This window comes from Bos mutus, chromosome 9 (assembly GCF_027580195.1).
Source record: "Bos mutus isolate GX-2022 chromosome 9, NWIPB_WYAK_1.1, whole genome shotgun sequence".
NCBI classification, from domain to species: Eukaryota; Metazoa; Chordata; class Mammalia; order Artiodactyla; family Bovidae; genus Bos; species Bos mutus.
Genome location: NC_091625.1, coordinates 87,960,302 through 88,209,249, shown reverse-complemented (window position 1 = coordinate 88,209,249; position 248,948 = coordinate 87,960,302). Strand labels below are relative to the sequence as shown.

Here is a 248,948-nt window from a genome sequence, read left to right as displayed (position 1 = left end):
AAACTGAAACCCACATTCACCCCACTTGAAGGCCCTTGGTAGAACTCCCTGTGTGCTCTTCTAAAATTAAATGAAATCAAAGATATGGCAACTCTTCTTGGATTCCATTCCACCATCCTACATGCATTCATTATTATCTCTGAGGACTTCTTGGCCTCAGATGATGTCTTTTGATTTTATAGTAATAATCGTCACCTGTCCAATCCAGAATGACCACAATGCTTTCACTGGAAGCAGCATTAAAAAAAAAAAAAATCCTTTAATGGAAACTAAAGCTGTCAGAAATCTCCTCTTAATAGAATAGTTTGTAATAAACATTCTTTTCAATTGCAGTTGTTCCTTGCAGTACAATTACTACACACGTGTCAAATTTTCAGTGAAATGACACTGCCCGAGGAAACACAAAAGCTGACACAACCTCAAGGCAACTGGAAGAGGAGCTGAGAAAGTCCCTTCTCTATTTACATCTAATTGTTGCAGAGTTCAATTTCATAAAGTCTATCTGGTCACTCTGGTCAAACTTGTAACTCTCCTTCATCACACCAGAAGATATGAATTTACACAGTCTTTAAAAATCAGTGTTGGTCACCAAGAACCAACTGTATAGCAGCACATAGAACTCTGCTCAATGTCATGTGGCAGCCTGGATGGGAGGGGGTGCTAGGGGGAGAATGGATACATGTATATATGTGGCTGAGTCCCTTGGCTGTTCACCAGAAACTACCACAACATTGTTCATCGGCTATGCCCCAATACAAAATAAATTTATTTTAAAAAATCAGTATTGGTGATGAATGTGTTAATTAGAAGGATGGGAGAAATCCTTTTACAATGTATACTTACATCAGGTCATCACTGTGCACACTTTATCTTACAGTTTTGTCAATTATATCTTGATGAAGCTGGGGGAAAATAAAGTAAAAATTTGAATCAGTGTTAAACAGATTTTTCTCCATGCGGAAAAAAATTTACTTTCATGGTAAGTGGGAGCAGAAAAGTGCCTGGCTTGACCCCCACCTGGATGCCTTCAAACTTCATGGGATGTCAAGACATGAACCAAGTGATTCTTCAAGGCAATACCTGATGATGGTCCTTTGAGAATTGAAAGAAGGACCCAAGACTGGATGTAGGTCTGAGCTGGACCCTGGAAGAGACTACAGTTTGGGACAAGCTGTTACTATGGTGATAGAAGACGCAGGCTGGCAGTGGGGGGAACTCTGGGTTTGATGATAGTTTAAGCAAGGGAGGGATGTAAAAAATATTCCTGCCCAGATTTCTCACAAAATTGCATGTGTGGGCAACATATTACGGTGTATAATGTCTTAGTACAGACTTCTGTTTTTCTTTATCATGACAACAGTGCAGGCAGCTGCCCCCAGTTTGAACTAGTCTACTTCATATAACTGCTTTTTTATAGAAAAGGGAAGTTCCTAATTAGATGCCAGGCTAGTGTATAGAAACCATTCCACTAGGGACCAAGTTTTTAGCAAGAGTTGATTTACAATGTATTAGTTTCTGGTGGACAACAAAGTGCTTCAGTTTTATATGTATACACTTTTTCAGTTCCTTTTCCATGAAGTTGATTACCTTTAGTTCCCTGTGCTATTTAGTAGGTCCTTAGTTACTTATCTATTTTGTATTCAGTCGTTTAGGTCAAGGACAATGTTAAGGCTGCAACCAAAGGGCAACAGTAGGTGGGATATGTAGGAGGATCTAGAGGGGAGTCAGGGAGGCCTACAGGAGGGGCTGTCACGGGCCAGGTGAGAGCTGAGACTGATGGGCTGGGAGTGGTGATGAGGGGTGGGGAGATTTGGAGGTGGAAGCCACTGGAATCTGAGGTTACCAGCCAGGCTGAAAGCCCAGTGAGGCCTGAAAGGCAGTGAGGAGATAAAGCAGAAGGAGGAGGAAAGAGAGTTCAGTTTAGGACATATTTAGCCTGAGGTGCTGATAGGGGTAGGCAAACAAATATTTTGCAGTTTGGGAACGGGAAGCCCTGGGCATGTCCAGCTTAAAGCAGAATTTCCACCTCATTCTTCTATCATGTTACTATCCTGAAATATGTTTAGAAACCTGGCATGCTGAGACAGACGTTCAATAAACATGATATCTGAGACAAGATTGAAATGCCTCATCAGTAGCTCTGGGAAGACATTAAGATCTGTATCTCTGGCACTTGGGCTTTTATTTTGGAACTCTCTTGGGGTTTTGGAAGTTTATTTCTCTGGTTTCTTTTTATGTTTGTTTGCTTGTTTGTCTTGCAAATATACAAGCTTCTCATAGGAAAAATCTATAATAAGATGACTTTGGGGACTTTCAATGTGTTTAGAAACCTGTCCAGAAAGCACTCCTATAACATTTTATTTGTCTAAAGATTTTTTTCAAAGGATATGTTTGATTTAAATATTTTCCTCAACGGCTGAATGAAATGTTGCCAAATGCTGCAAACTGCTTTAGATATCCAATACAAGATAGATGCCTTGGTGAAAGACAGACCACCAAAATCTAATACGTTTATCCTTCAAGTGACCACATTTAAAGGTTTTTTCAACCATTCTCGGTCCTTTCTTAGACTTGTTTCAGTTGTTTTGCTGATTTCTATTTTATCTCTCTAATAATTAGTCCTTTTAAAAATTAATTTTTATTGGAGTATAATTGCTTTACAATGTGTTAATTTCTACTATACAGCAAAGTGAATCAGCTATATGTATACATATAATTAGTCCTTCTTTAGGAATGTTTATCATTTTACTAATTCATCCTGAAGCAAATCCCTGTCCCTTATTTGTTCTAGTCTGAAAACATTCTCTCACTGTCACTTTCAAAGATCTTTATAAAGTTTCATACCATTTATTTTTAAAGTCTGTTTTCTTTTCCTAATACTTAAAACTGTTTCCAACATATTTTTTACCTAAAATAAATGTGATCCATTTTATAACTTTATGATAGGTAGAAACTACTGAGAGCTCACTTTATAAAAAACAACCAATTCAAGGACCTTTGGTTTCAGCATTAAAACCAATGACAGACTGCTCTTTTTAATAAAAAAGTAAAATCCTTATTCAAAACTTAAAGTGATTTAAAAAATATTTTAGCCAGGTAAAAAGAAGGTTCTGGAAAACACCAATGATAAATATATATTTTCCAGACTCACGTGATTTTCATTTGACGTTAAATTCAACATATTTTATTGATAATTCAATTTTAATCTGTAGTTTTTCAACTAATCAAAAAGATTCACTGTACATAATGCCATCCTCCAAGGCCTTACTGAAGCAATTTTTCAGTTGTAAAGTTGCAAGTTTAAAAGAGTTTAATATTTCAGGAAAAATTTGGAGGGATTAATCAGGCAATCAATGTTAATATTTTTCTACCCTAAGGGGAGAATGAACTTACTGGCAGATCGTCAGAAGAACCATCTCATCATGCGTCTCTTTATAGGAAAAGTGTCAACCAGTCAGAAGGATTTATGAAGTCTGAGATGAAGCAAGAGCCTAAGGCCCTCTTTTGCTCTCTCCTCCACATTCCCTTTGCAGCTATGGGTCTTTTCGTAAGGTCTTTCACCTTTGGCGTTAGTGTTTCAGAAAGAGTTAGGAGTCAGGATTCTTAAGAAAGTGGTTTACTTAGGAGGGCTCCTAGGACAAGGAGGCAAAGAAAACAGGATAGAAGAGAACAAGCTACTCAAGCACGTAGCTGAGCCTGGAAACTAACTTCCCACTTTGATGCCAGGGGACTGGCTCTTTGTACCTGTTACCTCCTCCCCCTGCCCTATCCCCAGATCCAGTCTCAAGTCAGCTATCCATTGGCAGGAGGTCAAGTCTCCAGCAAAATGGACAGGATTTCACAGCTGACAAAGCAACTGTTGGGGGGAAAGGGAGATCTCAGCTAAGAAAAGGGGTTCCAGAAAGGATCACATCTTCAACTGCACAATGCAGTTTTAGATATAACTCTTCAGTCTTTCTCCTTTCTCCTTTCTTGTTATCGATTGTCTTAGACTGGGTTTTAAGGAGCTTTTATTCTGGGGGGCGGTGTTTTTTTAATCTGGGCTTTTATACCAACCAGACTGCTTCTAATCCATTTTCAAGCCAACACAAGAATTACTTTTTTTTTATTTTTAACTGCAATCTGATGATTCCCTTGTTGTAAAACTTCAAGGAAATCCCACTGTTTACAGGACTCGAGGAAGAGTTCTTAACGTCAGACTTTTTTTTTATACTTTTCATAGGTTTATTATTTTTCCTCCTCAAATCAACTTCTCTGGGTATTATTGTCCTCTTATTACAGGTGTAGAAACTAAAGCTCAGAGACAGAGCTTGCTCACAACATAGATGTCAGTACAGAGCCTCCCTGGGGCTCAGTGGGAAAGAATCCACCTGCCAATGCAGGAGACATTGGTTCAATTCCTGAATCTACTACATGTGGTGGGCAGCAAAGCGTGTGCCCCACAGCTGTTGAGCCTGTGCTCTAGAATCCAGGAGCTGCAACTCCTGAGCCCACTTGCCCTAGAGCCTGTGCTCTGCAACAAGAGAAGCCACTGCAATCAGAAGCCAAAGCCCCGCAACGAGAGAGCAGCTCCTGCTTGCCGTAATTAGAGAAAAGCCCACAGGCAGCAACCAAGACCCAGCACAGCCAAATAAATAAATAAAAATTTTAAAATAAATGAATAAAATCGGCTTAAAAATAATTGGCAGTACAGGTGTTTCAAGTGAGGTCTCTCTGTCTCCAAGTTCGCTACTCTTTGTAATAGATATTATCTAACAGCCAGCATTTCTCAAAAGTTGAACTCATCCACTCTGTCCACTGTGTTTCTCCTGTGCAACCTACCTACAGTTAAGGCTGCTGTATATGGTTGATCAGGCTGTACACTGCTCAAGGGCAACACATTTTAAGGGGTACTCTTCGAAGCAGAGACATTTATGCTATTTGGAAAGATCTTTGTATTTTTATCACACTTTAAAATTTTTTGAAGATGGGTGTTTTGTACATTTATTATGAGAGTTATTTCAACTGATAGAAGTAAAATGTCCTTTTAAAGGGTTAGATATGTACTAGCTACTTTGATCTATGAAGGAGAACTTTGATAAGTGAATAATACCTAAAACAGCTTGGGTTTCTAAATAAGAAGCTTGTTTTCTGACACACTGATCAGCTGTATATTTAAGTTTTACAAATACAGTCAGTCCTATTTGTAGATTCCATATCTGCAAATTCACCTATATACTGAAATTTATTCACAACCCAAAAATCAATACACATGGAGCTTTCTCAGTCATTGACAGACATGCACAGAGTGGTGAAATATTTGAACTAATGGTAAGGCTATGCTCTGTCTTCTTGTTTCAGCCCTCAGACTGTAAATAAGTGTTATTTTTGTGATCTATTTAGTTCCAGTTTTTTGTTGTTGTTGCATTTTTGTGCTTTGTGTACGTGTATATGTGTGACTTTGCTATTTTAAATGGCTTCCAGACATAGTGCTGAAGTGCTTTTTAGTGTTCTTAAGCCGATAAGGCTGTGACGTGCCTCACAGAGAAAACAGCATTTTAGATAAGCTTCATTTAGACATGAACTACAGAGTTACCCAAAGCTGTTGGCCATGAGTTCAATGTAATGATTCAACAATATATATTAAAGTGTCTCTAAGCAGAAATGCATGCAAAACAAGGTCATATATTGATCAGTTAATGAAAATGCTGTGACGAAATACTCATGGAAACCTAAGCCTATATTTTCCCTGGGAGCAGTGGATCAGTATTTGCTAATTCAATGTTTAAAATGACTTTATAGACTATAACTACTGTGAAAAAACAAACTGAATTCCACTGAATTGATCACTGATTAAATTTGACACTCACACTGCAGTTTATATCATCTGCTGTTTGTTTTTGAATGGTATCTTGTAGTTTTTGATTAAAATCTACATTTTCATTATGACAACTGTCATTAAATAATTTATATTTAATAATGCAATAATTAAATAGGATAAGTCAAATGTACTTTCTGCCAATTCAGTTACATGACCATGTAATATGAATTTTTAATAATATATTCTTGTTAAAAATTATTCATCTGAAGTAAAAATAGATTTTCCATAATACTCTATAGGTATAAAGTTTTCAAAATTTATCACACATGATGACATGATGAAAAAAAAAACCTGTGAATCCTTGTTATTTTTTTCTCTCATATATTTTTTAGTCTACTTATATTTTAAACTCTTTGGGGATGAAAAAGTGAAACAAAGAATAAAAATGAGTTCAAATATTTGCAGCACTTATCATGTCTTCTAAAAAGCAGGCCAAATGTTGCTTCAAAAAATGATAACTTTTAAGTGCATTTGTTCTGCGTTTATTTGGTATGATTTTAAAAATAAAATGGGTGTTACCAATAAAATAATGCAGGGATAAAAATTTACTGTGCATGAAAGCATCAAAGAGATTATGAAATTCTTTGAAGCAAAAGCAATGGTGTTTATGAAAATATTTCTGGTAGTTACACAGCAATGTAATCTCTAAAAGAGAGATTTATGATGCTGAAAGAGTATCGCTGCTGTAATCACTTCAGTTAGATATATTGCTTTTAAAATTTGTTAGATATAGTGCTAAAAAATTTTTTAATCTACATACAGCTGGCAGATTTTTCTCAGATAAAAACAGCCCTCCTTCTTGGTAGCTGGAAGTAGCAGACTGATTACCCAGTGAAGCTCTGTAGGGTCAAGCATTTTTCTTGCTTTAACGAAATTGGCAATCAGTAGATACATCTTTGATTGAAATCAGATTATAAATGAGATCTAGTTCTTTTCATATATACGGGGAAGAAAGCACCAGTAAAGTATAAACTTGTGTGAGAAATCTTGTCCTTTTTTAAAAAAGTACCAAAAGTCCTTGAATTTATCTCTGGCCTTGGAGGCTTTCAAACAGGGGTGAATGGACAGACCCTGGAATAAATCTGCCTAGGATAAAATTCTGGCTCTGCCACTTCGAGCTTTGTTTTGAACTTGGGCAAATTCCTCTACCTCCTTGGGCTTACTTCCTCATCTGTATTATAGGGGTAATAATAAGTTCTTAACCCATGGAGTTGTTGCAAGGATTACATAAGTTAATACATGGTTAGATAACATGACCGATTCAATGGACATGAATTTGAGCAAACTCTGGGAGATAGTGATGGACAGGGAAGCCTGGTGTGCTGCAGTCCACGGGGTTGCAAAGAGTCCAACATGACTTAGCGAATGAACAACAAAGTACCTAGTATAGAACCTGGGACAAAGTACAAAATAACTGTTAGCTCTTAGCATTATTTTTCTAAAATACAGAGAAGAACATTCCCCCACAAGCCACTGCAAAAAAGGACTGGAAAAGCAAAGGGTTTACACTTCCGCTAAATTACTCAGAACTTTGGAAGACCATAGGCTTAATTTTTTTTCCCACTACTCAGCATATAAGAATATATTCTTAAAGCATTTTCATTTCTTTTGGAAAATATGAATTTTAGAAAGGGGTTGTAGGTAGAAACAACAGAGGCACCTCATTTCTAAGAACTTAGAAATCAATTGACCTCAAGATATGGAAGCAATCAAAATGTCCATCAACAGATGAATGGATAAAGAAGATGTCATATATATAAAGTTTATATATGCTGCTGCTGCTGCTAAGTTGCTTCAGTCGTGTCTGACTCTGTGCAACCCCATAGACAGCAGCCCACCAGGCTCACCTGTCCCTGGGACTCTCCAGGCAAGAACACTGGAGTGGGTTGCCATTTCCTTCTCCAATGCATGAAAGTGAAAAGTGAAAGTGAAGTCGCTCAGTCGTGTCCGACTCTTAGCGACCCCGTGGACTGCAGCCTTCCAGGCTCCTCCATCCATGGGATTTTCCAGCAAGAGTACTGGAGTGGGGTGCCATTGCCTTCTCCAAGTTTATATATATGTGTGCATATAAATATATACAAATTTTGTATGTTTATATATATTTATTTATACAATGGAATACTACTCAATCACAAAAAAAAGACTGAAATTTTGCCATTTGTGGCAACATGGATGAACTTGGGGGCCATGACGCTACGTGAAATAAGTCAGAAAAAGACAAATACTATGTAATATCATTTATATGTGGAATCTAAAAAACACAACAAACTAGTGAATATAACAAAAAAAGAGGTAGACTCACAGATATAGGAAACAAATTAGTGGTTCCCAGTGGGGAGAGGGAAGTGGGAAGGGACAAAAGAAGGGTAGGAGATTAAGAGGTACAAGTTATTAGGTATAAAATAGGCTGCAAGGTTATAATTGTTCAACACAGGGAATTTAGCCAGACTTCAAGTGGAGTGAAAGGTGAAGTGAAAGTGTTAGTCACTCCGTTGTATGCGACTCTTTGCGACCCCATCGACTGTCCCAGCCGGCCAGACTCCTCTGTCCATAGAATTCTCCAGGCGAGAATACTAGAACGGGTTACCATTTCCCATTCCAGAAAATCTTCCCAACCCAGGGATTGAACCAAGGTCTCTGGCATTGCAGGTGGAGTCTTTACCATCTGAGCCACCAGGGCTTCATAAATGGAGTATAAGCTTTAAAATTGTGACTCACTATATTGTACACCTGTAACTTATATAATGTTACTGCATACTAATTATAGTTCAATTTTTAAAAAATCAATTAGCCTCATGTGATTAAACCAAAGCAGAGTTACGCAAAACCCCTTATAAGGACACTATTTTCCCAGCCAAGACAGACTGTAACTTAATTGAAAATAGTAACAGATATAAAGAACATGGTAACCACAAGAGAGGTTATTAATAATCCCACAGAAGCTCAGGGGAAGACAGTGAACCCCAAATGTCATGCCCATTTGATGGCTTTATTTCTCATCTAAATAAACAGGTTTTCAAGGTTTTAGAGTTCAAGAGTCTAACCTCCCTCACCACCTACAAACCTATGGACACCAAGTACCTCCCAGAGACCTGGCCTTCTCTCAGGACCATCATTCATCCATAGGACCTGTCGGGTGCTGAACACAACAGAACCCTGTTGTCACAGTTCTGTTTAGTCAGGGTCACTCTGAGGCTTCCCTCATAGGTCAGTTGTTAAAGAATCTGCCTGCAGTGCAGGAGACCCGAGTTCGATTCCTGGGTCGGGAAGATCCTCTGGAGAAGGAAATGGCAACCCACTCTAGTATTCTCGCCTGGAGAATTCCATGGACAGAGGAGCCTGGCGGGCTACAGTCTATGGGGTCCCAAGAGTTGGACATGACTGAGTGACTAAGGCTTACACACTCCAAGACAGCTATGAAAATATGAATGCAGTACTTTGGGAGTTTTTGCTCCCATGTGTTGAAGTTCTTGAAGCACCAATGTTAAATATTCCATCAAAAATTATGATAATTTACCAAACAAATGTTCCATGAAAAAAAAAATTGACCTTCAAAAGCAAATGTGGCTTCTAAATTAAGCAAAACCCCAGCTTCTTCTGGATCTTTAAAATGTCTTTATTATTTTGGAAAATCTTATGGCTTTGGGTGGGGGAGTGTGGGATTTTCCTGACCCCATTTTAGACATGCTTTGGGTTTCTTTTAAAATGATGCCAACTTTCTTTCAAAAAGCAACAAATAATTCTTGCTAATAAAAAGTTTATAAAAGTAGAGTGGGAAGGCTGTTCCTTTTACGCTCTGGGCCTTCAGTATCGATTCTAACTTCCTGCTGAGGTTTTCTCAAAAGTATTCAAAAACATTTCAATGATTTTTCTGATTCAGACCAGGCTAGATTTTATTACCAATTCGATTTAGCCAATCTTATGCATACATATAAAGTTATCATCTACTTTTCTCAACAACATCATAAAAATAAATGAGTCTAATTTTTGGAAAGAGATTATAATCTTCTGCTGATTCACAGATTTGACCTCAATTAAAATACCCTCTTTATAAGCTTGCATTGTGAGTCGTAAACTTCCTTGGTCTATAAAACCCCCTCTAATAAAAGAGAAAGAGAAGGAAGCAAGTTACAGGAAGTTGAGTCTTTGCCTAACCATTTTTTAAAGAAATGAACTCCTCAGCCTTTTCAAAGACAGATGTCTCTTGAGGTGGTTCTGCAATACTGATTTATGAGTTTAAACTGCCTTTATTTCATCTGGTAAATTAGCCACAATTACTTAATACCTGCTCTTGATACAGAGTGGTGATCAGACTATTCAGTGAATTCAAAAGAATAAAAAGTATGTAAGTCTAATCTTGAGGACTTTCTGGTTAACAAGGAATGATGAGTTGCAGAAAAGAGAAAAACCATAAAGCACAAACCACAGTTAGTCACCAAGCAATACTGCAAACATGGTATGTCCTCACGGCTGGAGGCATAAACATATTTGATGGTAGGTTGGGAAAGACTTCCCTAGGCAGGTGAGTCTTCCCAGAACTCTGAAAGGTAAAGTGAGAAAAAGTCAGAATTATCCCAATTCCTTAGCACATCAGGCTTCAGCCATTTTGTAACATACGTGTGAGCAAAACTCTCTAAGTCAGTCCTCACACATCTCAGTGTTCACACACAGTCACAAACACTCAGACAATAAATTCAGGCTGATTTGTCCCAAGATGAAAACATAAACACAAGGCCCAGATTTATGTTTTCCAGTTTTTATATCGTGATCATGTATGTGTCCTGGACAGGCTAGCTGTTCACCAAACCTGGTTAGGTGTAACTTTGAATTTCTGGCCTTTGGGATGTGGGCAGAAGTAAAGTATATCACTCTCAGGTTTGGTCCATTAAAACTTCCTGTGTGATGCTGTATGCTCTCTCTTCCTCTGTCTTCTGGCTAAATCCTGAAATCTGAATGAGCTCCAAAACCACAAATTGAACGAGGTAGAACCTCCATCAGCCTGGATCCCTGAATGTCTGCAGAGAGCAGATCACCCCATCACCTCCCCGCCACACATTCCAGCTAATTGGACTTCCCATTTGTTAAGCTGTTGAGCTTTGGGTATTTACCTGTTATAGCCAGCATAACCTTACCTATAAAATGTCTCATATTTGAAAACAAAAACAGATATGTAATCCTGATGAATTTTGATGGGAAGATTAGAAATTTATGAAAGAAGATGTATTATGAATTTATTTTCATTTTTAAAAGTACAAAATGAACCATTTGAATGGCAAATAAAAACTCTAAGTGTAGATATAGTTAGAGGAAAACACGGAATGATACAATTATTTGAGGGGGAGAATTTTTTTATCTGGGTCAGATCTGTAACACAACTAGCTGTGCCCACCTGCTCCCCCCCTCCCCTGCCCCTCTCCCACCAATGCCCTGGGGCCAAAATAGTTTCTGTCTAAGCCTCTTTATTCACTAAATAAGTTTTGAGGGTAAGGTTTCCCACGCAGTAATCCTGCTCCTCTTCTTTTTCCTGTGTCACACCTCACTCCAGTGAAATTTTACAAGGAAGCAAATACATAAAACAGATCATCTTGGCACTGCTCTTGTTCAGCTGGCAGTTGAAAACACAGCTCCATGCCCAAACTGCTCCTGGTACTCCTGGAAACACCTTAACAAAGCCCCAGAGGCTTTTAGAAGTACAGTTTGAAAGCCATAGCTTACATTAATTCAACTGCAAAGTATTAGGTACAGTCAGACCAAGTATCCTTAGTTTCCAGAATTTATAATGCCCTCATTATTGGTCAGTTTATCTGTATTTTTAGAAATTATTTTCCAACCTATGTAAACTCTTAAGACAGTAAACTCCATTTTCCTCCAAAATATTTCTTTACATTCATCTTTCTTCCATTTTTCTCTGTCATCAGCCGAGTTCCAGCCCACATTACGCGACTCCTTTCCTCAGTTTCTCCCTGCTCTCCCACATCCATCCACACACAGAGTGTATTCTCTGTCCATGAGTAAAGAAGAGTTTATCCTCTGTCCGTGGTTAAAGAAGGTCCAAGATCAGATCTGCCTGTTCAAATGGCTGTCCCTGACCACTCTGTATAAAATAGGCTCTTCTCCTTGATGTCAAAAATATATCACCTCCTGACATCAAACCACTCCTGGGCTTGCTTGTTTCCCCTCACTTGGATTGTAAACTCTGGGAGGATAAGGATTTTATTCTGTTCGTTACTTCATCCCAACACCTAAAACAGTGCATAGCACATATTTATGGCTCAGCAAATGATTCTCTGAGTGAACAAAGGAAGCAATCCCCTTAGAGAGTTTGCAGCACCTATGATTACTCTATTCGACTCAAAACCGTTCAACTCTGCTCAATATTATGTGCCAGCCTGGATGGGAGGAGGGTTTGAGGGACGAGAGGTCCATGTATATGTATGGCTGAGTCCCTTTGCTGTCCACCCAAAACCACCACAACGTTGTTAATTGGCTGTACCTCAGTACAAAATGTTTTTGGTGATAAAAAATATGAAAAGAAATAAAGTTTTGCTATAAGAAAAAAGACCCATTCAGATCCCAACATTATTAATGCACAGCTCCCTTTTGCTGCCTTATTTCCTGTCTCAGAATCTCCTGGATGACTCTCCAGGAATCACAATCTCCATGTTGACTCTCATAGCAACATGCATGAATCTCAAAGGCGTTATGTTGGGTGAAGAAGCCAACCTCGAAAGGTTTGTATTGTATGATCCCATCTATATGACATTCTCAAAAGGACAAAACTACAGGACAAAGAACAAGATCCGTGGTTCCAAGAGTTAGGAGTTGGAGTAAAGGTGAATATAGAGGAACAGTGCGAGGGAGTTTGGGGGAGATGGAATTGTTCTGTGTGTTGATTATGGTGGTGGTCATGGATCTATACATATCCTGAAATTCTTAGATTTGTACTTCAAAGGAAAGAAAGTTGGCTATAATTTTTAAAATAAAATAAATAAATATGCAAAAAATATTTAGTCCTTTGAACCCTAAGATCCAGAGAAACTGAGTTTTTGCTGTTCCTACATCTTGCTCTAACTTTCCTGTCCTCTCCCATCCTCTTGTGAAACCTCCCCTATTTCTATCACCTCCTTTCTGTCTCTCCCTACCCAGACTCTCCACATTGAAAATTTCCTACCACAAAACTGGGCTTCCCTGATAGATCAGTTGGTAAAGAATCTGCCTGTAATGCAGGAGACCTCAGTTAGATTCCTGGGTCAGGAAGATCCCCCTGGAGAAGGGACAGGCTACCCACTCCAGTATTCTTGGGTTTCCCTGGTGGCTCAGCTGGTAAAGAATCCTCCTGCAATGTGGGAGACCTGGGTTCGATCCCCGGGTTGGGAAGATTCCCTGGAGAAGGGAACTGCTACCTACTCCAGTATTCTGGCCTGGAGAATTCCATGGATTGTATAGTCCATGGGATCCCAAAGAGTTGGACACAACTGAACGACTTTCACTCACACTCACCACAAAACTGCCAGATTGATTTTTCTAACACATGCCTTTTCCCACTTCCCTCTTCAGAAACTCTCAATGGCTCCATATTGCCTATAGCAGTAGTTTCCAAGCCTCTTTCTCCTTTTTGCCAATGAATCTGTTCAATTGGAAACTTTTTCAGGAGTCCTGTGTGTAGAACAGACCAATTTGGGGATTTCCCTGGTTCACCTAGCTGACAAAGGGTGGGGTTCTAGAACCCTACTAAAGTGCCTCCCAGGACCTCCCTGGTGGGCAAGTGACTAAGACTTCACGTTCCCAATGCAGGGAGCCTGGGTTCGATCCCTGGTCAGAGTCCTAAATCTCACATGCCACAAAGATCCAAAATTCTGCGTGTGCCAACTAAGATCCAGCACAGCCAAATAAATAAATAATAAATATTGTAAAATAAGCAAAATAAAATCACAAGTCAATGCATTTATAGCATATAAAAAACAGTGCCTCCCCATCGCGCCTTTCTTACACCCAAGCCCAAGTCCCAGAGTACCTCCCCAGAACCCCAAGCGCTCTCAGAAGCACAGGTTGAGAACTATGGTCAATAGAACAAAGTCTAACTTTTGGGGAGACACTTCTGATCTCTGAGAAACCTCACTATTGTCCTAAAGAATTTATGGGACCATACAAAGAACAGGAGACTTTAGAGCTTTTGGGTTCAAGCCCCAATCCAGACACTTACTAGCTGTGCTGAACCTTGTTGAACCTCTTTCACCCTTCGATCAAGTTAACGTAATAATAACCTATCTCATAACACTCTTATGTTGATGTGGCATAGTATGTGAATTCTTTGGTAAAGTAAAAAGTGCTTTGTAAAATGTATGAGTAAATGTACTGTAATGAGCAAAATGTGGAGCATTATTATTATGAGAGGCAGTGTACGTGGTGGCAAAAAGTATGGATTTGGGCCTATCTACCTTGTTCAAATGCAGGTCCTGTTACTTGCTACCACTGGCAAATTTCTTATTCTCTCAGAATCTTTTATCTGTGTGTAAAATTAAACATTTATAGCATCACTTCCAGACATGAAAATCTCCAGAGGAAGACAAGGGCTACTTCCTTCCTTAAGCCCCCTTTTAAGCACAATCATTGGAAAAGGGAGTGGTACCAATACAGCAAAGGTTCAAATAAGAAGATGACTGTGCCAGGAAAAAGGAAGGGAAAATGACTTTTGTACTTTCAACAGTCTCAGCTTCAGTTTCTACTTCTGGAATCCTGTTGCTAAGTCAGACTTCTCAATGTAGAAAAATATTCCTTCATTCCATAAAGAATTTCTGTCTATAGTGCCAGCAGTCTACATAAGGGAATTTTTCAATCAATTCTTTTAACTGAAAATAAATTGCATCCTTCAGTTCTTGCTCATCAACATATTTAATTATATTCTCATGATTTGTCTTAAATTTCCAAAATGGTTAAGCTTGCAAAAGCACTTTGTCATATTCAGTAGGTAATTGACCTGCCTGATATGGAGGTGGGAGTTAACCATCTTACAGACAGGGATCAAAGGGAAGTTATACAGAATTTAATGGGTTTTACAGAAATTAATAGAAAAAGAGTTTTCCATGAAGAAAAAAATGACATATATGTTAACAAGTAGGAAGAAGGACTCTTGAAAGTATTTTGCACAGCAAGGAGATCAAACCAGTCAATCCTAAAGGAAATCAACTCTGAATATGTATTGGAAGGACTGATGCTGAAGCTGAAACTTCCAATAATTTGGCCACCTGATGTCAAGAGCCCACTCCTTGGAAAAGACCCTGATGCTGGGAAAGATTGAAGGCAGAAGGAGAAGGGGCCAACAGAGAATGAGATGGTTGGATGGCATCATCAACTCAATGGACATGAGTTTGTGCAAACTCTGGGAAATAGGGAAGGACAGGGAAGTCTGTCATCCTGCAGTCCACGGGATCACAAAGAGTCAGATATGACTAAACAACAAAGAAAGAAAGAAGTAGAATTTTCCACAAAGGTAAAATGCCAGTGTTTGTGCAAGAGTAAATAGGATTATCCTGCTTTGGTGTATGGCAGAAAAAACAATTAGATCAGAAAATCATGGAGCTAAAAGCAAGTTTATTGCTTATATTTGAGAACATTAAGTAACAGAATAATTGAGTGCCAGCTAAAAACTACATAATTAATTAGTAACAGAACTGGGACTGAAATTCAGATTTCTTGTCCAAGTTACCTTCTCTGAACAAGAACCCAACTCAATAAGGAAAGGTATCTGATATGTCTCCTCTCAGATCATCATTATTAGGGTTTCAGCAGTTCAAATAACACTTCATTTGGGACCTGATGAGAAAGGAAATAGAAATAAAGAATCAAGGCATAATCTTACAGGTTGATATAAAACTATGGTTCGCTTAATTTTAAACAACTTGTCCATAATGCTATCAATGATGAGGCAAGAGTTGGAATAGTTTATCCGAACAGATTTGGGATTTCACCAAGACAGCAAAACAGTTTTTATATCATCCCTTTGGTTGAAAGAATAAGCCAGTTCATTCTCGATAAATCACTTCCATCTGGTCACAAGAATAATTTCCCTTCAAAAGAACTACCCACTGGTTTTCAGCTGGTTGGTGGCCTGAAACATGAGAGGCATCCTTTTCATCACTGGATTTGCTGATGTTCAGCTCTTTGCACCAAGAGAAGGCTTCCTTTCTCAATGTGGTGTTCAGCCTACTGTAAAATTCCATGAATTCATAAGCATCGAAATGATACAAAATATAATGATACAGGAAAACAATCCCCATTCCCACCCACCCTCGTTTTAGATGATTATTTAAAAACATTATCTTTCACTGGATTTTTTCCTTTTCCTCCAGAGACTTCAACATATTAATAACTCACAACGTGGCTGATCATCCACAGTCTCCTGGCTCAAATTGTCACTGATGGTATATATTTACTCATTTTTAAAAAGAATTTAATTACATGGTTACAAATTACGGGAAAGGCATAGTAACCTGAAATAAAAGCCATACTTGACTTGTGGAGCCCAATAGATCGGAGCTTAAATTTTGTCTCTGCCATTGACTAGTTGAGCAGCCTTGTGCCCAGTTACTTGAAATCACTGAGACCTGGTGGTCCTATATAAATAATGGAATAAAAATCTTTGCCTCTGGGATTTTTATGAAGATATCATGCCACATTATGAGTAAAGCACTTAATCCTGTGCCTGGAACATAGTGCTCCATAAATGGTATCTTTTTTTGATTATGGGCTTCCCTGATGGCTTAGAGAAGGCAATGGCACCCCACTCCAGCACTCTTGCCTGGAAAATCCCATGGATGGAGGAGTCTGGTAGGCTGCAGTCCATGGGGTCACTAAGAGTCGGACACGACTGAGCGACTTCACTTTCACTTTTCACATTCATGCATTGGAGAAGGAAATGGCAACCCACTCCAGTGTTCTTGCCTGGAGAATCCCAGGGACGGGGGAGCCTGTTGGGCTGCCGTCTATGGGGTCACACAGAGTCGGACACGACTGAAGTGACTTAGCAGCTGGTGGCTCAGATGGTAAAGCATCTGCCTGCAATGTGAGAGACCTGGATTCAATCCCGAGGTTGGAAAGATCCCCTGGAGAAGCAAATGGCAACCCATTCCACTATTCTTGTCTGGAAAATCCCATGGAAGGAGAAGCCTGGTAAGCTACAGTCCATGGGGTCACAAAGGGTCAAACAAGACTGAGCAACTTCACTTTCATCTATAACATGCTTGCTATTCGCTGATTGTCAGTAATTATTATAAAATTGGGAATATACGTCAAAGAAATTTTGTTGAATTCTGCTTCTTGCTTCATATTTTAAACAGCTCTTTCTGATTTCTGATTTTTAAGACCTGTAAAACATTTTAAGACGAGTTCTAAATAGGAAAACATTTCAAATACTTTTTCATTTTTTTTAATTAAAAAAAAACAAACCAACACACACACACACACAAAAGCCTTGTAGTGATAGATTAAGGATGAGTCATTCCATGTGCAAATGTGAAATCTTTTCTTTCTCATTAAGGACCCCTGGAAGAAATCAAGCTGGACAATAGAAGAATTATATTAAGTGAAGTCTGAAATGGGAAGAAAAAACACAGTATGATGTATCTCCTCTTCACTTCAAAAACAAAATCATGAAAATAAACCCAGTCATGTCTTTCACCAACTTTATGAAAAAGAAAGAAAACTGAAGGAAAAGTTAAAAAAAAAAAAAAAAACAAAAACGAGAGCATGTATTGTTAACTTTTTTGGGTCATGAACTTCTCCAAATAAAACATCTAAATTTTCGATGTAATAATAAGGCAATAATTCAAGATAGTGGGAGCAACCACAATGTAATATGGAAGGACTTGTGATTTTTGCAGGTGACAAGAACACAGATACTGCAAATATTGCTGAAATTTATGGCCAATAATCAATACTGAAGGAAATACGACTTTTCAATTAGAGATTAATAAAAAGAAAGATGAAAATTTTTTTTCACCCAAACTTATAGGTCACCTGAATTCTATCCCTGAAACCCTTGAATCCCAGTTGCAGAATTTCTGCATTGGGGATATACCAAGCCCAATGTTTATCTTCTTAAATGTAAGATAGAATTGAAATATTAGCTCCTTTAAATTTTCTGAATTATGGTGAAAATTAACTTGCTGTTACAGTTAAGAAAACCAGTACAGTTTTGCTTTTTCAAGCAAAGTTTAAGTGAAATGAAAAGCAATTATTTTTATTCTCTTACAAAGTTTTTTCTAGTGTGACTTTTCTATGTTGTTGCTGCTGCTGCTGCTGCTAAGTCGCTTCAGTCGTGTCCGACTCTGTGAGACCCCATAGATGGCAGCCCACCAGGCTCCCCTGTCCCTGGGATTCTCCAGGCAAAAACAATGAAACACTATTTCTTTTCTCCACTTTTTCAGAATTTTATTTTCAAATTCACCTATGTTGATATACTTCTATGATTAACCATGGTAACATATGGTTACAAACATTACATGTAACAGAAAATTTTAGCCAAGAAAGGAATGAGGATACAGTTTTGTTGTCATTGACCTTACTGTGTTTTACCAAATCCTTGTTCCACGATAATGATTTTAAAGTTGAAACCACAAGAATGTGTGTAGTCAACAATGAAAATTATACTCTGCCAGTTTTTCTTGCTGAAATCTCTGTACTAAATAGTACAGAAGAAAAATCCAGCCACTTTCCAGTGCTAATGGATCTCCCCCTTGTGCCTAAACTTTGTATTGAACTCAAGCAGGATTGAAAGTCATCAGCATATAGTGTGAATTTTTTTTTTTTTAAAGAAAGGCAAAAAGTGACTTTGCTTCTCATATAAAGCAATTACTCAATGTTGAGAGTTTGGGCCTAAAAGCCAAATACAAGCCTAATAGAAGCAATTATTTCAAAGGACTAGAATAATTGGGTGGCTTCAAGCAATTCTCAGTAACTGAAGACTTGCAAATCTTCGTACTGGTTGTCTGAAGATGTTCCTATCAGCTTCCTTAATGATAGCAAAGATTTTGGACAATCTATATAGCAAAATAAAATACAATCTAGCTATATCATGAAATGTTTACAGTCATTAAAAATCACATTTTGAAGAATTAACAAATGGGAAACTGGGCACAATATAATATTGAAGGTATAAAGCAGTATTCAAAGATGCATCAGATTAGATCAGTCGCTCAGTCGTGTCCGACTCTGCGACCCCATGAATCGTAGCACGCCAGGCCTCCCTGTCCTTGTGCAAAACTCCCAATTATATGACATAGATTTCTTTATTCATTTAACAAGTACTAATTGATTTCATCGATTAGACTTTCAAGTAGACCCATTTCATCCTTCAGATTTCAATTTAAATAGCATCACATCAGGGAGATAAGAAAATTACTTCAAAGGCTAGAATTTGTCACCTACCAGCCACTCACTGAACAGCTACCCCGTGCTCAGTATTCTGTGTGAGGGGAAACACGGCGGACACAGTCAGTGGCTGCCCCTCAAAAATGTACAACTAATGGAAATCAACATTTTAGAAGTGTCTTCCATAAGAACAGATTTTCCTTTCTATATTTTAAAAGGTCTGAGAGTGGGGAAAATGTGACCCAGCAAAGAAAAGCAGGAAGGTAGGAGAACAAGGTCAACGGTGGTCTCTGATGAGATGGCTGAGAGTACTCAAGGCTCCTTGTAATTTAAAGATGAAGGGAAGAGGTCAGGGTTCATGGAATATTCAGACGGCCTCTAGGGGGTGCCAGACTGTTGATAGCTTTCAGCATGACTCCCCAGGGAATCTGGCTTTGCGATTGAATGTAGTTCAAGTTGACCAGAAATAACTTCTCCTTTTCCAGTAAAATTGTGAGAATGTGACTTAGGTCATGGATTTAATAGGAGACCAAGGATTGTAAATCAAATATTTATGAGTCCCAGATCACTATTGATCAATATGAGTCCCAGGTCATCCTATCCAAAAGTCTTCATTCCTCTACCAGGAAAAAATTATGACAAACGAGGGCTTCCCTGGTGGCTCAGAGAAAAAGAATCTGCCTGCAGTGCAGGAGACTGAGGTTCACACTCTGGGTCAGGAAGATGCCCTAAAGAAGGACATGGCAACCCACTTCAGTATTCTTGCCTAGAGAATACCACGGACAGAGGAGCCTGGTGGGCTATAGGCCATGGGGCCACAAAGAATCGGACATAACTGAGTGACTGAACACAACATCAATTATTTAAAAACGGAAGAAAAAAATTTTTTAAACAGTACAAACTTGCTTTTTCTTAGAAATGTAAAAAATATGTCTAGGCATGGAGAAACACCAAAATCTTAACAGGAGTACTGGTGGTGGTGGAATAATGTCATCATTTTTCTCATTTTCCCCCCGCCTTACTCACTTTCTATAATGTCAAGGTATCATATCAAGTATCAAGGCATCATACTGTGAGTGTCAGACACTGCATGGGCACTTTACCAAGGTAATAAAGCACACATGTGTAGAAGTAGTCAGTCTCCTAGACGCCCCACACCCCAACTCAGTCCAGCAAAAATAGTCAAGAGTAGAGGGAGAAAGTTTTGTGGAGTTAGAGGCTTGAGAACAAGACTTAGTGAGGGCTTGGGCAGAGAGAGCTATTAGGAAAATGAGCAGGAGAAGGAATTTTAATAAATCTAACTCTGAATTGTATTTTCCATTCACCCTAGGATTTTCTTAAAACCTAAGTAGAGTTTGAACTACATTGGTGTTGCCTTTTGCAGTGGGAATTTCTTTTCTAGAAATAAAACTTTGAGGTTGAATAACATGGATTCTGGCCATTAAAGAGTTCAAAAGGATTACTGCATTTGTATCAAACACCAAAATGCCACCTCAAATCCGGGAGGTGGGTCATCCCAAGCAATCTTGTTCATTTGCTGTTTAATCGAAAAGTAACATAAATCCATGGAGTATGTGTGTGTGTGAGAGCTCCTCTGTACCTATGCCAAACACACAGATGCTCAGTTGTGTCTGACTCTGCGACCCCATGGACTAGGACCTGCCAGGCTTCTCTGTCCATGGAGTTTTCCAGGTAAGAATACTGGAATGGGTTGCCATTTCCTGCTCCAGGGGAATCTTCCCAGCCCAGGGATCAAACCTGTTTCCTGTCTCCTTCATTGGCAGATGGACTCTACCACTGGCCCATGTGTGGTATAACCACCATTTTCTACCTATTTACCTACCTTTCTTACACATTTTTATTGTAATATACCTACAAGATACTGGATCTATGTCTTGTAATATACCTGTAAGATACTGGATCTATATCTTGCTGAAAAAGTGTTGCATGAAATTTACAGGCTGCTTTATCCAGGAGTTACTTCATCCTTAACCAAGTATGTTACTGTTAAGCAGTGGAAGCAATTGAAGATGCTATTTCGGGAATGTTTTCCAAGACCACTGAGCTCTTCAGTGGAAAATTCACCCTCAGTTGACCTCAGAGCCTCAGCCTCCTCCTACATGCTCCTCTGTACCTATGCCAAACACACAGAGGCCAAACTTGCTGGGGCAGAAACAGGTGGGGGACCAGGAGAAGACTCTAGGCAGAGCCCTGTCTTTTAGGCCGGATGAAGATGGTCTGAAAGTAGATTGTGGTCATGGTGGCATAACTGTGAAAATACTAAATCTTAACAGGAACACTGGGGGTGGTGTACTGGGAGTACACTTTATAGAGTTCACCTTTAATCTTCCCTTCTTGCCCTTCCTCCACTGAAAGATAAAACCGATGAGATTTTTGATACACTTTACAACTCATTTTATTATTCTGGTGCAAGAAAACATGTCCAGATTTATTTTCAATTTCAGGTGCAAAACAAACTGACCTGAAATTTATAGTGATCGCCAATAAATGTGCAAGATTATAAAAAGTGAATTAAATCGTTGGTAGTACAAAGTCTACACAGAAGAATCTTTCCTATCTAATGGATTTTTTTTTAAGACTGCACAGCAATTCTGTTCATTTAAAACACATATGTGTTAAAATAATGTATTTCAGCTGATTATGGATAGCACAAACAGAATGTAAAGATATTACCTTTCCTCAAGTACTAATTGTTTTATTCTGTTCAATTTTGAGTTTCCAACCACCCTTTCCACAGATCAAAATACAAACGCGTGCAAATGATAGATATGGAAATGAAAGAAAATCCAGTAACAAAATTAAAAATTATAATAACTTATGAGGTAAATTTTACTTTCACGTGTTCAGATATCAGTTAAGAAATGCCTCTCTTTACAAAGCATACTTAAGATGTATATTATATTATCACTGAGCCCTTAGAGCCCCAAATCAAGTAAAATTTCATGCCTCCTAGAATATTAAATACCATGCAGCACAGTATTTTTTAAAATGTTAACTTATAAAGCAGAATTGACTTCTATTTCTGCCTAATTAAGTTCATTAAAACCATCTGAAATGATACCTTTGACTTGAAATAAGTTACTGAAATTCCAACATCAGTGTTAACTTATCTGTAACCAGTGCACCTAGCCCCAAAACAATGTAGTGGGGCTAAGCGTTCAAACGAGAAAGCATCAGAGAGTGTACAAATCACCACCGAGAAGCCAAGCTTCCCAGAGGTTTGTTGGGGCTGCCGAGTGTCGGTCAGATCTTTCTACACAACTGAAAGGTCCTACACCAAGTCAGAGTGGACCATCAAACTGAAATACTCCGTATTTCCCAGCGGTCAGCCAGTTGGGCTCAGAAGCTGTGAGCTGTTCACCTTGCCCGGGCTGCAGACCAACCTGAACCTCAGCCTTTAATGTTCTGATGCTGCACAGAGGTGCAGGGTGGAAGCCACTCAACGCCTCATGAAACGGAACAGTAAACTCCCATCTTCTGTCACCCGTCAGCTTCCTATAATTCAAGTCACCCTTGAAGAAAATTAAATGAGCCTTTTGTAGTGCAGCATGTAAATCAGGAGCGACCTGAGACATTGCACTGAATTCATGAGGCAGAGTCCAAAATATATGATCGAGGTAAACCCATCTGCCTGTTTTAATATGGTCTTCCCAGTCAACCCCACATTGGGACACCCACTTATTATTAGAATGCTTTAGTTGTTTGATTATCCAATTAAAATCGTGTAGAGTAGTATCAGAAACAAACCATGGAATCGTTTTCCCATAAAAATGGATCTTAGTTGCCAGTTTAGAGGACAACAAGAAGTCAGCTAATACTAAGTCTGTAATAAGTTCAAACCCAGAATTATCCAGAACAATATCCACTCGAGTAACAGATTCTTTTTCTCTTGTTTTCTTGCAATTGCTTAGCAATGACCAAAGACGATCCATGTCGTTCACTAAAATGAAAGGTTTTAGGTCTTCCAATGAATTCATTATATTGGTCTTCTGAGAAATATGTTCCCCACCTGATAGAGACAGATCACACTTATTTCCCCACAGTGAAATCTGAAAAAGAAAAAGCACAATACATGTACCCTTCTTTTGAATAACCAATTAAAAAAAACTCTATTACGTAGGACATAATGGGAGGATGCTAAAAATGTTCATAAAATTCATTTCTACAAAACTCAATATAAAATGTCCATCCAATCTACATTTTCTCTAATAATGCTGCATAAAAAAGCTGTGGCCTCTACTTTCAAAGCATATCCAGAATCTGGTGACCTGTACTACCTCTGATGCTACCAGCTTGGTCCAGACCTGAGTCGTTTCAGTAACAGAACTACCTATTTCTACCCTTGTGCCTTCAGTCTATTCGCAGAAGTAATTCTTGACCTAAGTCATGTTATGTTACTCCTCTGATTAAAACCTTCTAACAGCTTCTCATTTCAGCATGAGTAAAAACCAAAGTCCTTGTCTTTGCTTCAGTGCACCCTGGCTTCTATGGGGGATCCCTGCAGCCCCTCTCCTCTCTGCTCCTCATTTCCTGAAGCCTCTTCCCCCACAGTGTCTCCCTGCTGTTAAATGTATACCAGTTTACTTTTCAACAATTTAAATAAACAAACAGACTCAGGAGAGTTACGTTTTTCTTAGGTCAATATTATTTGATCTCTCATTAAACAACATGAATATGTAGCCACGGAACATACATCACCACTGGTCAAAGTCAACTTGAGAGTAAAAGTTGCTAAGAAATTAGAAATCTACACATAAATTATCAAAATTTGTCATTAGAATAATTAGAATATTAGAATAATATAAATTATATTTACCTGAAGAACTTTAAAAAATTCATTTTTCAGTTGATTTTCATCTAGGTCTTCGATAGTTTTCCTCAACTCTTGCAGATGAGTACATAAGGCAATGATAGATTCCTGAGATTCAAAGAAATTTTGGTCTTTCAATTCTTTAAATATATCAAAGTCATCGATTGGTGGACTAAAATAGGAAAAAAATAATAAGTGAAACATTTCTATAACTCTGTACCTTTTTTTAAACATTTGAGTAATTGCAGTTTTTTAAAGGAAAGAGAATAGTAGCAACCCATCCAAAAAATTAGTGGTGATTTTTATTAGGTATAACACAGACAAGTTACACAAAAATAATCAATTTACACTAACTAAATAAAATTAAATAAGTTATGCAAAAATAAATACCCAAACTCATTTTAATTAGTTGTCAAATATACTGGAAGTATTAAATAATTACAGGGACTGTATCCATAATTATTTATCCAGTGGGTTTTTAGGAAAAAGGGGAAAGAGAAACAGAATTTCATGACAGTTTAACAAACATTTTTTCGGGTGCTCAGTGTGGCTCAGGCTCCAAATAACAAACATATGGATATAAACAGAATAGTTGAATATAATATAGTAATTGTAAAGGAGTCAAACACAGAATATTACAGGAACCCAATGACTACTTGCTATAAAGCAGACAGCACTAATGTAAATCTTATTGTAATGATGACTTTTGATCATTTATGTGTAATTTCTAATTTTTTAGCAACTTTTACTCCTAGTTGACTTTGACCAACGGTGATGTATGTTCCATGTCTACATATTCATGTTGTCTAATGAGAGATCAAATAATACTGACATAAGAAAAACGTAACTCAGAAGGTATACATACTAGCATAACAGACTTTACAGAATCTGATCTTCATAATTAGCTACTTTTTCCAGGGGTCTCCTACCTTAGGATAAAAAGGCAATATGGCAGATGCAACGGGATTCATTAAAATCAAAATCAAAAACATAGCAGAATTTACACACCCCAGTGATGGCTGCCTCCCTCCAGTCAGTGAGGCAGCCTGGAAAGCTACACCTTAGCCCAAGAGCGCTGCCACTGCTCAAAGCACTTTCGGAATGCCTCTTTGGGGATTTTCCTCAGAACCTGTTATTAAATGTCCTGTCAGCGTCGAGTACTGCTCAAAGCACTTTCGGAATGCCTCTTTGGGGATTTTCCTCAGAACCTGTTATTAAGTGTCCTGTCAGCGTCCAGTATTTTCATGCTTTGGAGTTAACTTGTTTTTGGAAACAGCCAAAAGTCACTCACAGCAATTTCAGTAGAATGAAGCGTGTAGATCAAATGGAATAAAACATTTTTGGTCAAAAATGAGGAGTGACTAAATAATAATGAGACTAATCTCGTTTTGAGGTTTGTTAACTGGCTCTGAAAGAAGTTTCAAAGAATTAAAAGACTTTTGTAGCAATGGCAGCATTGCTGAAATGAATCAGTCTCTCAAGGTGAGGTAAAGGGATCAATGTATTTGGATGCATGGGTTCCACTGTGGTGGTCAGCAAACTGCAGCTTGCAGGCCCTCTCTGGCCCACTACCTGTTCTGTATGATCTGCAAGCTCAGAATGGCTTTTTTGAAGAGTTGAAAAAAAATTGAAAAAGATTTTGTGATACACGAAATTCAAAGTTCAGGATCCATAACTCTGCTGTTCCTTCGGAACACAACCACATTCACCTACATACTGCCTGTGGCTGCTCTGGCACCGCTAAAGCTGAGGCGTCTGAGAGCCTAGAATACTGACCGACTGGCCCTTTACAGGAAAACCTGCAGATCCTCGTTTGGCCTTGTGGCACTGATTGTGGGATTTCCGCTCCCCAGCCAGGAACTGAACCTGGGCCCCTGCATTGGAAGTGCAGAGGCTTAACCAGTGGACTGCTGGGGAAACCCCTTGAGACTTGCTCCTTACACTTTAAGAGAGCAAACTCCATAGCTATAAATGATTTCAGAGAACTTAAAATGTTTGCCACTTTAGAATCTACTAGAGCTGTATGCATTGGCAACCCACTCCAGTGTTCTTGCCCGGAGAATCCCAGGGACAAGGGAGCCTGGTGGGCTTCCGTCTATGGGGTCGCACAGAGTCGGACACGACTGAAGCGACTTAGCAGCAGCAGAGCTGTATATGTGTACACACTTGACCCAGGGGTTCACTCCTAAGTATACACCCAACAGAAATACACACAGATGTTCACCAAGAATATGTGTTTGAATGTTTGGGATCCAAAGGCAGCGTGTGGGGGCCTAAAGTTCTGCCTTTTGATCTGACCACTAGGGACACAGCATGTTCCGGTAAACACTGCTGAATACTTAAGAAATATGTACTATTCAGCATGTATATCACACTTTAATAAAAGCTTAAAAATGTCTGCCATTTTCTCCATATTTTCATTTTTCAGTATCTGAAGCATATTTAAATTTTACATATGGCTAAAACTTTGAATCTTAATTTAGATTTGCAGACTATTCAACCACTTAACTCTAAAAAACCCAAACTATACATCTTGACAAAGAAAATTCAAAATATGTTTCAGTGTAAGGGGCAAAGTCACCAGAAACATATCTTAAAGCTAACATGTGCTTTCTGTGCATGTGTGCTAAGTTCCTTGAGTGGTGCCTGACTTTTTTTGATCCTATGGATTATAGCCCACTAGGCTCCTCTGTCCATGAATTCTCCAGGCAAGAATCCTGGAATGGGTTGCCATTTCCTCCTCCACAGGATCTTCCCGACCAGGGATCGAAGCTTCACCTCTTACATCTCCTTCATAGGCAGGTGGGTTCTTTACCACTAGTGCCACCTGGGAAGCCCCTATGTGTGCTTTGGGATCCTGTAAAAGCCAGAAAGATACCCTGGTGCCTCAGAGGTTAAAGCGTCTGCCTGGAATGCAGGAGACCCGGGTTTGATCCCTGGGTCGGGAAGATCCCCTGGAGAAGGAAATGGTAACCCACTCCAGTACTCCTGCCTGGAGAATCCCATGGAGGGAAGAGCCTGGTAGGCTACAGTCCATGGCGTCGCCAAGAGCTGGACACGACTGAGCGACTTTCCTTTCCTTTGGTTACTCTGGATGGGTCACTGACCCAGGATAGGAATTCTTCATATAAGAAACCTAACAAGTTGGACACTTAAAAACTACTTCAAGGGCAGGGATAAATTAGGAGTATTTGTATGCAGGTCAAGAAGCAACAGTTAGAACTGGACATGGAACAACAGACTGGTTCCAAATAGGAAAAGGAATACGTCAAGGCTGTATATTGTCACCCTGCTTATTTAACTTATATGCAGAGTATATCATGAGAAATGCTGGACTGGAAGAAACACAGGCTGGAATCAAGATTGCCGGGAGAAATATCAATCACCTCAGATATGCAGATGACACCACCCTTATGGCAGAAAGTGAAGAGGAACTCAAAAGCCTCTTGATGAAAGTGAAAGAGGAGAGTGAAAAAGTTGGCTTAAAGCTCAACATTCAGAAAACGAAGATCATGGCATCCAGTCCCATCACTTCATGGGAAATAGATAGGGAAACAGTGGAAACAGTGTCAGACTTATTTTTGGGGGCTCCAAAATCACTGCAGATGGTGACTGCAGCCATGAAATTAAAAGACGCTTACTCCTTGGAAGGAAAGTTATGATCAACCTAGATAGCATATTGAAAAGCAGAGACATTACTTTGCCAACAAAGGTTCGTCCAGTCAAGGCTATGGTTTTTCCAGTAGTCATGTATGGATGTGAGAGTTGGACTGTGAAGAAGGCTGAGTGCCGAAAAATTGATGCTTTTGAACTGTGGTGTTGGAGAAGACTCCTGAGAGTCCCTTGGACTGCAAGGAGATCCAACCAGTCCATTCTGAAGGAGATCAGCCCTGGGATTTCTTTGGAAGGAATGATGCTAAAGCTGAAACTCCAGTACTTTGGCCACCTCATGTGAAGAGTTGACTCATTGGAAAAGACTCTGATGCTGGGAGGGATTGGGGGCAGGAGGAGAAGGGGACAACAGAGGATGAGATGGCTGGATGGCATCACTGACTCGATGGACGTGAGTCTGGGTGAACTCCAGAAGTTGGTGATGGACAGGGAGGCCTGGCGTGCTGTGATTCATGGGGTCGCAAAAAAGTCAGACACGACTGAGCGACTGAACTGAACTGACTGATGTGATGATGATGCCAGCTTTTGTCTCTCTAGATAAGAACTTTGTCCTGATTTTCACACTGACCTAGACAGCTGAGTGGTGTGAAGGGGATACATACAGGATTTGAGCAAAATAGACTTGGATTCAAATACAGGCTCTCCTGAGTGACTTGAGCTACTTGATTAAACTTGAGTCGGACACGACTGAGCGACTGAACTGAACTGAACTGATGGGATTAACAGATACTACTACTATACATAAAACAGATAAGCAACAAGGATTTACACTATAGCACAGGGAACTATAGTCAATATCTTATAATAACCTATAATGGAAAATAATCTAATATATGTATGTACATATATACACACACATACACACAGATATATCTGAATCACTTTGCTGTATACCTGAAACTAACACAATATTATAAACCACTGTACTTCGATTAAAAAAAACTACTTCAGTGCTAGCTCCGCTGTAGGACAGCCCTTCTCTGTACTACCTATAACCTGAGTATCAGACAAATACCTAGATCTTCAAATATTTGCCTAAGAAATCCCCTTAGGAGAGTTTCACACCCCTGACTCACAAATATTCTCGTTTCTGAACTTCAAGCTGAATGTTGCCTTTTATCTATCCCTTTTATCAAGCTATTCCTGGACCAATGGTTAGCAGCACAGGCTGGGCAGAATCTCCCCGGGGCGTGGAAAGAAAAATCTATGTACAGGCCCCACCATGGACAAATAACAGCATTAGGATTTAATATAACAATTTCAAAATCTGCATATTTAAAACCAAACCAAAAAACTTTTGCCCAACTGGGTGATAAGCAGCTGGGTTTGTAAGCTTCTGTCCTAGATTTTTCACTCTGAACTGGATCCACTCCAGAAACAGAAACAGCATTGCTTTTACTTCTCTAGCGTTCGAACTCCTCCAAGCCTATTCAGGGCGCCACTCAGTGTTTCAACACTTCGGCAGCTTTGTCTGATACATGCGTATTTTCGAGAGTTATGAAACCATCACCCCGAACACCAGACTAACCTCAGTCCTGAAAAGATATCCAAATGCACTACTTGTTTGAGGAGGGGGCTTATCTGATGCACAGACCAGGCTCCAATACTGGCTCTACCAGTTACTCACCACGCAGCCTCGGAAAAGATACTAATCTCTCTGAGCCTCAGTTTCCTCCACTGTAAAATGGAAACCACAGCACCTATGTCACTGGGTTGCAAAACAACGAGAACTGAGCCGGTATTCAGTACCTGACAGAGTCCAGTGCTTGCTAGTCTTTTGCTTGGCTCTGGGTGCCAGGTAATATGCTGTATTTTTAGTGAGTGTATTCTGCTTTTAAAGCACAAGACCTAAAACACACTTATTCAGCAAATACTAAAAAAAGTGTGACCTTATAATAATTTATAAAGATTAAAACAGAAAAAAAAATAGACTCAAGTTTACGCATGTTTCCCTAAGTAATCTTTTTATTTTACTTTCAGCGCTGGTTTAAGTGTCTTCAAGTATCCTACGCTATGTTGAGGAATGGACACCAAAGGATTCCTCTTACTCAGCAAATCTGTATTTCTGTAACCTGTGAGCTAAAAGTATGATCCACATTACATTTTCTTCTATTCTGTAAGGCAGTTCTCTATCATAATTTTCCTAGGGAAAAATTAATTAGTGTAAATAACCATAAAAAGTTATTCTGGAACATGTATTTAACTTTGAGTCCTTTTCTAATCTAGCCATTAAAAACAAGAGTGGAAAATTAAGATAGTGCATCAGAACAATGCAGTTCTATTGACTGTTCTGTTGACTTTTTAGCAAATTAATTCTGACATATTATCTATTTTTAAAAACAAAACATACGCTTACTTTGTCCATCTTGACTTTTTACATAAATAATTATTTCAAATTAACACATTTTTTGCTTATTAAGAACAATTTGTTGTATTCACAAATTAAATTTGAAGAATAATTTTTATTTTTATATAACTTAACTAATTAAAAGTTCTTATAAGAACTTTTTATAATAAAATTTTAAATTTAATTATAAAAATTAAAAATTATAATTTATAAATTATTGATTATAAAAAACTAAACTTTTTATAATTAGTTCCTACTTCAGATATTCAATCTTAGGTCTATTCTAAGCAAGTGGATAATAACTGCCAATAATCAATTACAACAATAACATTTGCAGAAATATCTAATAGCACCATTAATATCTGCTGAACTGAATTCAGGCTTCATTTGGCTTTTATTTTAAAAATTACCATTTTATAATTTTAAAGAAAGCATAAATTATCTACATTTGTTATTTGATGGTTACAAACTTACCTTTGGATAATTGCTTCATGAATTCTACGATACATGTAGCATTCTACAAATAGCCACGGTGAGAGAAACCACCTTGGTTTCCCATCACTTTCATTTAAAAGACTCTGTTGATATTCTAGGTACTGATTCCATATGTCAGTATCAACAAACTTTTCAACCAAAGGAACAATCGGTTTATCTGTTTGCAATTCATTCCGTAATTTCGAAAGAAGAGAAATTGCTTTCTTTTCAGCTTCCAGGCCTTTCTGTAAAAATATGGGTGGGGGCAGTTTATATATATATATATATATATATATATATAATATATATACACACGTGTATGAATAGTCTACACTAAAATCAGTTTATATGTAGTTATCTTATCTATAAGTATAAATATATATATATGTACACACATATATGCATAATTCCTCTAGGGTAACAAATTTTTATGGATCTAAATCTAAGAAGGAAAAAATAAAACATTTCAAAACTACAATTTATGTCTTTCACAAACGAATAAACATTTAAATTTAGAATTCTTAAGTTGAAAAATCAAAGAACACAAACAGATCTCATTTCGACATTATCTTGCCTTAGCTAGTCTGCCTTTTTTTGAAGTTTCATGTCATGAACTTATCTCCAGGTGAAATGACCATTACCACATACGGAAATCTGCTTATTGTGTTTGTTAGACTTAACCACAAAAGAATTACGTAAAAACACAATTCTTACCTCTCCATGTTTCTCGAAAAATTCACTTTTATGTCGATGCAATGTATCAATAGCTTTGGTTAAGATCTGAGGTGATCTGTCTTTAACTGAAAGATATGCAAATGATCTAGAAAAGAGTCACACACACAGCAGATTATTCAGTAGCATTCACACTAGAAGACTGTCATCTTTCAGTTTTTGGAACATCTCATCTAAATTTAAATTCTTTTGCAAACAACTCCTGTAAAGTAAACCAGCATTGCCCAACTCCTGGAGCAACTCAAGAAAATCGGAAAACCTCTCTGAGAGTGTTAGTTGCTCAGTTGTGTCTGATTCTTTGCAACCCCATGGACTGTAGGCTCTGTCCATGAGATTCTCCAGGCAAGAATACTGGAGTGGTTAAGCCATTCCCTTCTCCAGGGGATCTTACCCACCCAGGGATCAAACCTGGGTCTCCCGCATTGCAGCCAGATTCTTTACCATCTGAGCCACCAGGGAAGCCTGGAAAACCTCTCTGGTGTATCATAAAAACTAAGCATGGTTTGTGCCTCAAATCTCAGACTATTCCCTAGAGTGTTTAATCATTCTTATCCTTCTTATTGTATTCCTTTTCTTCTCCTTAACCAGAAACTAGTCTAACAAAGTGGTAAGACAGAAACAGAATTATCCTAAAAGTCAAATAGGCTTTCCTCCTAGGTTTATTATTTACTAAATGACCTTTCCTACCTAGAAAGGTGAGGCAAGGGATGTAAAAATGCCTGAAACACTTTACAGTGCAGAAGTATGTAGGGCACGACATTTACACCCCTGCTTCTCTTTGTCTATATTCCCAGCCAACATTAATTGTTTTCAAAGGTTTTTCTTGCTGCCTTCTTTGCTTTCCCAGTAACTCCTTTCTTCCTCTCTGACCCTAAGCAAAATTAGGGCAAGTTACCATCTTGCTTTCCCAACCAGAAAATGAGAGATTTTTTAGAAGAAGTGTCAGAGAATGAAGAAAGCTGGAGATGAGGAAAAATCTGAGTATACCTGAATCAAAAATTAAATATATTCTTGATTTTAGCCATCCAAAAATCAAGATTTACAGATTATCATTGAATGTATTATTAGTTTAAGGAAATATATAGTCCGGATAGAAAAAAAAATTTAGCACTGTTAAGTTTTTAAATAGAAAGCACAAAACAACTTATCAGTTCATTTATGTCTTCAGATCACCAGAGACAATGTAAAAACAGACAGTTGCAATACTTCTGTCCAACTTTCCTATGCTAACTTAAATCTGGGATCATCACACTTATAAAAACTCAAATATCTTATTCCAATTTTCAAAAAGTAGGATTATATGTCCTGAGTATTTCTTCAAGAGCCTTCCTCAAATGTGAACCATAAAGCTTAAAGGAAAAAAATTGCAAAAATGTTTTCTGATTCTGTGGGTTTTACAGTGAACAGGTTTTAATATCCATGAAATGAAATGAAGTTGCTTCAGTCGTGTCCTACTCTCTGCGACCCCATGGACTGTAGCCTGCCAGGCTCTTCGGCCCATGGGATTTTCCAGGCAAGAATACTGGAGTGGTTGCCATTTCCTTCTCCATTGGATCTTCCACACCCAGGGATTGAACCTAGGTCTCTCATATTGCAGGCAGACTCTTTACCGTCTGAGCCACCAGGGAATAGTAACTGCTCTGATCAGAATTTAACTTTTAACAATTACTACTAGAGTGGGTGCCATTCCCTTCTCCATGCTGCTGCTGCTGCTAAGTCGCTTCAGTCGAGTCCGACTCTGTGCAACCCCATAGACGGCAGCCCACCAGGCTCCCCCGTCCCTGGGATTCTTCAGGCAAGAACACTGGAGTGGGTTGCCATTTCTTTCTCCAATGTATGAAAGTGAAAAGTGAAAGTGAAGTTGCTCAGTCGTGTCCGACTCTTCGCGACCCCATGGACTGCAGCCCACCAGGCTCCTCCATCCATGGGATTTTCCAGGCAAGAGTACTGGAGTGGGGTGCCATCGCCTTCTCCGCCCTTCTCCATGGGATCTTCCCAATTCAAACCCAGATCTCCTGCATTGCAGGCGGATTCTTCACCATCTGAGCCACCAGGGAAACAACTTAACTAGAAAGTATTGCTGTTTTTCTAGCTGCTACATTTCCTCATAGGTTTATATCTCCAAGAGTAACGTCTCAGGTCCAGGGACTTGGATGAAGGCAGATATACCTAGGACTCAAAATTTAACGATGCAGACACTCCCTATATTTGCCTGAAGCTGAGTAAAATCTTAAATTCAGGGCCTAAGGTGCTTCTCTAACCTCAATCCATTGCTGGTACGGTCAATTTTTTCCAAGTGTTCTTGAGTTTTGCAATATTTTGCAGTAAGGACACAACTCAAATGTAAATTGGGCCTTCCAATTTGTATTAACAGGTATATCTGTATGCAATCTGTGACTTTTAAAAAAGCAAGACGGTACAGTCGTGTCCGACTCTTTGCGACCCCATGGACGGTAACCTACCAAGCTCCGCGGTCCATGGGATTTTCTAGGCAAGAATACTGGAGTGGGCTGCCATTTCCTTCTCCAGGGTATCTTCCCAACCCAGGGATCGAACCCGGGTCTCCTGCATTGCAGACAGACGCTTTACCGTCTGAGCCACTAGTTAAAAAGTATATTTGTATGCAATCTATGACTTTTAACAAAGCAAGACGGTACAGGTACAATGGGATTACAAATTATAATGGGATTACAAATTAATCCGATTAGCGAAAGGAAGAAACATATTTCTCTATAGATCTCAGATCCCTAACTTTTGCAGAGAGCTTTAAGCATCCCCCTCAAAAGGTAGGTTTATTAAATATGGTTAGAGTCACGCGCTGCTACACTTCTGAAAGGGGGCATAACACGCTCAAGACAGTCATGCGTGAGTTAAAAAACAACAATAATAAACAGTATCGAACCACTTTAAAGACGCAGTAACTGTTCGATACAAATTAATGCAAGGCAACCAACATCCCCGAACCATCACTTGTAGAGAGAGGTAGGGGTAAACCGAGATTTCCAGTCGGGATTCGCAGTCCGTTCCCGTGTAGGCAGGCAAGAAGCCACGAATCACACAGCAAGGAAGCTGCAAAGACAGTCCGAGCCTGGAGCCCGGCGAGCGGCCGCCTAGCCCTCGCCTCCCCGTGAGCCGTTAGAAACCGAGCCATAGCCCCTAGGGAAGCGGAACCCGGCGGCGGACTGGAACTCGCTGGCGGCGGCGGAGCAGGCGCCTCCAGCCCGCCTCCGCTTCCCTCCCCCAGTACCCACAGGTTCCCCACGAGGCTCAGCTTTCCGCTGCAGCGGGGAGGAGGAAAAGGAGCCGAGAGAGTGGCCGAGGAAAGCGACACGAACCCTACGTCCCGCGCCGACAGAGACGCCGGACGCCCCGCCATCACCGGATTCCGCGCTCCTGACTCCAACGCTCGGGTCTCACCCGCCGCAGGAGAGGAGGCGGTGCTCGCGCGAGGGAGGAGCCGAGAAAGCGAGGGAGGAGGGTTTAAAAAAACACTTTTGAATGAGGAAACTTTATTTGGTGCCTGTATAAGAGACAAACAATGGCCGGCTCCAGGACCTAGAGATATCTTCCGGGGACGAAGGCGGGGACAGCTGAGGGCGACGAGAGGAGCGGAATCAGGAAGCGGGCGGAAGGCGGAAGCAAGCAGGGACCGGGACGTCTCAGAGACCAGGGAGCGGCTCGGGTCGCGGCGGCACGGGTCACGTGGTCCTGCGGTCACGTGGACAGGGCGACTCACGCTCCGCTGGGGCCAGGATCTCTGTGCGCCTGCGCAGTGCCGGGCGCTTGCTGGTACACCGGTCGGGATTGGGACTGGCTGCGGGAGCGCGCCGGGCTGCGGCTGCTGCTCGGTCTCTTGTCTGCGGCCGGGCCGCGGAAGCTCGCGCGACCTGCGCATCCCTCTTCTCGTCCAGCCGAGAGGTTAGTGCACTGCCTTGTTCTCCGAGCTTGTATGGTCCTGCACATTGGTGCCCGCCTTTGCTGCCCGCCGCCCTGAATGTCTTGGGTCACATGTTTCACCGGGACCGCGGAGGTCCCCTGCCTGTTACGGTGATCTTTGGTCGACTTAGTTGGAAGTAAAAAGCATTCCATCCATAACACATAGGAATCCTTTTTTTGAGCCAGTGCACAGCGGTAACTGCAAAGATCATTTTGAGCAGCTTAAGGAATTGGAAGGCATGCTCCCAGATTAGCGCCTCTTAGCCATTGAATTGTAGCCTAGTTGATACAGTTTTCTTAGTTGGTGTGTTCTTAGAAGTAGGAAATGCATCCAAGAAATTGCATATTTAGGGATGCATGTTTCTGAATATTTCATTCAGAAAATATGAGTTGAATACGTATTGTGTGCTGGGCACTCTGGTCACAGTAGACACAGCTGAACAGAAGGCAACTCTATCCTCAAGGAGCTTATGTGCCACAGGAGAGAGAGACAAAAATCTCCTTTCCTCTTCTGTTTCTTCCCGTTATAGCATTGTGACTACTTACTGTATATTTTGTAACATCAAGACTATATATTATAGCATTGTGACTATTTATTGTATATAATGGTGGTTTACCGCATATATTATCTGTCATCCCCACTGTGATGTAAGTTTCAAAAGACAGGGATTTTTGTCTATTTTATTTTCAGCTGTGTTAGCAAGTAGAACAATGTCTGGCACATGGCAGGAACTCAGTTCATAACTTGTGTGAGTTAATAAAGTAAGAACACAAAGTATTGGTAAATGATGTTAAATGCAGTGGAGAGATAGAAAGTGGAAAAAGCTAGTGCTGCTGTCTTTTTTTTTTCTTCTTCTTCTTCTTTTTTAATGGTTCTTTTTGCCTATGCTGGGTCTTTGTTTGGGCTCCTCAACTTCTTTTCCCTGCAGCATGTGGGATCTTAGTTCCCTTATCAGGAATCAAACCCAAGTGTTCTGTATTGCAAGATGGATTCTTAATCACTGGACCACCAGGGAAGTCTCTGGTGTGCATTTTAAATGAAGTGGTCCAGGAAGATGTCACTGCCTAGGAGGCATTTGAGCAGAGGTCTGAAGGATGTGAGGGAATAAATAGGTTTACAGACACCTGGGAGAAGAGTGTAAGGGTAATAAGTGCACAGATCCAGATGCCAGAGTGACTGGAGTAAAAGGAGTGAGGGGGAAAAAGCTGTAGGAGACATTAGAGTCGTGGTAAAGGCCAGAGAAGGGAGGACCATGCAGTCCACGTTAAGGTCTTTGGCTTTTATTTCAAGTGAAGTGTGAGGCCATCATTAAACTTTACAAAGAGGGAAGAGAGAATCTGACTTTGTAAATTAGTAAATTTGGTTGCAATATTCAGAAGAATGTGAAGAACAGAAGCTGGGAACCCAGTGTGGATGCTGTGACAGTAATCCCTGAGCAAAACAGCAGCGTGGACCAGGGTGGTGGCCGGGTTGTTGAGGACCGGTCAGAGCCAAGCCAGTGGGACTTGCTGCCGGACTGGGTATGGAGAAGGAAGAGAAGCGCCCAGGTGGCCTGCAGGTGAGGGGCCTTAGCAAATATAGGATGTATTTGCTGCTTCACGAGTCTGGGGAGACTGTGGGAAGAGTAGGATTTGCAGGAAGGTTTCAGAAGCTCAGTTTTGAGCCTGTTACAGTTTTCATGCTTGTCGGAGTAGTTTAGGGATAAATATTTGCTATTTATCAGTGTGTAGGTAACTATATCAAACTGTGAGATTGGAGGAGATCAATGGGAGCTGGGAATGGAGAGGAAATGTGGCCCAAATTCTGAGCTTTGGTGTGTTACATTCTTGGAATGGGAAACCAGCAGGAGAGACAGAGGTGCACCCAGCGAGGATGAAAAGTGGCGAGTGAGGTAGGGGGTGGAGTGGTCCGCTGTATTCCATGTTGCTGGTCAGTGAGGGAAAACGAAGGCTGAGAAGTCTGATGCAGAGGTCATTGCTGGCCTTGACAAATGGGTTTTGGTGAAGTGTTAGGAATGAAAGCCTGATTGGAGCGGGTTCAGGGATATCAGAGAAGAGGCAATGAAGACAGGTAATAAAACTGCTTTTTTGAAGATATTTTAAAAGCTGCAGGTTCTGCCTCCCAAATATCACAGGGACTCATCCTTGTCCTCATCCTTTTAAAGGGAGATAACATATATGCGGTGATTTCAGTGTCTCCTTTGGAATTGGAAAGGCCAGGGACTTGCTTCCAGCTCTATGGCTGACTATAAGCAGTCCGCCCCAGTAAGCCCCCGTTTCCCCTGTGAAGTACCTCACGGGATTGTTGTGAGGTGGAGCAGAGGATTTGCTGGGTACCAAGTACTCAGGAAGCAATGTCTTAGTCTCTGTCAGTTCCTCCTCTACATTTTCACCGCAGATATGTTTCTTAGATGTGTATCTGACTGCGTGCGTCTCTCGTGAAAAGCTCTGCCTTCTCCCTGGTGGTGGAAGCTCGTTAGCATCAGTACTCAGGATCCAGCCGCTTCGGGGAGGCAGAAGCTGCACGTTGTCAAATGAACTGTGTACCTGGTGGGGGTGGAGGGTGGTAACTTATTGATCCCTCTGCCCTTTGAAACCCAGTTCAAATGTCACCTCTGATAAGCCCCATCCACCCACAGCCAGAGGTTCCTTTCTCTGCACCTGAGAGCAATTGATACATAACTCTGTTATGTACTCATCACAGTTTGCCGTTTCCCCCACTAGATGCTGAGTACTGAGATTGTTGTTATATATCTGTATTTCCAGCCCCTAGCATGTTACTTTCTTAAACAATTGTTATTGATTTCCTACCACTGCTGAAGCTAAGTCACTTCAGTCTGTCGGACTCTGTGTGGCCCCATAGACTACTACAAGCTTACTTTTTTTTTTTGCCTGCTATGGGATCTTAGTTCCCCAACTAGGGATCCAACCTGTGCCCCTTTCCACTGAAGTGTGGAGTCTTAACCACTGGATGGCCAGGGAAGTCCCTCCAGGCTTACTTTTAAAGAACAGATGTTTTAAACTGTAAATAAGAGGGGAGATTATTTACGTACAGTATTTCTATTGGGGGTGTGTGTGTGTGTGTGTCTCACAACCTTTAGCCCTACTGCCATGCCCAGCCCCACCCTGAAAAGCATGTTCCCCTTCAAGAATCAGCTTGAATCCTTCTGGGAGCCTTTCCTGACTCTTCATGTAGACTTAGGAGCCTTCTATTGTAGTTCTTTGGTGGGGCCTAGGGCTGCTCCACTCAGTTATAATGAGGCGTTTGCACACGCCTGTCTCCTTCAGGAGACCATTAGCTTGATGGTAGGAACCCTAGTCTTCCATGGGTGTATCTCTGGTCCCAGCTCATTGCTTATCTTATTGTAAAGGCTGAATACTTTTTTTTGGCCTTGGCATTGGGGATCTTAGTTCCCTGACCAGGAATCAAACCCTCACCTTCTGCAGTGGCAGGGCAGTCTTAACCACTGGACAGCTAGGAAAGTCCCTGAATACATTTTGAATAAAGGGGTTTAGAAGTACTAATTTCATTTTAAATAGTTTATATGCTAGTGAAGTAAATGAAGAGATCCTCATTACTGTTTTGTTTTTTTTTTTTTTTTTTGAGGTCCTTTTCATGTCCTTGTAACCCTCCAGAAAGAAGGCCAGAAGTTGACTACAGGTGATGGAAACATTAAAATTTGTTTTTTTAACCTTTCAGTAGGCTTCAGTTGGAGAAGGAAATGGCAACCCACTCCAGTATTCTTGCCTGGAGAATCCCATGGACAGAGGAGCCTGGCAGGCTATAGTCCGTGGGGTCACAAAGAGTCGGACACGACTAAGTGACTAACAACAGCACACTTCAGTAAGATGTATCTGTTTTGCAAATTGTTTTACAGAAATATACCTGTTACCCAGGAAAACACTATATGTGTTTTTTTTAATTAATTTATTTTTTAATTGAAGGATAATTGCTTTACAGAATTTTGTTGTTTTCTGTCAAACATCAACGTGAATCAACCATAGATGTACATATGTCCCCTCCGTCTTGAACCTCACTCCCACCTCCCGCCCCATCCCACCCCTCTAGGTTGATACACAGCCCCTGTTTGAGTTTCCTGAGTCATACAGCAAATTCCCATTGGCTTTCTATTTCACATATGGTAATGTAAGTTTCCGCGTTACTCTCTCCACGCATCTCACCCTCTCTCGCCTCCCCTCCCCCCATGTCCATAGATCTGTTCTCTATGTCTCTTTCTCCATTGCTGCTGCTGCTAAGTCACTTCAGTCGTGTCCAACTCTGTGTGACCCCATAGACGGCAGCCCACCAGGCTCCCCCGTCCCTGGGATTCTCCAGGCAAGAACACTGGAGTGGGTTGTCATTTGCTTCTCCAATGCATGAAAGTGAAAAGTGAAAGGGAAGTCGCTCAGTCGTGTCCGACTCTTCGAGACCCCATGGACTGCAGCCTACCAGGCTCCTCCGTCCATGGGATTTGCCAAGCAAGAGTACTGGAGTGGGGTGCCATTGCTTTTTCCATTGCTGCCCTGCAAATAAATTCATTAGTACCATCTTCCTAGATTCCATATATATATGTTAGTATATGATATTTATCTTTCTCTTTCTGACTTACTTCACTCTGTATAATAGGCTCTAGGTTGATCCGCCTCATTAGAACTGATTCAAATGCCTTTTTATGGCTGAGTAATAGTCCATTGTGTATATATACCACAACTTCTATATCCATTCATCTTGTATGTATTTTTTTAAGTTTTTTTTTTTTTTTCTCAACTTGAACTTTGAATTCTTGTCTTTTAGCTTGGGTTATGGTAATGTCAGCCAGACTTCTCAGAGCCCTGGCTGGATCTCGCCATATTTTGTCAAAAGCATGTCAGTGCCAAAGACTTACTCATCAAATGTTAAAACCACTTAAGGAATTTGAGACTGCAGCACGCACAGCCCTGACAAGAAATCAGAACTTGGATTTGTTCTTTCCTGATGCAGCAACTGGTGGTTTGAATAAGTCTCAGATCCTGTGGATGAACCAGAAAATATCAAATACAAATGTACTCCCTCCATTCAACACTGCGTGTTGCCAAGATGGAAAAGCTCACCTTCCAACCAGGAACTCTGTCAGTACTCACAGGAAAGTGACTCACAAACCAAATCTGCTAGGTTCTAAGTGGTTTATAAAAATATTAAAGAGACATTCCTCATCTGTGTCCACGGAAACAGTTTCTAAACAAGACTTTCCACAAATCAAGAGACCACTGAAAGCTTCAAGGACCAGGCAGCCGTCTAGGACCAATCTTCCAGTTCTGCCTGTGAAGGAGGTAAAAACATGGGTGGTGGTAGCGCCTCTGTTCTCTGATGATCTCTCTGAACCCCTGTGTGTCCCAGCTTGGCCTCCCTGCCAGCATAGGAGAGCACCTGCTCAATGCTGCTTTCAGGGTCTTTGAAGCTTAGTAGTACAACCTGTTGGAGAAGGCGATGGCACCCCACTCCAGTACTCTTGCCTGGAAAATCCCATGGACAGAGAAGCCTGGTAGGTTGCAGTCCATGAGGTCGCTAAGAGTTGGATATGACTGAGTGACTTTACTTTCACTTTCACTTTCATGCATTGGAAAAGGAAATGGCAACCCACTCCAGTGTTCTTTCCTGGAGAATCCCAGGGACGGGGGAACCCGGTGGGCTTCCGTCTGTGGGGTCACACAGAGTCAGACATGACTGAAGTGACTTAGCAGCAGCAGCAGCAGCAGCACAACCTGTTACCTCCAAAAGGAATCAGCATCGTAATTAGAGGAATTAGTGGTAGATATAAAGGGCTTCCCAGGTGGCTCAGTGGTGAAGAACCCACCTGCCAATGCAGGCAACACGGGTTTGATCCCTGGGTTGGGACAATTCTTGGAGGAGGAAATGGCAGCCCACTCCAGCATTCTTGCCTGGCAAATCCCATGGGCCGAGAAACCTGGCAGGCTACAGTCCATGGGGTCACAAAGAGTTGGATGTGACTGAGCAGCTGAGCACGCACTCACCATATGTATAAAGGCAAAATAGAGGCAATTAAATATAGAAATGTAGTTTATAAAAGGATTAGTTAGTGGCCTAAGGAAATTTTGGAAAAGATTAGTATTAAGTTCACTTTAGGAATAGTGCTATTAAAAAGCCCCCACTTATGGAGAAGGAAATGGCAACCCACTCCAGTATTCTTGCCTGGAGAATCCCATGGACAGAAGAGCCTGGTGAGCTACAGTCCATGGGGTGTCAAAGAGTCGGACACACACACACAAAAAAAAAAGCCCCCACTTAAAAAAACTCAAACTGTAGAAATTCTATATTAAGTTTAAGAAAAAAATTTTAAGTTAACTGTGTAGACAGGTAAGCACTTCTAAGCTGATGATGACTGCGTGGGAGCAGGTGGCAAAGGACGTGGCAAGTTAGAATTGAAAAAGCAGAGTCAAGGTCTTTGCTTTTTTATCCTTCGAAGGTTGAAGGGGGTCCCTGTTATGAGGTTTATGGGAATTTCTCTACAATATACTTTTCCCCACTAAATGGTAAATATTTAAGGTGAAGATCAAGCCCTTCATTAACATGTGTATCTTGCATGATACTTAAAACTATGCCTGATACTTAATAAATGTTTATTAAACTGAAAAGGATGGAAGAGAAGCAAAGGAATCTTAGATGTCTGTATCATCAACATTAAAAATAGGAGTGTCAAATATTTAAAATTTAATGAGACATTCTGAATCTATCAGAAAACAGGTTAGGGTCGAAACAGGTTAAAATTTCGATTTTGAGAAGTAGACCCTGAGCATTTAATTTGGTGGGTTTGTGTGTGTGTGTGTGTGTGTGTGTGTGTGTGTGTGTGTGTGTTTTTACTGTGAGGTTGACTTCCTTTAAAAATGTGTACAGGCCTTCTTGTCATATCCTCAGGTTGTAAAGTTAGGGGCTGATTAGTGTTAGTCACTGAGTCGTGTCTGACTCTTCGTGACTCCGAGGACTATAGCCCGCCAGGCTCTTCTGTCCATAGGCTAGCCCAGGCAAGGATACTGGAGTGGGTTGCCATTCCCTTTGACATGGGATCTTCCTGACCCAGGGATCGAACCTGGTGTCTACACTGCAGGCATCTTCTTTACCATCTGAGCCACCAGAGCTGGTAAATGATTTTTATTTGGATTCTAGCTTTGTTTACATTATTGTTTTGTTTCTTTCAAACCCAGAATATAAAGGGTGGGAGTTTGGGATTCATTCTACTCTCACCCTTTTCTTTGTAGCTCTTGAGTTTTTAATTACATTGTTTCGCTATGTGATCATCTGGGAAATTTAGCATTTAGGTAACTGAAAGAAAATTAAGTGTAGAAACCTGAATTATAGCAGATCGAAAACGGAGGATCAAGTCCCTTTTTTCTTTTGTTATATCTGGCAACCCAGAGCAGGATCAAGTGTCTAATGAAAGAAAGTCTGACAGAGTCAGAGATGTCACTTTTTTTTTTTTTTTTTTTAATAGTTGTTGGTTGTAAATTATCAAAGAGACATGATTTCTTTGGGTTGTCCATGGACTTGAAAGCAATTTTCCTAAATTCTGTTTTTTATTTTTCTTTAGAATTTTTTTTTCTGCTTCCAGGAAAGGATTTGAAGTAGATTTTCAAAATTTAGTGCTTCCATTGAGGTAATAAAAGCATTACATTTAAAACAGAGCAAGCAGCTGACATGAACAGAGAAAGAGATATTATCAGATACCTGATATGCATAATCCAGTTGAATGTTTAGTTTTGAGAAGCCCAGTGATTAAGGAAAAAGCAGGAATCCTCCTGGGTTGTACATTTCATGTTGTCTAACAAGAGAAAAAGAAAAACATAAGAATGTCTTGCAAGAAATAACTTTTTTTCCATCACCAAATTTAAGGCATCATTTGTTTCCTGGGTCCTGACATAGGACATGTTACATAATGTAGTAGCTGTGACTTTAGTTTGAGTTTTGCAAAAACAGAAAGAGTATGTTGTTTCTCTGGAAGCACAGGAAAATAATAGAAAATCTTTTCTAAGAGGTTTTCTGAAGTGATCTGAGGGACTGTGATTTTGGAGCATTATTTTCTAATGATCTTAAAGGTGAACATAAACCATAGGTCGAAGACTAGCTTTTGTCTGCCCCGAGTATTTGTCTGCCCCGAGTAGTGGGCCCCTCCATTTCCTCGTGGGCATCACGGGGCTGGCCAGTCCCCTGTGGTGGCGGAGCCCTTACCTCCACTCTGCACTGAGTCAGGAAAGGACTCTACTTTGTACCAGAAAGAGACACGCTTTGTCTCGTTCCCCATGCGTGTACCTGAACTCACCCTCTACCCGCAGCCGCACGCAAGCACCTGAAACGGACTGCATGAGCCTACTTACTTACCTTCTATGTCGGAGTCAGCACTTCACCTGGTCCCATTTGCAGAGATCCTGCCCTGTTGAGATAGTCAGCCTACATCCCATTGGCTCATCATTTATCATGACAGGGACAGTGCTCCTGGGTGGTCTGTCCTGTCTTGGAGGAGGACAATGCCTGAGGATGAGGGCCTCCCTGAGCGGCGTGGATGCTGGCTGGGGGGGGACACCCAGTGGTGGCTTCAGGCTAGCACTACAGAGTGTTGTGAGATTAACTAGTGGGTGGTTAGTAGTTGTTTTTTCCCACTTCGGTTTGCTTATGTAATGAAATAGAATCAATGCGTCACTCACGATCAAGGTACACGCCGTTCTGTGATGTGTTCGTGTCAGTTATTGGTGTGGGTGCCTGTGTATGGTGTGTATGTGAGAGGGCTTCTTTGGGTTGTACAACTCACCATGGGTTGTAGTCAAAAAGCTTAAAAGCTGAAGCCTTATACTGTGCTGTGCTGTGCTTAGTTGCTCAGGTATGTCTGACTCTTTGCAAGGCTATGGACTGTGGCCCGCCAGGCTCCTCTGTCCATGGGGATTCTCCAGGCAAGGATACTGGAGGGGGTTGCCATGCCCTCCTCCAGGGGATCTTCCCAACCCAGGGATCGGAATCAGGTCTCCCGCGTTGCAGGCAGATTCTTTACCGTCTGAGCCACCAGAGAAGGCCATAAGAGGCTTTATAGTAGTAATGTAAAATATATCTGTTTTATAACTTTGACCTGTAATCTGTACATGATCTTAGCCAGAAGGCTGCGAAGCGATCACCTATAATCTGTATATAACAGGAAAACGTACATTTTTTACCCCCTAGTAACATAGAAGTAAGATTACCAAAGAAAAAAACCTTAATTTTTTTTCAGTAAAAGAACATGAATAAAAATAAACTTTCTTTTTCAAGAAAAGTATTCCGTCAGAGTGTGTGATATTCTAAAACAAGAATCATATATAAATTTCTAGCCCCATCTGCTGGAATATGTTTTCTGTGACCAGAAGAATGAAACACTACACACACAGTGGTTTTCTTGGCTTTGGTTTGGTTTTTGTTTGTTTAACATTTTAAAATAGAAAGGCTTAAATATAAGTCATAAATCCAAGAACAATTTTAGGTTGGTTTGACACATTTATTTAAGAACAAGTTGTTGATCCCCATCCTAGAACCTGAAGTTCGCTATATATTAATATTTGTATTTGATGCCCAAAAAAGAATGGTTTATTATTTTAAATAATCCAGAAAAAGACGTGTCTGAAAGTGAAAACTTCTGGCAGAGTAAAAACATCTTTAAATGATGGGGGGGTTAACGTGGAGATGACACATACTGTTTCCCTTTACCAAATGGATTTAAATACAGTCTTGAAATCAAAAAGCAAAGGAAATAAAACTCCCCAAAGATAGGTCTAACAGGTCAAATTGGTAAACCTTGTGAATCGTTTATTCATAGAAGATTCGTAACTTAAACCGACTCAGGTCCCAGATGTTTAAGGAGGATACAGAAAGTAGCGTGGCGAGCCATAGAGGTTACGTAATGTTAGCTGAGCCATAGGCTGCGTGACACTGGCTGGAACTTTGAGCCAAACTAAATAGGAGATGGCGAGAGAAGGGAAGGTGACCATCTTCAGCAAATCTGCAAAGATCCTTGGAATGACTAAGTAAAAACAGACTGTGTTTAAAAATTTATAACCTGACTCTTTGGAGCTCAGCACATATTTTCTCATGGAAGTAGTGATTGAGTGCTTTGACTTATGCCATTTTTGAGAATGTAAAACAGTGTAAGTTTTTTTTTTTCTTCTTCTTCTTCTGTTTTTTTAGCACAGATGGGCCTGATCAAAAACAAACGTGGCGAAGCAGGCGCGAGACAGGAGGGAGTGGGAGGGACAGTGTCAACCGAAGAACCTGGCCCCCTCCTCGACCCTGGTCAGTTACTGCCAGGTGCAAAAGATGCTAGAAGTCTGGATGTTGTGTCAAATGGCACCTTATTATTGATAATTTGTTGAGACCTTGAACACAGTATGTGGGTGACTCTTAAGTTGGATAGTTCTCCCGGCTGCCAGCATAAGGCTCTGATGCTAGAGACAGCCAGCCAGTGCCATTTCCAGTACAGTAATGGGAAGACCCTCCCCTGGACTAGCTGGTGATCTTCTCCTTATCTCCTGTCTCCTCCTTCATGCGTCCTGCTCTTCCCACTGCAGCCTAAACTAAGCACATCAGCTCTAGCGGCCCAAGAAGGAACTCTGACGTCAACTGGCTGCCCTGGGATTTTGTGTAGCAGCCTTCTGAAGTTGTCAGGTTTTGCAGAGTAGAGCTTGCCTGCTGTGGCCTTTCCTGAGGCCTCTTACCTGGGGGATTCCTTTCTTTCAGTCACCTTAATCTCATATCCTGCCAGCTCCTCTTAATTCCACAGAGCCTTAAAAGAACAGCTAGTGCCCGCCGTTCTAAATCTTGAGCACAGAACCTGTGTCTGTACTCCAGTAAGCAGCTTTCATCTGGCCGTACGAGTGCACGTGTTTTTGTCACGGTGCCTTCTTACCTCTATAATGACTGGGAATCAGGCTCATCAGATATGTGCAACTGGAGGGTCCCACATCCATATATCTCACATTTGGCAACAATTTCAGCTTTTTTTCCCTAACTGAGTGAAAATAAGAACAGTGTTTTGCTTCTGAGTGGATAGTTTACTGATTTTAGGTTTTTCAGGTCCTCCGTGTATTCTTCTGGTGCTTTTTAAACCACACGTTAGAACAGATGGAAGAGGCAAAGCAGGGTGAAGTCATTTCTTGAGAAGGGGCCAGGAGTTAGGTAACAAAAGTAGGAGGAAGGAAGGAATGTATGTGCTACTTTTCTTAAATTGCATACTAGGAATGTAACAGAAAGGGAAAGAAATTAGGAGCCAAGATGAGTAAATCTTAGGAATAAATTTTGATGTAATGACTCATAAAACTCTTTTGACCAACACTGGGCCAAAGCACCATATGTACCAAAGACAGTAGACTCACTAATGTTCTGACAGGTGGATACTAAAATATAAAATTATGAACAAATGAAAATCCAGATGTAAACTACTTGATAGACTTTTTAACCCCCTTGCATTTTGATGCTTTAAGCATATATGTCCCCGGTGGCTCAGACGGTAAAGAATCTGCCTGCGATGTAGAAGCCCCGAGTTCTATCCCTGGGTCAGGAAGATCCCCCGGAGAAGCGAATGGCAACCCACTACAGTATTCTTGCCTGGAGAATCCCATGGAAAGAGGAGCCTGACGGGGCTATAGCCCATGAGGTTGCAAAGAGCTGGACACAATTGAGCAACTAACACAAACATGTATATCTGTGCTGTAATAACGGCTGTAACAAATGTTGAACATTTGTGCTTGTCATGGTTCTGAACAGTTGACATTCATCAGCTTGTGTAAACTTCACAACAACCTTGTTACTCTGAGTCTTTTGTTGTTTTTTTTTTAATGAATCTAATTCTCTGCCTAACCTCTGAGCACCTCTACCCGTAGCTTTTGAATTTTATTGACCACATTCAACGGTGAGGAATTTATTTTACATTCTATGTAGTGACCCAGCATACCTACATATATATGTGACAGAAAACATCATAAAATAAAAGTCCTGACTATGAATTATGAACTCTAATATTTTCTATTTCATTCTATTTTTTTTTTTTTAAGCAGGATTGGGCCAACTAAATCAACATCAGGACTCAATGATAGCTTGTGACCTACAGATGGACAAAAACACCGTGTGCTGGGCCATATGCTTGCCATGCGTGTATTGTAGAGACACAACATAAATACCTACATGTACACACAAGTGAGACTCCTAGTGCAGAAGCCAAAGCACTCACCTCCAAACCTGCACTCATTCTCAGATCTGGAGAACTTTCAACCGGAGTGAAGTTAACCAGAGCAAAAACATCTGTAATTCCTTTGTAGATACAGACTAATCTCTGCCTGTTCAAGGCTAGTGGCAGATTACCAAATGACCTCAAATAATAATGCTGCTGGGAGCAAGAGCCATGGAAACTCAAGGTTGGACAGACTTTAAATAGCATTTCATCCTGGCGCCCATAGAATCCCTTAATCCTCTCTCATCTTTTGTTCAGTCTGTGCTTGAAGCACAACCGGTGGGGTTGGTTCCGTTTTCATCTAGGCCATTTCATCTTTTTGACTAGCAGGAGAAAGTTCTTGCATAGGTTGAGCTGAAATCTGCCTCCGTGTAATGTCTTGTTCTCCGTCTTTCTCACATCCCTTGTCCGAATCTTTGAGATGTTTGGAGAAAAGGCTCGCCTGCCAGCTTCGCAGCACAGAGTCCTCCTCCCTGTAGTGTGACAGCTGTGTCAGGCGCCTCTTAGTAACCCATGTCATGCCCCTCTCCCTGGTGCAGGACCTGATGCAATGCACTGCGTTTGCAACCGCAGATGAGTACCATCTTGGAAGCCTCTCTCAAGATCTGACGTCCCATGGATACGTCGAAGTGACAAGCTTGCCTCGAGGTACATCTCCTTGAACCAGGGACCAAGTATGTTAAAATGTATTAGAAAGTAATTTTCCTATGATAACTGTCTGAAATACATGTTTGTTTAGGTTTCATTTTCAATTTAAACAACAGTATCATAAAAGGGGTGTTAAATCTCCTTATGCAGATGACAAAGATAAGATTAAAATCAGTATGGTTCACTCAGCTTTATTTATAGGATCAGTCTTATTTGGGATGATCAAAGGCCATGCCACTTCATTTCTGTCACATTTAAAAGTTATTAGTATTACAGAAGAACCATAAAATTAATAGAAATATTTTAAACTAACAGAATTAGTTAAAAGATAAACACAATATTTAAAAGGAGAATTAAACTGAGGGTTGTAGGGTAGTGTGAGGAACACTTTGAGAAATACATGAAAAAATAAGTGACTTGGAACACTTTGGAAAATTCATGAATTGACCTCAAAGTAGCAAAAATAGTAGGTGGAAAAACCTCGCTGCTACAGAGAAAATTTTTGAAAGTCACTGCCTGTAAGAAACAGTTGAAATGTCATGGTGCTCTTTGGCCTTGATGATCTGACCAGACTATTTGGTGGCAGAAAGAAATATAACTGACTTAGAAAAACAGCTGTGTCCAGGGCCCCCGAGATGAAAACTCGCCCTGGGGTCTTCTTGGCTGATTGCAGAGGCTGTCAGCAGTGAGGTCTTGTGCCTCACAGACTTGGTTTCTCACACCATGCCCTGAATCTTGCCTGTTTCATTTGTGGTGTTCTCCACTGTACGTGTGAACCTTGCCCTCCATCCATCGATGTAGTATCAGTACTCAGGGAAGTGTGAGTGCACCGAAGTTTAGGATTTGGTCTCCACCTGAATCCTCCATTCCTCTATCAGGAACTCTAAAGATTTTAGGATCCTAAGTTTAGGCCAAGAAATTAGACAACAATTTGCATATTAATTAGTATGTTTATTAATTGATAGATTAATGTGTTGTTTATAATTTATGATAGAATATAGTAAATACTACTAAAATAATATACAAAGTAACTACTTATTGGTGAATATATACGTATATATTTATATTTAAAATGTTAAAATATTTTAATAGCTACTGATGACTGCTGTGGTAGTTCTCATGATTGACTTTGAAATCAGATATGTTTTAAAATGGCAGGTGTCTTTGTCTCTGTGTGTTTTCTATTTTCCACACTGTCTACAATATAATTTAAAATTCAGTGAAATTTTGAGCAGTTTGAGAATATTAAAACTATATTATTAATAAAATTGTAAAGGAAGAGAATATGTTAATTGCTCCTCAACTTTTATTTCAAATTATTTATAAAAAGTTTAATTCTTTTTAAATTGAAGTACAGTTGATTTCCAGTGTGTTACTTTCAGCTGTAGAGCAAAGTGATTCCGTTTTATATTCTTTTTCTATTATGGTTTATCTTAGGATATTGGACATAGTTCCCTGTGTTATTTGGTAGGACCTTGTTCTTTATTCCTTCTCTATAGAATGGTTTGTGTCTGCTAACCCCAGGCTCCCAATCCATCCCTCCTTCACCCCACTCCCAAATTCTTGAACCATAGTCATACTGAAGCTGAGACTTTAATAATTATCAACTTCTAGTGATTACTGAATCAAAATGGGCAAGAATGAGTTCTAAATAGCTCTAATAATAGTGTCACAGGTTGTTGAATATTTTGTTCAAGTAATTTCCTGTGGTCTTCTCATTTTATCATGTTAAAATACTTTCAGAAACCTTAGTAGAAAGTGTGACTGTGTTGCAGAGCACTTCATGGTGTGTGAAGATATGATCACAAGCACTTTGTTGAAGGTGACCCTGAAACCATGTGTCACCTTGTGACATAGCTTTTTGCTCTTTTATCACAGATGCAGCAAACATTCTGGTGATGGGTGTGGAAAATTCTGCAAAAGAAGGTGATCCTGGTACAATATTCTTCTTCAGGTAAGACAGGAGAGCAACCGCAGTGGGAGGTGGGCTGTGTGGCCAGGTAATGTGGTCCTTAAAGGTGCAGGTATACCTCATCTCTTAGCAGTAAATGTGTTCAGGATTTGTGATTAAAATTTATCCTTTGGCTGTTATTTGAATAAGAGAGTTTGTTAGTTTTAGGCATTTGCTGGTAAATCCTCTTATAAAGTAATGAATTCCCCGCCTCGCCCCAGGGAAGATATCAGGGATTTTTCATTCCTTGTGTTCTAAGTTAACTTTCAGCACTATGTCATCTTTGTATCATCTGTGCAAGTCATTTATACCATGCATGATTCGTGACAGTAAAGGGTGCACTTAACATGTTATCAGAAGAGAGCCTTGGACAAGGCTAAAGCAGGAACCACTGTTGGAAATAATGGAGCTCTGCAGGATGCAGGGATGGAGGGAACCGATGGCCTCCCCAACGTTCTGGCCTGCCTGAGAGCAAGAGGCTGAAGGAGGCTCAGGTTGAGGTCATCAACAGAGGCCCACTCGGGTAACTTGGAGTGTGCTTATCTTTATATATAAATCTGGGTTTTCATTTACTGAGAACATGTAAGCATGGTGTTTCCCATTCAGCTTCAGGGCTCCTTCTCACGTATACATGCTACCTGCCCTGCTGTCTTTTCTTCCTTGCCATTTTCTTCCTTTTCTTTCTTCTCCCTCTGAAACTCTTCAGCTAAAGTTTTAGACCACCTTACGTCTCCAGAGACTTCAGCCTGGGACCCTGCCTCACATACATTCATTCCTTTTCTCTAAAGGTTGTTTTAACACCAAATACTCTGGAGCAGCTGAGTAGGCATGGTGATGATAGTAGAAACCATTTAAAATCATCTCATGTTATCCTCACAACACTTGAAGAGAGTCTTCCCCCCACCGCGCCTCCCCCCCGCCCCCCCCATTTTGCAGCTGAGGAAACCAAGGGTCAGAGGGATTGAAGTGAATTACCCACAGTTAAGGGACTGATAAGTGGCAGGACAGAAATACATGGAACATCCATAAAAATACAGACTTCGGTGAAGTTTCTCTGGTCTTAGTTCTTACAATTGCTGATAACTGGCAGCCCTGTCTTTGTGTCTATGGGTGATTCATAATTGGGTTCAGCATTTAGTCTGAGTAGAATCACATCCCTTTTGACTCGAGTGAGGAATTTGGATTTCTGAGGTCCCCTAGATCAATGCCATCCAGTAGAAATACAATGCAGGCCACAAGTGCAAGCCACGTACATAATGATACATTGTTTAATAGCCACATCTTTAATTTAAAAAAATAACATGAGTTTAATTTTGAATAGCACTAATAAGAGCATCATATATTACCTAAAATTAATTTTACTGGTGCATTTTATCTAATCCAGCATATTGAAACTATTATCATTTCTACATGTAACCAGTCCACAATTGATGAGATTTAGATCCTCCTTTTCTTCCTAAGTCTGTGAAACCTGGCACATGTTTTCCACTTACCGCAGCTCTCAGTTTGGAGCAGGTCTGTTTGAGGTACCTGTTAGTTACACGTGGTCACACAGGGCTTGAGCCCCATACCCTGCAGTTCCTGCGACCTCTCGTCTGCCTGGAGGCGCTTCTCTGAGCTAGTGCTCTGGCTGCTTCAGTACCTTCTCCAGTCAGCGTCCTGAGACCCTACCCTGGCCTTTTGCCACAGCTCACTCACTGCCTGGTCTCACTGCCTGTCTTCTTACCCCACCACCAGTCTGTCTGTCTGCATCTCTGTAGGCAGGATAATTTGACAGTAGGTAATTCTGACCACTACACTACCCTGCTTAAAATTCCACAGGATTTGACCAAACTCCTGATCACAGCAGGAAGTTCCTTCCGGGGTTGTCTCTTACCACCTTTGTCTCTACCCGCCCTCATCCACAGCCACTCACACCACTAGCTCTTTTTTCTGCGACATCGCATGCCTGCCTCACACCTTCTCCCGGAGCTGGGGTGTTTCCTCTGCTGTATCTCCTCCTCTCATTTTCTCGTTCAGCTTGGTAGTCTTGTACGAACAGTGTCCCTCCAGTGTGCCCCTACGTAGATCCTGCAACTCTTAGAATTCAGATTGCCAAGATTGGCCAAGAAGTTCTTTGGGGTTTTTCCATAAGATGTTACTGATGTATATGTCTGGCTGAGTCCCTTTGCTGTCCACCTGAAACTATCCCAGCATTGTTTGTTAATCGGCTATACCTCAATACAAAATAAAGAATTTAGAATTTTTTTAAAAAATTGAATCAGGTTATGAAACAACCTAGATACGTGAAATTATGTAGTATTACAATAATTGTTACTCTGCAAACCACTTGAGAAATCCATGAATTTTTGAGAGGCCAAGTTTTTTAATCAAAAGTTCAAAAAATAGCTTTTGTTTATCATATCCATCCAGGGGCCATCATGTCAAATCCATAATAAATCATATTTTTTTAATTGGCATTCTAGATACATTCTAGAAGCTACACCTAAAGCATGGCTCTGTGTGTGGCCCTGAAGAATGTATTCCACCTTTAACCAAGTTTATTCTTTTAAATCAGGGAAGGAGCTGCTGTGTTCTGGAATGTGAAAGACCAAACTGTAAGTATAAATACAGTGTGAAAGCATTAAAACTTAGTTTTCTGAGAATAAATTGTTAAGTAGCCCTCAATAACCTGAGCCATTGGATGATAAAATGACAGATAATCTTCAGTTTCTTTGCTCAGCATTACATGATGTTGATCCTAACACTGTCATCTTCCAAAATTGTCATTTTGACTACAGGTTACCTACATTTTCCATTCTCTGGGCACACACTGATTTGTGGAGAATCAGAAGAATCCCTGCTATACTGCAGATAGAAGAAGTGTACTTCTCACATGATAGCCTACAAATGAGTAGTGTTCACACAGTTAACTGGAAGCTGGCTGCCTTGAGTTTTATTTTAGATCAAGATCAAGTTTTCTAGAACATTTTCACTCACTGGAATTCATTTCTTTAATATCCCAATCAGGATTTGTTTAATACAGCCTTTTCAGGGGCAGTTTGGTAATACACATCAAAACTTTATGTTTAACTCAGCAATTTTACATCTAGAAAGTTACCCAAAGAAAATAATCACATTATAGGTGATGAATGATATACAGAAATGTTCAACACATTATTTACAATAGCAAAAATGAGAAATAACCAAAACACATAATAAGAGAAAGCTTGTTAAGTAGATCTGTAGAATAAAATCTACTGTCTATCAGGTAGAATCTAGTGCTTAAAAGTCATGTGGGGAAAAAAGCCTGTTCCTGGGGATTGCCTGGTAGGCTTTCCTGGTGGCTCAGATGGTAAAGAATCCACCTGCAATGTGGGAGACCTGAGTTCAATCCCTGGGTTGGGAAGATCCCCTGGAGGAGGGCATGGTAACCCATTCCTGTATTCTTGCCTGAGGAATCCCCATGGACAGAGGAGCCTGGCAGGCTACAGTCTGTGGGATCTCAAAGAGCTGGACAAGACTGAGCAACTAAGCACAGCACAGCACATGATACAGTTAAATTAAAAGAGCAGGTTACAGACTATAACTGATATAATACCAGAGCTGTACTAAAAGTGTGCTTCGTATAATCCCAGCTTTACTAAAAGGAGGTACCCACACACATAGAGGGTGGGAAGAGAGAGACTGAGGAGTGGTTTCCTGGAGAAAGAAATATAGGCCAGCAATAGATGTAAGAAAAATGTAACCCAAATTGGCTATTTGAAGTTGCAAAGATGTAAAAGGCTGACAATACTCAGTAATTTTTTAAGAATGCTTTCATAAATCTTTGGATTCTAAAATTGGAAATCCTGCCTGCCACAAGTAAAAAGAGACAGATTCCACATGCTGCAACTATCGATCTTGCATGCCACAGTGAAGAGTGAACATCCTGCGTGTCACCGTTACAAGCGTGTGTGTCTTTTGATCTAACAAATCCTGAAGAAGTATTTCCACAGGCCCTGAAGATACTTGCATCAGGCTGGTGCCTGTGACATTGTGTTAGTGGAGAGGAGAAAAAAGTCCCCCATGAATGGACATTTAGAATGGTTAAATCAGTTGTGGTTCCTCCGTTAAGGAGAACAGCATTGAAAATGTTTGTATGTACAGTACCATCCCATTTATATAAAAAGCAAACTAAACATACATATATTTACATGTAGGGGGACGTCTGGAAGGATATGCACCGAGTTTAATCATGATTACCTTCAGGGATTAGGAATGCAGGAGAATAGAGAGATTATCACTTTCTATTACTGTGTTGTTTAGATTTTTACAGGTGTTTTACTTAAACATTTTGTGTGTGTGACAACACACACAAAGAAAACAAGCCGTAGTGTTGCCGTGTTTCCTCTGGGCTGTGGGAGATGGGTTGTTTCTGTTTTCCTCTTTAAGGGCCCCTGTGTTTTCCAAATGTAACAACAAATGGATGTATCCTTCCAGTTAGTTTAGCCTCACCATGAGTTTGCTTTTTCCTTAAAACCTGAAGAACAAAACAAACATCATTAAATGTAATTTTTAAAATGTTACAACCATCACTGAGGGGGTCAAGATAATTTGAGGTTAATCTTCCTTTTCTTCTAGATGAAGCATGTGATGCAAGTTCTAGAAAAACATGAAATTCAGCCCTATGAAATTGCGTTGGTTCACTGGGAAAATGAAGAGCTTAACTACACAAAAACAGAGTAAGCACCTTTTTATCAAATTTATGAAACAGGCACTTGAAATAACTAGGGAAAGCAGTAAAGAAGGTCAAGTCTTTATGAATTTGGAGACAAATTTTGAGGAAAAAAGCTATTAATACAAACAGAAAGCCAAAGCAATTAATATTAGTGGACAGACAATTTTTTAACTTCTCAGGCTACCCATAAACTAAAACAAGTAGATAGTATAACCCCAAAATAATGTTTCCTAAATAGCCGAAATCAGTAAAAAGTAGTGTGCCTTTGTCAGAATGAACCTGTCAAATTATTCTAGTAGCTTTTTTTTCTTATGTAAATTCTTTTTGCTTTTTTCCTATTGATTTTGAGTATAAAAAGTATTTAGTATAATGAGGGGATGCTCTAAGGGAACCACTCACAGGAATGGAGGTGCCTGTAAGAAGTGGGGGCCTGCTGTACCTGCTCAGGTCAAAGGTATGGGGAGACAGCATCCTGGCTGATTTTCCTGTCCCAGCAAGGGTGCAAAAATGAGGAGAGATGTTAGGGTGGAGAGAGCAGGCAGTGGGAACAGGATTAAAAGGTCTTTATTCTCAAGGAGGTCCCTACCTAGTGGAATGTGAGAGTTGGGGGAAAAGTCTTGGTGCTGAGCAAGGAAGCAACGCAATCAGAGCTTTAGGGAAATTTGGAAGAGACACCAGCTATAGAAAGAGTAGATGGGCTAAGAGCAAGTGCTAATTGCCAGCGATGAGCTTTCCTGTATCATTTTATCTGACATAGTCGCCGGGATTGTGGCAAACCAGCTTTCAGGTGAGATTCAGAGACGCTGGGCACCTGACTCATGAGTGAGGACCCAGGCCCACGGTGGGTGCAGAAGACAGCGATGGTGTGAGCCGGGGACATGACAGATGAGGAGCCAGTAGAATTGTTGCTCATTTTATTCATTATTAAGCCCATGGCCTTGTGGTCACGTTTCCCATCAGTTCCCCTCCCATAGTCTGCCTCCAGATTGCACTGTGACTTACTAGGCATTGTCCCCCACCCACCTGTAGGTGTGCACACACGCATACCCATCTCACAGTCTCTAGAGATTCAAGTGCTTGGCTCTGGATCCTGGAGTCAGATTTGGTTTCATCAAGAGACCATCCTTGCCTCCACCAGTGCGGTGGGTGTGTGAGTCCTTTCTGTGACCCAACTGCCTACTGTCTCACTCTGTGTGGGCCGAGCTCCTTCATAAAGCATCTCATCAGCTCTGCCCTCTGTCTCATGTCTTCTGTTTTTCCCCCACCTTAGGCTTTTGGAGTGGATTCTGCCTCCTCTCTCCCTCTTCATCCAGCTCTCTTTGTCTTTCTGGTCGCTCATCTCTCGCGAAAGTTTAGCCTGTCCTTTTCCTCTTTGCTTATGATGCTTATATCCCCAAATTCCCTTCCTTCCCTACTTCCCCAGTCATTCCAGAATTGTCTACATATGCATCTTAATTTTTCATAACTGCCCGGTTTCCCTCCACATCCCTACCGCATTAGCATCATTTTAGATTATACTGTGTATAGTTAGACATTCAGCATTTATTCACTTAGCAACTTATTGTAACCATTTTCCCTTTTCTACTAAATATCCTTTCAAAACATGCATGTTTACTTTTGTGCCGAATTCCTGTAGATGAACTGTTCTTGCACACTTAGTTTCTTTCCTGATTTCTTACTATTAAACATTTGACCATAAAAAGTTTTCTGTACACAGATCTTTCTTTGCATCTTTCACTATTTCCTTAGGATAAATTTCTAGAAGTGGAATTACTTGGATCATAGGGTATGAGAACATTTGTGAGACTCTTGATACAAGTTGCCAAAATGACCTCTAGAAAGATTATAAGGTGACTTTTTTAGAAGAGAGAAAGTACTTTTCAAGATTTAGAAAAGGCTTTTTCTTTTTTCCTTAGGGGGCAGTCAAAACTTCACAGAGGGGAAATCCGGTTAAATTCAGAGCTGGATTTAGATGATGCCATTCTAGAGAAATTTGCTTTCTCGAATGCCCTTTGCCTCTCAGGTAAGTTACTGCTACTTATCAGAGAAGGTGTCACATAGTGTTCATTTCATCCAGGAAGTTAAAAGATTTAGTAGACTTTGTCATGTTTTCACAGAGTACTTCAGCAAGACCTTATAATTCCTATTTCTTTTTTTATTCCAAAAGAATATATATATAGAGAGAGAGTATAAAATACAGTATCCATGCTACAGTTATACGTTCCTTATTAGTTGTATTGATAAAGCTTACCTGTCCAAAAATACTTTTATATTATTGTTGTTGCTGTTGTTATCATCACTCCCTTTGTTCTCTCCACTTCTGTCTGAGATTGCTGGTCTTAGGCTGTCTCTAATCCAGGCAAAGAAAGCTCAGTCTTGTGTGACTGGGCACAGGCCTCTTTGTAGAAAAGTACACCCTGGTTTTTTACAATAATGGGACAGAGGGTCACAGTGGCTCTCAGTTTTTCTGTAAAGATCCATACACCTGTATGAAACTGCAGAGGTTCTCCAAGAAAGGTTCCTGCCACCAGTCTATACCAGGCTGCTTGTGCATACCAGCCAGGAGGCTTTGGGACTTCTGAGCTATACCCGCTGCCCGGAGGAGCAGAAGGGAAGGCCAGGAGAGTCTGGTTCCTGCCCCAGCTAAAGAGCCACCCTTCATTCCAGGGCGTAGCTCATCCTCTGGGCTTCTGAGATGCAGTATGAGAAAATCAGAGATTTTACCCAGTGTAGCTTTGATCTGCCATCAGAGCTTGGAAACTGACTCACTTTCTTCTAGCTCTTTCTACGTAGTGCCCTCTTTTGTAATATAATACGTAAGTGTTCTAAAATGTCAGTTTCATATTTTTGGCCATCTGCTTCTTAAACTATTGTTAAATGGCAGTGAAGGTACTATGCAGTTTTGCATTTTGTAGAAATGTGATGATAAATGTTCAATTGTTAATCTTTTTTCTCTAGTGAAACTTGCTATCTGGGAAGCATCACTGGATAAATTTGTTGAATCTATTCAGTCGATTCCAGAGGTAATTATACCAATTTTATGCTTGTTTTCAAGGATTGAGTTCTATTGGGGAAAAATACAAATTTCACACTATAATGATGAATTTAGAAGTACAACAGACTAGTAATGAATGGTAAGAAAGCTACACTGAATTTAAGCAGGAAAAAAAAAATCCAGTTACATATAAAATTATAAAGAAACCTTTTAAAACTTAAAATTCAAATTTTGTGTGTTTATTAGTTGCTCAGTCATGTCCGACTCTTTGTGACTCCATGGACTTGTTGCCCACCAGGCTCCCCTATCTGAGGATTTTTTCAGGAAGGAACCAACCCAGGAATCGAACCTGTGTCTCCTGCATTAGCAGGCAGATTCATCACTGAGCCATCTGGGAAGCCAAAATTCAAAATAGCTTTCATTTATGGTATACTTTTAATGTAACTGAATTGAAATGAAATGTTTCCTGTCAAGGAAACTGTGACCACTTTTCTCGATTAAAGAAACAAATGTTTTGACAAGTTATGAGAAAAGTAGCAGCATGAAAAATGCGTCTATAGTTATACCAGAATTTCAAATTACATATGTTAAAAATCATGCCTGCTGTAATTAACTTTCTTTTTACGTGGAGGAATAGTCATACTTGGGAAAAGAGCCCCTGGTTTTTCAGTAAGAGATTAGGAATGTACATCACAGAACATGCTAGTGAGAAGGGACACATGTGTATGTATGTATGTATTTCTCCCCCTCCCAAATAGGCTTTAAAAGCTGGGAAGAAAGTGAAACTATCTCATGAAGAAGTTATGCAGAAAATGGGTGAACTCTTTGCCCTAAGGTAAAATTTTCTCTGTAAGTGATATACTTCATATATTCATATATTTAACAATCAGCAGAAAATATCCCTGTACAGTAAAGAGCAAGCATTTGTACCTTAATGGGAATTGCAGCTGTTTTTATTTCATTCGTTATAAGCATGAACAACTCTGACCCATTAGAAGCAGCTGGGCTGTGTTAGGACTTTACTGGAAGAAATTCTGCCTGTGCAAGAGAAACCACAATTAATCTATAATAAACCCCCATCGGAGAGCACAGTAGGTGTTCTCTGGAGGTGGAAAGACACATTCTAGAATTTGAACAATGGGAATTCTCAGTACAAGTCTGTCAGTGCATCATAACTCTGAATAGACCTAATTGCTACAGAAAAGTGATGTATCATCTTTCGCTGACTCTAAGACACCGTAAGATGCCATAGGAAAGTGAAAATGCTACCAGCTAGCATATGAGACAATGCTTTTTTAATCACAATTTTAATTTTGCGCTTCCTGAACTAGCTCTTTTAGACTTATTTAGATGTAGATTTATCACATTTTATGTATTCCCAGGCATACATAAAAAGGAAAACATGAGGGAAGTAAGTTGTCTAAGGCAATGACAGCTGAGTCCCAACTGCCACCTGTAAGACATCATCACTTTTAAAGATGCCTCCGTTTTCAGAGATGTTAAAAATGGGAAGAACAGTGTCTTAAAACTGATGAAATACAATAGTGCATCATTTAAAATTAAGTTAAATTAAAAAGCCTTCAGTTTATTCTTGTAGTTTCCCTAGGGTTTATGGAGTGAAACATCCTGAATTTTGGTGTTTTTCTCACCAGGCAGCATTCTCGGTGCTTCAGCTCTCCGTGTGTGGGATGAGTGACTGGGGTTTGTCAGTAGTGTCCCTACGGGTTGCTGTTCCACGTTTTCCTTAGATATTAAAACTCGGCCTGGTGAGGAGAAGGGGGCCAGCGTTCCATCACCCATGCCTTCCTCACAGCTCAGGGACCCTAACTCAGGACACCAACAAAAATAAAAACCCCTATGTCAGGAGCATCCTGCAGCCCATCTAAAGCCTCGAGCTCGCTAAGAAGTGGGATACAGAGACTTCTCTCTCCTCTGCTCTTAATGATGCGAGCAGAATTCCATATAGTGAGTTACTATATCAAAACTCAGAAATTAGAACTAAATATGTTTAGGTTTGTGAATAGTTTCTATAGGGCCTTACTGTTCTTATCCTAAGTTTTCTTCTTTTTACAGTAAGAGTGCTTATGTGTTATTCAAAGGAATATGGTGAGTCTATGAAAAGATATAGTAGAAATGTGGCAGGTTATATCGGGTGAGAAATTAAGTCATAAATTACAGATGTGGTACGATCCCACTCGTAGACAAACAGCATAAATATTCATATGCATCTTGATGTGTATACATACTACCAGACATGTAGGTGTGTGTGCACATGTGTGTGCAAAGAAGCAGATCCTGAAGGACAACAGCAGACTGTTGGCAGGGCCTAAAGGAGTTGAGTTGTGGTGTTAGGGTAAAGGGCCTAACAGTGTTTTCTGAGTTCTTCTCCAGGGTTTTTCTTTTTTATAGTGAAAAACTATTTATGTGTTACTTCTACAATGTAAATTTTCTTTTAAAAACAAGCTCAGGCTTCATTTGTAAAAGGGTAGAAATAGAGAATTTGCTTATCCAGTGTTTGATCAAACACTGGAAGGATACTGAGGAAACCAGTAGTCATGTGAATACCTATCCACACACACCCATGCGTGCATGTGTAACAAACTTGAATGAGAAAAGAAGCTTCAGATTTTTTTACATTGGGTTTTCTTTTATCTGCTTCATAACTGTCAGTGTAAATATTGAATTAATTTGGGTGTAGATTTTGAAATTTTTTTGTTTACATGTTTCTCAGAAGTATTAAAAGAATCAGCATTCAAAACTGTTTTTATAAAACACCATACAAATAAATTAAACATATTTACAAAACAGAAATAAATTCACAGACATAGAAAACAAACTTGTGGTTACCAGTGGGGATGGGGGAGATAAATTAGGAGTTTGGGATTAACATATGCACACTGCTGTATATAAAATAGGTAAACAACAAGCTCCTACTGTGTAGCATAGGAACTGTACTCAATATCTTGTAATAACCTATCATGGAAAAGAACTGAAAGAGAATATATATATATAGAGAGAGATAGACGTATCTGTGTGTGTATAACTGAATCGCTTTGCTGTACTCTTGAAACTAACAACATTGTAAATTAACTACAATCAATGAATAAATATCTCCAAAAAAGAAAGAAAATAGAGACCATGATTTTTTAATTCAAGATACAAATTAAAAGTTATGATTTTCCTTTTTTTAAGACACCGTATAAACTTGAGTTCAGACTTCTTGATCACTCCTGATTTCTACTGGGACAGAGAAAATCTGGAAGAACTTTATGATAAAACTTGTCGGTTCCTCAGCATTACTCGTAGAGTTAAGGTATGTATTTTGCACTTCTACTGAGAGAGGAAGACACGACGTCACCTCTAAGTTGTATGACAGTGTGAAGAGAATTTTTTAATTAAGTAAACTGCTTTTGGAGAAATGTCTCTTGACTTCTGGACAGATCTCTAGATTTCCCGCTCTCGTTCTGTGTACAGTTTTCAGCTTTCACGTCAAAGGATATTCTGAATTTTACTCCAGAGGCTCAGTAAGATTGGTGAGAGTCTGGAGGCCTGGTAGTCCAGTAGATTTCTCATCAAGTTTCAAGCAAGAGTTTGTAAGGTCCAGAACTTTACTGGCAACAGTGAGAATAAGAATGAAACTTTTAAAAGAATCCTTTAAGACAGATGAAGTGGTCGGTATGGGGAGGCCAGGGAGAGAGAGGAGTAAGGATGACTAGTGTTTGCTGTGGGCAACAGGTAGAAAGATGGCAGACGTAGAAAGGTTGGGGGTGGGAGGAGGAGCCACGCTTGAGATATGTGGAGAGCACAGTAGCAAGAGAACAGCCAGTTAGACCTGTCACAAGAGCGTTTAGAAGCATGGGAGCAAAGTTGAGGAGAGAGGCAGCTGATGGAGTGATGGACGTGGGTGGAGGTGGTCATGACGGAGGTAAGCCCCGCGGCGGGAGAGAGTAGAAAACACTGGACGTTGGTATCGTGTGCACGCGGTCCTGCGACATTTGATCACGTGTAGATCCAGGTGACCACAAGGTCTGGGTACAGGTCTGTCCTGTGACCACAAAGATCTGCCTTGCCTCCTTATAGTAACACCACCATCTCTCCCCCACCGTCCCTAACCCTGGGCAGTGACTAATCTATTCCCCAGCTCTGTAACTTTGTCATTTTGGGATTGTTATATAAATAGAACTGTACCGTGTGTCTTTTAAAATGGGCTTTTTTCAATGAGTATAACACCCTTGAGATCCCTCCAAGTCATTGTCTGTATCAACCCCTGCCTTCCTATGAGCTACCTAGACATTTGGAGGGGATTCCGTTTTGATTCATCTGTATCATTTTTTAGTATGTCTCTCTGCATAGGTATTTGGTGGTTGCTGTAGGTAATCCATTATGCGTACCTTTATCACAATCCACTCTTTTCGACATTTCGCCAGATTAAATCCTGTAAGGAAACTGTACATGTATATCCCTCTTCTCTCCACTTTGAGAACTTCATCAATGTTTTAGTTTTTGCTTCGACCATCAGCATAATTAAGAAGACTCAAGAGGAGAAGGAAATTCTCTCATATTTACCCATATTTTATTCTTTCCTTTGTTCTTTTTTTTTCTTCAATGATGTTCTAAGATTTCTTTTTCTGTTGTTTGCTTTCTATTCCAAGAACATTATTTAGCCATTCTTTCAGGGTAAGTCTGCGAATATCAGGGTAACTCTGAGAATATCTAGACTTCCCCTTCATTCCTGAAGGATCTTTTTTTCCCTGGTTGAAGGATTCCAAGTGACAATTCTTTTCTTTCAACACCTAAAAATTACTGTCCCACTTTCTTCTGGCCTTCATGGTTTGAGAAATCTGCTGTATCTCTGATAATCTCAGATCTTTATACTCCAGTGAGTCTTTGAGGCTCTTTTCTCTTTTTTTCTAATCTTTTCAATAAATCGTGCTAGAACAATTAGATAGCCGTATGTTAAAAAAAAAATGAGCCCTAGTCTTGTCTTTACACCATTTCTAAATGAATTAGAGTCCTTTAAATATAAAAGGTAAAATTATAAAAGCTCAGAAAGAAAATATAGGGGAAAAGGCCTCATGACCTTGGGGAAGGCAAAGATCTGTTAGGACCAAAAAAAAAAAAAAAAAAATCATGAACCTTACAGAAAGAATTTGATAAGTTGAACTTCATCAAAACTAAAACTACTGGTCTTTGAAAGACACTCTTTAGAATATGAAAGGGCAGGGACTTCCCTGGTGGCCCAGTGGCGAAGACTCCATGCTGCCCATGCAGGGGGTCTGGGTTGGATCCCTGGTCAAGGAACTCGATTCCACATGCTACAACTAGAGTCTGCATGCTGCAGCTGAAAATCCCTCTTGCCTCAGTGAAGACTGATAATCCCGCATGCCCCAGCTAAGTCCGGGTGCAGCCATATAAATAAACATTTTTTTAATTAAAAAGTAAAATAATATGAAAAGGCAGATCACAAATATATTGAGAATATTTCCTCCCACAGGTTGGAAGGAAATAGTCTCCATATATAACCTGACAAAAGACTTGTCCAGAATTCTTTTCGCTTGAAAAGACAACTCGGGTTTTTAAATGGGCAAAAAGATTTGAACTGACATCTCACAAAATATGTGAGTGTTCAAATGAACGTGAGAAGATGCTCAATGTTGTTGTCCGTCAGGGAAGTGCAGATGAAACGTACAGTGCGCTGTCACCACATGTGCGGTAGAGTGACTAGAATTAAAAGGACTGCCAACCCCACGTCAGGAGGGATGTGGAGCAAATGGAAGTTTCATACGTGACTTGTGACAATGTACATTGGTACAACCGCTCTCCAGAACAGCCTGGCATTTCCTCAGAAATTTAACTGTGTTAACTGTATGATCCAGTGATTCGATCCTGAGTATTTATTCACGAGAAATGAAAACATATATGCTCACATTGATTTGTACCTGCATCTTCATAGCAGCTTTAGTCATAATAGCCAAAAACTGAAAACAATGAAATGGCCACTAATAGGTGAATGGATAAAGAAACTGCGGGATAGCCATGCAGTGGAATACCACTCAGCAGTAAAAAGCAATTACCGATCCATGCAACAGCATGGATGAATATCAGGATCATTATGCTGAGTGAGAAAAATCTAGACACAACAGAATACATGCTACTATATTTATAGGAAATTCTAGAAGGACCAACCTGTAGTTACAGAAAATAGATTAGTGGTTCCCTGGAGCCGTAGATTTCAAAGGGGCACAGGGGTTTGGGGTGATGGAAATGTCACTTCCGTACTTCCGTGGTTATATATCTGTCAGAAGTCTTCAAACTGTATCTGCTTAGAATGGAGACAAGGGCACTTTATTGTATGTAAATTATGCCTCAAGGAAAATTTGGAAATAAAGCCTCTTTTGAGAATTCTTTAATGACAAAAGCATCAACTTTGCTGAGCAGTGGTACTTACTGGGGACGGATTTGAAAGTGCTCAAGAGTTACAGCTCTTAGATGTCTCCCCTTGTCCTCTTGGAATGAAGATGTTTGGTGGAACCCTGACTGTTGGGATGAACTGTACAGATTATTGCCACCAAGCAAATGTAGACCTTTTCTGATAAGCAGCCTGTAGTGCTGAGTTGGGTCAGTAACAGTTGCTGAGCAATAATGAAGATAAACCAGCTGCGTGGCTAGTGTGAACTCAGACATCCTACTCCCAGCCCTTCATTCTGTTTCCTTTCTCAAATCTTGGCATCCTTTGATATTGATGCCTGCAGTGTCCTTCGCATGTCCCTCGTGGGCAGGAGTACAGGAAAAGAGCCTAGGATCACAGTCACTAACAATGAAGGTGGTTTGAGCAGGAAGCATCCTGCGTGTGTGGCTCAGAGGAGGAGAAGCAGAAAGACAGGAATGTCTTTTAGGAACTTGGGATGAACACTACATTCAACATGAAAGTCACAGCTGAAGATGAGAAATGTCAACACAGGATCAATCAATCATGAATGTAGATGTGAAGTGATGAATCAGCTAGCTGGAAGATCACAGAGCCAAGTAGGAAGGGGAACCCTGGGGAAAGTGCCTCTGCGTCTTCACCAGGCAGCCGGAGTGGATACCCTAAGAGGGCACCAGGGCTCACCAGGGACGGTGCTCCTCTGAGTGGCTAGGCTTCCTCCATGCCCACTGTAGGGAAGCCAGCTCTGCAGTCCAGGAGCAGGTGGGCAGGGTCCCCTCAGTCCCACTCCTGGAAGAGTCCTGGAACATGTCCATTCTGTGGTATTTCTAAGAAAAAAAAATTTATGTGAGCTCTATGCAGCTATAATGCTGATTTCTGAATCCTTAACCAAGTACCCAGGAGAATGTATGCATTGCACTTAATCAGTGCTATAAACAAGTGGAAAATAATTCGGGTAGTGTCCTGAAGAATAAAAATAAATATATGTTTAAATTTGGCACCACCTGCCTCTCTGCTTCTGCAGTACTTTGTTCGCATTCCTTGGGGGCTTCCCTGGTGGCTCAGACAGTAAATAATCTGCCTGCAATGAGGGAGACCCAGGTTCGATCCCTGGGTCAGGAAGATCCCCTGGAGAAGGGAATAGCAACCCACTCCAGTGTTCTTGCCTGGAGAATCCCGTGGACAGAAGAGCCTGGAGGGCTACAGTCATTGGGGTTGCAGAGTTGGACATGACTGAGCGACTAACACTTTCTTGGGGGCAGCAGTTCACACACCAGGTCATATAGGTTTGGTTCCTGGTAAGAACCCCTTCCCACCTTCCCAGTGTAGTTTCTCGAGGCAAGGAGAGAGCACATCCTAGTGTGTCTGCCTCTTCTTACAAGGATGTTAATTTAAACTCCATCTAAACTTAATCACGTCCCTTGGACTGCAAGGAGATCCAACCAGTCCATTCTAAAGGAGATCAGTCCTGGGTGTTCTTTGGAAGGAATGATGCTAAAGCTGGAACTCCAGTACTTTGGCCATCTCATGCGAAGAGTTGACTCATTGGAAAAGATTCTGATGCTGGGAGGGATTGGGGGCAAGAGGAGAAGGGGACGACAGAGGATGAGATGGCTGGATGGCATCATCGACTCGATGGACGTGAGTTTGAGTGAACTCCGGGAGTTGGTGACGGACAGGGAGGCCTGGCGTGCTGCGATTCATGGGGTCGCTGAAAGTGGGACACAACTGAGCGACTGAACTGAACTGAAACTTAATCACCACCCCCAAAGACCTCATCTCTGGATACCATCGCATTGGAGGTTAGGGCTTCAGCACGAATTTGAGGGCACAAACCATTCTACCCATATTACCAGTGGTCCCCGGAAGTCCACTTTAATTTTTCTTTAGAAGCTAAAGGACTTGCCTAGAGGTCCAGTGGTTAAGACTGAGCTTCCTCTGCAGGGGGCACTTTTTGATTCCTGGTCGGGGAGCTAAGATCCTACATGTTGCAGGGCAGGTAAGCCCACACAGTACAGCAACTGAGCCTGTGTTCTGGCAACAAGAGAAGGCTATGTGCACGCTGAAACTGAAGCAAGTCTGAGCGCTGCCACAAAGACCTAGTGTGGTCAAAATGAAAACAGTTAATGCTACTTTCAAAAAAACTGTAGTTTGAGAAATGCTAAATTTAAGACCCAAGAAGGAAACCAATAAGATGGTGTTTTATAGACAGAAATTCGGGCAGTGCAGTTTAAAAGGGAAGCATTGTGTTTACAAATAGGTTTTGAAATGTTTGCCAAAATTTTGGTGATATCTTTAATAAAGATGTTTGTCTCTAACATCCAAAGAAATAAATAACAGTAAAGCAAGAAATTCGGGCAGAGGAGAAATTGGGATTAACCATTTATATTTGAGACTTATCAAAAAAGTTTTTCTTAAATCAGTCTTTCTTAAAATGTGGGATACATACACTTGTATAAGAGATGAACTTAGGTAACATATGGACCCTGAAATAACATGTAAGCATGGAAGCAAGTAACACTTGTGTCCCATGTTGAAGAGAAACACTCTAGTTTGGCTTTCATGGCTCTTGACTGGCCCTCTGATGTGTAAGCTCACACTTCCCAAGCATCAGGCCCAACTTTGTGCAGCCAACACCATTTCACATCATGCAGATTTTCCGTTTTTTTGGCAATGATAGTTTCCTTCTGAAATAAACAGAATTTCTAAGTCTTTGACTTGAATGCAGTTGGCTAATGTGTATCACAGAAGCAGTGATGATGGGATGGAAACGACCCAAGTCCAGGAGACATCTGGGCACGATCATGCAGAGTGCAGAGCTGGAAGGCAGGAAGGACAAGATCAGGACTCTGGGAACTGTCATCCACATTCAAGGGGAGGTCCGAGAAGTCTCAGAAAAGAAGGATGTCGGAGGCAGAATTTGGTCCCTAGAGGAGAAAAGCCAAAAGGAAGCATGTTTCCAGGTGTTGTCAAACACTTGAGTTAATTGAGGTCTTGTAATCTAACCAAGAAAGGGTGTTAAAGTTACTCATGAGACATCTGAAAGTTTCAGGGGAGTTGAGGTAATATCTACAACTTCTAAGGGCTAAATTGGGTGCTGAGGAAGTGGAGGAAGAAAATGTCTTTAGTCAGAGTTGAAGGAAAATAGAAGAGGGTTGGGTCATCATTTTGAAAAGAGAAGCAAGCTTAAGGCTGAGCGTATTTATAGACCAAGATCAGGCCGCCAGTAACAATAGGAAGAGGAAGGAGGCGGCACCGTTCTAAACACTTATACAAAGTGGCAACTGCGGGGTGCCCAGGGAGTCTGGAGGAGTGGGCAAGCGTGTTACCAGTGTGGCTCCAGGGGTTCCCTGTCAGTGCTGTCGTGTCCTCTTCTTTGTGACCCCATGGACTGTAGCTCACCAGGCTTCTTTCCATGGAATTTTGCAGGCAAGAATACTGGAGTGGGTTGCCATTTCCTACTCTGGGGTTCGCTCTCACGGTTTAATGTTCTGTGCAAAATCATGGTAAATATGGTGCACTAGCACATTTCAGTCAACCCAGACATGCATCTGTGATTTGTCTCGAATTTCCACCGACCATACCTGCACTCTCGGCATACGTACCTCAGAAATTATCAAGTGGAATCCAAAAACTATTTTTTAAAATTTGTCTTCCAGGCTCTGTAATTTCCAAAGGAAAGTGAGATAGATTAAGGAAGTATACCTTGTCAGCGGTCACATTGAAGGCTTTAATCCAAGAGTCTGTTTTCTATGACCCTCAACCAGCCTGTAGGATATCGGAAGGCAGAACCTAGAGAGTCTGCAGTTAAGCGTTAAGAGCAGTGCCATCTAGCGGTGATGTGTAGCAGGTCAAGTTTTGCGTTCGGGAATTTTTGACAGTGGGACTTAGTTTTCATATTGTAGATGGTAATCATTGTTTTTGCCATCTTCAGGCCATACTAAAAGAATCCTATTTCAAGTTTTCTTTTATTAACTGCTTAAAATTTACCAAGGGCAGTGATGAAAAACTAGGACTCAAAAACTTTTAGATCTTCCATCAAAAATCTTCCAAATATAAGAGGAGCTTTGGTATGCCAACTATTTTTTGCAGTCACATCTGTGCATTACAAAATGTCCCGGTGGATTCACAGAAAGGAGACAGGTAGCACTGGCAGGTTGCCTTTGGAGAGAGCTGAGGAGCCAGAATTGAAGGGATGATTTCTCACCGCATACCTATTTGAAACTCGGAAATTTGAAGCAGGCAACTGTTATCTTCAGTGAGTTCGTTTAAATACACAGGGTACTTTCTGAGATTTTTACTGTTGCAGGTCATGAATGAAAAGCTTCAGCACTGCATGGAGCTAACAGATCTGATGCGGAATCACCTGACGGAGAAGAGGGCACTCCGCCTGGAATGGATGATTGTCATCCTTATTACCATAGAGGTAAGTTAAAACTTTCTTGAAAGCAACTTGACAGAAGATAACAGGAAAGAACATGACTTTGTCCTAAATACTTAAGTCTGTTTGCAGATGAGGCAAGTTGCAAGTGACTGTGGTAATATTTTAAAAATGCATTAAAGTATTATTTTTGGAAAAGTTCCACATTTTATCTGGCTGTGCTGCGTGGCCTGTGGGACCTTAGTTCCCTGACCAGGGACTGAAAACGGGCCACGGCAGTGAAAGTACCAAATTGTAACCACTGGATCGCCAGAAAATTCCCTCATTCTGAGATGGCACTTAAGAGTTCTCACTGTAAATGTGTAACCTACAGCCCAGCAGCAAGTGCTTGTGCCTCAGATGTGCAGCTTGCCCAGTGGGAGAGACAGAGTTGTTCTTATTCCAGGAGCATTTTTCATTAATCACAATCAGAAAAGTCATCTTAAGTCTGTACCAACCAGTGATTTGTCGTAATACTTCTTTTTATTTGTAAGGTACTGTTTGAACTGGGACGAGTATTTTTTCTGATTAAGTGATGACCAAAGGAAAAGTATCGTTGCAAGAGATACTCGAGTTCTACAATCAAACATTAAGTATTCACCTGCTGAGATATCTTTTAATAGGTTATTTTTTTTCTTAAATCAAGGAATTGTTACAATGATCTCAGTTTCTAGTATTGCTGCTTGAATAAAAACTATGAAGAACCCAGCATCTGGGTCTATAACACTGATAATTTGAAAGGATTTTCATTTTATGTATTTTAAAGAGCTTTGGATAATCTTGGTAAATTTGGGCATTGCTCCTAACCTACCCCAAGGAGTCCCAATCTTGGCCCTAAGAAAACATAACAAAAACTCCAGTTCTGAAATACAGAAGATAGGCTTTAATGGCAGAAATTAACTTTCCATCCTGTTTTTATGTGGCATAATGAGTCTGCTCACTGGCACTTTCCTTTTATTAATCCATACTTTCCATCCTTTCACTACCAAGTTAGTCAAAATATTCTTCCCACAGAGGAACTTTTTCTCACTCTTTAGGGGAATTTAAAATACCAGGTACAAAGATTTTAATATTTATATGCTATCTTGAACTGATAAAGTCCTTTTTATCTTCAGCTTATGTTTATGCATATTCCCGCCTGCCCTACTACCCTCTCCATCACATGAATTTAATGTTTTTTTTCATGTTATATACATATCCAGAGTATTACTAAATTGGGACACTGTCACTTTACTGCCAACTGCTACACAGTATGCAAGAGAATACACATGTATCTGACCCTCACTGATGAGTAATGTATTTGCTGGAATAGTGTAGAGTTGCCTATCCTGGTATGTCTCAGGGCACTGCAGGTATCAGTCTTGAGTACCACTAAGTGCCTATGCCAGGGGTACCCAAGGACTTTCCAAGCAACATGGGCATAGATAGTTCAAGAACTGCTTTCTAGATCAAGTTCCACACACAAGTACATATACCTCTAAGCAGTTTATTGAGCCTGCTCTCCATTTTCCCATCTCACAGTGTACAGAAAGCATCTCACCCCTCTTCATTTTAGTTTGATCCACTATATTTTAAAATCTTTATGTATATTTAACCTGCATTTAAGGACTTCCCTAGTGGCTCAGCAGTAAAGAATCCGCCTGTGATGCCGGAGACGTGGGTTTGATCCTGGGTCAGGAAAGATCCCCTAAATAAGGAGATGGCAACCCACTCCAGTATTCTTGCCTGGGAAATGCCATGGACAGAGGAGCCTGATGGGCTACAGTCCATGGTGTTGCAGGAGTCTGGACAGGACTTAGTGATTAAACCACCATCATCAACCTGCATTTAAAAATTCTTTAGAAAGCCAAACAAGGTGTTTTTGAAAAAACATTGATTGGGTTATCTCTATACTCTTTATTGTTTCAATCGAAATGCAAAATACTAAAATGGTTTGTTTCAAATGTTAAGTCTTATAAGAGATTCATTTCCATTTCAATGTAACCATAGAGACAGACAGACAACTGGGAGGCAAAGAGAGAATGTAGAAACTGTTTATGATTGCCCTATGTCATTTTTTTACATAAACCATGATTACACTGGAAAAAAAGAAAAAACCAAACAAGGACAATTTGAAATACTGGTCAACAGAACTTTCTTTAATGGAAACCATGTTATCCATCCCTCCATCCCCCATTAAGAGGACACTTTCAATAAAAACTTTCCCTTAAGTATCCATGTGTACAATTTGGGTCAACTGTGTAATAAAATTTTAGTTAACAACAAAGAGAGCACAAACATTTATTGCATTATGGCCATGGCAAATTAAAATTTAACACTTCAGTTTATACACAGTTACAAAAAACGAGATAACAAAACCTTCAAACATAAAAATTTATTAGGATAACGTTTTGTGGGGGAAATATAACACAAATACAGTCTTTCAAGAAAAAGGAACATTTAATCACTTACTTCTGTTTAAATGGATCATGATGGACATCATTATGGTATTAAATTCCACTGAAACATTAAAGATTGATGTGTTATAATCTATATTTTTCTTATGTGACTTATAATAGTATTTTTTAAATATCAATATTCATGTCAGAAATTATATCTTTTCAAGTATTTAAATTTATGATAAAAGCTTCAACCTAAGTTATTAGGAAAGTTTTTAAATTATTTTAGGTTTAATACAAGCAAAATAGTTTTTGAAGATCACAGCTTCTCTCAGAACAAAATGTCCATGAGATTATACTAGAATATTGAGAGCCTAAAAAAATATTGATAATATTCATCAGTGGCTCCGGAAGCACTCCTCAAAAATGGCACCAAATTTCTGTCACAGAAGCTCGGTGGTTAAGACTCACCTGGGTCTGAGTCCTCAGGCCACACCACCTAGCAGCAGCATCATGCTGGGCGAGTCACGGAGCCTGTCTGGGCCTCTCTCACTTGTAAAATGGGTGTAACAGTAGCGCTACCTCACAGGGCTGCTGTGAGGGTTAACGGAGTTAACCAACCTCAAGCTATCAGAGTTAACTGTTAGTACATCTGGGTAAAAACCCACATAAGATCCTGAGATTAAATGAAGACTGACTCAGAGCCCCAGCATCCCCCTCGGAACCCTGGTTAAGGAACATGTGCGAAGCTTGAAGTGCATGCTGCATCCACATAAAGTGCTTCATTTAAATACAAAGCAGTGTCTCCACTGTTTAAAATAGACTGTCTCTTCAATGCAAGCCCAAAAAGACCTTTTAAACTCTACACATCTTACATATACCAGGTGGTATTATTTCTAAATTTTTGACAAAAATCAACCATATTCATTTCTAAATTTTTTACAAATATCAACCATATTCATTTTAATTTTATTTTAAATTCATATTTATTTTTAATAAATTTATTTTTAATGGTTGTCTACCCCTTAAGAGCAGTTTTCCCAAATAGGGTCCTCAGGCTTTCACAATGAGTGATTCCTGTGTTCGGCAATCAGAACCAGGTTGCTGCTGGGAAATTTTTTTTTTTTTTTTACAACTCCAAGGAAGAAATCCTTAGGCTCACTCAACTCAGAGCCACTAAGTTAGAGCCTAGTTATTAATTTCTACTCAGGTTTATAGATAGATTTTAAGTAACCGAGTCTCAGAAGACTTGATTCTCCAATCCAACCCATTTTCTCATGCTATCTCCTGCCTTTATCAAGTGTGTGAGAGAGAGGTGTGCTAGGAGAAGGTGGTTAAAGATGAGAAATAGAGGGAGGTTTTATGAATACTTCCAATCCAAATCTGTTTTTACTTTTTGGCTCCCTCCATTGCTTCTGAATTGCCATTTTTTAAGGAACAGATAAGGTCACTATTCCAAACTCTTTCCTCAGCAGAGCTTTCTTCCCCAGGCTTAACAGAACTTTTCAAAGGCCACATTTTTACTCCTTTTGCACAATTTGAAACATTTCCTTAAAACAGATTTAAACATTCCTTAAAAACAAAATGTTTCAACATCCCCTTATAACAACAGACTGGAAAGCATGGGTGCAAGCCTGTAAAGCTTACAAAGCTAGTCATTCTTGCACAAATTCACCCAGTACTTATTCCAAAGTTATGACATGCAACTCTGGACTCCCATATACAGTGATAAAACATTAAGGGCCCTACTTCCATTTCCATGAAGGCAGCAGGTAACAACTAAGCAATCTGCTTGACCTATGAAGACATCTATAGAAGAGATGGTATGAAAAGCTAAGAAAGGGGAACACAATAGCTACGTCAACTGAAGAACTTCAAATTTTACTTCAGATTTAGACCTCACTATGTGAACTGAAAAACTCTGAACAGAAGACTGTGGGTTAAGTATAAAATTTGACTTTTAATTTAGCTTCTATACATGAGACTTGCAAATCTGCTTGTCATCAGTTTTTTAAAACACCACTAACAGAAAAGCTCAGACCTGGGACTTCCCTGGTGGCCCTCCCGCACAGGTCTGATCCCCAGCGGGGAAGCCAAGAAGACCCCACACACCTGCGGTGGGGTGTAACACGTTATCAAATACCTGATGCCTCACTAATGAAATCTGAGCTGTAAACCTCAAATTTTCTTCATGTGGCCCTTTGAGATCCTGTGTTCCCTGGCCCTGGGGGATTCTGGGAGGCAGCCAGGCTTTCAGCCTTAAGCTGGGGAAGGCCTGGGCAAAGCAGCCAGCTGTTACCTACCTTCACACCACATTTTGTAAATTAATGATGTTTTAACAGCCACTTTTTCTCAAATTAGGACTGTGCTACAACTCTACCGATCTTTAAAAAAAACTTCCCCTAACCAACCAGCTTCATAAACAAGATGATACACATACAGTTGTCACCAACTGGGGGAGCAGTTTTTCCCTATAAATTTCATCATTTACTTCACTTTCAAACATAAAAACTCCAGTCACACAACAATTCTATAAGCAAAAATTCAGACTTGCATTTTTTTGTTTTTTTAAAAGAAACATTTCAAAACCAACATCTTTAAAAATCAGTTGTACTAGTAATATGTTACAACTTTTTATGACTCACACAGCTGGCTGAAATCAGTCTCAAAAGACTACATGATTCCATTTATATAACATACTAGAAGTGATGAAGGAGAAATCAGTGCTGCCAGGGAGGAGTGAGAATGGAGGTTAGCATGTAAAAGGACTGACTGGGGGGGTTTCTAGAGAGAGAACTGCCCTGTATCCTGAGTGGGTTTACACAAATGTAGACAAGCTTCACAGACCTGTACACCAAAGGGGGGGGTTACCTGTACTGTAAGAGAACTCACTTTTTTCAAATCAGTGATTATTTTAAAACTTATTAATGGTCCTATCACTTACTAAGGCATTGTGTGAAGTCCCCTTACACACGTATTTTTACACTCACACAACCCTGTATTATCATCCCTATTTTAACAAAACAAACTGAAGCTCAGACATTAAATGCATAAGACATCAAAGGCCAGGCAGCGTAAGGGACAGAGTATGATTCCAACCCAGATCTGACTCCAAAGTCTAAATATTCTTAACCACAGTAACGTATACTCCCTTCTGTCTATTCGTAAACACCTATCACTGTCTCTCCCAATGTCAGGCAGCTATTAAGGTTTCTCCTATAAACGTGCAGATGAACAAAACATGACTCTGTAGCAGCACTGTCCAACGGAACTTTCTGTGACAAGTGTTCAATAATATCTGTGTGGTCCAATATGGCAGCCTTTGTCCCCATGTGACTACTGAAGTGCACGTGGTATGGTGACCTTAACCTACATGGCCACATTTAGCTAGGAGCTATTGAAACGGACAGCAAAGTTCTAGAGAAGTAATTTACCAAGAGCAGGCATGCTCTTGGTAAGAAGCAACTTATCAAAATATGATGCCAACTTGCCAACCATAAAACAATTCAGGCAGATGTATACTGAAGAATGCACAACCCTGTACACCTCATAAAACCCTATCTTCTCTTTGAAACATCCACTCACCCTTTAAAATTCAGTTTCAACACCAGCTTCACCGCGCCAGCAGAGCACCCTGCACCTTGTGTATTAAGTATATGATTGTATTCTCCCCACTGAACTGTGGGTATCTCAAGAACAGAGCCGGCGATTGACATATACACCAGCCGTATGTGCCACCTATATCCAGAAGCTTTCTACATTTTTCATTCAGTTCTGGTGGGAGAAATTATCACTGTGGGTCGCTTCAACTACAAAGTCAGTTCTGTAGGTACTTGAGCACCAGCAGTATGTATGAAAGGAAGTCCCTGTAAGAATCCTACAGTGTGACGGGGGATACGACACATAGGTAAACAGACACCAAGAAGAGTAATTACAGGGGTATGCACAATCAGTGCTTTAGGGCAGAATTGAAGGGTCAGATGCCCTGGTTATAAACTGGAAAGCGGTCTAAGAAGAAAAAAGCCACTATCCAATTCTGTAAGAGCAAAAGTGTTAAGATGATTTACTATATCCCCATGTATTAGAAAAGCCTAATGGATTAAAAAAAAAAATTCAATGCAGGCCTTGGTAATTTCTCCTGGCTTCACTCACACTAGCAATGTCAGGTCCTCACCCAACTCCTATACCAGTAAGCCAAAACCAGTCTTAGAACAAAGCACTCTAGGTCAAAAGTTTCCATGAAAACGTCACAGCAGAAAAACACAATACAGTCTTCTTTACATGCACACCCTGATTATCCTTTAGTTTTAATGTTGTCTTTTAGGTCCTGGAAATGTGCTAACTGGAAGTTACCAAGCACAGTCTCACAGTCAGTAATACAAGAGATAACAGTAAAGTAGTTCAAATTCATTTAGTAAATTTTCTGTCTCCTCTAAAATCAGCTGGGATGGGGGTACTGGTATGAGGAGCCTGCAAATCCATAAAGACATCAAGCATTATTCAGAGGCCAAATAAATTGAAAATATAACCACAATCACATATAAGGGTTCAAGTTGGAGAACTAGAGAACACAAGTTCTACACTATAAACTCTTTAGGCAAGATTTTTTTTTTTTTAAAGGCAGCCAATTTTCTCACCTCTATCAACACAGATTATTGTTTTCTCATGACAAAAGTAAGAGAAAATCTGTTTAGTTTTCCTAGATTGAATGGAGTTGACTAATTGCTTGAGACTCTTTCCTCAAATTTTAAGAGCGAGGAAGGAGTGAGACTAGATGCCCTCAGAGAAAACCCTGCCTTTGTTACTTACAGACCGACTTCAGCAGGAACTCGGGTTCATCCTGATCCATCCATAAACAGGAGAAATACAGAACTGTGGTAATTACTAAAATGTCATAAATTCTGTGATACTCTTCCCTTTGGCTGTGGGCTGGACCAAGTGACCTGATTTTAACAACAGCCTGTGGCAGGGTTGATGTGGTTTCCTCCTTACTCTTGCTTGGGTCCCTGGCTCCGGGGGAAGCCAACCACCACCCTGTCGACAGGACACTCAAGCAGCCCAACACAGAACTGAGAACTACCAAGCACTAACTGGCTCGAGTGTGAGCCACCTCAGAAGCAGATCCTCAGTTAACACCCTGACATTAAAAAAAAGCCAAACACACCTCATCAAAGACCCTGACCCAGAACTACCTAAACTACTCTACTCTCAGATTCCTGACACACAACAATTCGGAGATAAACAAATATTTACTATTTTAAACCACTAAGATTTGGGGTAATCTGTAACAGAAACTAATACTAAAAACTAAAATATTAGTGTTTTTCAAACTGTGCACCCTGATCCATTTGTGATTTATGAAATCAATTTAAAGCACCATAATCGGCTATTTTTTACAAAAAAATCTAAAAGAAAAAGCAGGAGAATATATACTCAAAATAACAAGTACCATTTCCTAAAAACTGTTTCTTTACAAATATGTGTATTGTTGTTATTTAGCCGCTAAGTCATGCCCAACTCTTTGCAACCCTATGGACTGTGGCGTGCCAGGCTCCTCGGTCCATGGGGTGGGTTGCCATTTCCTTCTCCAGTGGATCTTACCAACCCAGGGATTGACCACTGGTCTCCTGCATTGGCAGGCAGATTCTTTACCATTGAGCCACCTGGGAAACCCATTATGTGTATACCAGGTAGCACTTAACAAAATGTATTTCTTAGACCCACAACCGAAAAAGTTTGAAACCCATGTGCCAACAATAATAGATTTTAAACAACAAAAAAATTCCTAAAGTATAGGGAATCCTTGAAGAAATATAGTCTCAATAACAACCAACTATAAAATAAGCATTTTCTATAAACGTTTTAACAAAAATAAAATAGGAGACACTCAAAATACATCTTTTCTGACTGATATGTTAAGCCTGTAAACACAGAAGGTGTGGTATCTACCCTAGCCTTATAAATCTAGCACGTAAAAAAGTATATTGTTTTTCTAATTTAAGAGATTACCCATAGGACATCCTTCAAAAAAGTGTGCAATAAAAAAGCTTTGGGATCTATCCACATGTACTACTTCCTCTTAATAATACTTTCATCCTCAGTGTTAAAGGAAAATCTATCTTCAACTTGAGTGCACACAAATTTTTGCCCCACCCCCTGAAAAAAAAAAAAGTGAAATACAGTACTATTAAATTGCTCTCTGCCCACTGTCTCACTGGAACTATTCTCTTCAGAACACAATCAAGTGTATTATTTCTCTGGTTGCACCTCAGTATAACATATACCAAAACTTTTAGCAACACAAGAATATGCAGAATATTTATGCATAACTTCTGATGAATCCATTCAGATTATTTTCTTGCACTGTGATTTTCTTTGAGGTAAAGTGTGAAATTATTTTTGAAACCCTAATTAGCCAAATTTATTTTCAAAATGCAAAATTCAGTACACAAAGTAAACAGATGACTTATTTAACTCAGGGCATTTGTGGCTCTCCCACAACCAGACAGACAGCTTCCCAGACCTAATCCTGACATACACTACACTAACCCTTCTCTGCAAGAACTGTTTGCTCCCCCACCTTTGCATTTGAGTCCATCTAAATGTTTCTACTTCAACCAGTTGCAGAAAACAAATATAATCTGTATATTTTCCTTTTAATGTTAACACTTGATGATGATGACTAAAAAATAATTGGCATATTTGGCAAAATCCAAGTACCTATGATTATGCCTTCAAAGAACTAGCAACAAAGCAGTCCACTTCTAAGTCAAGAGCAGCATCTTTGAAAGACAAGACTAGGATGCTCCTGACAGCACCTTCTCTAGGAAAAAGATTCAGAATAAGCCCTGAATTTATTTCTATACAACCATATAGAGTAATACTGGGAAACTATCTGTTGATCTTGAGAATAAGCTTTATTACTCTGACTGAAGGTCAAATACCTGAGACACATTGGCAAGTTTCTGCCCAATGGCTTCATCTGAAACTTTAGCATTAATTTTGTCCAGTTTTTCCTTTTTCTTAAATCAGTTCACTCTCCCTGTGAGCACTCATCAGACCATAAATTTGAAAGTTCAGTCTTAGAGTATTAAGAAACCAAGATCAAAATCACTTTAGTTTCCAAATGAGATGAAACAGATTTCAACTGCAGAGCCTATCCCAGGAACCCCACATGCCAGTCTAACGGCCAACTTTTGATGTTTAAGTGATAGTGCACCATAAATACTTACACCAGGGTCAGAATTCAGTTTTGCAAGGCAGACATTTAGCCACTCACCGAGTCATTTATCTAGCTGATCAAAGAATGAGAAAGGTCAAGGCAGGTATGTACTAAATCTATTACTCACTTTTGGACCACTGAAGTTATCCAGCTATGTATCGTCTTCAAGAAAGAAGAAATTAGTCATCAGTAGCACCAGGTACAACCCAGTTACCAAATGACACTCAGCAGGGACACTTCTGTATGTTAAATCAATTCTGCATTAAGATAGTAAGCCTGCCTGAAGTGTTTTGTGAACAGGGTGCTGTGTAGGTCTCGCTACATAAAATAAACCAAAATGGGCTCCACATCAAATCAAGGAGCTTATAATCAGGAAAGCATGCTTTAAAACCAAAAAGAAGCCTAGGGAACTGCCGCCTCCATTTCCAAACAGATTAAGCCATAGTCTTAAGTCTTCAAACTCCTAGACATGTAAAAGAATTCATTAAATGTATTCCTCAAAGGACAACATCATACTTCCACAGATACAAATAAAATTCTAGCAAAATGGCAATGACGCAAAAGTAAATCTTAAAATGTTAAAAATCACCATCAAACAATATTAAATTCCATGCCTGTCTAGTTGCCATGTTTCAGGAACTCCCTGTTAAAAAGATTTCAGGACCTCTAATAAATTTGACAGAATGGCCAATTCTAGAACCCACTCTAACAGTATCTCAGAGACCAAAAGTTAAGAATCTAAATAGTTCCTAAGTAACAAACATGCTTTGCAGACCTCGATTTTTCTGCAGACTTCTATTTTTCTGGACCAAAGCTTCACCAGCTAAAACCCAACTGCTGCCACAAGCATCAAGTTAAATCCTAACAGAAACGTCTCACACTCAACCGGTCAGTAAGGAAGCAGTTCTATCTCCAGACACACCACAAACAAGCATTTCTATTCCAGCTTGACTTCCTGACTACCACTGGCGATCTTTAAAAAAAAAAGAGTATTAATAATTCCACAATGAGCTCCTTGATTCATTCTCAAGTCCGTTGCAAGACTTAAGCTTTAAAACGTATGCTAATTCGGGCAGCAGAGGGACAAAGGTGCGGGCAGAGAGATGTCAAGCAGGCCGCTTGCAGCAGGATCCTAGCATGAGTTCTCCGAGCCTTCCCGGAGCATCTCCAGGAGCTTCCTACCTAACGCTTTTTGTAAACATGGGGCTTGTGACTCAAGCCTCCAGCCCCAATAGGTGGAGAGAAGTTTCCTCGCCTCGGCTGCACATGGTTTGCAGAAGTTTGGCTGGAGCGTAGCGCGGAGCCTGGGTGGGAGCGGCAGCGTACTTAGTGCTGCAGGCGGCGGCGGCGGCGGCGGCGGCAGAGCAGCAGGAGGCGGAGGCGGGCGGGGGGAGGGGAGGCGGCTGGTGGGGGGGGCGGAGGGGGCTCTTGCCGCCACAGCTCTCTCGCCGCCTCTCCCCCCCGGCGGGAGCCGCTCTCAGCCTCTTTGCACTAGTCGCTCCGCTCTCTCGGTCATGTGACCTTAACGTAACCGGACAGGAAAAGCCCCGCCGCCGCCGCGCCGGAGACACCGACCGCGGCGGCAGCAGCAGCAGCAGCGAGAGGCAGAGGCGGCGGCGGCGGCGGGGAGCACGGCCAAGGCTGCCCAGCGGTGCCTCCTCCACACCGCCCTCCCTCCCCGCCGCAGCAGCACCGGCGACAGGTAGCGCGCACCGCCGCCGCCTCCCGGGGCCGGTGCCCACGTGCCGCCCCCACAGCCCAGGCTCCGGGAAGGCGGAGGGCGGGGGCCACCGGAGCGCGCAAACGGTTCCGGCAGCGGCGGTGGCAACAAAGAAGACGAATGACCCCCACCCCCCAGTCCCGGGGCTTCGGGTGAAGGCAGGCGGAGGGCCCGGGCCACACGGGCACCCGGTTCTGGGAAGCGAGGGCGAGGGGGCACCCCGCGGGGAGCGGGGGCGGCGGCGCCTGGCGCCGGGGCTCTGGCCGCCTGACAAAACCATCCCCCGGAGCCAGGCGGCGGCGAGTCGGCGGCGGCTCCATCCGGGGCTTTGCGGGAGGGGGAGGGGACGGAAGCCGAGAGGGCGGGCGGCGGAGCGGAGGAGGGAGGGAGGGAGGAAGGGAGGGGGCGATTCGCGTTCCGTTCCCCGTCGCCGGTCCCTCCCTTCCCACCGCCACCGCGAAGCGCGTCCCGAACGGCGGCGGCCGGTGAGCGTCCCGCGCTGGAGCCCAGAGAGGCGGGCCCGTCAGGTGCGTAATCCTTCCGACGCCTCGCCGCCGCCTCCTGCTGCCGCCGCTGCCGCTGCTTCTTCAGCGGCAAGGCCGCGAGCTGCGGAAGTGGGTTTGGGGGAGGGGAGCGGGGAGGGAGGGGGAGGGGAGGGATCCGGTCGGACCGGAGCAGGCCCGGCCTCTCTGGCGCTTCTCCCAGCTGCAGCGGCTCCTACAGCTGCTGCCGCTACTGCTGCGGCTCCGCCTCCCCGCTCGCGGGCGGGGGCGCGCACGCGCGCTTCCGGCCTCCTCGGGTCTCGCGCTGTCTCCCGCTCTCGCGCGCGCTCTTCCCCTCGCCCTGTCTGGCCACCTCCCCGCCCCCGGCGCCGAGCTGTTGCGCCGGCCGGGGCGTTGCGCACGGCGTAGGCGTCGGCATTGTGTTAAACTCCGCGGGACTTGGGCGAGCGCGCGCGCGCACGCGGGACTGAGGGTGGCGGAGAGCGTGAGGCGCGGCCCGAGTGCGTCGCTCCTCCTCTCCCCTCCCCTCTCCTCTATCTCCCTCGGGGCTGGGGGCGGGGCCTGAGTGCCCGGCGCCGCGGCCCCGCCGGGCCCTCCTCCGGTCCGGGCGGTCCCGCCCCGGCCCGGCCCCTGCCTCTTGAGGCGGGGCGGAGCGAGGCTGACTGGGCGGCCGTTGGGCCGCTCTCGGGCGGGCGGGGAATGCGGGCCTCCTTGGGCACTGCCCGGGGCCGCCCGCTGCGGCCTCTGCAGCCGGTGTGGGCTCGCTGAGCGGCGGCCTCGAGCTTCCGCTCCACGGGCGATCTGCGCCACGGATAAGCCGAGACTCGCCCAGGGCTGCGCTGTGGTTTCTTGGCTGCTTGGCCTTGGGCCGTGAGACCCGCCTCTGAGCCGCGCTCCCCGCAGATGGGGCCCTCACACCCGAATAGAGCTCCGCGGAGGGGAGGTTGGGGCTCGGAGGCTGCTTGCAGGGGCCAGAGTCGTTTTCTCTGTGTGGCGAAACCCCCAAACCATGAATTTTTAAACAAGGCTGCATAGACTGTTAATGGCCGAAAATGCTTTAAGAAGCAACGTTGTTGTCACTTTTAGCTGGTAATGAATTAAGAGGGCAATGAAGGCAAGGGCAGCAGAGCAGGCAAGAAAGTGATTGGGTGGAGTGAAAATGCAGTTACTGCTACGCCATTTACTGCACGGACTTCATCTGCTGAACTCCTAATTATGCCCTAGGGAAATAACCCAGGCCCGTTGCTCCCCCCGCTGTCTGCAGTGTTCTTTAGCTCTTCATCTTACAGCCCACTTAGAGTGTGACTCTCAAAAGTCTATTCGTTTTCATAGGTTATTGTTTTAGTAAAATAAAGCATTAAAAGATAGGTGCCCCGGGGCTCAAGCAGAACTCTAAGGTGCTCTGGATTTCCTTAAATGGGCTGCCCAGTCCTCTCTGGGACGGATCATCTGTTTTGACCCTAATGGGTCACTGAAGTAGGGTGTAAATACCAACATCATTTTTAGTCTGAGGGGCTTGACATTTTAATAGAAAATCAGAATTAAATTTTAAACCCTCATTTCTCTGATTTATTACAAACCAAAATTAATTGTTAAAGTACATTTTTATTTTGCATTCCAAGTAATCTTGTGTGTCTAGGGCGTTTTCAAACTGCTGAAAGTAATTTTAAAGATGCTTGTGACTAATACTACATTCCTTTAAACTGGGCGTTTCTCACTTAATTTGTGGTTTGTAGAAGTTTATTTTCTAGCCAAAGAATTGACCTGTTACTGAAACCACCGCAAGATCTCAAAGTACAAGCAGTGGTATACCAGTAGTATTAGTGTCACAAGCGGTCAACGGTGGAGTCCTGGTAGAGGGTGGCAGACAAGCCACCGCTAGAGCTTTGCTGCACAGACCAGCTGCCTGCTTGCCCATTTTAAAACTTTTCTTCAAAAAGGGTGTAAATATATTGTGCTCCCCAAACTCTTCTACTGGAATCCTCCAGCAGCAGAGAATAAACACTAGATGTATTACGTCACAGAATAAATCTGCCACCATGACCATTTCTTTTTTCTCTAAAACCTGCACTTTTGTAATGTAAAAATTTTATTAAATAATATAAAATCGTATTTACCCAAGGAAGATATGTTACCCTGTATACATGGCCCTGTATAGGGAGATGTGCTTTCCCTGTCTTTGGAATCATGCACCTAGAAGCAGGGCATGAAGGAAACAGCTAAGGCTGGCATACAGCCTTTGCTTGGGGTCAGCTTTGTTGATGCTGGAGACGCTCCTGCCGTTTCTTAACCTGTGTCTCGCTGCTTCACCCCTGGACCTACTTGCTTTCTTTTGAGTAACTTTGAGCCTTTGAACAAGTAGTGCATCGCCAGGCCATCACAGTTAGGGAGGAACTGCTGGTCAGCTGGAGGCTTTACCATGAGCTTCAAAATACACCTGACAAAGGGGCATTTGTTCCTTTTCCTACTTCTGTATGATCTTTGGGTCATAAAGCATGGCCCTGAAAATCAAAAAGAGAATTGCAAATTGTTTTTTCCTTGAAGGAAAAAAAACTTTTAACATTCTAACCATTAAATCAACACTTACTAACAACCTTTTTAATGCTCAAGTAGGTTATAATTTTTATTACCAAATTCAAGATAAATAATTAAATGTTACTTTGAATCCACAGTAATAAGAGTCAGTGTTTTACAGTGCTAATATGCCCTTAAGAGAGGAGTCAGTAGCCATAGAGAGAACACTTATGAGGAGTTGGCTGTCCAAGAAAGATGGTTAAGACCTTTTTCTTTTTGTTTTTTCTTCTTTTTTTTAATGCAAAGGCCAAATTTGAGACTTGAATTTTAGGCTCAAATGCATAATCTTCTGTTCACATGCATCAGGTTTGTTTGCATCATGTGATATTCACACATCTATAAAACTGTGCAGAAAGATAAGAATTTGTAAAGCACATTACTGTATCTGGCTAAGTACTGATCAAACAAATTTTTTCCTTTACAAGACAACTTTCATGTACAGTTTCTTTAGTGTGCACTCCTGAGTTCTGCATGAAGCAAGGGTAAACATCAAAACTGTGTGAGAACAATATCAACGTATATACACATTTTCCTACACACCACCTAGTCATTTAGATTCTCCAAGTCCCTAAAGTGATTCTGAACAGGGATTGTCTTAAATACGGTCTGCCATCCCCTGTGAATCCCCAGGATCTTTTTTCACGTTCCAAGAGGTCAAAGCTATTTTCATATTGGTACTAAGATGTTACTGGCCTTTTTCACTGTTGACAAAATGTGTCAACACTGGGGAAGTCTGCATAATTCAAATGAGCTGACATTTTCCAAATGACCAGTGGATGACATTGTCTTGAATGGGTAAAAGATTGATTCAAAGTGCAAGACACAACAATGAATTTTACCATAGTAGAGCAGGAAAATTTCATTCATTGATATACTTTAAGATACCACAACTAACCTTTAAGAAACTACTGCTTGTCAAGTTTTGGTGTAATATCGAAGAATAATATCCACAATTACCTGAAAAGGCTATTAAATGCTTCTTTTTTATTTTCAACTGCGTATGTGTGTGAGACTCGATTTTCTTTAATACTCAACCAAAACAGACATAACAGAATAACTGGAGAAGCAGGGTAAATGCAGAATCCAATTGTCTTCTATCAGAGATTTGTAAAAATACAAAAAGATACCACTTGAAATTAAAAAAAAAAAGCCACTTCACTTTTTTTATTCTTTTGGAAAATATAATTATTTTTATTTTTTATTTTTTCACAAAAATGTGTTATTTATATTAATGTGCAATGGGCTTATTATTGGTATGTCTGATTGAATTAATATTTTTAAATTTCTCAGTTTTAATTTCTAATATAAATACTTATTTTCCACATAAACAAAAGCTCTTTGATGTACTCAGTAATTATAAAGAGTATGAAGGTTCCTGATGCCAAAAATTTGAGAAACCTTGAAATAAAATAGTGAAGTAAATTATTCCATTAAGACTGATCTACAAATACATTTGGAGCTCCTTTCTGAGGAGGTATATATTCTGAGCTATCCCTATAGGTGATTCTATTTTCCTCAGATTTCCTCAGATTATATTTCCTAGTCATGATACAGCATATGAAAAAGAATGGCAATCTACTTTGGGATTACTAGAAGCAAATTAAATTAGGTTTTAAATTTTGCTGCATGGTCATATTAGGTTTCCTTAAAGTTGATTGTAGCATAATACCTTTAGAACTATCACTTTAACATCAACTCTTTATCAGCATAAATCTCTGACCTGCTTCTCCTTGATACCCAAACCATCCATGAACTGCCTCCTTCTGACCTTAACTTATACTCAAATTAAAAACTAATTTTAATGTTCACTTAAGCAAAATACAATTTTAAAGAAATATTTTACAAGTGCCTTGCTATTCAAAGTCAAAATAAGTGCCATTGGTTAGCGTATGTCCCCTCTTTTTGTAATTTCTATGGTGGATTAACTAAAGAACTCTTAAGAAATATATGCCAGTCTGTCACCACAACTAAGTAAGATACATTTCCTAGCCTTGAAATACAGTTTTAAAATATATTAAAATTCAAACAGCTAGCCACATTCAAGTTTACTTTATAGGCCTTCAAATATTAATTATTAATAATACTAATTGAAAAAGCTATTTTTTTCCTCCTGGTAAGTGGTCTAAACTACTTGAAAGAATCAATCTTACTTGTGGATAGTGCTTTTCTGTTACTGATGTGTCCTGTGCATTGCAATATTCATTTATGCTTCACTTAAATAAAATCAAAGACTTCAGAGGACCCTTTCAGTGCCCTTGAAATGGGTAGTCTAAGTGATATTTAGTATCTTAGAAGGGCTATTATCTTTAAAAAGTGAATCATCAATTCCCCAAAGCTGTTTTGGTCTCCTGTTCTTATACCAAAAATGAAGGAGGAACTTGAGTTGTCAGAGTATAGTGTGATTATATTCATCCCATTCAGCTATTTATCCAAAAGATGAGTAACTTAAGGATCAGCCCACCATGTGTCTATGTGATGGCAGCTAAAAGTACTGGTCATCTAGGTAGTGTCCTATTTTCAGAGTGATTCAGTGATAAAAGCCGAAGCATTAAAGTGTTATTAATCTGTTTCAACATACTGTGTCTTACAGTCTCTGAATTTACTTAAGGAAAAAACCACTTGTACAAATATACATAATAGAGAAGATATTCTATGAAATCCCACTTTTAAGAATTGACTCTCTATCTCTAATTTTCTTTAGTTCCTCTACTCCCAATTCTGATATGGTAAAACAAATGATTTTTTATTTGTTTGTTTAAGTTCCATTTATAGTGTTGAATGGGTGGGGGCTTTATTATATAGGTCTTCAGTTTTACATCAGGTTGTTGGCCCTCTGTGACTGGGACTGATGGTGCTGTCACTCACTAAAGCCAGACATCCTGGAGTGAGAAGTCAAGTGGGCCTTAGAAAACATTACTACCAACAAAGCTAGTGAGGTATTTCAAATCCTAAAAGATAATATTGTTAAAGTGCTGCACTCAATGTGCCAGCCATTTTGGAAAACTCAGCAGTGGCCACAGGTCTGGAAAAGATCAGTTTTCATTCCAATCCCAAAGAAGGGCAGTGCCAAAGAATGTTCAAACCACCATACAATTGCATTCATTTCACATGCTAGCAAGGTATTGCTCAAAATCCTTCAAGCTAGTCTTCAACAATATGTGAACCAAGAACTTCCAGATGTTCAAGCTGGATGTAGAAAAGGAAGAGGAACCAGAGATCAAATTGCCAACATCGGTTGGATCATAGAAAAAGGAAATTTTTAAAAGTCTGCTTCTTTGGTTACACTAAAGCCTTTGTGTGGATCACAAGAAACTATGGAAAATTCTTGAAGAGATGGGAATACCAGACCACCTTACCTGCCTCCTGAGAAATCTGTACACAGGTCAAGAAGCAACAGTTAGAACTGGACATGGAACAATGGACTTGTTCAGAGTTGGAAAAGGAGTATGCCACCCTGCTTATTTAACTTGTATGCAGAGTACATCATACGAAATGCCAGGCTGAATGACTCATAAGCTGGAATCGAGATTGCCAGGAGAAATATCAATAACCTCATATATGCAGGTGACCCCACTCTAATGACAGAAAGTAAAGAGGAACTAAAGAGCCTCTTGATGAAACTGAAAGAGGAGAGTGAAAAAGCTGACTTAAAACTCAACATTCAAAAAACTAAGATCATGATGTCCAGTCCCATCCCATCACTTTATGGCAAATAGATGGAGAAAAAGCGGAAATGGTGACAGATTTTATTTTCTTAGGCTCCAAATTCACTGCAAACAGTGACTACAGCCATGAAATTAAAAGACACTTGCAAAAAAAAAAAAAAAAGACACTTGCTCCTTGGAAGAAAAGCTATGACAAACCTAGACAGCATATTAAAAAGCGGAGACATCACTTTGCCGACAAAGGTATATAGTAAAGGCTATCATCTTCCCAGTAGTCATGTATGGTTGTGAGAGTTAGACCATAAAGAAGGCTGAGTACCGAAGAACTGATGCTTTCGAACTGTGGTGCTGGAGAAGACTCGAGAGTCCTTTGGACAGAAAGGAGATCAAACCAGTCAGTTCTAAACGAAATCAACCCTGAATATTCATTGGGAAGACTGATGCTGAAGCTCCCATATTTTGGCCACCTGATGCCAAAGTATTGGAGCTGACTCATTGGAAAAGACCCTGATCTGGGAAAGATTGAGGGCAGAAGGAGAAGGGGGTGGCAGAGGATGAGATGTTAGAAAGCATCACTGACTCACTGGACATGAGTTTGAGCAAACTCCAGGTGATGGTGAAGGATGGCGAAGCCTGGCGTGCTGCAGTTCCTGGGGTCACAGAGTCGGACATGACTTAATGACTGAACAACAATAGAGCAAGGTAGTATTGTGTAAAGAGTGTGAAATTTATTCCCAGAATACCAGGGTTCAGTGGACCCCTGTTAGGTTACAGTTTTAACGTCTTTGAATTATCATGTAGTGATTTAAGGATGTGACTTCTGGATTCAGACACACCTGGCTTCTCCAAAGACTTTGTGACATAAATCAAGATTTTGGCGCTCCAGGCCAATAGCAGTATATATAGAGAGACCATCAAGTTCTCTGTGTCCCGACTGGAGTGTCTCAAAGTATCTCATTCCCAACATGTCTGGATCTAACCTTGTGATCGTCTCCCACAAAACTGGGTTTCTGCCCGTGTGTCCTCCACTGGGGAGAATCACATGATGTACGCAGTTACACAAGTTAGAAATCTAGGGGTTGTCTAAGATACCTTGATTCCGCACCCCCCCCACCCTCCTCCGCTTAATCCACCAATCAACCAGTTCTGTTGATTTCTTTAATCTTCTGTGTTTTAAATTCTGTCCATCTCCCTCTATCTTCATCACCACCATCCAGTTTGTCATCTGTCATCTAGACAACTGGAAGACCTCTGCTCTCAACCACTTCTAACAGGTCTCCTCTTGCCCCCCACTCTGCCAACACCCCCCCCAATTTGGTTAGCCCTCCAGCTGCAGCCAGAATGATATGTACATCATAGGCAACTGGTCATGTTACCCTGCTTCAAGTCCGCCTTGGCAGCTCCTCTTGCTCTTAAGATATGGTCCAGAATCCTTAACAAGACTAGAGTCTCCCACCTCACCTGCCTCGTTTCCTCTCTGGCTCTTTGCCCTTCAGTGACATTGACCCTTTTCCTCTGTTCCCAGTTCCATCTTGCTCCCTCCTATCTTAAGGCCTTTGTAAATGCTGACCCCTTGGCTTGGGATACTCCATCTTTGCCTGGTTAACTCTTCTCATTCTTTCAGTTCAGTTGCTCAGTCGTGTCCCAAGTCTTTGCGACCCCATGGATTGTAACACGCCAGGCCTCCGTGTCATAACCAACTCCCAGGGTCTACCCAAACTCATGTCCATTGATTCAGTGATGCCATCCAAGCATCTCATCCTCTGTCCACCCCTTCTCCTCCCGCCCTCAATCTTTCCCAGCATCAGGATGTTTTCAAGTGAGTCAGCGCTTCACATCAGGTAGCCAAAGTATTGGAGTTTGAGCTTCAACATCAGTCCTTCCAATGAACACTCAGGACTGTTTAGGTTGGTCATAACTTTCCTTCCAAGGAGTAAGCTTTTAATTTCATGGCTGCAGTCACCATCAGCAGTGATTTTGGAGCCCCCCCAAATTAAGTCTGACACTGTTTCCCCATCTATTTGCCATGAAGTGATGGGGCCGGTTGCCATGATCTTAGTTTCTGAATGTGGAGCTTTAAGCCAACTTTTCACTCTCCTCTTTCACTTTCATCAAGAGGCTCTTTAGTTCTTCACTTTCTGCCATAAGGATGGTGTCATCTGCATTTCTGAGGTTAGTGATATTTCTCCAAGCAATCCTGATTCCAGCTTGTGCTTCCTCCAGCCCAGCATTTCTGCATATAAGTTAAATAAGCAGGGTGACAATATACAGCCTTGACGTACTCCTTTTCCTATTTGGAACCAGTCTGTTGTTCCATGTCCAGTTCTAACTGTTGCTTCCTGACCTGCATACAGATTTCTCAAGAGGCACGTCAGGTGGTCTGGTATTCCCATCTCTTTCAGAACTTCCACAGTTTACTGTGATCTACAGAGTCAAAGGCTTTGCCGTAGTCAGTAAAGCAGAAGTAGATGTTTTTATGGAATCCTGTTGCTTTTTCTATGATCCAGCAGATGTTGGTAATTTGATCTTTGGTTCCTCTGCTTTTTCTAAGACCAGCTAGAACATCTGGAAGTTCACGGTTTACATATTGTTGAAGCCTGGCTTAGAGAATTTTGAGCATTACTGTACTAGCATTTGAGATGAGTGCAATTATGCAGTAGTTTGAGCATTCTTTGGCGTTGCCTTTCTTTAGGATTGGAATGAAAACTGACCTTTTCCAGTCCTGTGGCCACTGCTGAGTTTTCCAAATTTGCTGGCATACTTAGTGAAGCACTTTCACAGCTTCATCTTTTCAGTTCAGTTCAGTTCAGTCGCTCAGTCGTGTCCAACTCTTTGCGACCCCATGAGTTGCAGCACACCAGGCCTCCCTGACCATCACCAACTCCCGGAGTTCACTCAGACTCATGTCCATAGAGTCAGTGATGCCATCCAGCCATCTCATCCTCTGTCATCCCCTTCTCCTCCTGCCCCCAATCCCTCCCAGCATCAGAGTCTTTTCCAATGAGTCAACTCTTTGCATGAGGTAGCCAAAGTATTGGAGTTTCAGCTTCAGCATCATTCCCTCCAAAGAAATCCCAGGACTGATCTCCTTCAGAATGGACTGGTTGGATCTCCTTGCAGTCCAAGGGACTCTGAAGAGCCTTCTCCAACACCACAGTTCAAAAGCATCAATTCTTCAGTGCTCAACTTTCTTCACAGTCCAACTCTCACATCCATACATGACCACTGGAAAAACCATAGCCTTGACTAGACGGACCTTTGTTGGCAAAGTAATGTTTCTGCTTTTCAATATGCTATCTAGGTTGGTCATAACCTTTCTTCCAAGGAGTAAGCATCTTTTAATTTCATGGCTGCAGTCACCATCTGCAGTGATAGGATTTGAAATAGCTCAACTGGAATTCCATCACCTCCACTAGCTTTGTTCATAGTGATGCTTCCTAAGGCCCACTTGACTTCACATTCTACGATGTCTGGCTCTAGGTGAGTGATAACACCATCGAGATTATCTGAGTCATTAAGATCTTTTATGTACAGTTCTTCTATGTATTCTTGCCACCTCTTCTTAGTATCTTTTGCTTCTGTTAGGTCCATACCATTTCTGTCCTTTATTGTGCCCATCTTGGCATGAAATATTTCCTTGGCATCTAATTTTCTTGAAGAGATCTCTAGTCTTTCCCATTCTGTTGTTTTCCTCTATTTCTTTGCACTGATCACTGAGGAAGGCTTTCTTATCTCTCCTTGCTGTTCTTTAGAACTCTGCATTCAAATGGGTATATCTTTCCTTTTCTCCTTTGCTTTTCACTTCCCTTCTTTTCACAGCTATTTGTAAGGCCTCCTCAGACAGCCATTTTGTTTTTTTGCATTTCTTTTTCTTGGGGATGGTCTTGATCCCTGTCTCCTGTACAATGTCATGAACCTCTGTCCATAGTTCATCAGGCACTCTGTCTATCAGATATAGTCCCTTAAATCTATTTCTCACTTCCACTGTATAATCATAAGGAATTTGATTTAGGTCATACCTGAATGGTCTTGACTAGACGGACCTTTGCTGGCAAAGTAATGTCTCTGCTTTTGAATATGCTATCTAGGTTGGTTATAACTTTCCTTCCAAGGAGTAAGTGTCTTTTAATTTCATGGCTGCAGTCACCATCAGCAGTGATTTTGGAGCCCAAAAAAATAAAGTCTCACACTGTTTGCACTGTTTCCCCATCTGTTTCCCGTGAAGTGATGGGACCGGATGCCATGATCTTCGTTTTCTGAATGTTGAGCTTTAAGCCAACTTTATCACTCTCCTCTTTCACTTTCATCAAGAGGCTTTTTATTTCCTCTTCATTTTCTGCCAATTAATAAAAATAATCATTTATAATTACTTGTTCTATTCCAAGCCTTCTTAGTACTTTACATGTATTACCCCCCCCCCTTTTTTTTTTTGGACAACCATGAGACTTATTTACAGATTCCATGAGGCAAGTCTAGACAAGGCTATGGTTTTTCCAGTGGTCATGTATGGATGTGAGAGTTGGACCATAAAGAAAGCTGAGTGCCAAAGAATTGTGCTTTTGAACTGTGGTGTTGGAGAAGACTCTTGAGAGTCCCTTGGACTGCAAGGAGATCTGACCAGTCCACTCTAAAGGAGATCAGTCCTGGGTATTCATTGGAAGGAATGATGCTGAAGCTGAAACTCCAATGCTTTGGCCACATCATGCAAAGAGTTGACTCATTGGAAAAGACTCTGATGCTGGGGATTGGGGGCTGGAGGAGAAGGGGACAACAGAGGATGAGATGGCTGGATGGCATCACCGACTCTATGGACATGGGTTTGGGTGAACTCTGGGAGTTGGTGATGGACAGGGAGGCCTGGTGTGCTGCAATTCATGGGATCACAAAGAGTCGGACACGACTGAGTGACTGAACTGAATGGTCTCATGGTTTTCCCTACTTTCTTCAATTTAAGTCTGAATTTGGCAATAAGGAGTTTATGATCTGAGCCATAGTCAGCTCCCAGTCTTGTTTTTGCTGACTGTATAGAGCTTCTCCATCTTTGGCTGCAAAGAATGTAATCAGTCTATCTTCGGTATTGACCATCTTGTGATGTCCATGTGTAGAGTCTTCTCTTGAGTTGTTGAAAGAGAGTGTTTGTTCTTTATGGTCCAAATCTCACATCTGTACATGACTAGTCTAGTAGAAAAATGATAGCCTTGACTATATCTCTTTTTTGGCAAAGTGATGTCTCTGCTTTTTAATTCACTAGGTTTAATACATCTAGGTCTGTCATACCTTTTCTTCCAAGGAGCAAGTGTCTTTTAATTTCATGGCTGCAGTCACTGTCCACATGCTTTGATTGTTAATCATTATAATTAGCAATGAAACAAATAGTAAGAAGACAGTATACCGTGGTATTGATCAGGATTAAATTATGTGTGTAAAGGGTTATTATAAACTATAAAGCACTGTTAAGAACATAATTACTAGCATGAAGAAACGAGGTGACATTTTAAAATTGAAAATTTCTTCCAAAATACAGCACACTTTAAATTGATGAGAATTTGAGGTTAATCTAGGAAAAATAGAAATTGAACTTTTACCCCAATCACCCAACTAGTCAGGGGCCAATCTGTGATTAGAACTCAGCACTCTTCTCTCTAAACATATAGTCATTCATTTAATGAATACTGAACACCAGAGAGTATGCTTAGGCACATGAGATAAAACAATAAATGGTAAGACTCAATGCCAACTTTCCAAAAGCATCAGGCAGGTTCATGGGTCCTCTGGAGGCAAAAAGACCCTCCAGTCTTGAAGGTCAGGGGAATTTTGCAGAGGACAAGTAGAGGTAGGGGAAGGGACAGGTCGTCAGCAGTGGGTCCCTCTGCAAGGGGCACATTCCAAGGCCCAGTTCAAACTGGTCCCATCTCCTGACCGTGAGAGTAGAAATCAGGTTGCTGAGCTGCTCAGCTTTGAGAGCGAGGCCTGTGAGCAGTGAGGGTTATGTACTGTTAGTAGCCCAAGAATGGCCTGGGCATTGAGGATCTTCTGGGCAAAGAAAACTGCAGCTCATCTCCCAGTTCATCCAATTCCCCAAGTGAGTAAAATACATCATTTTATCTCCTTTGTCATCAACACACTCAAATGAAACTGGATTTGTGATAATGCTTGGACTTTTAGAACAAATGGGATACTTGATGATCACTTGGTAAAGACTACTATACGGACAGTCTTGAATCCAGAAAACAATTATACATAGCTTAGTGTCATAAAGTAACATTTTATGTTGTAATTTTTTTGCATATGTTCCATATGTTGAATACAGTGCCACTGTCCTGCCTCTAGAAGTATATTCTGTCATTATGTCCATCTTTTTATGTAGAAAAGCCCTCCATCCCTAATAGGTATATGAATATTTGATATATTTTCTTGCAAAATAAAGAGGGAGCACTCTCTGTCAGACCCCCAGTTTCAGGATTGGTTGGTTGGTTTTTAGTAGGTCTGGGCAGCCCAGAAGTCTGGAAACCAGTAGTTGAGATTAGCACCAGAGCATGGCGTGCAGAGTGAGCAGTGGTGGGGTCATCTGGGGTCATGCAAGCCATGCTGAGGAGTGTGGCTTTCATCCTGCAAGCCATGGGGAGACTCAAGAGGATTTTCAGCAGGATAGTAACATCAGATTTGCCCTGGGAGAGACAGTTCTAGCTAACCTGTTCTGTTTGGATAAATGGGAGAGGCTGGAGCTGGAAACAGGGAGATGAGCAGGGAGGTAGAGTTAAGGCATGGGGTGGGATGAAGAGTTTTAATTGGTGGCATGTGGGTGTCTGACCGACATGGGTTCCTGCCTTGGTCAAGGGGTGGATGATGGCGCCATGCGCTGAGCTGTGGATACAGATGGAGTGGGTTTGTGTTGATGGCTTTTATTGTCCTTTGGGGATTTGAGCTGATTTGCCTAGTCTGAATTTAGGGCTCAGCCCTAAATTGGCTGTGCGGGACAGCCAAGTGGGAGTGGATTGAATCACCACGGAGAGTCTGCAGAGAAGCAGGCTGTGGACCAAAGGCAGAGGAGCATCTGCAGAAGAGGAACCTTGATGGGGGTTAAAATAGAATAAATAGCCAGAGGTGAGAGGAAAACCAGAGTGTGTTGTCCTGGAAGCAGGGCCTGAATATTTATGGAGCAGGAGGGAAGGATATTAAATGCCACAGAGAGGTCGAATAAGCTACTCTTGCATCGGGCTGGGGAAGAGGCCCTCAGTGACCTTGGTGGGCAACACAGGGCAGCAGGAGTGATGTGGTTGGGTGAGCAGTCGATGGTGGGAAGAGCAGATGTCCATTTCCACAAAGGGAGGGTAGTTTGGAGCAGAGCCAGCCCATGAAGACGCTCAGTCCTCAGCCTACGTGGCATTGTGCAAGTAAAGCCTCACGGAAACGATTATGAAGGGGACCGCTGGGGCTAGAGCAGTACTCTCAGCTGGGCGGGGATGGAGGAGGGGCCCAGTACCCCATCCTACCCCCTTTTCTCACGCTCATTCATACATGAAAGAGTCGGGGTGGGGAGAAAGACATTTTTGGTCTCTAAGATTTTAAAAAATTGATGCATATGGGTTTTTCCCCCAATGTGAATTGGGGGAAAACATATGACACATTTTCTTTGTTTTTCCTCTTCTCAGAGACTCTAGACACGTGTTCTTCCTTCTGTATTTGAAAAACACTTTCAGTTCTTTTTTTATTCTAGATGGTCCTAAATTGAGATCCTAAAATAACTAGTAGACCCTCTTTAAAAAGAAACATTTTGCAGTTTTATCATAGTTTTATTATCATCTGAATAAGATACTTATGTTCATCTATTGATGGAATGAGGTGGGGAGCCATACGTTTTGCTAAATTGAAGAGATGATATATATTCGTTAATGTAATAACCCCAAACCTCAAAATCATCCTGTAAAATATTGATAAATTTGGTGAAAATTTTATATGTCAAAAATTCTCTAAAACAGAATCAAAAGAAAGTAAGAAAAATGTTATCATCAATATCCATGACAGAGGGCTCATTTCTTTATATAGAGTTTTATAGTTCGATAAGGAAAAAATAAAATAACCTGATAGACAATGGGCAAAACTTATGAAGAGAAATAAGAGGAAGTAAAAATATACTTCAATTCATCAAATTCATGGAAAGTAAAAAGTGGTATTGGCAAAGAGTCTTTAAAAAGTGTTAATACCCAGTGTTGGCTAGAATGTGGGGAAATGGGTAGAGTTGGGAGTGGATGAATGCTAGTGTGTATCCTTAATATTTGAATCTCTTACAGCAATGTTTACACTTTAAAATAGCCATTAAAAATCTCCAATTAATTTTAAACTAACATACTTGTATGTAGTATGTTCCAACAAATCAAATGAATTCCAGTTTAAGTCCCAATTCTTGTATTTATGGATTCTGTAATCTTAGGCAAGCTACCTAACCTCTCTAAGCCTGTTTCCTCTTTTGTAAAATGTGGGTACCGTCTCTGTACTGAAGTGTTAGTTGCTCAGTCGTGTCTGACTCTTAAATGACCACATGGACTATAGCCCACCAGAGTCCTCTGCCCATGGAATTCTCCAGGCAAGAATACTGGAGTGGGTAAGCCATTCCCTTCTCCAGAGGATCTTCCCTACCCAGGGATTGAACCCAGGTCTCCTGGATTGCAGACAGATTCTTTATTGTCTGAGTTACCAGTGGGTAGCAGGACCTCACATAGCTCGTTAGTGTGAAAATAAATGAATGGCATGAAGAGAATGGTTAATGGTGAACATTCCATAAACAATAACCTCTTATTGCCATCAAAAGATAAACAGTAATTCCTTACTATACTTGTCAATGAAAGTGACACCCATAGCTGCCTGAACGTGGATGTGTTCATGATCAGAGTCAGAGGCCATGATAAAGCAGCTCAGCCCAGTTTTCTCTAAAAGGTAGATAACTTTTTGCAGAGAAGGGCAAGTTAGTGTTCTGGCACTTTTCAGAGAACAGCTTTGAAGACTAGTTTCTAGAGTTCTATCCTGGTCAGATTAGAGTGTGTTTCTTCATCATCGCAGTTACTTTGCCCCCTGGCAGCATCTCTGGCTTTCATCATGAGCCTCATGCCTTTTCTCTGTCTCTTCTTCCTCATCTTAGTGCTTTTGCCTTCTCTGACTTGTGCAGAAGACACTGGGGAACTAAGTTCCCTATCCACACCATCAGTGTTCACGTGCAGGTGAGGCTATAATCCAGGTCTTCACACTCAGGAGCTACAGCCAACATGGGTGGCTCTCCTGCCTCTCCTACTTGGATCAAGCCCTTGATAGAAAACACAAAACTTGACATTTTGGAGTCTTGCTTTGTGAACCTGATCAGTATCTTAAAGTGTCATTCCACTTTGCTCGTTTATTTTAGGGCACACTTGTCAATTTCTGAATCTGCCAGATCATCTCTAGAACAGGAAGCAGGTTGGGGAGTTGAGCACCAGCTGAGCAAGAACCGATGTTTCTGTGTCTGTTTTTGTCTTTAAGTTTATTGGTAACTCTTTCTCCACGGTCACTTTCCTGATTCTGAAGTTAAGCGTCGTAGTTTTATCCATTTTTAATCTAATTAATTAATGTGTGATGAGCTTTTCTCTTTCAATTATTTGAGATAACTGTGGATTCACATGGAGTCGCAAGAAATAATATAGAGAGATCTCATGCACACCTCACCCAGTTTCCTCTAATGGAACCACCTTTAAAATTCTGCTCCCATCATAAGCAGGGTACTGACACTGACACAGTTGAGCTGCAGAACATTTCTGTCTCCACACGGCTCCCTCTGTTGCCCTTCTACAGCCAAACATCATTGGCCTCCTCTCCCCTGGCCCCTCCACCACTCACCTGTTCTCCATTTCTGTAATTTTCAAAAATGTTACGTAAATGGAATCCTACAGTATGTAACCTTTAGGGACATAACTCACCCAGGTTGCTGCACTTCATTTCGTCTTAAGGCTGAGTAGTTTCCTGTGGTTAGGGCATACCACGCTGTTTAACTGTTTAACTGAAGGGCATCTGGGTAGATTCTAGTTTTTGACTGAGGAATAAAGGTGCAGTGGATATCCAAGTACTGGTTTTCGTATGAACCTAAGTTTTCATTTCTCTGGGATAAATGTCCTTGGGTACAATTTCTGGATAGCATCATAGTTACATACTTAGATTTAAAAGAAATTGCTGTTTTCTAGAGTGGCTACACCATTTTGCATCCTTACCAGCAATGGTATGAGTAGTCTATTTCTCTGCATCCTTGCCAGCATTTGCTTGTTGATATTTTATATTTTGGCCACCCTGACAGGCATGTAGTGAGCGTCACTGTGGTTTTAGTTTGCTTTTCCCTAATCGCTACTAAACATCTTTTCACGTGTTATTTTGCCATCTGTGTATCCTCTTCGGTGCAATGTCACTTCAAGTCTTTTTCCCATTTTCTAATTCAATTGTTTTTGTACTATTGAGTTTTGAGAATTCTTTATATATTCTTGATATTAGTCCTTTATCAAATTTTTTTCTCCTAGTCTTTGGCTTACCTTTTCATCCTATTACCAGGGTCTTCTTCAGAACAACAGATTTTAATTTTTCTTGTTGTTATTTAGTTGTTGTGTCCAACTCTTTGGGACCCCATGTACTGTAGCCCACCAGGCTCCTCTGTCCATGGGGTTTCCCAGGCAAGGATACTGAAGTTAGTTGCCATTTCCTTCTCCAGGGGAGCTTCCCGACCCAGGGATTATACCAGAGTTTTTTGTGTTGGCAGGCACTTTCTTTACTACTGAGCCCCTCTGGGAAGCCCTTTTAATTTTTATGAAGTCCAGTTTATCAATTTATCCTTTTATAGGCTGTATGTTTGATGAATCCTAGAGCCTCTTTAAATTTTGTCCCATGTTTTTCCTCAAAAGTTATAGTTTGGTGTTTTCCATCTGAATCTGTGATGCATTTTGAGTTATTTTTATGTAAGATACGAGACAGATTAAAATTCTTTTTCTTTCTGTTTTCCTTTTGCTTTCTTTTTCGTCTATGAGAGTCTATTGGATCCCACAGCATTTTTGAAAATTGTTCTTTCTCCACTGAATTATTTTTGTGCCTTTGTCAAAGATCTACTGTACATATTTCCGTGGGTCTACACCTGAGTTCTGTTCCACTGATCTGTGTGTTTATCCCTCTGTCAGTGCCGTGCAGCCTTGAATACTATAGCTCTGTAACACCTCTCAAAATTAGACTGATTCCTCCCGCTTTATTCCTCTTTTTAAGCACTGTTTTAGCTATCCTAGTTTCTTTGCCTTTACATAAACACTTTAAAGTACTCTCGTCTGTATCTACAAAAAAAGTCTTGCTGGGATTTTGATAAGAATTATAGCAAAGCCATATATCAATATAGAAAACTGATTTATATTATGTCTTCCTAAACATGTCTACATGTCTTCCTACAGCATGTCTCTTCATTTATTTAGATCTTTGATTTCTTTCATGAGCCTTTTCCAATTTTCAGTATACAAGTCCTATACATGTTTTGTTAGATTAACATTTATGTATTTCATTTTTTTGTAATTGTAAATGATTTATTTCTAATAAATAAATTTGTGTCCACATGTTCAGCATTAGTATATAGAATTACAATTGACCTATATGTTTATCTTGTATTCTGTGGCATGACAAAAGTCATTTAATAATTCCAGGAGGTTTGGTAGATACTTTGAGATTTCCTATGTAAAAGTCATGTCATCTGCAAATAGGGACAATTTTATCTCTTCCTTTCCTGTCTGTAAGCCTTTTATTTCCTTGCTTGCTTTATTGTGCTGGCTGAAACAATTACATTGAATAGTATACTGTATTGGATAGTGGGAACAGACATCCTTGCCTTGTCCTCAACTGTAAGGAGAAAGCGTTTGCTCTTTCTCACCATTAACTGTGTTATTAAGTATAATGTTGATGTATGTGTGCTCGGCTTTTATGAATGCTATTTGCCCATGGGAAGGAGCAGTTTCCTGATGCAATGTACTTGCTCCCCCAGAAGCAGTTCCCTTGATACAGTTAGATTGAGGCTATGTGGTTTGCTGGAGTAAAGGAGGAATAATGAACTTAGAATTTTGAAGATTCAGATCTAAATTTTGACTCCCCACCCCGCCCCCCACCATCTGACCAGATGGCCCTGGCTAACTACTTACCCTTCTTGAAGCCCATTTCCTCCTCCACAAAAGAGGGAGAAGAGCACCTGTCCTGTGTCCTAACCCTTGAGGAATAAGGGATGTGGGGGTTATTAGAGCCCTGCCAAGGCTTCCCTGTCTACACAGCAGGAGCTGGAGTATTGCCCAGACTTACCGAGATCTTTCTGTCTTACTCTGCTGTGCCCCGACCAGCACCTTAATTTACTCATCTCTCTGGAAGGTTTGACAACTTCTAATGGATCATTAGAATTTGCATTTGAAATCTTAAACTCAAAGACCAAAGACCCAGAAATGTTTGCTGTCTGGCAGGCTGACTATTCAAGTCCGGCTCCTGGTTCCCACACTTAAACCATCTGTATAAACTCGGGCAAAGCATGCAGTCCCCGAATTCCCCATCAGTTTCATCATCTGTAAGATGGGAGAAATGATGGAACTACTTGCCAGGGCTGTTGTGAAGACTGAATTTATATCACGTTTCTAACAGTGCCTGACCTATTAGCCGTGATCATTACTGTTGGTGACTATAAGGACACATACTGATTTGTGAACCACCTTTCTTAAAAAAAAAAATTGTTTGCCTTGCAGATTTTTTAAAAAATGGATTTGGCCAACCATGGACTTATTCTCCTGCAACAGTTAAACGCTCAGCGAGAGTTTGGTTTCCTGTGTGACTGCACGGTTGCCATCGGCGATGTGTACTTCAAGGCACACAAATCAGTTCTTGCTTCATTCTCCAATTACTTTAAGATGTTGTTTGTCCATCAGACCAGGTAACTAACGTGGTTGATAATAATCTAATGACTGTAGCCTCTGACCTTCCACGGCCCTCTTTCCCACTGAACCTGTTCTTTGCCCTCATCAGGACCATGGTTCTCATGACCTCTCCCTAGGCTCCCAGTCCCTCGTGACCTCACCTGCCTCAGGGAGCCCCTCCACCTCCAATCAGCCGCACTGGGGCTCCCCCGACCCAGTCCAGATCAGCAGCCTGGGGTCCACTAGGAAAGCAGCGTCCTCCTCCAGCCCTGCCCTGAGTCTCCCCTTCCCCCTACCCACAATTGGACTTTGAGTATTTATCTTTAGTCTCCTAATGAGAAGCTTGACAGCATGAATTCCCACCGTGTCCTTCTTTTCTCCCCTAAAATGACTCCATCTCCTTATTTTTTTTCTCCCCATCTGTCCTGTCTTCGAGAAAAGAGCCCCTGGTTTCTAAGGAAGATGATCCTCCTGCTGCCCTCGTGTTCCCAGGTTCGCCGTAGTTTCTATTCTGCATTTTTTCATTTTTAACTGGTACCCTCCCAGGCATCCCCGAGTCTGTGAAGGCTCAGCACTTCGGCGACACTGCTGTCACCTGCCTGGTGGTGCTGCTTCTCCTTGTTGCACTGTGAAAGTTCTTCAGAGGGTGACCTATGGCCTCACTTCCCCACTCCTCATCCTGCACTCTTTGTCTCCACGGGGACTGCGGTTTCCATGCCATCACCCCACGGCCCTCATTTCTCCCAAGGTCACCTCTTCATCAGAACCCCGCCGTCCTCCCAGTCACTGTTGCCCGTGTCCTCTGCAGCATTTGCGCCTGTTTCCTTCCTTCTTCAGGGTTGTCGTCTGCATTTTGATGACTCTGAATCCCCCTTGTTCTTCTGCCTTCTCCACAGGCGCCTCCTGCAGTTTTGGTGAGTTGAGTCTCCTCGCTGCTCTCTCTGCCTCTCCTGACGGGCGCTTCTCTTTTCCTGGACCTTGCCTGTACTGGAAACCAGTTCACAGCCCTGGCCTTGCTCTTTCTCTGTCTCCAGAACTCTTTATTTCCCTAGGCCCCAAGCTGTCTGCTGGACATCTAGAATTAAATATCCTCTTTTATCTCATTTTGCATGACTACAGCTGAATTAAGTCTGCCCAGAAGTGCCTCTGGCTTCTCTATTTTATTTTTTCATCTTCAAGTAACCCATACTTAAAGTCTCTCTAAAACTGCCCCCAAATCATGTTTTCTTCACAATTACCTTTCACATTCGTTTTTTCCTTCCCTTTTCACTTCCTTTTCCTAATCATTTTCCATATTACTATCAGATTAATATTCCTAAGCACTGCTTTGATTGGCATGTGCCTTTGTTCCAGAACCTATCAGATTGTGTTATTCTTTTGATTGGAAACCTTAGAGGACACTCATCACATGTCAAAGTAGCACACAGATTCTTCTTTCTGTCTTTCAAGGCCCAGCAGGCAGGGAGCCTGACCTCCTTCCAGCCAGTTTCTGAAGGCACCCCCTCAGGACACTCCATCCCCCACTGGAACCACTCTTTGTTGGCCTTTGCCCAGTCCCTGAGCCATAGTCCGTGGCTGTAGGTCATCTCCATGACCCCCACCCCCACCCCTCCAACAATCAAGTGAGCTGAAATGATCAGGCAATCAGTCTTTTCCTCTCTTAACCTCTCAGAGCACTTTATTCAAAGCCATTTTGTAAGAGCAACACATTTCCCCTTTGTTGTTGTTACTTGTGTCCTTGCCTCCTTCCTTGTTTGTAAGATGCTGGAGGGCATTCTACAAATGTTTTGAAAGTCACAGCCTGTAGTTCACGGATTTGTGTATAATAGCCACTTGATAGATGTCTGCAGGAGCAGAATGGGTGGTTAATAGGATTAGTGGCAGGTGGAGGTTGCTTTATCTTTGGACCCTAAGGATGCCCCCTGTTCCTTTATTGCTAATGGATACCGGAAGTCTCAACACAGTGAATTAAACTGTCTTGCCAAGGGGCCGGTTTGCATTTTGAGGAATAAAAGAATACAATGTAATGATTTTTAAATAGATGCAGGAAACTGACTATAAGTGTAGTTACTCAGTCACTAAGTCCTATTTGACTCTTTGTGATCCCAAGGAAGTGTAAGTGTAGACCAGTGAGCAAATACCATTCTAACAAAGGAGTGTGGTATCGGGGCCGAAGTTTAAGCAGCAGTGTGTTATTGCCCCGGAGCTGGCATGTACTGTTTGCGAAGGGAGAATGCTTAGGCAAAGACCAGAGCCCTGCTTTTAACTGCTGACTGCTGTAGAGATGCTAAAGTTGAAGCTCCAATACTTTGGCCACCTGATGCAAAGAACCGACTCATTGGAAAAGACCCTGATGCTGGAAAGATTGAAGGCAGGAGGAGAAGAGAGTGACAGAGAATGAGATGGTTAGATAGCATCACTGACCCAATAGACATGAAGTGGAGCAAACTCCGGAAGATACTGGAAGACAGGGGAGCCTGCGGTGCTGCAGTCCATGGGGTCACAAAAAGTCGGATGTGACTTAGCAACTGAACAACAGCAGCAACTGTAGGGAGACCAAGAATAGTTTTTCACACAGAGAGTGTTTTATGTCTGCAGTTACCACTAGATGTCTCTGCTTTATGGATGCTTCCTAAGAATAACTTCTGATAGCTTCTCACATTACTTTTTTTAAAACATTATTTTTAAATCCTTATTTTCAAAGTCTTTTAAGCTCATCCTTTACTTTTTAAAGGGTCTAGTGAAGGAAAGATTAAAAATGTAAATGACTGTGGAAGTTTTTAGGAAGGGCTTGTAGCTTGTGCAAAAATTGTATTTTTCCTCCATAAAAGTGTTACGTCCAACATACACCTGCAAACTAAACCACTTATGTGTAAGTATATTGTAGACAGCAGTTTCCTTCCCCAAAGCCTGGGACATGACCAGAGTGGCCTCGAGCAAGCCGAGCAATTTGACAGGAGGTCTGGCTGCCTGGGAGGGATAGCCATGGAGGACACTGATGGCTGGAATGTGACATAAGGAGCTTTTTAAAATAACTTTTTAGTGTCTTGAGTGTGTCTATGTGCTTCTGCTTTAGGAAAAGAAAGATGAAGATGAACAAATCAAAATAAATTGGTGTCTGGAAACCTCCCCGGGCCCTGGGTGCTGACCGCAAACCCCAGGGCTCCACTGCTTTCTGCCTGGGGCTCCTCACCTGTCCCCCGGGAGTTTTTCCTCCCTGTAAGCCTGGCTGAAGTGTGGATGGGGCCTCCCCAACCCCATCCCTTCTTTGCCCTCAGAAATTGCACAAAGTTCATTAAAATTTGAGAGGCTTACTAACCAGTCATCTCCATTCACAGTCAATAGACAGAGGACAACTCAACTTATACAATAACCAGTAAGGGGAAATAATAAAATTTACAACAGAGTTTTTCTGGAAAGGGACCCCGCTAGGGATTTACCTTTCATGGAGGCTGAAAAATCTAGCCAGGCTTGGGATTTCCGCCCTTCCTTTTTCTTTGGCATGGAGGCAGGGGGACTCACCATCCTTCCTCCTGATTGAAGCAACATTCCATCCCCACAGATGGTAACATTCCCCGGTGTCTGGGCGGTAGAGAATTCTGATCCCGGAGGCATGGGTTCAAGCTGGGGACAGGAAGATCCCCTGGAAGAGGAAATGGCAACCCACTCCAGTATTCTTGCCTGGAGAATCCCATGGACAGAGGATCCCAGCAGGCTACAGTCCATGGGGTCATAAAGAGTCCGACATGACTGAGCAACTGAACACACAAGTCCCCACAGAACAAAAGGCGCCCTTTGGGCTCCTGGGGGTGATTTGCATCTTTCAAGGCCTGTGGCTTCCCATTCTCTAGCCTCTGCCCGGCCCTGGAAAGATTCCCCGCCAGTTCAGTCTTCAATGCGGAGTTGACTGTTTACATTATGAAAGTTTTCTTCACCATACCAAATCCCTGAAGGTTTATTTTGAATATTGAATTTCACTAGGGCATCTCAATATGTTCGACTATACACAGAATATTGTTGGCATTTACCTTGGCTTAAAGGAAAGGACCACCTGCACTGGCATTCCTATTTAAAGGAATATAAATAATTGAAAGGACTATAACAAAGTCTCCAAATAAAGACATGAGTGATCTGTGTGTTTTTAAAAACAGTCACAAAAGCTCTTTCCCTTTCTGTTGTCAAAGGGGTACTAGTTTATGCTTGATCTTTGCTTATAAAGAATATATTCTATAAAGCCTTCTATACTTTATAGTCAGACATTTTACACATGATTATTTGTATGCAGGCATCTTGAAATTTATACACATTGATGGTAATACAGTAATTATTCAAGTATATTTTATCACAAATAGCTTTAAAAGCCATTTAATAGTCACTTGCCTCCCCCTTTTTTTAACAGAATAAAATACTAAATTTAGAAGAGATTATACTGTTACTATTTTAGCATATTGGAAAATACTTACAGTAAATAGCTAAAGGACCCAAAAAGAGTCATAATAGTAATAAGTGGTATAATGAAAAATGATTATAAATTCTAAAAGCATTCAAGGCAGATGTCTTTGAGGTTGAAAAATGCATTGTCAGTAGAATATACTCACTCAGTAGGTGACAGCACTTACACCTCATGTAGATCTTTATCTCTCATCGATTTATGGTGATGTGTCAGGTTTTATTTACTGATGATTTAGGGAGGGTTCTCGGGAGCTTTTATTACTGCTTGAATCTGCACTCTGTTTCTAGGATGATGCAGACACTGAAGTCTGCAAGTTAGACCATTAGTTTGGCCACAACTCCTTTTGGTACCTTATATAAGCCACTGAACCTTGGGGAATCTCGGTTTCCATATCAATCATCATTCCAGATCTGCCTCTTCTACACAGGATTGTTTTAATGGTCCAAAGAATCTTGGTGTCTTGGCTTAGAAGTTAGACTCAAATTTAAGCCCCACCACTTACTAACACTGATACTGAGCAAAGTATAAATCCCTTTGAGCCTCAACTCCTTATCTGTAAAGGTGAATTGTTGAGTCACTCAGTTGTGTCTCACTGTTTGAGACCTGGTGGATTGTAGCCCACCAGGCTCCTCTGTCCATGGGATTTCCCAGGCAAGAATATTGGAGTGGGTTGCCATTTCCTTCTCCAGGGGATCTTCCTCGCCCAGGGATTGAAGCTGAGTCTCCTGCGTTGGCAGGCGGATTCTTTACCACTGTGCCACTTGGGAAGCTCTAAAATGCAAATTAATGGCAATTCAATGAGAAAATGCCTATAAATCCCAGCTGCAGTTCCAATGATGAGGATGATTGTATTTGATAAACAACTGAGTTGTCCCATAACTGCTTTTCATGCAATCCAGCGATACTGGGATGGTGATCAGACTCCACTGGAGCTGGAATGTGGCTCGCCTTCCTGATTATTCCCAGGTCTGCTGCACTCTGCCCTTCGTGCTGGAGAGATCAGAGGGGTTCAGAGCAGGGACAGGAGATTTAGTTTTTCTTACTTTTGTGGTCTTGCTTTTAGGCACCAGTCTAACCCCCCTACGTTATGTTGTGTGACTCTTAATCTTAAAAGATCTGTTGCGCTCCAGATGGCATTGAATCAATATAAAGTCCTAGACATTTAGCTGAAAGATATGCACATCAGGGATTCTTAACCATTTACTGGGTCATGGGCCACTCAACAATGGATCCTCTCCATAAAATACAGTTGTTTATAAATGATACAATTTTACATAGGTTACTAGGAGAAAGACTACTTCAAGAGTCTATGAGTTAAGATACCATATTTCTTTAACATGAATTACCCTTTCTCGGTCCTTTAAAATATCTTTATTGTATTCCTGTCTGTTCTATTAAGAAACCTATAAGTTTTAGAATTAAATTGCATACGTTCCCATTGAACACCCTTTTGAGTGTTCCAGTTCATGAAACTCACAGTAAGATATGGGAGATGGGTCTTGTTTCATTTGCCTCGGTAAGAGCCCTCCTGGTTTTTCTCTCGGGTTTTATGGAATCACTTGAGTCACTGACTGACATCCACTGAGACTTTTCTCTTGTCTCTTTCAGTGAGTGTGTCCGCTTGAAACCCACCGACATCCAGCCGGACATCTTCAGCTATCTCCTGCACCTCATGTACACAGGGAAGATGGCGCCGCAGCTGATCGACCCGGTGCGGCTGGAGCAGGGCATCAAGTTTCTGCACGCTTACCCGCTGATCCAGGAGGCCAGCCTGGCCAGCCAAGGAGCCTTTTCTCATCCCGACCAAGTTTTCCCACTGGCGTCATCCTTGTACGGCATTCAGATCGCAGATCACCAGCTAAGACAAGCCACCAAGATCACCTCGGCGCCTGAGAAACTTGGCCGAGAGCCACGGCCGCAGGCAACCCGGATGAGCCAGGAGCAGGGGCCCGAGGCCTCCCAGCTCTCCCAGCTGCCCTCCAACCTGAGCCAGGTGAACCGGACACATATGACCCCCTCAGACCCACTGCAGACCTCGCTGTCGCCCGACCTCGTCTCCACGCCCGTTCCTCCCCCGCCCCCCGGGGAGGAAACCAACCTGGAAGCCTCCTCTTCGGACGAGCAGCCCGCGCCCCTCACCATCGCCCACGTCAAGCCGAGCATCATGAAGAGGAACGGCAGCTTCCCCAAGTACTACGCCTGCCACCTGTGCGGGCGGCGCTTCACGCTGCGGAGCAGCCTGCGGGAGCACCTCCAGATTCACACGGGGGTCCCCTTCACAGCCAGCCAGCCTGGCGAGAGCCGCGTGCCCCTGTCCCTGTGCAGCAACGCGGCGGACCTCGGCAAAGATGCCATGGAAGTGCCAGAGGCTGGCATCATCAGCGACAGCGAGCTCCAGCACATTTCGGACTCGCCCATCATCGATGGGCAGCCGCACTCGGAGACGCCGCCGCCCTCGGACATCGCGGACATTGACAACCTGGAGCAGGCGGACCAGGAGCGGGAGGTCAAGCGGCGCAAGTACGAGTGCACCATCTGCGGCCGCAAGTTCATCCAGAAAAGCCACTGGCGGGAGCACATGTACATCCACACCGGGAAGCCTTTCAAATGCAGCACGTGCGACAAGAGCTTCTGCAGGGCCAACCAGGCGGCCCGCCACGTGTGCCTCAACCAGAGCATCGACACCTACACCATGGTGGACAAACAGACTCTGGAGCTCTGCACCTTTGAGGAAGGCAGCCAGATGGACAACATGTTGGTACAGACGAACAAACCCTACAAATGCAACTTGTGTGACAAAACGTTCTCCACTCCCAATGAGGTGGTTAAACATTCATGCCAAAACCAGAACTCAGACGTGTTCGCCCTGGAGGAGGGGCGGTCCATTCTCCTGGGCAGTGGGGACTCCGAAGTGACGGAACCCGACCACCCGGTGTTGGCTTCCATCAAAAAGGAACAGGAAACAGTGTTGTTAGACTGAATGTTACTTATCTTTTTAAAAACTCATTTTTACAAAGACTCTCTTACTTCCCTTCCCCCAATTCAGAACTCTTGTTCTCCATGGCATGATACAGAGAGGTCCCGGCCCCATTCCCCGCACCCCTCCTGCCCCGTCCCCAGCCCCTCCTCTTAAAGGCTCTGTGCATTATAAACCTGGAACATATTTCTTTAATTCAGGGGATATTGGAAAGATAATGGTCAGTAGTACTTATAAGCTCATAGACTTGGAGAAGTTTTAGATGATTTAAAAACCTACTTGGAACTAATGAAGGGTATATAACATAACAAAACAACTCCAATGCAATTTGGCAAGCTAAAATTATGACTTTCCCTGGGTAATAAGTCTCCCTTCTCAGAAAGACAATGTCTGAAAAATACAGCATGCTTCTTAGAGATACAGTGGGGCTCTGTAACTATGCAAAATCTAGAGGTGTGGGGAAACTTCAAACCCAAGAAAACATTCTTAGTAGCTATCCTCCAGGTGTCTTATTTCAGAATGCATCCTTTGAGATTATGTCCAGTTAGGAAAAATCATTAGTTGAGAAATCTACTTGAACAAAACACAAAAGAGAAAAAGTAATAATGTGATGGCAATCTTAATTTTTGGGTAAAACATGACAAGCTGTGGGTCTGTGTGTTTGGAAGAGAAAATGCGTGGATACTTGCTGTAAACAGGTGAATTAATGCACATGCCTTATCTAATTGCTGGCTTTTTTCAAAGCTGAATAACAACAAAATATGTGTTTCAGTTTCCAACAAATTTCTTGGTTGTTTTAAAAATCAGACTTGAAAGTACCATTCTATAGATTGTCTTTCTGAATAGAAAACAATATGCCATTCTAGCAGTTGCCAGTGGTAAATTTGTTTTTAGCACCAGTCAACTGCTTTTAAATCAGTGTGAGTATGCAGGGGTCGGGGAGAGATACAAGAATATGCATCTTACAGGGAAAGTTGTGAGCAAATGTAGGAACTTTAATGACTTTAAATGTTAATGCTGATAGTTACTGGCAACATTCACTGAAGCATCAAAAATGGCAGAGAAAAATCAGGACAAAAAATTGCTGTTTGGGAAAAAGCTTAATTTTGATGTTTAGTCTCCCATTAAAAAAAAAAAAAAAAACCTGAAATTTCCTCCATTGGCCTGAAAGCCGTAAAAGTTGTCCATTAATCTTCCTTTAGGCCAATAACAGAATGGTCTCACAGGATAAAACAGGAGCCAGAAATAAGGACCGAAGGGGAAAGGGAAGAACAGTTAATAACTGTGCTGTATGTGTATGTTAAAAACTGAATATCCCGTCATCCTACTTCATGTATAGTTGCGTTCTAAGATTTGTAAAGTTTTTATACATACTTTCATTGAATAAACATTTGATTAAATGGGTATATGATTTTATCTCTGTATTACTTTGTCTGCCAAAAAAAGAGGCAGGAAGGGTGATTAGAGAACATTGCCCAAGTCACTTTATTGCTGTATCTCCTCTTGTACCTGCTGAACTCTGGGCAAATTCCCCTAACCTGGGGGGTACCTTTTCTATTTGTAAAATGAAGACAGTAACTGCACTGGATCATAAAACTGTGAGAATCAAACGAGTAAACAATATAAGAAGAAGCTATGAAGAGTCAAAATTTGACCACAAGTTAGTTTGGACATTGACTTATTGAACTTTTTTTTTGTTAAAGGGGGAAAAAAGAGGTCAAAGTGTTTGCCTAAAGATGACACAAATACAGGCTATATCAACCTAGATTATTAAATACAAATAATCCACTGATTAAAAAAACTACAGTAGTCCCTCCCCACTTACCCTCAGTGGATACATCCCAAGAATGTGAACAGATAGTACCAAACTCCATAGAAGTTATGTTTTTTCCTATACATCCATACTTAAGTTTAATTTATAAATTAAACAGTAAGAAAATAGCTGAATTGCCAGCATCACTGCTCTTGTGCTTTGGAACCATTTTTAGTAAAATAAGGGTTACTTGAGCACTGCTGTACTCTGACAGTCCATCTGATAACCCAGATGGCTACTAAGTGACTATCGAGCAGAATACACTGGGCAAAGGGATGATTGACACCTGGGAGGGATAGAGTGGGCTGTGCAGGAATTCATCATGCCACCAAGAATGGCTGCAATTTAAAACATATGAATTATTTCCAGAATTTTCCATTTAATAGGATGAAGGTTGACCACAGAAAGTAAAACCTTCAATAAGGCTGTGTGTGTATGTGTTAGTCACTTAATTGTGTCTGACTCTTTGCAACCCCATGGACTGTAGCCCATTAGGTTCCTCTGTCCATGGAATTCTCCAGGCAAGAATACTGGAGTGCATGGCCATTCCCTTCTCCAGGGGATCTTCCTAACCCAGGGATGGAACCTGGGTCTCCTGAATTGGAAGCAGATTCTTTACCATCTGAGCCACCAGGAAAGCCCTTGGAAAAGGGCTATATATTTACATCTTACAATTTAAATGAGAGTCTTGTGCCAAGTTAGCTTCAGTGAATATCTGAAAGGGAAAATCAGAGTGTGCCTCCCAGCCCTTCTGGCAGACAAGGGGGTCTTGAAGACCAGGAAGTCATGGGAATCACTAAGGATCTGATAGGTGAAGAAGGAGAGGTAAACGCCCGCATCCTGATGAAAAGGGCAGGCACTCTGTTCCCCTGCTGGAGTGCAGGCGCTCTTAACAGCTTGCAGCCGCCTCTTCCGTGTGGCAGACCTGGACAATGCCGATTCCCTCCCTAAACCAAAAGTCGAGTACAGATAAAGAAGCCAACCCTACCCTGGGATGCTCTGTTCCCATTTAACCCCAAGAGGTTATAAACTAACACTTTATTCTGAGTTTGGATGGTACCAATTTTTTTTTTTAATTTTTAAAACATATATCTAATTTTTGGCTGTACCGGGTCTTCATTGCTGCCGGCAGTCTTTCTCTAATTTGGGCGGGGGAGGCTGCTCTCTAGTTGCAGTACACAGGCTTCTCATTGCAGTGGCTTCTTTTGTTGCAGACCACAGGCTCCAGGGTGTGCAGGCTCCTTGGTTGCAACACACAACCTGAGTTGCCCCGCAGCTTGTGAAATCCTCCTGGAGCAGGATTTTGCTGCACTGGCAGGCAGATTCGTAACCACTGGACCACTGGGGAAATCTGATGGTACCAGCTGAAATAAGCGTTGGCCATATCAGTTGAAGGTATGAGCAATCTGAACACCCTAAGCTTCAGGATGAATTTGAGCTGCTGTGGTGGCTCAAGACAGTAAAGAATTCACTGGCAGTGCAGGAGCCACAGGAGACATGGGTTTGATCCCTGGGTTGGGAAGATCCCCTGGAGCAGGGAATGGCAATCCACTCCAGTATTTTTGCCTGGGAAATCCTATGGCCAACCCTGGCAGGCTACAGTCCATGGGGTTGCAAAGAGTCAGACAGGATTGAGTAACTGACACTTCCCCCACACTCTAGCCTTTATTAACACCACTGGGTCTATTACTTTTCCTTTCTTGGGGAAAACAATAAATGATTCATTCAACAGATGTTGCTAAAAAATAGATTTGTAGGAACTGTAGGATTTTATGTTACCATAGGAAATATGGGCTTAATGGGAAGAAAGCATTCCATTAAAATGTATTTATCAATTATCCTTCAATTAAGCTGAGAAATAAATTAACAAGGTAGCTTGGATAATAACAGAAGAATGGAGTCTAGGGTGGACCTCAAGCCTTGTTAAAGTCACAGAACCGGTCACTATTCTTGTTTGTTAACTTTACCTTGCCAGAAGGGGAAGGGCTGAAACATCCAAAGTGAATGCTTCAATTTCAGAATGTCAGACCTCAGTCACACATTTCAGGGAAAATCCAAATTGCTGTGTTTAAAGAGATAGAAGCACTTAGAAGGATAGTTACAGAGGATGGTATGTACGAGGTACCTCCTGAAATTTGGCTGGGAATTGTGATGGGGGAGGGGAAGCCCTCTCTTACTAATCCACTAGGAATTAATTCTAAGATAAAGTATGAGAACAGGGAGTACAGTTTCTTGTCATGCAATTTAACTTGTTCTTCAGGTTGACTGCATTTTGTATGACAATCTTTGCTTTATTCCTCCATTTTGGTCCAGAACAAGTTATTGCTATATATCACTTGCAGGTAAGAAGGATGCAGACCTAGAAATCTTTAAGCAGATTAAAAAAAATTATTGAGCTTAAGATACTGATCGATGAAACTTCCTCTTCTAGAACTAGCTCTCCCAAAACACAGTTGGAAGAACAGCACTGAACTGTTAACTCTCTAAATGAAACTGTTAGCTCTCTAAATAAAATAAAAATTAAACTGAGAATCTATAGTATTTAAAAAAAAAAACGGACCAGGGTGAAATGATGTTCCATGGTTTCGTTCTTCTCAGACAAAATGTTTTAAACATAAAAAGTAGCTGTGAATTTTTGACTCAAACTTGTGCTAGTCTGGAAAATAGTCAAACCTGCCCTGCTTAAATTCCCTGATTACTGGGAAGATCGCGCCTCATGAAGAAGGCATTACACACTGCAGGGCTGAGCATGCAGAGGCAAGATCCTGTACTGGTTGTCTGGGTGCTCCAGGTTTAAAGTAACTCCTCCAGGCCGTCCTGTCAGACACAGGTGCTGTTTCCAGTTAAAGAAATTGAGGCCCAAAGAAGTTAACCAATTTTCTGAGGTTGCCCAGTCAGGATTCAAACCATGTGGCTCAACTCTTACCTTCCCAAATGTGCAAACATTTTTGTGGACTAGAAGTGACGGGGGGGAGGGTTGTCAGGAAAGGGGTAAGTATCTGAAAGGGAAAACTTTTTCACCTGTTAACCTATTCATGCTGCTATTGAGGAGATGAACCTAAATCTGATTTATTGCCTTTACCACAGAGGTTCTAAAACTTCAGCACATCAGAATCTTCTGGAGGGTTTCATAAAACAGACTGTAGAGTATGTGATGTTGAAGCTTTCCAATACTTTGGCCACTTGAAGTGAAGAGCCAACTCATGGGAAAAGACTGATGCTGGGAAAGATTGAAGGCAAAGGAGAAGGGAGCAGCAGAGGATGAGATGGTTAGAAAGCATCACCTACTCAATGGACATGAATTTGGGCAAACTCGGGGAGATAGTGGAGGACAGAGGAGCCTGGCTGCAGTCCATGGGGTCACAGAGTCGGACGTGACTTAGCGGCTGAACAACAGCAACAACAGGGTATTTGATTCAGTCGGTTCAGAGTGGGGCCCAAGACTGTGCACGTTGAACAGGTTCCCAAAAGAGGATGATGGTGATGAGGCTAGTAGCAAAATTTGGAGAACCCCGCAGGAGGAGAAGGGGATGACAGAGGATGCGCTGGATAGATGGCATTTAGTGGACCTGAGTTTGAGCAAACTCCAGGAGATAGTGAAGGACAGGGAAGCCTGGCGTGCTGCAGCCCATGGGGTCGCAAAGAGTTGGACACGACTGGGCACTTAAGCACAGCGCAGGATTTATTCTAGGCACGCTACAGTCATGGGGTTGCAGAGTCGGACGCACTTAACAATTGCACAAGATTTGTTCTAAACCTCTCTGTTCTCGTTCTGAATGCCTCTAATCTGAGCACAGAAAAGAATGCAGCCAAAGTAATTAAACACCCTAACTAGTTTTTGAGGAGGCTACCTAGACAATCTTCCTTACTCTAAGAGAGGCAAAGATCTGGATGAGGAAACAAATGGTGGTCATTACAGAGTCCAGGTCTCACCATCCAGGGTCCTTTCAGAATAATGACGTTGCTGTTTCTGAAATATTAATACCATAAACATCTTTTTTCAGACATGTTCTTTTTGTGCATCATCTGCGTTTCTTATCTTTCCTCCTCTCCCTGTTGCCTTCTCAGTTTCTGCGGTCTGCTAGCCCCTCTTTAGGGTGGAGGTGGGGGGCATGCACTGTGGGGGAGGGGCTCTGCCTAGGAAATCTCTCTGCCTAGGAAATCCTTCCTTGCTGTTAGCCATTTATTTCTATGATTTTTTATTTTTTTTTTGATTAGCAAAAGACAAAATAATCCTTTTATCCTTCCATTTAGATGAAGATGCCCGGAAACAGACAAAGGTCCGAAGGTAGCCAGCCAGAAAGAACTGGGCACCAGGAAGATGCACGGTCTAGGGAGCCCTGGGAGAGGCCTTGCAGGCTTGGCCCCCTTCCAGCCAGAGCCCCTCCCCCACAGTGCATGCCCCCCACCTCCACCCTAGAAGAGGGGCTAGCAGACCGCAGAAACTGAGAAGGCAACAGGGAGAGGAGGAAAGATAAGAAACGCAGATGATGCACAAAAAGAACATGTCTGAAAAAAGATGTTTATGGTATTAATATTTCAGAAACAGCAACGTCATTATTCTGAATCTATCAAATTACAACTGTCATCAGGTTGCTTCTGGTGGGTGGTTTTATTAAAACTTCTAATTACTGATGTTAATGTACTATGGTGCATTTTGCTTTCTAGTTTATCAAGCACCTTGCGAAGCACCTAGTCATACATTCTGAAACGAGGAAACTGCTGAGACAGGGTAAGCCTCATCTTTCTTTGCCACCAGAGTCTGTGCCTGAGATTTTTAAGCAATGTCGTAGGGATCTGTGTAGGTTATTTTCTCCCTTCTGTTTCTTCCAGGGCATAGAGAGGACAGAAGAGCCGTTTATGTCTCTCTGTCTTTTTCTAAGACCCTTATATCCAGCTACTGATCCTGCATTTTCTCTTGGGAATCTCATAGGACTCTCAAATTGAACGTTTTCCAAGCAAATATCATTGCCCACCTCTACCCATTTCAGTGTGTGTCAGTGGCTCAGTCGTGTCTGACTCTTTGAGACCCCATGGACTGTAGCTCACCCAGCTCCTTTATCCACGAGATCTTCCAGGCAAGAATATTGGAGTGGGTTGCCATTTCCTTCTCCAGGGAATCTTCCAGACCCAGGGATCGAACCCCAGTCTCCTGTATTGTAGGCAGATTCTTTACCATCTAAGCCACCAGGGAAGCTCATGTACCCATGTCTCCACATCCATCTTGGCAATGCAGAAACTTCATTTTTTTTTTTTTTTTCCAAGGCTTGTCATTTTATTTGGGGAAGGGATTGAAGGGGTTTTGTTTTTGTGTTGGTTTTTTGTTTGGTTTGTTTTTGTTTTTAGTCACGCTGCACAACTTGCAGGATCTTAGTTCCCCAATCAGGGATTGAACCTCAGCCAGTGAAAGCGCCGAGTCCTAACCACTGGACCACCAGAGAATTCCCCAGAAACTTCATTCTTCACGCCATGGTATTCCCACAACAGTTAATCAGGTATTGTGTCCTGTTTAGTTCATCTCCTAACCATCTCTTGATTTCCCTCTTAGCTCTCCAAGCCAAAGTGTCACTATTTTAATATACTCCAGTAACAGCAACCCACTCCAGTATTCTTGCCTGGGAAATCCCACAGAGGAGCCTGATGTGCTGCAGTCCATGGGTTCGCAAAGAGCCGGACACGACTTAGTGACTAAACAACAACAATTATCTCTTGCTAGCTGGTGATGATGATGGTGGTGGTGATGATAGCTATTACCATAGTAACATGTTAGTCTCCTTCTAACCTCTGATCTTTAATTCTCGAGTAGCAACTCTCTAGAAGCATTGGCATTTTAGGTAGAAACTTCCTTTTTTAAGAAGGGTTGTCCTGGGCCTTGCAGGATCACAAGTATCTTTGGTCCCAACTCATTAACACCCTAACCATTAATCACACCCCTAATACCCTAACCAAAACTTGACAGGGGAGTGGGCAGAATTGGGCACTTGACAGGCAGAATCCCAACACTGCCTTGGGAGAGCATCTCTTCTCTGTTAAACTAGTAACCGTTTAGTTTAAATCCCACTCTTTAAAATGGTCCACTGGCCAATGCGGCTGTACCCTTTCCATAAAGCCTTTACAAGGAACTCTATGTCCAGGTTTCAAGTCCTAAAGACAACCCCATCTGCTTTTCCCGGAATTAGGAGAGCTTCTGAGGCTAACAAGCGTAATTAGGATCAAACACAATGTGGTTTTTAAGTTAACCTAATGTAAAGTATTCTGTGCTTGTTAATTATATCAGGTTATGTGGGAGTTTTAGAACAAACAAGAAAAAGCAGAGGGGCGAGTTAGTGCTAGGACTTAGCAAACATATCCTGTTGTTGGAAAATAACATATTGAGTCCTAATTTCGTCATTTAGGAAATATTATTCCAACTCTGGTTTCCAAATATGAATACTATCTATAGGCAAGTTTCTCTTAAGGTTGGATGTAATACTTCTCTTGTGTTAAAATTTTTCATGTCAACAAGAAATAGGAGAATATGCAAAAAGTCACGAGATTGCTTTGGATACTGTACAGATAGGGGCTTCCCTGGTAGCTCAGCAGGTAAAGAATCCGCCTGCAATGCAGGAGACTCAGGTTCAATCCCTGGGTTGGGAAGATCCTCTGGAGGATGGCATGGCAACCCACTCCAGTATTCTTGCCTGGAGAATCAAGCCTGGTAGGCTCAAACATGACTGGTGGGCTCAAACATGACTGAATCAACTTGGCATGCACTATACAGATGCCTGTTAATATTTAAACATCAAAAAGTGTGTGTGTGTGTCGGGAGGTGATTTCTAAGCTGTGACAGCACTTAAAAAAAAAAGAGTCATGATTATATTATTTTCATTACAATGCCATCTCTAAGTCCTGGTCACCTTAGCTACAATCTGTGTGATCGCATAAGGACAGGTGATCTATATCTCAATTTTCTAATTTATAAAAGGAGAGCCAAGTCATTTACCTAATTCCAGCGATATACCATAGGGTGGAGATGGTAAGGAACTTGGTAGTGAGGAGGAACTTGCATTTGTACAAAAACTGTGCCAGGCAGCCCAGCAGATTCATCCCTAGAATCACATTAGAGGTGCAGTCATGTGACACCAACAATAAGATATGGGTGGCTAAGGGGACTTCCTGGTGGCTCAGAGGGTAAAGCATCTGCCTGCAGTGTGGGAGACCCGGGTTCGATCCCTGGGTCGGGAAGACCCCTGGAGGAGGAAATGGCAACCCACTCCGGTATTCTTGCCTGGAGAATCCCATGGACAGAGGAGACTGGTGGGCTACAGTCCATGGGGTCTTAAAGAGTCAGGCACCACTAAGCGACTTCCTTTTCTTTCTTCCCTGTGACACTGGTCACATTCAGGTGCCAGCCTCTTCCTGGGAATCCTTGCACTGTGCCCATTTCCTTTTCTGCTATCAGATAAGGGTTTTCTAACTCTGGTTCTGGTTCCCGGTTGGGATTTCAGAGTGTGGCTATCCAAAAACTGCATAAAACTGTGCTTATTTGTGGGGTTGGATGTCAGCCAGAGGCTTACTGAGCATCTAATCAAAGGGGTCCCTAACCCGAAAAGCTTAAGAATCACTGAAGAGATTTCTGTGCACTCGTACAGTCCCAGGAAGCTCTGTGGACAGTGTCGCAAGGGATGATTACGTATAGTTAAAAGTAGAAGTGAAATGCGTGATGAATCTCACGACGGTAAAGAGCAATCAAAATTGAATTAAGGTGAAATTACAGAAAGAAAATCCATGGTATTTAATTAGGTTGCATTTTATTTAGATAAATGAAAAATCTGCATCCCCCCCAAACAGAAGTAAGAATCAAATATTGTCTCAGATTAAAGGAAAACCGCTAAGCTTGAAGCTTACACTGAAAGCTAAAATTTCCAGCCCTTCAATATCTCAAAGGAAATATCGGAACAAAGTTATCTGTGTGGCAGAGAGAGGCAACTCGGGTGTACCATTAGCAAAAGAACCTGAGGGGGAACATTTTATATTCCTCAAGTATAAGAAACGGCAAGAGTGTACAAGTCTTGCATTCCTTTCTATTGTACATGGCTCCATAGTAATGCAAAAATTAGCAAAGTTTAGGCACTTGCTCCAACTTCTGCAGTTTGCATTTGATGCTTAAGGACTTCACAACAGCAGCTTTAAAATTATAATACAGAATTGTATGTCATGCTACTGTTAATAGCATTCCTCCTGTTAATAAAACAATGATGCTTAACGGACACAAGTACAGAACTTGAACGGGAATAACCAGGGCACATCAAAAGAGCACAGTCACCAAGCAACTGCCACTGAAAAACCAACTGTGATGGCTGGAATGACCTGGCCAAGACCAAATACCAATAGGATGAGCGGCAGGATGGAATTTAAACCCCCCAAAATGATTACCAGAAACTACACAAATCTTTAATCTGTTCAAAACAGCACAAACCTTCTTCCTGACATAGAAAGGCAGTCAGTCAATAATTAGAAGTCTAATGAACTCCTTAAAAACTGCTGTCATCTCCAAATTTCAGTTGATCTTCAGAAATTGACACCAGCGTTTAGGTTTTTAAGTCTCAAGCTGGCAAAAGAAAGATCTTCAGATCAGAGGGTATTTTTAATTTGGAGATTTTAAAGTTTAATAATTAAGCATAAGTAGCTATTAAATGTGCAAATAACTCCTAAAAGGATATTAAATGTTCTCCAACTGCACAGCCATATGCTGTTAGCATGAGGGGTGTTTCTAATATGGCCAATTTTTTTTTTTTTTGTAATCAGATTTGTTGGTTTATGAAAAATTACTTTCCAGCTTTTAACAGCCAACTTTTGGCTAAAAATAAAAAAAAAAAAAAGGACTATTCTAGTTTTGCTTGAGTGTTATGCTTTAAAATAATTTAATCAGCAGTTGAAATTTCAGTTCTCAAACTGGAGTACTGAGTTTACGTAAAATTTAAGAAGTGTATACACCAGACCGGTTCTCTACCCATGAAAAAGTAGAAACTCTCCAGTAGATAGGGGATGGTTCTGTGTGTGTAGCAATTGGCTGACAGAATCTTTTGTATATTAGCATGAACTAGAAATCATTTTGATACTTTAAGAATTTTTTCCAAGATCACCGGTTAGGCAAGGCATTTTTACTGCTAAGCCTTCCTAAAATTCTTACTGCTAAGCCTTCCTAAAATGTCTTTCTAGAGACATTTGTCATTAACACGTATTAACAAAGAAAACTAACCTTTTCAGGAAGCACCACCAGATGGTAGCATTGTTTCAGCACCTTCAATCTGAAAAGCTCCTGGTTTATTTCAGCGGAAGCCTCTCTGCCCTTGACTTCCGCTAACCTGAAACTTAAACCGACGTAAAGCAGTGACCCTGTGTAGTGACTATATTAGAAAGTTCTAGCTTCTCTGCTTTTCGGATGCAGTAAACATAGGACCCAGGCTTCCTATTATCTAAGAAATCCAGCAAATCTAAGTGAAGCAAATGTTTTATTGAAATCGGTTGTCAAATCACAATTTATCCAAATGAACATAATGCTACATTGTTCTTAAAAGAGTGGGCACAAATATGGCACAGATAACAATCCAGCATCTATCAAAATACCATCTGTAAAGACTCTGACTTATTTCGTGCTGTGTGTGAATGGGGATCCAGCATGTAAGGTTGACTCAAAAGCAGTCAATTCTTTTCTTGATCCTGTGAAAACATTTCACTACTTTGCCTCAAAATGAAAGCACACGCATCCGTCCAAACAACCGTAACAATTAGGAGAAAAGACTCCAACTTAATCTGCTCCTGAAAAAAACTTCCTTCCAACCTCCACCCGGGGGCTAGGAAGAAAAATTTCCCAGCAACAATGGGACATTCTGTATGTCTCCCCAACAACCCCCGAAAAAAAAAAAAAAAAAAACTTTTATTTTTAGCATACTATGCATAATAGGAAAGGGACCTATTTCAGAGTGATACTGAACATGTAACCTAATCCTTAGTGAATTTTAAAAGAGATGGAGCTTCTGATCAGGAATGTTATTTCTAGAGAGCTGTTTTCAAAGGCTGTAACTGAGGCAGCAGAAAGCTTCCCGAGACTTCACTGTGGCCGCATGCCCCGTCATATAATGTGTGAGACAAAAGAATTGCACTACGCTGTACATTTCCTTAGACGTTAAGAAAAAAAAAAAATATACAATAGATACAGAAGGAGGGTTACTTGAAACATACATATAAATACATAAAGAATGATACTCCAGTTTGAGAAGCAGACCCAAGAATTGCCAACTCCAGTTCCGGGCTAAGAATTGAGGACCTTGAATCAGAAACATTATATGGTACTGAGGGAAAATGTCAGTGTGGTCTTGACGAGAGGAAATGTTATCTGGCTATAGCTCCCGATGAAGCCTCAGGATTGTCAGGGGTTCTCGGGAAATGAGCAGTTGACACGTCTGTTCTTCGGTTTCCAAAGTTCTGAAAGACTGGTCTCGTCAGCAGCATTCGATTTCTTCCCCTACTTGTCTTCACATTCTGGTCTTGCAAGTACACAAGTGTAACTGTGGAAGGAAGTTAGAATCAAAAGTAAATGAAATCTGCTTTTCCTCTCTCATTTCTGCAATAGCACCAAGAGTTGTGAGAGTGAGATGCAGCCAATGGGGACCCTGGTGCAAACCATGGGCTGAACTCCGTAGGAAACAAACATGGTGAGGAGTCCAAATACAACGTCCTTTGCTACTGAGTGGGCCAAAAAGTTCGTTCGGGTTTTTCCATAACATGTTCCAGAAAAACCCAAACGAACTTTTTGGCCAATCCATACCCAAACAGCAGTAGTTAGGCTCTCATATGCACAGGAAATGTTTTTAAAGTGCTTGTCACTATGCTGGAAGAAATCAATAATTTTCCCAGAGAGCTTCAAGCAGCAGCGTATAAACCTACTTTGGACTTCTAGTTATTTTTTTAAAAATGCAACAAACTAGCTGGTATGGTGCTGAGTGAGCACAATATAGTTTTTATGTCCTCGGGCCAAACATATACACAAATGCACACTTGTGCGCACACACACAGGCCTCTTTATTTTCTTAGAAAGCAGTCATACTGGCGGTAAAACGAAGTCACTACTCTTAGGACACCAGTAAGACTGATGAGTATGTCAATGAGAAAAAGGAAACTAACTTGGGTCTCCTAGTCTGGTTGATGGTTATTTCCCCAGATGTAGGTTCGGCATAAAATCCTAATTACCTGAACTCATAACAAATCTGCCATCTGAATGGGGGGTGCGGGGGGTGAAGGGGGAAATAACTTTAAAAAAAAAAAAAAGTTACTTACATGATGTTTTAGGATTCCGTGGGTTCGGGTTTTGCCAGATCTCTCTCTTGGTTCTGTGTCTCCTCCTGTGTTTGTGTTTTCATCTCTTTTTCCGACTCGCTCTGCACCTTTTCCTCTTGGCTGTCTCCCTTCTCTTTCAGTTTGGGTCCATTTGTATCTAGGGACTCTTTGGTTGAGCCTCCCGAGGCCTCAGCATCCTCTGGGGTTGAGGTTTGGTTTCCAGGGTCACCGGCAGCATCACCTTTTTCATCCTCTCGGGATTCAGATGGGGACTTCTTTCTTTCTCCAAACCCGGCACTGCCGTCATCTTGCAGCACAGACTCTGTTTCAAGGATTTCTCTCTTTTTCTGGGATGGGAGAGCTACCTCTTCAAGCCGCTGGTCGTCTACCCTGGAACCTTCTATGCTAGTGGCTGCCACCTTCTCTGAAGCTTCATTTGCATCTTTGGAAACACTGAGATGCGCATGTTCGCCGGTGCTTAGTGGGGACTCCTCTTTGGCTTCTACGGCTTGTGTTTCATCCACCAGGCAGGCCTGAGGTTTGCTTTCTTCTTTCTCCACTTTCTGCCCAGCTTCCTGGCTGTCAGCTTCTGCCAGTTGAGCCTGGGTCTGGACATCGGTGGCCATTTCTTCTGTACTCCCCAAACGGTCAACGGCTGTCTGAATCACGCTCTCTACAAGTCTGCAGCTCTCCTTCTCAAGTTTCGAAATCTCACTTTCCGCCTTGCCGTCTTCCTCTCCTGTGTTGCTCTCTCTGCCTTCCTGACCACCAACCTGCTCGCCGTCTCCACCCAACTCCTGTTTCTGTGATGTGGTTTCATCTCCTTCCAGGTCAGCGTCGATGCCTTTTCCAGGCGTAATAGATACTATCGTCGGTATTGATTCTGCTTGAGACTCAGTCCCTGTGGATGCCACATCTTCTTCCCCAGGCTGGGCAGGAAACTCTTCGTCTTTTTCTGAGGACTCTTCTTCCGGTACTAGATGAGCTTCTGCAGATTTCAAAGCCTCGGTTGTTTCTACAATCTTGATAGCTTCTCCTAAGACCTTCTCCTCCACGGCTGCAGCTATTAGAGCTAATGCTGCCTCAGAGCTTTGAACTGAGATTCCCGTGCATGCCTCTTCCTCGGAAGCCAGCAGGGGAGAACTTCCTTCAAAACTGACGACTTCCTTTTCCCCATCGATGATGGTGACATTCACTGTCTGAACCAGTTGCTTACTGAGCTCTTCACATACGGCCACAGCTGGTTCGTGCTCAAGTTTCTCTTCATTCCCTTCAGTTGCCTCCACTTCCACTGTTTCCCTTTTCCCTTCAACTACCATCTCTCTCTCTGCCGGGGTTGGAAGAGACTTAGCAGGACTCTGGAGTTCTATATTATTCTCTTGAAATTCAACTTTCTTAGTAACGTCCTCCTCAAGGACAACTTCAGTTATCTTTTTCTCAGTTATTTCTGTGTCGGCAGACAAGGCAAGTTCTTCCATGGATGGTTCTTCTTTGGCTTCCTCATCAGAGCACTGGCCAGTCTCTTGAATCATCTCAGTCTTTGAAAGGATGGCTACAGTCTCCACTGTTCCCTCCTCTTCATCCGTGTGTTCTAGACCCTCTGCCATCTTTGAAGACCTTTCCTCCTGCAACTGAAAATCAGAAGATGCTGCAGGCAGCTCTTTCACTGCAGGAGGCACCTCGCCTTCAGGGACCTGGGACTGAGTGCCGGCTGGAACCTCACCATCTTCATGGACATCCATGATCGTGTCTGGCTGGCTTAGATTTGAAGCGTCAAGATCTGCTACTGGGGTGCTTCCATTGGTCTCACTGTCCGTGAGGGTTTCAGTTGAGTCAGGAGCAACAGCCTGCTCTGGGGCAGTCTCTGCTTCTACCCCAGTCCCGGTTTCAGCAAGACAGGTGCTCGCCAGCTCCCTGGCCTCTGCACTGTCTGTGCCTGGAGGAACTTCTCCCAAGCTTTCTGCGGTGGCCTCTGCAACCACCTTCTCCTGTGTCAAAGTCTCAGTTTCAGTATCTTGGACAAGCACTTTGGATACTCCATCCATCACTTCCTTCAGATCTAGGGCCTGAGATCCCTCCTCGGCCTCTTCCACTTTCTCCAGTATTTTTGCTTGTCCTTTCTGGGTTGTCTGGATGGCGTCATCTGGCAGCTGTGACTCTTCTCTAACTTTTTCTGCAACAGCCTGCAGCACCTCTCGGGTCCTTCTCGCCTGGTCCTCCGAGTCAGGCACGCCTCCCTCCACCTCTTGCACTGGTGTCGCTTCCTCGGTGGTGTCTGGAGAGTCGGTTAACTGAGAGACAGCCGAAACCATGTCAGTGGTCTCTTCCGCACCAGAGGCCTCTGTGGTTTCAGCGGCTGTCACAGCTTCTGAGGTTAATTCCACCTCGCTGGCCATCGTGTCATCACCCACCTCCTGGCTCTCTGGCAGCGCTTTGGTAACGATGGGGGTTTCCTCCGCAACGACTTCTCTTTCAAGCACCTCCTCGCTTGGTGGTGTGGCTTCACCTTCGGCTTGTTCCAGCGGTTCTGTCACCGAAGCTGAGATCCAGGAGGGTGCCCTTTCTTCGATGTTGGTAATGGCCCTTGTCCCATCCACGACAGCCACCGACACGGTGTGAACCAGGCTCTTACTGAGCTCCTCCGACACGTCGACATCCACCTGCTTCTGCTCGGGCCCCTCCTGGCTCTTGGGGGCTGGCTGGGCTTCGGTTTTCTCTCTTTCCACCGCGTCGTATTCAGACAGAGGGACCACGGCTGGGATGTCCGCATCGTCCTCGTTAGCCTCCGCTGGCCCCGCCTCTTCGACAGCGGCTGGCTCCTGCTTCCCATCTGACCTTTTCTTCCTTCGCCCAGGAATAAACTTCCGGATGGAAACCCAGGACTCTTCTTTCCCAGGCTCAGCCTCTGAGGCTGCATGTTCTGCGCCAGACCCAGCTACAGAGTCTTCGCTTCTCTCTTCCAGTTTTGACTTCGATTTTTTTCTCGAGGTGACCAGTCTTTTAAAGGTTTCCCAGGTGGAGACGCCCTCCCCTTCGGATGGGCTGCCGGCCGGCTCGGGTGAGGAGCTTCCCGGCGGTTGCTCGTGGTCCTGGGAACCGGCAGCGGCTGCCTCCGGGCCCGGCTCCTTGTCCCTCCCAGCTTCCTCTGCTTTCTGGCTGTCCCCTCCAAGAGGTTTCGGCCCTGCTTCATCGTCGGAAGAGGATGCTTTTCTGGCTCTTTTCTTGGATGACCCCACGCAAATCAGCGCTTCCCAGGACACCGAGGTGTCGACCTTGCGCTTGGGCTCCTCGGGCTTCGGCTCCTCTCCGTTCCCTTTGGCCTCTTCCTGTACTTCGGAGGCCGCGCTCTCTGTGGAGGACAGGGTGGCGCTTTTGACTTTGTCTGCCTCGTCCTCCTTATCGCTTTCAGAGAGCCTTCGCACGCGTTTCTTGGGCGTCACCATCTTTTTGAAAGATGCCCAGGGAGTGACACCACCTTCCCTCTTCTTCTCCCCGTCGGAAGTGGTCCCTTCCTCCGCCTCCCCATCCTGGCCCGGGGCCTCGGCCACCCCTTTCTCCAGGCAGGTGATCTCCTCGGGCTCTTCTGGAGACGAGGCTGAGCTCTCAACGCCCTTCGGTTCGTCTGGACTGTCGGGAGAATCCATGGAGGCTGAGGGCTGCTCCCCGGACTCCTCGTCGCCGCCTCGTTTCCCTTTCTGTTTCTTTCCAGAGAGCTTTTTCAAGCCGGTGCTCGTGAATAGTTTCTTCAAAGGGCTTCCCTGCACCTTAATTCTCTCCTGCGAGGACAGCATTTCGGCCTCCCTCACGGTGCCCTCGGGGGGCGTGGACGGCGATTTCGCGTCCCCGCTGAGCTCGGTTGCCTGGGAGTGGTCGCCGCTCAGGGCGCCCGCATCTTCCTCCGTCTTCAGCATCTCGGCCGACTCGGCTTCCTGAAGGTCGGCGCTCGTCTCGGTCGACTTTTCGGGCGGCGAGAGCTCCACTGTTTCTTCCGCTTCGGCTTTCGGCTCTTCCTGGTCCTTCTCTACAGTGCTAACGTGGACTTCGGCGACAATCTCGACCTTTTCATCAAACACTTCGGTTGCTAACGGGGCTGGTTTCTCTTCGGGAGGTGCCTGCACTTGGTCTTCAGGGGGCAGCTCCACTTTTTCATACTCGGCCGACAGCCTGGCATCCTGGGTGCTCTCAGGAGCCTCCTGGGCAGGTGGCTGCTCGCAGGGCTCTTCCATCTTCTCATTTTCTTCGGCTTTTTCTGGCTCCTGTTCCTTTTTCTTCTCGGAAGCCTCCAGCTCCTCCTCCCGGGGCTTCCTGAAGCTGGTCTTTTTGCGCCAGCCGGCCCAGCCTTGAGTGAAGAATTTTCTGAAGGGCGAGGCGGTTTCGCTGGCCACGGGACTAGTCGGGGAGTCTGCAGGTCTGGCGGTTTCTTTCTCTTGCTTCTCTTCTCCTTCATCTTTGCCTTCCTCAGCTGCTTGACCAGACTCGGTCTGAAGGGAGATTTCCGCGCAGCTCGGCTCACGTTGGGGCGCCTCTTCGGGTTTCTCGGTGGACTGTTTCAGTTCACCGTCTTTGGGTGTTGCGTCCCCCGTCTCACGGCTGGGCTCCGGGTGGTCACCAGCCCCGTCGGACTCTCCTGCCCCTTCACTTTCATCCTTCTTGACGGTGAGGAGCTGCACGCTGTCAGATTTCTCGGTTTTATCCTTTTTCACGGTGAATTTGAAGCCAACAAACTTGAACACCTTCTTAAATCCCACGTCGTTAGCCTGGGGCTCAGGGGGTTGCATCAGCTCATCCACGCTGCTTTCCGAGGCAGGGATTGGTTCCATCATCTCAGGCATTTCCTCCTTTCCCTCCTTCGTGATGTCTTGAACCACCGCTGAGTTAGCAGCCATCTCTTTGTCTGAGTCCCTTTCACTCACATCTTCAGACTCTCTTTGTCCAACTATTAACAGAAAGAGGGGGTGGTGGGGAAGAAAAAGATAGACATGATTATAATTCAAAAAAATTAAATATTTAAAAACCATGACCAGTGAATAACATTCCAGCAATTCCAAGATCAAGATCAGGTAATGGTCTTACCAGCATCTGTAAATTTCAACAGATTAGGCAGCTTTCAAATGATCTTTTAAAATTCAGGTTCAAAGGTACTACTCTGCTCTTTCTGTTCCTTTTAGAGGGAAAGTTAACAAATTCAACTAGCAAAAAAAAAAAAAAAAAATTTGTTATAGGTAAGAGGCCACAGCATCACTGAGGGTCCTGAGCTGCAACAAAAGATCACGCATGACCCAAAGAAGACCTTGCATGCTGCAACTAAGATCAGGCACGACCAAATCACTAAAAAATGTTTTTTAGAAAAGACAAGAGTTAGGGGGAACATTTTTACAGATGAAGTTTGAAACCAAAGCAAGGAAATTATTTGATTGGCTATAGCTTAAGCGTTTGCCTTATTTGAGTATGCCCAGTTGGCTGTTTGTCAACAGACTTAAGGGAAAAAAATCACATTTACTAACACTATTCTAATAACTCATTCAGTCAAGGATCCAAAGATGCTAAAACTTTTGGGTGAAAGGTTGTCAGCACACCTACAGTTTTAGAGTATCAACACACAGGTGACTTCATTTCAAAAGGAACAACTTCCTTTACAATGGAGAAATCTTCCAGGCACTGCCATAACCAAGCCATCAGAATTAACATCCCCAATAAAAGGATAAAACTGTTGTCATGCTTCCTGATATGAGGCACTGAGAAGGCCAGTAAGTCACCTACATAGTACTCCTGACAAAAATGTTTAACAGAACAAAATCATGTGAAAATAGTCAGACAACAGCCCACAATGAAGAACATTCTATAAAATAACTAGCCTGGACTGAAATATCAATGTCACAAAAGACAAAAATCAAACATAAATACAAACGGATGTCTACAAATAACTTTCAAATAGACTAAGGATAGAGAATGAGGGGGTCGGGAGAAGAGGAGAGAGAGGAAGAAAGAGCATGAGATAAAACATCAGTGAATGGTGACTTTGGTCATGTGTATAGGGGTGCTTATTCTATATTTTCTGTAGGTTTATATTCTAAAATGTTGAGTGTTAAAGAAGCTAGTCAATGCGATTTAATAAAGGGTGGGATGTGCTAAATCTAAAAAAATTAAGAAACCTAACAACCAGAGATGCCAGGCATGGACTTCAGTTGGATATTTGTTAGCTAGAGCAAGTCAGCTCAGTGACACTCCTGGATCTTCTTGGGAGAATGATTTGAGATTTGAGGCGATGCATTTTTACCGAAATGAACTGAAATGAAAGGGTAGAAATTCTTACTGATAAAGAAAAACAGGCTACCAAACAGTCTATATACTACGACCCCACTTTGGTTTAAAAACTCTGTCTCTCTCTCACACACACACACACACACACACACACACACACACACCGTTCACATATGACTTCTGGAGGATGAGCATGTAATATACTTTAGTTTTACTTGTCCTAATTTTTAAAATTTTCTACTTAGTATTGCTATTGTTTGCTTTTCTACTTAGTACTACTTTATTTTTTTGGTGGGGGGGCCTCCAAAATCACTGCAGATGGTGACTGCAGCCATGAAATTAAAAGATGCTTGCTCCTTGGAAGAAAAGCTATGACCCTAGACTACATATTAAAAAGCAGAGACATTACTTTGCCAACAAAGGTCCATCTAGTCAAAGCTATGGTTTTTCCAGTGGTCATGTATGGATGTGAGAGTTGGACTATAAAGAAAGATGAGCACTGAAGAACTGATGCTTTTAACTGTGGTGTTGGAGAAGACTCTTGACAGTCCCTTGGACTGCAAGGAGATCCAACCGGTCCATCCTAAAGGAAATCCATCCTGAATATTCATTGGAAAGACTCATGCTGAAGCTGAAGCTCCAATACTTTGGCCACCTGATGTGAAGAACTGACTCACTGGAAAAGACCCTGATGCTGGGAAAGATTGAAGGCAGGAGGAGAAGGGGACAACAGAGGATGAGATGGTTAGATGGTATCACTGACTCAATGGATATGAGTTTGTGCTCTGGGAGATGGTGAAGGACAGGGAAGCCTGGTGTGCTTTGGTCCATGGGGTCGCAAAGAGTCGGACACAGCTGAGCAACTGAACTGAACTGAACGTCAATTAAAATTGACACACAAAAAGGTCCTAATAATGTTGTAACAATATATTTAACCAGTTTAGATACCAGTGCTTGGAACATAGCAATAAGTACTTGAAATACAGAAATTCTTTGGAAATACAGGAACAATTTGCATCTCCAAATCCATCATCCAATTTACAACATCTTATTTTTCCATGAAAATTTTATTCTTTATGTGAAATATTACTAACCTATGTCTACAAATTTCCATCAGAGTATTTATTGGGTTTGACTTTCAAAGTGAAGCCTAGAAAGTTCAGTGAAAAACTGTCCTAAGAACCACCCAAGTAAAGACCAGAGTCGTGTTTGAACATGCTTTATACTGTGCCGTATGTGCTATACCCGAGGGGCTTTCCGGGTAACTCAGCTGGTAAAGAATTGGCCTGCAGTGCGGGAGACCTGGGTTCGATCCCTGGGTTGGGAAGATCCCCTGGAGAAGGAAGTGGCAACCCATTCCAGTATTCTTGCCTGGAAAATTCCATGGACAGAGAAGCCTGGTGGGCTACAGTCCATGGGGTTGCAAAGAGTGGGAGGACACGACTTCGTGACTAAGCACACATGCCCGCACACACCTTACCCTTCTTTTTTCCCCTTGCTTTTTCTTTTCTAACATGACCAGGTTTTTTGGATAGTCCCAGATAATGATTGCAGCCCTGATCATCTGGGCTGCTGCTTCTGCTGAGAGGAAGGAGAGATACCGAGGAGGTGCTCTAGCTAACCATGTGCGACAGAGGTGGGTGGGGCCTTGTGAGAGTGCTGCGGTTGTCTCTGTAAGAGTTTTGAGTATCAGGCAATTCTCACTTTTTTCTCATTGATATCAGTCAGAATCTAAAGCAGCATTAAAAAAATAAATAAATAAATAAAACCGAACTGAACATCTAAGTATTAATTTTATTTTTTTTTTTTTCTGCACCACGCAGGCAGGATCTCAGTTCGCCAACCAGGTACTGAACCTAGGCCAAGGCAATGAAAGCCTGAATCCCAACCTCTAGGCTACCAGGGAACTCCCCAAACTGAACATTTTAGATAGACATTTTAGGAAGACAAATGAATTTGATTAATTTCAAGTGCTCTTCTTAAAGGGTAGTTTTTCCTTTTCTTTTTCTTAAGAAAAAGAATCACTTTAAGAAACAAATCCTAAACTCTTGTTAATGACATGCATACTTGAAGTGTTCAGGAGTGAAGCATACAGATACCTGCAACTTACTTTGAAATGCATAAAAAAGAAGTAAGCTGCGGGTTTCCCTGGGGCTCAGGGTAAGAATCTGCCTGCCAGTGCAGGAGACACAGGTTTGATCCCTGGTTTGGGAACAGCCCACAGGCCATGGAGCAATCAAGCCCATGTGCCTCAACTATTGAGTGTGCTCTAGAGCCTGGGAACTGCAACTGTGGAGCCCTGGAACCTCAACTACTGAAGCCTGCATGCCCTGGAGCCCATGCTCCATAACAAAAGAAGCCACCACAATAAGAAGCCCATGCACCACAACTAGAGAATAGCCCCCACTTGCTGCAACTAGAGAAAAGCCCACGCATCAAAGAAGACCCAATAAATAAATAAATTATTTTTTAAAAAAAGGATGGATTCATGAATGGATGGAGGGATGGAGGTATGATTAGGCAAGATGGTAAATGTTAATTATAATACCTTAAAATTTTTTCATAAATAAATTGGGGGGGGAAGCTCCCTGGATGATAAAAAATCACTTGGAAATACACATTGGTGACCAACTTTAGATTTTATAAATAAAGGAAAAATTACAGCCCACATTAAATATTGAGGCAAATATCCCAAGAGAGAGAAAAATTCAGACATATGTGACAGACTGTCCCGTGTACCCAACTCTGACATTCTTTTAAGTCAGAATCTTCTAGGAACACTCTCTCCCCATTATTTTTTTAAAAGTATGTATAGTTTTCTGAAATAAGAAGAAAATGCTCTAAGTTTTCATTTGTTCCTATTATAAACCAGCTCTTAAGTCTAAAAATTCTTGAAGTTAAGTAGATTTCCATGAACTACTATACAAATTTTCCCAATTATAAAAGCATACTCACAAGAGAACTTTCTGCAAACGCTTTGAATGCAACACAAGAGATGTGACCTTCTTTTTTTAAAAGGTGGATGGTATCACTGGAAATATACTGGAGGAAAAAATCAAATCCCAATAATAAACTCTATTCTACTATAATTTTACTAGCAACGCATGCACATATAACTTTCCTGCCAGCAAGAGGTAAAAATACTTATTAACTAACCTCTCCAGAAACCATTAAAAAAGGCAGAGACACTCTGCTAACAAAGTGGGAGGCAGCAGGTGTTATACGCATCATTTCTGCCCTACTTCCCCACTCCATGCTTCTAATCTGCATTTCAATCCGAAACACTTCTTATAAAACTCTGGGATGACTGGAATGTTTACAGTCAAAACTTGGGGAGGCAAAGAAGAACAGCAGCCAACTGGCAGAACAAAATCGCTATTGAAGGTTCTGTTATAGCCTAGCAATATTCACATGTTCTTGTTAGAGTGATATATGGCTGAAACCCAGTAAAATAGAAGAGTCTGTAGGATCACAGGAAATTTTTAAAAATCCTACCTGGTCTGCAGTCTCTTTTGACCTAAGTGATCCTAGGAACTACTATTGTCAGAACACTCTTCCAGATTGGGCAGGGCCCCTGCGGACCCAGATGGTACCTCTGTGCTTTCTGCACAAGGCTGGACAAACCCAACTCCACTTGCCTTCCGTCCCAGCTGGACCTGTACAGTCCTTACAGAGAGGCCCCATTCCCTAAACTACCCTGCTCTGATCACATCAAGAAGGTAAGGTTTCAAAATTTCCTAAGGATTCCAGGACCTACAGGATAATCTAAACTACCTAGCCTGCCAGCCAAGGCTTCAATTATGTTCTAACACATTAGCCAACTTGAAAAAAATTTTTATTGGATACATATATGTGTAAATGATTTGCTTTGCTGTACACCTGAAACCAACACAACATTGTAAATCAACTATATTCCAGTAAAAAATAAGCCAACTTTGATCTCAGGCTTGCAATTCAGAGGTCTGGAACCAGACTCAAACCACGTGTGACCACGTGGCTGCCCACTCAACTGGGAGTGAAACCTAGATCCATTTTCACAAGCTCCTTTGGTATTTCTTGGCCATCACTCCACGTGCAGCAGCCCAAGTGGCAAGCAAGGCCCCTTCCATCCTGTTCAGCACCCCCAGGTTCGCTCAGCTGCCTCTGGGCTCTCCAGTGGGGGCAACTTGTGATTTTTTTGGAGGGGAGGCCTATATCCTTTTCTACTTCGCCTCCCGCCCACCTCCCAGACAAGGACCTTCCCAGGGGACCCCACGCCGCACAGTCTTTATCCCAACCTTCACCACCATTTCTTCTCTGTCCTTGTGTTCCGGGAGGTGCCCCTTTCTGGCAAGAAGCAACCTGCAGCCTGGGGCCTCCCTCACGCTGGGGTTATTTTTCACTCTCCAATTTAGACGCTGGCTGTGGGAGCGGAGGGTTTGGGCGCCTGTTCCACCGGCCCCAGGGGGAAGCCTTGCCCCTCGGGGGCCTCGGCAAACCCAATGGAGCCGAGAAGATGGTTCTGTAGCCCTGGGCATGCAGGCATCCTGGGGTGTCCCTTCCTAACACCACTCCCTCCACAACCACCACTGCGCACTCCCGGGTCAGCGGTTTGATCGAAGCAAAGAGGAAGGCTGGAAACCCACACACCCCTCTAACCGTCCCGTCGCAGGGCGCTCCACGTGATCCCGCCCGCTGGATGCCGGGCGAACCGCCACTGGGGGCGCGGGGCGCGCGCTACTCACAGCAGAGGCTGTTCCACCAGGGCATGGCGCGCGCCGCTGGCAGGCAGGGGCAGGCCGACAGAGGCCCCGGAGGCCCAGCCGTTTGCCCCCGGCTGCCCCATCGCTGGATGGAGACTGGCGGCCGACCCCAGGCCCCGCCGCTGACGAGGGCGCCCCCTGGGGGCCACCTCGCGCGTCACAGAGGGCGCAGCCTCCTCGCCAGCCTACGAGAGGCCACCCCAACCCCCGACTATCACCCACACCGGGGATCCCTCCTCCAATCTAAACACACTCAAAACAAACTCAAGCACACACACCGAAAACCCGCCAGATCTCCCCAGCCAGAGGCGCCCAAACCTCACTGCCGCTGCATTCCTGAACCACCCCTCTCTCTTATCCATACTATATGCCTTCCAGTAGTTGATACAAAACCCACACTGCCTAACAGAGGCCTGGGGTGTGACAGGCATCCCTGCATGGGTTGGTTTGGTGGTTCAGTTCAGTCGCTCAGTTGTGTCCGACTCTTCACGACCCCATGGACCACAGAACGCCAGGCCTCCCTGTGCATCGCCAACTCCCAGAATTTACCCAAACTCATGTCCATTGAGTCAGTGATGCCATCTAACCATCTCTTCCTCTATTGTCCCCTTCTCTTCCTGCCCTCAATCTTTCCCAGCATCAGAGTCTTTAAAAATGAGTCAGCTCTTTGCATCAGGTGGCCAAAGGATTGGAGTTTAGCTGCAGCATCAGTCCTTCCAATGAACACCCAGGACTGATCTCCTTTAGGATAGACTGGTTGGATCTCCTTGCAGTCCAAGGGACTCTCAAGAGTCTTCTCCAACACCACAGTTCAAAAGCATCAATTCTTCGGCGCTCAGCTTTCTTCACAGTCCACCTCTCACATCCATACATGACTACTGGAAAAACCATAGCCTTGACAAGATGGGCCTTTGTTGGCAGAGTAATATCTCTGCTTTGGTGGTAAGTGCTTTAATTTGCTGAGTATTAAAATCAAAAGTGAGGACCTCGCGCAGGTTCCTATTGCCAAGCTATCATTTCCAATCATAAAGCCTTAGAGCTGAAAGGTAGAGGTCACCTGATCCCTCCAACTGGTTTTGTTTGTTCAGTGGCTAAATTGTGTTCCACTCAGTGACCCCATGGACTGCAGCATGCCAGGCTTCCTTGTCCTTCACTATCTCCTGGAGTTTGCTCAAATTCATGTCCACTGAGGTGGTGATGCTATCTAACCATCTCATCCTCTGCTGCCCCCTTCTCCTCCTGCCCTCAATCTTTTCCGTGCTTTGGCCACCTGATATGAAGAGCCGACTCACTGGAAAAGACCAACTGGTTTACAGGGGAATAAACTGACTTCAGAAATGGTGTGGGAAATGCAAAACGGTACAGCCAGTTTGGAAGACAGCGGGGCAGTGTCTTGCAAAATTAAACATGCTCTTACCATTTGATCCAGAAATCCTGCTTCTTGGTATTTACCCAACTATCCTTGGTATTTATTCATATCCACATTTGGTATGAGTTGCAACCATGTTCATACAAGAACCTGCCGGTGGGCATTTCTAGCAGCTTTATTCCTAACTGCAAAAACCTGGAAGCAACCAGGATGTTCTTCATTAAGTAAATGGATAAATAAGCTAGTATATCCAGGCAATAAAATATTATTCAGCACTAACGAGCTGAATAGCAAATGAGCTAGCAAATGAAGACATGGAGGAACCTTAATAAGTGCATATAACTAGGTGAAAGAAGCCAATCTGAAAAGGCTACACACTGCACAATTCCAACTGTGTGACATTCTGGGAAAGGCCCGTTTGTGGAGACAAGAAAAAGATCAGTGCTGCCAGAGGTGGGGAGGAGGGTGGGATGAACAGGCAGAGCACAGAGGACTTTCTTAGGACAGTGAAACTATTCTGCGTGATACTCCGATGGTAGATACACTTCATCATATATTTGTTCAAACCCACAGAATGTACACACCAAGAGAGAACCTAATGTAAACGAAGGACTCTGGGTTATGATGATGCCAAGCAGGCCGAGGATGGGAACAAATGCCCCACTCTGGTGAGGGATGTTGATAATGGGAGGGACTATGCTTGGGTGGGGGATAAGGAGTGTACAGATACCCTCTGTACTTTCCACTCATCACTGCTGTGAACCTAAGACTGCTCTAAGAAATTATTATTATTTTTACAATATTATTGTAAAAATATGTACTGTATATATTACAACAATAATATAAAATATTATTTATTTATTATTTTTTACAAAATAATGAAGTTTGTCTTTAATTTTTTTTTTTCTTTTAGTTTTGGCCTGAAAACTCAGTTTCAGCATGTGGGATCAAGTTCCTTGACCAAGGATTAAACCTGGGTCCCCGCATTGGGAACATGGAGTCTTAGCCGCTGGACCACTAGGGAAGTCCCCAGAGTTTGTTTTTTGTTTATTTATTTAGTCTTTCTAAAAGAAAAATAAACCCCATGAACTTCCAAAGCATTAAAATTCTTATTCTCCATATGTCATTATAAGTGTTATAATGTATAGATGCCACTTATGATAAGAAAAAGTATTTAGACATGCCAACAAAGGTCTGTCTAGTCAAGGCTATGGTTTTTCCAGTGGTCATGAATGGATGTGAGAGTTGGACTATGAAGAAAGCTGAGCGCTGAAGAATTGATGCTTTTGAACTGTGGTGTTGGAGAAGACTCTTGAGAGTCCCTTGGACTGCAAGGAGATCCAACCAGTCCATTCTAAAGGAGATCAGTCCTGGGTGTTCATTGGAAGGACTGATGCTAAAGCTGAAACTCCAATACTCTGGCTACCTCATGAGAAGAGTTGACTTCTGATGCTGGGAGGGACTGGGGGCAGGAGGAGAAGGGGACGACAGAGGATGAGGTGGCTGGACGGCATCACCGACTCAATGGACTTGAGTTTCAGTGAACTCCAGGAGTTGGTGATAGACAGGGAGGCCTGGCGTGCTGTGATTCATGGGGTTGTGAAGAGTTGGACCTGACTGAGCGACTGAACTGAACTGAACATCTAAAGAAACTACTGCTGTATGTCTGATGTGGACAGCAGTTCAAATTCTATTTCAGAATAATAAGCAGTTTTTTTCATGGTTACTGTCATAGTTTAAAATAAGAAAGAACACATATATCCTACTGACTCTTCTGACCCAGATAATGGTTCAAAAGATCACCTGAGCATGCCTGTAACTTACGTCATCTTGTACATCAACTCTACTTCAATTAAAAAAAAAAAAATTAAAGATCACCTGACCATCATTTTGTCACTTTGTCAAGGTAAAGACTGGATAAAGGAAGAATCAGTGGGAGCTAAATGGGGGGGGAGGGGGAGTTAGGATATTTACATGCCTAATAGTTGAAAGGATGGAGAAATCAGACAACTTAACATCAACCTATGAGGAACAGATGGACACTGTCTACAATACCCTGAGGAAGACACAATGTCACGTGTGGCGAAGGATGCACAACCTAAATTCAATTAACAGAAAACACACACAAAATGCGGGTGATAGAAACGGGAGAACTACATGCTTTGAACATGTCAATATCTAAAAGACAAAGGCTACACAAATGTTCCAGATTAAAAGAGGCCAAAGAGATGTTGACATCATACCTGAGGCTGGGTCTTGTAATGCTAAAGGGGACATTATTAAATAACTGACAAGACTGGCAGACTATGTAAGTCTTGTGACAATGCAAATATCTGACATCGATAATGGTATTAGGGTTACTACAGGAAATATCTCTATTCTTAGGGAATACGCACTGAAGCATTTGGAAGTGAAGAACTGTGCTGTGTGTAACTTACTCTCAAATGGTTCAGAAAGCTTCACACCTCATACCTACGTAAGACTTAACAGGAACCTGGATGCTGCTTTAAGAAAAATATTTATCTGGCTGCTCTGGGTCTTGGTTGCAGCATGTGGGATCCTTAGTTGTGGCGTATGGGATCTAGTTCCCTGACCAGGGACCGAACCTGGGCCACCTGTGTTGGGAGCCCAGGGTGTTAAACACTGGAATACCAGGGAAGTCCTTGTATGCTGTTTGGTTTTGGTTTTATTTTTGGTTTGCTGGGTCTTCATTGCTGCGAAAACCTCTCTCTAGTTGCTGTGAGGGCTTTTCTTTGTGGTGGTTTCTCTTGTCTCGAAGCCCAGGCTCTAGGCTGTGCAAACTTCAGGAGTTGTGGCTCCCAGGCTCCAGAGCACAGGCTCAATAGTTATGGCTTGCAGCCTGAGTCGCTCCAAGGCATGTGAGATTCTCTCAGACCAGGGATCGAACTCGTGTTTCCTGCGTTGGCAGGTGGATTCTTTACCACTGAGCCAGGGAAGCCGCTGTATGCAATTTTTTCTTTATTTTGTTTTCCAACATAGACGAAAAGAGTAAATAATGAAGCAAATGAGACAAAATGTTAAGAGGTGAATTTAGGTAAAAGGTATATGACATGCCCTGAACTATTTTTAATTTTGTTACTTTCTCTAAGTTGTTTTAAACACTCAGAAGAATAAACAAGTGCAGATGACTAATAAAAATAAAACAAAAATGGAGAGGGTAATGGTTCACACTCCCGGCTCTTTGCCTCACGCGATATACCGTAATACAGATTTTTATCAATGATTAAGTAACCGCCAAATTCTTCTCCCACCTCTCAAAGAAGAGACAGAATTCAGGTAGAAAGGAAGGAGATCAAAGGCCAGAAGTTCTGGAGCAGACTGGTGTTTCCATTTTAGCTGCACCACTTCCTAGCACTGGGTCCTTGGGCACAATTCTTGAAGTGTCTGTCCTCAGCGTCCTCACCTATAACATGGGTGCCCTGAACTACTCCCTGAAAAGGCTAGTTAGGAGGGTAACACATCAGTTGGCTGTCTCTAATAAAAATAAAACAAAAGCCATTAGAATGGCTTTTTTTTTTGCTTTGTTTTCCTCAGAAGTTTTAATTACTTTTACCAATTCCAACAATCATCTATATAAATTGCTGAAGATTTAAAAATACAGAAAATTGGGAGTAACATCCATAAGACAATGTCCAGCAGTAACTGTTGAAAGTGTTAGTCGCTCAGTCGTGTCTGACTCTTCGCAACCCCACAGACTGAAACCCTCCAGGCTCCCGAGTCCATGGAATTATCCAGGTGAGAATACTGGAGTGGGTTGCCATTCCCTTCTCCAGGGGATCTTCCTGACCAGGGATCGAATCCGGGTCTCCTGCATTGCAGGCAGATTCTTTACCACCAGGGGATGGTGGCTCATTATCTGAGCCACGAGGGAATGTCCAGTGATAATCGCTATTAATATCTGTATCTTCTTCTGGATCAATTATTTAATAGTCTTCAAATGGTTGCATTTTTATGTCTCCTTGTTTTTAGACAATTTCTGTTGGTTCCATTTTTCCTTATTGTACTCATGGGTATAAAGTCATTGTCCAAACCCAGGAAGGAGCTTTTGAACAGAAGAGGGTAGTGTGAGCAGTCTTCAGCTCTCCAGAACCGGAAGCCTTGAGACACTCCTAGACCTTCAGGACCACAAGATGCTATGGAAACCATCAATACATCAAGTTCAGCTGCTCTTTAAAGTTCTGTGAAGTCGAATGCCACATCGCACCTGTTTTTATCTCTTTGACGCCCAACACAAGGACTTCGAGGGGCATCCTGAATTAGTTCCCTACCTGTTCTTTTTATTTGCACCATGAAAAGATCTAGATCTTTCTACCCCATTTTGGACCAAGTGAAGGATCATATGTGACCAAGCCTTTCTTCCTGTGTGGACCTTCCTTCCTCACCCTCCCTGCTTTCCCAGCCCCCAAATCTACACAGTATCCAGCAGCATCACCTCACATTTCCCAGGTTCAGGCTAAAGGTGGAGGTTGGGAGACTGTCAAACATCACGCCCACCTTCCAGTTCGTGGTTAGCAGATAGCTCCTCAAAGGTGTTTCTATGAGAAACACCTCTAGTCTGCATGCAGGTTCTGAGTGAGTTCCAAGATCTTAGCTTGGTCAGCAAACCAGGTGGCTGTTACACACGTAAAAGAATAGCCCAAAAATGTGGGGTGGCAGAGAGAAGGGACCAAGCCAGCAGCTTTGCTCTTGGGAGTCAGGGAAGCTGCCAAATGACAGGAGGCAGATTGTGATGGGGGCGGGAGCGGTGGCAGCTTCCAGGAAAGACCCAGTGTCCACCTATTTGGACAGAGCATGGCAGAATCTACTCTCGACCACACTAATGAGCATTTCATTAACACAAGTCCTTCCCCGCCCGCCCCCCCCATTAATATATTCACTGTTAAATGACTTCAAAATCTGCTCTGCTCGAATTTTTTCGAATTTATTTTTTGGTTGCACTGGGTCTTCCTTACTGGGCACTGGCTTTCTCTGGTTGCAGAGCCCCAGCTCTAGGTGCTCGGGCTTCAGTAGTTGTGGCACTGGGGCTTAGTCGCTCCATAGCACATGGGATCTTTCTGGATCAGGGATCGAAGCCGTTTCCCCTGCATTGGCAGGCAGATCCTTAACCCCTAGGCCACCAGGGAAGTCCTCCCCTGCTCTAATTTGACATCAGCTCCCTATGGAATTACGGTCTGCCTTTAGATTTGTCCAATGGGATAGGAAGAGGAAAATCAAAAAAGCTTGATTATCTAAGCACCACTGATTTGGAAATGTACTTTCTTGGCACCCAAAAAGTCCTTCCACAGGATAACTGGTTTTAGGCTGAGCCTTTCTGATACAATGCATAACTGTCCCTTCTGTGGAACACTGAATTATCCAGCCATTTTGCAGAATGCTGCTATTAATACTGAAAGTCTCCTGAATCTCCATAAAACCCAAACAAGGTGCTCACATATTCGGTGATGCTATGGTTCGCCTAGAAACTCCACATTGTCATCGGGCATCAAAGATGGTCAAAAGGTTGGGGAAAGGAGTTGGTCCGAGTGTCAATGGGGAAAGGCTCTGGGAGGCAGGACTGGGAGATACTTTCATCTTCATGCAGTCCTGCTCGTCAGTGGTCCCAGCCCAGTCACTTCAAAGGGTGAGGAAAGATTACAGTCCTTCCTGATCCACACTGACCAGCAGCACGCTAAACACAGTCTTACCAGTTACACGGTGTGTGTCAACATGTTTTTCCACTAAAGCCACTTGGGGAAGCAACATCATACAAGTCTTGCTTCTTAAGTAAACATTGGCATAAAAATAAAATATTTCTATTCTTCTTTCCTGGGAGAAGATTCTAGTCATATGTCTTCGTGAGACAGTGTCAATATGCTGGCAACGTTACTTGGAAAAGAAAAAGATGATTTAAAAAATGATGTAGAAAGTGCTTTAACTCACTTGAAAGTGTCAGTCGCTCAATCATGTCTGACTCTTTGTGACCCCATAGACTGTAGCTCACTAGGCTCCTCTGTCCATGGGATTCTCCAGGCAAGAATACGCGAGTGGGTTGTCATTTCCTTCTGGGGATCTTCCCAACCCAGGGATCGAACCTGCATACTCTGCATTGCAGGCAGATTCTTTCCTGTCTGAGACACCTCTGCATATGACCTAGAAGAAGCTTCCTTAGGGTGAATGTATAGTTTTATAGATGCAGGAAGGATAAAGGGAGGTCCCAGGTGAAGTGATGGTACAGTTTCTGAAGCTGTCTTGTCAAAACAAAGACTCGAGTAAGCTTTTTGTTTGTTGCTAGGTTTTTCTAAGACGCATGAAAGATCCCCTTAAAGAAAACAGTGTGGAAAGTGAAACGGAGAAGAAAAGTGGCAGCTGGTCGTGCACCCTTCTGCTGCTGCATTTTAATTTTTAAAAGTGTAAGCTAGCCTCAGTTACTACTTTATAGGACAATACCTCAAATCTGTGACAATAATAATCTGAGTTGCTTAATAGTTTGAACAGTTTAATAAACCCTTCCAAGGCTTAAAAGAAAAGGCGACTGAACATTAGTAAAGTGAAATAAACTTCAAAATATATGAATAGTTGTATCTTTAGTAATGGCAAAAGAAACCCAAATTTGAAAGTATTTCCTGGATAGAAATTCAACTTTGGCAGAGAACTGTCAAAGCTTTTCCTATTTTGGTGTCATCTTCTACCAAACTCTGTTTATCTGCTGATAAATACCCAGTCAATTCCAATTTGTAAAATCACTCACAAGAGGTCTGTGATGAGTATGAGCAAATATACATTTTTCTTGTAAAAATATAACCCCCACCTCTCAAGATTCAAAGCGTCCCTGATCCCAAAGGTTTAAAGATCCAGTCCCCTGCCCTAATCCCCACACAGACACTTCCCACCCCAATCTCCAGAAAATGCAAGAACCAGTTGTGAGTCCAAAATCTGCAGGATCGACTTTCTTTTCTTACTCTTCCAAATACTCAGTGATTAAGTGATGAAAATATGACTTATTTTCTTTTACTTCAGAGGTTTAGAAGAAAAAAAAAACTTTTAAGGAATGTGTCATATTATAGATTACAAAATGTTAATGTTTTTATCCAAACTTAACTGTTTATCAGAGGAAAAGTGCATCTCGAATACAGTTATAACATCAATTTTTTTTTGTTTGTTTAGTATAACCAGCTCTGTGCAGTCCCCGAGCACTTCAGGACTGCTTGCTGTGACATCTGGAACTGGTTAGCTTTCCCCCACGATTTGCAGCATTGTCCTGGAATTTCTCCAGGAATTCTCCACATTCTAAATCCATCCCTTATATCTTACACACCAAACCAACTCCCCTTGTTCTAATGCTCATCAACCAAAAAAGCCTCCAGGAGATGTGTAACTGGGTTTAAAACTCAGAGAAGCAAAGGCCAGTATAGGAGCATACAGACTTGGATACTGACATTCCCTGGTCCCTTTTACATCTGAGCTGGCGTGTGAAATTGTGTGCATCACAAAACCAGTATCATCCTTTACGAGAGGAAGAGGTCCTTTATAAATGACTCCACAGCTGTGCTTCTTAGTAGCTGGGAACACCAAGAGAAAATGAGGTTTCATAATAAAAAGGGGATTATAGGTAATCACCTTTTGCAGGATTATTGTGGGAAACAATGATAAGCCACTAGAGTGGGTACTCGGTACAAGGCAGTTACTGAGCCAGAGTTGTGAGGTAATTAATTTCATGTCTCACAAGTCCCTTGGCAGAGAGAAGCAGCCATGTGTGTGCGTGTGGGGGGGGGGGGTGGGGCGGGTATTTTTTTAATCCTATAAAATGATTTGCATAAAGATATGTATTATCAATAATCGAGAACTGGCGTGATACGGGAGGAGTCTTCCCACTCTACTTTAGAGATCAAGAATACTGTTGCCTTAATTCCTCATATTCTTCATTTAGTCTCAATAATGTGTGTAAGTTAGGGAAAACAGGAAAGATATTTTCCTAATTCAAAACAGTCTTTTTTTTTTGCTACCATATCACTGATATATGGGTGGAAAGATGATACCTCTCTCATCATCGTCACATTCAATTACTTATTTTCTAGTATTTTTTAATATAAACTTATTTATTTTAATTGGAGGCTAATTACTTCATTTTCTTGGTCATGCCACATGGCAAGTGGGATCTTAGTTCCCTGACCAGGGCTGGAACCCATGCCCCTTGCCTTGGGAGCGCGGAGTGGTAACCACTTGACCCCCAGGGAGGCCTCTATTTTCTACTTTTTTAAACCAAGGCCACTGCTAACACAATGTGAGGGAAAGACTTCAGGAAAGGCAAGAGCATGTGATGTGAATAATCAATCATCTCCTGCTTCAAAGTTTGTTGTATTCATTTCAGGAGGGGGGTGCACAAGGTCTGGGGAGGGGACAATAATGGTCAGTATTAGGTGACAGCTTTCCCCTCCTTTACAAAATGAAAACTCATTCCTAAGCAGTTCTACAAAAATGTCATCAAACCTGTCCAATTCCTATTAAAAATGTCATCAACCCTGCCCAATTACTATTAATTGTGAAACTGAAATACATTCTTATGTTAAGGCCTTCTCACTAAAGAAGCCAAGAGTAACTTTCTCCTACATTATTTAAATGAGCAGTGCCTAAGTGACAAGAAACCTTTTGCTAGTCAATCAATCCTGAATGCTAATTTTAAAAGTCTACATTGCTTTTCAAGATTCTGACCAGCTATTTAAAGAATATTGATTGCAAATCTTCCTCGGTAAAATAACTTGCAGAGGGAAAAAAAATAAGGGGGCGGGACTTCCCTGGTGGCTTGGTGATAAAGAATCTGCCTGCCAAGGCAGGTGACATGGGTTCCATCCCTGATCCGGGAAGATCCCACAAGCCAAGGAGCAACTAAGCCTGTGTGCCACAACTATTGAGCCTGTGCTCTAGAGCCCGGGACCCACACAAAAAGAGATGCTACTGAACTGAAAAGCCCGCACACTGCAACCCAAGAGTAGCCCCTACTCGCCCCAACTAGAGAAAATCCAAGCCATCACAGCAAGGAAGACCCAGCACTGCCAAAAATAAATAAATAAGTAAATAAAGTTATTTTTAAGAAGACAGCTAAAATTCCTTTTTAATTTTCACTTCTACTATAAAATGGTTATTTGTTTTGATTAAAGCTTTGGAGTTTAATATTTTCTGCATACTTTGTTTTAACCAGGAAAAAGTACCATAATTTGTCACATCCTTCATATCAACATTGTAATAAAAGTAACTCAGGAAGCAATCAACCCAGCTACCTAAAGTTACTCTAAAAATGAGACAGTCCTTCCAACATTTAGCATTCCATTAGGAGCATTCCATTAGGATTATCTGAACCAATTTTTTAAAGTCGCCTCAAGTATCACCCACTCCAGTATTCCTGCCTGGAGAATTCCATGGACAGAGAAGCCTGGTGAGCTACAGTCCATGGGTCACAAAGAGTCGGACAAGACTGAATGACTTTCACTTCACAAGCATACCAAGTTGGTGAACTCAATTTTTGCTAAAAAGGACATTTCTTCCCCATAAGAAACTTAGCATGTGATAAACTCATCAAATAGTGAATGATAAAGATGGTACTAAACACAAAAGGCACTCAGAAAAAGTCATCATCATAGAAACCCCACCTCCAGCGGTGACACCCCACAAACCACACTCCCAGGCAGCCTACCCAGGGTTGAGCATTTTTATATCTCATTCACAGAAAACTTAATGATCTGGAAAAAAATGAATTTTGTATTTTTTTATTTTCAAATGTTGTATAGTCTAATAATTTAAAAAAGGTTTTTTAGGCATCAGGTAAATTTTCACACAAGTTAAAGTGTAAAAAGGCTAGCTGAGTTAACTTGGGGAAGGAATGTTAAGGAAATCTCAAAGTAAACAAGTTAATCTATAGGAAGTGAAAGGTATTTTTTGTTTCACTAAACTTTCACATTCATTTCAAATTCCAGAGGAGGAAGAAGGCTTTGCAGAGGCAATTACATTGAGAAAAATTTTAAGTCTTAGAAATGCTACACTGCGCTTTTAAGAAAACATTTATTTGGAGAGCAATGATCTCAAATGTTTAGAGAGGAGCTGATATTATAAACCTAAATTAGCAGATGGAGTTTAATTTTTGATGAGGGGAGAAAAGGCAGAAAGGGGGAGGAAACAAGTAAATTCCTAAGGACTGAAGCTACAGTATAAATTGCATGAAAAGATCAAATGACAAGTTAGAAGAGTCCTGAGTACATTCCAACAGTTTGATATCTGTAACTTATTTGCTAGAGATGGCTATGATATATTATCATTCACATTCACAGCCAGATTTCTAGAAAGCAAGCTTATGTTAGTCACTAATTTTATAGTAACTATGGCTTTATTGAAACCACCACATAAACCACAGCTAACATTGTAGTCCCCTAAATGATCCTTCATTGAAAGTTCTAATAAGCAGGTCAAAATGCCAAATATTGCAATTTCTCAACAAGAATTTTTTTTTTCATGACTATAGCGGGCAGTTAGGCTGTCACAATCTATGTTCAAATTCACCCCACTCCAACACGCATCTTCAGTTCGGGTAGGGCTGTCCTCTCCCTCCACCAAGGCGAGAGGTGCAATCCCATACACACACACACAAAACATTACAGGTCTCCCCTGGGCATTAGGAAGATTCCTGCACGGGCAAGAAGAAAGCCCTGAGTTTGCGTGGCCCTGCTGAACCAGAGAGAGAATGCTCTTCGGATCAAAAAGTCAGCACAGCGAGAGAAGTAGGGGTCCATCAGGGTGCGTCGAGCCAGTTGCCCTGCACCACCCCTCATCCCCACCCCAGGCCAAGGGCAGGTTCCTCCACCTGCCACGGGGGCAGAATATACAGCAGACCCAGCCTCCGCCTTACCTGTGATCGTGAGGACGCCCAGCATCATCCCACAGCGCACCTTCGAGCAGAGAGAGCTGCGAGCCTCGACCTCCTAGGGCGGGTGGCCGGAGCCGTCTTGCCAGCGGCCCCCCACCGCAGCCTACGCTGGGATCAGCAAAGAGCTGAGCGCCAGGCCACCCTCGGAAGATCAGGGAAAACCAGAGGCGCCGTCGGAGCTGCAGCCAGAAGCGGATTCAGGCTGCCTTCCCCCGGCTAATTATACGAGGACCCACCCACCCCTCCATCCACCCACCCATCCGGGCCGGCGGGCCGGGGGGCTGGGAGCCGGCCCGCCCTCCCTGCGCTCCGGGGACTTGGCACGGCGCTCACGAGTCATGTGTTTCGCTTTAAAGGAGAGGAACCCTCCCCGTAGCTGGCCTCTGCTCGTGGTCAGTAAGGCTCTGCGGAGACCCGGGGAGGGTTTCAGAGTTGCTGGGATGAATAACACCAGAGTCAGCAGCATTTTATCTAAACCGTTACTTCATTCCTGGCACCGATTTACTTTTGTGGCTCAGCTTTTTAATATTACTTTTAAAAAGACATTAAATTCTACCGCCATTAAAAAAAAAAAAACACACTGTGTTCTGTATCCTTATGTTTGTTTAGAGGCTGATGAGGTGCAAAAATGCTGTTCTCTTTTTTAGTACCTATAGTATTTTATATTTTCACCATCTGCTTCACACACACACTGCACTGATCTGGGGTTGGCAACCCTCAGTTGTCTTGTTTCCTGAACTCTTTGAGAAGGGCTGTTACAAGGTGAACATGTGTCTTCAACACTTAATCAAGGCAACTTAAAAAAAAAAAGAAAAAAACCTAAATATTTGAACATTACTTTGTTTTTTTAATGGCAGAAGTCAGCTAACAGACACACAGCATGAAAATCAGTCAGAGCCGATATTTAAAACTCAGAAATTGTCAAGCAGCCCTACATTTGTAAAATCTTTTTTTCAATGCAATTTCAGATTTATTCTGTATAAAGACACAGGATAAGTGATAAGTTGGAGGGTTCTTACGATTTTGACATTATTTCCCATGTTAATTTTCTGTTAGCACAGGTCCGTTTAGGTCCCCTGGGGTTTGTTTCCCTTTTTTTTTCATCCTTTTCCTCTTTATCACTTCATGCCTTGCCTGTCTGACCCCATTAGTACAGGCTCTCCCTCTAAGTAAACCAAAGGTAGGTTTTACTTTTTCTTCGTACAGTGAAGATCTTGCTCATCCCTGCTCCAGGGCCAGGGAGAAAGGTGGGGGACTTGGGTGGACCAGAGTGGGCACAGAAAAAGAGGAGGGAGGAGGGGAACAGAATTATCAAGAAAAACCCAAAAAGCACAGACAGGCAGGCAGGCATGACACGTCGTTGCTCCCTCTGGCCGCGAGGGGGCGCCACGCACCATATCAGGCCTGCACTGAGCAAGGTTAAGGCGGCACCGCTGCCGGCGATCAGACCTCGTTGAAAAAACCGTCTTCTGCCTCTCTCTAGATCCGACTTCCCCCTTATATTTCCGCGAACACCCAGCCTAGACAAACGTCCGCTTGGGAACAGCAGGGATGCGCCTTGTCCTGGGAGCTGATTCCCAGAGAGAGCCACTGAGCAGCCTCCTAACCCTTTATCTTCCCTAGAGGAGCCTTCCCTTTGGTTCACAAATTGCTTCAATCACAGTCCCTCTGGTGCGTGTGAAATGTTGCTGGTGCCTATTGTCCCTCCAGAGTCCTCGTAGCCAAGGGGTCGGAGCAGCTCTGCATTCTTCTGCTCCCCGCCCCTATCTATCTATCCCCGCTCCCTCCCACCCCCAACCCTGGAGAGTCCCTTAGTTGTGCAAAATAAGGGAGAAAGCCAGCTCTGCGGGCTGCTCTGCTGGCCTCAAGAAATAAGTGGTCTACAACCAAGCTTCCAAAACGTGTGCAGCAGCCTGGGCTCCCCGGGGAGCTGAGGTTTCAGCTTCGTCATTTCTCAGCACCAGCTGCTGGGGGCACCAGATGACTATCACCTGGGGCCACCTCAAGGACAGTCCAACTTCTAGGTGCATCTGTCGATTCTGACCTTGCTTGGCTGTGCCACCAGCTCCTCTCCTATCTAAAAATCCAATTCTGGGACTTCCCTGGCGCTTCCACTGCAGGAGGCATGGGTTCCATCCCTGGTCAGGGAACTACGATCCTCCTGTACCTGTGCAGTATGGCCAAAAATAATTTTTTGAAATAAATAAAAATAAAAGTCCAAATTCTAACAACAGGAAGGCATCATCTGGATGGAAGAAACATCATCGGGATGGAGAAATATCACAAATGTAAGGTCTATTTAAAACATTTAAAAAGGTAAATGTACTGCTATTCAGCTTTGGTGCTTGAACCTTTTTTTTTTTCTCTTTTTATGACATTGGTGAAGACACCAACACTGCGGACTTGATATTCTTAACGAGGCAGTTTAAACCTGGAGGCCAATCAAGAGATCATGTGGCAAGCTGTCACCTCTCCTAGCAGACAGTCCTTGTTGGATCTCCACCTCAAAGAGTAATCAAGGACAGGGCGTGTGGCACAGCTGCCCGATAAGCCTCTGTGTGTCTTGGATTTACAGAGAAAAGTCATCAATAAGGATAAAAGCTGGATGGAGTAAAGATCAGACCCCAGGTAAGTGTACAATGCAGGCAACCTTCTTTGGTTATCACTTCCATTCCTTATTTGCTTCTTTTTGTTACATCAGAATTTTTAGAGGAATACATCATCACCCAAAGCAAAAAGCAAAAATGATGGGAAAACGTTTACCAGTATCCTAAATGAATGGATGATTAGGGAGGAAAAAAGTGTTTTTCCCAAACTTCCTGGTTCATTCAACAAATATTTACCAAGTTCTAGCATTGGGGTGGAGAAGGAAATGGCAACCCACTCCAGTGTTCTTGCCTGGAGAATCCCAGGGACGGGGGAGCCTGATGGGCTTCCGTCTATGGGGCTGCACAGAGTCGGACCCGACTGAAGCGACTTAGCAGCAGCAGCAGCAGCAGCACTGGAGAGGGCAATGGCAACCCACTCCAGTGTTCTTGCCTGGAGAATCCCAGGGACGGGGGAGCCTGGTGGGCTGCTGTCTATGGGGTCACACAGAGTCGGAAACGACTGAAGTGACTTAGCAGCAGCAGCACGTTAACTGTGCTAAGCCCCTGGGGATACAGTTGGATACTGTCCTTACCCTTGGGGACCTCAGTCTTGGGTGGTAAACACACCCAAGGGAAGAAGTGGGGTCACTTCAATATAGCCCACCTCAGGAAACATCTGAGCTAGCCTCTGAAATGATGGGAGATTTGACGGGGCAGCCCGACCTGAGGATGAGCATACGAAGGCAGTCCTGCAGAAGGGCGGCATGGGGAGAGGCAGGGAAAAGGGGGCATTAGTGAGTTTTTTATAGCTTTGGGGCTTCCCAGGTGGCACTAGTGGTAAAGAACTCGCCCTGCCAACGCACGAGACTTAAGAGATGAGGGTTCTAAGATCCCCTGGAGAAGGAAATGGCAACCCACTCCAGTATTCTTGCCTGGAGAATCGCATGGACAGAGGAGCCTGGTGGGCCACAGTCCTTGGGGTTGCACGGAGTCAGACACGACTGACGTGACTTCAGGCAGGCACAGGCTCAGAGTCAGCTTAGGGAGACTGGGAGCAGGAAGGGATAGAAGTGATAACTAGAGATGAGACAAGACATATTACATTGGAGGCCAGAGTATGAAGGGACCTGAATGACATCTTAAGAACATTGTAACAAATAACCCAATTAAAAAAAAAAAAAATGATCTGGATTCCCTGGTGCTCCTGTGGTTAAGACTCGGTTCTTTTATTGCCACAGCCTGGGTTCAATTCCTGGTCAGGGAACTAAGATCTCACTCTTGGGCCACAGCTAGAGAGCCTGCACGTCACAACTGGAAAGCCCATGCACCACAACGAAGATAATAAATATATTTTAAAAACGATGAAGTATCTGAATGGACACTGCTCTAAGGAGGACAACACAAACGGGCACGTGAAAAGATGCTCAAGGTTATGAGCCATTAGGAAAATGCAAACAAAACCACAATGAGATACCAATTCACACTGACTGCTACTGCTGCTGCTGCTAAGCCGCTTCAGTTGTGTCCAACTCTGTGCGACCCCATAGACGGCAGCCCACCAGGCTCCCCCATCCCTGGGATTCTCCAGGCAAGAACACTGGAGTGGGTTGCCATTTCCTTCTCCAATGCATGAAAGTGAAAAGTGAAAGGGAAGTCACTCAGTCGTGTCTCACTCTTCGTGACCCCATGGACTGCAGCCTATCAGGCTCCTCCGTCCATGGGATTTTCCAGCCAAGAGTACTGGAGTGGGGTGCCATTGCCTTTTCCATCACACTCACTAGAATGGCTATAATCAAAAAGACCAACAAGATAACAAACAAAGAAACTGGACCCTCGTACATTGATGTGTTGACATATTATTTAATTATATCGGGAACAGGCAAATCTATAAGGACAGAAAAATGGACTAGCAGTTACTCAGACCCAGAGAGCTGGAGAGAGAGGCTGCTAACAGGTATGGGGGTTCTTTGCCATGAAACGAAAATGTCCTAAAATTGACTGTGCTGATGGTTTCACATTTCTGTGAATATACTAAAACCCAAAAACATGTATACTTTAAATGGGTCACCTGCATGATGTGTGGATGATATCTCATGAAACCTTTTTTTTCTTTTTTTAAGAAAAAAGAACTTCATATGAGTTCTGGAGGCTGCAGGGAACCATCAGAGGCTTTGGAGCAGAGCTAGAGTCACACAGTTTGAACTGTGATTTAGAAAAAGTAACTGGGCAGTAACGACAATGAGAAAGATGCTCTAGAAATAACATTGATGGAAACCATGGTGACCAAGGTGAGGAAGGAGTCAAAAAGTTGGCTGCACTCACATCTCTGAGATCATCCGAATGGAATGCAGCAGGTGAAGTCAAAGGTCTGGAACACTGAGGAAGACGAATCTGAACAACGGCTCTGAGAATGGACAGAGATTAGAGGCCATCAGGGAGAAACCGGCCTGGAAGCCCAAGGTGGAGAGGACTCAAAGACGGAAACAGCAGAAATAGTGGGATGCGTGCGCATCACAAAGCAGTGACTCAGGATGAGAACTCAGGAAGCCTCGAAGTCCAGCGAGGCTGGACAAGTGGACAAAAAGCTGCAATCAGGACAGAGACCAAGACACCAGGGTCAGCACAGAGGCGAGGTTCATTAACTTCCTCCAAGGAGGCATTTAACCTACACGCGAGCATCGTCGGGAACTAGGGACTTGTGAGTGTATGCTAAGTCCATTCATTCATGTCCAACTCTGCGACCCCATGGACAGTAGCCCGCCAGGCTCCTCTGTCCATGGGATTCTCCAGGCAAGAACACAGGAGTGGGTTGCCATTTCCTCCTCCAGGGGAATCTTCCTGACCCAGGGATGGAGCATCGGGAACTGGAGACTTGGACTCACCCCAAATCCACTCCCAACCCCCATCACCCCTCCTTTCATTTTTCTTTTCACCCCAGCTTTACATTCAGAGGAAAATAAATCCAAACCCAATGAGGTTGCTTTTCCTCTGGCTGCAAAGGGCAGATGAAATCTAAAGGAGCCTCTATGCACTGCTGCTCCTTTAAAATGCTTCGAAGATCATCTCGGGTTGAATTAGAAGTTGCTGCCAACTAATAACCATGAAGAAGATGAAACTATACACTGAATTAAATGACATCGGGCAGGTTCTCCTGGGCTCAGTGTATTTTCAAGTCTTCTCTGATCCTTTGCTACGAACACAGGCAAATACCAGTTAATTGAATTTTATGGTCCAGTTGAATTGGACATGTTTGTGTAGACATGGTTATTTTGATTCAAAATCCTCAAGACAAATAATCTGAAGACTAGTTCCTCAAAGGGACTATTGTAATACAACAGAAAAGCTAAGGGGGATTTAAAAGTCACTTAGCCAGACAATTTATCAAAAAAAAAGGAAAGGGGGAAATTAAATATTAAAAAAAACTCAATCCAAATAATAAAAGTGATATAGAATAAGTTTATTTCTCCTCTTTTTGAGTTCACATGTTGTAATATTCGACTTGGCAATTCTACTTTTATTAGCTATACCAAAAGTAGAGTCAGACACGACTGAAATGACTCAGCAGCAGCTATACCAAATCAAAGTATAAATTTATATATGAAAATTTTAACTGCTTGGGATGTATAATATATTTAAAGAACTTAAGTGTCCCAATACTAGGAAAATAGTTTATTTAACTCTTCACTGGACTATCTTGCAAAACAATGTGTTTGAAGCAGTTAAGGACATGGAGAAATGCTTACATTGATATAGAAAGCCACACACCTCTTTGTTAAGTATATAAACTATATATTCAATACAATCTTGATTTTGCTTTCTAAAGTATGCTCACATAAGTGAGGCTGAGCAAAAAAAGAGCCCAAAAAGAAAACTATCAAAAACCAACCATAGTGGAATTACGGGCAATTTCTCTCCTGATATTTTCCTCCACTTTACAAATCTTCTACAACAAGCTCTGTTACTCTCACGGTTAGACGGCAAGCACATCTGATGACCAGCTTGTGGTTGTTGCACAGAGGGGACCCGCACTGCCAGACCTTGCACCTTCCAGCGATACCTCCGATTCCATTAAAAAAGCAAGGCAGACTTGGGGCTTCCCTGATGGTCCGAAGAATTCGCCTGCTGATGCCGGGGACATGGGTTCAGTCCCTGGTCCAGGAAGATTCCACATGCCACAGAGCAACTAAGCCCATGCGTCTCAACTACTGAGCCCCGTTGAGTAGCAGCTACTGAAGCCTGTGCGCCTAGAGCCTGTGCTTCACAACAAGACAAGCCACTGCGACTAGAGAGCAGTCCTCGCCGGCCACAACGAGAGAAAGTCCTCTCGCAGCAACAAAGACTCAACGCTGCCCCAAAATAAAACAAATAAAATGCAAGGCAGTCTCAATCATGATCTTCAACTCCCAATCCTGGACTATATAAACTAGCAAGCTGAAAGCAGATTCACGTCAAAGTGTAATCTTCTAAAAATTAGGATATAAGCATAAAGGTGTTTCCCTACCAAATCTGGTCAGGTGTTGGCACAGGAATCAGATTCTCTGCTGAGTGCCTTGTGTTCAAATCCTTTATTCTTCTTAAGACTCTGAACATTGGTATTTGGTGTGGTCTAGAGAAGATTGCAAAGTCTTAAAAAGGAGTTGTGGTTCTGGTTCTTCTGATAGCAATGTGGCCAGGAGTAAGGAATTCTTCTAACTCTCTGGGCTTCAAGTGATGGGAGAATAAAGACACCACTAACGCTAATGTTATCTTAAGCTCTACCAAGTGTATTTGAGAGACATAATAAATGTTACCTATTATGCCTAAACTATCCACTTCCCAATGGGGCAAAAATTGGTTCATGGTTGACCTTATTCTTTTACATATGAAGCACAGATTTTAAACATACACATACAGACACACACACATACACATACAGACACACACACACACACACACACACACACGGCTTCCCTGATGCCTCAGTAGGTAAAGAATCTGCCCACAATGCAGGAGACCCAGAAGATGAGGGTTCAATCCCTGGGTCGGGAAGATCGCCTGGAGGATGAAATGGCAACCCACTCCAGTATTCTTGTCTGAAAAATTCCATGGACAGAGAAGCCTGGTGGGCTCCAGTCCATGGGGTCGCATGGCTGAGACTGAGCACAGCACAATATATAGAGACAGACAAACAGAGGCATCCATATTATTTAAACTGGTGTACAGTGTATCTCTGCTATAAAAATGTTGGGGGGGGGATGAGTTACGGAAAAAAGACTTAGCTGGGCAAGGCAGTGGTGAAAAGGTTGAGAAATACTGCTTTAAATATACTTAAGTCTCATTTTAAAAGAATCCTTTGAAAAAATACATCTATACAAAGCAAGGATGCCCTTTTATCATCAATTTCTCAGAAATGCATCCTGACAAGAGAAGCATCATCTTGCAGTAACAGTAATTAACCTGAGGTTCCTCTGGCTCTTTCAGAAGAGAATGAGACCATCTTTGATTTGCCTGGAAAGTCCTTCTCAAAAGGAGTGGGAGGGAGAGGCTAGCTGAAGGTTCGCACTGAGAAGAGAGCACTAACGGTAATGACCTACCCACTGACTGACTGCAGCTGCTCATCTGAAACTGATATGAGCCCACGAGCAAGCCACACACAAGACTTTAAATTTTCTTCTTCTGTCACTTTTCCTTCTTCTCCCCTTCCTTCCTTTCTCTTTCCCTCACTTCTTTTTTTTTTTAGGGGGGGTGTCTTTCTTTCTTGTTGACTGCACCATGTGGCTTGCAGGATCTTAGCTGCCCAACTAGGGGTCAACCCTCACTCTCGGCAGTGAAAGTGCCAAGTCCGAACCACTGGACCACCAGGGAGCTCCCAACTTTAAATTTTCTAGTAGTCACATTAAAATGAATAATACTAAACAGTGAGGTTCTTTCTAATACATTTTATCTAACCCTGTATCTATATTTTATCTAGTCCGATTACGCCAATATGTGCTACAAATGAAAAAATATTAGGAAAATATTTTACATTCCTTTTTGGACTGAGTATTTCACATGAAGAACACATCTCAAATAGGATCAGCCACATTTCAAGTGCTCAACAGCCTCATATGGCCAGAGCACAACTTCTAAAACTGTAAAAATAACTGAACGTCTCCATGGACTGAATTGTCTCCTAAGGACAATTCCTGCTTCTTTCAGGACAGTTCCACCCAGCTTCCATCTCCTTGCCTCCTGAACAGAAACCACCATGCTGTCCACTCATAGAACTGTCTTCACTTCTTCAGCATCCAGTCTAGTGATGACTCCTTTGTTTTCTCAGAATCACCCGCATAAGCACAAATCCTATAATAAAGCCCTCCCACCTCCCTGTTACTGAGCCACCCGTGCTAGAATCCTCCTTACTATAACAGGCTAAGGAAACCTAACTTGGTTTGACCACACACGAGTTCCTGGTGGCCTCTAAGTGGCAAGGAATTAAATTCCCACTGATAGATTTAATTGGTGCAGCTGTCTCTTTCACAATTTCTTCATTTGAGTTAATATATTGAAATCTGGGGGCTTCCCTGGTGGCTCAGAAGTTAAAGCGTCTGCCTGTAGTGTGGGAGACCTGGGTTCGATCCCTGGGTTGGGAAGATCCCCTGGAGAAGGAAATGGCAACCCACTCCAGTATTCTTGCCTGGAGAATCCCATGGATGGAGGAGCCTGGTGGGCTACAGTCCATGGGGTCGTAAAGAGTCAGACACGACTGAGTGATTTTAAACATTTAAACAAACAAACATATTGAAATCTATTATTTTCCCACCAACTTTCACTGTAATCACACACAATAATAAAGTGTTTAAAAGGAAATATATATATATATATATATATATATATATAAAATATGAAAAAGAAAATTGCTCAGTCATGACCAAGTCTTTGAGACCCCATGTAGCCTGCCAGGCTCCTCTGTCCCTGGAATTCTCCAAGCCAGAATACTGGAGTAGGTAGCATTTCCCTTCTCCAGGGGATCTTCCCAACCCAGGGATCAAACCCAGGTCTCTCGCATTGCAGGAGTATTCTTTACTCCCAGGGAAGCTCATATATGTATATATATATGTATAGTTATAGTTATATAACTACCAGGCTTCCCTGGTAGTCTGAAACTATATAAGTTGTATATATATATAAAACTGAAAAGGTCGACTAGGGACTTCCTGGTGATCCAGTGGTTAAGAATCTACCTGCCAATGCAGGAGACATGGGTTCAGTCTCTGGTTCAGGAAGAACCCACATGTGGCAAGGCAACGAAGCCTGTAGGTCTCAACTGCTGAGCCCATATTCCAGAGTCCATGCCCTGCAACAAGAGAACTCACCGCAGTGAGAAGCCTACGCACCAAACTAGAGAGAGTGCATGTGAGGCAACAAAGACCCAGTGCTGCCAAAAATAAATTAAAAATAATAAAAAAAAAAGACCAACTAGACTTAGACTGGCTTCAAAAATACTTGCAAAGCAAAAATTTACACTTGCAGTAGTAATAAATTTATTTAACCCGTATTCACATGAATTACAATTTACTTGTAAAGACAACTTTTCTACAAATCTAGAGTGTGACAGTTAATAAAAGTATATCTTTTAAGTCAAGGCAGAATCCACTGCCTAGATGAAGAATAAAATCCGGATGACAGAATTTACTTCTGATTCTTCCATAAAACAAAGTCCTGCTCACCAAAATTTATTGCATAAATTCCAAGGTCATGGGAATTCCCTGGCAATCCAGCAGTGAGGACTCCACATTTTCACTGCAGACAGCCTAGGTTTTGTCACCCTGGTTGAGAAACTTAAGATCTCACAAGCTGAACAGCTCGGCCAAAAAAAAAAAAAAAAAAAAATGGAATGTTTAGAACACAAATCAGTTCTTAGAAATTAAAAATACAGTAACAAGATAAAATCTAGGGACTTCTCTGATGGTCCAGTGGCTAAGACTCTTCGCTCCCAATGCAGGGAGCCCAAGTTCCATCCCGCATCAGGGAACTAGATCTCACAAGCCACAAATAAAGATCCTGCATGCCACACTGAGTGGAGGCAGTCAGGCAGACAAGGAGAAATGTCATATGACATCCCTTATATGTGGAATCCAAAATGATACAAATGAACTTACTTAAAAAACAAAAGGAGACTCACAGAGAAGGAACTTATGGTGGCGGGGATGGGCAGGCAAAGTGGGAGAGGGTAAAGGAGGGATGGTTAGGGAGTTTGGGGGGAAAATACTTGCAGTGGAAAGAACAGTATCAAGTTTAATTTAAAGAAATCCTTTTGTGCTAAGCAAATAATTCCTCTAACAACATCATTCAAATGTACTTTTGTAAATTATACTCTTCCTGAAACTATTAAATAATCAATAATTCTGAGGGGGAAAAGAAAAAAAAGATCCCGCATGCCACAGCTAAGACCCACGCAGCTAAACAAATAAAAGTATTTAAAAAAAAAAAAAAAAAAAGATGAAATCTAACCTTGAGGACATATTCCAAGAATAAAGAGATGCAAACTACATGGGGAAAAAAGCTTTCCTTAGAACCATTCTAGAAGTTCTAAAATCGGAAGAATAGTAATCCCCAAAAGAGATCAAAGAAAAAGAGGGAAAAGCAAGATATAGCTTCCTAGGAGTGAAGTTTCATAGCTTCCTAGGAATGAAGTTTCTAGACCCAAGAGGTCACATGAACCCAGCGTGTTGACTCAATGGATTCACATGAAGATTCATCACTCTAAAATCTTCACAAGACGGAGGACGAAAAGGACTCTGTGAGCCAATGAGCTACCCAGGGGATTAAGATCAGAACAGCATCAGGTGCCAATGGTAATAATACATTTATCAACGTGACAATGATAGAATCCTCGTGCATCAGAACACAGAGCAGAAATTAACACAAGTGGGGGACACTCAGGGCCAAGGCTTGATGAGCTTGAGGAAATCGTCGGATTTCTGTACACTGAGCTTACAAAGGGAGGCCACGAAGCTTTTTAATGGAGACTACTGTTTTACATCATCCACTTCCACTTTATTTTTTTTTAAAGCTATGTTTTATTTATTTATTTGGCTGTACCAGATCTCAGTTGTGGCATGCAGGATATTCCATCTTCCTTGAGGTACTCGAATCTTTTTTTTTTTTTTTTTTTAAGTTGCGGTATGGGAACTCTTGTGCTCACTTAGGCAGCACATATGACATGCAAATTCATGAAGCATTCCACATTTTGGGGGGCTTCCCCGGTGGCTCAGTTGGTAAAGAATCACCTGCAATGCAGGAGACCTGGGTTCGATCACTGGGTTGGGAAGATCCCTTGGAGAAGGGAATGGCTAACCACTTCAGTATTCTCGCCTGGAGAATTTCATGCAATGCATAGTCCACAGGGTCACAAACAGTTGGACACGACTGAGCGACTTTCACTTTTTCTTTCATGGGAACTCTTAATCGAGGCATGTGGGATCTAGTTCCCTGACCAGCGATGGAACCCAGGCCCCCTGCATTGGGAGCATGGAGTCTTAGCCACTGGACTGGTCTGCCAGGGAAGTCCTGACGCCCACTTTTTTACAACTAACAATGCCTGGGATGTGGGGGTGGGGTGGGGGAATCTTCCACTTTTATTTACAACAATTACTTAGGGCTTCCTAGGTGGCTCAGTGGTAAAGAGTCTGCTTGCCATTGCAGAAGATGCTGGTTTGATCCCTGAGTCAGAACAATCCCCTGGAGAAGGAAGTGGCAACCCACTCCAGTATTCTTGCCTGGGAAACCCCATGGACAGAGGAACCTGGCCAGGTACAGTCCACCGGGTCACAAAGAGTTGGACATAACTTAGCAACTAAATAAAAACAACAGTGACTTGGAAAGTGGGATTTCTCCTATTTGTATCCCTAACTGCTCCATCATGTAAGGCTGTCTGCTTACCATCACGGTGAGTGGCGTACCAAAAGGGATGAGCAACAATTTGTCACGTGTCATTTGTCATGTTTTCTTTCATTGACATGGTCTTCATTCTATCTGACGGTAGTTCCTCTGGCAACATCCTTGATAGGGGACCTCCTTTCTATGCTTCTGTATCAGTTTACTTTTCTACACCAATCAATTTTTTCAGTACTTAATCCTTGGTTTAAAGCAAACTAAGTTGTTCTCATGTTTGTGAAGAGTCTGAGAAATAAACTACTCTTTAAAAGTGGGAATATTGAAATTAAAACCCAGTTATGCTTGGCAAGCGTCCATCAAGGACATCCATATCTGAACGTATACATCAGCCCTGGCACTTTTCTGTGAATGTGAGGCAGCTTGTTTTCTCTGGGGACGTTCTGCCTGCAGGAGAAAAGATCAAAGACACGATAAACGTGTCTTGGAGGGCCACGGTGTGGAAAAGGGAGCTGAGTTTGTGCTTTGTGGTTCCAGAAGGCAGCGCTAGGAGCCGGCGGCAGTTGGTGGGGGTATATTTTCACTCCGGTGGAATAACGGGTTTCCTTTTATGGAGAGACTCCCCAAACCTTCAGAGTTTAAGCGGAAGAGCCTCCTATGTGGGAGCAGGAGCCTGGCATAGACAGCCTCGAAGTTCCTTCTCCCCGAGGCTTCTGGGTCCCAAACCCGGCTTTCTGGCTGTCAGTCATGAACGCGGGTGTCATGGGCTCAACCGCATACTCTCCAGATTCATACGATGCAGCCCTAACTTTTGACACGTGGAAATGTAGCTTTATTTGGAGAGACACCTTTCACAAAGATGACTAAGTTAAAATGAGAGTGGACCCAAATGCAACCTGACTGGTGCCTTATGAGAGGCCATTAGGACACACAGAGACACCCGGGATGGGCAAGGCCACGGGGCCAGAGCGAGAAGGTGGCATCGAGAAGCCACGGCCGAAACCAAACCTGACGCCACCTTGGTCTTGACTTCCCAGCCTCCAGGACTGTGAGAAAATACATGTCTGATATTGAAACCAGCCGTTCTGTGATGTATTATTTTGGCTGCCCCAGCAAACTAACACAGCAGGATAACTGCCTCATGCTTTGGTGTCAGCTGAAACAGGTACATTTTAAGACACATTAAAGCAACCCATTCATTCAGTTAATTCAATCTAGCATGTATCAATTTTCACCAAAAGTAACTAATGCATGCATTGTTAACTGAGGGGTGGGGTGGGGCTGCCTGATATCACATTGTGAAAGTGAAAGTTAGTCACCCAGTCGTGTCTGACTCTTTGCGACCCCATAGACTGTAGCCCATCAGGCTCCTCTGTCCATGGAATTCTCCAGGCAAGAATTATGGAATGGGTTGTCATTTCCTTCTCCAGGTATCACACTGAACCTACTCGTTAATTATAAAAGCAGTTAACAAACATTCAAAGTATGATGCTTAAGAACAAGGCTCAAGTGATAGGCTAAAAAGCTGTAGAACTTAAGCTCTTCCAGAGATACATACAAATATAGATCAGAGGATGTACATTCTCAAAGCATCCTTTCATATAATACAGGGACATTGTGCTTGGAACATACAATGCCAGAACCATCTGGGGGATGCTATATTAGGTGAAACTGGGGCTGTTTTAAGAATGTCTTTGAGAAAACATCTAAAGGATTTTTATTCAATAAATGCTAAATTTAATGTTTCCATTCATGGCTTCATCACCATTAGAAAAAACCATTTATTGCCATGGTCCCGCCAAGGGAAAGTCTGAATCTTGGCAGGTTATGTAGACAAGTCCATAGGCCATCTTACCTAGGCTCCTCCTCAACTGGGCCAGAGCATCCATCCTATTCATGGGTGTACAGAGCATTCACCCTCTTCATGGGTGCCCTGGAAAACTGCAGCCATCTGTAGGTAAAGCTTAGCAGTAATTTAAGATTACTGACAAGTCTTTGGGGGCCTTTATCAACAGTTTTCACTCATCTTACTGGGCTAGAACCAGATGCTATTACATGATTCCCATCTTACTTTGTGGCCACACTTAGGAAGCTCCTATCTTTCTTTCATATCTAAATAATTACATAGGGAGACTCTCTTGAATGCTTTCCCAGCTGAACTTTTTGTTCATTAAAGTAAAACTTCAGAGACTTCTCTGGCGGTCCAGTGGTTTAGACCCCATGCTTCCGATGCAGGGGTCACGGGTTTGATCCCTGGTCAAAGAACCAAGATTCCACACGCTGCATGTTGTCGTTCAGTCACACATGCCCTCCTCCCCCCAAAAACCCAACAAACGCTAAAATAAAAAAGCAAAACTTCAAATCTAGAAAATGGCTTATAAGATTAGACTGAAAAGAAGAGCATAAAAGTGTTTTTATAAAAAGGCATAATGAAATTGCCAAGTCGATCCCTACCTACCCAAAGTCACCTGTGTATCTTCACTGGCTCATCCATCATTTGGTTATTTTAATGCCTGTATTTCCAGCACTTCTGATGTGACTCAGTCATAGAATTTCAGAGATGGATGAGGATGTTCATTTTACAGATGGAAACTGATGCTCAATGAGATAAAGGGATGTATTCAACTCAAGGTCACAGAAAAAGAGAAAGGCAGCCTGGCCCGGGTTTTACTCTCCTGCATTGAACTGATGGACAGAAGTCTTACTCATTCTTTCTCCCCCTCACACCAAATTTTTCAAGTTACAATGAAAGCAAAGTTTCATCGCCCTGGCAGACTTAAATATACTTCAGAGAGGGAAAAAAAATCTCTATATAGCTTGGTTGTTAGTTACTGAAAAATAAATCTGTGTTTCTTTAAAGATGAAAGCAACAGAGTATTTGTACCAGAAATTTGTCAATGACATAAGTAATTTCAGAGAGGCACGCTAAAAATATTGCTGCGGAGCAGAGGGCTGAATTAAAACCAGTTCCCAGAAACTGCAGACTGTAGGACTTTTGCCTAAGTTCAAGGCCTATTTTGTGAGTGTTTCAAAACATTACAAAACAGGATACAGCTTGAGAAAATGTCATGCAATAATACTGTATTTGAAATACCAGAGTGTTGGAAGGGAGACCCCTCTCTCTGTCTACCCAGCCCTCATATGTGAGAGCATTGCTGGGAGTTATCATTTAATTGCAGGCAGGTCAGGGTCTGATTTCATGTTTCCAGGCAACAACACCTGGATAACCAATGGTGGGCACCTTCAGAGCCCAGCACTGAAAAGCAGCTTTGTTAGTGCTGATGCAACACAGGAAACAAACAGAGCCTTGGATACACCTAAAGAGCCCTGCATCTGGGGATGCAGGGAATGAATTGATATAAAGGGAAAAATCAAACAGATCCTCCTCTCCCATATGAGTGAAAATGTAATATTGTTAACTCTAAGTTGAAAAACTCTGTGTTTTCACTTATCCAAGTACTATTTGTGAGGGACTTCCCTGGCAGTCCAGTGGTTAAGACTTGGTCTTCCAATGCAAGGGGTGTGGATTTGATCTCCTATTGGGCAGCTAAGATCCCACATGCCTTGCAGCTAAGAAATCAAAATAGAAACGGTATTGTAACAAAGTCAATAAACACTTCAAAAATGGCCCCCATAAAAAAAGAAATCTTTAAAAAATATTTTTTTGAGCACTTACTGGGCATCAGACATTGTTCTACGCTCAGGGGACTCAACATGGAAACATACAAATCCCATCCCCACCCCCCATGCCAAGAAATCTCTGCTCTCATGGTTCTTCTTTTGTAGAGACAGGCATACTGAATGCCAGATGTTGACAACATCTGACATAGAGAAAAATAAAGGAAAGTGGGTAGTATTTGAGCAACAGGTACGCCTTCATGAGAAAACTAACAAGGTACCAGTCATGTCACAAACTGAAGAACAAAAGGGACTAACTCATAAGAACATTTCTTCCTGGCTAGGAAAGCCACCTCTCACAGAAAAGCAAGTATTTTGCAGGGGGGAAGGGGTCATTTTTGAACACTGACCTGGAGCAGTGCTTGGGGTACTCAGTCTCCAGATAAAGTTATTAAATGATCAAAAAGCAAAGAACAACAACTTGTAACCTAAGAATGGATTTTCTGTAAGGTAACAAGTTCCACGGGGAGAGTTATGAGCACTTGGAAATAACCTCTGGCCTTTCCCTACCTCAAAGGTTCCAAACACCAGAAGCTGGAAGATTCAAACAGCAAATTCTATTTGGCCAGGACTGTGACATCAGCACCATCAGAGACATGAAATTCTTCACAATGCTGAAAATTCAGCTTGTTGATAACCTCCATTTTTGTTACTATATCTGTGGGGAATATATCAGAATGTAGGAAAGTAGAACCTTGAGAAAGGTAAGGAGCACACTCTCTTAAAGACCGCTGCTGTGGGACTTCCTTGATGGCCCCATGGCTAAGACTCCACGCTTCCATTTCAGGGAGCCCAGGTTCCATTCCTGGTCCGGGAACTAGATCCCACATGCGCGCAACGAAGATCAAAGATCTTGCGTGCCTCCACTAAGACCCGATGCGGATGAATAAATAAGACTTTTGGGGCTTCCCTGGTGGCTCAGTGGTAAAGAATCTGCCTGTCAATGCAGAGACACAGGTTCGATCCCTGGTCAGGGAAGATCCCACGTGCCACGGAGCAACTAAGCCCGTGCATCACAGCTACTGAGCCCCTGCTCTAGAACCCGGGAGCCGCAACCACTGAACCCACACACCCTAGAGCCTGTGCTCTACAACGCAAGAAGTCACCAGAGTGAGAAGCCTGCGGACCACAAGAGAGTGGCCCCTACTCACTGCAACTAGAGACAAGCCCACGCAGCAACAAGCACCCAGCACAACCAAAAATAAATAAATAAGTTTAAAAAAGACGTTTGCTTTAAGTGACAAGATGGGGGATGGGGGGGGTTGGGGGTTGTTTATTTTTTTTGGTGGTGAGGAGGCATTTTCTAGGACCACTCCCAGGTCAGAGGGATCAGAGCTTTGTTCCACGTGCATGGTTCCAGCAGAAACCTCCTCATCGCGCTGTTCAGCAGAGCAAAACCTGCTCCCCAGGGTGCTGGCTGATACCTGCGGTTGACCCCAGAGGAGCAAATGGCAAGGGCAGAGGTTCCAACAGCAGCTCCATCGCATCTGGTGCAAATGCCCGCACTCAGGGTATGCAAACAGTATAAGGGATATGTGAACAAAATTCAAAAACCAAGCACAGGATCACCACTGTGTGTGTTCTTTCACACAAGCAAATCTGGCCTGGGAAGGATGGAGAAAACATAACATCCACGGGCTTCATCACGTTTGCTGTAGCTACTCTGCAGAAAGACAAATCTCCAAGAACCCCAGAAACAAATGCCTTGTAAATGACACATTCAGATGGTCTCAGAGCACAGTCACGTGACTGCTCATATACGGCAATGAGTTTTGGAGGCTTTAACAAGTATGTGATTATCAAAACAAAGAGGTCTTAAGTTTTTTGATTTTGCAATACTGACTTTCCTCATCTGTTTGCAAAGAAAATAATCTGATCAATGTATCAGTTCAGTCCGACTCTTGGTGACCCCATGGACTGCAGCACCCCAGGCTTCCCTGTCCATCACCAACTCCCGGAGCTTGCTCAACTCATGTCCATCGAGTTGGTGACGCCATCCAACCATCTCATCCTCTATTGTTGCCTTCTACTCCTGCCCTCAATCTTTCCCAGCATCAGGGTCTTTTCCAATGAGTCAGCTCTTTACGTCAACGGATACTTGAAAAGAAAATCTAAAATTTTAATTTGTAGAAACTTGAAATTTAAAGTTGGACCCAGATCAAGACAGAATTTTTAAAAAATCCTTCTTGTTCAGGCACTCATAGAGATTCATAGAAAACCATATAAGCCATAGACTATAGAGCAAATGACAATCTGAGGTGGGAGGGTTCTTTGTTAAAATCAGTAGAATCAGGGACTTCCCTGGTGGTCCAATACTTGGGACTCTGTGTTTTCACTGCAGGGGCATGGGTTCGATCCCTGGTCAGGGAACTAAGATCCCACATGCTGCTAGGTGAGGGCAAAATAAAACAAAATCAGCAGAAGATTTTCCACAAAACTAATGGCAGTTGTGAAGCTCCTATGAATGCTGGGTGTGGCATAGCTAGATAGAGCTTTCTGGTTGGAAAAAAGTTGTATTTCTATATAAGCAGTTGTGATGAATGATAAATTGCCTAAGAAAGAACTCAGAAGGGACTAACTCCAAGGCTAAAGTTCAGTTCAGTTCAGTTCAGTTGCTCAGTCATGTCCAACTCTTTGAGACCCCATGAATCGCAGCACGCCAGGCCTCCCTGCCCATCACCATCTCCCGGAGTTCACTCAAACTCATGTCCATCGAGTCAGTGATGCCATCCAGCCATCTCATCCTCTGTCGTCCCCTTCTCCTCCTGCCCCCAATCCCTCCCAGCATCAGAGTCTTTTCCAATGAGTCAACTCTTCGCATGAGGTGGCCAAAGTACTGGAGTTTCAGCTTCAGCATCATTCCTTCCAAAGGCTAAAGTAACTTGCTATAAATTGCTTTTTAAAAAAAATTTTAATAAATATTTGTTTTCATGCTAATTGTATATTCTCTAAAAGAAAGCCCCCAGAATTACATAATCTTCAAGTTTCCTTCAACACACATATACACACACACACAAACATATATCTGAAACTTATTGCATAGTTTAGAAAATATTTAATAAGCAGATCTCGTTTTCTATCATTTAAAGAAAGGTTACAAGGAAACAGGATTTCATTTTCATTATGGGAAGAGGCTTGGTTCTGAATTATCAGTATTTCTGGTTTCAGAAAACAAGCAAGCAAGTCAAAGTGGGAAAATATTGTGCATTCTGGCTGTGTCCAAATACTGTCTGTCACTTTAAATCAAAACCTTTCCAGGAGAAATGTCCCTCATTTGTAGCTTTCTCCTCTCCTGTCCATTGGCCCACCTAAGGCAGGAGCAAATGCCACTGTGAGCCAATCCTCCTAGGGACCAAAACGGCTCAGATCTTTTCTTACCGAAATGGGCAAGAGCAGAAACCAAGGTACCCAAAATCCTACAGCTAAGCATTACATACCAAATTATGTCTTTATTTACACTGCAGTAAGCTGATATGCAGAACACAGTCATATCTGACTTTTTTAACCCCATGAACTGCAGCACGCCAGGCTTCCCTGTCCTCCACTATCTCCTGGAGTTTGCTCAAATTCATGTCCATTGACTCAGGTGATGCTATCCAACCATCTCATCCTCTGTTGCTCCCTTCTCCTCCTTCCCTCAATTTTTCCCAGCATCAGGCTCTTTTCCAATCAATCAGTGGGAACAGAATCACTTTTGGTAAAAATGTTTGCTCCTTGGATGAAAAGTTATGACCAACCTAGACAGCATATTAAAAAGCAGAGGCATTACTTTGCCAACAACAGTCCATCTAGACAAGGCTATGGTTTTTTCAGTGGTCTCGTGTGGATGTGAGAGTTGGACTATAAAGAAGGCTGAGGGCCGAAGAATTGATGCTTTTGAACTGTGGTGTTGGAGAAGACTCTTGAGAGTCCCTTGGACTGCAAGGAGATCCAACCAGTCCATCCTAAAGGAAATCAGTCCTGAATGTTCATTGGAAGGACTGATGCTGAAGCTGAAACTCCAATACTTTGGCCACCTGATGCAAAGAACTGACTCACCTGAAAAGACCCTGATGCTGGGAGGGATTGGGGGCAGGAGGAGAAGGGGACGACAGAGGATGAGACGGTTGGATGGCATCACCGACTCAATGGATGTGAAGTTTGAGTAAGCTCTGGGAGTTGGTGATGGACAGGGAGGCCTCGTGTGTGCTGCAGTCCATGGGGTTGCAAAGAGTCGGACATGACTGAAGGACTGAACTGAACTGAATCACAGGGCTGAAAAGTGAAAGAAATCCCATCTGGACTAAAGAAAGATAGCCAGATCTCTAGTAAACGTGCCACAGATTAGATAGGATTCCAGGCTACCTGGGATGTTCTGGGAATAAGGGCATCTGCTGCAGCCTCTCTCCCTTCTCTTATCAACACTCCACACCAGTCAGATCGAAAGCCCCCTCGAGGCATATTTCAGTGATCTGCATTGCCGGAATACTTTCTAAACTCCCCTCAGCTTTCAGAAGAGCTCTCTGACCCAGCCCCTTTTCCCTTCTGGGTCTCCATTCTGCCCCTTGCTCAGTGGACAAGCCTGTGGATGTGTCCTGCACAGCTCGTGCTTGGGGAGATGCTGGTCTGGGTTTAAATCAAGACAGGACCCGTCTCATCGGGTTACTGCTAGAGGTCATTCTGCACAAAAAGTGCACCTCCAGGACCCAGGATCCTAAAAGAAATCAACCCTGAAGGTCTGATGCTGAAGCTGAAGCTCCATTACTTTGGCCACTTGACGTGAACAGCTGACTCATGGGAAAACACCTTGATGCTGGGGAAGACTGGGCAGGAGGAGAAGGGGGCGAAAGAGGATGAGATGGGTGGATGGCATCACTGACTCAATGGACATGAGTTTAAGCAAACTCCGAGAGATATTGGAGGACGGGGAAACCTGGCATGCTGCAGTCCATGGGGTCGAGGAGTCGGACACGACTGAACAACTGAACTGAACTGAACCGGGACCCACAGTAAACGCTTGTGAAGTGTCAGCTGTTTTATTTCCCACCCCCACCCCTTGGCTGGCAGCCCTTGTCCCAACAAATCTAAACCCAACCTCCCCTCAGGCCCCAGACCTCATCCTACTCCCTGATCTCAAACAAGGGTTTCATCAGAGCTCTAAGGAGCTCTTGTCTCTTGCAAGATTCATTAATCACCATGTTGCCTGGTCTCAACCTCATTTTCATCTTATGGATCCTTCCATGTACTCGCTTATCTCCTCTGATGGGCCATTTTAGCTTTTTCCATCTTTCCTGAAGCACGGGGCACAGTGACTTGGCTATGGAAGGCTCCAAAAAGGCTGTGGCTTGATTTGATTCAAAGGTTAACCATGGGAAGGACAGAGCGTGGGACTTTGGAATCTGAGTTGGGGCCGTTCCAATTATTTTGGTAGAGATCATTTGAAACTCTGACACAGGCTGTGCAGATCCTCCTTGTGTGAGACTATGTATTTCTAACTTTATAGGGTGCCTGTGGTGCTAGAGAAAGATCACAATTCCCACCAACTTCAAAAGCAGCTCCCTGCTTGCAGCAGCTCCACAGGGGCGGTGAACACAGGAGAAACAGGTTCCACATGTTAGATGAACCTCATCTCACCGAGGCAATGGCCAGTCTCCTTTCACAAGACTTTTCCCTTCATTTGTCTTTTTCACATTACATGTAAGCATCAGTTTACCATATGCCATCATTCTGTACATCCACAGGAGTTGTTAAATCATTCCTTTATGACTAAACAAGATGATGAGACAAGAAACAAGAACAAAGGAAAGTTCTTCTTCCCTTGCAAGAGCCCAACTTGTCAAGGTGATTGATTCTGACCCTGAGGTATGGTCCCCACCCCGTCCATGGGCTGAAATCAAACCAGTGATAATGTGGTCTCACAGATTTGCTTTCCAATAACCACCCCTCTATGATTTCTGGGATAAAGGTTATAACATGCGCAGTATATTATAGTTGGGGCAAAGAGGTGTGCACCCTGAAATATGCTGTTATTGTTCAGCTGTTAAGTTGTGTCCGACTCTTTGTGACTCCATGAACTATGGCATGCCAGGCTTTCCTCTCCCTCACCATCTCTTAAAGTTTGCTCAAGTTCATGCCCATAGTTGGTGACACCATCCAACCATCTCATCCTCTGCCACCTTATTCTTTTGCTTTCAATCTTTCCCAGCATGAAGGTCTTTTTGAATGAGTCATCTCTTCCCATCAGGGGGCCAAAGTATTGCAGCTTCAAGCATCAGACCTTCCAATGAATATTGAGGGTTGATTTCCTTTAAGATTGACTACTTCGATCTCCTTGCTGTCCAAGGGACTCTCAAGAGTCTTCTCCAGCACCACAGTTTGAAAGTATCAACTTTTGGCGCTCAGCCTTCTTTGTCCAACTCTCACATCTGTACATGACTACAGGAAAAACCATAGCTTTGACTATCAGGACTTTGTCTGCAGTGATGCCTTTGCTTTTTACTATGCTATCTAGGTTTGTCATAGCTCTCCTTCCAAGAAGCAAATGTCTTCTTGAAATACACACCACTAGAAAGAATTCACCTGCCAATTCAGAAGAAATGGGTTTGATTCCCCAATGCGAGAAGATCCCACATGCGACAGAGCAACTAAACCCACACACTGCAACTACTGAAGCCTGTGTGCCCTAGAGGCAGTGCTCAGCCAACAAGAAAAGCCACTGCAATGAGAAGCCCAGGCACCGCTACTAGAGAGAGGCCCTTGCTCACCAAAACTAGAGAAAAGCCTGTGCAGCAACAAAGACCCAGCACAGCTGAAAATAAATAAATATAAAATACTTTAAATACATTAACAAAAAGAAAGCAATACAGACTACCAGAAAAATCTTCACAAGGGCAGTAGGCTACTCCAGAGTGAGAAATACTGACTCCTAAACCAAGACCCCAGCATTTTCAATAAGAATCCAACACCAGGCAAGTGGTTGGAACATGGCAACAATAACAACAACAACCAAAGCATGGTTTCAAGATAAGGATGCCTGAGAAAAATGAAAAAAAAAAGACTTCATTTCATTATAAGCATTGCTATAACCTCCTATACCGAAATATGGGGGCTACAATGGATTGCTTTTGTTATCAGTATGATACTGAGAGTGTATGACAGGTAACACGACAGGGCAAATCCTGCCTAGGTTGTTTTTAATTGTCCTCTGAGGACTCCCTGTTGGTGTTGTTTGCCTTCCATCCCCTGGCTCTACCCAGAGCCAGGCAAGGCGGCTTACCATCTGTGACAGTCACTTCCTCCTCTTGGCCAATCAGGGCTTCCTCCTGGAGGCCGAGCTCGCCTTGCTCAGCTAAGCTGTTGACAGTGGACAGCTGGCCATTCTTCTGCAGGAGCTACGGGGAAGACAAAACCATGTAAACTTGATTTCAATCTTCATGACCAAGTTAGAAACAAAACCGTAAATTCAAGAATATAAATCATCTAGAGGAGAAATGCAGAGAAATGGAGGGTTAGTGACAATGAAGATGTAAGTTTTTCTTTTTTTTTTTTTTTTTCCCATTGGAATGATCCAGCTATCTTATAAAAGATACAGGGAGCTATAAGTCAGCAGATAGGGCTTTGTATCTGGGTAAAGGTACACACCATTCACACATTCATTCATTCTTCTGGAAACCACTCATAGGCAAGATACACATACCCATCATTCCAGGCCTACTCGAGATGTCACAGTGACTAAGGCGGGTGTGGTCCCAGATGCTTTGAGCTTACAAACTACCATGGAAGACATGCATGTGTGCATGCTAAGTTGCTTTAGTCCTGTCCGACTCTTTGCGACCCTATGGACTGTAGCCCACCAGGCTCCTCTGTCCATGGGATTCTCCAGGCAAGAATACTGGGGTGGGTTGCCATTTCCTTCTCCAGGAGATCTTCCTGACTCAGGAGTTGAACCCAGGTCTCCTGCTTTGCAGGTAGAGTCTTAACCACTGAGCTACCAGCGAAGCCCTGGAAAGCAAGGAAGGCAGACCTATGGAAGACAGACCTCTGAAAAACATTTTTTACTTTAAAATAATGTTTCCTTGTGATTAGATGTAGGTTATGCATATTTGGCTGGAATATACCTAAGTGACAAGGTGTCCTCAGGGAAGAGGGCAGACATTTAAATAAATTACAGCTATGGAAGCTATCATGCAGGAGGAATACATACAGCACATGACAACAAACAGAAGGCCATGACCTAGGCTGGGGACAGGGGGGTTGTTAAGGCTTCTCAAAGGAAGTAAAGGGAAAGCTGAGCTCCAAGATGCCGGAGCAAGGGGTGTGTGAGCAAAAGGTAAAGGGGAGACAAGTGAGAAGGCCCTGTGGTTCAAAGGCTAGTGAACAAAGAAGAGACACCAAACATGTCTGTTCAAGAATCATTGTCCTTAAAAATATTACTAAATTGCTCGCTTGCAATCACCCCTATATGGATAGCCCATGCATGACAACGAAAGACTCAGTGTGATGAAACGAAGATCCTGTGTGCTTCAACTAACCAAATAAACAAACAAATAAATACTTTTTAAAAATAAAGTTTTAAGCCAAATGAAAATTGCACAATAACCATTAGGAACCTAAGAATTTCAACAATGCTTTATTTTTCATTTGCCTTAAAACCAACTTCGGGCGAATTCCCCGGCGGTCCAGCGGTTAGGACTCAGAGCTTTCACTGCCAAAGGTCTGGGTTCAATCCCTGGGTCAGGGAACTGAGATCCCACAAGTCAAGGGGCAGCCAAACAACAACAACAACTTAGGGAGGTGCTACTGTTCCATTTTACAGATGAGGGCACTGAGGATCAAGGTGATTACAGAAGGGGAGGCTGGCTGACCACAGGTCTCACAGCTTAGCCATGGCCCAAAGGCCAGGTTCACCACCAACTACTTCCAGGGAATTGCCAACAACAGTTTTTGGAGGACCTGTTACCATGCACAATGATAAAATGCCTTAAAGAGTATCGCATAATACCCAGACCTGAGTTTTCCAAAGAAATCTCAAAGCTGGTCACTTTGTATGCATCATTTCATGCTGTTTACAGGCCAGTGGAGTACCCTGGCCAAATCACTGAGTTCTATCAGAGTCTTGAAGGGACTGGATCCAATTCAAGACAATCAATCCAGAAGGCTTGCACAGTGCTGAAATTGATTTCACCTGGCTGTTCCCTGCTCCCAGCAAAGATGCCCTTCAACTGTGAGAGCTGCCTCCTGAAATAATATCACTGTACTTTAATGCTCTCACTACAGATGGGATCATTGGCTTCAAAATGCCCATGCTGAGTCCACGTATTAGACACGATGCTCAGATTACATTTCCACTTAAAGTCTTCTCTTACCAAAATATGAAAGATGGGAGTTTTAAATGAAACTTAAAGACAAAAGCACGGGAGACTGGGGTGGGGATGGGCTCTTCACAATGCTCATCAGCAAAAATGTTGGCATTTAAGAGTGTTTTAAGTAAAGTTCACCAGGTCCTATGCACAAGTTAGACGTAGATTTCACTAATAATGTGATTAAAAGCCAGTGGGGGAAAGCAAAAAATGCGAATTATTGTGGGCTACATGCTCAACAACTGGGATTCCGGTAAAGAATCTGCCTGCAATGAAGGAGACATGGGTTTGATCCCTGGGTTGGGAAGATGTCCTGGAGAAGGGACTGGCTACCCACTCCAGTATTCTGGCCTGGAGAATCCTATGGACAGAGGATTCTGTCAGTCCATGGGGTCTCAAAGAGTCGGACATGACTGACTAAGCACAGCACAGCACAGCACATGATCAACCTAAAAAATGTTTAAATAGACACCATGACATGGCAACCTAAGTGGGGGAATAAGAGACAGTTATTCTAATATCTCGCTCTCAAGGGATAAAAAGTTGGTTAACTGTGCTTCTAGTTTAGGATCCAGAACTCTGAAGTTTATGATAAAGTCTAGAATTCTACAGAGTTTCTATGGTTCTGAAAGATTTCTCATAATTCTTCGTGAATTGTCAAATCCAAGACATCTTCGCATGGAGCCAAATTGAGTATCTTTAAACTTGAGAGATTCTATAGGCACACATTTCATCTACTCTTAGGAATTTTACACATATATCATGATGCACCGTAGATGATATAAAATAAAATGTATCTTTGAGATCACCCGCCATCCTGCTTTATCAAGTGTGATAAGTAAATTGTGTGGATTTCTTATTTCCAGTGACCACAGGGCAACGGTCTCTACCTCAGAAAATTGCTGATAACTTTGGTGACAATTTACAACAATGAGAGTACCAAACCTGAGTTTTGAGCTTATTGTATTATATGTATAGCTTGGGTCCAGCAAGGGGCGTTGTCTGGCACGTTCAAGCCTGAGACACACTGGTGCTACACACAATGACACACAATCCCCTGTGCTCTTACAGATGGGTAATTCACATTTTTGCAACCCAAAATGTGTATATGTAGCGTCTTTTATTTCTTTTTCTCCCATTCTCAACCAGCTAATAATTCATACTATTATGAAGGGTTCAGGCATTTCTGAGAGTTATCAGTATGTTCAAATCACCTTGAATCACAAGAAATCTAACCCATGGTTCCTTAACAGTTAAGTTCCTCCTGTCTTTTCTATGAGTGTTTATATGCACACAAGCTTTCATTAATAAAAAAAAAAACAAAAGGAGGGCTTCTCTAGTGGCTCAGTGGATGAGAATCTGCCTCCAATGCAGGAGACACGAATTCGATCCCTGAAGCAGGAAGATCCCACTTGCCAAGGAGCAACTAAGTCCACGCACCACAGCTATTGAGCCTGTGCTCTAGAGGCCAGAAGCCAAAACTACTGAACCCACAGGATGCCATCAGTGAAGTCTGTGCGCCCTAGGGTCCATGCTCCATAACACTAGAAGCCACTGCAGTGAGAAGCCAGTCCACCGAAACTAGAAAGCAGCCCCCAACTCACCGCAACTACAGACAAACCAGCACAGCCATGAAGACCCAGCACAGCCAAAAATAAATAAGTAAAATTAATGTTTTTAAATGGAGGATACATGCTTTTATAACCTGGCTGCTTCACACATTGCAGAAGCATTTCTTTGTCACTAAACACATAACTGACTTGTGCTCGGTCTTTCTTTTCTCTGTAACTCGGACGCGCATAGGTCTTTCTTTTCTCTGTAACTCGAATGTGCATAGATGACAAAGCTTTCCGTTAAGCCCAAAGAAACCCTGAAAGACATACAGACACAAGTCAGTGATCCACAAGATGGGAAGGGCTGGAGCCAGATCAGATGAGAAGGGTATTTAAATTAGGGAGAAAAACGGGTGGGATTGAAGTTTTCAAACTCATTTACTCTGAAGCTTCCTCACATAGCTTTATCCATCCACCTAGTTCTTAATGTCTCTTGAGATGAGAACTGGACTTCAAAGGCATGCTCTTTGCACTAAAACACAGCTAGCACCAGAAAACTTATTTTCCCACTGGATTTGTGCTTCAAAAACCGTAAACGCCTCCTTTGAGCAAATCAAAACCCTAAATGTTTTCAAGCTTATATCCCTTGAGTGGGTCAGCCAGAGTTTATTCCCGTAAAGTATTACCACATTACAACTAAACAAGCTTCGAAAGAAAAAAAAAAATCCCGAATGCTTCCAACAACAGTGTTTTCCTTCTCATTCCTCCAAGAACAACAACTGAAAATTTCAACATGGTAGCCAAGGCATGGATTTCCCAGGCAGCTCAAGAAGTAAAGAATCTGCCTGCCAATGCAGGAGACGCAGGTTTGATCCCTGGGTTGGGAAGATCCACTGGAGTAGGAAGTGGCAACTCACTCCAGTATTCTTGCCTGGAAAATGCCAGACAGAGGGGCCTGGTGGGCTCCAGTATATGGGGTACTAAGAGTTGGACACAACTGAGCGTCAGCACATGAAGGCGTGGCAGAACAGCTACACAGTGTTTCCGCTTCGTTTTTTTTTTTCTTTCTCCATAGGATGGTCCACAGCTTGCCCTGAAAGCCCCGGCAGAGTAGGAGTGTCATGCTCTTTAAAGAACATGCAGAACCATGAACACAACAGATGAAATTTTGACAGCTATCAGGACACTGGGGAAGAGAGGGTGAGCCTGTGAACCGTTTCCTTCACAGGAGCGATGCTAGCGGCTCCACGTGGCTCCACCTTCTCCCTGGAAGACCAGCACAGGTGGGAGTGGCTAGAGTCCTGCAGCCCGCGTGGCAGAACAGGCTCTGGGCAGTACAATCGCTCCCAATAACGACAGCAAAACCCAAGAAGGAGAACTGTTACACGGCTGCCACCAGGAAAGAGCCAGCATCTTGTCAATATGAGGAGGACACATGCACACTGATGAGAATAAAAAAGATAATTGGAGGGGAGTTTAAATCCCATGACAAAACTTCTAAAGAAAACTCTTCAATGTGTTTTTTTCTTCAATTCTCATAGAAAGTGTTTAGAAAGCAAACCTTAATTTTAAAAGGTCAAACAGAAGAAAGCAAAAAAAAAAAAAAAAAAAACCCAGAGAATAAAGTAGTAAATATCTTTGGAGAACAATTTGGAAACAGCTATAAAAACATTAAAGTGTGCATAACCGTTGGCTCCACCATCCCATGCCAATAGATACGGCTTTACATACCCAATAATTTATAAAAGCACAAAACTTTAAGAATCCATCGGTAGAAAGGAAGAGTTAAAATATCAGATATCCATGTAACAGCGTTGAAAGGAATAAGGTAAATTTTAGTAGTAAATCTGCTGAAGGGGGTAGATGTCCCCAATTCAAGCAAAGAAAAGCAAGATGCTAAAGAATGTTTGACTCCTTTAAGTGTTTAAAATAAAACAAAAATAACTCACTAACAGGGAGGGAGCGGGGCAGAGGAGAGGAAGAGTGTTTGTTCCAATGTTTGTACAAGCATATTTTTTCCAAGTCTGGAATATAATATATTCTAAAACTTTATTAATGGCCATCTCTGTGGAATTTCTGTTGTTGTTTGGCTTTATTCTTCGGAGAGCAGTTAGGGGAACAGACATTCCCTTAACTTCACTTTATCGTTATAAAGGTGAAAATATTAATACTTTCAGGCCTAAAGTCCACAGGTTCTCAAAAGCTATCAGGATACTATGATCCTAGCTTTCCAAGGTTCATAAATCTTTCCAGATCATCTGAGCCAATGGACCAAACTGGCCTCATGGAGCTTTAACTCTTCTGTTCATTGTACCTCTAAATGGGATTAGCATATTAATGACCTCGGTCAAGCCATCACACAGAAAATATTGGGGAACTCCCTGGTGGTCCAGCGGTTAAGACTTCACGCTGTCACTGCTCAGGGCGTGGGTTTGATTACCGGTCAGGGAACTAAAATCCTACAAGCTACACTGTGCAGTCAGAAAACAACAATGGCTCAGACTATAAGTCACCATCGTGACAATACCAACCAGCCTAGGTTATGTTTATGCAAAAATTTCCCCTCTAATTTAGGTGTGATTTACTGAACGCTATCAGAATCAGATCAGATCAGATCAGATCAGTCGCTCAGTCGTGTCCAACTCTTTGCAATCCCATGAATCGCAGCACGCCAGGCCTCCCTGTCCATCACCAACTCCCGGAGTTCACTCAGACTCACGTCCATCGAGTCAGTGATGCCATCCAGCCATCTCATCCTCTGTCGTCCCCTTCTCCTCCTGCCCCCAATCCCTCCCAGTATCAGGGTCTTTTCCAATGAGTCAACTCTTTGCATGAGGTGGCCAAAGTACTGGAGTTTCAGCTTTAGCATCATTCCCTCCAAAGAAATCCCAGGACTGATCTCCTTCAGAATGGACTGGCTGGATCTCCTTGCAGTCCAAGGGACTCTCAAGAGTCTTCTCCAACACCACATTTCAAAAGCATCAATTCTTTGGCGCTCAGCCTTCTTCACAGTCCAACTCTCACGTCCATACATGACCACAGGAAAAACCTTTAGTTTTAAAAAGTAACCATTTCTATTTTGAATGAATCTAACCAGAAAACTTTGCAAAACCCAATTACAGGCAGAAAGTTTTGTAAAATTCAGGTCTAAACATGGTATAAATCTTTAGAACAGAGAAAGGTAGAGAAGAGGGAATGGTTTAACTAATTTAATAGAATTGGTCCAATTCTTAACACTTAAGTCTGATTCTAACACTAACAACCCTTAAGGTCACTGTAAAAACAAAAGAAAAAAAGTCAGAGGATAAACAAAAAAATTATAGCTTAGAGTCAGAAACAATTTCTAAATGCCCCAAATATGGGAGGAGGGGGTGGTTACAGCATGTCTTCCAGGCATTAAAAATGCTATTAACAAAGCACATGAAATAGAGTTGCATTTTATGTTGTGACATTAAACTGAAAAAGCAAACTAAACAATTATACATTCAATATGATTACAAACATACACTAGAACATACCCCTAAAAAGCCAAACATATGGTAATATCAATATTACCAAATCACATGTGCCAAATAATCATTGGGGACGAAACTATGAATTTTTTACATTTTTCTGTTTTTCTGTGTTCTATATCTAATTCTTCTGATCACTTTTACAAGTGGGTGGTAGGGAAGAAGCTTTTCCTTCATGAAGTTACTTCGTTTTAATTTGCTTATTGTTAGTATGGCTGGGAGACAGTTAAGAAAATTTTTGTTTTACTGTGAAGTATTTTAGTTCTAATTTCTGCCAGTCACATGAATTTTCATGGGAAAAGAGACCTGCTTTAAGATAAAAACTTGACAGTGAAAAATCGAATTTCAGGAGCCTTTTCATAGAAACTAACCCCTGTTCACTCTCCAACCCTGGATGACATGGTGCGCTCAGAAGCAGAGAGAAGGGCTGGGTGCTCCGGGGCACGATGAAATGCTTCAGATCTAGGATTTTATAACTGTCCCATCACTGTCAGAGGCTGACACTTGGTGATTCCAGGTCAGCAAACAGGAGAAGCTAGGAGAGCTAGCTAGAGGGTCACACACCTGCCATTTACCTGATTTGTGGCCTCGGGAATGTTATTTAGCCTCTCATATGCTCTTCTCTTTTTCTGTAAAATGAGATGTAAATTCATTTTCACCCACCACAGTGAGTATCTGGAACATCACCCCGCACGTTAGGTTGCTAATAAGTCAACTATTAATGTAAGTGTTTAGCAATTTTTGCTCTACCATTCGCTCAATAACTTCAGTCTAATGGGGATGACTTGTCCCCTACTCATTTCCCCTCTAAAATGAATGCTCCAAGGGGACTTCCCTGGTGGTCCAGTGGTTAAGACGCTGCGCTTCCACCACAGAAGGGTGTGAGATTGATCCTTGGTTAGTGAACTAAGATACTGCATGCCACGTGGTTCAGCCAAAAAATAGAATAAATAAATAGTTAGACAAAACAAGATTGGCAAAATGTTCATTACAGTTGAAGTTGGGTAACGGGTACATGGAATTTGTTGTGATTCTCTACTTTTGTATATATTTTGAAATTTTCCAGAATTAAAAGAAAAAGCTTATTTTCTTTAGTGAAGCTTCTCAGAGTTTTTTGAGGTATTGCTGATAAAATCTGTATAGTCAAGAAAACCTCATTGCTGTCAAGAAAATTAAAAATTTTTTAAACAGTAGAATGTTTCACCCCTTGGCAAGGATTTAATTTCTAATTAGCTCAAGTATACAGTAAACGGGGTTTTCCCGGTGGCTTAGATAGTAAAGAATATCCCTACAATGTAGGAGACCTGGGGTTAGATCCCTGGCTCGGGAAGATCCCCTAGAGAAGGGAATGGCTGCTCACTCCAGTATTCTTGCCTGGAAAATTCCATGGACAGAGGAGCCTGGGATCACAAAGAGTTGGACACGACTGGGCGACAAACACTTTCACTTTCTTCATATAGTAAGCAGGGCTAAGGGAATTCTCAAATAGTAACACAGATACATTTCTAGTCTATGAATTAAAAAGAAAAAAATACTTAAGGCATTCCATGAAAGAAAAATGAGGAGAACTTTTAACTTTGCAAAGCTTTTCAAAGAAAGAATATGAACTACTTATCAAATTTCAGAGGCTCTGTCAAAACGCTCTGCCAAAAGCTCTCTCAAACCACATGAAAAAGAGAAGAGCATGTACCCCAGGTCAGGAGTGCTTCCAGTGACCTCTAAAAATGAGACGTCCTTGTCTTCAAGAAACTAGCCTTTAAGGTCTCTTTCTGATCTGTTTTCCTCCTTGAAGGAGGACAGACCCTCCTGTCAGTGTGGCAGTCGCCCCACTTCTTAAAATATTGATGCCCCGAAGCCTCTCATCTTTAAATAAAACCTCTGTTTATTTTAAATTTCATGCTACTTTTTTTCCACTCACATATTCAGCAAAACCAAACCAGCATACCAAAACATCCCCTTACTGGCTGGCAACATTGCTTTAAACATGAGTGAGTTAATTCAAAGGACCTTAAGAGACCAGCATCTCATCACCATCAACCAATCAATGCGGCCCCCTCCCCTCCAGCTCCACCCAATGACAACCGTGGTCCAGTGGTCTGACCCTGCACACACTACCCGCCTCCATCCTGCTGGTCTTCACTTAGAAATCCGACTGAGTCCGAGGTGCTGTTCAACTCGACAATGTCCCCCAGTCCACAGCCAGAAGTGAAAATATTGGCCAAAAAGCCATATTTCACCAAGTGTGGACCTAATTGGCTTAAGTAGTCTTGTTGTGCTGCTGTTGAATTTTATTCATTCCATTTAATTCAAGTGGAAAAGATTCTCACGTTCAGGATATAAAGATGCTTTTGAAATTGTACTGCTCCCTATTAATGAAAAGTTTCTGGAACATCATCAGCACAGCACATGAGAGCCACATGGGGAAGCGTGTATACACCAGCTGGAGAGTCTCTGGGCACTGCCTACCAATCACTAGTTTTCCTGTTTCTCATAGTTTTCAGTAAAATTTGTGAAGATTTCTATAACCCAGTTTTAGAAGGAATAACACAGACTCACCCCTGGATACGAGAAAGAATGAAAACAGGAGAGATCCGCTAATGTCACTAGTTTGCTTTTAGCCTCCAAAATTAAGTTTCAATTCAACTGAATGTTTCTACTCTCATATTCAAATTGTTGAATGTCTTAGAAAGTAATGCATCTCACATTGTTTATTTAAATCCCAAGGGACTTGGGCACTGCAGGTGAACTCATTAGGAGTGGTGTCTACAACTTAGGCCTCTAAATCTCAAAGATCAGCACTTTTCAAACTGGTATTGAAGAATATCAGTATACTAGATGTATCAATGTCTGTGCACCAGGCTTCTCTTAGAAGTGCTCTGGGTTCAAATCAGCTTGGGAAACACTGACCTAGATAAAGTTAAGTAGATTTACTTAGAATCTGTTGTTGTTCAGTTGCTAAGTCGTGTCCAACTCTTTGCAACCCCATGGACTGCAGGATGCCAGGCTCCCCTGTACTTTACCATCTTCCAGAGTTTGCTCAAATTCCATGTCCATTGAGTCATTGATACCATCCAACCATCTCATCCTTTGCTGCCCTCTTCTCCTTTTGCCCTCAATCTTTCCCAGCATCAGGCCTTTAAAAGTGAGTTGGCTCTTCCCATCAAGTGGCCAAAGTGTTGAAGCTTCAGCTTCAGAATCAGTCCTTCCAAAGAATATTCAGGGTTGATTTCCTTTAGGATTGACAGGTTTGATCTAAATTCTAAGTCCCCCTTGGAAGGGACTTAGAATTTAGAGACTCTTCAATGCGCATCCTGAACCTCTAAGAAAGAAGTCATTATAGTATTTTCTAAAATGACTTGCTCACAGAACCGTTTTAGAACCACATCTATTAACATCCACCATAAGTAAAGACACCAAGATAAAATGCAGTATGTTTTAACAAATAACGTTTCAGTCAAACATTCCCCTACATTAAAAAGTTATAGTTGTTTTAAAAAGTATTAAAACTCCTGGGTTCTCTGGGAAAGTATGCAAAAGAAAACAAAGAGCTCTGAATCTGGTGAGATAGGAGATCAGCCATGCTGATTTCAAGCAAAGGGAATTTATAAGCTCTCTGCTTGAGATGAAGAAAATAAAAAGTACCGCTAACCAATGACAGTAATTCACTGCATCAAGATGGGTGACCACAATCATTACGTGAAATGCTACCTGGTAATGTCTGGCGCCCCCACAACATTGAGGTCTGTATTCATACTCAGGACAGAGAGATGCTCGATAAACAAAAGTTAAGAAACCTAAGTGGGGACTTCCATGGTGGGCCACCAGTTAGGACCTCTGCCTGTCAATGCAAGGGGTGCCAGTTTGATCACTGGTCAGGGAGCTAAGATGCCACATGACCTAAGCCTAAACTGCTCCCCCTTCAAAAAAAAACCCAGAATGTAAAAACAAGAGAAGCAATATTGTAACAAATTCAATACCAACTTTAAAAACAAAAAGAAACCTGAGCAGACAAAAAAGTCAGAGGACTGACACTACCTAACTTAATATACAACTATAGTAATCAGAAGACAGTGTAGTAATCAGAAGACAGTGTAGTAGTCAAAAGACAGTGTAGTAATCAAAAGACAGTGTATATTGGTGAAAGAATAGACAGACAGATCACTGAAACAGAGTAAATCACCTGGACGTCCTGGAGGAGCAGTGGATAAGAATCTGCCTGCCAATGAAGGGGACATGGGTTCTATCCTTGGTCCAGGAAGATTCCACCTGCCTCTGGACAACTAAGCCCAGATGCCACAATTATTAACCCATGAGCCTGTGCTCCACGACGAGAAGCGCTGCCACAGTGAGAAGTCTGTGCACTGCAACAAGACCCAGCGCAACCAGTAAGTAATTGATTAATTTTAAGAAACAAGCAAAAAAAAAAAAAAAAAACCAAATGATAGAACTAGAAAAAAACTGCTCAGAAACTGACACACACAGATATAATTTTGATCTCTGACAAGGGAGCAAAGGCAATTTAATGGAGAAAGAGTCTTTTCAACAAATGATCCTGGAAAAACTGGATATTCACTTGCAAGGAAAGCTGCCTGGACATTCATGTATGAGTCTTTGCTTGGATTCATGCTTTCATTCCTGCTGGATAAATACTTAGGGGTATTTCCTGGGTCATATTTTAAGTGTACATGAAAATTGCTTAAAAACTCCTAAACTGAACAACATGGATTAACTTCAAGGTAATTATGTCGAGTGAAAAAAGCAAGAGAAATAATACATGTGGCATATTCCCTTTATATACATCTCTAGAAAATCAAAACTGATCATAGTAACAAAAAGATCAAGATAACAGATAGGAGATTACAAACAGGCATGAAGTTTGGGGATGTGCTTGATACAATCACTACCTTTTTTTTTTTTTTTGGTGAGGGGCAGGGCATGGCATGAGGCAAGCAGAACTTCCCCGACCTGGGATTGAACCCATGATCCCTTCATTGGGAGCAAAGAGTGTTAACCAGTGGATCGCCAGGGAAGTCCTGTATGCTCACTATCTTGATCGTGGTGGTGATTGGACAGATGTAAACAGATGTCAAAAGGTATCAAATTGCATACTTTAAATATATGCAATTTACTGCATGTCAATCATTTCTCAATAAAGTGCTGTTTAGTCGCTAAGTCGTGTCCGAATCTTTGTGACCCCATGGACTGTAGCCTGCCGGGCTCCTCAGTCCATGGGATTCTCCAGGCAAGAATACTGGAGTGGGTTGCCATTTCCTCCTCCAGGGAAGCCCTATAAGTGTCTTAATAAAGCTGTATAGACGGTGATTCTTCCCCAGAATACTTAAAGTAGGAGTAAAACCTCTGTTTGTCCTTATGCCTGAAGTTCATCTGTTTTTTCTTGTTTTGTGAGTCATTCTGAGAATGTACAGAAATATGCAGACACTGCCTCCATTCATCCCGCATCTGTTTGTGTGCAATTCGGTTATTCTGGTTTAAGATCAGAGGCTGTGAATGTAAATGTAACAAAGTAAAGTAACTGACTTAGAGTTGGGCATCCTGCCTTAAGCCAGCATGGTTTTCAGCGCTGGAGTTCTCCAAAGGTCGTGCCCCGGCACTGTATCGGGACCACTGGTTTGGTTTTGTCTTTGGCCATCCTGATGAAGTACGTAAAGAGACGTCTCCTGCACTGGCAGGCAGGTTCTTTATCACTGGTGCCAACTGGGAAGCCCAGGGATTAGGTGGGAATTAAGATTGTGGCTTCTACAAGAATGAAACTGATGCAAAGGCTCCAAAGGAACTAGGTGTGAGAATTTTGAGACATGTTTCAAAACACCAATCTTGTGTTTTCAGGCTTCTCATTTTTATCGTTCTCTTCACAGTAATATTTTGCATTTTTTTGCATTTGGGTTTTGTGGAGGCATTTGATTTCCCCAGTACATCTTGCAGATGTAACAGCTCAGAAGGAAGAAAGTAGCTTCTCTTAGACACAGGGTGCTCTGTCATAACACCAGAATGTAAGCTTTGCTGGTCTGTATCCTTCAATAGTGGAGAGTGAAAAAGTTGGCTTAAAGCTCAACATTCAGAAAACGAAGATCATGGCATCCGGTCCCATCACTTCATGGGAAATAGATGGGGAAACAGTGGAAACAGTGTCAGACTTTATTTTTCTGGGCTCCAAAATCACTGCAGATGGTGACTGCAGCCATGAAATTAAAAGACACTTACTCCTTGGAAGGAAAGTTATGACCAACCTAGATAGTATATTCAAAAGCAGAGACATTACTTTGCCAACAAAGGTTCGTCTAGTCAAGGCTATGGTTTTTCCTGTGGTCATGTATGGATGTGAGAGTTGGACTGTGAAGAAGGCTGAGTGCCGAAGAATTGATGCTTTTGAACTGTGGTGTTGGAAAAGACTCTTGAGAGTCCCTTGGACTGCAAGGAGATCCAGCCGGTCCATTCTGAAGAAGATCAGCCCTGGGATTTCTTTGGAAGGAATGATGCTAAAGCTGAAACTCCAGTACTTTGGCCACCTCATGGGAAGAGTTGACTCATTGGAAAAGACTCTGATGCTGGGAGGGATTGGGGGCAGGAGGAGAAGGGGATGACAGAGGATGAGATGGCTGGATGGCATCACTGATTCGATGGACCTGAGTCTCATTTGGTGATGGACAGGGAGGCCTGGCGTGCTGCAATTCATGGGGTCGCAAAGAGTCAGACATGACTGAGGGACTGATCTGATCTGATCTGACCCTTCGATGTCTAACTGGACACGATCTATAGTTTCATCTTCTTGGGGCCCACAGTCCAATAACCAACCAGCAGATGGTAGGTGCTCCTGTTTCTGTTAAACAGGGAACTCCAGCAGGATTTGTAGCTTCAGGAGTAAGTAACTTGTGTGGGGCTTGTTGCCCATCCTAACACGAGAATCTTTTCAATTGTTGGGCTGTTTATGCTTAGTCTTTCCCCCAAGTTGGACACTTTGATTCAACCATCCTTTACTCAAGTAGGATGGATTGTATCATTCCCAACATGATAGAAGTAAGATTGTATTTTCTTGGTTTAAGCCAAGTTGGGGAAAAAAAGAATACAGTTCTTCAAGTTTAATCCTTAGAGTTCATTTCTGTTTCCATGAGGCTGAAAACTGACCGTGCACACAGACACATAATTGAGATCACTGTCAAAATTAAATAACATAATCAGTATGCAAATTTAAAGGTCATACTGCTTTCGAATTACATTGCTTAAAATGATTGCTGATTTTTTTTTTTTTAATTCAGTTGGAGGGACTTCTCTTGTGGTCCAGTGGCTAAGACTCCACTCTCCCAATGCAGAGGGCCCAGGTTCGATCCCTGGTCAGATCCCACATGCCACAACTAAGGATCCCACGTGCTGCAACAAAGACTTGGTGCAGCAAAAAAAAAAAAAAAAGTCCAGTTAAAAATTATTGATCATCCTGTTGCTACTTTAGTTCTAAGTCTGCGATCCATTTGACTGAAAAATAAAAAAACAGGCAACATTGCTTGTCTTATTTTCAATACAGTGAACTTAATTTGCAAAGATGGCCTATCTAAGATAATGGGATTTACCCAAAAGTAAACAATGGCTATCCTATAATGTTCTACTCCACATATTTCTTGGAGAAGGAAATGGCAACCCACTCCAGTACTCTTGCCTGGAAAATTCCATGGATGGAGGAGCCTCGTAGGCTGCAGTCCATGGGGTCACAAAGAGTCGGACACGACTGAGCAACTTCACACTTTCTTTTCCACATATTTCTAGCACGATCACTGGAAAAGATCCAGAGAAGAAAATGTGCCCACGGCTACTCCACAGAGCCGAGCTTCGTTTGCTGAAGAGCGTCTGTTCCTCCTGGGCTGAATTTTAAACTGCTTTTCCATCGATTAACTGTCTGCCCAACACGTGTCTGCTTCTTTCTCAGGCCTGCTAAGCAGGGGGCTTCCCTGCACAGAACCCCTCCTGCCTGGAGCTTTTAGGAAAGAAGGAACCCAGCAAGGAAGGAAGGGGAGGGGCCAGGCAGCAGCCCTGAGAGCTATGTTAAGCCACCCCTAGGGATGTCCAGAAACACCTCCTCCTATGTGAAAAAAAAAAAAACAAAATAAAAATGACAGTTTCTTGTACACCATGCCATGGATTATTTAACAAAGTTATTAAACATTTAGCTCTGATAATGGGCTTGAAGATGCCATTTTGGAGGAATCCATTTAGGGTCTGTGGATGGTTGATAGCAGAATTAAAATGATAAATGGAAATGGGTTTCTCTGACGTGTGTGCTGAGCCCTGCACTCCCCGGAATTCAAATGGCCTGCTGCATACCAGCAGTGACGTGATCCAGTCTGGCAGCTCGGCCAGTGTTTATCAGTAAGTCTGGCTGGAGTAAAACAAGGCCTTTTCTAGGCCCACGGATTCACAAAGCGGGTAGTGGCAGGACCCTTAACTGGAAGAAAGGCTTCAAAGCTCCTCTGGACCCACACAGTGCAGTGCAGTAAATGAAAAGCATGCGTTACCAGCAGACAGGTGGGGACGAAGTCCAGATCAGCTGCTTATTAGCCTTGAGACTTTGAGCACGTTTGCCCTCCTCCGAGCCTCGGTTTCTTCATCTGTACAATGGGGATAATACTAGGCAGAGTTGTCATTGTGTCCACATTCTGTCCCAGTTAGGCCAGAATCTCTGGGGATGGGACCCAGGAGCATAATACTGACCAAAGGAACCTCATCATTGGTGAATGGTGACACCAGTTTTGGGTCATTTGCAGAGACTAGAATCCACCTCTCAAAAGGAAAACAGGGATCGGGGAGGGACAATCTAGGAGTTTGGGATTAGCAGATACACACTACTATATATTGGTTTCCCTATGGCTCAGAAAGTGAAGAATCCGCCTGCACTGCAGGAGACACAAGTTCAGTCCCTGCGTTGGGACAATCCCCTGGGGAAGGAAATGGCAACCCACTCCAGTATTCTTGCATGGGAAATCCCATGAATCCCAGAGGAATCTGGCAGGCTACTGTATACAGGGTCACAAGAGTCAGACACAACTGAGCAACTACACCACCACCACTACTATATATAAAACAGATAAACAACAAGATCCTACTGTATGGCACAGGAACTATATTCAATATCCTGTAATAAACCACAATGGAAAAGAATATAAAAAAGAATATGCATATGCATGTATAACTGAATCACTCTGCTGTACCTCAGAAATTAACACAACTGTAGATCAACTATGTGTATGCATGTGTGTGAGTCACGCAGTCGTGTCTGACTCTTGGCGACCCAGTGGACTGTAGCCCACCAGGCTCCTCTGTCCATGGAATTCTCCAGGCAAGAATACTGGAGTGGGTTCCCATGCCCTCCTCCAAGGGATCTTCCCAACCCAGGGACTGAACCCAGGTCTCCCGCATGGCAGGCAAATTCTTTGCCATCTGAGCCACCAGGGAACATACTTCAATTTAAAATTACCTAATTAAATTGAAAAGAAAGAAAACAGCTCTTTAAAAATTTGGAGAGTTGTCAATAAATAGAAACTATGTATTAAAGAGAGAGAGAACACACACAAGAAAAACAAGGCAAAGTGCAGGTAAGCTTCTAGGAGGTAAGTTTCCATGAACAGGGAGGGAATGTCCGCACAGCTAAGTTGGTAGAAGGGACACAGCCAGAGTAACTTCTTCCCACACAAACCACCCCCATCCCAGGCCGAGCCACGTGGCGTGAGGGATCTTAGTTCCCTCAACAGAGATGGAACCTGGGCCCCCTGCAGTGGAAGTGAGGCGTCTTAGCCACTGGACTACCAGGAAGTTCCTTGGGAGTAACTCCTAAGGGAGGGGGTAGGAGGTTCCTTGCCGAGGGGATGAAGGGAGGTAAAAACAAGAAACTGGTGAGGGCTGGAGTCAGGGCTGAGGGCAAAAGAGGAAGGTGGCATTTGGTAATAAGGTAGTGAGGAGTCCTAACTAAGCGCTCAGGTCTCAGTGCCGAGGACCAACGTGGATGGCCGGAGACGGCCCTGGGGAGCACTCAACCCTAGCTAGGGACTCGGGGAAGAAGTAAGACGGCAGAAGTGCTGCTTCTCCATGATTTCAGCCTGAGACTCGGTGCGTCCAGCCCTCCTGCAGGTGTCCAGCCAATGTGGCGTTGTGGCCTCCCAGACACTGCTTGCGTTCTTGTCACCCAGACGACACTGAGCAGGCTATCAGGGATCGGTGGAGAAGGACCATCCTAATACTAGGTCCTGTAAGCATTCCTGGGCACTAAAATAATTTTTTCCATAAAGAAATAGACTCTAGACTGGTACAGTCACTATGGAGAACTGTATGGAAGTTTCATAAAAAAACTAAAAACATTAACACATGATCTAGCAATCCCACTCCAAGGCATCTATCTGGAGAAAACTCTTAAGGTACATGCCCTCCAATGCTCACAGCAGCTCTTTTTACAACAGCCAAGACATGGGAGCAACCCAGATGTCCACCAGACGAACGGATAAAGAAGATGTGGTACATACATACAATGGAATGGTGTTGTTGTTTAGTCTCTAAGTCGAGTCTGACTCTTTTGTGACCCCATGGACTGTGGCCTGTGAAGCTCCTCTGTTCATGGCATTTCCCAGGCAAGAATACTGGTTGTGGTGGTTTAATCGCTAAGTAGCATCCGACTCTTACAGGCTACAGGACTACTGTAGCCTGTCAGGCTCCTCTGTCCATGGGATTCTCCCGGCAAGAACACTGGAGTGGGTTGCCGCTTCCTTCTCCAGGGGATCTTCCCCACCCAGGGATCGAACCCTCATCCCTTGCATTGGCAGGCATTCTTTACTGCTCAGCCACCAGGGAAGCCTGACAGTGGAATATTCAGTTCAGTTCAGTCGCTCAGTCATGTCTAACTCTTTGCGACCCCATGAATCGCAGCATGCCAGGCCTCCCTATCCATCACCAACTCCCGGAGTTCACCCAGACTCACGTCCATTGAGTCAGTGATGCCATCCAGCCATCTCATCCTCTGTCATCCCCTTCTCCTCCTGCCCCCAATCCCTCCCAGCATCAGAGTCTTTTCCAATGAGTCAACTCTTCCCATGAGGTGGCCAAAGTACTGGAGTTTCAGCTTTAGCATCACTCCTTCCAAAGAAATCCCAGGGCTGATCTCCTTCAGAATGGACTGGTTGGATCTCCTTGCAGTCCAAGGGACTCTCAAGAGTCTTCTCCAACACCACAGTTCAAAAGCATCAATTATTTGGCGCTCAGCCTTCTTCACAGTCCAACTCTCATATCCACACATGACCACAGGAAAAACCATAGCCTTGACTAGACGAACCTTTGTTGGCAAAGTAATGTCTCTGCTTTTGAATATACTATCTAGGTTGGTCATAACTTTCCTTCCAAGGAGTAAGCGTCTTTTAATTTCATGGCTGCAGTCACCATCTGCAGTGATTTTGGAGCCCCGAAAAATAAAGTTGGATGCTGTTTCCACTGTTTCCCCATCTATTTCCCATGAAGTGATGGGACCGGATGCCATGATCTTTGTTTTCTGAATGTTGAGCTTTAAGCCAACTTTTTCACTCTTCACTTTCACTTTCATCAAGAGGCTTTTTAGTTCCTCTTCACTTTCTGCCATAAGGGTGGTGTCATCTGCATATCTGAGGTTATTGATATTTCTCCCGGCAATCTTGATTCCAGCTTGTGTTTCTTCCAGTCCAGCGTGGAATATTATTCAGCCATAAAAAGAATGCAATAATGCTATTTGCAGTAACATGAATGGACCTAGAGATTATCATACTAAGTGCAGTAACTTAGAGGAAGACAAATATCATATGCTATCATTTGTATCGGAGAAGGCAGTGGCGCCCACTCCACTACTCCTGCCTGGAAAATCCCATAGACGGAGGAGCCTGGTGGGCTGCAGTCCATGGGGTCACTGAGGGTCGGACACGGCTGAGCGACTTCACTTTCACTTTTCACTTTCCTGCATTGGAGAAGGAAATGGCAACCCACTCCAGTGTTCTTGCCTGGAGAATCCCAGGGATGGGGGAGCCTGGTGGGCTGCCGTCTACGGGGTCACACAGAGTCAGACACGACTGAAGCGATGTAGCAGCATCATTTGTATATGGAAGCTAAAAAAATAATACAAATGAACTCATTTACAAAAAAGAAATAGAGTCACAGAAGACAAATTTATGGTTACCATAGGAGAATAAATTAGGAGTTTGGGATTAACAAATACAAATTACTATATAGAAAATAGGTAAACAAGGAGCTATTGTATAGCACAGGGAACTATATCCGGTATCTTCTAATAACCTATGATGAAAAAGAATAAATTTTTACATATATGTATAACTGAATCACTTTGCTGTACACGTGAAAGTAACACAATATTTCAAATTGACTACACTGCAATTTAAAAAAAATTTTTAATTAAAAAATAATAGTGACTATTGGAAAAACAGGTTGAGGCTCGTACATATGCTTCTTCAGTCTCACAGGTAGGCTTCCAAACCATCTTGTTCATATGCCTCTTTCCAGGATGCCTTCTGGACAAATGAAAACATCCTAAAACCAAACCAAAGCAAACTGATGCAGACCCTAAACACATAACCACTGTGTTACCTAAGGAGTAAAGAGTCACAACCTGGGTCACATAACCAACATCTCTTAAGTGAAGCATCTTTCTGCCTTTGCTTTGAATGAGCTGAGTCAAGCCTGCTACTAGAACCTCACGAAGGAAGGTGACAGTGGGCAGCTCCAAACTCACTTACAAAACTGGCCCGCCTGCAGCAGCTACACTCCACAGCCCTTGTATCTCCTTTCTCTAGGAAAATCTCGGCTGGCCCTGTCTGTACTAAGGAAGTTATTCTGAGAGACAAGGCTGAGACTGCAAAACAGCAGCTCTCACTTCCTTTCTTTCTTATTTTCCCAGTTTTTAATAATTACTCAATAGAGACTCCCCTGGTGGTCCAGTGCTTAAAAATCTGTCTTGCAATACAAAGGATGCAGGTTCGATCCCTGGTCAGGAAACTAAGATCCCACATGCCTTGGGGCAAGTAAGCCTATGCACTCTGGAGTCTGCTACTGCTGCTGCAGTCGTGTCCGACTCTGTGAGACCCCATAGAAGGCAGCCCACCAGGCTCCCCCGTCTCTGGGATTCTCCAGGCAAGAACACTGGAGTGGGTTGCCATTTCCTTCTCCAACGCAGGAAAGTGAAAAGTGAAAGTGAAGTCGTGTTTGACTCCTAGCGTCCCCATGGACTGCAGCCTACCAGGCTCCTCCATCCATGGGATTTTCCAGGCAGGAGTACTGGAGTGGGGTGCCATTGCCTTCTCGGACGCTGGAGTCTACATGCTGCAATTACTGAAGCCCAGGAGTCACAACTAGAGAGTCTGTGCACCACAATGGAAGATCCCACAGGACACAACTAAGATCCCATGCAGCCAAATAAATGAATATTTTACAAAATATTCAATAAATGTATATGTTATGTACACTGAACGTAACATCAGCTTTCTTAGGGGATCTGACTCTACACAAGGAAAAGGGGAGGACATCTCTAAAGAAGTGGGCATTGCACAGAGCCCGTCCAAAGCCCTATAAATGCCACATCAACTACGAGATGTCAGGGAGTTTTTTGTTGGTTTGGTTGGTTTTTGCTACCACATCTTATCCTCACACTTCAGCTTCTGACACACACAGGTGGTTCAATATTCTGTATATAATATAAGTATATATTATATAAATATAATTATAAGTATAATATAATATATATTATATACATAAGTATATATTATATAAATATAATTCTGTATAAAATATAAGTAAATACTCTATAAAAACCATCTATAAAAACCATCACCTAAAAAAAAAAGCCATCACCTAAAAAAAAAAAAAAACCATCACCTAATTGAAAATGCATTCACAGTCCAACAAATGACCATGTTGAATCTGCAGAGGAACTTAAAGCTAACCCCCTCTCTTAGCATTGAGGGTGGAGAATATCAGCTTGAAACTCTTTAACTGCACTCAAAGAGAAGAAGAGAAGAAAAGGTCTCATGCCTAGTTTATAAAAAAAAAATCATCCAGAAAAATACAAGTTGAAGGGGGAAAGCACTTGCAGTAGGTACTTAATTACTACTTGAATACGTGATCTAACACAGGTGCAATTCCCATTTAAAAAAGGAATCCGTTAGCCTAATTTATAAATCATAAGTTATACTTGTCAAAATAGCTTTTAGAGCTGCCAGCTATTACAGAGAACATGTAATAATGTCACTAATACCTTACTTTTTTTCTGCTTTATAAGTAATACAGGGGAACACAGAATGGGCCCCATCCCTCACATAAACACACTCAAGGCATCTGATGCAGGAGGCAGGCGGTCTTCATTTGGGAGAAACTCTTTCTGTTCTCCATTCTGAGGTGGGGTGGGAACAGGGAGGGGAAATTCAGGTGTATCCCAAACCCAACAACAACAACATCAAAATGAATTAACTACTTCAGCAGATCTCTGTACTTCTAAGTTGCAACCACCAAACTCAGAATAACACCTATTATTTTAGTGCCTACAGTTTGAAAGTCAGTTTGAAGAGCATGCCCCCGATTTTTTTTTAACTAAAAATATATTTAGCCCCACCTCGGCTGGCTCAGCCATCCCAACCACTGTGGCGTTGGGTCAACTGCTGCAGTTCCGGTTCTTGTTTGATTGTTTTGTTCCATAAAATAAAAGCTCTGACTTCCTTTGAGCTCTAGCTCTAACCTTCTTTGAATCGGCTCCTATTCAGGACTCGCAGTCAAGAGAAGAAAATTACTCTGCTTTGAGACCTGGATAGAATAGACAAAGAAAAGGGTGTGTTTCTTCCACAAGCACTTCAATAAATAAAAATGAGCGTCTCAGTGGAGATGACTGATTCTTTTAACCATCTGGCAAAAGACTTGTAAGCAAACTAAAGGATTTCCAGAAGTGTGGACTTTAACTGCTGGTGAAACTCCCATCTGAGGGACTAGAGAAGGAAAGCTCCTTTGTGTTCATGTTTTTAGAATGCAAGGAACACCCTGTCTAACTAGGGGTGGGGGCCCCTCAAGAAGCGGTGAGGGCTTCTAGGAAAAGGCTCACCCACCCTGCTGTTGACTCTGAACCTTGAGAGCAAGTGGGGGAAAAACTACTCGGCTACAGGACACAGAGCTGGGCGGACAGGTGCCAGCCTTCCCCGATGACTTTATTTGGAATGTGAACAAACTCCTTTCAACTCAAGGCTGGTTTTCACCAAGTTTGCTTCTCCAGGGAAGAGGGCTGTGTCTAAACAGTGACCAATCAGTGACCCTCTCTCAAAATTGCCTTCATTGTTTCTAAATTACAGCTTACAAAAGATGATCGTATTATACATGCGAATGATCACAAGCCCATTGCTTTTTTTGGATTAAATGCTAACTTCCATGAAACAATTTGTGTTATATCAAGCATACAAAAATTGTCTTAGAGACTGGAAAATATATTTGATGTTCTTCATCATATCGACTGTTCAAACAATTTCCCCTTCCCTTTACAACTCACCCAAAAGGTAAACTATAATACTATGAATATTTTTCTGTTTTCTTTACATCATCTGCTCTCCCTTTTTGCAGGAAACTATTATTTTTCCCCTGAAAAAGAGTAGTCTGTGACTGAAGAGGTTACTGTAAAAAAAGAACTTCTGATTGTCTTAATACTCATTCATGTCTAACTTCTGCATCATTCTTTGTTTTTTAAAAAATCTTCTTTTCATCTTTTCCATAAACTCTCCATTAAGGATTGAAAGCTCTCCAGTAATCACTAGTTTGAAAATGATGCACACAGAAAATGAATAGTTTTCTTTGATGGGTACGACCACCTCCCGGGGAGGAAAATAGTTCAATAGAAAACAATAATGCCAAGACAGGAAAATATTATTTGGTATCCATTCATACTATAATGGGGAAAACTGCTTTGAGAGTGCAAAGTTTTTATATCCATTAGATTAACAAATATTCTATAAAACTGTCTCTAGTTGTAACCTCTGGGGAATAGGGGACAGCATTCTGCTTTAATACGTTTTTATGATGGAATAGTCTTACTTGAACTCAAAAGACTCCCTGTTCCATTGCTTCATAAATTGTTGTCCACAGTAAGTATTCTTAAAGTCACAGATTCTCATAATGTAAGACCACTACACACACCTCCTCCATTGCAGTCTCTTGACTGACCTTCCAAATTCACATTCCAAACTCATTGATTGAGTCTGTTTTAGCTGCTGTAACAAAAGACCACAGACAGATTTTCTGTTTTAAATAACAGAAACCTGGGAATTCTGTGGCAGTCCAGCAGTTCAGACTTAGCTGCTTCTGTGACGGGCCAGGGTTCAAACCCTGGTCGGGGAACTAACATCCCACAAGTGGCATGGCTTGGCCAAAACAAAGACAGGAAATTATTTTTTGTGTTTCTGGAGGCTGGGAAGTCCGAGATCAAGGTCCTAGGCAATCTGGCTTCTGGTGAGGGCCTGCTTCTCAGCTTGTAGATGGATGCCTTCTCACCTTGCACTCACATGGCAAAGAGAGAGCACCCCCTGGTGTCTCTTCTTATAAGGACACAAATCCTTTCAGGCCCTGCTCCATGATTCCCTTTCACCTTAATGCTTCTTCTCCAGGACTTCTCTCCATATATGGTCACAGTGGGGCCAGGGCTTCAACACATGAATTTGAAAGGGACTCAATTTGTCCACAGCATGAAGTAATCACTACAAGGGCCCACAGGGAGCTTTCTGGGGCACTGGGAATGGTCTACAAACTGACGTGGGAGCTCTTGGCATGCGTGTGCTCCTTCTGTAAGAAGGCCTCAGGCTATGCACTTTACAGTCTATAAGTGGACCATAAGCAGATAAACCTAAAAACCCCTCAAACCATCAACCTGGCTGCCCAGTGAACAGTGGAATGAAGGAGGCCAAGAATGGAGGCACGGAGGCTGTGGCTTCATCCAGTGCAGAGCTGGAGCAGGGAGGAGAACCTGGGGACAGGAACGAGCAACCCGAAATAATGGACATGAAGCTAACTGGACCTGCCAACGAAAAAAGAAGGCCTCCCAGTTCTGAGGCTGGGTTATGTTAGCGATGGGTCCTCGTTCATTACTTAGAACCCTGAGCTTTCTGTCTTTACACTGAATTTCTCTCTCCCTCTCCCTGTCTCTTATGCACACATTATCTGAGCCAGAATGTCTACTCCTGACAAGAGACCTGAGCTGCATGGTTCCTTCATCTCTACATGGTGGCTCTTTCCTCATGGGCAGAAAGAGGATTTACAAGGTTACTTGCACAAGCTGCCTAGGATGGTGTCTGAACAACAGTAGGCACTCAATTAGCTATTAGTATTACAAAAAACAAATCACCATTCTTGTTACCCTTTCCCTCTATTTTGCTAGCCGACTGTTTGATCATGTCTTCTCTTGACACTATTCCTCTCCAGGACAGGAGTGTACATTCCAGGTACAAGAGCCTAGGTACTTGGGACGTCATCTTGGGTTTTCCTGCTCCTCGTCTGTCCCCACGTTGATATTCCATCGAGTACCATCATCCCTTATATCTTTAGTACTGTCTATACCCATCTCTTTTTTTTTTTGGCCACATTTCGTGGCATGTGGGATCTTAGTAGTGCCCTGACCAGGGACCGAACCCACAGCCACTACAATGGGAGCACACAGTCCTCATTACTGGACCACCAGGGCAGTCTCTGTGCCCATTTCTTTCTACCCTAGTTCAGGCATCAACATTTCATTGAACCAACATTTGATGTACTGCAGTATCCTAAGAGCTGATCTCCCTGATAATGCTGGTTCTCTAACTCAACTTGCCACGCCAGGCTCTTTTACTTCCTAACTGTAACTCCTCGTCATCTACTACACGAGGCCCAGGCTCCTTAACTAGAAGCTTCCACGTTCCCATGATCTCCCATAGCCCTGTTCCTTAAAGGCTCAGTCCTGGGCTAATCAGGAAGAAATTCTCAACGTTCTTCACCAGTCACCTCTGCAGTTTTACACAATGCAGGCTATGCTGTAGGAAGCTTCAGGGCTAAATCAAGATAAAAAATCTAAACTCTAGGAGGGTGGGGACACGCCCAACACCTTACATGGAATATGCTTTAGGTAAATAATTACTGAATTCAAGTGTGACTAACTTGAACAGAAACTGGAGATAGATAGGAGGAAACAGATAAAGTCAACAGACAAGAGGCAAAAGGGAAAAGCAATTACATCAGAATGATACTGCAACAGGAGGGAAGGGGGTAGGCACCAACTTTAAAAGAATGACATAGCCCAAGGACACAGTAGAACTGATTAGAACCAAATAGGTCCAAGATGACAGATAAGTAGACTTCCACTAGACCTTGAGCCTCAAAATCACTGCAGATGGTGACTCCAGCCAAGAGACTAAAAGAAGCTCCTCCCTGGAAGGAAAGTTATGACAAACCTAGACAGTGTATTAAAAAGGCAGAGACATCACTTGGCCAACAAAGGTCCATATAGTCAAGGCTATGGTTTCTCCAGTAGTCATGAACAGATGTGAGAGTTGGACTATAAAGAAGGCTGAGTACCAAACAATTGATGCTTTCAAACTGTGGTGCTAGAAAAGACTCTTGAGAGTCCATTGGACAGAAAGGAATCAAACCAGTCAATCCTAAAGGAAATCAACCCTGAATATTTATTTGAAGGACTGATGCTGACGCTCCAATACTTTGGCCACCTGAAGTGAAGAGCCAGGTCATTGGAAAAGACCTTGATGCTGGGAAAGAATGAGGGCAGGAGGCAAAAGGGGGCGACAGAGGACAAGATGGTTGGATCACTGACTCAATGGACATGAGTTTGAGCAAACTCTAGAAGATGGTTGAAAGACAGGGAAGCCTGGCGTGCTGCAGTCCATGAGGTTGCAAGGAGTTGGACACGACTTGGCAAATGAACAACAACAACTAAACACCAACAGCCTATGCTCATTGTAACACCTCAGCAAGCTAAGTGACACACCCGCCAGCACCGTGACAATTCTGAGGCCCACCAGCAAATATCAAACAGTGGACAGTGGCCCAGTTCCCGGAAATCCCCACCCCTAATCCTCCCACTCATTAGCCTACGAAATTAGCCAGCCTATAAAAACTAAGCATGTCCTATTTCAGGGCCACTCTCGCCTTCTGAGACGACACACTCTCATGTCTGCAGAGTGTTTCTCTCTAATGAAATCCACTTCTTACCTATCACTGTCTGTCATTGAATTCTTTCTGCAACAAGACATCAAGAAAATGAGTTTCATTAAGTCCTGAAACCAAGTGTGTGATCTCGGCTAAAAGACCATGGGTTCAAATCCTAGTCTGTGTTACATGGTTTCAATACCACCATTAGGGCTTCCCTGGTGGCTCAGTGGTAATTTGCGTGCCAATGCAAGAGACCCGGGTTCAATTCCTGGATGGGGAAGATCTCCTGGAGAAGGAAACAGCAACCCACTCTAGTATTCTTCCCTGGAAATCACATGGACAGAGGAGCCTGACGGGTTGCAAAAGACTTGGACCTGACTTAGCAACTAGCAACAACAAATACCACCATTAGATCCAGAGCAAAGAGCTTCTCCCTCTGGAGAGTCTATTCTGGCCCTCTTCTGGCCATTCTCTCCACATAGGAACCATTTCTGGAGCTGGGTGACCTTAGTTAAGCTGCTTCACTGGTCAGCCTGCGCCTCAGTTTCCTCATCTGTAAAACGGAGCTAATAGTATCCATACCTGAAAAGGCTGTTGAAAGGATTACATGAGTTCATATTTGTGAAGTGCCTGAGACAACCCCTGGGCCACAGTAAGCACTGTGCGTCTGTTAAAGAAACAAAATGTATGTGGAGAAAAGGAGCCACAGGAAATTGTGTCCCAACCTCACTAAGAACACGTTACCCACAAAATCCAAGATTTAAAATTCTATGGTTTCATCAGGATACAATGGGTAAAGTCAGGCTTCTGGGCTTGGCTTGGAAACCCAACCCCTACATGTAGGAAACTTCTAAGGGAAGCCACTTCCGACAACTCAACTCGCTAAAAAAAAAAAAAAAAAAATCAGAAAAAACTGTTTGCTGAGGGACTGCCTACAGATGGGAATACAAATGTGAGTTTTGAAGCATATTAGAAAGACCCCAATAGATACAATGGGCAAAGCATGCTGTAACGTGAGACTAAAGCAGAAATGAACACACGATAATGTATTCATCTGCTCTAATAAAGTAAAAGAATACAAAAACCAAAGCAAACTTAAGATACCATCCCTCACCTGTCAAAGTAAACTAGCAGTATCAGTGATGCAGCAATAAAATCTGAACACGTAATTTGTTCCCAGTGGCACCAAAATTAGCATAACTTATGAAAACACACCCTTAACCACTAATTCGTAGAGGAAGGCTCACAAGTTAAGCCACTTATCTGGAGTAAGTGGCAGACTGAAGATTCAAATCTGTATCTTGATGACAAAACACTTGTTTGTACTGGTGGTGAAACCTGGAAGTTTACCCTCAGGAAATGAGAGGAAAAGGTCACAGAAACAAAGGCATCCCTGCAGAATGGAAATCAGTGTGGTCACTGGCATTAAAAAGAATGAGTTAATCGCAATGTGTTTTTTTTAATGACATAGAAACACAAGGCATTCCATAAGTGAAAGCAAAAGGGGTGTGCTTCAAGCTAACTGCAGCTCAATAAAAATCCATATGCTTATGAATCACAAATTATGGATTAAATATATTGAATTAAATACATATGCATTTAAAATTAATATGCCAAAGTAGAGAATGTTTTGAGTATTTTGTTAAGTATCTAGTATTACAATATTTTAAAGAGGGAGGGGGACATAGAGTATAATTATGAAGCCTTAGAGCTTGATGTGCTCATCTTCAAAATCATCTAGAACAGTCTGCTGAGAACCCAGCCTTGAAAGAATGCTATTATGTCCAAGGTCACAGACCTCGTTAGGAATAGAAACCATGGTAAAAAATTCTCAGCTTCTAGCCACTGTTCTCATCTCTTTCTCTATTTTAACTTTTTTAAAAAGATAACACTTTCATAAGATATTACCAAGTAACACAATCTCTTAAAACAATAATATGCCTTCCCAAGAGTTAGAATAAGGTTCTGGCTGTGGGTCCTCTATACCACAGAAGCATGTAGGCTGTAAGACACTCAGGGTTTGTTGTTCTCAAGTTCAAATCCACTACAACTGCTTGCAAATTTCTTCAAGACTTTTAGAACATACGAATGAGGTTGTTTCGATGAAGGGACCCTTTTAAACTCAAGGTTCCAAGCTAAATTATGAACTAGACATTATCCTTCAGTCACTGCAACACTAATAACATCGTTATAGAGAAAAAAGCAGTCTCCAACACAAATGTGTTCACAGAACGAACCTTTCCCAATCCTGGAGTCCAACTCGATTTATGACCGTCTTTGAAATCAAAAACAGCACTTAGATTCTCCCTTATTGTGAGTCTATCCGCAGTCATACGTTGCCAACTCAAAGATTTCCATGTAGAAATTAACATAACCCTAACTCATGAACTTTTCAAATGCTATCTGAAGTGACAGGTTTTCATCATTGTAGATTTCAAATAAAATATGAAAGGGAAGAGAAACAGTGTTGACTACCCCCTTTCATAGCAGTAGGAAAGAAGAAATGCTTCTCCTCTACTAGAAACACACACACACACACACACACACACACACACACCCCATTAGTTATTCCCTAAGGATCCGAAAGGGAAGGCTTAACATGTCTCATATATTCCAGTGATTAATGCTTTATTTAATTTTAGGAACAAACACCAGTGCCAGGTGAAGCAATACGGTTGAAGAACAAATTCTTACAAAATTCTCACATTACTCCTAAAATCTGTTCCTATATATATTCCTATTAGCATTTAAAATGCCTTTTATCTCAGTTCAAAAAGAACAGAAGCAAAACACTAAAAAGAAGTAAGATTTATAGCTCTGTTAAAATACAGTTTATACTAAAGAAAATAGTTAAACAGAAGGCAATAGTATAGTTGCAGGTTAAGCCTGCTCGTTTTAATCAGGAAACAGGTTACCTTTAAGACCTAAGAGTTAAATTCATTCAATAAACACCTACTGAGTTCTATTATTTATCAAGCATCAAATTCTGAGCTAAAGAAATGCTAATGGGGAATTTTTTCAAAGTATTTCAGTTTACAAAGTTCTCTTGTAAACCGACAGATGCTTAGAAATTACATGGGTCTTCTTTCCATTCATTATGCATTTGAAAAACTCTATCTCAAGAGGAGCAGATGCAGAAAAGGAGCTTTATCTGTCTGGGTGTGGTTATATTAGAAGGATTCCATTTGCAAAAAAAAAAAAAAAATCCAGGCTTTCTCTTAAATTAGGAACATACACAGTGCTAAGGGAAGCACTCCAGGCTATGTAACATTTGTAAGTGACAAATGGTTTTTGCAGCCCCATGGATTGATTAATAACTGCTCAGACATTTGCTCCGATGGAAATCTGGAGCCACAGTGCACAGAACCCACCTTGAAGCAGCTGCAGAAGTAATGATCCCTACGAAAGGATGGATGCATTTTCTTCCGTTATCTTCCAGAGTCTGTAAGTTGCTGTAATTGTTTTTAGGCTTGCTTGTTTTTCCTGTTCACTAAATGACCTCGAGCAAGATTTGTTTAAAGTCGAGTATGCACCTGTAGAAATGCACACAAGAGGCATGCCACCTCAAAACCACCGAGAAAAAGGTGGTCTTTTCATATCGATCCCTAAAGGGTAGTCTTTCAAAGGACAGGTCCCCTTGTATTCTTACTAACTAGATAAACCAACAGAACCCTATGTAAACCCTTCATAAAAGACAGGATTGTGATCAAACATAATCAGCGACTTCCTAGGGGGGAAAGGGAAAATAAACCATAAGTAAATAAAACAAGTTCCTCCAAATCTTCGGATCTCTGGGTGTATTGTGCTCCAGGAGCCACTCCCAGGCTTCCCTTTGTGTGAGGCACCGGGAGCTGTGTCCACAGGGAGAGAGGATGCAAGGGATGGGAGGCAGGTTCAGAGCTGGAGGGAACCCTATCTCTTCAGCTGCCCAGACTGCTGACAAAGCTAACCGTTTTATTAGCCATCCTCTCTCAGTGTCACCAACGCTCTAAGCAAAACCAGAAATGCAGTCCAAGGCTTGGCATCTATGAAAATGTCTCTAACACCTTCAGACCTGAAGCAAACACTTGCAGAAAGAAATATACATTTTCAATTCCTTCCTGGCTCCCCTAGCAAGACTTTCCAACAATGACTAACCATCAGAACACCATGCTATTAAAATGAACATTTTCAGCTGTAGCTTTGCTACATTTAAATTCTGTGCAAGATTTTTTTAAAAGTGTCCTGGGAACACAGGAAGATTAAAAAAACAAGATTAAAAACAAAAAACAGGTGATTCATTGTTCTACAGGGAAAATTGTTTCTACCCTAATGACGTTTAAACACAAAATTTCACTCTGATCAATCTGACAATCCTTAGACCAAGAAAAATGGTCAGGGGTGTCATCAATTAATAATTATGGCCAATCTAATTTTTACCCTTTACTAGCTATTTCCTACCTGCAAAGATGAATGCTAGACACTTAAAACCTGTATAGATGTCTAGATAATTAGAATGGTTTTCCAAGTCAATGAGGCATTTTATTGGTTTAACCTACATAAAGTCATTCAACAAAAGAATAGAAACAGCCCTTCTGCAATCCCACGTTGGAGTGAAAAATGCAAATGCACAATTTACAGACAGACAACAAAATGCAGGTGGTCTTTTTGAGACAGATGGCAGGAAAATAATTCTTTAAAATCTTACTCCTTCCTGTGAGTCATAGTATAAGATTTCTTATTGTTAACATTCAAAGTACTAAATCAATATAAAATGTATAAAGTATTCTGATTTAAAAAAAGAAAAATATTGTTACTGATTCTTCAAATGTCTTCTTTAACAAAAATATGAGCCTTGGAAATGTGACTCTTATAAGGGAGTTAGGCGGTTTTGGGTAACACCTTGTGGGAGGGTAGATTCCGCAATGGCACCCCAGTACTCCAGTACTCTTGCCTGGAAAATCCTATGGACAGAGGAGCCTGGTAGGCTGCAGTCCATGGGGTTGCTGAGGGTCGGACAAGACTGAGCGACTTCCCTTTCACTTTTCACTTCCATGCATTGGAGAAGGAAATGGCACCCCACTCCAGTGTTCTTGCCTGGAGAATCCCAGGGACGGGGGAGCCTGGTGGGCTGCCATCTATGGGGTCGCACAGAGTCGGACACGACTGAAGCGACTTAGCAGCAGCAGTCTTCAACGAGGGTTTCCTAGGTGGCGCTAGTGCTAAAGAATCTGCCTGCCAATGCAGGAGACAGAAGAGACTCCTAGGTTTGACTCCTAGGTTGGGAAAATCCCTGGAGGAAGACATGGCAACCCACTCCAGTATTCTTGCCTGGGAAATCCCATGGACAGAGGAGCCTGGAGGATTGCAGTCCAAAGAGTCAGACAGGACTGAGCATCTGAGCACACAGTGGTCAGCAGGTCTTTCCCTTTTCTAGATGAAAATGTACATGCAATCTTCAAGAGGGAAGATGATGGTTTAAGTACTCTTGCTGCCAAGCTCAAAACAGCCATTGGGGTGGCTCCATGAGCACCACAGGTTGACCACTTATGGGTCAAACAGCTAGTTTATGAGAACTAGCTTAGGATTTTTACCTCTGTTTTCATCCCTTGTCTCTATGAACCTGAATTTGTATGTGTGCATTTTTAATGCTTTTGAAGTTAGAAACTATAAAAAATTGTGAAATGGCACCAAGTCACAACATTCCTTCTTTTTTTTTTTTTTTAAGAATATACAAAAGAGATAATGGTTGTGTTAACTTGGAATTTCCACCTTCCCCACCCCTGCTACTTTTTACTTTCTATAATTTCTAATTTCCATATTTATAATGCATAAAGACCCTTATTGGTCAAGGAACTTTTTTGTTATAAATTCACAACTTCCTCCAGGGAAAAGGAAAAGAGAAGAGCATTTCTGACAAAATATTTCTAACTCACCTTAATGAAATTAAGAGTCATTACTCTAGTCAACTGCTTTGCTGCCCTTCCACCACCACCACTCACATGCAGATAATCATCAGGAACAGAGGGTAACCACCACCTTGATCCTGTTCTCGAATGAGATCGAACCAGTCTAAACAATATTATCTAACCATTCTCTTGTTCTATTAAATGTCCCTACCAAGAAGAGTCTGATTGGGCCCACTAGATGTCTCTTTCCTTGAGGTAAGTTTAAAATAAAAATTGGACATATGCTCATAACATTATTGTTAGAAAAATTCTATTTTGGGCACACCACGCAGCTTGCAGGATCTCAGTTCCCTGACCAGGGACTGAACTCAGGCCGCAGCAGTGGAATCACCGATTGCTAACCACTAGACCACTAGGGAACACCTTGCCCCCCAAAGTTTTTCTTTTAAGGGGAAAACAAAGGGAGAGAAGAGGGTAAAAAGGAAAAGCTCTTTTCTACAGAGGAATGCCAGATGTAGAAATGCAGAAAAAATGAGGGATGAGAACCTTACCATTTTGCACCCCCCGAAGGTGATTCAGGCGAAGTTCATCAACGGATTCTAAAACATTGTTTGGGAACAGAATAATCAGGATCAAACTCTCATATTATCCCACAGGGGAGTCAGACCTTCCTCGTGAAGAGATCTGGTGGGAATTCTGAATCAAACCATCGAAATCAGCATCTCCCCGGAGTTGTATGACTCCAGGTGTGATATAACAGTCAGTACTGAACATCACCTAGGTATATTCTTGTTAAGAATGTTCAGCCTGAACTTCCCTGGTGCTACAGTGGCTAAGAATCCACCTGCCAATACAGGGGACACGGGTTTGATCCCTGGTCAGGAGGATTCCATATGTCGCTGCAGAGCAGCTAAGCTTGTGCGCCACAACCACCGAGGGCAAGCTCGAGAGTCCACGCTCTGCAACGAGAGAAGCCCCCTCGAAGAGAAGCCCACACACCGCAACTAAGAGTAGTCCCCGTGCAACAACAATGACCAAGTGCAAGGATGTTGATCCTGAATCTAATCACAGAAAAGCTAATCTGACGAATCCACGATGCAAGAAACTAGCCTGGACTCATCATAAACATCAATCACACAGAAAACAAGAAGGCGAGAGAAGTATTCCACTTCAAGAGACTAAAAGAAACATGTGCTGTGCTTGGTGTGCTTAGTAGCTCAGCTGCGTCTGGCTCTTTTGAGACCCCATGGACTGTAGCCTGCAGGCTCCTCTGCCCATGGGGATTCTCCAGGCAAGAATACTGGAGTCGGTTACCATGCCCTCCTCCAGGGGATCTTCCCGACCCAAGGATCGAACCCAGATCTCCAGCATTGCAGACAGATTCTTTATTGTCCGAGCCACCAAGGAAGCCCATAACTGAATGTAATTTAGGACCTTTGATTAGACCTTGGATCCAATTTTTTTTAATGCAAGTATAAAATAAAAAATAGCATAAGTTTGAATCCAGACTCTATCTTAGATGATATCACCAATTTTATGTGAAATTTCTGAAGTGTGATAATGATACTGTGATTAAGCAGAAGAATCCAAGAACGTATTCTTAGGAGAAGTGCTAAAGTCTTTAGAAGCATTTTGATGTCTAAACAAGTTCAACACATACACACAGACACACACACACAAACATACACACACATACAAGATACAAACAAAAGAAGGAAAGCAAATCTGGCAAATGTTGATGACTGGTGAATTTTACAGAAGAAGCTGCTTCTGTGTGTTTGGTGAGAAACATATTTAACCAACAGAAATTCTCACCACCTCCTCACCATGGAAACATTTAATTATTCCAGCAACTCCCCCATCTAGACACAGTATTTCTTATCTATTAAGTCAGGACTGTAAGAATCATTTTTCAGAGGCCAGAAGAGCACACGCTTTAATTGCTACGGATGCATAATGCAGACTGTTTCCTTGGAACCCCTGTGCTGCTTGTCATACAAACACTCACTTCAGAAGGCATCTTTAATTTTTAGCTTTACCTGGCTTTTTAAAGAATATTTAGTTTGCTAAAAAAAAGGGGGGGGAGGGGATCACTGGCCATCAGAGAAATGCAAACCAAAACCACGATGCCATACCGCTTCACACAATGATGACTACAATCAGAGTGCAGTTAACAAGTGTTGGAGATATGGAAAAACTGGACCCCTCTTATACAGCTCATGGGAAAGGAAAACCTGTCATGGAAAACAGTCTGCTAGTTCCTCAAAAGATTAAACAGAGTTAACACACGTGCGTGCATGCAAAGTCGTTTCAGCTGTGTCCGACTCTTTGTGACCCTATGGACTATAGCCCACCAGGCTCCTCTGTCCATCGGATTCTCCAGGCAAGAATACTCCATGGCAAGTGGGTTGCCATGTCCCCTCCAAGGAGGAGCATGGGGATCCCCCAACTCAGGGATCAAACCCGTGTCTCCAGTGTCTCTTGCACTGGCAGGTAAGTTCTTTACCATCAGTGCCACCTGGGAAACCCCTAGAGTTAACATCAGTTCAGTTCAGTTCAGTCGCTCAGTCGTGTCCGACTCTTTGCAACCCCATGAATTGCAGCACACCAGGCTTCCCTGTCCATCATCATCTCCCAGAGTTCACTCAAACTCATCAAGTCGGTGATGCCATCAAGCCATCTCATCCTCTGTCATCCCCTTCTCCTCCTGCCCCCAATCCCTCCCAGCATCAGTCTTTTCCAATGAGTCAACTCTTCCCATGAGGTGGCCAAAGTACTGGAGTTTCAGCTTTAGCATCATTCCTTCCAAAGAACATCCAGGGCTGATCTCCTTCAGAATGGACTGGTTGGATCTCCTTGCAGTCCAAAGGACTCTCAAGAGTCTTCTCCAACACCACACTTCAAAAGCATCAATTCTTTGGCCCTCAGCTTTCTTCACAGTCCAACTCTCACATCCATACATGGCCACAGGAAAAACCATAGCCTTGACTAGACGGACCTTTGTTGGCAAAGTAATGTCTCTGCTTTTCAATATGCTATCTAGGTTGGTCATAACTTTCCTTCTAAGGAGTAAGCGTCTTTTAATTTCATGGCTGCAGTCACCATCTGCAGTGATTTTGGAGCCCGCAAAAATAAAGTCTAACACTGTTTCCACTGTTTCCCCATCTATTTCCCATGAAGTGATGAGACCAGATGCCATGATCTTCATTTTCTGAATATTGAGCTTTAAGCCAACTTTTTCACTCTCCACTTTCACTTTCATCAAGAGGCTTTTTAGTTCCTTTCACTTTCTGCCATAAGGGTGGTGTCATCTGCATATCTGAGGTGATTGATATTTCTCCCAGCAATCTTGATTCCAGCTTGTGCTTCTTCCAGCCCAGCGTTTCTCATGATGTACTCTGCATAAAAGTTAAATAAGCAGGGTGACAATATACAGCCTTGATGTACTCCTTTTCCTATTTGGAACCATATAGCCTAGCAATTCTTGGTTGTTCAGTCACTAAGTCGTGTCCTACTCTTTGTGACCCCATGGACTGAAGCACGCCAGACTGTTCTAACTCCTCACTATACTGCAGTTTGCTCAATCATGTCCATTAAGTTGGTGATGCCCTCCAACCATCTCATCCTCTGCTGCCCCCTTCTTCTTTTGCCTTCAATTTTTCCCAGCATCAGGGTCTTTTATAGTGAGTTGGCTCTTCCTATTAGGTGCCAAAGTATTGAACTTTAGCATCAGTCCTTCCAATGAATATTCAGCGTTGATTTCCTTTAGGATCAACTGTTTGGATCTCCTTGCTGTCTAAGGGACTCTCAAGGGTCTTCTCCAGCACCACAGTTCAGAAATACCAATTCTTTGGTGCTCAGCCTTCTTTATGGTCCAACTCTCATACTTACATGACTACTGGAAAAACCACAGCTTTGACTATATGGACCTTTGTCGACAAAGTGATGACTCTGCTTTTTAATACACTGTCTAGGTTTGTCATAGCTTTCCTTCCAAGGAGCAAGCATTTTATAATTTCATGGCTGAAGTCACCATCTGTAGTGATTTTGGAGCCCAAGAAAATAAAATCTGTCACTGCGTCCACTTTTCCCTCTTCTAATTGCCATGAAGTGATAGGAATGTTGAGTTTCAACCCAGCTTTTTCACTCACCACTTTCACTCTCTTCAAGAGGCTCTTCAGTTCTTCTTCACTTTCTGCTATTAGAGTGGTATCATCTGCATATCTGAGGTTGTTCCTGTTTCTCCCAGCAATCTTAATTCCAGCTTGAGCTTCACACAGCCTGGCATTTTGCATGACATATTTTGCAAAGAAGTTAAATAAGCAGGATGACAATATTCAGCCTTATTGTACTACATTCCCAATTTTGAACCAGTCAGTTGTTCCATATCCGGTTCTAATTGTTGCTTCTTGTCCTAAATACAGGTTTCTCAGGAGACAGGTAAGATGCTCTGGTACTCCCATCTCTTTATAAAAATTTTCCAGAGTTTGTTGTGGTCCACTCAGTCAAAGGCTGACTAGTTGATGAAGCAGATTCTGGAACTCCCTTGCTTTCTCCATGATCCAACAAATCTCTGATTCCTCTGCCTTTTCTAAACCCAGCTTGTACATCTGTAAGTTCTTGGTTCATACACTGCTGAAGCCCAGCTTGAAGGATTTTGAGCATAACCTTACTAACGTGAAATAAGCACAATTGTGCAGTAGTTTGAACATTCTTTGGCATTGCCCTTCTTTAGGATTGGAATGAAAACTGATCTTTTCCAGTCCTATGGCCACTGCAGCATTTTCCAAATTTGCTGATATATTGACTTCAGCACTTTAACAGCATCATATTTTAGGATTTGAAACAGTTCAGCTGGAATTACGTTGTCTCCACCAGCTTTGTTTGTAGTAATGCTTACTAAGGCCCACTTGACTTCACCCTCCAGGATGTCTGGCTCCAGATGAGGACTACACCATCACGGTTATCCGGGTCATTACGATCTTTTTTGTATAGTTCTATGTATTCTTGCCACCTCTTCTTAATCTTTTCTGATTCTGTTAGGTCCTTACTGTTTCTGTCCTTTATTGTCTTCATCTTGCATGAAAATATCCTTGATATCTCCAATTTTCTTGAAGAAATCTCTAGTCTTTCTCATTCTATTGTTTTCCTCTATTTCTTTGCATTGTCCATTTAAGAAGGCCTTCTTATTTTTCCTTGCTGTTCTCTGGAACACTGCATTCAGCTGGGTATATCTTTCCTTTTCTCTCTTGCCTTTAGATTCTCTTCTTCTCTCAGCTATTTGTAAAACTTCCTCAGACAACCACTTCTTGCATTTTTTTTCCTTTGAGATGGTTTTGATCACTGCCTCCTGAACAATGTTGCAAACTTCTGCCCATAATTCTTCAGGCACTCTGTCTACCAGATCTAATCCCTTGAATCTATTTGTCACCTCCACTGTTATAATCATAAGGGATTTGATTTAGGTCATACCTGAGTAGCTGAGTGGTTTTCCCTATTTTCTTCAATTTAATCCTGAATGTGGCAATAAGGGGCTCATGATCTTAGCCACAGTCAGCTCTCGGTCTTGTTTTTGCTGACTGTATAGAGCTTCTCTATCTTCAGCTGCAAAGAACATAATCAATCGATTTTGGTATTGACCATCTGGTGTTGGCAGAGTCATCACAGGGTTCTCGTGGCAAGAATACTGGAACAGGCTGCCATTCCCTGGCCCAGTAGACCATGTTTTGTCAGAACTCTTCACTATGACCCATCCACCATGAGTGGCCCTGCATGGCACAGCTCCTGGTTTCACTGAATTATGCAAGCCCCTTCGCCACAAGGCTGTGATCTGTGACTAGCAATTCTACTCCTAGGTAAATACCCAAGAGAAATAAAAACATATGTCTAGGCAAAAACTCGTACACTAATGTTCCTAGCAGTTTTAAATAGCCAAAAAGTGGAAAAAACAACCCAAATGTCCACCAACCAACGCATGGATGAATAAAATGCGGGGTTGTCGTTGCTGCTTGTAGTCACTCGGTCGTGTCCGAGTCTTTTGCGACTCCACAAACAATAGCCCTCCAGGCTCCTGTGTCCATAGGTTTCCCAGGCAAGAATACTGGAGTGGATTGCCATTTCCTCCTCCAGGGGTTCTTCCCAGCCCAGAGACTGAACCCACGTCTCCTGCATTGACAGGTGGATTCTTTACTGCTGAGTCACCAGAGAGGCCCTAAAATGTGGGATCTATCCATGCAGTACAATATTATTTGGCAATTAGAACTTTGCAAACATTATACTAAGTGAAAAGAGTCAGACACAAAAGGCCACATACTATATGATTCCATTTGTATGAAACGTCCAGAACAGGAAAATCTTGAGAGACAGCGAGGAGCTGAGTGGTTACCAGGGACTCCAGGGAAGAAAACGGGGAATGATTGCTAACGGGTATGAGGTTTCTTTAGGGGGTCAAAATGTTCTACAATTGACTGTTTTGATGACAAGTGTATGCAACTCAGTGAATATATTGGGTTGGCTGAAAAGTTCATAAGACATTACAGAAAAACCTAAATGAACTTTCTGGCCAACCCAATACAACAACAACAAAAAAACACTGAATTACACATTTTAAATGATAAATTGTAGGGTATGTGAATTATATCTTAATAAATTCTTCTAGAAATTGAGATTGGGAAATAACTCAGAGGGAAAGGTACCCGTGGATATTTTCCTGGGGTAAACGTATCTGTTTATTTCCTGTTAATCACAAACAAGATCTACAGTGCTTCTTGAGCAACAGTAAAAGTCATGACAAATCAGATTTAAGTGGTGTTGGTTCCTAAAGGAATCCTTTTAATTATGTAGGCCTCCCCAGATGTTTTGGCCACTTCTTATGATAGAAATCAGCTCCTTTTCCACTAAATTTGGAGGGGAAGACTGAATACAATAACAAATGAGTCTCAAGTGCTATTGAAAGATATTCTTTACTAAATTTTAAAATTTTAGGAAGGATATATATAAAACTTGAAAATAAAATCTTAAAACTCAGGTGACATTTTGATACTATCATCCATCTTTGAACAGGCTGACTGACAGGCTATAGCTGTCTTTAAAAAGACAGTGAAATCTAAAAGCCATGTGTAGCTTCTATATTCAGATGTCTGCAGAAATCTTTTCACCTAAGATGGAACATTTTTTATCTTGACCATGAGATTTAGTCATTAGATATTAAGTATTTTCCATACCTATTGGTATGGAAAGCACTGGGGCTTCCCTTGTGGCTTGGATGGTAAAAAATCTGCCTGCAATGCAGGAGATCCGGGTTTAATCCCTGGGCTGGGAAGATCCCCTGGAGAAGGGAATGGCAACTCACACCAGTGTTCTTGCCTGGAGAATTCCATGGACAGAGGAGCCTGGCAGGCCACAGTCATGGGGTCATAGAGAGTCAGACACAACTGAGCGAGTAACACATACCTAGTATTGGGAACAGTTTCCTTCCAGCATTCTTATTAAAATAAACCTTGATATGCCCCAAATTCCAATTTTTTTTCTGTAATATTAAAACAGAAAGTGTTAGAGAAGACTCTTGAAAGTCCCTTGGACTGCAAGGAGATCTAACCAGTCAATCCTAAAGGAAATCAACCCTGAATATTCATTGCAAGGACTGATGCTGAAGCACCAATACTTTGGCCACCTGATGCAAACAGATCCATTGGCAAAGACCCTGATGCTGGGAAAGACTGAAGGTAGGAGAAGGGGATGAGATGGTTGGATGGCATCACCAACTCAAAGAACATGAGTTTGAGCAAGCTCTGATTGTTGGTGAAGGACAGGGAAGCCCAGTGTGCTGCATGCAGTTCACGGGGTCAAAAAGAGTCAGACACAACTGAGCAACTGAACAACAAGAATGTTAAAACAAGGGTTTGAAAGTTGGTCAAATATCCTGCAAATTATAAATACAGGTCTGTTCCAAAACTGAAAGTTTCCATATAATGTAGTATTTGATTAGATGCCGTATCTTCTCTTCTCTTGTTAAAAAGAAAAGATCAATATTGACAGATTCACACTAAATTTAGTTAGATATATACAGCTGCCAAATTTTTATTTTTGTTTTAAATTCATGTATTTTTGAGAACATGTTCCATTGTTGTTGTTTTTTTTTTTTTTTTTGCGTGCTGAAACATGTGGGATCTTAGTCCTCAAATCAGGGGTTGAATTGTGTCCCCTGCATTGGAAGCTCGGAGTCTTACCCATTGGATTGCTAGGGAAGCGCCTCCCATTGCTTTAGGAGTTACTTTAGTAGTTAGCTTGGTCCCACACGAAGGTTCCTGGATCTCACTTAGAAGGAAAAAAAAATATATATATATATATGGTGAGGGTCTTGTGCAGGGGGTGGCTAAGTGGCTTCTGTTAGGCAGAAAGGTGATGCCCAGTGAGTGTGGACAGGAATCAGAGCAGCTGGGGAGGCGGCTGTCTCCATCAGCAATACCTAAAGGTTCGAAGAATGCGTGTTTCCCTATTGGCAATGGAAAAAACTGGTAGCCTGGAGACTTTGCCTTTGAACTATCTCCACAGCCACTAAAAAGAAACCACACCCTGCACCTTCCCTGGAACCTCTCTCCCTCCGTTCCTGCCATTATCCCTGGTATTTTTGCCTGTGAAAAAGCCTCATTAATTTAACACTGGTACATTTCACCTCAATCCGCCTGCAATGCAGGAGACCCGAGTTCATTTCCTGGGTTAGGAAGATCTGCGGGAGAAGGGATGGGCTACCCACTCCAGTATTCTTGGGTTTCCCTGGTGGCTCAGCTGGTAAAGAATCCACCTGCAATGCGGGAGACCTGGGTCTGATCCCTGGGTTGGGAAGATCCCCTGGAGGAGGGCATGGCAACCCCCTGAAATATTTTAGCCTGGAGAATCCCCGATGGACAGAGGAGCCTGGTGGGCTACAGTCAAAGAGTCGGACACAACTGAGCGACTAAGCACAGCACATTTCATCTCGCCAACCTGTGAGAACAGATATGTGTCTTTCCACGGTTGCATTCTAGACATTTGAGTAAGTGAGTGAAAGTCGCTCAGTCGTGTCCAACTCTTTGAGACCCCATTGACTATACAGTCCATGGAATTCTCCAGGCCAGAATACTGGAGTGGGGAGCCTTTACCTTCTCCAGGGGATCTTCCCAAACTAGGGATCGAACCCAGGTCTCCTACATTGCAGGCGGATTCTTTACCAGCTGAGCCACAAGGGAAGCCCCATTTTAGACATTTAATAGACCCCAATAACAGGAATCGAAAATGGTTTACAGTGGCTACAGACACAAAATCAGTCCCTTTGTTCTACAAATCTATCACTTACTTTCCAACATGAAGCGCACAGGCAACGAAGCTGGCACTCTGAACATTACTCTTCTCAAAATAACCCAACTCCAAACCCCACCTTCTCTCTGTTCATTAGGGTTTTGTGGGTTCTGCTGTGATAACTTTCTCTCCAGGACCTGAAAATATTCATGAGTTTTTTAAGGACCAAAATCTACACTTCTGATTTTAATGCAGCAATATCTGGACCCTGGAGACTATTTTTAAAGTCTTTATTTTTTGTACAATAATCCAAATGGACACTGACCAGTGCAAACTACATACACTCTTTCTATTAATACAGTGTGGAGTATATTCGGTATGAGCCACCTGCTCTCATTTTAGATAAGAGCTAACAAAAAATAAATTAAACCTCTAGTGTTTTACTTCCTTTCTGTTTTTCAACTAATTCTCTTTCATCCTAAATTCCCTCCCATGTTGACCTAGAAGTTTCTCAATAAGCTTAAAATGGGAAAATATTAAAGAGAGTTTTTAAAAGTTGAAATCATCTTGAGGCTCCCTTGGTCATCCAGGGGTTAAGACTCTGCCTTTCAGTGCAGCGGGTGCAGGTGAACTTAGGTCAGAAAACCAGAGTAGAAACAATATCGTAACAAATTCAGAAATTCAGCAAAAGACTTAAAAAAAATCTTCAAATAAAAAGAAGTTGAAATGATCTAAAACAGTCATCCTAACACCTCTTCATTTTCTTGCACTCGCTTCATTGTTTAGGCACATACAAACACTTGTATTAGACAAGGTTCTGCATGTTTTCCACATTTTGAAACCATAACCGTTTTCCCAAGTTGCTACAAATTCTCTTGTGTTCTTCAAAGACAAAGGATCAGGTGTACCTACCACACATAATTCTCTTAACCCGTCTTTCAAAATCTCAAACAAGACACAGATAAACATTTGTAACACATTTTATGGAACGCAGTTTACCTTCCTTTGTATTATTTTTACTTGCTGAATTTCCAGAACCAGGTGCACTGGAACAAAGGATGTGAACGCTCACATGGTTCCATGTGTTGCCAGACTGTTCTATATATATATATATTTGCAGCACAGGAATGGGCTTTAAAGCATTTCATCAGGGTGTTTTTCTTCTATTCTATCAGAGGCCTTCCTCCCTGTCCTTCCATAGATCCAGTGCCCTCCTGTCTCTACTGGAAGCCGTGCGTCTGCCTGCTAATCTGGCTCTCCTCTTTATCCCCAGACGCTGTCACCATACCTGCATTTGAAAAAAAGACGTCACCCAGCATTTGCTTTCTAGTCTCTTTTAGCTTCAGTCAGTCTAAGACATCTGCCTTCAGTTCTGATGCAATGTGATAAAACAGCAGGCCACCCTTACCAGGAGGATCAATCAATTATGTTCACTCAACTGTTTGCATGATTAGACCACATTTACAAGGAGAGCGGCTGAATGACTTAGTTTTGTCAAATCTCTCACGAAATCCAGAACCATCAGTCCATCCCCCCAAAATCTTATAGTTTAGGAACCTGAACAATAAAAGACCAAGAAAGGAAGAAAACAGAACAGAAAAAGAAATTTGATTATTAGATTTATTTTTAAGTGAACCCAAGCTGACCCCTAACGATCACCAATTTTTTTTCTCACACAACTGTTGAGCAATCCATTCTAGGCCAGGAATAATCACCATTATCTGTGGTTCCTATGATAAGGGAGGATGACTGAGGGGGACGAATGGGTAAGGAGAAAGAATGGCTTTTATATAGCTATGCATATACTAATAGATTTTTAACAAACACTATTATTCTTTTAAAGACACCACTTAATTATTTTTAAAATTCTTTTTAGGTTTTACATTTATATCTGTGATCCATTTTTAAAAATTTATCTAATTTTAATTGGAGGATAATTGCTTTACAATATATGATCCATTTTAAGTTAGTTTCTATATATGGTGCAAGGTGTGATCAGTTGTTATTGCTATTTTTTTTTACACAGAAGTATTCAAATTTTCTTAACCATTTGTTATTCTGCATCCTGTGTCATGTGGGATCTTAGTTCCCTGTCCAGGGCTCGAACTCATGCCCTTGCATTAGAAGGTGGAGTCTTAACCACTGGACCACCAGGGAAGTCTCCTGAACTGTACACTTTAAATGAGTAAAATGTATATTAGGTGAATTATATATTAATAAAAACTGGTGCAGAAAGAAAAGAATGCTTTCATTTACATGTATAAATTTAACTTTGTCCTTAAAACATAAGCTTTTATTACAAATTCTATTTACTATACTCAAATTGAGTCTATATCATCCAAATAAATGAGATTTTTGAATTGGAAATAGCTTTTACCAGAAATATTACATACATATTTATATAAAAATCTATCTTTAACATGCATTTGTGATTCCTGCTATCTTGATGAAGAATTTGTTGGCAAAAGAACCATCTAGAATTTTGCATTAAACATAGATCTTATTCTTTCATGATATTAGCAAGCAAAAGTAGCTAACTGCTTTAAATGTATATTATAAAACTAATAGGCTTTGTCGGCCATTCATTTCAGTCTCCTTGCGGGAATGCTCCTGGCTCAAGCTTCCTTCTTGGCGCCCTTAAGCTGTTGGGCCATCCTCCAAGCTCAAGTCCTCTGTTCCCTTCCTCTCTGTCACTCAGTCCCTTCTGTCACCCACTAGCTTTTCTCCCAGAACAGTCTCCTGTCCACTTGTCCTAAGCTGGAGACTGTATGGACCATCCAGGAAGACATCAGGGCAGATACAGAGTTGAGGTAGGTGGGCTCAGCTTGAAGGGATAAAAGACAATGAACTAGAGGTGTCCCTGGCAGAGAGATAATTTCAGGATTCGACAGCACGTAGATGTAATGGAAGCCAAGATGCTGTGTGTTTCCCAAGAATTCGTGGAGCAAAAGTGATTGAAGAAATAGCAACAGGAGTTTAGTCTGTGTTGATCAGATGCACCAATGACCAGCCTTGCGTAGATATAGCTAAAAAAGATCCGAGTTAGAGAAAGCCCAGGAAGTAAGGGGTGACTCTAGTTCAGGAAGTAATGGTAATTCTCCTGCCATCAAGTTTTCCACACTCTCAGAGATTCGCCATGTGAGTCAAAGAGAAAATTTAAGAGAAGACTCTGGAAAAGTCACATGAATACATTTTTCACCTATAAAGAGGAAATCTAAAGGCGAACAACTTCAATGAATAAACTGTCTTTTATATTCAGGCAAATAAAATGGGTTTAGGGTTCTGAAGAATAAGGAAACTGAGACCCAAAAAACTTGTTAAAGCCTTAGACTTGAAGTTGTGAAAGGTCTTTTCAGCTTAAAAAAAACAAACTGTGGGATGGGCTGAGGTCACCCTGTGGGATGTTTCCACCTGAGAAACAGTCCTGATAAAGACTGGCTTTGGGCTTCCCCGGTGGTTCAGTGATAAAGAAATCTTCCTGCCAATGGAGGAGACAAGGCTTTGATCCTTGCTCTGGGAGATCCCACATGCCTTGGAGCAACTAAGCCCATACACCACAACTACTGAGCCTGTGCTCCAGAGCCTGGGAACCGCAACTACTGAGCCCAGGCGCCACAGTTACTGGACCCGAGTGCCCTAGGCCCCATGCTCCGCAACAAGAGAAGCCACCGCAATGAGAAGCACGCAACTAGAGAAGACCCCTCACAGCAACAGAGGTCCAGTGCAGCTAAAAATAAATAATAAATAAAATCATTAAAAAAATAGAAGAAGAATGGCTTCAACAGAAAGAAATTATAAAATGCTTTAGGGATTTTCTCTTTTTTGGAGGTGGGGAGAGGAAACGGAAAACAAAGAATTTCTAAGCTTTATTTAATTCATACCAGATACTTGCTTGTTGAAAAGGCCAATAAATCAAATGGTTGAACTTTTTAAGTCAACTGGATATGTTTCTGTTTCAGATAGAATCCCCAAAATAAAAACCAACCTAATGGAATAACTGTATAGCCCAAACTATGTTTCTATACAAATATGATCAAGATGCCACAGTTTGCATTTATCTGAAGATGCCCACGGTGGTCGAAAGTTGACTTCAGTTATGTAGACATTTCTCGGAGGCCACGTTATTGCAGTTCATGCAAAAATATTTAAAATCAAACAAAGGCAATCATACAAGGAAGAGAGCTTCCTTGTATGGCTACATTCATTGACTGAATGAAAGAAAAATATGTGAAAGAGCAACAGAAAGCAGCTAACCAACTGTTGGTTTTTATCTTTTCCAACCCTCAAGATGCAACGTTAGGAATAAAGGATAATAAATACATGGGTGTGTAAGTGGGGCAAAGAGGAAAAGTCTGGAAGCACAAATACAACTGCAAGTAGAGCCCCCCTGCCCCACCAGATCACAGAATTCCAGGTACTTCTACCATCTAACTGTATCTATAAAGCAGTCATACACACAGAAAAATGGCTAGAAGCAGGAAGACTAGTTTGAAGACTAATGTTGCAGTACATGGCATGTGCCTGTGCTTAGATTCAATCATGTCTGACTCTCTGCAACCCCATGGACTGTGCCCACGAGGCTCCTCTGTCCATGCAGATTCTCCAGGCAAGAATACTAGAGTGGGTTGCCATGCCCTCCTCCAAGGGATCTTCCCAACCCAGAAATCGAACCCAGGTCTCCTGCATAGCAGGCAGATTCTTTACCGTCTGAGCCACCAGGGAAGCTGAGACAAAGGTCTGAGGAAGCAGCTCTAGAACCAATGGGACTTCATGATGGCCTGCACGCTCTGCTGTTGCTGCATAGTCGCTCAGTCATGCCTGACTCTTTGTGACCCCACAGACTGTACCCTGCCAGGCTCCTCTGTCCATGGGATTTCCCAGGCAAGAACACTGGAGAGGGTTGCCACTTCCTTTTCCAGGGGATCTTCCCCACCCAGGAATCAAACCTGGGTCTCCTGCATTGGCTGGCAGTTTCTTTACCACTGAGCCACCTAGGAAGCCCCAGATGGCCTAGATACTGGCAAATGAAAGAGCCAGTAAGACAGTGATACCATTCACTCTTCTATAAGATGCTGAAGGCACTAGAGAGAGAGTTCCCTTATGGGAAGAAGAGGCAGGCAAAGGGGACAGAAGAAAACACTGTTTTTGAGGTGAACTTGTCCAACAGATAGATGCATGTGTGAGACTGACACTTGGTGGATATAATGGGGTGTTAAAACCCCGGGAGAGGACAGTATCCCAGCTGGACAAAGCCCTGATCGGGATGGACAAATTAGCCAGGGGATGATCCTTAGGGAGGATACAGAAAAGGGTTTACACGGGTACAGCAGGACAGACAGATGATGTGCTGGGAGGTCAGGATGACCGAGCAGAATGAGAAGGGAGAAGACGGTGGCTATAGGTGCCTGGCATTCAGTTACACCCAAATGGAAGAGAAAAATGAGCGGAGATGATTCTTTAGGTCATGACTTGGCTCCAAACCCAAGGAGCTCTTACAGGCTGGCATCAGCTATCTTCCCATCAGGAGGGAATGGGAAGAATGAGGACAGGCTTTGAAATAACTGGATGGCCCACAAAGATAAATCGTTTGCCATTTACTTGACAGCAGATAGAGCGATACATCCTAAAACACCTAGAGAGGCAGAAAGTCCCGGGACCTGAGGAGGGTCTAGTGTATCAGGAGCTGTCTCCTCCTCAGCATCACAGCCAAGGCCAGGTTCACATCACAGTGGTTTCGTTCCCACCAGCCTCAACCCAAGGAGCTGATGAAACCAGAAGACCTCAAGAGTCAGTGAACTGTGGGACTTCCCTGATGGTCCAGTGGCTAAGACGCTGCACTCCCAGTGTAGGGGGCCTGGGTTCGATCCCTGATCAGGGAAACTAGATCCCGCGTGCTGCAACGAAGACCCAGAACAGCCAAATAAATAATCTTTTTTTTTTTTTAAGAGTTAGTGAATCAAAAGTTTCATAAATGTTTACTTTGCTGGCACCCTTTTAAAGTGAGAATGATACCACTTACCTCATAGAAGTTATGACTGAAAAATAAGATAGGAAAAAAGATGGGCAAGTGCCCTCCAAAACCGTCTGATACCTAACAGTACTCACACCCAACAAACGTCAGTGAGCTGACGGTGAGAGAAGGGACTATATTTTTTTCATATTTCTACATATGCCTGATCCTTAAGGTTTAGGCCTTAGTTAATCCCCTACAGTTTTCACCCTTGTAATCAAGCCAGAAACACACAGTCAAATAACTGTGGGAAGAGCCCTTGAACATCGGCAGAGGACACAAAGCTGACACAGCCAGGCTCCCCTTTCACTCACAGGACATTCACGCTTTGTGTGAGCACAAGCACAAGAAGTCACACTGAAGAAAGGGGCCGCTGCGTGGGGACATCAACCATATTTCTATGTGAACTAATTTTTAAAATAAGTACAGTATTAGTAAATGTTTACTAAGAAGCAGGAATCATCATTTTATGCCTAGATTGAGTTGCTCCCACTTAAATGGCCTGAAGCAATCTTACAAGAATATTGATTTTTAGGCTTTCCAAAGAAGCGACTTTCTCAAAAATTTCGTTACACTCCCAGGATGCTGTTATTTGCTTTGATTTGCTTTGATCAGACTCAAGGAAAAAATAAATCAGTGTGCGTCTCAGCTTCTTATCCGAAGCCGAAATAAGCCAGCTTGGTCAGCTCATAGCAAAGGAATCAGAGGCTTCGGGGATTTTTTCCCTCTTCATGACCATAAAAAGCAACAAGCGGGTGACATTTCCCTTTACTCTTATTTGCCAGAAGAAGAATTTGTAGCTCCATTCAAGAAGGCTCTGTTTTGACCTTCGCCTGATCTTCGTTCAAGTTCACATACAGTTACAATACCTCCAGTATTCACTGCAGGCGCTGGAGAGGGTTTGAGGAACACAATAATTTACAGCATTTAACTCCACAGTAGTCCAATTGTCTTTGGCCCCAGAAAATACGGTTAAGGGAGAGTTTTAGGACATAATGTCGCTTGTGCTAGGATGTTCAGCCCTATGGGTAATTAATTAAGTGCCACAGAAACTGAGCCGATGGGTTATTGGACTCACCACACATTGAAAATAAAAACTAAGTCTAATATGCAAACTATCTAGATTATTTGAAAAATGAAGTGAACCCAAAGTATATTCAGTTTCCAAATTTTCAATGATCCTACTGTCGCTCAATTTTCTACTTCTTTCTCTTTCCCTGCCACCCCCACCAAATACATCAGGAATTCTAGACCTAACTTAATAAGGACATAAAAATATGAAATATTTCATCTTAGGATAATCTGAGGCATTTTCCAAATAATGTACATTTAAAAGCTGGGATATATCCTTTATTTTCATTTAATCAGAGTAAGAATCTCTCTACATTTATTTCATTTAAACGTTGGATATAAAAGGAAATAATTTTTGTATGAATGAAATGAAAATCCATGCTGCTTGTTCCCCTCCCCCAAAAGAGAACAAATTTCCTTAATATCTCAGAATTATTCTCGAGGTCTCAGATTTGAAATAAAGTTAAGTCCTCACCTCCATCCGAACAAATGGAGATGTAGACCTCAATTAATTACTGGTTTCACACTGCCAATTTCAAGTAATGCATAAGTCCCATGCCGGTATTCAAATTCTCCAAGGCAGAGCCACAGATACCTCTCCTGGCTTCTCACAATCACTGTTTTCTAATTGTGTCTTCACTAGCCTGGCATTTCCCAATTGCATTTGGGTAAAGATGCATATTATATGTCCCCTTTAGGAGAGGCATAATTAATAATAACATATTAAAAGTTTCTGCAAAAGTCCTGTAGTTAAAAAATGAAATCTTTTTGATGTGGACCGTTTTAAAGTCTTTACTGAATTTGTTACAATATTGCTTCCTTCTGTTTTATTTTTTGTTTTCAGGGTCACATGGCATGTGGGATCTTGGTTCCCAAATCAAAGATCAAACCCTGACGCCCTCTGCATTGGAACGTGAAGTCTTACCCACCGGACCACCAGGGAAGTCCTCCAAAAAGAAATCTTTAAGCCAACTTCTCCTAGACTATTTTTCACTCAGTATTTCTTCCAAGATGGTGAGGTTCTCTCTTGCCCCCTTACTTTATTACTTTTATTATATTAAAATTATTTAATTATTTCCTTGCCTCCTCCTAAGCATCTCCATTCGTCAGCAGTTCACCATAAATTCCATTTCCTCTGTCTTAGTTTGATTACTATGAAAAATTACCATAACCTGAGTGGCCAAGATGATAAACATTTCTTTCTCAGAGTTCTGGAAGCTGGAAGTCCAAGATTAAGGTGCAGGCTGATTTCGGTCTCGTAGGAGTTCTCTACCTGCTTTGTAGAGGGTACCACTTGAGGGTGGGGAGGGGATGTAAGCGCTCTGGGGTCTCTTCTTATAAGGGCACTAATTCCTTAATGAGGGTTCCACCCTCATGACCTAATTACCTCCTGAAGACTCCGTCTCCTAATACTATCACACTGGGGATTAGAGTTTCACCATATGAGCTTCAGGGACACACTCAGTCCATAGCTTCCTCTGTGCCACCTTTCTTGGTACCCCAGGATGTGCTTTCTCTTGCCTTTGAACCCTGTCTTATTAGTGCCTCTTCATCTGGCACTCAGCAACAATTCACAGCAAGAAATGGTTTCCACAAATTTAAGTCCACAAGAGACTATGGGCATTATGGCCACACATAGGGGATCAGCGGGTCCCCACTGTCCTTAATCCTGGTGGCAAATACAGACCCCCAGCTCACTTAAAAGGTACTCCAATTTTTCGAAATATACTTACACATCATCTGCCTATTTACTCTTTTTTTTTTTTCATCTGGCTGTATGAAATTTATTTGTTTCTTAAAACACTTTTAAAATATGCAAAATAAATATTTGCTTATTTATTTTGCATCTTTAAAACATTTAAATGCAAAATATTTTTTGCATTATTTATTTTGCATTTTCAAAACATTTTTACTCCAGGATTGTGCAATTAAAAAAACCACACCACTCCTGTGATTTTCTGGTCGCTCGTATATAGCCCTGTGAAAGTCGCTCAGTCATGTCTGACTCTTTTCGACACCATGACTGTAGCTCACCAGGCTCCTCTGTCCATGAGAGTCTCCAGGCAAGAATACTGGAGTGGATAGTTGTTCCCTTCTCCAAGGGATCTTCCCAACCCAGGGATGGAATCCAGGTCTCCCACATTGCAGGTGGATTCTTTACTGTCTGAGCCCATCTATAGCCCTAGCTCTTTATTTTTGGTGTTGGGAGAGCACATGCATGTGGGGAATCTGTTACTTTTAGTCCAGCCCTCCCAGAGACTAACAAGTTAATTTAGACACCTAATTTGCCTAAGACTAAAGAACCCCGAGTAAGAAATTAGCAGGGATCCAGTGATCACAGGGACTGCTTGAGAACCTTTCTCTGACAAATGTAACGCTTTAAACCATGACCTACTTCCCTGAATACTCCAGCATTCTTTGAATTCCTCTGTCCTGGAGGACTGTTTATCAGGCACAGTTCCAGAAGTGACTTGAAACCTCTGTCACTGTTGCAATTCTAGATAACACTGAGGGTGCTCTTAGCTCCATTTAGGACAAAAACCTTTTGAGCATTTTGAAAGACCTTAGTGTGTCTTTAACAGCAAAAATTAATAACAAAAGAACAATCAATCTGCATTTTAATCAAAGCAAAACAAATTTCCTATATTATAAGCAAAACAGACAGATCTAACACTGCCATCAAACTGAATTTAAAGGAAACAAACTCCTGAAGGTTAAAAAAAAAAATCAGTTATAAAACCAAATTAATTTGAGTTTTGGCCTCATGACTGCCAAGTATTTTTTATTTAAAATTTCATATACTAGCTTTTGTCAGGATCGGAGGGAAAAAAAACCTTGATAATCAGGACTGATTTAGTAAAGTTTACTGGTAACATTTTCCACTGCTTTTCAGTAACTGACTTCATATAAAACAGAGCAGAACAAGAACAAAAATTTCCATTCAGATATTTAGATTAACACTACAGGAGTCATTAACTCATGTCTAAATATTGGTTAGATGTGCCTCTGAAATAATTAAGAAAAATTCATCACCGAAAAACTGTCTAATCCTTAGCAATTTCTTGTAGATTGCAATCCTTTCTCCATCCCCTCATTTCCACCCCAGTTGGTATAGCAGTATATAGTCATTGCAAATCTAACCACATCTAAGGCTGAACTTTGCATAGCATTCAGGGTTACAGGTGTGGAATAAGACTGCTTTACATACATACCCAAGTGAAGGATAATTTCAAACAAATGTTCCTTAAGAAGCATTATACAAGCAGTTTGTTACCATAGTGAAAAAGTAGCACCCAGAACTGAAAATGTAAAAAAATAAAGAAAGGCTAAGCACCATAACATACACCAACATTGTTTTATGTTTTGTTATTGCTCTGTGCGTCACAGCAATATGTATTTCAAAGAGCAAGTAAAACTATCAAGGATGTAATGAAACATGTCTTCAATAAGGATGGTCAATATCAGGAGTAAGGACAGAAAATTGATCACGAGGCAGACAAAACCCAGAGCCTTATGTAATGGCTTGATTCAATAAGAAATCATACGCTCAGACATGAAGAAAAATAGCAAACCATAAATCGTCCTCCGAATGACACACCAGAGGGCATATGCTGGAGGTGGAAAAAATTGCGAAGGAGAAATGTCTTCTTTGAAAGTGAAGATAAACATTCCCCAAGCCACCTAGATTCTTTGCTTACAAATGGAAGAGATGCTAGTCCACCATCAGCCTCTTTCATTTTAGGTGGACTCAGATGCGGGGATAAACTAGTCACTGTCGCCTGATGAAGCAGTGACGCAATGGCTATTCGACCCAATGCCATCTGTTTTATCTAGTGTTCTCTTTGATTATCATTCATTGGTTCCACCTTCTCCCCAGCTACCACTCTCATCTCATCTCATCTCTCTCCAGCTACCAGCTCTTACCCTGTGATATTAACCTTCCCTAGGAGCTCCCCACTCCGCCAATCTGGATTGCTCACAGTGCCTGTGATCTGGGCTAACGCAGGTCACTACTCAGAGACGCACTATTGATCTCACAGATGCTCTCTGTCGTTTTCCTAGACTCTGATGCAAACTTCTTCCTTACGTTAAAAAAAGGGGGGGGCTATAACTGTCAAGTGACGTTCTCTCTTCTAAAGATACACCTGGTATAAGTCGTTGTTTGGCAAGGTTGGCTACAGAAATAAACAACTGAAAACGACATCAGGAGGGGAACATCTTTGTCTACTGGAGAAAATGGAGCACTCCATATTCCAAGCCTTGAAGTCTCAGCTGTTTTTGGCTGCCCCTGTGCTGAGCCTACACTCTGTACCCATCCCATCGCTCAGGTTAATATCTGCCCCTTACACTCCTAGGGGTGTCCTCTCTGCTGAGTGTGAAAGGGTCTGCCTCATGGCTTTCTTTTTATCAGAAGCCTCCACTTGGACGGCGCTCTGCAGCCTGTGCAGCTCTTACCATCCTGCTGCTGCTGCTGCTAAGTCACTTCAGTCGTGTCCGACCCTGTGCGACCCCATTGATGGCAGCCCACCAGGCTCCCCCTTCCCTGGGATTCTCCAGGCAAGAACACTGGAGTGGGTTGCCATTTCTTTCTCCAATGCATGAAAGTGAAAAGTGAAAGGGAAGTTGCTCAGTCGTGTCCGACTCTTAGCAACCCCATGGACTGCAGCCTACCAGGCTCCTCCATCCATGGGATTTTCCAAGCAAGAGTACTGGAGTGGGGTGCCATTGCCTTCTCCGAGCTCTTACCATAATTGCCTGCAATTCTTCCCATTATCCTCTTACAAACATTCAGCTCCTTCATATGCCCTGTGCTTTCCAGCCTTCTGACTAATATGGCCTTTATCTGCTTGTGACACTTGGCGAAATCGTCTTTTCTTTGCACATCGGCTATCCAGACAATTCACTGAACAGACACGTACCAACTAAGGGCAGTTCTGTTGCCTGCCCAACTTATTTGAATCTTTGTTATTGAATCTTTCCTCTAAAGCTGGAGTCCCCAACCTCCAGGCCCGGGACCGGTTATCTGCTGTCGCATCAGTGATGGCGTTAGGTTAGAAATAAAGCGCACACTAAATGTAACGTACTCGAGTCACCCCAAACCATCCCCACCCCCCACCCCCGGTCGGTGGAAAAACTGTCTTCACGAAACCAGTCCCTGGTGCCAAAAAGGTTGGGGACCCCTTACCTCACCTAGATCATGAGGTGCTCAAGGATAATGCTGTGTTATTTACCTCCTGAAGCATCTAGAACCAGGGCCTTTCATAGCGTAAGTGGTTAGGAAATACTTGAGTGATTATTTTTAATGAATAATATTATTATATACCAAGAAAATAAATTCACTTCTGAAGACAACACAGGTTCCCCACTTTTTAGTATGTATCTATTTATTCTCTGGTGGCTCACACAATAAAGAATCTGCCTGCAATGCGGGAGACCTGGGTTCGATCCCTGGGTTGGGAAAATCCCCTTGAGAAGGGAACGACAACCCACTCCAGTATTCTTTCCTGGGAAATCCCATGGACAGAGGAGCCTGGAAAGCTACATACCATGAGGTCACAAAGAGTTAGACACAACTGACCAAACTAACACTTCCTTTTCACTAAACTTACCATAGCCATGAGACCAGGGCACGCCTAACAGTACCTGAAGATGTAAAATATACAAATATTTCAAACCGTGGATCTGCCATTAGAATCGATTAGATTTTTAGCTACTCTCTTAATGCTTTTAACAACGTGTACAAATAAACAGAGTAGGAAACATTTTAAAGTAAAAGAAAATCAATAAACATATATGTGAATACGGAAACTTGAGACTATTTAATCAATGGTACTGGAGAACAGTGTCCTGTATGGAAAATGAATTTAGACCTCTTCCTCTAGACAGAAAATTATAATCCCTTTTAATGGAGCGAAGAGACGAATACATGAAAGGGAGCACTTTGACTCTTTTTTAAGCACCAAGCTCTTGGATTTCTCTCTTCTTTGTATCCCCAGTTCCAGGAATACAGGAGCCAGCAGAGAAATGTTAATGAAATCAAGACAGAACGGCAACTACGTGGTGCGGAAAGCCAGACAGCCCTCTTCTGGGCTCATCCTCAACGACTTGGTTAGGTGTTAAGATCTCTTCACCCGACATTCAGCCCAGCCAAAGGCCATAAATGAAGCCAACAGCTACTGCCTACCAACTCAAGTGACGTTTTCAACATGATAAATGAGGGACGACAGTTAAGAGGCATGGGGCGAGGGGGGGAACAAAAAAGTTAACGTTGACAAGTAGATCCTGGCTCAGAGAAAAGAAAAGAACATTGGATTCCATACCTATTTACCTTGAAGAGTACATTCCATTAAGAACAATACTATTAATATTAGCAGCATGGATAGTCTCAAGACAGCAGAATAAAGGAGTAAAACTATGTCGGGGAGAGGTTTCCCTTTATTTTCTCCCCCTTGCTCTTCTGGAAGCCTCTCTGCCACCCACATGAGTGCCAACATCGCTCAGTGGGTGCTGCCGCCACCTCTCCATTGCCTCCCTCAGCTCCGACACCCCGTAATCCACTTCCAGACAACGGTAACCACACCAGACAAATCAGGACCCCGGATGAGCATCAAGGCTACAAAATCTCAGATGCTGGAATGGCCTGGGATTCTGATAGAATCATCTAGAAGGGGGCTGGGTGGGGTCTTTAAAAAGCTCCCCAGGTGATTCAACTACACAACCAGGTTTGGGAACCACAGAAAATGTAATCTCTCCAGATGCCCACAATTTGCATGCCTGCATATAACAAACAGCAGATGGGCCACTAATTTATAGTAATCTCCGCTTCCTAAAATTTGGCTTCTCTCATTTACACAACATCATGAAGAAACTGCAGGGAAGACAAAACCCTTTGAACTTGAATAAATACTTGCATTAAGAGAAGCCTAAGTGTCCGGGAAAGACGCTGTAGTTTCCAGTGCTTTGAACACCTACGTTTTTCTGGGAAAACATATTTATTCCAGTTAACAGAGCCAGGCTGTCATTTGTTATGAGAACTGAGAACGGCGCCCAGGGGAGGGGACTACTGTTTTCCCAGGAAGTGAATTTCTACTGCCCACAATTCCTGATTCCAACATTTCATGGATCAGATGTATGAAGAAATTTCTGGCAACTGGATGATTTTAGATTGTTCCCAGAGGAGAAATTTTTAAATTGATAGCTAAAGAAGTAGGTCATTGCAAAGTCGATCCAAGCAAATAAAATTAAAGCCAGTTTACTAATTTGGGAAGGAAAGGGAACAATACCTCAGCCTTGTTTTTATTCTAAGCTTGTTATTTCCCAATTCTGATTAATTTCTGGGAGGGGAAAGTCTTTTAAAATTAACTATGTTCCCAGGTGGCTCAGTGGTAAAGAATCCGCCTGCCAATGCAGGAGATGCAGGTTCAATCCCCGGGTCACGAAGATCCCCTGGAGAAGGAAATCGCAATCCACTCTAGTATTCCGGCCTGGAAAATCCTATGGATGGAGGAGCCTCGTGGGCCACAGTTCTTGGGGCCACAGAGTCAGACACGACTAAGTGAGAACTCAACAGGTAAACAAACTATAGCCTATGATGTTCTGAAAGTCAGTCGAGTTCCTGATGAAGTGCTGAACAGAAGAAACGCATACAATCAGTACACCTGACAGGGCACTCAACTTCATAACTAAAAGTGCCCTGAGGGAATCCAAGGTGCCAACTGAGGTACAGATTGGCAAAGACTAGAAAATCTGCTATCCACTGAGGCATGGGAAAGTGAGTGTCGATCTCCACAGAGCAGGAATGCAAAGTGGCTGAATCTCTTTGGCAAGTAAATTTAGCAAGGATTATCAAAATTTAAAATGCATAGAAATCCTATGATCCAGCAACCCTACTTTCAGAATCTCTCCGAGAGATACATTTGCACACGTACAAAGATGTCTGAACTAGGATATTCCGTGTGCCAATTTAGTATAACAAGACTAGGAAAGTCTAAATATACACACAGGGGATTGGTTAAATCATTGTGGTACTTCAATCCGTACATAAATGAGAAATTCATGTAGCCAATAAGACCGAAGGGAGATCTTTATATTTTGATGAAAAGACAGCCAAACCCTAAAGTTGCAGAATTTATGTGTTGGGATTTCATTTGTTAAAAGGAAAACACCGGGCTATTCTTATTCATACACTTGCACAGGCATAAAGGTTTTAGAAGAATATGCAAGAAACAACCAACATTGATTTCAAACTGTTGTTAACAGTGAGTACTTCAGGGGTGGGAGGAATAGGATACGTTCCCTTTTTATCATCCTCTACAAATTATAAGTTCTCAACCATTAACATTTTTAGAAAAACAAACATTAAATGAATCTTGTCTGCAATGACTTTAAATAAAAATCATTTTAGGGACTTCCCTGGTGAACCAGTAGCTAAGACTTTGGCTCCCAACGCAGAGGTTACCAGCTCAATCCCTGATAAGGGAACTAGATCCCACAAGCCGAAACTAACAAGAGTTTGCACGAGGCAGCTAGAAAAAAAAGATCCTCTGTTCTGAAATGAAGACGTTAAGATTCCAAGTGCCGCAACTAAGATACAGGGCAGCCAAATAAATAAATAAATCATTTTAATAAGAGTAAGCAAGTGCTTTTGATCATCTTTTAATAAAGCCTTTATGATTCAAGAATGATGCTGTCAGGCCTACAGTCAGATTTAAATAAATAAACTTAATTATTCATAATAAGACATATACATGTATATATAACTGAAATTATTACAGATTAATATCTTCACCTTAATCCTTTTATTAGATGTACTAACAGGTAGGATCACAGGTATAAACCCCTACTCTTACATTCTTTAATAAGGTACTAACTTGCAGGAATCAACCAAAATCTAAACAGACAAGACAAATAATTATAATTATAGATTTTAAAATAGTTTATTGAAAATAAGCTTTCATATTCACAAGATATAATGCATCTCCTCCCAAACCCAGCTTTTTCACATTTTTCTTTAAATTATTTAAAAATGAAACTTCTCCTAAATTATAATTTTTTAGGGTATGAGAGAACTAAGAATTAGCTTCAAGGATATTTAGTTTTATAGTTTCCTTGCACTAAAAGTACCGAAGTATTTTTCTCACATCACTAACTGCTGTAAGTTCTAATTTCTCACTTCTTGAATGACTATAACATAAAGAATTATATTTAGCTGATTTTCCTTTCGTTGGTATTCTGTAACACTGAACATTTGTTAAAATGATAAAGAAAATGAAATCATTTCTTAATGCCTTTTAAAACAGAATATTTTCTTTCCATTTTATTAATTATCTTATAAGATACCAAACTGGAATCATCCTTTTAATGTAGTCTAAAGTGATCCTGGCACAGAGATTAGTGGGCACACACTGAATTCAGAGAGGATGCACATTTGGAGGCTGTCCTTCGCCCAGGGAAGTATTTCAAGTGGAAATCTCTGCTGATCTGACACATCTAAGAGCCTAAAAGCCTATAATGGATTCAAGGGAAGGCAATGCACCCCCCCACTGGCTCTCAGACCATCTTCACACCCACAACTCCAATCTCCAGACTGTGTTCTAATCAGCAAGTAGCACCTCTTATAATCTGAGGGAAATTCATATACAGGCAGCCACACCCAGAAAACATCACTCTGTTAACATATAATTCTTTTGAAATCTTAAATTCTGGCCCTTTCCACGTAAAACCAATGACATAATCACATGACAGCCATCTCTAGTCCCATCTTTAGTAAACACGGGGCAAGTGGGAAACAGCACGTACCCTAGGCTGGGACGGGAATTAGGAAATGCAGCTGGCCGACTCAATTGTCTGTTTAATGCACAAAAGGTAGAGACATCCTTAACTCATCAGGACAATAGACTCTTCTATTTGCATGTATCTATTTGAGTCACAGCTCTCGCAGCCAAATGGAACCACAGCTTGAAGCACTGACAAGGGTCTCAGTCTCCCCACCCTCCAGGGACGCAGGCCTTACTCTGTTGAACTGAGAACTGTTTTATTTCCAGCTCTAAGTTACTAAACAGAAAAGACAGAAGGGTTAATTTAGAGGATTGTGATTGTCCAGATTTAGCCTGGAGCTTGGCTCCAGAGATCAAGATGTGTCAGAGAAAAGGAAGTTCGTCACTGGCCACCACCACCCGATGCTGCTACCAGAATGAAAGCAGGCAATTGAGGAATAACATTTGGCTTTGTTTACCACCTGTGTTCAGGTGGTCTAATCTTCTGTACCCTGCAAACTCGCAAAATTTAACCTGGAAAATAACCGATCAAGCCATTTTGCCTCACAATTAACATATAAAGATTGTAAAAGATTGATCGGAAGATAAGACTCCTTCTATTTCCATTAAAATACATCACAGATAAAATCAGGATTTGTCTCAGCGCATCTAAATGTCAGGCTTGTGTAATCAAGTTTTACCGGGGGGTGGAGGGGGGGCGGAAATCTGCTAATAGCCTTTAATTAATGATCAGCATTCTGCTAGGGGGAGGGGGATGTATTAGTCTAAACCTCCCCAGATGTCCACAGACTCAATCAAAAAAGCTCAAGATGTAATTCATCACTAATTCAATGTATGAAGTGGTCTCATTTGAGCCACTTGCATTTATCATGCATTTGTCTACTTGAGATTAAAGGCAATTTGAAATGCAATGGTAAACAAGCCATTCTAAAGAAAAAGAAAACTGAGTTCCCAAATCTTAGTTTTCTGCTAGATATTCACCTGGTCCGAGAATAACCAGAACTGACGTTGACTGAGTCACTATCTGATAAGTGAGACAGATCATGATGATAAAGTCAAAGAAAAAGTAGACGGTTGTTTATCTGTTATACCCCAATACAAAATTAAAAGTTTTAAAAAGAAAGCAGATGGACCAATGTATTCCTCAACTTGACCGTCTCCAATCAAAATCAAGGTGCCAGGATCATCCTACATGCCAGCCACACACTCCATACATGGAGCAATACCTGTTATGAGCAAACCCAGGTATGGTTCCTGCCTTTGTAGAGCATTCACAGCAGCCAGAAGAACACTTAACTCATCAAGTCACTAAACTCACAAACATGGAAACTGCTGGCAAGAAGGGTCCATGGTGCTATGGGAACCCAGAATGGCAGATGCAATTACTCAGAGGTCTGAAATTAGGGTTGAACAGGGTGAAGAAAGGAGACAAAAGCTACATGCTGAATCATTCTTAATTAGAGAGTCCTTTTGAAAAGACTTAGGTCTTCAAAACTTGAGTAATAAATTTTGCTAGTCGCAATGAAAAACTACACGTTTTCTAACATGTACATGTAAGTGTATTGATTTGTCTACAAATTGATAACTGGGCAGTCTGCCAGAAAGTTCAATGATACTCAGGATGTCATTTAAGTAATTTTTTAAAGGAGGTCATCTCACTGTTTCAAGATGGTTGTGACTAGGAAAGAGGAAGAAGGATGATGTTATGGAAGGAAGATAAAGAGAACAGAAAGGAAGCAATATTTTAAATGAATACACAGAAGTTTATTGGGAAGAGAATAAGTACCATATCTTACTGTGAACTGTTACTAAGACCTGAAGGGCTGGTAAAAGCCAAAGAAAAAAATGTTCCCCAACTGCAAGCTTTTAGCAATTATGTCTTAAAATTATCTTTATTACTGGACTCTAAATACTGGTTATGCAGCCATTTTGACAGTAGTTGACATCAAAAAGTGAGATACAGTAAATATTGAAGCATAACTGAGGCACTTCCTGGTGGTCCAGTGAAGTCTGGACACTGAGCTCCCAATTGGGGGTGGGGCGGGGGGTGCCCTGGGTTGGATCCCTGGTTAGGGAACTAGATCCCACATGCTGCACTTAAGACGTGGTGCAGCTAAATATGTGTGTGTATACACACACACACACACACACACATAACTGAGACCTCAAAAGGGTAATAGATTTCTTAAGCATATCTTAGAGAATCTAGGCATTCCAGGCACAGTAGCCACTGGTAAGCATTTATAGCTCTAGGGACCATGGGTTTTACAAGGAGATATGTTAATGACTAGAGGTAATCTAGACTACCACAGCTAAAAGGTCAAGGCGATGAGGTCGTAATTCTGTGATTTTTACCTAGATTTCCGGGGTTTTTTTCCCTTACACTTATACTTCCTGAGACAACTCTTAAAGGTCCTCAAGTACTCTGTATATTCTCAAATTTAACACGTTTCTCTCTCTCTTTTTTTTAAGTATTAAGTATGGTTACCCACATCTTCCCATAAAACTATCACAAAATGGGTGGGGTGAAGCCTGGCCAATGAACATACATGCTGGAAAACAGATCTAAAAAACAACGATCTGGACAAGTCACAATCTGGGCGGCTGCAATTGCCAAGAATAAATATTGCAGCCTCGAAGACCTAAGACTATAAAATGTAAAATGTCTAGGACGTTCAGCACTGCTTCCATAGACCGGGATAGACAGGGACTACTCCCTTACGCCTTCGACTGCATCCTTTGAGAACTTTAACTACTCCTCCAGTATTTGTTTATCCCACTGAGTCCAGCGAACTGAGCGAAAAGGAGGACGCCGCCGTGTTTGCGAACCCTGTCATTCCTTTTGGAAATGCCGCGTCGGCTCAGGTTTTCTTTGGCGGCGAGTGAGCTACACCCCAGGCTTTCTCTGCATCGGGAAGGCGGTGTCGTCTGCTTCAGCCGCCTGCCGCAGGAGGACTGGGTACCAAACCCGGTCGCTCCAGACACAGCCGGCAGCAAAGACAGTGCGCTGCGGGGAACCCACGGGTGGCGGAGTCGCCAGGCTGCAACACGCGTCACGGCCCAACAGCTGACTTTCCGCATAGGGAGACGGGGTGGGGGGCTCGACACGTTTGGCCGGGGGTCAGGGCTCCGCAGACACCCCCGCACCCCCACCCCCACCACAGGCAGCTCGCCGGTGTCGGGTTGGGTCCCTCCACCGGAAGAGCGTGGAGAAAGGCTCAGTTAGCGGCGGGCAGCGGGCGAATTTTATTACTGCGGATGGCGCAGTCGCCTCCCCTGGAGACCCACGACAAAGATGCGAGCCCCCCTCGCCGCGCTCGCGGATCCTTTGGTCCCGCCCCGGCGCTAAAACCCTGAAAAGCCTAGAAAGAGGGATTCAGGCTCCCGAGTTTGCAGATGGGCTGGACCGGCCAGGAAGTTACTGCAGGCGGAGATCGAGGGGACCTCCCCCTCCCCCTCCCCCCAAAGACCCCCGCCGTTCCGCCCCACCCTCCTCTCCTCCAGACAGGTGGCCCGGAGCGCCCCTACCTTGGTGGCGGGGTCCGCAGGGGCGATGGCCGGGTCTCCCGGCGTGCCGGGCGCCGCCTCCGCCGCAGAGCCGCCGCCGCTGGGCTCCGGCTCGGCGGGCGTCGCGCTCCCCGCCTCCGGCTGCTCCGGGCTCCGCTGCTCGGTGGAGCTCCCGGCGCCCATGGCTCGTCTGCGGTTCTCCGGTGGCTAGCCGCTTGGTGAACGCCTTCCCCAAATCGCAGGGACGCGGAGAAGAGCCAGAAGCCGTGTACTCGCGAAGTCCCAAGAGCGCCTCAGTCTCCCGCCGTGCTTCTCCAAACCCGCCCAGACAGCGAATGAAGGAGACGCGCTCGCGGCAAACTCCTTAAAAAAAAAAAAGCCACCTCTTTGCCTCCTCCTCCTCCCCCTTGTTTTTCCCTCGCTTCATCACATGAGCGCAGCCCCAGACACGCCTTGCAGCAGCATCTCCCCCCAGGCTGCTAGGACCCGACGAGAAGCCGGAGCCCTGGCGAGCCGCCCACCTCGACCCCCAAGGCGCCTCCCATTCCTATCAAGACTGCAGCTCGAGTCCACCCAGGGGTGCCTCCCCAAAAGTGAGGGGAGAACGAGAAAAGGGAGCCCCCCAGGGGAGACCGGAGTCGCTGGGCGGGGGTGGTTATTAAATGATGGATGACCTGAGGCAAGGCTACTGCTGCAGCCCACTCTCAACCGGCCCAGATGCGAACCTAGATCCCCGTTTTCCTTCCTTCGGACTGCTTGCCTCTGAACATGCGTTCCTGCCTCCTCGCCGGGAGCCGGAGAAAGGCAAGCGCTCCTGGGCTCCGCCGGAGTCTGACCATATTAGGGCACCTCACGTGTCAGGAGCAGGGAACCAAGAGGTTAATGCAATCAGACCACGGATGAGGTGGGCCAGGCGGCCCCACGCTCTCCTATCACCCAGAACAAGTGATATCAGGCGATGCCATCGGCAACACCGCTCCCCTCCTTCCCCGGGGAAACTGGGGAAGTGAGACTGTTACTGGAAATGTGCCTGTCCTTAAGAGCATGATGCTGGAGTCCAGGCCACCTCTCGCTTGCGCACGGCTGAAACAGGATCACACGGATCTGTTCATTTGCCGTCAGTGTTTCTCCATAGATAAAGTCTTTCAATAATAACAACATCAGGGCCTTGCATTCTGTCCCTTCCTACTCCTGAAAAGAAGGCTTGTTGTATGAATATAGCAGGCAGTCGGTATATATTTGAACTAAATGAAAATGTTAACGGAATCATCCGGGAGGTAAGCATGAAGGCAATGGGGCTGGAAAAAAAAATTAGCCCAGTTTTAACCCGCAACTAAGCGCCTCGGTTTTCACAGAATCTCATTATAAATGAAGAAACTTGTGGAATATTGCCCCAATACTAGATACATACCCAGATTTGGGACTCAGTGGCAGGAGAATTGATGTAAACAGCAGTTGGGCACCAGGATATCTGTGCCTAATTAATTACATGTAGTAAAACGGCCGGGGAGCCATAGGTTAGTTATCCAACATACAATTTTTCTGAATTTATCATTTTATCTGAAAGGAGTACATAGCTGCCACTTTCTCTGGAATCTGTCATTTAAGAAGCAGTCTATTTCCAAAATGGTTGGTTTTCCAAATTTTTAAGCATTCCACCCATTTTGACTTAAATTTTGAATTATTGAGGGAACATTTGAGTACTTTGTACCAGACATTGGGAGTGCACTTTGTGTGTGCAATCACATTTCATCCTTAGAGCAGTACTACAGTGGAGATCCTATTGTTCTCAGGTTACCAACATGGTGAGAGAAAATAGGCCCAGAAAGGTTAAATCAGGCCCTCAAAGATCCACAGCTGGTAGTCGGAAGAGCAGATTCCTTCTTTTGGAATCACTCCCCAACAGGTTACTCCCCTTTTGTGGGAAGCTTCAAAACATGCTCTCTCTTCTTCTCAGGGATGTGGGTGAAAAGTGCATTTAGACCTCACCTAGCATGTTAAGAAGGAAAAATGCTGTTAAAACCTATTTGAGAGTGATTAATGTCAGCACAAAGCTAGTGGAGGTGATGGAATTCCAGTTGAGCTATTTCAAATCCTGAAAGATGACACTGTGAAAGTGCTGCACTCAATATGCCAGCAAATTTGGAAAACTCAGCAGTGGCCTCAGGACTGGAAAAGGTCAGTTTTCATTCCAATCCCAAAGAAAGGCAATGCCAAAGAATGCTCAGACTACCGCACAATTGCACTCATCTCACACGCTAGTAAAGTAATGCTCAAAGTTCTCCAAGCCAGGCTTCAGCAATATGTGAACCGTGAACTTCCAGATGTTCAAGCTGGTTCTAGAAAAGGCAGAGGAACCAGAGACCAAATTGTCAACATCCGCTGGATCATGGAAAAAGCAAGAGAGTTCCAGAAAAACATCTATTTCTGCTTTGTTGACTATGCCAAAGCCTTTGACTGTGTGGATCACAGTAAACTGTGGAAAATTCTGAAAGAGATGGGAATACCAGACCACCTGGCCGGCCTCTTGAGAAACCTAAATGCAGGTCGGGAAGCAACAGTTAGAACTGGACATGGAACAACAGACTTTCCAAATAGGAAAAGGAGTACGTCAAGGCTGTTTATTGTCACCCTGCTTATTTAACTTCTATGCAGAGTACATCATGAGAAACGCTGGGCTGGAAGAAGCACAAGCTGGAATCAAGGTTGCTGGGAGAAATCTCAATAACCTCAGATATGCAGATGACACCACCCTTATGGCAGAAAGTGAAGAGGAACTAAAAAACCTCTTGATGAAAATGAAAGAGGAGAGTGAAAAAGTTGGCTTAAAGCTCAACAATCAGAAAATGAAGATCATGGCATCTGGTCCATCACTTCATGGGAAATAGATGGGGAAACAGTGGAAACAGTGTGAGACTTTATTTTTCTGGGCTCCAAAATCACTGCAGATGGTGACTGCAGCCATGAAATTAAAAGACGCTTGCTCCTTGGAAGGAAAGTTATGACCAACCTAGATAGCATATTCAAAAGCAGAGACATTACTTTGCCAACAAAAGTCCGTCTAGTCAATGTTTTGGTTTTTCCAGTGGTCATGTATGGATGTGAGAGTTGGACTGTGAAGAAAGCTGAATGCCGAAGAATTGATGTTTTTGAACTGTGGTGTTGGAGAAGACTCTTGAGAGTCCCTTGGACTGCAAGGAGATCCAACCAGTCCATTCTGAAGGAGATCAGTCCTGGGATTTCTTTGGAAGGAATGATGCTAAAGCTGAAACTCCAGTACTTTGGCCACCTCATGCGAAGAGTTGACTCATTGGAAAAGACTCTGATGCTGGGAGGGATTGGGGGCAGGAGGAGAAGGGGACAATGGAGGATGAGATGGCCGGATGGCATCACCGACTTGATGGACATGAGGCTGAGTGAGCTCCGGGAGTTGGTGATGGACAGGGAGGCCTGGCGTGCTGTGATTCATGGGGTCACAAAGAGTCGGACACGACTGTGCAACTGAACTGAACTGAACTGAACTGAATGTCAGCACATATGAAAATGTATCATTAGGTAGTAAAAATACTATAAAAACTTTCCATTCTGTGAGATTATATTTATTCAGTTCCTAGGAAAATCTTGAAGCTTTTCACATCTCACTTAGTCTTTGAATTTTCAGAAGAGATTGCAAGGTCAAAGATTTCAAGCCAGCAAGTACAACCCACAAGCAAAGTAAGACACTGCCAATGTCTGATTAGGCTAGCAATTGTTTGCTTTGTGTTTATTTTTCAGGCTGTGAAGTGCTTAGATTCTTAGTTTTTAAATGCAAAATCTTACTTTAAGAAATGTGCATGTTCTAGTACTTCCTGTTCTGCCTGAAACAGCACCATGATAAGGAGGTATTAAGAATAATGGACTCCTTTGTAGATTCACACAAACACACATTAAGTTGTTGTTCAGTTGCTCAGTCGTGTCCAGCTCCTTGTGACCCCATGGGCTGCAGCACGCCAGGCTTCCCTGTCCTTCACCATCTCCCAGAGCTTGCTCAAACTCATGTCTATTAAGTCGGTGAGGCCATCCAACCATCTCATCCTCTGTTGTCCCCTTCTCCTCTTGCCCTCAGTCTTTCCCAGCCAGAATCTTTTCCAGTGAGTCAGCCCTTCACATCAGATGGTCAAAGTGTTAGAGCTTCAGACAAACACACACATTAAGTTCCTTTGGTTTTAAGACTGACCAAAGAATCCTTTCCATTTTACTCACAGACTGGGGAATTACTCTTTGTATTTTTTAGATGCTTCATTAATTTTATTTTTTGATTTATTCATCAATTTTGAAAAATGTTATTGAAATGTAATAAAATTTTTATTTACAAGTTGACTGACAATGTTGTGTTAGTTTTAGGTGTACAGCAAAGTAATTCATTGATTCTTTTCCATTGTAGGTTATTATAAGAAACTGAATTTAGTTCCCTGTGCTATATAGTAGGTCCTAGTTGGCTATCTATTTTGTACATAGTGGTGTACATTTGCTCTTTGCTATTTTCGTAAAGAAGAGTGGTTTTGTTATGTATTATCCCCAGCAATGGGATGTCCCAACCTATTGCACATGTATTCAAATCTTATTCACTCCTTCACTCTTTCAACATGTATTTAGCGAGTGCCCGTTATATGCCTAGCACAGCATTACTGTGCTTCTCACTCAAGGCTCCAAGTCAAGCCACCAACGTTTTCTTTTCCAGAGTTCTGGAGACGCCTTCAGAATTGCTGGAGAAGGCAATGGCAACCCACTCCGTACTCTTGCCTGGCAAATCCCGCAGGCGGAGGAGCCTGGTAGGCTGCGGTCCACGGGGTCGTGGCATGGGTGGCAGCCGTGGAGAGGCAGGCCGCTGGTCTCTAGTTTGCACTTCTCAGTCCATGGTTGTCAGTTACCTCGATATCTCGTTTCCTCGCCAGCAACCCTGTCTCCTCCAAACAGCAGGACGCAGGTGTCCCTGCGCATCTCCTCCCATGGGGGCAGTTGGTGGTAGTCATTTCCCTGAGAGAGTTAATAAAAACAGTTTGAGATTTCTCAAAAACAAGTACACGTTGCTGTTACAGCAGGCTGAACTTGTATGCCTGTCTCATGCTTACTTCTCCAGAAACACAGGTCACGCAAGATTTGCCAATAAAAGTTAGAGTCATAGCCGGGCATCTTGTGCACACACCAAAACAATAGTTCACAAGTGTTAACTTTGACTATAGCCCCTTGAAAGCACAATAATTACTAGAGTGTTTAAAACGGAATTTAAAACCAACACTCTAACCCACAGATCATTTTCTCCATACAAAACCTTCAGACAATTTCACATAACACTAGCACCTCTTCTCCCCTGAAACTACCACTTATAACTTATTTTCCTTAAATAAAGTCTATTTTTTCAGAAGCAATTACTTACATCAAGATTCCTAAGTCATCTAAGAGCCCAACTCCTACTCTCCTGCATTTGCTGATTATTAAATAGAAAACTAGAAAAGTTAATAATTATATTCAATTAATGAGTAGCTAATAAACCAACACTCATGTAGAAACTGCAGACAAAGTTCAACATACAGATTAAGCTTAAAGGTCAGGGAGTTCCCTGGTGGTCCAGTGGTTAGGACTCCACACTTTCCCTCCCCAGGTCACACAGCACGGCACCCCCCACTAAAGGCCAACCTCCTGTAGGTATACATTATGTGTATAGGCAACTGTTACTATTCTAACTTTTAAGGAATATATTGCTTTGGGGTTTAAGTATTAAGCCAGCTATTCATATGTCTGTTTCATTTGAAAGTGAAAACCACCTGGTCATGTCCGACTCTTTGCGACCCCATGGACCATACAGTCCACGGAATTCTCTAGGCCAGAATACTGGAGTGGGTAGCCTTTCCCTTCTCCAGGGATCGAACCCAGGTCTCCCACATTGCAGGCAGATTCTTTACCAGCTGAGCCACAAGGGAAGCCCAAGAATACTTGAGTGGGTAGCCTATTCCTTCTCTAGCAGATCTTCCTGACCCAGGGATTGAACTGGGGTCTCCTGCATTGCAGGTGGATTCTTTACCAACTGAGCTATCAGAGAAGTCCCTGTTTCATTTACCAAGATTTAAAATTGGCCAAGATTTAAAACTGACTTAAATCAAGATTACTCTAAAGTAACAAAGGGAGGGAACCAGGAGATGAGGCTTGCTGGGGGCATTGTTTGATGGAATGGTTAATTCTTTCATTCATATAATTTATATACACATATGCCCCACCCCCAGGGGGCTTCGCAGGTGGTGCTAGTGGTAAAGATCCTGCCTGCCAATGCAAGAGACAGAAGAGACACAAGTTTGATCCCTGGGTCTGGAAGATCTGGAAGAGGGAATGGCAACCCACTCCAGTATTCTTGCCAGGAAATCCCGTGGACAGAGTAGCCTGGTGGGCTATAGTCCATAGGGTCTCACAGAGTTGGACACGACTGAAATGACTTAGCACGAACACACATCTCCCCACTTGTCACCAGCCACTGTGGAAAACTTTATAGAAGCAATTATTTACAGAGAACTAGTTTAACATAGCTCCCACCACTTTGCTCAAGATATGTCTAACTATAAATGAATAAATAAATGAATATAATTGAAAAGCAGTCCCCAATAAGCCAATATAGCTTTGGTTTCTCAGTTTTCTTGAATTGGGCTGCTCTTCACCCACCATGGAGTGACTAGAACCCAGATATAGTGAATGATTTCCCCACTATGAAGAGAGGATTTCTCAGGACACATTTATGGAGGGTACCTGAAGGCATCTGGAAAGTTTCTTCACTCCAGGGAAGATCAAGCGTTAGTCTATCACTTGTGTCTGGCTTTCTGCGACCCCATGGACTGGAGCCCACCAGACTCCTCTATCCATGGGATTCTGCAGGCAAGAAGACTGGAGTGGGTAGCCATTCCCTCATCCAGGGGACCCTCCCAACCTAGGGATCGAACCCAGGTCTCCTGCACTGCAGGCAGATTCTTTACTGTCTGAGCCACCAGAATCAACATTAAAAAATGTATTTTGACCTATTAATTCAACAAACTCATATTGAGTTAACTGCCAGGTGAAATGCTTGGGACTTTTTAAAGCTGAAAACTGGTTTAAGTCAACACCATTTACTCAAGAAAAGACACTACAGAGACATACATTGTAAATTACTGACAGATTTTTATGTTCCTCTATTAACATAAATCTCTGTGAATATTTAATATTAGCCTGCTATACGTTGTCTTTAACATTAAAAGATACTTCAACTATTTTTTTGTGATTAAGAACCCAGCGAAAAAAAACAAGAATTATTAGAATTGTGTACAAGACAGATTGACTGTTTTATTCCGTTTTATAGAGCTCTCATCCTAATCTTGGTCCATGTCTTTAGATTCTGTATTCTCGGGGGCTGATCTCAATTCTAGAAGCTGCCTTTTAAAAAAAAATAAAACTTCTTGTCACTCCTACCAATGCCTTATGCATACAAGGGGTAGCTGTGATAAATCAGGATAAAGATAGAAAATCAATAGTGAAACTAGACACACTTCTCCTTCCTTCTCTCCAGTTCATCAGGTGCATAATTACATTAAAAAATTCCAAAATCTGCATCTGCTTATGCTACCAAATTAATGGAAACTTTGAAAAGTGGAACAATCACTTGGATATACTGTTTTGAATGTTATTATGCTCTTGGAAATTCTTTTTTTTTTTTTTAAGTTCATTTATTTATGGCTGTGCTGGGTCTTCATTCCTTTGTGGGCTTTTCTCTAGTTGCTGTGATTTTAATTTTTATTCATTGATTGATTTACAATTTTTCCAATTTTATTTAGATTTAATTGACATAGAGCACTGTGTAAGTTTAAGATGTACAGCATGATTTGAATTACGTGCATCATGAAATGATTGCCACAGTAACTTTAGTGAACTTCCATCATCTCATATAGATACAGAATTTTAAAAGAACAAACAAAAAATATTTTTCCATGTTATGGGAACTCTCAGGATTTACTGCTTTAACTTTCATATATAACATACAGCAGTATTAACTACATACCCCATTTGATCATACTGTATGATTTTTTTTAATGTATTATTGAATTCACATTGCTCATATATTGTTGAGCATTTTTGCATGTCCATCAGTGATACTGGCCTATAATTTTCTTTTTTTTGTAATATCTTTGTCTACTTTTGGTATCAGGGTGATGCTGGCCTAATGATATGAGTTCAGAAGTATTTCTCCTTCTGCAATTTTTTTGGGAATAGTTTTGCTTTTTTTTAAATTGGAGTATAGTTGACTAACAGGTGATTTTTATTTAAAAAAAAAAATTTGTTTTTTTGCGTATATGACTCCTAAGTATTCAATAGCGAATATTCTTTCCTCCCATTGAAATCTAGAGAATAAAAATTAAATTGGCATTTGAATCTGAATTAGAGAAAGGAAGTTTTATTCCGTATTCAATAAATCTATGTTCACTTTGTATATTTTTCCTGGTTCATATCCTTATTCTAGTCTGAGTAGTTGAAGGATTTAGAAAAAAAATTGATTTATTATCTTTACATAATAGCTGTTAGTTTGGCTAGGAGTGATGCATTTTTGGCCATAGTTCCAAATGTACACATGATTGCAGTAATTTGTCAATTTAGAGGGAAACATATTATGGAAAGTGTAGTCATGTGCCTTAAATGTTGTTTTGTATTAATAACAATGTGAAATGACTTATTAAAGAGTATGTATTACCTGTTTATATCCATGACCCAGATCAAGGTGTGTGTGTGTGAAACTGTAAAAATTATGACAATTGCAAAAACAATATTAATTTTATACTTTTTGCTAATGATACTATTTTTTGCATTTATTAGATTTTTAAAATAACTTATAAAACTGCAATTACAGTAACATCTCAATTTTGAAAGAATAAAAGCTGAATATATATGTTAATGTATGTGAATATGCCTAATAAGAAAACTAGAATATTATAATAATTATTTCTGGATGATGGAATTTAAAATGACTTTTTTTCCCCTTCATTATGGTTGCCTGTTTCTTTTCCCCAATTTTCTGCATTGAACATGTGTTACTCTTGCCAACAGAATAAAAAGAATGCTAGAAAATTTTAAATTATCCAAGGAAAAGTGAAACCCGAAAGATATAATTTCACACAGTAAATTATGACAACCAGTATTCTGCATTCACAGTATTGAGTGATAATTATAATAATACAATGTTTCATAAAGAAATAAACAAAAGAAGAGACTTTAACCATTGACGAGTAGTTCTCAAATATGGCTGCATACTGGAATAACCTGGGACTTCAAGCAAATTCTAATACCTAACCAATAGATTCTGATTTAATTGCTGCATAGGTATTGGTGGGGGGATGGGGGGTGGAGTGGGGCGTGAAAAACTCCCCAGGTTGTCCTAATGTGTAGCCAGAGGTTGAGAACCGCTGCTTTAGGACCTTGAAATTGAACTGGTTTTCTTGATTCCACCTGGCTTCCTGATGGGAATTAATAGTCGATTGTAATAAGCAAGGCTATGGGAAAAAAGCAATTTCCATTCAGCACAGTTTTTTTTAGTGATATTACGAGATGGGAAAGTCTATGTTTTAGAACCATTATAATTATATATATTCAATCTAATTCTTCCAAGAAAATCAATCCACTTGGAAGGGATCCCAATATAGGGTTTCATGGCATAATGAATTTTGTTTTACAGTAGGAATATCTTATAGTGAGACTGTATTTTTAAAAATCATGCCAAAGAAGATGGTTATTTCAGTATATAGTTATAGATAAATATAAAATCATCTATATTCAATTATATACTACTTATCATATTCCTAGGCAGAAAACCATTAGGTTATAAAATGTTGAATATTTGCTCTTAAATACAGAATTTAACCACTATAGAAAAATATTTGATCAGCCAAAACCCACATGCCTTCAAGTCATGAAAATAATCAGTGTGAACTGATAAGCATCTTAACTAGGAATAAATTGAAGAAAGGCAGATAAGTTCAGCTAACTTTTTTTTTAGCATTATTTTAAGTTGATTTGCTAAATGTTTTTAGAATAAATGTAAAATAATTTTATAAAAATTTCAATAAGCCCATACAAATGTGAACCACTGAGTTTTTCAAAAGTTCAAAAGCAATTCAATTGAGGGAAACAGTCTTTCTAACAAACAATGCTAGAACAACTGGATCTCCATAGGCTAAAAACTAACCTTGACCTAAAGTACACATCTTATTTTAAAAGATTAACTCAAAAGGGATCAGAAACTTAAATGTAAAACATGAGACTGTAATACTTTTAGGGAAAAAAAGAAAACATAGGAGAAAATCCTAGGGATCTAGGCCCAGGCAAAAAGCATCATCTGTAAGAGGAAAAACTGATAAGTTATGCTTCTTTAAAATTAAAAGCTTTAGAGACTGAAAAGATAAGCTACAGCTTGGGAGCAAATATTTGCAAATCACAGATCCAATGCAGAATTAGTATTTAGATGTATGAAGGTCACTGACTTAAGATGGTTCGAATTACAATTTTTGGACTTTATGGTGGCATGAAAGTGATACTCATTCAGTAGAAATTGTAGCTCAAATTTTGATCTTTTCCTAAGTTAGTGATATGTAGTACCTGCCTCTTATGATACTGGGCAGTGGCAGGAAGCCACAGTTCCCAGCACATTTAAGGTGAGTTAGACCAAGTACTGAAGAATTTATGCTTTCTAATTGTGGTGCTGGAGAAGACTCTTGAGAGTCCCTTGGACTGCAGAAAGATCAAACCAGTCAATCCTAAAGGAAACCAACCCTGAATATTCATTTAAAGGACTGATGTTGAAGCTGAAGCTCCAAAACTTTGGATACCTGATGCAAAGAGCTGACTCATTGGAAAAGATCCTGATGCTGAGAAAGATTGAAGGCAAAAGGAGAAGAGGGCAGCAGAGGATGAGATGGTTAGATAGTATCACCAACTCAAAGAACATGCTGCTGCTGCTGCTAAGTTGCTTCAGTCGTGTCCGACTCTGTGTGACCCCATAGACGGCAGCCCACCAGGCTCCCCCGTCCCTGGGATTCTCCAGGCAAGAACACTGGAGTGGGGTGCCATTTCCTTCTCCAATGCATGAAAGTGAAAAGTGAAAGTGAATCACTCAGTCGTGTCTGACTCTTCGTGACCCCAGGGACTGAAGGCTACCAGGCTCCTCTCTCCATGGGATTTTCCAGGCAAGAGTACTGGAGTGGGTTGCAAAGAACATGAATTTGAGCAAATTCCCAGAAATAGTGGAGCCTGGTGTGCTACAGTCCATGGGGTCGCAATGAACTGACACAACTTAGCAACTGAACAAGATAAAACTATGTTCTAAAGTTTAAGTGTATTAAATGAATTTTGACTTAGGATGTTTTCAACATACCATGGGTTTATTGGGATGTAACTTCATTGTGAGTTGAGGAAGACTTGTATGCTGCTAAGTTGCTTCAGTCGTGTCCGACTCTGTGTGACCCCATAGACGGCAGCCCACCAGGCTCCCCCGTCCCTGGGATTCTCCAGGCAAGAACACTGGAGTGGGGTGCCATTTCCTTCTCCAATGGAGTGGGGTGCCACTGCCTTCTCCGGAAGACTTGTATGAGGAATTATCAAATCTCAACACTTAAAAAAAAAAAAATCCAGCTAGAAAATGGGCAAAAGAATTGAAGAGACATTTCACCTAAAAGGATATACACCTGGTAAATAAGTACATTAAAAAATGTACAACTTGGAGAAAGCAAATTAAAACCGCAATGGATATTATCATTCAACTGTGAGGATAGCTGAAACAAAAAATAGCGACAACATCAAACGCTGGTGAGGACGCAGAAAGCTAGAGCACTCACACATTGCTGTTGAGAATGTAAAATGTTCCAGCTTCTCTGGAAAACATGGACTCAGCAACTGCACTTTGGACCTTTACAGACTTAGGTTAACACCAAAACCTGTGCGTAAGTGTTTACAGAAGCCCCAGAGGAAAACAAGCCAGATGTCCTTTAACATAGTCAATGGTTAAATCAACAGTGGTACGTCTCTACACCATGAAATGCTGCCCAATAGTAAAAAGAAACGAACTCCCCAGACGTGCAGCAATCTGGACAAATCTCCGGAGAATTATGCTGAAAGAAAACCACCAGTCCCAATGAAATTACATCCCCAAAGGTTATGTACTGTTTGACTCCATTACAAGACAGTCTTGAAATGCAAAATCGTAGAAGTGAAGAAGAGACTAGTGGTAGCCAAGGGTTAGAGAAGGGTGGAGGGGGGAGGACAGAGTGGGTATGGCCATAAAAACTGCAACAAAAGGGCTGCTTGTGGGTTGGGAATGTTCTGTACCTTGACTGTATCGATGTCGATATCCTGAGTGAGTGCACTACAGTTTTGTAAGATGTTACCATGGGGGGAGCTGGGTGAAAGGTACATGTGCTCTCTCCGTACTATTTCTTGCAACTGCTGCATGTCTACAATTAACTTAAAACCTTTAATTAAAAAAATTATAAAATATATATTCTCAAAAGGGCTAAAATAAAGGTCCAAGATACCTGTTTTTAATTTAATTTGCAGTTTCCTTAACTTTCCAGCATCCTTGAAATGCCCTATAAAATGAAAACTAAGACAAATTAGATGTCAATTCAGTGTTAGTAAAGAATTTGCCTGCAATGCAGGAGACCTGGATTTGATTGATCCCTAGGTCGGGAAGTTCCCCTGAAGAAGAAAATGGCAACCCACTCCAGTATTCTTGCCTGGAGAATTCCATGGACACAGTAGCTACAGTCCATGGGGTTGCGAAGAGTCAGGCACAACTGAGCGACTAACACATGGTATTAGTAGGTTGGTATTTTGTTTTGCTTCTAAGCTTGTTAACTCAGACAATCAGACTTGATAAAATACAGAAACAATAGATTTCCTGACTGTGTCCTGCTGTGTAAATAGGTTAACTCCTTAGCTTCATCTGCCACTGAAGTTGTAGATCCACCTAGAATTATCCTGGCCAATATCATTTCCAAATTATCCTGCTTGTGAAGGGCCTCACAGGAAGCAGATCAAACAAGAAATGAAGCAAGGGAGATGAGCTGAGAGGAACATCTTAGTATCAAGGATAGTTTCTGCAAAGGTCCCTCCATTTTCTGCTTCTCTCATCACCAGCATTTAGCATGGCTTTAGTGAGCGAAGTACATATAGGAATCCAGCAATATTATATTGGATGTCAGATAAAGAAAAAAGAGGAGAGGCGCTTGGGTTTTAAAATGCTAATTTCCTAGGGTAAATTTAACTTGAACAAAATTGAACTTTATACGGTTTATATTTTCTGGATTTAGAAAAATCCACACCCTTCTTTGGCCAGTATTTTAAAAATACTATTCAACATTATATATTTGCTTTTGTATAAACATTTGCAACATGCAAGGCAATGCAACAAAGCACTCCCTAAGATTAAGAAATTAATAACCCTTTAGAATCATATCTTTTAAAAGCACCAGTAATGGTAAAGCTCTCAGCCAACACATGACAGCCACAAATATTTGAAGCTGATTTCTTTAGCAGAGAAAGACTCAGACTCTTGCAGTGGAGCTAGACTTACCCCAGAAACGTCCAATTGAGACTTTTTATTTCCCACATTTCATTGTATTCAAGCGAAATGGTTTCTGGACACTTTGGAGATTTGCAAAGAAAAATCCCATCTTAACCTCTTTTCATAATAATGGTATGCCTAACTTTGGTGGCCGGGAGAAGAGGTAAGTGGATTTTTAAAGATTTGAACAGTTTGAATAGCTCCTTTGCCAGTGTGGGAAGGAAGACACTGAACTTGCCCTATTCCTGAAAAGAAATGGCTCAAGGAGCTAATTTACAGTTGGCCCTTGACTCCCAGGCTTCTTTGATTTCCGGGAGATGGGTTTGGTCTGAACAAATTAGCCACTGAGTTGAAGAATGATTGCTTTTATTAGATAATCCGTTACTGATTTTTCTCAGCGTAAGTTGCAAAAGCAACTCCTTTTAAATGCATTATCAGATAAAAGTCAAAGCCAAGCAGATAGCTAAATGGGAGTCTCTTCCCTCCCACCCAAGCCACAGTGGAAGCGAAAGTGGGTGGAGCTGATAAAAATGTTTGGCCTTGGCCCTGAGTTCTGAGTTCTTTCTAAACTGCAGTTCCAGTTTGTGTCCTGTCACTCCCTCTTTATAACTTTCTTTGGTCTGGTTCATAATTCACTGTAGAAACGGCTGTTCGGATTTGAAGTCCCTTATCTGTCCCCATCCGGCCCCACCCCCTGAGCTCCCCTCTCTGGTGTTCTCCAGCATTCCTCTGCCAGCCGAGGGAATCCAAGGACAAGGGAGGGCCTTCACTGGGGGGAGACTTACCTAGGATTCCTCACTCTTCCTGGCGCCTCCAGCAGCCTAAGCCAAGTGTCCTGGAACCCCTAGACTCTCGGAGAAGCAAGCGCAATGATGGGTCTCTTTGGAGGGGGTGACGTGGGGAGCCTAGAGAGGAGAAGGGGCTGACCTGGGCAGGACCCAAGGATAATGACATTACACTTTTGATAACCCTGACACATAAACTGGCACATCTGGCTTTTTCCCTGGTTTTTGTTTTTTGTTTCAAGTGATTTAGGGATTTTCCTAGTGGTCCAGTGGCTGAAACTCTGGGCTCCCCATGCAGGGGGTCCAGGTTCGATCCCTGCTCAGGGAACTAGATTCCGCAGCCACAGCTAAAAATCTAGCATGCTGCGACTAGCACCTGGCACAACCAAATAAATACATAAATAAGCAGACATTTGAAAAATAAAAGATGAAAGTGACTTATTTCACCAACCATTATAGGGTCAAAAAAAGCTGTCTTGATCAATCGTAGGTGGCAATTTTGTCTGTGGAGCGATAACAGATGAACAAGAATGAGATCAATTATATTACAGGCTTCCACATGGAGGACTTTTTTTCCAGGGGAAGCATTGACAGAAACAATAGCAATAAACAAACTGAAACTCCCTTAAGACCAAGAGAATGAATGAGGAGAACTACTTGGAAAGTAATCAAAAGGATATGATCATTAGAGCACCTTCATTTCAGATTCTCTCTTCCAGGTGAACCTTAGAGTCATAATTTCCCACAAACTTGAAACTGTTTATCTCATACTGGGACTTGAACCCACATGGCTGGGACTCAGACCCAGCCAAAACCCATAGTACCTGGTTTCAGGACCTAGTGAAGTTCAGGTTCTTGATGTCTCATCCAAGAAAGAATTCAGTGAGAGACAAAGTGATAGGTAAGAAGTGGATTTATTCAGATTCAGAGAGAAGCACACTCCACAGAGTGTGGGCCATTGAAGAGGGTGAGTGTGCCCCGAAATTTGGCGTGGTTAGTTTTTATAAGCCGGGTAATTTCATATGCTAATGAGTGGGACTGGCGAGCTGCAGTCCATGGAGTCACAAAGAGTTGGACGCTACTGAAGGAGTGAACTGAATGAGCAGGAGGATTATTGCAACTATTTTGGGGAAGGGGTGGGGATTTCCAGGCTTTGGCCACTGCCCACACCTTTGTCTTTTAAAAGTGCCTTTGGACTGTCATGGCACCTCTGGGTGGGTCATTTCACTTGCTGATTGAGGATCAAGGTCTAGTTTTGTCTCCCAACTTAGTCCCATTTGATTCTAATTGGTTTATGTTGTGTCCTTGGGCTCTGTCTTTCTTTCAAAAGTTGTGCCCTGCCCCTCTCCCTCCTGTTACAAACTCTGACTGAGATTCTTCAGGAATCTTCTATGAGCAACTGCTCAGAGGGACACAAAGGTGCATCTCTGAGGCCTGCCCTTGACAGGCGGTTCTCAGGACTCATGAAGCGCAGGAAGAAAACAGAGACCTCTATTTACATGTATTTAATCTCACCCTATCTAAAGTACTAATTTGAGTACACAATATGATATACCTAAAAATAAGTTCTATAGTAATGTAAGTGTAATATTTATGAATTAGTCTAGGGCTTCCCTGGTGGCTCAGATGGTAAAAGCATCTGCCTTCAATGCAGGAGACCCGGGTTTGATCCCTGGGTCGGGAAGATCCTCTGGAGAAGGAAATGGCAACCCACTCCAGTATTCTTGTCTGGAAAATCTCACGGATAGAGCCTGGTAGGCTACAGTCCATGGGGTCAAAAAGAGTCGGACACGACTGAGCGACTTCACTTCACTTCTTCATAAATATGTATAATATGTCGAATCTGAATGTGCAAGTTTTAAAAATTGATGGAGTACACAATCAAGAGGGCTTCCCTGGTGGCTCAACAGTTAAAAGAATCTGCCTGCAATGTAGAAGACAAAAGAGACACGGGTTCGATTTCTGGGTTGGGAAGATCCCCTGGAGGAGGGCATGGTAACCCATTCCAGTATTCTTGCCTGGAGAATCCCATGGACAGAGGAGCCTAACAGGTTACAGTCCTTAGGGTCACAAAGAGTCAGACACGACTGAAGTGATTAAGCACACAAGCACACATACAATCAAAAAGACTGGAGATCTCTTTGACAAAGGTAAGGAAAATCAGTTTTCTTCAGTTAAGTCCATAGAAAGTGACTTGTGCTTTATAACTAGAAATTCACAACTGGCATTAACAGCTGGTTATTAATTCATTCACACATCACACAAGCTCCCCAAGAATGAGACCACATTTTATACCTTTTTGTTTCCCCATGGTTTATCATCATCCAAGAAAGTCTAAGAGAATAGTTAATGGGAGAATAAACTGAGTTGTTAGAGGAGATTGAGAGGAATGGAGAGCAGGAAATTTTCTTAACTTAGTTTACTTGGATTTGCGTCTTGTTCAACACTTGGTAGCTGTGTGACATTAGAAAAGTTATTTAACCTCTCTGCTTTGCTTTGCCCAGCTCTACAGTGTGAATAATACTAATTCCTGCCTTATAGGGTCATGAAGAGTAATTGTGCGGATACATATAATAGACTAATAACAATGGCACCTGGGAAATATTTCCAAAGCAGGATTTCTTCTTTTCTGGGACAGTGATCTCCAGCCTTTCCACCCACCCACCTCACCCCCCCGCCCACCGCTGCCCCCCGCCACCCAGGCTTTTTGATTATACTCTATCAATTAAATTTTTAAAAAACATCCAGTTTCAATATACATGTACATTATTTATTTAAATATTCTTATCTATAATATATTCTTTCTATTAACCACCACCTTGGAGCACTAGTACTACAAGGCAAAATGCTGTTTGCAATTTTACCAGGATTGGACTGCATGCCTGGTAGCATATGACAGAAGTGAAGGTGTCGCTTCTGAGATTTAGGATATGGCTTCCATCGTGGATGTCTACTGGCTCCCACCCTCTTGTTCACTCAGTTTTTCTCAGGTCTCAGTTTGAGGAAAGAAGACCACCGTCTTGTGAGCAGCCCAATGGAGGGTCCATGAAATGAGGGACTGAAGTCTTGTGCTGGTAGCTGGCTAAGAACTGAAGATGCTAACCAGTTAGCATCTTCAAGAGAGAATCAAGAGAGGGAGCTGGAGGGGATTCTTCAGCTTCCTATGATCTTAGGGATGAAGACAACCCTGACCAACAGCCTCAATGTGACCTCACTAGAGACTCTGAGCCAGAACCACACAGCTAAGCCATTTCCAGGTTCCTGATCCTCAGAAATGGTAGGAAATAATGAACGTCTTGCTTTAAGGTGTTAAAAAATACTATGTGTATAAAGGACAAATTACATTTTTCTTTTTTCTTTTGGTGGCACAGTGTGGCATGCAGGATCTTAGTTCCCCAACCAGGGATCGAACCCTCACCACCTGCAGTGGAAGCACAGAGTCTTAACTACTGGACCGCTAGGGAAGTCCCAAATAAACTAAATTTGAATTGGCAAGCCCAAGAATTTTTAGATGCTTATACGAGAAGATGGTAGGTACTTAGGATTTTTAACAAATGTGTATTCCTAGTGATCACTTGACCCACCTGAGTTGAGGCCTCAGTGTTTCTCATGTCACAGTTTGGTGACAGCCGCACTCTGCCAGGCGGCCACATCATTTAGTTTCTGAATAAGATCTATCTTGAACTCTCAGAGGCAGATGCACAACCAGGAAATGAGCTTATCAGACAGAGTCCCAGAACAATTGGCAGACAGAATCCCAGAACAATTTCCCAACAAAGACGTGGCTGCGGACCTGTGCAGTGACCACCGAGGCAGGATCAGCTGTGATCATTCCATGTGCAAATAAAAAAAAAGTGCTCAATTCAAACCAATTTAAATAGTACTGTAGGTATAATGGCCTTTTTCTTATACCCAGGGGCTGTTTGAGAGGCTCCAGAATTTTATAAGATGACACTAAAACAATACCTATTTTCAGACTTCATAGTCGAGTGCAAATATAATGTACATTTAAATACCATGGAGGCAAGATAGGGGTAGAGGATTAAGAGGTACAAACTAGTACATATAAAACAAATAAACTACAAAGATTCAGTGTACTCACAAAAACATAGCCAGTATTTTATAATAGTTTTTAATTAATTTTTTTATTAAAGCATAGTTGATTGACAATGCTGTGTTAGTTTCAGGTGTACAGCAAAGTGATTCAGTTATACATACATATATATCTATTTTTTTTCCTTATAGGTTATTACAAAATACTGAGTATAGTTCCTTGTGCTACAAAGTAGGTCCTTGTGGCTTATCTATTTTATATGTAGTAGTGTGTATATACGTTAATCCCAACCTCTTAAAAAAAATAATTGTATCTGTTTATTTATTTTTGGCTGTGCTGGGTCTTTGCTGCTTCGAGGGCTTTCTCCAGTTGCGGCAAGGGGGACTGCTCTCTTGTGGAGCACAGGCTCTCCGGCTTCAGTAGTTGCGGTACCTGGGCTCAGTAGTTATGGCTCTTAGGCTCTAGAGCACAAGCTCAGTAGTTGCAGTGCATGGGAGACTTGTGGATCTTGCCAGATCAGGGATCCAACCCGTCAGGGATCCACCATGCCAATGCATTGGCAGGTGCATTCTTTACTACTGAGTCACCAGGGAAGCCCCCAGTCCCAACCTCTTAATTATAATGACTTTAAATTGAATATAATCCCTAAAAAATTTCATATCACTACGTCGTACACCTGAAACTAATATAATGTTGAAATAACTACAACTTAGTTTAAAAATTAAAGTAAGCAAGTAAATACCCAATTTACTTTCACTCCAGTACTCTTGCTTGGAGAATACCAAGGACTGAGGAGTCTTGTAGGAGGGCTACAGTCCATGGGGTTGCAAGGAGTCGGACAGAAAAAGAGAAACCAATATCACTCATTATCAGAGAAATGCAAATCAAAACCACTATGAGGTACCATTTCACGCCAGTCAGAATGGCTGCAATCCAAAAGTCTACAAGCAATAAGTGCTGGAGAGGGTGTGGAGAAAAGGGAACCCTCTTACACTGTTGGTGGGAATGCAAACTAGTACAGCCACTATGGAGAACAGTGTGGAGATTCCTTAAAAAACTGGAAATAGAACTGCCTTATGATCCAGCAATCCCACTCTGCTGGGCATACACACTGAGGAAACCAGAATTGTAAGAGACACGTGTACCCCAATGTTCATCACAGCACTGTTTATAATAGCCAGGACATGGAAGCAACCTAGATGTCCATCAGCAGATGAATGGATAAGAAAGCTGTGGTACATATACACAATGGAGTATTACCCAGCCATTAAAAAGAATACATTTGAATCAATTCTAATGAGGTGGATGAAACTGGAGCCTATTATACAGAGTGAAGTAAGCCAGAAAGAAAAACACCAATACAGTATACTAACACATATATATGGAATTTAGAAAGATGGTAACAATAACCCTGTATACGAGACAGCAAAGAGACACTGATGTATAGAACAGTCTTTTGGATTCTGTGGGAGAGGGAGAGGGTGATGATTTGGGAGAATGGCATTGAAATACGTATAATATCATATATGGAACGAGTCGCCAGTCCAGGTTCGATGCACGATACTGGATGCTTGGGGCTGGTGCACTGGGACGACCCAGAGGGATGGTATGGGGAGGGAGGAAGGAGGAAGGTTCAGGATGGGGAACACATGTATACCTGTGGCGGATTCATTTCGATGTTTGGCAAAACCAATACAATATTGTAAAGTTTAAAAATAATATAAAATTTAAAAAAGAAAAAGAGAAACCAAATATTTAAGGGCTTCCCTGGTGTCTCAGATGGTAAAGAATCTGCTTACAATGAAGGAGACCTGGGTTCGATCCCTGGGTCAGAAA

General features: G+C 42.2%; 4 protein-coding genes across 13 annotated transcripts; 2 read left to right on the top strand and 2 right to left on the bottom strand.

Moving 5' to 3' along the window:
• Window positions 1-21,626: 21,626 nt before the first annotated feature.
• On the bottom strand, window positions 21,627-34,755 carry ARMT1 (acidic residue methyltransferase 1). Its single transcript, XM_005891542.3, has 5 exons — window positions 34,620-34,755; window positions 31,267-31,372; window positions 30,553-30,797; window positions 24,066-24,231; window positions 21,627-23,298 (listed from the first exon to the last, which is right to left on the bottom strand). The coding sequence occupies exons 1-5, from the start codon at window positions 34,658-34,660 to the stop codon at window positions 22,531-22,533; spliced, it is 1,326 nt and encodes a 441-aa protein (XP_005891604.2). The 5' UTR covers window positions 34,661-34,755; the 3' UTR covers window positions 21,627-22,530.
• Window positions 34,756-34,977: 222 nt separating this feature from the next.
• Window positions 34,978-69,567, top strand: RMND1 (required for meiotic nuclear division 1 homolog). Of its 7 annotated transcripts, none has more exons than XM_005891540.3 (13): window positions 34,987-35,202; window positions 38,828-38,881; window positions 40,016-40,530; window positions 47,996-48,104; window positions 49,983-50,058; window positions 52,613-52,652; window positions 54,658-54,758; window positions 56,671-56,777; window positions 57,713-57,777; window positions 58,508-58,584; window positions 60,942-61,062; window positions 68,486-68,602; window positions 69,091-69,567. In XM_005891540.3, exons 3-13 carry the CDS (start codon window positions 40,024-40,026, stop codon window positions 69,130-69,132), a joined length of 1,362 nt encoding a protein of 453 aa, XP_005891602.2. In that variant the 5' UTR covers window positions 34,987-35,202; window positions 38,828-38,881; window positions 40,016-40,023; the 3' UTR covers window positions 69,133-69,567. The 7 variants fall into 7 exon arrangements, with proteins under 7 accessions (XP_070232972.1, XP_070232973.1, XP_005891602.2 ...); XM_070376869.1 differs by having other exon boundaries at window positions 34,999-35,202; window positions 40,202-40,530; window positions 69,091-69,340; XM_070376871.1 differs by lacking the exons at window positions 68,486-68,602; window positions 69,091-69,567 and adding an exon at window positions 59,823-59,855 and having other exon boundaries at window positions 34,978-35,202.
• A 10,142-nt stretch (window positions 69,568-79,709) lies between these two features.
• Window positions 79,710-108,421, top strand: ZBTB2 (zinc finger and BTB domain containing 2). Of its 3 annotated transcripts, none has more exons than XM_070376866.1 (3): window positions 79,713-79,898; window positions 99,420-99,604; window positions 105,649-108,421. In XM_070376866.1, exons 2-3 carry the CDS (start codon window positions 99,432-99,434, stop codon window positions 107,018-107,020), a joined length of 1,545 nt encoding a protein of 514 aa, XP_070232967.1. In that variant the 5' UTR covers window positions 79,713-79,898; window positions 99,420-99,431; the 3' UTR covers window positions 107,021-108,421. The 3 variants fall into 3 exon arrangements, with proteins under 3 accessions (XP_070232969.1, XP_070232967.1, XP_070232968.1); XM_070376867.1 differs by lacking the exon at window positions 79,713-79,898 and adding an exon at window positions 79,907-80,443; XM_070376868.1 differs by lacking the exon at window positions 99,420-99,604 and having other exon boundaries at window positions 79,710-79,898.
• Window positions 108,422-117,405: 8,984 nt separating this feature from the next.
• AKAP12 (A-kinase anchoring protein 12) lies at window positions 117,406-229,514 on the bottom strand. Of its 2 annotated transcripts, XM_070376864.1 has the most exons (5): window positions 229,396-229,514; window positions 228,692-229,033; window positions 166,810-166,924; window positions 120,150-125,085; window positions 117,406-119,380 (listed from the first exon to the last, which is right to left on the bottom strand). In XM_070376864.1, the coding sequence occupies exons 2-4, from the start codon at window positions 228,851-228,853 to the stop codon at window positions 120,158-120,160; spliced, it is 5,205 nt and encodes a 1,734-aa protein (XP_070232965.1). In that variant the 5' UTR covers window positions 228,854-229,033; window positions 229,396-229,514; the 3' UTR covers window positions 117,406-119,380; window positions 120,150-120,157. The 2 variants fall into 2 exon arrangements, with proteins under 2 accessions (XP_070232965.1, XP_070232966.1); XM_070376865.1 differs by lacking the exons at window positions 166,810-166,924; window positions 228,692-229,033; window positions 229,396-229,514 and adding an exon at window positions 143,416-143,652.
• Window positions 229,515-248,948: the final 19,434 nt, after the last annotated feature.

What these genes read in the sequence shown, in the direction of transcription:
- ARMT1 (XM_005891542.3), bottom strand. Translation starts at nt 34,660, where the DNA reads ATGGCGGGGCGTCCGGCGTCTCTGTCGGCGCGGGACGTAGG. An exon ending in CTGTCGGCGCGGGACGTAGG is followed by an intron (nt 31,373 to 34,619) that starts GTTCGTGTCGCT and finishes ACTCTTTTCTAG; the next exon opens with ATCATTTGCATATCTTTCAG. An exon ending in AATTTTTTAAAGTTCTTCAG is followed by an intron (nt 23,299 to 24,065) that starts GTAAATATAATT and finishes TTTCTTTTTCAG; the next exon opens with ATTTCACTGTGGGGAAATAA.
- RMND1 (XM_005891541.3), top strand. Translation starts at nt 40,024, where the DNA reads ATGGTAATGTCAGCCAGACTTCTCAGAGCCCTGGCTGGATCTCGCCAT. An exon ending in GAATGCCCTTTGCCTCTCAG is followed by an intron (nt 56,778 to 57,712) that starts GTAAGTTACTGC and finishes TTTTTTCTCTAG; the next exon opens with TGAAACTTGCTATCTGGGAA. An exon ending in CTATTCAGTCGATTCCAGAG is followed by an intron (nt 57,778 to 58,507) that starts GTAATTATACCA and finishes CCTCCCAAATAG; the next exon opens with GCTTTAAAAGCTGGGAAGAA.
- ZBTB2 (XM_070376866.1), top strand. Translation starts at nt 99,432, where the DNA reads ATGGATTTGGCCAACCATGGACTTATTCTCCTGCAACAGTTAAACGCT. An exon ending in TTGTTTGTCCATCAGACCAG is followed by an intron (nt 99,605 to 105,648) that starts GTAACTAACGTG and finishes TGTCTCTTTCAG; the next exon opens with TGAGTGTGTCCGCTTGAAAC.
- AKAP12 (XM_070376864.1), bottom strand. Translation starts at nt 228,853, where the DNA reads ATGGGCGCCGGGAGCTCCACCGAGCAGCGGAGCCCGGAGCAGCCGGAG. An exon ending in CTGCGGACCCCGCCACCAAG is followed by an intron (nt 166,925 to 228,691) that starts GTAGGGGCGCTC and finishes TCTTCCCCGTAG; the next exon opens with CTCCTGCAGAAGAATGGCCA. An exon ending in GGAAGTGACTGTCACAGATG is followed by an intron (nt 125,086 to 166,809) that starts GTAAGCCGCCTT and finishes TTCTGTTAATAG; the next exon opens with TTGGACAAAGAGAGTCTGAA.